Source organism: Dermatophagoides farinae, chromosome 7 (genome assembly GCF_024713945.1).
Source record: "Dermatophagoides farinae isolate YC_2012a chromosome 7, ASM2471394v1, whole genome shotgun sequence".
Taxonomy (NCBI): domain Eukaryota; kingdom Metazoa; phylum Arthropoda; class Arachnida; order Sarcoptiformes; family Pyroglyphidae; genus Dermatophagoides; species Dermatophagoides farinae.
The window spans coordinates 4,451,828-4,736,301 of record NC_134683.1 but is presented as its reverse complement, the minus strand read 5'-3'; the positions used below and the strand labels follow the sequence as shown (position 1 = coordinate 4,736,301).

The 284,474-nt window shown below is 31.9% G+C and overlaps 50 protein-coding genes, 4 long non-coding RNA genes and 4 other non-coding genes across 85 annotated transcripts in view; 30 read left to right on the top strand and 28 right to left on the bottom strand.

Moving 5' to 3' along the window:
• Prp8 (pre-mRNA processing factor 8) overlaps positions 1–5,584 on the top strand; it is a 9,298-nt gene extending 3,714 nt beyond the window's left edge. Inside the window, exons 3-6 of the mRNA XM_047059711.2 lie at positions 1–883; positions 948–3,694; positions 3,986–5,219; positions 5,291–5,584. The exon at positions 1–883 is cut by the window's left edge and continues 1,003 nt beyond it. Coding sequence (XP_046915667.2) covers positions 1–883; positions 948–3,694; positions 3,986–5,219; positions 5,291–5,445 — 5,019 coding nt within the window. The 3' untranslated portion in view covers positions 5,446–5,584. The remainder of the gene's footprint in view (positions 884–947; positions 3,695–3,985; positions 5,220–5,290) is intronic.
• On the bottom strand, positions 5,487–6,677 carry LOC142597657 (mitochondrial carrier homolog 2-like). Its single transcript, XM_075732596.1, has one exon. It carries the CDS (start codon positions 6,675–6,677, stop codon positions 5,643–5,645), a length of 1,035 nt encoding a protein of 344 aa, XP_075588711.1. The 3' UTR covers positions 5,487–5,642.
• Positions 6,678–8,341: 1,664 nt separating this feature from the next.
• On the bottom strand, positions 8,342–8,440 carry TRNAM-CAU (transfer RNA methionine (anticodon CAU)). Its single transcript has 2 exons — positions 8,404–8,440; positions 8,342–8,377 (listed from the first exon to the last, which is right to left on the bottom strand). It is a non-coding gene; the product is annotated as a tRNA-Met (tRNA).
• Positions 8,441–8,535: 95 nt separating this feature from the next.
• LOC142597656 (85/88 kDa calcium-independent phospholipase A2-like) lies at positions 8,536–11,484 on the top strand. Its single transcript, XM_075732595.1, has 4 exons — positions 8,536–8,661; positions 8,729–10,620; positions 10,684–10,978; positions 11,039–11,484. Exons 2-4 carry the CDS (start codon positions 8,750–8,752, stop codon positions 11,426–11,428), a joined length of 2,556 nt encoding a protein of 851 aa, XP_075588710.1. The 5' UTR covers positions 8,536–8,661; positions 8,729–8,749; the 3' UTR covers positions 11,429–11,484.
• A 110-nt stretch (positions 11,485–11,594) lies between these two features.
• LOC142597693 (uncharacterized) lies at positions 11,595–13,137 on the top strand. Of its 2 annotated transcripts, none has more exons than XM_075732786.1 (3): positions 11,595–11,966; positions 12,040–12,350; positions 12,423–13,137. In XM_075732786.1, the coding sequence occupies exons 2-3, from the start codon at positions 12,049–12,051 to the stop codon at positions 12,985–12,987; spliced, it is 867 nt and encodes a 288-aa protein (XP_075588901.1). In that variant the 5' UTR covers positions 11,595–11,966; positions 12,040–12,048; the 3' UTR covers positions 12,988–13,137. The 2 variants fall into 2 exon arrangements, with proteins under 2 accessions (XP_075588901.1, XP_075588902.1); XM_075732787.1 differs by having other exon boundaries at positions 11,848–11,937.
• LOC142597692 (vacuolar protein sorting-associated protein 26C) lies at positions 13,093–14,550 on the bottom strand. The gene is made up of 5 exons (XM_075732785.1): positions 14,309–14,550; positions 14,104–14,247; positions 13,888–14,037; positions 13,633–13,827; positions 13,093–13,560 (listed from the first exon to the last, which is right to left on the bottom strand). Exons 1-5 carry the CDS (start codon positions 14,357–14,359, stop codon positions 13,150–13,152), a joined length of 951 nt encoding a protein of 316 aa, XP_075588900.1. The 5' UTR covers positions 14,360–14,550; the 3' UTR covers positions 13,093–13,149.
• Positions 14,551–14,577: 27 nt separating this feature from the next.
• Positions 14,578–18,963, top strand: scny (ubiquitin specific peptidase 36). Its single transcript, XM_075732783.1, is given in 9 exon segments — positions 14,578–15,296; positions 15,363–15,861; positions 15,932–16,311; positions 16,390–16,641; positions 16,696–18,013; positions 18,091–18,207; positions 18,268–18,389; positions 18,457–18,647; positions 18,649–18,963. Coding segments are annotated over 9 exon segments (3,219 nt in total). The 5' UTR covers positions 14,578–15,155; the 3' UTR covers positions 18,848–18,963.
• Positions 18,964–19,371: 408 nt separating this feature from the next.
• Positions 19,372–22,742, top strand: LOC142597691 (anoctamin-8-like). Its single transcript, XM_075732784.1, has 6 exons — positions 19,372–21,001; positions 21,051–21,189; positions 21,256–21,311; positions 21,403–21,477; positions 21,547–22,104; positions 22,186–22,742. The coding sequence occupies exons 1-6, from the start codon at positions 20,186–20,188 to the stop codon at positions 22,303–22,305; spliced, it is 1,764 nt and encodes a 587-aa protein (XP_075588899.1). The 5' UTR covers positions 19,372–20,185; the 3' UTR covers positions 22,306–22,742.
• A 2,267-nt stretch (positions 22,743–25,009) lies between these two features.
• Positions 25,010–33,882, top strand: LOC142597718 (glyoxylate reductase/hydroxypyruvate reductase). The gene is made up of 3 exons (XM_075733082.1): positions 25,010–25,492; positions 27,127–27,593; positions 33,648–33,882. Exons 1-3 carry the CDS (start codon positions 25,101–25,103, stop codon positions 33,764–33,766), a joined length of 978 nt encoding a protein of 325 aa, XP_075589197.1. The 5' UTR covers positions 25,010–25,100; the 3' UTR covers positions 33,767–33,882.
• A 1,161-nt stretch (positions 33,883–35,043) lies between these two features.
• Positions 35,044–47,632, top strand: LOC124497218 (kinesin-like protein KIF12). Of its 4 annotated transcripts, XM_075732772.1 has the most exons (14): positions 35,044–35,197; positions 35,281–35,424; positions 35,486–35,628; positions 35,702–35,966; positions 38,125–38,392; positions 38,528–38,655; positions 38,722–39,061; positions 39,295–39,427; positions 43,234–43,346; positions 43,649–43,778; positions 44,368–44,486; positions 46,431–46,535; positions 46,613–46,839; positions 46,923–47,632. In XM_075732772.1, exons 6-14 carry the CDS (start codon positions 38,642–38,644, stop codon positions 47,545–47,547), a joined length of 1,806 nt encoding a protein of 601 aa, XP_075588887.1. In that variant the 5' UTR covers positions 35,044–35,197; positions 35,281–35,424; positions 35,486–35,628; positions 35,702–35,966; positions 38,125–38,392; positions 38,528–38,641; the 3' UTR covers positions 47,548–47,632. The 4 variants fall into 4 exon arrangements, with proteins under 4 accessions (XP_075588887.1, XP_075588886.1, XP_046916795.2 ...); XM_075732771.1 differs by having other exon boundaries at positions 35,486–35,966; XM_047060839.2 differs by lacking the exons at positions 35,044–35,197; positions 35,281–35,424; positions 35,486–35,628; positions 35,702–35,966 and adding an exon at positions 37,183–37,402.
• Positions 47,633–48,847: 1,215 nt separating this feature from the next.
• On the top strand, positions 48,848–82,507 carry LOC124497325 (uncharacterized). 5 transcript variants are annotated; one of them, XM_075732768.1, is made up of 7 exons: positions 48,848–49,832; positions 56,593–57,244; positions 77,339–77,603; positions 77,661–77,807; positions 77,875–77,951; positions 78,007–78,644; positions 80,064–82,507. In XM_075732768.1, the coding sequence occupies exons 2-7, from the start codon at positions 56,631–56,633 to the stop codon at positions 81,755–81,757; spliced, it is 3,435 nt and encodes a 1,144-aa protein (XP_075588883.1). In that variant the 5' UTR covers positions 48,848–49,832; positions 56,593–56,630; the 3' UTR covers positions 81,758–82,507. The 5 variants fall into 5 exon arrangements, with proteins under 5 accessions (XP_075588883.1, XP_075588881.1, XP_075588882.1 ...); XM_075732766.1 differs by having other exon boundaries at positions 49,060–49,832; positions 77,339–77,807; XM_075732767.1 differs by lacking the exon at positions 48,848–49,832 and having other exon boundaries at positions 55,334–57,244.
• Positions 82,508–82,642: 135 nt separating this feature from the next.
• On the top strand, positions 82,643–87,368 carry LOC124496376 (uncharacterized). Of its 2 annotated transcripts, XM_047059894.2 has the most exons (4): positions 82,643–82,835; positions 85,545–85,653; positions 85,723–86,136; positions 86,199–87,368. In XM_047059894.2, exons 1-4 carry the CDS (start codon positions 82,833–82,835, stop codon positions 87,236–87,238), a joined length of 1,566 nt encoding a protein of 521 aa, XP_046915850.1. In that variant the 5' UTR covers positions 82,643–82,832; the 3' UTR covers positions 87,239–87,368. The 2 variants fall into 2 exon arrangements, with proteins under 2 accessions (XP_046915850.1, XP_046915849.1); XM_047059893.2 differs by lacking the exon at positions 82,643–82,835 and having other exon boundaries at positions 85,148–85,653.
• Positions 84,095–84,875, top strand: LOC124496378 (huntingtin-interacting protein K). Its single transcript, XM_047059895.2, has one exon. It carries the CDS (start codon positions 84,183–84,185, stop codon positions 84,600–84,602), a length of 420 nt encoding a protein of 139 aa, XP_046915851.1. The 5' UTR covers positions 84,095–84,182; the 3' UTR covers positions 84,603–84,875.
• Positions 87,369–91,965: 4,597 nt separating the features above from the next.
• Positions 91,966–96,562, bottom strand: LOC124496403 (NAD(P) transhydrogenase, mitochondrial). The gene is made up of 5 exons (XM_047059921.2): positions 96,436–96,562; positions 95,338–96,359; positions 93,176–95,267; positions 92,753–93,110; positions 91,966–92,691 (listed from the first exon to the last, which is right to left on the bottom strand). The coding sequence occupies exons 2-5, from the start codon at positions 95,534–95,536 to the stop codon at positions 92,071–92,073; spliced, it is 3,270 nt and encodes a 1,089-aa protein (XP_046915877.1). The 5' UTR covers positions 95,537–96,359; positions 96,436–96,562; the 3' UTR covers positions 91,966–92,070.
• On the top strand, positions 96,554–98,843 carry Nop17l (PIH1 domain-containing protein Nop17-like). The gene is made up of 3 exons (XM_047059922.2): positions 96,554–96,813; positions 96,870–97,109; positions 97,162–98,843. The coding sequence occupies exons 1-3, from the start codon at positions 96,628–96,630 to the stop codon at positions 97,990–97,992; spliced, it is 1,257 nt and encodes a 418-aa protein (XP_046915878.1). The 5' UTR covers positions 96,554–96,627; the 3' UTR covers positions 97,993–98,843.
• On the bottom strand, positions 98,530–99,542 carry LOC142597688 (uncharacterized). Its single transcript, XR_012832334.1, has 2 exons — positions 99,150–99,542; positions 98,530–99,082 (listed from the first exon to the last, which is right to left on the bottom strand). It is a non-coding gene; the product is annotated as an uncharacterized LOC142597688 (long non-coding RNA).
• On the top strand, positions 99,371–99,469 carry TRNAM-CAU (transfer RNA methionine (anticodon CAU)). The gene is made up of 2 exons: positions 99,371–99,407; positions 99,434–99,469. It is a non-coding gene; the product is annotated as a tRNA-Met (tRNA).
• A 6,542-nt stretch (positions 99,543–106,084) lies between the features above and the next one.
• Spn (protein phosphatase 1 regulatory subunit spinophilin) lies at positions 106,085–112,445 on the top strand. The gene is made up of 5 exons (XM_075732855.1): positions 106,085–108,665; positions 108,740–108,829; positions 108,895–111,028; positions 111,102–111,200; positions 111,904–112,445. Exons 1-5 carry the CDS (start codon positions 106,147–106,149, stop codon positions 111,970–111,972), a joined length of 4,911 nt encoding a protein of 1,636 aa, XP_075588970.1. The 5' UTR covers positions 106,085–106,146; the 3' UTR covers positions 111,973–112,445.
• A 44-nt stretch (positions 112,446–112,489) lies between these two features.
• Positions 112,490–118,157, bottom strand: LOC124497166 (uncharacterized). Of its 3 annotated transcripts, none has more exons than XM_047060786.2 (12): positions 117,974–118,157; positions 117,458–117,901; positions 114,828–115,199; positions 114,603–114,768; positions 114,494–114,549; positions 114,406–114,423; positions 114,244–114,322; positions 114,007–114,182; positions 113,896–113,943; positions 113,747–113,830; positions 113,653–113,673; positions 112,490–113,587 (listed from the first exon to the last, which is right to left on the bottom strand). In XM_047060786.2, the coding sequence occupies exons 2-12, from the start codon at positions 117,581–117,583 to the stop codon at positions 113,072–113,074; spliced, it is 1,662 nt and encodes a 553-aa protein (XP_046916742.2). In that variant the 5' UTR covers positions 117,584–117,901; positions 117,974–118,157; the 3' UTR covers positions 112,490–113,071. The 3 variants fall into 3 exon arrangements, with proteins under 3 accessions (XP_046916742.2, XP_046916741.2, XP_046916743.2); XM_047060785.2 differs by having other exon boundaries at positions 117,458–117,873; XM_047060787.2 differs by lacking the exons at positions 117,458–117,901; positions 117,974–118,157 and adding an exon at positions 115,373–115,935.
• Positions 118,158–119,007: 850 nt separating this feature from the next.
• On the top strand, positions 119,008–121,390 carry LOC124497165 (uncharacterized). Its single transcript, XM_047060784.2, has one exon. The coding sequence runs from the start codon at positions 119,226–119,228 to the stop codon at positions 121,134–121,136; it is 1,911 nt and encodes a 636-aa protein (XP_046916740.2). The 5' UTR covers positions 119,008–119,225; the 3' UTR covers positions 121,137–121,390.
• An 866-nt stretch (positions 121,391–122,256) lies between these two features.
• LOC124497167 (guanine nucleotide-binding protein G(o) subunit alpha) lies at positions 122,257–123,968 on the top strand. The gene is made up of 5 exons (XM_047060788.2): positions 122,257–122,745; positions 122,816–122,908; positions 122,990–123,150; positions 123,220–123,550; positions 123,629–123,968. Exons 1-5 carry the CDS (start codon positions 122,383–122,385, stop codon positions 123,911–123,913), a joined length of 1,233 nt encoding a protein of 410 aa, XP_046916744.1. The 5' UTR covers positions 122,257–122,382; the 3' UTR covers positions 123,914–123,968.
• On the bottom strand, positions 122,621–123,993 carry LOC142597713 (uncharacterized). The gene is made up of 3 exons (XR_012832349.1): positions 123,853–123,993; positions 123,548–123,800; positions 122,621–123,484 (listed from the first exon to the last, which is right to left on the bottom strand). It is a non-coding gene; the product is annotated as an uncharacterized LOC142597713 (long non-coding RNA).
• A 38-nt stretch (positions 123,994–124,031) lies between these two features.
• On the top strand, positions 124,032–127,000 carry LOC124497164 (calcium-independent phospholipase A2 VIA). Its single transcript, XM_075732736.1, has 7 exons — positions 124,032–124,311; positions 124,372–125,239; positions 125,298–125,970; positions 126,035–126,235; positions 126,324–126,400; positions 126,464–126,599; positions 126,661–127,000. Exons 1-7 carry the CDS (start codon positions 124,160–124,162, stop codon positions 126,909–126,911), a joined length of 2,358 nt encoding a protein of 785 aa, XP_075588851.1. The 5' UTR covers positions 124,032–124,159; the 3' UTR covers positions 126,912–127,000.
• On the bottom strand, positions 126,960–135,094 carry LOC124497205 (lysine-specific demethylase 2A-like). The gene is given in 9 exon segments (XM_075733034.1): positions 126,960–127,794; positions 127,850–128,233; positions 128,294–128,630; positions 128,702–129,075; positions 129,135–130,046; positions 132,827–134,105; positions 134,107–134,312; positions 134,421–134,646; positions 134,755–135,094. Coding segments are annotated over 9 exon segments (4,329 nt in total). The 5' UTR covers positions 134,824–135,094; the 3' UTR covers positions 126,960–127,252.
• Positions 135,095–137,068: 1,974 nt separating this feature from the next.
• Positions 137,069–141,413, top strand: LOC124497203 (uncharacterized). Its single transcript, XM_047060825.2, has 3 exons — positions 137,069–138,547; positions 138,596–140,593; positions 140,664–141,413. The coding sequence occupies exons 1-3, from the start codon at positions 137,185–137,187 to the stop codon at positions 141,308–141,310; spliced, it is 4,008 nt and encodes a 1,335-aa protein (XP_046916781.2). The 5' UTR covers positions 137,069–137,184; the 3' UTR covers positions 141,311–141,413.
• A 113-nt stretch (positions 141,414–141,526) lies between these two features.
• Ent3 (equilibrative nucleoside transporter 3) lies at positions 141,527–144,663 on the top strand. Its single transcript, XM_075733036.1, has 3 exons — positions 141,527–142,607; positions 142,689–143,558; positions 143,624–144,663. Exons 1-3 carry the CDS (start codon positions 141,715–141,717, stop codon positions 144,471–144,473), a joined length of 2,613 nt encoding a protein of 870 aa, XP_075589151.1. The 5' UTR covers positions 141,527–141,714; the 3' UTR covers positions 144,474–144,663.
• A 4,738-nt stretch (positions 144,664–149,401) lies between these two features.
• Positions 149,402–151,774, top strand: LOC142597684 (uncharacterized). The gene is made up of 2 exons (XM_075732734.1): positions 149,402–149,945; positions 150,180–151,774. The coding sequence occupies exons 1-2, from the start codon at positions 149,402–149,404 to the stop codon at positions 151,772–151,774; spliced, it is 2,139 nt and encodes a 712-aa protein (XP_075588849.1).
• A 1,187-nt stretch (positions 151,775–152,961) lies between these two features.
• On the top strand, positions 152,962–161,372 carry spdi (sperm antigen with calponin homology and coiled-coil domains split discs). 2 transcript variants are annotated; one of them, XM_075733033.1, is made up of 6 exons: positions 152,962–153,509; positions 153,950–154,190; positions 154,258–156,377; positions 158,152–158,548; positions 158,612–160,874; positions 160,937–161,372. In XM_075733033.1, exons 2-6 carry the CDS (start codon positions 154,121–154,123, stop codon positions 161,313–161,315), a joined length of 5,229 nt encoding a protein of 1,742 aa, XP_075589148.1. In that variant the 5' UTR covers positions 152,962–153,509; positions 153,950–154,120; the 3' UTR covers positions 161,316–161,372. The 2 variants fall into 2 exon arrangements, with proteins under 2 accessions (XP_075589148.1, XP_075589147.1); XM_075733032.1 differs by having other exon boundaries at positions 152,962–154,190.
• Positions 161,373–161,782: 410 nt separating this feature from the next.
• Positions 161,783–171,956, bottom strand: LOC124496495 (uncharacterized). Of its 4 annotated transcripts, none has more exons than XM_047060014.2 (8): positions 170,762–171,956; positions 165,738–166,056; positions 164,802–165,227; positions 164,578–164,718; positions 162,616–164,496; positions 162,280–162,540; positions 162,086–162,211; positions 161,783–162,015 (listed from the first exon to the last, which is right to left on the bottom strand). In XM_047060014.2, the coding sequence occupies exons 2-8, from the start codon at positions 165,766–165,768 to the stop codon at positions 161,867–161,869; spliced, it is 3,015 nt and encodes a 1,004-aa protein (XP_046915970.1). In that variant the 5' UTR covers positions 165,769–166,056; positions 170,762–171,956; the 3' UTR covers positions 161,783–161,866. The 4 variants fall into 4 exon arrangements, with proteins under 4 accessions (XP_046915970.1, XP_046915969.1, XP_075588903.1 ...); XM_047060013.2 differs by lacking the exon at positions 170,762–171,956 and adding an exon at positions 169,656–170,668; XM_075732788.1 differs by lacking the exon at positions 170,762–171,956 and adding an exon at positions 166,186–167,727.
• Positions 171,957–172,525: 569 nt separating this feature from the next.
• LOC124496497 (ankyrin repeat domain-containing protein 16-like) lies at positions 172,526–173,677 on the top strand. The gene has a single exon (XM_047060016.2). The coding sequence runs from the start codon at positions 172,526–172,528 to the stop codon at positions 173,630–173,632; it is 1,107 nt and encodes a 368-aa protein (XP_046915972.2). The 3' UTR covers positions 173,633–173,677.
• On the bottom strand, positions 173,557–175,429 carry LOC124496744 (uncharacterized). Of its 2 annotated transcripts, XM_075732790.1 has the most exons (3): positions 175,276–175,429; positions 174,304–175,207; positions 173,557–174,222 (listed from the first exon to the last, which is right to left on the bottom strand). In XM_075732790.1, the coding sequence occupies exons 1-3, from the start codon at positions 175,359–175,361 to the stop codon at positions 173,614–173,616; spliced, it is 1,599 nt and encodes a 532-aa protein (XP_075588905.1). In that variant the 5' UTR covers positions 175,362–175,429; the 3' UTR covers positions 173,557–173,613. The 2 variants fall into 2 exon arrangements, with proteins under 2 accessions (XP_075588905.1, XP_075588904.1); XM_075732789.1 differs by having other exon boundaries at positions 173,557–175,207.
• Positions 175,430–175,475: 46 nt separating this feature from the next.
• Positions 175,476–176,033, top strand: LOC124497182 (uncharacterized). Its single transcript, XM_047060807.2, has 2 exons — positions 175,476–175,616; positions 175,676–176,033. The coding sequence occupies exons 1-2, from the start codon at positions 175,534–175,536 to the stop codon at positions 175,944–175,946; spliced, it is 354 nt and encodes a 117-aa protein (XP_046916763.1). The 5' UTR covers positions 175,476–175,533; the 3' UTR covers positions 175,947–176,033.
• LOC124497181 (apoptosis-inducing factor 3) lies at positions 175,929–178,813 on the bottom strand. Of its 7 annotated transcripts, none has more exons than XM_075732791.1 (9): positions 178,618–178,813; positions 178,339–178,522; positions 178,054–178,288; positions 177,872–177,984; positions 177,453–177,805; positions 177,221–177,399; positions 177,016–177,155; positions 176,197–176,959; positions 175,929–176,125 (listed from the first exon to the last, which is right to left on the bottom strand). In XM_075732791.1, exons 3-9 carry the CDS (start codon positions 178,107–178,109, stop codon positions 176,086–176,088), a joined length of 1,644 nt encoding a protein of 547 aa, XP_075588906.1. In that variant the 5' UTR covers positions 178,110–178,288; positions 178,339–178,522; positions 178,618–178,813; the 3' UTR covers positions 175,929–176,085. The 7 variants fall into 7 exon arrangements, with proteins under 7 accessions (XP_075588906.1, XP_075588909.1, XP_046916759.1 ...); XM_075732794.1 differs by having other exon boundaries at positions 178,054–178,241; positions 178,369–178,557; positions 178,618–178,802; XM_047060803.2 differs by having other exon boundaries at positions 178,054–178,148; positions 178,369–178,522; positions 178,618–178,794.
• A 335-nt stretch (positions 178,814–179,148) lies between these two features.
• LOC124496745 (uncharacterized) lies at positions 179,149–181,233 on the top strand. Its single transcript, XM_047060305.2, has 2 exons — positions 179,149–179,958; positions 180,015–181,233. Exons 1-2 carry the CDS (start codon positions 179,224–179,226, stop codon positions 181,128–181,130), a joined length of 1,851 nt encoding a protein of 616 aa, XP_046916261.2. The 5' UTR covers positions 179,149–179,223; the 3' UTR covers positions 181,131–181,233.
• LOC124497192 (uncharacterized) lies at positions 180,750–182,273 on the bottom strand. The gene is made up of 4 exons (XM_047060816.2): positions 181,826–182,273; positions 181,418–181,753; positions 181,269–181,351; positions 180,750–181,189 (listed from the first exon to the last, which is right to left on the bottom strand). Exons 1-4 carry the CDS (start codon positions 182,085–182,087, stop codon positions 181,163–181,165), a joined length of 708 nt encoding a protein of 235 aa, XP_046916772.2. The 5' UTR covers positions 182,088–182,273; the 3' UTR covers positions 180,750–181,162.
• Positions 182,274–182,370: 97 nt separating this feature from the next.
• LOC124496746 (serine protease notopleural) lies at positions 182,371–188,630 on the bottom strand. The gene is made up of 9 exons (XM_075733024.1): positions 187,913–188,630; positions 187,379–187,840; positions 186,141–187,181; positions 184,829–186,075; positions 183,657–184,770; positions 183,389–183,569; positions 183,046–183,314; positions 182,832–182,986; positions 182,371–182,767 (listed from the first exon to the last, which is right to left on the bottom strand). Exons 3-9 carry the CDS (start codon positions 186,910–186,912, stop codon positions 182,609–182,611), a joined length of 3,897 nt encoding a protein of 1,298 aa, XP_075589139.1. The 5' UTR covers positions 186,913–187,181; positions 187,379–187,840; positions 187,913–188,630; the 3' UTR covers positions 182,371–182,608.
• An 83-nt stretch (positions 188,631–188,713) lies between these two features.
• Positions 188,714–190,820, bottom strand: LOC124497191 (uncharacterized). The gene is made up of 3 exons (XM_047060815.2): positions 190,232–190,820; positions 189,326–190,056; positions 188,714–189,232 (listed from the first exon to the last, which is right to left on the bottom strand). Exons 1-3 carry the CDS (start codon positions 190,818–190,820, stop codon positions 189,146–189,148), a joined length of 1,407 nt encoding a protein of 468 aa, XP_046916771.2. The 3' UTR covers positions 188,714–189,145.
• A 797-nt stretch (positions 190,821–191,617) lies between these two features.
• Positions 191,618–193,053, bottom strand: LOC142597683 (uncharacterized). Its single transcript, XM_075732733.1, has 2 exons — positions 192,363–193,053; positions 191,618–192,291 (listed from the first exon to the last, which is right to left on the bottom strand). Exons 1-2 carry the CDS (start codon positions 193,051–193,053, stop codon positions 191,618–191,620), a joined length of 1,365 nt encoding a protein of 454 aa, XP_075588848.1.
• Positions 193,054–193,763: 710 nt separating this feature from the next.
• Positions 193,764–195,329, bottom strand: LOC124497186 (uncharacterized). Its single transcript, XM_047060811.2, has 2 exons — positions 194,587–195,329; positions 193,764–194,515 (listed from the first exon to the last, which is right to left on the bottom strand). The coding sequence occupies exons 1-2, from the start codon at positions 195,275–195,277 to the stop codon at positions 193,764–193,766; spliced, it is 1,443 nt and encodes a 480-aa protein (XP_046916767.2). The 5' UTR covers positions 195,278–195,329.
• A 719-nt stretch (positions 195,330–196,048) lies between these two features.
• LOC124496748 (uncharacterized) lies at positions 196,049–204,460 on the top strand. 4 transcript variants are annotated; one of them, XM_075733029.1, is made up of 4 exons: positions 196,049–196,325; positions 201,723–203,067; positions 203,146–203,788; positions 203,862–204,460. In XM_075733029.1, exons 2-4 carry the CDS (start codon positions 202,004–202,006, stop codon positions 204,336–204,338), a joined length of 2,184 nt encoding a protein of 727 aa, XP_075589144.1. In that variant the 5' UTR covers positions 196,049–196,325; positions 201,723–202,003; the 3' UTR covers positions 204,339–204,460. The 4 variants fall into 4 exon arrangements, with proteins under 4 accessions (XP_075589144.1, XP_075589141.1, XP_075589142.1 ...); XM_075733026.1 differs by having other exon boundaries at positions 196,079–196,332; XM_075733027.1 differs by lacking the exon at positions 196,049–196,325 and adding an exon at positions 200,484–200,907.
• LOC124497195 (uncharacterized) lies at positions 196,370–198,340 on the bottom strand. The gene is made up of 3 exons (XR_006959398.2): positions 198,102–198,340; positions 197,869–197,967; positions 196,370–197,771 (listed from the first exon to the last, which is right to left on the bottom strand). It is a non-coding gene; the product is annotated as an uncharacterized LOC124497195 (long non-coding RNA).
• On the bottom strand, positions 204,444–207,554 carry Miro (mitochondrial Rho GTPase). Its single transcript, XM_047060810.2, is given in 9 exon segments — positions 204,444–204,818; positions 204,898–205,199; positions 205,265–205,291; positions 205,293–205,394; positions 205,457–205,689; positions 205,766–206,432; positions 206,498–206,599; positions 206,660–207,060; positions 207,129–207,554. Coding segments are annotated over 9 exon segments (2,028 nt in total). The 5' UTR covers positions 207,190–207,554; the 3' UTR covers positions 204,444–204,685.
• Positions 207,555–208,034: 480 nt separating this feature from the next.
• Positions 208,035–222,898, bottom strand: LOC124497183 (uncharacterized). Of its 2 annotated transcripts, none has more exons than XM_075733025.1 (6): positions 222,720–222,898; positions 218,900–219,459; positions 218,376–218,837; positions 218,241–218,316; positions 208,735–210,320; positions 208,035–208,660 (listed from the first exon to the last, which is right to left on the bottom strand). In XM_075733025.1, the coding sequence occupies exons 1-6, from the start codon at positions 222,761–222,763 to the stop codon at positions 208,455–208,457; spliced, it is 2,934 nt and encodes a 977-aa protein (XP_075589140.1). In that variant the 5' UTR covers positions 222,764–222,898; the 3' UTR covers positions 208,035–208,454. The 2 variants fall into 2 exon arrangements, with proteins under 2 accessions (XP_075589140.1, XP_046916764.2); XM_047060808.2 differs by lacking the exons at positions 218,241–218,316; positions 218,376–218,837; positions 218,900–219,459; positions 222,720–222,898 and adding exons at positions 210,911–210,978; positions 211,040–211,113; positions 211,188–211,349; positions 211,420–212,073 and having other exon boundaries at positions 208,735–210,842.
• TRNAS-AGA (transfer RNA serine (anticodon AGA)) lies at positions 212,887–213,036 on the bottom strand. Its single transcript has 2 exons — positions 213,000–213,036; positions 212,887–212,931 (listed from the first exon to the last, which is right to left on the bottom strand). It is a non-coding gene; the product is annotated as a tRNA-Ser (tRNA).
• On the top strand, positions 213,584–213,657 carry TRNAN-GUU (transfer RNA asparagine (anticodon GUU)). The gene has a single exon. It is a non-coding gene; the product is annotated as a tRNA-Asn (tRNA).
• On the top strand, positions 214,127–216,139 carry mah (solute carrier family member mahogany). The gene is made up of 3 exons (XM_047060812.2): positions 214,127–214,374; positions 214,429–215,250; positions 215,345–216,139. Exons 1-3 carry the CDS (start codon positions 214,227–214,229, stop codon positions 215,689–215,691), a joined length of 1,317 nt encoding a protein of 438 aa, XP_046916768.1. The 5' UTR covers positions 214,127–214,226; the 3' UTR covers positions 215,692–216,139.
• Positions 215,705–217,000, bottom strand: LOC124497190 (chymotrypsin-like elastase family member 3B). The gene is made up of 2 exons (XM_047060814.2): positions 216,140–217,000; positions 215,705–216,066 (listed from the first exon to the last, which is right to left on the bottom strand). The coding sequence occupies exons 1-2, from the start codon at positions 216,991–216,993 to the stop codon at positions 215,796–215,798; spliced, it is 1,125 nt and encodes a 374-aa protein (XP_046916770.2). The 5' UTR covers positions 216,994–217,000; the 3' UTR covers positions 215,705–215,795.
• Positions 219,494–222,405, bottom strand: LOC124497184 (kelch-like protein 28). The gene is made up of 2 exons (XM_075733030.1): positions 220,729–222,405; positions 219,494–220,521 (listed from the first exon to the last, which is right to left on the bottom strand). Exons 1-2 carry the CDS (start codon positions 221,765–221,767, stop codon positions 219,620–219,622), a joined length of 1,941 nt encoding a protein of 646 aa, XP_075589145.1. The 5' UTR covers positions 221,768–222,405; the 3' UTR covers positions 219,494–219,619.
• Positions 222,899–223,027: 129 nt separating the features above from the next.
• Positions 223,028–226,053, top strand: LOC124497193 (ras-related C3 botulinum toxin substrate 1). The gene is made up of 6 exons (XM_047060818.2): positions 223,028–223,752; positions 223,830–224,562; positions 224,634–224,705; positions 224,758–224,875; positions 225,010–225,072; positions 225,145–226,053. Exons 2-6 carry the CDS (start codon positions 224,528–224,530, stop codon positions 225,436–225,438), a joined length of 582 nt encoding a protein of 193 aa, XP_046916774.1. The 5' UTR covers positions 223,028–223,752; positions 223,830–224,527; the 3' UTR covers positions 225,439–226,053.
• On the bottom strand, positions 225,968–226,645 carry ATPsynF (ATP synthase, subunit F). Its single transcript, XM_047060819.2, has 2 exons — positions 226,433–226,645; positions 225,968–226,366 (listed from the first exon to the last, which is right to left on the bottom strand). The coding sequence occupies exons 1-2, from the start codon at positions 226,527–226,529 to the stop codon at positions 226,113–226,115; spliced, it is 351 nt and encodes a 116-aa protein (XP_046916775.2). The 5' UTR covers positions 226,530–226,645; the 3' UTR covers positions 225,968–226,112.
• Positions 226,646–232,989: 6,344 nt separating this feature from the next.
• LOC124496610 (uncharacterized) lies at positions 232,990–244,479 on the top strand. The gene is given in 9 exon segments (XM_075733020.1): positions 232,990–233,733; positions 237,245–237,436; positions 237,525–237,802; positions 237,904–238,028; positions 238,098–238,200; positions 238,264–238,440; positions 238,513–238,635; positions 238,690–239,217; positions 239,219–244,479. Coding segments are annotated over 9 exon segments (6,489 nt in total). The 5' UTR covers positions 232,990–233,582; the 3' UTR covers positions 244,031–244,479.
• On the bottom strand, positions 242,325–245,536 carry LOC142597712 (uncharacterized). The gene is made up of 2 exons (XR_012832348.1): positions 244,810–245,536; positions 242,325–244,732 (listed from the first exon to the last, which is right to left on the bottom strand). It is a non-coding gene; the product is annotated as an uncharacterized LOC142597712 (long non-coding RNA).
• Positions 245,537–252,458: 6,922 nt separating this feature from the next.
• On the bottom strand, positions 252,459–253,765 carry LOC124496370 (mitochondrial pyruvate carrier 2). Its single transcript, XM_047059884.2, has 2 exons — positions 253,277–253,765; positions 252,459–253,205 (listed from the first exon to the last, which is right to left on the bottom strand). The coding sequence occupies exons 1-2, from the start codon at positions 253,412–253,414 to the stop codon at positions 252,963–252,965; spliced, it is 381 nt and encodes a 126-aa protein (XP_046915840.1). The 5' UTR covers positions 253,415–253,765; the 3' UTR covers positions 252,459–252,962.
• A 2,081-nt stretch (positions 253,766–255,846) lies between these two features.
• Positions 255,847–259,642, top strand: LOC124496749 (uncharacterized). Its single transcript, XM_047060309.2, has one exon. The coding sequence runs from the start codon at positions 255,847–255,849 to the stop codon at positions 258,028–258,030; it is 2,184 nt and encodes a 727-aa protein (XP_046916265.2). The 3' UTR covers positions 258,031–259,642.
• A 754-nt stretch (positions 259,643–260,396) lies between these two features.
• Positions 260,397–262,890, top strand: LOC124496750 (uncharacterized). The gene has a single exon (XM_075733022.1). The coding sequence runs from the start codon at positions 260,397–260,399 to the stop codon at positions 262,683–262,685; it is 2,289 nt and encodes a 762-aa protein (XP_075589137.1). The 3' UTR covers positions 262,686–262,890.
• Pex5 (peroxisomal biogenesis factor 5) lies at positions 262,663–267,446 on the bottom strand. Its single transcript, XM_075733021.1, is given in 4 exon segments — positions 262,663–263,518; positions 263,581–264,225; positions 264,305–266,183; positions 266,186–267,446. Coding segments are annotated over 2 exon segments (2,367 nt in total). The 3' UTR covers positions 262,663–263,518; positions 263,581–264,225; positions 264,305–265,077.
• Positions 267,447–267,965: 519 nt separating this feature from the next.
• Positions 267,966–270,109, bottom strand: LOC124496421 (uncharacterized). The gene is made up of 2 exons (XM_075733023.1): positions 269,466–270,109; positions 267,966–269,201 (listed from the first exon to the last, which is right to left on the bottom strand). The coding sequence occupies exons 1-2, from the start codon at positions 270,082–270,084 to the stop codon at positions 268,744–268,746; spliced, it is 1,077 nt and encodes a 358-aa protein (XP_075589138.1). The 5' UTR covers positions 270,085–270,109; the 3' UTR covers positions 267,966–268,743.
• A 2,250-nt stretch (positions 270,110–272,359) lies between these two features.
• LOC124496751 (uncharacterized) lies at positions 272,360–281,220 on the bottom strand. 2 transcript variants are annotated; one of them, XM_075733017.1, is made up of 4 exons: positions 281,113–281,169; positions 279,515–280,844; positions 278,723–279,126; positions 272,360–273,027 (listed from the first exon to the last, which is right to left on the bottom strand). In XM_075733017.1, exons 2-4 carry the CDS (start codon positions 280,827–280,829, stop codon positions 272,365–272,367), a joined length of 2,382 nt encoding a protein of 793 aa, XP_075589132.1. In that variant the 5' UTR covers positions 280,830–280,844; positions 281,113–281,169; the 3' UTR covers positions 272,360–272,364. The 2 variants fall into 2 exon arrangements, with proteins under 2 accessions (XP_075589132.1, XP_075589133.1); XM_075733018.1 differs by having other exon boundaries at positions 279,530–281,220.
• Between the last annotated feature and the right edge of the window lie 3,254 nt (positions 281,221–284,474).

Here is a 284,474-nt window from a genome sequence, read left to right as displayed (position 1 = left end):
CATTCAAAAGGTGTAGCAAAAACTGTGACAAAACAACGTGTCGAGTCACATTTTGATCTGGAATTACGTGCATCGGTTATGCATGATATTATCGATATGATGCCTGAAGGAATTAAACATAATAAAGCACGGACCATATTACAACATCTGAGTGAAGCTTGGCGTTGTTGGAAAGCTAATATACCGTGGAAAGTGCCCGGATTACCGATTCCAATCGAGAATATGATTCTTCGTTATGTTAAAATGAAAGCCGATTGGTGGACCAACACCGCTCATTATAATCGTGAACGTATTCGTCGTGGTGCTACTGTCGACAAGACTGTTTGTAAAAAAAATCTTGGCCGTCTAACACGATTATATTTGAAAGCTGAACAAGAACGACAACACAATTATCTGAAAGATGGTCCATATGTTAGTGCCGAGGAAGCTGTAGCAATCTATACAACCACGGTTCATTGGTTGGAAAGTCGTCGTTTCTCACCGATACCATTTCCACCACTTTCGTATAAACATGATACAAAATTATTGATTCTAGCATTAGAACGATTGAAAGAAGCATATTCGGTTAAATCACGTCTTAATCAATCACAACGTGAAGAACTTGGCTTAATCGAGCAAGCATATGATAATCCACATGAAGCATTATCACGTATTAAACGTCATCTTTTGACACAACGTGCATTTCGTGAAGTTAGTATTGAATTCATGGATCTTTATTCGCATTTGGTTCCTGTTTATGATGTTGAGCCATTGGAAAAAATTACCGACGCCTATCTGGATCAATATCTTTGGTATGAAGCCGATAAACGACATTTATTTCCAGCCTGGGTTAAACCTGCCGATTCAGAACCACCACCATTATTAGTGTATAAATGGTGTCAAGGTATTCTTTTCTTGTGTTTTGTAACACACTAATACTAATGGTTTTTTTTATATTCGATTTTAAGGTATCAATAATCTACAGGATGTATGGGATACAACACATGGTGAATGTAATGTAATGTTGGAAACAAAATTCGAAAAAATGTATGAAAAGATTGATCTTACACTTTTGAATCGTTTATTACGATTGATTGTTGATCATAATATTGCTGATTATATGACTGCCAAAAATAATGTTGTCATCAATTACAAGGACATGAATCATACAAATTCCTATGGTATTATACGTGGTTTACAATTTTCATCATTTATTGTTCACTATTATGGTCTTGTACTCGATTTGCTTGTACTCGGACTGCAACGTTCAAGCGAGATGGTCGGTCCACCACAAATGCCAAATGACTTTCTTACCTATCAAGATGTAGCAACGGAAATTTCTCATCCAATACGTTTATATTCACGTTACATTGATCGTATACATGTTTATTTCCGTTTTACAGCTGAAGAAGCCAGAGATCTGATACAACGATATCTTACTGAACATCCAGATCCAAATAATGAAAATATTGTCGGTTATAATAATAAAAAATGTTGGCCTCGTGATGCACGTATGCGACTGATGAAACACGACGTTAATCTTGGTCGTGCTGTTTTTTGGGACATCAAAAATCGTCTACCACGTTCGGTTACTACCATACAATGGGATAATAGTTTTGTTTCCGTCTACAGTAAAGATAATCCAAATCTGTTGTTCAATATGGGTGGTTTTGAATGTCGAATCCTTCCGAAATGTCGTATGGCACAAGAAGAATTTGTACATAAAGATGGTGTATGGAATCTACAGAACGAGGTGACAAAAGAACGAACTGCACAATGTTTTCTTCGTGTCGACGATGAATCAATGCAACGATTTCATAACCGTGTTCGTCAAATTCTCATGGCATCTGGTTCGACGACATTTACTAAAATTGTTAATAAATGGAATACGGCACTGATTGGTTTGATGACCTATTTTCGTGAAGCAGTTGTGAATACTCAAGAATTGTTGGATTTATTGGTGAAATGTGAGAATAAAATACAGACACGTATCAAGATTGGTTTGAATTCCAAAATGCCAAGTCGATTCCCGCCTGTTGTATTTTATACACCAAAAGAATTGGGTGGTCTTGGTATGCTTTCAATGGGTCATGTACTTATACCACAATCCGATTTACGATGGTCCAAACAAACTGATGTTGGTATTACACATTTTCGTTCGGGTATGTCACATGATGAAGATCAAGTTATACCGAATCTATATCGTTACATACAACCATGGGAAACGGAATTTATTGATTCACAACGTGTATGGGCTGAATATGCTTTGAAACGACAGGAAGCATTGGCACAAAATCGTCGTTTAACACTGGAAGATCTGGAAGATAGTTGGGATCGTGGTATACCACGTATTAATACATTATTTCAAAAAGATCGTCATACATTGGCATATGATAAAGGTTGGCGTGTACGTACCGATTTCAAACAATATCAGGTACTAAAACAGAATCCATTCTGGTGGACACATCAACGTCATGATGGTAAACTGTGGAATCTAAATAATTATCGTACCGATATGATACAAGCGTTAGGAGGTGTTGAAGGCATACTGGAACACACGTTATTCAAAGGAACATATTTCCCTACATGGGAAGGTTTGTTCTGGGAAAAGGCCAGTGGTTTTGAAGAATCAATGAAATATAAAAAATTAACGAATGCACAACGTTCTGGTTTGAATCAGATACCGAATCGTCGTTTTACATTATGGTGGTCACCAACAATTAATCGTGCCAATGTTTATGTTGGTTTCCAGGTGCAACTAGATTTGACCGGCATATTTATGCATGGTAAAATACCAACATTGAAAATATCATTGATTCAAATATTTCGTGCACATTTATGGCAAAAAATCCATGAAAGTGTTGTCATGGACTTGTGTCAGGTTTTTGATCAAGAATTGGATGCATTGGAAATTGAAACCGTGCAAAAAGAAACAATTCATCCACGTAAATCATATAAAATGAATTCATCATGTGCAGATATCCTGCTGTTTGCCGCCTATAAATGGAATGTATCGCGGCCATCACTTCTGGCTGATAGTAAAGATGTGATGGATGGAACAACAACACAAAAATATTGGATCGATGTACAACTTCGTTGGGGTGATTATGATTCACATGATATTGAACGTTATGCACGAGCGAAATTCTTGGATTATACAACCGATAATATGAGTATTTATCCATCACCAACCGGTGTTTTAATTGCCATCGATCTGGCATATAATCTGCATTCAGCATACGGGAATTGGTTTCCGGGCGCAAAACCATTGATACAACAAGCATTGGCTAAAATAATGAAAGCAAATCCAGCTCTCTACGTACTTCGTGAACGTATCCGTAAAGGTCTTCAGCTTTATTCCTCCGAGCCAACTGAACCTTATCTATCATCACAGAATTATGGTGAATTATTTTCCAATCAAATCATTTGGTTTGTCGATGATACGAATGTATATCGTGTTACGATACATAAAACATTCGAAGGAAATCTAACGACCAAACCGATTAATGGTGCCATTTTCATATTCAATCCACGTACTGGACAGTTATTTTTGAAAATTATTCATACAAGTGTATGGGCTGGACAAAAACGTCTCGGTCAATTGGCCAAATGGAAAACAGCCGAAGAGGTTGCCGCTTTGATTCGTTCATTACCTGTGGAAGAACAACCGAAACAGATTATTGTAACACGAAAAGGAATGTTGGATCCATTGGAGGTAAGTCAGGAGAAATTTCTCTCAAATTCGGGCTATACACATTTTTTATCGAATATTTTTGGAAAAAGTAATTGTTTTATTTTTTCAATTTGTGGAAATGTTTGATGAAGAAAATTTCAAGCCCAAAATTAATTATCCAGTATCATAGTGTTGGATGTGATTGGCTCTCAATATGATGATTTTTTTTTTAATAATCATACAGCCAATTTTGATTCCATTCAATTTCCCATCCCTGTGACATTTTGATTTTAAAAAAACATGCTAATTTGTTTTTTTTTTTTTGCTTTCTAGGTTCATTTGTTGGATTTTCCAAATATCGTTATCAAAGGTAGTGAACTTCAGCTACCATTCCAAGCGTGTCTAAAAGTGGAAAAATTTGGTGATCTCATTCTAAAAGCTACTGAACCACAAATGATTCTATTCAATCTTTATGATGATTGGTTGAAAACCATTTCATCGTATACAGCTTTTTCACGTTTGATTCTTATATTACGTGCATTGCATGTGAATAATGAACGTACCAAGGTGATATTGAAACCAGATAAAACAACCATTACGGAACAACATCATATTTGGCCCAGTCTGACGGATGAAGAATGGATTAAAGTTGAAGTTCAATTGAAAGATTTAATTCTAGCTGATTATGGTAAAAAGAACAATGTCAATGTAGCATCATTGACACAATCAGAAATTCGTGACATTATACTCGGAATGGAAATATCGGCACCATCCGCCCAGCGGCAACAGATTGCTGAGATTGAAAAACAAACAAAAGAACAATCACAATTGACTGCGGTGACCACACGTACAGTGAATAAACATGGTGATGAAATTATTACATCGACAACATCCAATTATGAATCACAATCATTTGCAAGTAAAACTGAATGGCGTATTCGTGCCATTTCAGCTACAAATCTTCATTTGCGTACTAAACATATTTATGTTTCATCCGATGACATCAAAGAAACTGGATACACTTATATATTGCCGAAAAATATATTGAAAAAATTCATCATCATCTCGGATCTTCGTACACAGATTGCTGGTTATATTTATGGTGTGAGTCCATCGGATAATCCACAAGTGAAAGAAATACGTTGTATTTTAATGCCACCACAATGGGGCACTCATCAAACAATTCATCTACCGAATCAATTGCCGCAACATGAATTGTTGAGCGAACTTGAACCACTTGGTTGGATACATACACAGCCGAATGAATTACCACAATTATCACCACAAGATGTAACGACACATGCAAAAATAATGATGGATAATCAATCATGGGATTCGGAAAAAACCATTGTCATCACTTGTTCATTCACTCCTGGTTCATGTTCATTGACAGCATATAAACTGACTCCCAGTGGTTTCGAGTGGGGCCGTCAAAATACTGATCGTGGTAATAATCCTAAAGGCTATCTACCATCACATTATGAAAAAGTACAGATGCTTTTATCCGATCGTTTTCTTGGTTTCTATATGACACCGGCACAAGGTTCATGGAACTATAATTTTATGGGTATGTTGTATATTGTTTTTTTTTCGTTCTTTCCCGTTAATTTTTTTTTCTAATTATTTCCACATCCATAGGTGTACGCCATGATCCATCGATGAAGTATGAATTACAGCTATCGAATCCAAAGGTTTTCTATCATGAAATTCATCGTCCAGCACATTTTTCGAATTTCACCACAATTGATGAATCCGATTATGTTGGCGCTGATCGTGAAGATGTTTTTGCTTAATGAAAAACCAAAAAAAAAAAAAAAAAACTCAATTATTGATTGATTATTGATTTTTTCTCATTCTCTTTATTTCAATTTCATCATCATCATCATTTTAAATGATAAACAAACAAATAATAATTATAAATACAAACAAACACAGAACTATTGATTTTATTTCAATTTATTGTTTTCTTATTATTCTCAAAATAACTAAATCAAAATCCTTTCAAATGATTCGGCGACATACGAACAATTGGTTGCATTGGAAACATTAATGATGATGTAATCGGTTGATAACGCCAAAAAATCGAGGAACCACGTTTAATTTCATTACGTGTCCATAATGTTTGCCAACATTCAATCCAATTTGGATGTTCTGGTGCGGTATAAGCAGATGCAGCTAATGAACGACAATTGCTGCCATTACAAGCCATAACAGTGGATACCACTTTGAATGGATAGACCAATGTTCGAGCGATAACATTAACGAACGTATTCGTTATGAATGATGAATTCGATTTAGCGATACCTAATTGTTCGAATTTTTCTCGTAATGTATACATTAATGATGATTCCAGAAATATGTAAACACATTCACCGATTACAAATGGTGCAAAACCAGCATAAAAGCCCGCAAGGCCACCGGTTTCATAGATATCGGAAATAGCACCCGACAGTGAATCATAATATGTTTCACGTCCAATGAATTGTGCCATCGATCGTATCATGATCAAATGAAACGGATATGCAACTGACAATGCAGCTATCCTTGTTATTGAATCACAAACAATACTACGTGCCAAATGATTTGTATCAATATATTTGGCATCTTCGACTCTCAATTCTGGATAGTAATGAGCTTTCTGATAACGATCAACATTGATTGATGTGAATTGATAAACAATCGAATAGATAATGTTATATTTCAGGCCCCGATAACAGCCCCTGAAACCATCGATTTGGGCTATATATTTCATGTAGGTGAAAAATCCCGGTAATTGTAGCTGTGTACGTCCAAATATTGATTTCGTTAATTTCGGTGGCATCGGTTCATAACCGATCTGTACCAATGTAGCCATATACGTGATGGGATGTTTTATCAAACCTGGTCGTGGTAAAATATCACCAATAACAGCATATGAATTGAGAACCGCCGGCGTATTCAGTAAACGTTCAATCGTTTCGAAAGCGGATTCTCCATCATTTTCTTCTTCATCATTCACATTATTTCGTGATTCAAAAGAAGCCATTGTTTTTTGTTTGTAACAATGTAATTTTCCGATATATTCTTAATTGTGGATTACCAAAAAGTCATATGTTTTTTTCCAAAAAAAAAAAACAATCATCGATCATCGATTGTATCGCGATATACGGTATCATCATCAATGTGTTACTCTAACCTCACACGAACAAACTAGTATTAGCTGTATTAATAATGATGTCAACAATAATTGAACGCAACACTCTCATTCCAATTCAACGAACAAAAGGATTTGAAACTGGATTTGATAATCAGAATTCATATTTTCCAGATTCATATCCATTTACACTTCAATCGAAAAGATGTGAGATTATCGTTAAGCTCAAACGGGAGCACAATTTATGTGAAAATATTACCCATAATTCGACAATCTATGCTGCTGATATTCCAGCAACATTAACTGATAGTGGACTGTAAAGAATTTAAATAAAATCTGGGATCAAAATGACATTAAAATCATTATTACCACCATTTGTTTGTCTAAAGGTTTGGCAAGTTCCACATCGGTAGAAGCAATAGAATATTTTTCAGACATACAACGCCATCGTATCGATTTCCGTTATGGCGGTGAAGAAGATGATGACGCATTTGATTTGGCCTTTAATCCGGAAAATATTGAAGCAAAAAAACAATGGATAGCAAATGTAATGGAGGAACGTCGATTAAGACGGGAAAATGGTGAAAAAGTACCATATCTTTATGAATATAACACAAGAAAAGTCACATTGAAAGATTTCGTCGAGAAAGAATTAATCAATTATTTTATTGAACAAAATGAACGATCCCTATCATCGTTGGTTGATGGTTTCAAAACTGCTCAACGAAAAATTATTTATACTTGTTTCAAATTAAATGATGAATGTGAAACAAAAGTCACTCATTTAGCCGGTTTCACGGCTAAATCTACTGCCTATAAACATGGTGGTCGATTTTTGATGCCATTAATTATAAAATTAGCCCAGAATTTTGTTGGGAGCAACAACATCAATTTATTGCTGCCTATTGGACAATTTGGCAAGAGGCTCGAGATCCTCGTTATATAGCCACAAAGTTAAGGGGGATAGGAACTGTAGAGGGCGCAAAAAAAACGCATTTTTTGTTAAATGATTGCTCTTCAATGAAACGTCCGAAGTTTTTGAAACTTACTTTTGTAATTATTTAGGATTCCTAGAATAATTTAACATAAACAAAAAATAAAAAATATTTATACATCAATATGAAACAATCAGTTTAAAATCAGCTGTTCAAAAAACATGGTCGGCGTGATATCTTAAGAACCGTAGCTCAGAATTTGATGAAATTTTCGGGAATTATGGACAGGATCAGTGGCTATCGTGAGTGACTAAATTATGGCTCAGAACCGGATATTAGAAATAAGACGAACATTGAACAAGAACGGGTCAAATCCACCCCCCACTCCACCAACGAAGGGTTGAATTGCCGCGGGTGAGGATCGAACTCACACCTTCAAATTGCGCACATTTCAATCAACCAGATTATTAGAACACACACGAACAAACTAGCTGTATTTTTATAAAAAATAACGATGATGTAATAATGAAATTCAGAACCCAATTTTTCAATCGAAATTCAATCATCAATAAATTGACGAATGGCAAAAATTCAAAAAAACTTTGGGTCGAATCCACCAGATGCCCCGGGTGAGGATCGAACTCACGACCTTCAGATTGCGCACGTGTACGCATGTGTTAAATTATGAGACTGACGCGCTGCCTACTGCGCTACCGAGGCAGGGCAAGGCTGTCGTTTTTTTTTTTTTTGGCTCCGCCCAATTTGGACAGACACAGGCGACCCTTATGAGAATAACTCAAAAAACCCGTGACAAGGGACGACATGCAAACCACAAAAACAAAAAACAAAAAGAAATTCATGACAGTTTTTATGAATAGGAAAATTTCCTTGATTATTCAATCTGGCAATCATCGAATGACACACAACTGTTATAATTCGAGGTACAATTATTCGAGGTACAATTATTATTATACTAAATTATAATCTTGGTGTTTTTCTCTTTTTTAGAATCAAGCAATTTTTTTGAAAATGACATCATTCTTATCGTTAGCAAATCAATTCTTGACTAAAGTTTTTTCTCTGGAACCATATTCGGTTGTCGAAGTTAAAATTGAAGATTATATCCATTACGACATTGTGGCACGTGAAGAATCACTGATTTTATACAATTATTGTGATAATAAAAACCAAAATAATTATGAAATTCTTTTGCATCGTGAAAATTCATCAACACGTACTGCATTCAGTTTATATCGATCCACAAGAAATGATGAAGCAGAGATTTATTTCATACGTCTTAAAGATAAATTGCCAATGTTCATGACAAGATTTCCCAATCTATTAAGTGCATCGTCATTACAAGAAATATGTAAACATATCAATGCTAATCCATCACAAAATATGGCACACATTTGTGCCCAATTCGGTTACATTGATTATTTTCGTCAATTGTCCACAGAAGAATTCAATGAAACATCAACATCAATAATGACTGCGAATAATCAATTGTTGAATGCACAGGATGAATCACAAGGCAAAACATGTCTACAGATTGCTATTGAAACACAACGTTTGAATATCATACAGGCAATCATTGCTCTTCCAAATGTCGAATTAAAATTCAATCTAGTCGATCATTCCGGCAATAATCTGGTTCATGTAGCCGCACAAACTAATGGAACAATTGTATCGATAATATGTGCAACCATCAAAACAAATCATGGTAATGATTTATTAATGGAAATTATTAATGCGAAAAATTATGAAAATTTCGCACCACTTTATCTCGCCTGTTCACATGATAAACCATCATGTGTAAAAGAATTATTGAAAAATGGTGCCGATGTTAACGGAGCTTCCATACAAGATAATAATAATGCTGGTGATAATGATTCTTCATCATCAACAACATCACGTGATGAAAGTCAATCCGATCTTAATGATGATCGTTTAATCAACATGTTGAATGTAAACGATATGAAAAATGGTGGTACACCATTACATTGGTGTAAAAGTTCCGAAGTTATTGAAATATTAGTCGAACGTAATTGTAATCTTAATGCACGTAATTTTCATGGTGACACAGCATTACATCATATGGTTGCACGTGCAGATCTGAATTGTACATTATCATTATTGGGACATGGTGCTGATGTCAATGCTATCGGTGCTAATGGTTATACACCACTTCATGTTTCAATTAAAGCTAATAACGTTGCCATTGTACAAGCATTGATCGTTTTCGGTGCTAATGTTGATCTATTGAATGCAAGTGGCTATTCAGCACGTCATCTAGCTGCAATATCGACACAATCACCTGCAAAAGATACGATTCTTTATATTCTACATTCCGTTTGTGCACGTCGTTGTTCCCAATCGATAAAAAATTGTACCGAAGGTTGTGCACAAGATTTCACCTATAATGGTGTACCACCAGATAATCCATTTACACGTAATCTACCATTATATGATAAAGTTTTACTTGATGATGTGATGAAAAATAATCTTGAAAGAAAACTTCAAAATCCAACAAACACCGATATGAATATTGATGGTGAAAATTCCAAACAAAGACAAAGGAGGAAAAAAGTGAAATTATTATGTATGGATGGCGGTGGTATACGCGGCCTAATTCTTATACAGATTTTATGTCATATAGAATTGGTAACTAATCAAAGAATTATCGATATTTTTGATTGGATTGCCGGCACCAGTACCGGTGGTATATTGGCATTATTACTGGCATCGGGTTATTCTGCTAGCCAATGTCGTCAAATATATTTTCTACTCAAAGATAAACTATTCATACGTTATCGGCCATATTGTTCGGATACATTGGAAAAATTTTTACAGAAATATCTTGGATCCGATCGACGAATGAATGAATTGTGTAAACCAAGGTAATTTGAAAATTTTTGTTAAAAACTCTAATTTGAATTTTTTTTTTTTTATTCACTTCACAGAATATTGATACCAGCAACAATAGCTACACGTTTTCCACCAAGTGCAAAGTTTTTCCGAAATTATCCAAGCTCTACTGATCTATTACATGGTTTACAATATTCTAGTAGTGGTGAAGAAAATGAAACCATCGATAATACGAATGAATTATTGTGGAAAGTTGCACGTGCAACTGGTGCAGCACCAACATATTTTTCACAATTTGAATCATATCTTGATGGTGGACTCATATCGAATAATCCAACAATGGATCTACTACACGAGATACAATTCCATAATCGTTCGGTAGAAATATTTGTAAGTCATTCAGGAAAAAAACCATTCACATCATTTAAATTTGTTTTTCGTTTTTTCAAGGACAAAAAATGTGATGATATTTATGACATTGATCTGGTTGTTTCATTGGGAACTGGTTTAATACCTAATAAGCCGATTGATAAGCTTAATTTTAGTCCATTATTTTCATTTTCAGGCATATCAAATTTTGCAACAAATTTTCCAAATCTAATCAAAGTATTGGTCGAACAAGCATCATTAGCCAATGGACGTATTGTTGATCGTGCACAAGCATGGTGTTCAATGATTAATGTACCATTTTTTCGTCTGAATCCAGCCATTTCAGAAGATATACAAATGGATGAATCGGATAATGTTAAATTAATAAATATGTTATGGGAAACAATGGCCTATATCTATATGAATCATAATGACATGAGTTCATTGTTAAGTTTCTTGTTGCATGAATGAATCTGTTTTGATTAATATAATGATTGAAATTGAAATAAAAAATTTTGAAATTTGAATAATATTAGATTCTGCGCATGATCATCATCATAATTATTATCATTTTTGATTATTGAGCACATGAAGAATATGATGTGATGTTTAGATTGGTTTTAATTTTTTTTTGTTCGTTCAAATATTGATTCAATGAAACAAAAAAGAGAAAAAAATCCATCATCATATTTACAATGTTTGACAGCTCTAATGATAAATCCACAGTTATTATATGCAGAAAAAAACGATGAATAATAGCTCTGTGTCGTTTACATTTAATATAATAATGATGAGAATGATTGTGCTGTGTGGCAACTATGATTAGACTCTTTCCATCACCACCACCATCATCGACAACAATATTAACATTCCATTATTGCATGTCGAAACGATAACGTCGATAACATATCTAATTGTCAACCTGTATTTATTTCTGCTAAACAATTGTCATTGAATTCTTGTTATTGCTGCTGCTGGTGGTGAGCAGGCCGGAAAACATAACGTTCTTGTTTGTTTTTTTTTGTTTACGTGTTTTTCTTTGTTATTATTATTATTATTATTTATACGATTTTTCTCCATAGAATCCAAACATGAATCCAAACAGTGTTGATAGTATACGTAATTATGTTGATCAAGTTATAAATAAATCCTTTCTAATTTTGGATCAAATTCATGAATCATATTTTCCATTTTTGGAAAAATCAATCCATCTATCAGTGAAATCAATGGTGGAAAAAATTGACAAAGCAAAAATATCGAAAACAGAATTCATTATACAACAACGTATTAGACATGTTTTACAGAATTGTGAACAATTAGAATTAATTATTGAAAAATTACCGGCTACTGATCCATGTAAAATTGATCTACTTAATCGAATCGACCAATTAAGGTATGTGTGTGTGTGTGTGTATGTTTGTGTTATAAATTAATTTCCCTGATGATGAAATATTCTAATCTATAGATCGGAACAAAAACGTATATGGTCAGCATTCAAAGCAATACAATTTAAACGTATTGAAAAAGAACGTTTAAAAAAAGAACAAGAAGAATCATTGACAAGACGATTTACATCCTCCACATCAACCACATCGACAACAACGAATGAAAATTCAAATAGAAATGATCATCATCATCAATGTTTAAATCATCAACATCTTAGCTTAAATATTGATGATCCAAATAATCATGATGATGACGATCACCATCAATATAGTCCAACTAGTAAAGATAGAATATTATCAACATCAACACAGTTATCATTACCCTTGTCATCATCATCATCATCTACATGTGCAGGAGCTAAATTATTACGAAATCAACGACCATTAGTGAAACGTGTACGAACTAGATATCTAAATTTTATTTCCAATGATTTTCTTGGCATTACGACAAAAACATTTTTACGATCATCAACAACATCTTCATGTGCTGAATGGATACTATTGATGGCATTATGTCTTATATTTATTGGTCTATTTTTCCTAATCATTTGGCAAACATCAATGACCAACAATAATAATAAATAAGTGAAGACATCTATAGATTTGCTGTGATTGATTGATTGATCGATCGATACATCTTTATAGTCTTTCATTGAACAACAAGCTATATGTTTGATGTTTTCAATTTGATTTTGTTTGATTGGAAAAAATTTTATTGACTTAAAAAATGAAAAATGTGCTGATTTATCATTTCTTTTGTAATTCAAGCTGTGAATAGCGAATAATTTTTATAGGAATATTTTCCGTTATAATATGATTATCAGCTAATATTACGACGATTTTGACTTCAAATTCAATTTTAAAATTATTCGTTATCAATGTTGGACATGCGAACAAACGTGGAAAGATCATATAAATGGCTAATGGAACATTACGAGCAATGTCACCATCACCGATTTGTATGTTTTGTATTTCGGTTATTTCACATGCATAACCTTCGGCGCAGCCACATGTTTCAATGCGTACCAATTGTAATTCAATGCTTTTGATTGATTGTTCACAATATTCAATGATTAATTCACCAGTGAATGGTTCCCAAATATAACATACGGTTGAATCGATTAATCCTTTGATTCGAAATTTTGGTACACGATTTTTCTGAATTTATTTTGTGGCAAAAAAAGGAATGAGAAAATCAATTCAAACCAAAAACAACAATTTTACACTTACATCACGAACATTTTGTATTGATTCAGGTGTTAATACGAAATTCAACGGTTTCGAACCATTCGTTGGGCCTGAACTAATTAGATTTTTCATTGAAATCGCAAAGTTTGTGGGTCGATTATATTCGATGAAAAATTCAATAATTTTTTGTATATCTTTATTCAACATTGGCCGTTTTAGTTCACATTTGAGTAGATACTATCACCAAACAAGATTCGATTAGTAAAGTTTAATGTGGATAATTGAACCATCACTTACCTGAATGGTTATGAAAACACCATGATATGTTTCATAAAGAAAACGATTCTGTTTTGGTTTCAATAACACTTCAAACGGTATTTCAGTTTTACCTGATGGTAGACGACCATTTTTGGAAACTTCAACAAATTGACTAATCAATGTGATTGGCTACCATTATTGATTGATTCGAAAAAAATTTAATTCAATAACTGTTCAACAAGGAAAGATTGATACCTTTGCTGAATTGTAGAATGCTTCGAATATTCCAACATTTTTTGAACTTAATTGCATCTGAACGGCTGCATCGACGCTTAATGAAATTCCTTCATGTTTAGCATCAGATTTCGAATCAATCACAATGACACCAATCAAGCTTTCCTAAAATTGGCAAATTTCAAGATTAAAATTATCGAAAACAAATCCAAAATACAATGCATACGCCTTCAGAGTAAATTTTATTCGATCGTTTCAACCGAATATCCAATTCCATTTGTAATTAATTTTGTTTGTTTGAAATTTTCAAACAAAAAAACGCCCGAAGCAAACAGCTGGTTAAATAACAAAAAGTGTTGGGTGGGGAGAAACAATGATGATCCAAGAAAATTAATTCAAAAAAAAATAACAGACGAATTTACATTGATAGAAAGGTAAATTTTCGGGAAAATTATTCATTCTCCATTCAGAAACTTTTTGAGGAAAAAATGTATTACAGTAAAACACATCGAATGAAAACCACCACCACCACACACCACCACTGAGGAGCACGCCATATTTTTGTGCTTTTTCGGGTTATACCAGCAGCAGCAGCAGCTACATTGTGTGTGGTGGTTGTTTCGATTTTTTTTGTTTTTGTTTTTGGGTTAGTTGTTGGAATATCCGCCGTATTGTGGAAAATAAAAACTTACTGCCATCGGCCGCATTTTTTTTTCTTGCTCCTGGACCAAAATTTTTGCGACTTTTTCATCTCTCTGTGTATTCCAAAAGAAATTTTTTTTTTTACACGCTTAATATTCCCTTCAACACGTGCGTTTATGCAGTGTGATTATTGTGGCCGATTTTTTTGTTGTCGAATTCAATAAAAATTTCTAATACATCTACTTTTCTGCCTTAAAAAAATTTCTTTATCAACAATTAACAATCTTTCAACTGACCATTATGATGATACAAGTGATTTTGGAAAATATTGAAAAAATTTAAAGAATTTTCAACATAACAGCAACAGCGAAGACGACGATTAATTTTTCAAATCATCATTCGGTCAATCACCACATCATCATAACATTATCATGGCAATGGTTGATGGCGGTGGTGGAAACAAAATATTATTTGATACGGGAAATAATGTTTGCGGTAATGTGAAAAATATTTCCAGCCATCATCATCACCATCATCAAGGTTCAATACTGTTCCAGAATCATAATGTTAAGGTAAATTTCATCCATTTTTTGTTCAAATGAATTTGAAATTTTTTTTTTTTTTTTTTTTGATGATAGGTTTCAAATATTTGTCCACAAATATCTTCATTATTAAATAATAAAATTGATTTCAAATCTGAAAAAGATTTTCTCCGTGATGATGATAACAAAACCAATGATGATGATGATAATGATGATTATTCTAAATCGATTGAAAAACTAAAGAAAAAATATACCGTACTAACGACTAATCAACAACAGCAAAAAACAAATCGAATTCAGGTGAATGGTACTTTGCACAAATCATCACCGCCACCATCATCATTATCATCACCGAAGAAGAATTGTTCAAACAACAACAATAATCATCCTGATGGTAATGAAATGGGTGAACCAAAACGTGTCTTATTTCCAAGAGAAAAAATTACATTAGAATGGCGAAAAATATCTACGATTGGTTGTGGTCTACAAAATTTAGGCAATTCATGTTTCGTTAATTCGGTTCTACAATCACTAACATATTGTCCGCCTTTCGTTAATTTTATAATTTCACATCATGATGAACATGTTTCACTCTGTATGTATTCAATTGTATTTTATTGGATTTTTAATGAAATTTAATGAATATAATTCATATTCATTAACAGGCCAGGCATCATTTTGTATGATATGTATAATGTACAAACATATATCACTTGTATTCACAACTAAACAACCTGTCATACAACCGAATTATATTTGTAATCGTTTAAAATCGATTGCCAATCATTTTACATTCGGTCGACAAGAAGATGCACATGAATTTCTTCGTTATGTTATTGATAAAATGTGGCGTTCATGTTTATCATGTCATGAAAAACAATATGGTCTACCTGGTTTAGTAATGAAATCAGATCATTTAACCAAAGCAACCACTGCCATTAATCATATATTCGGTGGATATCATCGTAGCCAGGTTCAATGTATACAATGTAAAGCTAAAAGTAATACTTATGATTATTTTATGGATTTTATGCTCGACGTTCAGGTAAGAATCTCTCATACAATTGAATTTAAATAAGATTATTGTTTTAATTTTTTCCCACTTTGCATAATGAATGAACAGAATGTATCAAGTTTAGAACAAGCTTTACAAAATTTTGTCAATCCAGAATTTCTACGTAATGAAAATGCCTATAAATGTTTGAAATGTAAAAAACCTGTTGTAGCAAGAAAACAATTCACTGTATATCGTGCACCAAATGTTGCAACATTCCAATTGAAACGTTTCGATTCAAACCGGGCGTATATAAATAAATTGACAAAATTTGTTTCCTACCCCGAAACATTAGATTTACGGCCATATATGTCGGAAGAGGTATGTATTTTTTTGATGGAATTTTTTCAATCAAATCAAAATTTCAATTTACAGGGTCCACCATTAATGTACAAATTAATATCGGTACTAATACATCATGGCGCTACTTGTAATTCGGGTCACTATTATTGTTTTGTACGTAATTCAAACAATAGTTGGTATCGAATGGATGATTGTCTTGTATCACAAGTGGGACTTGAAGTTGTATTAAATCAAAAAGCCTATATATTGTTTTACATACGAAAACATAAAGAAAATTCAATTCGAATTTCATCAAATTCAAAGATAGACGATAGGATCATTAGTGATGATTCATCGAAAATGATTGCAAATTCTGCCTCAAATCAAAAATGTGATAATAATCAATCGCCTCAAAAAACATCCACAAATGGTATATTTAATTCAAATTTTAAATTTACATTAAATCAATCACAAATGAAAAATTGTACTACGGCTACAACACTACGGTCACATACAAAAATTCATACACCGACCACGAGTCTTTTCAGTAATAATAACAAACAACAAGATTGTTATGATAAAATTGCTGCGAATTTGGTCAAATTGAATACGATCAAAAATAGTAATAATTCTGCAGCTGTATCTAATACCAAATCCAACACGAATGGTGGTCTTGTACCATATGATGATGATCAAGATTTGGAATCGGATGGTGAATCAAAATCTGAAAATAAGCCACAACCAACGATAACTTTACCCACTGTAATTAAACTGACGCCTAAACCAACGGTGACAATTAGCCATAAAGATAAATCTGGCCATTCTGGTTGCAGTAGTAATCATAATAAGGATGGAATCTCTTTACTCAAACAACCAATTCATCAATCATCAGTTTTATCACCGAAAGAACCGAAAATTGCCATAAAAGTTAAAGCAACAACTAATTCATGGAAAGTGGTTGAAGCTACACCATCAGCATCATTATCCACCAGCACTGCCACTGCAAAAAACCTCGACAATTCTGTGGAAAAATCCTCAAAGGCTGAAACGATAAAATCATCGATTAATACCAGTTGGAGAATCAGTAAAACTAAGGCCAGTAGCAGTAGTGATGAAACGAATACCCAAAGTAGTTGTAGTAATAGTGGTGCAGAAGATTCTTTCAATCCTCATCAATCAGAAAAAGATAAAAATGTAGATAACAATAATAGTAAAAATACTGACAAGATCTCATTATCGAAACAACAAAATAATAATGGTGATAAATCATCAAAGAAAAAGAAGAAAAGAAAAAAGGATAAATCTAAAAAACGAAAACATAATGATAACGATGATGACGATGATGATGATGATATGGAATTGAATTGGGTGGAAAGAACAAAAGAAACCCTAGAAATGGAAAATGGTATCGGTAATTGATTCTTTTAAAGAAAAAAAATTACTAACATGAACTAATTTGACTTTTATAATTTTCATTAATCTGATTAGATCGTACATTGAATGAACATAAAAAATTGAAAACAGAATCATGTTCATCATCATCCAGTAAATCTAACGATGTTTTGGATGTTTTACTTAAAAATGTTTCCAATGGATACAGTGAAGGTAAGTTTTTGCTTTAGTTATTCCACTGTAATTCTCCATTTTACTATTATTTTGGATTAGTAAAATCATGGAATGGTGGCATTTCAATTCTACAAAAATCAATTCTCGAAAATAATTTGCAACAAAAGACATCCACAAATGATGATGATGATTTGTATAATGAAGAATTTGATAAAGGAAAAGTAAGTCTTTGATTTGTTGTTGTTTTTCTCATTTATTCATTCAAATTTCATTTTTCATTTATTTCAGACGATTAAAGTAAAGAATAAGATTGATCCATTTAAAAATGCTTCAACAAATGGTAATATTAATCCATTTCAAGTGATGCAACAATCTAGATATAATAGCAATAATAATAATAATAAACATCATCATTATGATTATGATAATAATGGTTTTAATGGTAAAAAATTTAAATCAGACAAGAATAATCATTTTGGTCCATACTAATAATGGCAAGGGAAACAAATATCATAATTCGACAAAATCGAATCGATTTCATTCATCGTCACCATCATTAAATCATGGTCATCATCAACATACCAATAATAATAATAATTTTCATCATAATCATCATCGTCATACAAAATCATCATATTCATCCAAATCATCTATGAATTCATCATTCAAATCTCGATGATTCAGATTGGAGACTGCTGCCCCGTATCTCAAGTTAGGCTAGGCCATAAAATGGATTTCAATGATATTTGTTCATTTGTCACTTTCTTTCTATCTTCCTTTCTCATGCAACAACAACAAACAAAACTTAGGTAATTATCTCAATCACAATTTGTATCACGATCAATCATCAATTTTTGTTTCTTCATTGTACCATAATATAATCCAATTATTGAAACTTTTCACTAATTAACTATATGTTTGATGTGATTGTGTGGTGGTTTTTTCTGATTCTGTCACCTCCATCAACTCATTTTTAATATAAAAAATTGTTCTATATTGCTATTTTAATCTGATGAAATTGAATGTAATCCAATAAATTGAAACTACTATTTTTTTGAAGCATTATTCTGAATCGGGCTATAAATGACTTTGTTTTTTGACAATTGAATCAATCTGTCATCAGTTAATGATGATCTGCGCCGAAGCATTTGAATGCGGTAATTTACTATTGTTGTTTTCGTTATTTTTATTGTTATTGTCATCAATAATTTTTTTTTCTTGACACGGAAAAAAGTTCAGATTCAAGTGTTGTTGTTGTTGTCGTCGTCGTCAGAGAGAATCTCAAGCCAACCCGACAATTGTTGTCGTTGACAATTATTAAGTTTCTTTTATTCAAATTACATACATGAAACATTTTGGCTTTTTACCAACTAAAGAATTTAGCTGGTAGAAATGCAATAAAAAATTTCTTATTCTCTTCTTTGTTTGAATTGAGATTCTTGAGAGTATAAATCCTTTTCGATTGTTCTATAGAAAAAATGATTGACGAAAACGACAACGAAGACAACGACAAAGAAAAATCGTTTTCAAATGATGCGCTGAATATTAGTAATAATAATAATAATCATATAATGATGATGATGATGATGAAGTGAATGGTAATGAAAAATCAGCTGTTGTTGTCGAAAATAATAATGATAATTCAACGACAACAACAAAAAGTTCATCATCATTGATCATTCGACAATGGTTACAACAGAATTTCGAAACAAATCGTGATCAATTACGAGAATCATGTACGAATCTATTTTTTCGTAATGAAAATAAATCCGATATCGTTGATAAATATGATTTGATCATTACATTCAATCACTCCACCATTAACCATTCATCATTGGATGATGATGCGAATGTAAAATTAATCAATGCTCTAAAGAATCATCTTGAATTAGATTTTCCCGGTATTGTGGTTGAATTACGTAAACATCATCGATATCAATATGCACTATATATTGGTGGAAATAATCTATTCTTCGAAAAATATGTCGAAACAAATAACCAGCGGTCAGTATCGAAAATGACTGAACAATTGGAAATGGATGATGATCACAGACATCAAATATATTTTCCATATACCAATTTGTTATCATCATTACAACGGCAAACAATTCTCATTGATTTATTAAGCAATTGGCAATTCCATAGACGTAATGAAGAGGATGAATTTTCACTGCAAATGACTGAAAATGAATTAATTATTGATAAATTATTACAAAATAATCAAATTGATCAGCTATTTGCCTTACATCAAGAAGATGATCTCAATATACTGAAAACGAATTGGGTAGCCAAGCTTTTCCACCGGCAACCATTGGATCAGATTTGTTCATATTTTGGAATACGTATTGCCATTTATTTTGCATTCATCGGTTTCTACACTGAATATCTTGTTTATCCAATGTTATATGGCGCATTGATCATTATTTTCCCGTATATCGTTGATTATCTTCCCACATTGTCCATAAGTCCTTTTACATCCACCATTAGTGACAAAGAATATTTGAATTCGATTCTTTCATTCCTATTTCCTGTGTTCAATTTATTCTGGTCAACATTATGGTTAAATCGATGGCATTCACATAGTCAACGGCTTACCTATGAATGGATTCGTTTCATACCTGAACGGACATCAAATGCTAATAATGCTCATAGTTGCAACAATGATGACGATCATCAACGACGAAAACAACAACAAAATGATGATCATCTTCATCCATTATTCGATTTGATTGGATTAAGTCGAAAAATATTCCAATATTTTGTTACATTTCCAATTATTGGTTTATGTTTGATCATGACATTTACAGTGATGTTTAAAATATTCATCTTCCAGGTTAGTGATGATGATAATTTCTCTGTTCTAATCGATTGATTGGTTTTAGACATGGTGGGATACAGAATTGGTCGAACGATTACATTATCCCGAATGGACCGGTATCATACCGAAAGTAATGTTTGCAATTATATTGAATATAATCAATTATTTCTATTATTTAATCGTCATATGGCTTAATGAGAAAGGTAATTCTTTGCTAATGATTTTTTTGCAAACTAATTCTAAATGTATCACCATTGAAAAATGTGTAGAGAAACATCGAAATTTCGAACGCAAAGAAAATCAACTCATTGTAAAACTTTTCCTGGTATGTATTCCGGTGTTTTTTTGCTGGAAAATTTTTCAAAAAACCGAATTTCACTAAAGAAAAGCAATTTACTTTTTGTTACACCAAACAGTTTCAATTTCTTAATTCATATCTGCCATTATTTTATATTGCATTCTATTTGGCCGATATTGATAAATTAAAAGAGGTCTGTTCAATAACCTTTGATCGTGATTAATTATCACTAACTTTTGTTTACATCATATCATATGATCAGCAATTAGCAGCACAATTAATTACAAGACAAGTAATTGGTAATCTCAATGAAACATTGTGGCCATTCTTGAAAGAATCATTATTACTTGCATGGCTTTCATCCTCTAAATATTCTGGTGATAAATGTCCAAATAATGATGAATCTGAAGTATCGAAAGGTGAATTAGAATCTTGTATGTATGGTTATCATTCAACATTCGATGATTATCTGGAAATTGTCATCCAATATGGTTATGTAATGTTATTCACACCGGTATTTCCATTAGCACCATTGTGTGCGTTCCTGAATAATCTTATTGAAATACGTACAGATGCATTTAAACTTTGTTTCGTTTATCAACGACCATTCATCGATGTTATTCAATGTCGCCGACCACCATCAAAAACGATAACGATTGGTGTTTGGAAAAATGTACTAGAATTTCTAAGCATAATTGCTATTATTTCAAATTGCGCTTTGATGGCCATCAATGGACAATTGACCGGTCTTTTTTCTCCATTTTTCATTCATCATCAAAATTCAAAACATCGAATTATCATAATTGCCGTATTCATAGAGGTATGTTGATTGCCACGAGATGGCAGTAGTTTGGAAATTTTTTTAATTTTCAAATTTTTTCCATTCTGATTGATCATGCAGCATATATTATTATTCATTAAATGGCTAATTCCGGTCATTTTTCCAATCAATCAATTCAATCATCATCATCATCATCGGTTATCATCCACACATGATGATACAAAGAATGGTCACGAATGATCGTGTGATCATAAATTTTTGACATTCTATTCAATCATCATCAACATCAACATTATTATGATATGGATGTTTTGTTGCATCGAATGTTGAATCGATTAAGATTCAAATTGTTCATTCATTTATTCATCATAAATTGTTGCATGATAATATTTTCATAATGTATTAATGAATTATCATCATATGACTATGATACCATGATGCACACCAACAGGGTGGCCCCAATTGATTATCCATACAACTGTGGTTGACCAACTATCCATAATGATCAATGTGATTAATGTCATTATACACACACACACACACACACACATACATAAAATTATGATCCGAAATGGAAGAGAAAAGAAAAGAAACAACAGAACAAAAGAAAACAATTTCCAATTTGCAGTCCATTGTCTTAATATTTTGTTTTCGAATCGAAAAAAACACCATCATCATCATTTGTTGGATAATGTTACAATCATTGATGATTTAGATGATGACGATGAAAGATTGGTTTTAAGCATCACTTGCTGAACAGAAAAAAACATGACTTGTAATCTTAAGTATTTTGGGATTTTTTCTCTTTTTTTGCTTGTCGTTTTTGCCGGATAAGTAATTAGTCTTTCAAAAAAAAAAAAAAACCAACCAAACATTGCCTGAATGATGAACAGAAATCTTTTTTTTCATTCATCTACCATCATCAACAACAAACATCAATGAACATCATTTTGTGTTTAATCATCATCAACAACAACAGCAAAAAGTTGTCGTCGAAAATTAGAAAACTAAAAAGGAAATAAATAAAATGAAATGCACGCGAAATTCGTTAATGATGATAATGTTAATGGTGGTTATCGAATAATAATGATGAACATCGGTTGATGATGATGATGATCTTTTTTCTCACTATGGTTTGATCATCATCATCTCTAATTCAATCGTTATCTTTTTTTCAAATGTTTTGCGGTTTTTTACTACTATTTTAACCCAAAGGTTCATTTTTTCGAAAGTTTCTGTTTTGTTGTCGAAATATGATGCTGCTGCTGATGATGATGATAATGGAATAATAATCATCATCATCATCGAAAGCTTGTTTACTGCTGTTGTTGTTTGTTGTTAAGATCATGATCATCATAATGATGATGATGATCATGATGGTTTAGACAAATTCCAAACACACACACACATATACACCTCCTCCTACTCCATTATCATCATCATCATTATTATACATTTTGATTTTTTTCAAGTTTTCATCGTCTTCATACCTGGTGGATTTTTTCCAATTCATCCAATAGAATAATAATGATGACCATCATGTTTGATCATAATAGACCATGATTGTGTGTGTGTGTGTGTGTGATACATACACAAACAGGAATGATGATGATGACTGTTTGATCATCATTGAATTGAATCGAATCGATGAACGAACCGAGAAATTTGAGAAACCCGGGTGTCGTAAATCTTGTTTTATTTTCTTGAATGAATAAATCATCGAAAAAAAAATTTCTCCCTTCGAAAATGTTTGATGATGTTTTAAACATTCTTTAAATATTTGTTTAGGAGAGCGAAAAAAAATTACTGTTTGCCATCTTAATGATCATGATCATCATTATTATTATCGTCGTCGACACACGACCTGGCCACCACAAAACAATGTTGTTATACAATGATGAATACTGAATGAAATTCTTGAGAAAATTCATATCATTTGGCGACTTGATGGCTGGCTATCCATGATGATGATGATTTTCTCATTAACAAACAAAGAATCAATGAAACAAAAAAACCTACTGGACATGGCTGGCTGTTGGAGAATTAATTTTGCCATTTCTGTGGTTCGAATTTTTTTTTTGTCCCAAACATTCGTGTGGGTTTTTTTTGTTTGTTTTGTTTTTTTTTTTCAATTTTAATTTCAATTTCAAAAAAACAATCATCATTCTCAGTACAAGAGTAAAAAATTACTTCAGGCAGCAACAACAACAACATCACAGGTTATCGAAATATAAATTGATTGCGAATAATTCAATTGGTCATGATGATGATTAAATGGTCAATCTAGATCAAATCGTTTTTCTGGATTTTTAAATCGTGAAAATTAATTTTTTTGATACCTTAATAATCAATTAATTTTCAAACAAAAAAAAAATTCAGTAGGTAGACTAATTGGCATTTCCATTGTCAGATTTATTTTTAATACACCTGTCTTTGTGTGTTTTTTTTTTGAATTTCATTCCAACAACAACAGAAAATCCTATAATTTGATTGAATTCCAATGAATAAATATTAATCGATGTGTGGTCTAATCATCATCATCACAATGACTGAACTCGTGTATCAGGATTTCTCATTTTTTTGTTTGTTTTCTTGAAAATGATAAGCTTCTTGTTGTTGTTCGTGATGAACCTAGATATCATTGATACATGCACTATGGACAAATCACGAAATTTAGATTGTTTTTTGTGCTCTACTATGATGGTGGTGATGGATAAATCGTAATGAAAATGGAATTTCAAATCATATGTGGTCTGTAGGTGGTTTGTTGGTTTTTTTCTCTCCAATTTCTCGTGTGTTTGATTTGACAACCGGAATCCGGATTAATGTTTTTTTTTTTTTTTTTTTTGTTTCGTTTCAAACTCAAAATATTTTTATATCACTATTGAATGAAGTTTAAAAATTGGAAAATTCTCTCTATACGTCCTATATGAACAGGTAACTCAGTGATCAGCTGGTCAATGTTTAAATGAGAATTTTGTTTTGAATTTTATTTTTCGTTTGTTTATTTGTTCTTGAAAGCTGTAAATAAATAAATGATGGCAAGTAAATCATTTTTAGTCACGAAAAATTTACCGGAAAAATTTTTCAAAAATATTTCAACCAAATTTATGATGGACATGTGGCCACATTCACACGATATAACAAGAGAACAATTATTGAAACGTGTTGCCGGTAAATCCGGTATATTATGTACATTATCGGATAAAATTGACGGACAATTGTTGGATGCAGCTGGACCACAATTGAAATGTGTATCAACATTATCCGTTGGTTATGATCATATCGATGTGGATGAATGTAAACGTCGTGGTATATTGGTGGGAAATACACCCGATGTATTGACAGATGCTGTTGCCGAATTAACGATTGCATTATTATTGGCAACCATAAGACGTTTGTTTGAAGCAAATCAAGCACTTCGAGAGTAAGTATCATTACCATTTTATTATGATCATCATCAATCAATTACTCAACACACACACACACACACCAGAGAGACAAACCAGACCAGACATCATAGATTGATTTTTGAAATTCGATCCATAACAACAACCCACAGACCCAAAAAAGGTCACAGATCTCGATCATGGTAATATATCTAGAGATTTTTCAGTAGCATTTTTGTATTGAACAATTCATTATTTGAAAATAGAGACTAATATTGTCTAAACACATCATAAATTATTGGCGATGAAATCGAGATTCCCTTAACATTCTTAACATTTGCATATTTGACCGATATTTTTTTTCTCAGATAAATAACACGTGTGTTATTTAAAAGATTTTATTCGGAAATTATTTAATTAGCCTTATGGTTTATAATCGATAATCATTGATCATCTATCACATCGATATATTGATGATGATGTGAAGATAATTTCTAAATCTCAAATAACAAGTGCATGATCACCTCACTGGTTACACATCCTCGACGACGACAATTCAGAAGAATTTTTTTTTGACGCGGCAAATAGTTTGTCAGATCGCCAGACATACACACACAGAAAATGACTTTTCTGGTCATTGCAGCAAGCAGAATAGAAAGATTAATGACATTTGTCTCGTGTTCTGGCGACAGTATCATGCTGTGTATATGTGCTTGTTTTTGTTGTTTTTTTTTGCCATCATCATTTTGATGAATTTTATTTTTTCACTTGTTTTTTCTTGTTGCTGTTGTTGTTTAATCTTTGTGAAATGTCGCATATTTTTTTTTGTTTTCAACTACAGAAAAAAATTCTCATTCTTAATGGTTTTTTATTCATTCATTCATTATTGGCAACGTTCTTCTGTTCATTCGTTCGTTTGGTTTGGTTTTTAAATTATATAAATTCAAAATAGTTTTTCTTCAATTGTCATCGGTTGTTTCGTGAACGAAATTGACATTGAGACAAGTGTGTGTGTGTGTATCATGACACTTGACTCTGTCTTTTTTCTCTATTTCTATCGATGGTGATCTGGCCAAGGTTCACATACACAAAACATGAAATGGGCCATCCTAAGCAATAACAAAATGATGTATGATGATTATGGTAATTTAAATATTGATTTTCTGTTTTCAATTGCTGTTGTTATTGAAATCTTTCTGGATCAAAGCATCTGGATCATTTATTTATTTTTTTTGGTTTCTCGTTTTCAATCTTTCAATGGTTACAAGTTCTTATTTAATGTTACATTGAATTTTTTCATTTATTCTAATGATGATGATGATGATGGTAAACCAAAAAAAAAAAATTAAAATTCATTCGAATTTGTTGTTGTTATTCTGATGAGATTGAGGATGGTTTGATTTGGCTGAAAAAGCCGGATCTTTCTCTCTCTCGCACTCGGATTTCCATAAACTATTTTCCATTACAATAGAATTTTGAGTAGAATATATCCGTGTTTGTGTGCGCGTGTGTCAATGGCAATCAAAAGTGATTTGTCAATTGTCATTGTTGAATGATGATGATTTTTTTTCTTCTGGTTACTGTTGTTGATTGATTGATTGTTGATTGGTTTGATTTGATTTTTTGAATTACTAATTGAATATTCTTGATTTTCATGCACTTTATTTTATAGGGGAAAATGGCTTCGTGGTTGGGGACATTTTTTCATGTGTGGTACAATGATAAAAGGCAGCCATATTGGTTTGATTGGCGGCTCTGGACGTATTGGTCGTAGCATTATAAAACGTTTACGTTCATTCGAACCATCAAGAATTTCTTATACATCACGTACATCGCATTCGTTCATGGAACAAGAATTTGGTGCCCACTTTCTTTCAATGAACGAATTATTAGCTGAAAGTGATATCATCATTGTTTGCTGTTCATTGAATGATTCTACACGACATTTACTTAGTGCTGAACAATTTTGCTTGATGAAATCAACAGCCGTTGTAATTAATACAAGCCGTGGTAGTTGTATCGATCAACAAGCATTGTATGAAACATTAAAACATGGCAGAATTGCAGCAGCCGGTTTAGACGTAATGGAACAGGAACCAATTGCAACGGATGATCCCTTACTTGCATTGAATAATGTTGGTAAGTTTTTTTCTTTTCTTCTACTGTAAGAGATTATCACTAAAGAAAAAAAACGATGAAAAATGAGAGAAAGAAAAAAGCTAACCTATGACTATCGACTAAAATCTGTCAGTCATTTAGCCAAAATAAAAATCTTTGGAATTTCAATGCATATATTTGTGTTGGTGGTGGTGGTGGTGGTGGTGGGATAATCCGGCACTCATCATCTCTGGACGACCAACCACATCATATGTCAAAATTTATTATCGAATAGATAATTCATTTTATTCCATTCTATGACTTGTTCTTGTTTGATGGTGGATGATGATGATGATGATTAACCATAGCCATTGAAGATGATGGCGCCAACAAGATTTGTGCTGCTCACGTCAATCAAAAAGAAAAAAATTGAAATAATGTTTTCTTCTGTTTTTTCTGATCTTTATGACTGAGAAAAAGAGAATGATGATGATGATGATGATAGAATATGGCAAATCATTTGATTTAGATTTGTCAAGATTTTTTTTTTTTTTTTTTTGATGATGATTGTCAACCATGATTGTTGTTGATCTTGATCATCATCATAATTTCAGTTTTCTTCTCAACAACATTGTCACCATGATCGAAAAAACAACAACAACAAAAAAATGGTTGGTCTGAAATAGTCGTTAAATTGTTTATTAGCTCTCTCTATCAATCTGTGATTGCTGTGTGTTTACGGTTTGTTTGTTTGTTTTGTTCTCTTTTTAGTGTTGTAAAAAATTTTATAGTTTTTTTTGCCAAGTCTAGAAATTTCAAACCTGTGATAACAACAACGATATGATTATGATAATGGCTGTGTGAATTTGTGAGATTCAATGAAAAAAAAATCTATTTATCTATCTCACCTAGTCTGTTGGTAATAAACTGATCTTAGAAATAAAAATACGATAGATTGATTGATTTGATAAGATGACGACAACGATGTAATAATGAAATGATGATGATAATAAAAAGCCATGTAAACCTGTGAAATGATGATGATGATGATGATGCTAATTTGCTTTTCAAAAAAAAATGATGATGATGATCATCATCATAATGATAATGATGATGTACATGGATAATGATGGCCATTTTCATTTTCGGTCAAATGTCAACTAAAAATTTTTTTATTTTATCTAATATTCGTCATTCGTGTTTATGATGATGTTTATTTGTCATTTGATTATCATCATTGGAATTTTTTTTTCTATTTTTAAACTAATTTTTTATATGATTCTGTCATGAGAAAAAAAACCATCATTTTCAAATCAATGGGGATCAATCATTTTTTTTTTTTTTTTTTTGATTTCTCATCGGCATTTTTTTGTTGTTGTCGTTGTTGTGTGTTAATTTGCAATTTTACACTCGAAAAAAATATATCTTAGGTATTGCAGGTGTATAGTGTGTTGTTTTATCTTGTCGTCGTCATCGTCTATGACCATAATGATGATGATGTTTATCAACATCTTCCTATCTTGCTATAGTTTAGTTTGTGATAATGATTTTCTTCTCAATAATAATTTTAATTATTAATTTGATTCCTTTTTCTGATTATCATTATTATTATGATGTCTGGTTTTTTTCAGGAAAAAAATCAAAATTTTATATTTATCACTTGTTGACATTTTTTGTTGAATTTTTAAAGTTTTTTTTCTGGTGGAAAGCTTTGAATAAACCCAATAATAATAATAATAATATTGTCACCTTTGTGTAATTCTAGCAAATGATGATGATGATTTGTTTATCATTATTACCACTACAGACTACCACCACAGAATCATCATGTGTCCAATCTATTTATTTTTGATTGATTTGTTTATGATTATTATTTCAAGTTTTGGGTAATAATAATTATCATCAATGATCAATGATCAATGATATAATTATTTATTTCGATGATGACAAGTGATAATAATAATAATAATTATGGTAATGGTCGATAATATCTCAATAAATATCAATCGATCAATGTAATATGTCTGTTTGTCTGTGTTTGTGTGAATATAATATTAGGTATTCATAGGGTTTTCTTTTCATTTCGGTTTACATGAATCATTGGTTTCATTATGATGATGATGATGATGACCTTTGGTCATTAGACATTAGACATTATTATTAAAGACAAATTATTCATATAGTCAGTGTGTGTGTGTGAATGTTTATGTGTCAAACAACAACAAATAATGATCATTGACACAGACAACCTTCAACTAAACGAAAACACGAATGATAATTTCCCATAACATTATTATCATCATCGATCGATTGATCGATCAATGTACCATAGGTTATATTTTGATCTTGATCATCATCATTATCAATCATGTATATACCATATAGCATATGTATTGCTCTTATTTAGACCACGCTGACCTAATGATCGAACAAAATTTTTTTTATTATCAAGAATCGTTTATCGGCTGCGCTTGTTTTGGTTTATTTAACCCTTTTCTCTTTCTCACACACACACGCAAACACACTAATAACATTGAAATTCGATTAGTGAATAAACAAATCCACTTTTTTTCATCGGCCCACACACACACACATGAAAACAAAATCACACGGTTCAATTAACTTTGGCTTTATTGTTTTTGTTTCATTTGAATTTCATTCTTGTTTCTTTGTTGTTGCTACCTACTTTTCGTTTTGCCTTAAAAAAAAATGTCGATGGTCCATTTGAATGAAAACATCAGTCCATATTCTATTTGTTTATTCGATCAACAAAACAAAAACATAACATTATAAAACTAAAAAAATTTGAAGATTCAAGAGAAGTGTTTTTGAGTTATTGTTGTGGTTGTTTTGAGTCATTCCATGAGTTTTTTTTTATTTTTTACAAAGATCCAATTGACCACAACAATGTAAATAAATTAAAATTGTTTTATTTGGAACAAAAAAAAACAATTTTTGTTGTTGTTGTTGTTGATCCATTTGACTTGTGTGGCCATATTCTGTGGTTCAAATGTTTTCAAATTTTTATTTATATTTACAATGGCAACATTTGTTGCTGATCCATGTGTGTTTTTGTTTGCACATCGTCTATTTGTTTGTTTGTTTGTTTCATGTATTCGATATAATAAATAAGCACCTGTGTGTGTGTGTGTTAAAAATGTCATTAATCACCTGCTTTTTATGTTTAGTTTTGTTGTTGTTGTTGATAGAATAACTTGTTGTCCATATATTTATTGCATGCAATTGTGTTTTTTTTTTTTTGTTTTTTTTTGGAATTTTTTTTATTCGTAACAAAACAAAACAAAAATATTCAAATTGCACTAGAGTTTTTTTTTCGCTTTCTCTTTTTATTATATATACTTTGTGTTTGAATTATGCTCAGAAAAAAAACAGAGCGATAATGATGATTATCATCATCGGGTGAATTCATAATTTGTATATATGAAAATGATCATTTTTTTCAGTGTGTCTCCATTGTATTTGATGATGATCATTATCACAAATGATAAATTCTTTTAATGATCTGTTACTGACGTATATGTTTTTTGCCAGTTAGTTAGTTGCCATGATTCTCTTTATTTCTTTTATTGTGATTTGTCGCCAAAAAAATTAATGATGATGATGATATTGACAATTTTTTTTCTCGAAAAAAATGACATTTTGATGATAATTATCACTTATGCACAAACAATAGACAATAAATATATGGACACACAGAGACAGAGAGAAACTTGAAAAGAAATCTGTTTGCATAATTCAAGTTTTCTTTCTTTTTCACCACCAAAAAAAAGGTTGAATGCCAACAACGAGACGAAAGTGTCAGTCATTCACTTGTACCCTCTATTCCAAATCTCAAAAGATAATCTTTCCACATTCATCATAATCAACCCGTTTGTTGTTGAATAATCGAAAAATATTCATATTTTGGTTGAATGATTCTCTGGTATCAACAACATTCTTGTCTATTTGTTTATCTCACAAATGAAACTGAAAAAAATAATTCCATTAAATTCACACCGAGAATAGTGTTTTTCATAATAATAATAATGATGACACTGACACTGGCAGATTTCCACTGTTATCTTTCATTTTTTTTTGTCATTTTGTATATTACTTCATCCATAACATACACGGAATAGTGGCGCCTATGGTGATGATGATGACCATTCCATTATTCATATTTGTTGTCTTGTTATCCTGTCCTGTTTTTCTGTTTTTTTTAATTGTCTTGTTTTCTGTCACATCATTTATTATAAATAATTTTTTTTTCCATTTGTTTGTCATTTTCGTATTCGGCATTAATTTCTCATTATCATTATCACATGGCATTTTTGTTCTGTCATCATCATTATTGTTTTGTCGGTTCATTCGTTCATTCATTTAAATTATTTTTTTTTCATCATCCATAAATATCGTTGTTCTCATATTTTGATATGAATCTTATCATCATTATTTGTATTGTAAATAATACAATATGTCTGTGTGTGTGTGTGAAGTGGACATTGTCCATCTCTTGATGATGACCAGTACTGATTTTTTTTCCACCAGACGTTTTTCAGTGTCCATGTCTGTCTGTATGTTTGTGTGTGAGAAAACGAATCAATGCTGACACTTTTTTGCCTAGAAAAAAAATCAAGTTTCATAATAATAAGCTGAATTTACAAACACACACACACATACACACACCTATATATTGTTAATGATTGTTGATGATAATAATCATCAACAACAACAACAACAACAACAACAATATTAACGTTATGAACACATACACATTTAATGATGACCAGAACAACAAAAATAATAATGTTGATGATGATAATATTGACAATTTTGTCGTTGTTGTCCTTTATTGTTGTCGTTTTATTACATATAGATGTGTGTATATGATGCATTTATCATTGTCACCGAAATTGTCATTATTTATATTCGCTGGGTATTCTTGTTTTGTGATTTTTTTTCTAGGCTTTACTGGACTGTTGTTTATTATTCTTTGACAGTTGATTTCCATCATCATCATCATCATCATAATTATTATCATCAAAATTGACAACAACAAATGATGTGTGAGAGAGAGAGAGAAAGAGGGGTGATGATAATGACCACGCCTAAAATTTTCTTATTTTTTTTGGTTTCATAATTCAAATATATTCCTGGGTGATGATAATGATTTTTTTTTCACAGGGTGCTTTTTTTTGTCAATGATGGTGGTGTTTGATGATCATTATCTCTATTCTATGTGGACAGATTTTTTTGTTTTGTTTTTATCTTATCTTTATCTCATTCTTTTCATTGTTGTTGTTGACCAATTAGTTTGGAATAAATTCCGAATGGGTAGGCAGGTAGATTGTGTGTATGAGTGTGTGTTTAATGTCAATAGCCGCTGTCAACAACTATTGTGTCACACCATAATCATCATCATCACCATAATAATAAGACGTTGGTGTTGGTAGTAGTAGTAGTGTAGAAGAAATAAAAACCATATATATAAAATTGGCGAAAAAACGAAATGATTCCATTCCATTCCATTTCATTGCATTGTATTCATTATCATTTGGTTGTTGTTGTTGATGATTAATTGTCTGTTGACATGCAAATCATCATCATCATCAACTTTATTTCGAATCATTATTTTATATTTCTTTTTTTTTCTTGAAACTAAAACACGGAAAATATCATTTTTTCTGCGAATTGGATGATGATGATGATAAGTTCATTTTCTTTTTGTTTGTTTCTCTCTTTTCATTTTGAATTGAACTAAATTTTTCATAATGATAATTTGAATTTGAATATTTTTCTCATTTGTTAAATTTTGTGTGTGTATGCTATAAGCGTGTTCATAGTCATCAATCATCAATGTTTTTTTTATTATCCATTTTTTTTCTCGATATGAAATAGCAACCAATTTTTTCAATTTCTCTGGTTTCATTTCACATCGTCGTTTGTCACATTATTACAATAGGTGTAGCGGAAATTAATTTGTTTGTTTGTCACACAAACTTGATTGTTTTACTGGATTGTTGTTGTTGTTATTGTTTGTGTCTTGTTTTTGTCGAATGATTGATTGATCATTAATTTGTTTTTTTATTTTTGTAGTTTTATTGCCACACATCGGCAGTGCAGCACAATCTACACGTGAACAAATGATTTGGATGGCATTGGATAATCTTGAAGCCGGAATCGATGGTCGTCCATTGGTTGCTTCCGTTTTTTAAATCTGGTTTTTTTGGTGAAGATACGAAATTCTGGTTTCCGGTGTGAATTTGTCAAAATCAATCAAAAATTTTAAACCAAAAAAAGAATGAATAAATAAAAAATTTTCCAAGTTTCATAATGTGATCTTTTTTTTTTTTTTTTGATTCTCAATCATTAATGCATCAAATTCATGCACCAGTTCCACCCCCACACCACCACCACCACCGCACACACACACCCAGTTCCTGTCATAAACAATTATGTTTAAACAACTTCGTATTCGTATTCGTAGTCATTGTCAAAAAAAAATCTGACAGATTTAACTAACTAGTAGTAGCAACAAGATAAGTAGACAAGCAAAACGAAAAAAAAAAAATATTTTGTTATTGTCGATGTCTAAATGGCTAAATGGCCGAATAATTTGTACGCGCATTTTTTTCTTTTTTTTGTTGGCTAAATCATCATCATCATCATCGAACTGCTAACTAACCAACGAGAAAAAAAAAGAAAAATGTTTCGATCATCATCATTGTTGATGTTGATCGGATGTGCCTATCATCACCATAATAATGATAATGATTATTATGACCACGACCACCACACACACACACACACATTTGTTCGATTTCTCACAATGAAAATGAGAATATAAAAATGTCTATGTGTAACAAGCTTGATGATGACCTCCTCGATTCCATACACACACACACACACATATGATGAATGATAATATTCATCATCATCGACCTTTGACCTAATGTTTTTTTTCATCCATTCCACTCCACCTTCTTGATTAAGGGGCTAAACGTGGCTACGTTTTTAAAAATTTTTTTTTTGCAGGCCAGATGGTTGATTTTTGGTTGTTTGTTTGTGACCATGATTATCATTTACTCATCATCATCAGATTACTAGTTTAGTTGTTAGTGTGTATTTGTGTGTGTGTTTGTTTGTTTGCTATATGTTAAGTCAATTTGATTGTTTTGTTTATTTTATTTCATTTTTTTTTTGGGATTCTCATTCTCATTTTATGGCTAGAGGTCAAGATTCGAACATATTTTTTTTCCTTTCGAATAAATTGATGATAATAATGATAATGATGGTGTGAAGTGGCGAAAGGTAACTTGTGTTTAGTTTAACTCGTTTATCGTTTTCAAAAAAAAAAAAAAATAAAAAAATTCATGAGCATATTGGGTAGCAATAGTAATCACATATATGTTATATTAATAACAACTGGATGATTATAGCCCCCGAATTTTTTTTTTTTTTGGATTCGATTTTTCAGTTTTGTTTTGTAAATTGTGATTTAATCGATCGAGGCATCTAATGATCTAATGATTCATCAAGAATTTGGATTTTCTAAAGAAATTTGGATACAACCATAAATGGTTTCATCATAGACCACCAAACGAACCAAATTCAATTTACAATATATTTTTTATTTATTCTAAAAAGTAATTATATAATCATTCGATGATGATCGTTGGTTGTTTGTTTGACTACCTGATGATGATAATAATAATAATCTATTTTACAGGTCATCATCATCATCGTTTGGAATTTTTTTCTCTCTGAACAACAACAACAACGACGACGATCACCACTAAAAAATTTCAAAGATCTGATTATCATCTGTTGGCCAGATCAATAATGATGATGATGATGATCAACTACAAACAAGGTGATGAAGAATTTGTTGGCTGTGAAACGAATTATCAAATGTTTTTTTTTCTTTTTTTCAGCGATATGGCCAATGGCCAATCATCACTGATCAATGATCATCATCATCATCAAACTATCCCTAATTCGAGGCAAAACGTTCGAAAAAAAAACAAATAAACAACCAAATCGCCACGATATCTGTTACACATTGACGAAGAAATTGGTGATTGAAGATATTTTCTCCATTTGTGTGTGAAATGTGAAAAAAGAATTTCTTTTTTTTCAATGATCCACAGACAGATCGACGATAGTTATCGTCGACGTCGTCGCGAGACAGACAAATGGACATCGAAAACGACGACGACGTCGATGAAGAAGACGACGAGGCCACCAACCAAGATTATGTTATGTGTACAGTGTGAGAAGAAGAAGAAAAGGAAAAAACGATTTTCATCATGTTGATGTGTTTTTTCCACCATCCACCACCATCACAATACCTTTTTTTGGCTGACATTTTATCCATGATCATCATCATGATGATCCATCGATTTCTGTTTTCTGGTATGTTTGGCATTTTGTATACATCTCACACACACACACACACGATACATGTGATCATCATCACACCATTATCCATTCAGGATGATGATGGCTCGCGCGCGCAAACAATTTTTCTCAACAAGATGTTGTTGATGATAATTGTCAGTTCTAGTTACCAGGTATTAGTGATGAAGTATTTTTGTTTTATTGATAAAATCAAACGAATGAATCTTTTTTTCTTTTTTCTTTCTTTCTTAAAAAGGAAACAAAATCATCACATTCTTCTGATGATTGTAGGTTTTTTAGACATCATCATCATCATGATGAAGGAGGAGAATGAAAAAAAATTTTCATTTCAAAATGATGATCCATCTGATTATCATGATGGCCAACGATTTGTTTGTTTGTTTTTCAAAGATTATCGTACTTTGACCATCATAATCATAATCATCATGGTCAAAGTCAATTATCTTTAATCTTTTTTTTCATTCTTGCAAGATTCTTCTTCGGGATAATTTTTTTTTGTTTCGGTTAAAAAAACTTGCCATTGAAAGTGTGTCTCTAAACAAGTTTTTCGAACAACCTCATCGATTAGAGAGGTATCGATTGATTGTGGAAAAAAAGCAAATTTGAATGTCGATAATTTTTTTTCATTTGATCTTTGATTGAAAAGACACACATACACATGGACATCATTGATGCAATGTTGATGGGATACTTGGTTTTCATCTGAAAACTGATATCGATTTCGTTATCTTATGGGGGTTTTTTCCCATATATGCATAATATTATCATCATCTATGCAATTTTCACACGATGATGACCACCATGATCATTGAATTTTGATGGAAAAATGATGATGATGATTATTGAATGTTCATCATCATCATCATCATCATGTCAATGATATTTACATGGACATTTAAATTGATGATGACCACCACCAACAACTTGTGTGGTCATCCATCATGTTAAATATACCGTTTTCATGATGATAATGATAGTTTTCTCACTTTAATTTTTTTTTTGAAATTATCGGTTGATTTTCTGATTTATGGATAATAACAATCGAAACAAAATTAGAATTGAGAAATTCTGTTTGTTTTTGTTTGTTGTTTCTGGAACTAGACAAACGGTTACCATGGTTTCCTGTGTGTGTGTTTTTGGCTCATTCGTTCATTGCCTTGCTGTTATGAATCGTTTTGTTGTTGTTTTAGGCTAGCAAATTTTTGTTCTCACACTCACTTTGTTGATTTTTTTTTATTATCCTGGGATCAAAAAACAAAATTTAATGAAATCTAAATTATTATCCGTCGAAAAATCTAATTATCAATAATAATCATAATGTTTAATGATAATGAAATGATCAATGATTCATCATTATTGAATCAATCATCATCATCATCATCGTCATCATCGCCGGGCCAGAATGAACATAATATTAATGTTGTCATCAGGTTAGTAAATTTTTGTTGTTGTTGTTTAGCAATTTTTTTTCGCTTTGTTTTTTTTGTGGTATCAAATTTCAACGAGAAAAAAAAATATTATTCCATTTAAATTGCAGGTAATGTAAAATGTCGATTTTTTTTTCTTTCTTTCTTTCTCGTTGGTAATGATTTATCACCTTGTGTTATCATCGCCACTACTTACTTTTATCCACATGATGATAATCTCTCTCCCTCAGTGTGTGTGAATGTGCAATTTTGAAAAGGTGGAAAAAAATCATTTTAGTTCAAATCAGAATAATAATAAAGTCATCATCAACAACAAACAACCATCATCATCACCACCATCGTTGTTTGTTCGCTCTTTGTTGTTGTAGTCGTGGTCGACGACCTAACTGAACTACCTAAACTATCTGCATGTTTAACAACAACAATGATGTTAAGCCCCAAGGTTTGAGGTCCTTGTTGTTGATGGATTTTGATGGATGATGATGATGATGATGATGGGTAAACAAGAAGACCCAGAGGGTCCATTTACTTTTAAATTTTTCACAACGAAGACCAGATTTTTTCTACTGCTTTTTTTCTTCTTCGTCTAATGATTTTTCTTTTTTTTTCATTGTTGATTTACGCTGTTGTTGTCGACATTCTTCATGGTTTCGATTTGTTGTTGTTGGCTGATTGGTTGTTATTTGTTTGACTTGATGGCTGAACATACAACAACAACAACACAGAGTGAGGCCCATAATTACTCGGCCACGAACGTCAACATCATTGACGACGACAACAAATAATAACAACAGCAGCAACTTGAATAAATTGATTAGCCAACGAGCCGAGACAACTACGACGAAGACGAGCACGATTAATTCAACAACAACAACAACAACGGACCAAAGACAACAGTATGTTAATGGTGGTGGTGGTGAAATTGATGCTCATCATCATCAACAACATCATCAATTGACGGCTATAACATTTCCAGCGGCTGGTCAAATTCAGGTAAAATCTAAAAAAATAAAAAAAAATGATAATGATAAACAAGATTTAATCAGGAAAAATTTTTTTCTGCACATTTACGACATTATGGCGCCATTCAATTGATGTTGATTAAATTTTTTTTTTGTTCCCTTTCAGGTTGAAGATACCATTGCCAATGTAAGCCGATCATTTGCATTTAATGTTGTATTTGAACCTGAAGCTAGCCAAGAACAAGTGTTTGAACATTCTGGTGTTAAAAGATTAATCGATATGGCATTAGATGGGTAAATGACAAATGATAATTTTCATAATTAAATTTCGGATAAATTTTTTTCTGTTTCACATTCAAGTTTTGCATGTACAGTATTTGCATATGGACAAACAAGTACTGGAAAAACATATACACTAACCGGAAATGCATTTCAGTTTGCACGATATTCATCAGCTGGAAATTCTGCGAAGAAAACATCATCATCGTCGTCGAATAAACGACGTTCAAAATCACAGCCACCAGATTCCATCAATGAATCATTGAATATCGACGAAACAATGAAAAATTCCTCACCAAATATTGGTATTATACAGCTATCATTTGCATATTTATTTGAACAGATAAAACGACGTAAAAGTCGTGATCAAACATTACTTTATATAATAACCGTTTCATATCTAGAGGTTTATAATGAACAGGTAAAATTTTTCAAAAAATTTCTCAATCTATTAATTCTAAATCATCATCATCTTTATTGAAAGCTTTGAATTTATTAAATGAATCAAAATAAATCCGTTATCCATGATAATGGATTATATATGTGTGCACAGATGAGAATGATGATGATCTGTATTTTTAGTTTTTTTTTTGACATTAATTTCACAAAAAATTGACTTTTGAATTTCTATGCTTTTCTTTCTCTTTTTCTCAGGTACTGGATCTATTGAATCCATCCACACGATCATTAAATGTACGTTGGTCAAAAGATCGTGGTTTCTATGCTGAAAATCTATTCAAAGTTGAATGTGAAGATTTGGGCGATCTTGAAGGCGTACTTGAAGAAGGTTAGTTTTCGTGTTTCTTTTTTTATATAAAAATCATTTGTCGTTGATAATCCATGATGATGAATCCTTCAATCCTGTAAAGGATTTCGCTATGAATGGCCCCATTTTATCCATCATTATTCAGATCATCATCAATGATGATGATGATTCTTTCATTTATTGTGATTACTCCACGATATGATCATTATTTTTTTCAATTTAAAAAAACATCCTCATTATCATTACCTAATGGATTTAGATTTGTTTTTCACTGAACATCATTTTTAGATAATTTTCAATGAACAAAAATTGAGTTCAATTTGCTCCATCCACATCCATTCACCTATTATTTTGCATAATCACTGGGGTTGAAGACCACAATAGATCACCATATCGGTATATTTGTGGTCATCAATATATGACATTTGATAAAATTTGACGATGAATTTGAAGAAAGCAGATCTATGCAGTCAGCTAGAAAAAAGGGCTGACAAAAATCTAGAAACATGCTGGGCGTCCATAGTCCAAACAACAATAATGATGATGATGATTGTGAATTGTGAATCCAATTGGAATGGCGTATGCACATACACACACAGTGAGATCATCAATTAGTCAAACTAAAAAAACATGTCCTCTGTATCTCTCTCTCTGTATGTGTGTGTGTGTGTTATGAAAGATGTCATTTCCATACACACACTCAATAGAATAATATGAATGGCCACCATACTGAGAATCCAGAAATTGTTCGCTCCTTTTTTTCTGTTCAATTGCAATCCATTTGAATGAATGAATGTGGTTCCCAAATGGTTATGTTGTTGTTTTTTTTATATTTTATTTAAAATTAATGATGTTAAAATTTGATGCCCAGAAAACAATCACTACACTATATTATAGTCTAGTATTTTTCTCTGTGTATGTAATGGTATGTTTTGTTGTTGTTGTTGTTTGAAGGAACTTGTGTAATTCAAACTTTTTGAAATTTGAATTACACAAGTTCTGTGTGTATGTGTGTGTTGTTGACAAGTACAGTGAGCATCCAAACAACAACGAAAAAAAATTGTTGTTTTTGTTGATTTTCGTTAATCTGGCTCGAAATCGTTTTCAAAATTCACTCACACACACACAGTGATTTTCTGAATAAAAGTCGGTTCCAGTTTTTTTGGATGACATTCTTCCATCATTATCCATTTAGCATTCGGACAACATATAACAACAACAACAAGGACTTGATTTTCGGTCATTTAATGAGCATCAATAACTGTGATAGACAGAGAGAGAAAGAAAAAAAGTCCACAATACAAATGATCATGTGTGTGTTTGTGGGTGGATAGTTGGTACTTGGTTGATGAAATTGATTTTGTTTAACAAACAAAATTTACGATTTTTTTCGCTCAAAAGAAAGACACTAACACAATTTCTGATGTGTAATTGTGTGATTTTTTGTCATTTTTTTTGTTGAACGATGAATTTGAATTTTTCTCTGTGTTGACAACAATGTCAAGTGCATATAACGATGAAGGGTGTGTGTGTGTTTGATTGGTTTTGATCCATTGATTTCTAATTATTATTTCTGGTTTTTTTTTATTTAGAACATTCAGTTTCTGGAATGATTTGATGAATCGATTGTTATTCACAAGAAAATTTTTCCAATTTAAAAAATGCCCAAAAAAACATTTGAATTTAGATTTAAAAATTTTTAAATTCAACTTGAAATAAAAAAACAATTTCTCAGTTATGAGCTAGTTTATAGAGATATCGATTCCTGCTTCTCGGCAAATTTTATCAAAATTGTCAACAACAATCTCGACTATCTTACTGCGATATTTTTCCATTAGACCAAAAAAAAACAATATTGTTTTTCGATCATTATAGATGATGACATTTATGAAAATATGTATCGATAATAATAATCGATCAATCAATCAATGATTATTCATCCATTACTAATTTTTGAAATATTGATTGATTGTTTTCGGTTCATATTCAGTACAAGGCTAGTCTGTTTGACTGTTAGCAATGTTTTGATGATGAGAATACACTTCAGAAGGCAGAGAACCAAACAAAGAAGTAATAACCAGGATTTTTTTGATTCATATCAATCGAATCGAATAATTGTCATCATAATCATCATAATAGATATAGTTCATCCATCAATGCTATGAACGAAAATAATCATTTTTCTCTCATTCAATATTTTTGTCTATAAGTTTTTGATCCAACTAAATGAATATGAATAATAATCACAGACACACAAAACACATACACTCATAATCTATTGTGTCTTGGGTCGTGTGTTTGTATTGACAATTTTTCTCTATTGTCAATATAAATCCCAAACTTATGTTTCTGTGATTTCATATTTCATTCCCATCATCAACACACACACACACGCACACACACTTGATATTATTGAATACCGATCCAATTTGCTGCTGCTGCTGGTCGGTTGGTTGGTTGTTGTCGTTTGGTTATTATTATTATTATTATTAGCCATTGTTCATGTGAGGGTTATTATAGATTATTTTTTTTTGCCGACGTCGTCGTCGTCGTTGTCGTTGTCGTCGGTTGTTGATTTTATTTATTGTTGTTGAAATTCAATTCATAATCATAATCATCATAAATATCATAAACGATAATTTTTTGATCCAATTACAACAAAATGTTTTGTTGTTGTTGTTGTTGAGAATTTGATTTAGAATGAAATAATGCAAACAGTAAATAATAAGAGGGAACCTTTCATGAACCACATTCTTCGAGAGATGTACATTGTGTGTTTGTACATATATATTGAAACTATAACTTTAACTGCAAGTTTACTACATTCATAGATAGATTTCAAATCGATAACAATTAGGTATTATTTGAATTTTGAGATTTATAGATCTGAAAAATGTATTTTTTAATCATTCCGGTGGTCTGTGTTGTTTTCAGCTCAATGGAAAAAGGCCGGTATAATCAATTTTTTCGTCGTTGTCGTTGTTATCTTTTTTTTTGGAATATTGAATTCATTCCATTTGTTGAAATAAAATGTAATGACAATCCTTTTGGAACCAGAGAAAAAAAGCTTTTATTTTTCTTTCATTCTTCTATCTTTGAACGGCAATGACAATGGATCGATAACAATGAATGTTTTTAATCGAATTATCAACAATTATCAAACAGTTTTTTTTCGTTCATTCATCTGTGTGTGTGTGTGTGTGTGTTGAGTCTGACCTAAGTTGATGATGATGACCGGTTCTTCTGGCTTTCGGCTTGTCAGTGAATAGACTGACTAGATAAATAGATAGATAGATAGCCACCATCATCGATCAGGCAAGCAAGAATCTTCGACATTCTTTTTTTTGATTCAATTTATCGAATAAATTAAATAGATAGATAGATAAATGATATGGATAGCTGCCACCAACATTGTTCTGTTTTTCATCAATTCCGACAAGTGAGAATCAAACAATAGAAGGAGAAAATATCGAAATGCCGAAATATCGATATCCAAAATACAAAATAACATTCATGTTTGATTGGGTTGATTTGATTTAAAATTAAATTAAGTTTCTCTCTTGTTGTTGTTTCAATTGTCTTTGCTATCTATCCTAGATATCTAGTTTTTTGGGTTATCAAATTTTGTCGATCTTTGTTTTCTATTCTTTGGTTCGTTTCGTTTGTTTGTCAGTTGCCACTAGTAGTGTCTAGTCGTCTGGACTTGACAAAAAAGAGAAGAAGCGCAATTTTTTTTTGTTTTTTTTTGTTTGTTGTTGATCGGAAACTTATTGATTTTCATAATTTTTTTTTCATTTTCTTTTCTGCATATCTCTATCTATTTATAGGTTGTAAAAATCGTCAAGTACGAAGCCACAGTATGAATGAAAATTCAAGCCGTAGCCATTCAGTTATGACAATCAATTTGTTTTCCGAGATTGCCGATCCTGATGATCCACAGGTATAGTCAATCTTTGAAAGAAAGAAAATAAGATTCCGACATGGAAACGAAAGAAAAAAATAATCCTATAAAGGCTCCCAACAAGATAATCTTTAGATTTTTCAAGATTAATGAACAAAACACACTGCAAACGTGATGATGATGATGATGATGATGGAAATTTTAATCATAATTTTTTTTTTGTTTTCAACTATTTCGCACATGTTTTATGATTAATCCATTTTTTCTACTTTTTGCTTTTTGATTCCTGTCTTCGTTCGTTCGTTCATTTCATTTGCTGATTAATTATCAATCCATCAAAGGGATTTATCCGTAAAGAAGGCCGTCTTTGTTTAGTTGATTTAGCGGGCAGTGAAAAAACTAAACGTACGAATAGTAAAGGTGGTACATTTGTCGAGGCAAATAACATAAATCGTTCATTACTTGTGCTTGGTAAGTTTTTCTAAACAAAAACAAAGATGATGAAACGGTAAAACAAAAAAAAAAAAGAAAAATTTTCATATCATTAATTCCCGGCTTTATTTTGCTTTTCGGAATTTTTTTCTTTCATATCACCATGCACCATCATCATCGTTTGTATTTTACCCGGCCTAATAATTTCATTTTGGCGATTGTCGGACACACACACACAATGCCGCGCCTTTTTTGCCAAATTTTTTTTTACTTTATCCATTGCCACCAATGAATGTGTTTTGTTTTGTTTTGCATGAATCAAATCCATCCTTAGTTTCAATGATGATGATGATGATGAGCTTCTGGGCCCAACCAAATGCCCGATTGACTATCAACAAACATCCGACGATTATGTATCGAGGAAAAAACTAATTAATTATGATTATTATTAAATCATTTTTTCCTTTTTTCCTATTTTTTGCTCTTCATCTCTTCATCAATTGATTGTTGTTGTTGTTGATGATGATGCAAATGCCGCATCTTCATCATCATCAAAATATGAAAATCTTGCCGCCAATCTTACATCCTACACTTTTTCATGTAATTTAAATAAATCTTTTCATTATAGGGAATTGTATCGCTTGTTTAGCTGATCCAAAACGTCGTACAGGTCATATACCATATCGTGATAGTACATTGACGAAATTATTGGCCGATAGTCTTTCGGGTAATGGCATGACTTTGATGGTGAGTGTGGTATCTATCTATAAAAAACTAAGTTTAATATGCACACACACACACACACACATCATCTTGATTAATTGCTTCATCGTTCATCAAAAAAAAAACAAAACAAACGATGATGATCATAATAATCATTAATAAGTTTGAAACAATGTTCAATTGATAGATAGATAGATAGAATGATAAATAGATTCATGCGTGGCTAGCCAGCCGCGCCGGTTGGTCGCCTGGCTACAAACATTCTTGTATTTGTTGTGTTTATTTTAGAATATATTTCGTGTGACTGGTGGCCATCATCATTTGAGAAAAATCAATGAAATTTGATTTGATGATGATGATGATGATCACGTTGGCTGCTCCCTTCTTCTTTTTGCTATTGCTAGGTCAGAGGAAAAATTGGAAAATGAAAGAATTTGTCTTGTCTTGTGGCCAAACCAAGAAAAAAAATGCGTGGCACGACATAGCTTGCGTAACAAAAATGATGATTCTTTTTCTTTTTTTTGTTTCAATTTTATTATACTACTTATTATCTAAGAATGGAGAAAAATCTGACTCATTCATACATTCTGCACGAGAAAAACAATCTATTTTCATTTACGATTCGTGTTTGTATATTGTATTTGTGTGTATGTATGTGTGTGTGGGGTATGTGTAAGGTTCGTCTTTTTCATTCATTCAATCAAAAACATACATCATTCATTTGGCTCCAAACAACAACAAATTCTTGAACACACAGAAAAAAATACTTTTCTCTTTTTCCTGTGTCTGAATTATTACAAGTTTCAAATATTTAAAATGATGATTAGTATGAAATTGTAATATGATGGCCGCGCCATATAGTCGGCGATGATTGCCACCATAGTCGTCGACGACGGACATGTGAATGATCAACGAAAACAACAGAACTTTAACTTTTAATTGAATGAATGAATGAATGAATGTTGTTCGTTTTAATTTTCTTATCAATTTTTCTTTCTTTCCTTTCAGTTTGGTTTTTCAACAAGAATAAACCAAACAAACAAACAAAAAAGAAAGAAAGAAAAAAAAACCTTCACATTCATAAATCACATTCTTCTATCATCATCATCATGTGCTATCGGAAACTTGATGATGGAAAAAATGTTGTTGTGAAAAAAAAGGAAATTTTTTTCAATGAATTTCTTCCGATTACATTGATGATTGATTAGTGAGAAATAAATGAAAAATTCATTCAAATATACAATGATGGTGAGAAAAATCATATTCAGAAAATATTCCAATGTGAATGGGTAAATGATAATCAGCCATCGAGGTAAAAATTGGAATTTACCGTTTTCTCAATTTTATTTTTTTTTGTTTGTCAACATTAAAAATCAAACAATTCATTGATGATGATGACAAAATTGCATGTGCGTGTTTTTTTTCTCGGTTCCAATTTGAAAATTGTCATCATCAATTCAACTCTAACCGATGACAATGACAATGACATACACACACGCGGTTTGATCGTGATGATGACGATGACAATTAAAATGAAATAAAAAAAACCAGAAAAATTTATGAAAACCAGAACGTTTTGGTTTTTGTGTGAAAAAAAACCGTTTGTATAACTCATGTGTGTGTGTGTTTCGGTTTCATTGACCCAGGGAAGAATCCTGGCAAGAGAAAAAACACCAGAATGTTATTTTTTCCCTGTTATTTGGATTCTCTCTCGCTTTTTGCCGTTTAATGATTAGAAACCATGTTCGTTTTTTCCGTAGTCGAAATCGAGACATATGGTTTGTTTTTTTTTGTTATTTAATATTTATCATTTTCAACCAAATGATAAACATTTGGTTTTTTTTAAATGTAAATGTTTCTCCTACTCTTATGATTGAATGAATGAATCCATCATTCATTTGCAGTATTCTATTCATTCCCATATTTTCAATTTAATTTTGTTTGTTTGTTTTTATTTCATTAAACCAGATTGCCTGTGTATCATCATTGAAATGTGATTCACAGGAAACAATTAGCACATTACGATATGCATCACGTGCAAAACGTGTACGAATGAATCCAGTGGTTCAAATGGTTTGTTTTGTTGTTGTTTTTAAATATAAATTTTCTTGCCAAAATTGAATCGCATAAACAATTCTAATCATCAATAGGATCCACGTGAATTACTTATATTGAGTTTAAAACGTGAAGTACGTATGTTACGAATGGAAAATCAATATCTACGACAAAATTGTCATCAAATGTGGAGTATTCAACAACCGCTGCAACAATCAATGATTGATTCGTCAGAACAATTTTCGGATAAAAATCAATCTATGGATAACGATGAACAGCAAAATCTTCTGCGAAAATATATGAAAGAAAATGAAGTTTTACGGTAAGTTGGGATTTTTTTCTTTCGATACAAATTTTTTCATCAAAATTTGATTCATTTCTGTCACAATCTCATTCGTGATTCAGTGTGGAAAATGTTCAAATTAATCTACAACGTAATCGCTTAGTACGTGATCATGAACTTGTTTGTCGTGAAAATGAACAGCTATTACGTAAATTGAATTTATTATTATATAAATTGAATTCATTTGAAAAAAATGGTGGTGATGGTGATAGTGTTCCAACGACAACAATGCTGGTTCGACCACAATTGCCACCACCATCATCATCATCATCGATAAAATCAGCATCAACAGCAACGACTAACGCCGCATCGAATTTATACTCATCATCATCATCACCATCGATATTATCGATACTTGCCTATGATGATGCTGATAATAATAATTTGAATGAAAATGATTCGGATATTATAAATGATGATGGTGAAACAATAGCAAATAATCCATTGATGGATCAATATCAACGATCATCATCATCGAAGACGACAGGTAATATGAGACAAATAGTCTCTTCTCGTCCGACAGCAACAATAAATTCTGTTAATGGACAAATTACTACTAAAACATTGAATGATCGGGACAATAACGATGGTAATGATGATGGTGATGGACAATTTCTTGATCTAACCATTCATGGCCGATCGGCCGTTACAGTCATTCATCCAAAATCATCATCAAAACGTCGATAAATAGTATTTATCTATCTGTGTATTTGTATTTGTAATTCTTTTGTTTTTTTTCAAATAAAGTTGTCTTGTTCTGTTCTCTAAAAAAGAATTGTTGTTTTGTCGTCTTAATTATTCCACATTGATCATTATTATTATTCTGATTATTCAACCATTCATTTCGTCATAATTGACAATAATGATCGAATATCAATGAAAATGATGATGAGAATCTTTTTTTTATTTTGATTCGACATTGTTTTTTATGTGGCCACTGGCAAGATTTTTCATATGATTTGCTTCAATGATAATCATAATCATCATCATCAATGAAAAAAAACGGTTCAAATCCGCCCTATTCATGTTCATGTTGTTTATTCATTGACATTTTTTTTCTCCTTCTCCTCCTACTACTTTTCATTGGATAATGATTTCTTAATTCAGGACTTTTAACCACCATTTTGATGTAATTGTCCATTTGTTATAGTGAATTTGTTCTTTATTTAATTTCATCTTAAATGGACATGCACAAATAATAATAATTGTCTGTTATTTCATTCAATGGATCATTTTCATTTATTACAAACAAACTAACAAACAAACAAACCATAAGAGATTATCAATTCAATTTCAATTTTCAATAATGGGTTAAAATTCTATATATACAAAACATTTCCATACATTTGTCATTTATTTATTCATTTTGGATATATGATGATCATTAGTAATGATGAATGAAAAAGGGGACAAATTATATTCATTTTGTTTTTTATGTTTTGGTCATCATAATGATGATAATCTGATGGATAATTGTATGATGATGATGATGATAACAACATACGACAAATGACAAAGAATCATTTTTTTTACAAAAAAAATGATCATAGACCAATGTCTATAATTGAAATGTTTTTGCCAATCCATCAATGGAACAAACAAACAAACAACAAAAAAAAAATCATTTTAGAGACAACGTATTTTTTCACCGCATGGAAAAGAAAAAAATTTAAATTGAATTTCAAGGATTTGTGTCCATCGAATCTTAATGAATGATCATGTTCATCATAATGATGATGATGATAATAACAATAATCGAATCTTGGAGAAAAAAAAGATAAATATTCATTATGCTCAGGCCCTATTGTTGTCGAATCATTACCATTATTTTGTTTTCCTTATCGTTTTTTTATAAATCCAATTCGATTGTTTTTTTCTTGTATTTGTAAGTTTGAATTCTAATTTTTCTGTAATTTATAATCAAAAACAACAGAAAAAAAGGGGAATTTTTTTCCCAGAAAAACAATCGATTCCAATTTCGTAAACTATCGATTGTTTTTTTTTCATCTGGCCCAAATTACTGTTTGCACTGAAAATATAAAAATCTGGAATAAAAAGTGTTAAATGTTTTTTTTTTGTTTGTTGTTGTTGAAGATTATAATCTCACCATCATTATTTTCATCATGATCATAAGAACGATAATGGATTATTATTTATAAATTATGATTATGGATGGTGGTGAACTAGATCCGAATAGAGAATATATCATTATCATCAACATCATCATTATCATTATCAGTGATGATTTTTGAATTTGAAATTTATTTTGTGATACGGTATTTATTCACCATCACCACCATCACTCTCTTACACACAAACAAACAATGCCAACCAGCTGTTTATTTTCATTTTATATGGCTGTTATATAATTGGAAAATCAACTATTTTTGATCACCATCATCAAGATGGAAATAAATCAAACCGATATCAGATTCAATGATGATGGATCCATGAACAACAAACAAACAAATAAACAAACAACGACCAGTATCCAATATATTCAATGGCGTCAATTTTTTCCCCATTCATTCATTCCATTCATCATTGACATTTGGAAAAAAAATTTCATATTTTCTCGAATCTGGCAGCCATCATCATCATGTTTATTACTACTTATTTTCACCATCCACTATCATCATTGAAATCCAAAGAAAAAAAAACAGTATCCTTGAAATATGAAATGAATGACTTCAACAACAACAACAACAAAATATTCTAGCCAAATGTGTATGGAGGGGAAAAAACCGCCGGCTAAACACTGCCACTGTATGTGACTGGTACAAACACCGAAAAATATTTTTTTACAATGAAATTCAACCATCACCTCTCAAATCAACAAACGAAACAATGAATCGAAAATGAAGCCGGCTGTTTATCAACATTATCATCATCATCATCATCATTATTATGGCCATCATCATTATCATTATGTACACCACAATTATAAATGAATGAATGATGGATCCATTCAGGTTAGAATTTTTTTTTCGTTTTTTTTTTGTTTTGTTTACAATGTTGTTGTTTACGGTATATTATAACCTGAATGTGTGTGTTGAATTTTGAATGAAACAAAAAAAAAACCAACAACGAGATAATGGAGAGATAGAGAAAAAAAATGTGACAAGACCGAAATATGAAATGAAATGAAAAAAATTATTCCACTACTAATGATGTGTGTTTATTGCTGCTTCACCTTGAAAGATTGTTGTCGTTTTTTCGAGATTTTTTTTCATTCATCCCAAATGGGGGGCAAGATTATTTTTTGTTATTCTCTATCTTACCACCATCATTCTTTTGACAATCACGATGGTTGTGTGTGTGTGTGTGTCCATCGTCATTGTAGATCAACAAAAATAACGATGATGACAGTTGTTGATGGTGGCGGTGACGATTGCAATCATTTTATTCTCTGTGTGTGATAATTATAATTATGTTGTTGTTCGGTCACGTTGATTACTTGATTTTGTTTTTTTTTCTTCTTCTTCATTTCATTTCACAGAATTACCTTATTGTTTTCAATCCATACGCGCAAAAAAAACCTGACTATATATCTCAACACCACATAGAATCGAAAGAGTACGAGAGATTTGTCTTTATTTTATGGATTCTATCCATCTATAGCAGCGAAAAAAAAACATTGGATCCCCTCACCAACAACAGCAGCAGATGGATAGAATATATCTACACACGCACAGAGGGATTCAAATTTCATCAAGAGTTTAATCTACTGTGTTTTTTTCTGGTTAAACATACAGAGAGGGAGAGGGATCATAGCAAGCAACTTTGTTGTTTTCCTCTCTTTATATTTTCTGGTAATCTAATCTTTGTTGTTGATCTATTAATACATACACACACACACACACAGAAAAACATGTTATTTACAGTTATGACGATGATGATGATGATTTTTTTTGGGTGGTATGAAATACACATACACACCAATGATGATATTAATTAGTATGTGTCGTGTGTGTATAATGGAAACCTGAAACCCGAGTGAAAAAAAATTGCGTCGATATAACAGAAGCAGATGATGATCATGATTTCTTTGGATTTTTATGGCAAAATTTAAAAAAAATCGAATCGCGCATGAGTATTCCATGTTTATTTTGTAGGTTTATTTATCTCCATTGATTGATGATTCGATGATAACAACAGAATATTCTTTTCACTTGACTTTAATTTAATTAATATTTTTTTTTCTTGTAAACTGATACTTTATCAATTACTTTTTCATTCGCTTCATTTTAATCAATTTGATTGAAAAAAATTCTATGGCCATTTCGTTATATTCTGTCTGTGTCATTCGCAAATTTTCACGGATTCAATTTTGTACATTCATTTGATCAAATCGTGTGTATCTCTTTCAATCTACACAAATGAAATTTTCATTTCATTTCATTTCATGGTTTTGACATTTCCTTTCCATTTCACCAGAAACAATCGTGTGGTATCATCATCATCATCATTGAATTGTTGACCGAGGGTTCATATACAGGCAATACACAATCACTTTCTCATTGACCTTTTGAACAATTTAACTCTTTTTTTTATTGTCATTTCTATTGTATGGCTACTGGCACATGCAATGCTGCTTTGTGTTTGATGTGTGTTTTCACAATGATGACTTTTTTTTGTTTTTGGTCCATGTCCCGAAAACAGATCGAAAAAATTATTTCAGGGCCATTAAATGGCCATTTTTACGCTGGTTTTAAGGGTCAAATAAAATCAGTTGATTCGTTTTGTTTTGGTTAGTAGTAGTGTGTTGCTGTTATGTTTGTGTGTTTTCATCCGAATCCACCGAATATAAACCCCGATTCATTCATTCATTTTTGGTCCATAAATTTTTTTTCGGAAGCTCTGGAATCGTTCGTTGCTGCTCACAGGCATACCGATAACAAACGTTCTAATCGTTGCTAATGGACACGAATTTGGTCTTTTCACTTTTACTATTAGTACGGCTGCTACTACTGATTTTAATTCTTTGCGAAAAAAAATTCAGAGATATTCTGGTGACATTTAAATGATGATACTCGATTCCAAAAACATCATCATCATCATCATCGTCGTAGTTTCTGGTATAATCAGATTTTGTTTATTCAATTCAATTCGATTTTTGAAAACGCACTCTTCTAGCAAAGCAAAAAATTTCAATTCCAGATTCTGCAGCAGAAAAAAAACATTTCATTCAATAATGATGCTTGCTGTTGCAGTTTCTGTGTTCTGGCTTTCTTTTTCAATTTTTTTTTTGTCTAATAAAAAACCAAACCAACACACAGACACACACTGTGTGAATGTTTTTTTTCGGTTTGTTTTTGGCCATAAATTTGAAATCAATAAACATTTGTGTGTGTGTGTGCACAAAACATTTCCAAACATCATCCTCATCGATTGACCGAATTGAAATTATTTGTTTGATTTGAGTTCCCCAAAAAGAAAAAAATTCTCAAAAACTCACATTAATTTATAATGAAGAAGAAGCTATGAAAATATAAAGAATTTTTTAAATTCCAGAATATAAAAAGACATTGTCAGCAAAAAAACATATTCCACAGTACAATAAAATTAGAATATTCCATAGAATTCTGTTTATATAAATATATGCGTGTCGGCCACCACCAATCCTGTCTGAATATTGAATTGCATGACAATCACCATCATCATCATCATCGACATAGATATTCAAAAAATTCTATGGAATATGAATGACGCACACCAATACATTGAGAGAGAGAACGAGAGAATTCTGTTATCTTGCGGCAAAAATCTTGTCATAGAAGTATGAAAAAATTCTAAATAATTATTGTTGATAATTTATTTGTCACCCAGAAATAAAACAACAACATAGATTCATTTTTTGATGATAACAATTTCTTTTTCATTCTAACGAACCGAATAATTCATTTTTTCATCAAACGAATAATTAGCTCAATTATAAAAAGAAATACTGCTAGCAGCAGCGCAAGTAACAAGTTTGCTTCAATGATGATGATGATGATTTATTTTGTTTTATTTGATTTTAGAACCATTCTAGAGGGCAAAAAAAAATTCCTAACCCAAAAGGCTAAGCTTTTAGTGTTATCATCATTAATTTATCATTGATGATGATGATGAAGAAGCCATTCACATTGAAATATTAAAAAAAGAGATTTGATGGTGATGGGCGAGAATTGCAATTTTTATTTATAACGCCTTGATCATCATCATCATCATTACATTTTTTTGGTGTGGTGGTATATGTGTCGAATGATATTTTTCATTGATGCCAAATACGCACACACACACAACCAGAACATCATAAGCAGCAGCAGCAGCTTTATTATTATTTTTGCAAAAAAAAACCAGAACCAAGATTTTTTCCATTGTGTAACAGCAAAAAGAATGAAAGAAAGATTGTCATGCTGTTGTTGAACTTTTGTGGCTATATAAAAAAAAACAGCCGACGCTTGCGTAATTCAAAGAATTTTTCTGATTCTGATATTTGAAATTCAGTCATGTAAAACGGACGAATTTTTGTTGTTGTTTATTCTTCGGTATATGTCGTTGTGTGTGTGTGTGACTGAATCGAAACCAAAAAAAGAAAAAAAATCCAATCGAATCGATTGTATAGGATTTCTTTTTCCGTTCATTTTTCGTTTTCTTTATGTTTTGATAACATCATCAAGCAATGGAATTGAATTGTTCCAGTTGCTTTTTTCTCCTTTAAAATTCATTCATGAATGGCGAATGAAAAAATATCACACACACACAATGATATCAAATGGGCAATAACCGAACCGAGACCGATCATCATCATCATCATCAATGGTGCTGCTCATCTTTTTAGTAAAAAATTTTACCCCCATTTAGAATATAATAATAACCCAAACACGCAGTGGTTGTTGTTGTTGTTGTTGTTCATCATATTGCCACATACACCACCAATCGATGAATGCGTCATCATCAAAAAGAAGAAGAAATTCCGATTCTGATTTTTTATTTTATTTTTATTATTATGACTCTTGTATATTACCATTGTTGAAAATAAGTAGAAAAAAAGTATGTTAGTATCAGTGTATGTGTGTACCCGCCTAATTAGCTTGCCATAAACGCCTTTATTTTTTTTCAATAAATACCAAATTGTGTTGTTGTTTGGTGCATTGTGAGTGCTAGAGAGTTCATACACACATTTGTTTAAGCGTTAAAGCAGTAGAAAGAAGAGAAGGCGGTCGTTATTTTGTGAAATGGGTGGGATTAAACACTTTGTTTGGAAAAATAGTGTGTGTGATTCATTCACTTCACAACTGAAGTGAAAAGATGACGTGTGTGTGTGTGTGTGGAATAAAATCTCCGAAAAAAGAGACCGAAAAAGATTCGAATAAACATGAAAAAAAACATTTTTTTATCGATCCATTCTCGTCGTTTGTGTCGGAAAAACTTTTTTTTTCTTGTTCCACACAATACTACACTAACGGGAACATAACTTATTAATAAATTCATGTGAAATGGATGAGATGCTGAGATGATTTTATTTCCTCTCTCTCTCAAACTCACTCTATTCGGGTCACTTGAGAATTATTTCAAGTGAAACAATACTAAAATTACCAATAAGGATGGTCAACTTGATTTCGGTCATCATCTAAAAAGGGAGTGTGTGTATGTATGCTATATATAACAAAACCAAATGTAAACGGATGTAACCCGATTTTCCTTTTCTTGTGAGCCCAAAAATAGTCGAGATTTATGTTTTTTTTTTTTGGCCGCGGTTGTTCCAAAACACTCAAAAACATAGCGCGCATTTGAAAAGGTTCTAACACTACTGTCAATGGGGAAGGAAGTGTGGGGACTGGAAATTTTGGTGTGACACTAAATTATACGTCGACGTGTGTTTGTGGACCCTATTTATTTTTTGGTGTTATGAAAAAAAGCAGTGGTGGTTAATGCTGATGCTGATGCTGGTGGTGGTGGTGGTGGTAGTAACAGATAATGCTGGTGGTGGTGGTGTTTTGCCAAATCACACTCCTAGCACTTTTGGTGAGAGAATAAAATGTGTGTGTGTGTATGTGTGTTGTTTCACGCTTTTTTTCAGTGATTCACACACACAAAAATTCACAATATTAGAGTGAACGCTCTCCCTCCACATATAATTCCATTTTATTTTATTACATTTTTCACTCAATCGCACATACATACAATCATTTTTTACATTCTGTTTCTTTCTCTCTTTATCTCTCTCTCTCTCTCTTGGCGCTTTTTCTAAACAAACACGCATATAACATTTGCAAAAAAAAGTGGGAAGTCTCTAGCACATCTTAAACTAGCAGACAGCTATAGCCACACAAATGGTGTTGGTTGGTTCACGCTTTTATCATTATTGCGAATGAGAGCACAAACAAACAGAATGAGGATGATGATTAAGTGAGTGAAAGAAAGAGAGAGAGAGAAAGAGAGAGAGAGAGAGAGAAATATACAAACAAGCCGTGTAAAAGTAAGTGATTCCATTTCCCACACATAGACACTCAACACATCTTTTCACATTCTGACTGATTCAAAAAAATTGAAAATTCATTTTTCGAAAAAAAATAAACTCGATTTCCACACATCAAATATTCTCGATTCGATTGAATCAATTTGAAGTGGCAGTAGAAGCCAATTCTTGTTGTCCGTCTATTCTGTCATATATACGTGTTTGTGTGTGTGTGTGTCGATATCGTCCATCATTCACTATCATATCATCGATATCATCTCACACTTTGCAAATTCTTGTCCAGTTATCGTCGTTTTTATATATTTGCTGCTGCTGCTGCCATTGTCCATCATTGTTACACACACACATTTTATGAAACGAGAGAATAAGTGAGAGATAGATAGAGATAGAGTGAATTTTAGCGCGGTAAATGTTACATGGATGGCGGTAACGGCTACGATTACAACAACAACAACTAGAGAATGATGGTGTGATGATCATGGCAGCAGCCTTTTTTTCAACAAAAAAAATGGTGTGATATGTGTGTGAGAGCAAAGATTCACATAAAATGAAGAAAGAGAGAGAGAGAGACTCTATCTATCTATCTATCAATGTATATGTGTAATAACAACAACAACAAAAAAATAAAATAAAGTGAAGCCCCACACATACATGCACAGAAAAAAAGTATGAAGTAAAATTTTCTAAAGTGAAGATATCGACACAGAAGCTGCGATTTTTTTCACACACACACACACAGACACAAACACACCAATTCAACACATATACACGGCAAAGCAAGAAAGCAAGCAAATTGATGAACAACAACAACACAACACATTTTGTGTGTGTGATAGATAATTTTTACAAGAACACCACACCATTATACTCATCACTATCACACACACACACACAGGATACACAAACATTTGTTCATTTGCACACACGCAGATCACATCATCATCATTTGAGTGAATTCTCAAAACTCAGCAACAACAAAATCCTGAAAATCTTTTTGAATTTTGAAATTGAATTCTTGATTTTGATTGTTTGAAAAATTTGTGTGATTCTTCAATCGAATTTTATTTCTACCTTATTTGCATGTTTTTTTGTGTAAATTTTTCTCTGGTCAAAAATTATAGTGCGTGTTGTGTTTTTGTTATTTTTTCATAGAATAATCATCATCATTGATTTAAATTTTCATTGATTTAATCTCTGATCGTCATCACCATAATCATCAAGAAATTAAAAATTTTAATAAAATCCACTCATGAAATATCTTTTAGATGTAGAACCTCATCACGCAAACGAATCGTTGGATGAGATGGCCTATCCATTGCAGCCATTTCTTTTACGTGCTGCTGATCTTAATTATAGATTAGCAGCTGCAGCAGCTAATCAACCATCACAATCAGCATATCTTTCTGCATTAGCTGCATTTGGTGGTGGTGGTCCAATGGCTGGATCAGCCAATTTTTTCGGTAAAATGACTGGTACACCATCATCGGCTACACCACAATCATCTATTACAACCGGAACCGGTGGTGGTGGTGATCCAACAGCAATTATCAGTAATAATGGCCCACCACCATCAACCAATGGAACTCATTCACCATTTTTGACTGCTGAAGATTTACTTGTATCACATCAGATGGCTGCTGCTGCAGCAGCAGCGGCCGCAGCAGCCGCCGCTGCAAATGCTTCCGGTACAACATCAATAACAACAACAACATCATCATCATCATCAACAACAACGACAGCGAGAACAACACCACCAACGAGCGCGACTATACCAAGACCACCACCAACACTACCGCCATTTGAACCAGAAGATGACGGCGTTGAAGATGATCCAAAAGTAACGTTGGAATCGAAAGATTTATGGGAAAAATTTCATTCGTTAGGCACCGAAATGGTTATCACTAAATCCGGACGAAGGTAAGTTTTGACGAATTTAATTTTTCTACAAATACAGAACACCAGCACACACACACAAAACACTTTGAATAGTAGTAATAAATGACATTAAGACTTTTGCCTGAAAGATTATAATCAATAGATGATTGTTTTAAGAAAAAATGAAAATTTTTTCCCTTAACTATTGTTTCTCTGTTGGACGTCAATTCGAGTCTTCGGTATTTAACTCTTTTTTGACGACAATTTTTCTTGTTTTCATTCACATTGATTCATTCATTGACACGAACGAATAGTTGTCGACCACACAAAGACCCGTCGGTCAATCAGTCGGTCTTCTTTAGTCACGGAACAAATTCTTTCCTCTTGTTTGCAACCAAAAAAAAAAGAAACAGATTGAAATTGATCGTCTACTCATGTCTAGACTATATATTTCTAAAAATTCCACCATTGTGTATTATGATGTAAGTCATATATCCGTCGTTGTCGATGCCGACAAATGATCAAATCTCTAATAGTTTTGTGTTTTGTTTTGTCCTTTTTTGATAATTTTTTTCGGTCACACTATAGCGATTGATTGATTGATTAATGCGCCGGCGTAGATTGATTGTTCCAACAAAAAAAACCACACCTTTTTTGTGTGAATGGAATTTCATTTTTTTGCATCTTTATAAAAAAAAATATTCACAATTTGATAATGGGCCGTTGACATTGACCATTATCATCATCAGCAACAAACGATTTTGTTGATGATGATTTGATTGGACACATTCAATGAACCTATGTAAAGAAAGTGAAGAAATGAAAGAAATTCTTTGGAAAAAAAACTCAATGAAATCCAAATGACATGAGCTTAACACTCATCATTGATGATGGTAATCCAAGTTGATTGGTCATTTCTTGTTTATAACAACACCACCACCACTTATAAGGGTGTTTTGTTTGTTTTATGTAAATTTTTTTTCAAGTCAAAAAAACAAAGACGAAACATTTTTGTTGTTGTTGTTGCTTCTTAAAATAACAACAACAACAATGTGTCGTTTTTTTATTACCTGGTTTTTATTACATTTTTCTTCTTTTATTTTGTTTGTTATGCAGGCATTTTTTTGTCACAAAATTTCACCTTTTCACACACCTTGCTATCTGCCTGATTGTTTGTCTCGTAATAATTACACTCATGTGTGTGTGTGTGTGTGTGTGTATCGATGATAAATGTCAATGATTCACATTTTAATGTTACTTTTTTCTTCTTTACATCCTTTTCTCAAATCCTGTCGGTTATTATCACTTGTGTGTTGTGTGTTTCACACATGATATTACCTTGAAATTTTGTTTGTTTTTTATTGATGAGTGAGAGAGAGAGAGAGAGATGGGTGAAAAAAATTAAACAAAAACTACACACAGTAGCTTTCTATCAAAATGAATGAAAAAAACTTTTTTCTGTTGTTGCTTAGGTTGAATGATTTTTAATGTCGGTTGTCATCATCATGATCATGATATTCACCAGCGTTTGTTTATAATCAGTCGGAAACGACTACTTTACTTTACTGCACTTTGATCATGATAATGATAACGAGACATTTGGACACAAGCTCGTTGGTTTGTCCATTTTTTCCTCATGATGATGGTGATGAATTTTTTTTTGTATTCAAATCTATTAATCTGCCCATGTGTATTTGTGTGTGTCGTAAAAGGCCGGTTTGTTTTCCATATGGGTATATCACGTTTGTTTTTTTGTTGATCCATCATCATTGGTGAAACAAACAGCCCAAGATAACAACAACAGCAACAATTGAATTGGAAACCAATTTTCGTTTTCGTGGATCCATTACCAAACGCACAAATACAATGAAACTTTCGAGGTTTCAATGTAAAACTCTTCTTCTTTTTTTGTTCATTCAAAAACATATTAATTGCCTGATTGATCATTGGCATTTCAGCCATTTTTTTTCTTTCATTGGTAAGCGGCAATATCCACTATAATGTGTGTGTGTTTGTGTATGGCCCATTTAAGAGATGATAATATCGATTAACCTGAAACCATTCCCATTTTTTTTTCTCTTTTGGTTCAATTGATCAAATTAAATTAATCTAGTCTTTGTCTGGTCCTGGTGTTTGTATGTTTGTCGGCAATGACAATGTGATCGTCGGTGTCGATTTCTATGTCGTCGTCGTAGTCGTCGTCAATGATGATCCAGAAATTTTTTTTGTTTTGTTTTGTTTTGACCCTTGTCTGTAGTTTTTTTTCGATTGTCACCATTTCTGCTGCTGCAACATATGTGTGACATGAGGTTTTTTCGACACTTTAAAATTTGTTTTCTCTCGATATACATGGATGGATGCATTTCTTAACACCCGAATAAAAATTTTTTTTCTCTCTCTCACTGTCCCATGTAGACCAAATTGTCATCATCATTATGAGGATGATGATGATATTCATTCAGGGTGTCATCGAATTTATTTTGTTGTTTGTTGTATTGAATAAATGAAATGAAAAAAAATTCATTCAAGTGAGAATCCATTTTCTGTTTGTTTGATCGAGACACAAAATCCATTAGTATTTGACAACAACAGCACTAGTAGTAGTAGTAGTTCAATTTATTATTTTGGTGATTATCTTCTCTTGCTGATCGATTGATTAAATATTCGACCAGGTAGGTGTTATCCAAACTGAGAAAGAAAGAAAATTTTCAATTTTTGAATACAAAAAAAAACCAAGTGTCGATGATGAGATGCAAACATGCACATCTTCATCATTTGTATTTCCAAAAAAAACAATGAGAATTAATATGCAAATCTACACACACACACAGAGAAAAGATAATTAATTCCACGTTTTCTGCGTGTGTGTGTATGCAAACATTTGTTTCATTCAATGTTTAAACATACGTTTTTCTTCTTTGTCTCTATGCAAACAAGACAAATTAAATTTGAAAATCTACAAATTGAATATATCAACAAAGTAAACAACAACAACAACAACAAAAAAAAACACGTACAGAAACATTAATGGTGTATGAATAGATAGTTTGTGGTGTGTGTGTTTTTATATGAAAATTGTGTACGGAATTTAATTCCATTCGAATGAATCATCAAACAAACAACAACGTGATGAATAAAAAAAAATTTTTTTTTGTTTTCTCTAATCCCAAATCGAAGATTAAGCTTTTTGGATGTTTTCATCATCATTCTATTTTCGTTGTTGGTGTCATACACACAAAAAAAAACAAACTTTGAATTGAAGCAGAAAAAAAAGTTATCTAATCTAATTTGTCTCTGCCGCACTCACTGTGTGTGTTAATTTGTTTACATTCACATTTGTTTATATGATTGGCTTTTGTGTTTGTTCGTTGTTCTGTTTTGTTCTGCGACTCAATTGTGGGTAGATTATTCTTGTTTTAGAAAATTCTTGGTTTGTTTGAAAGAATTCTGGATTCTAGAATTGTGTTTTTTTGTCACATTTTTTTTTGTTTACTTTGTTTTTATTGACCATCTCGCTTATTTTTTCGTGGTGGTCACTACGTTTTGCATAAATTTTTTTAGGTTTTTTTCCTTTGAATCATCAAATAAAATAAAAATTGATTTTTTTTGTGTGTGTGAAAATCAATAAATTCAACAAAACAACGACAACAACAATATTCTTACCACCGAAAAAAAATTATCGACTTCACTAGAAGTATGGCGCCAATTGGCGGCCATCAACAAAAACAAAAACAGTATGAATTTGAAGCCGCATCAATTATTTGTTTGTCAGTATCAATGTCAGTGTAGCCATATTCAAGAGAAACAAATGTTGATGATCATTGATTTTCAAATGAAAAACGACAACAACAACAAAATTTGTTGGTCAGAAATTGTTTGTGAAAAAGAGGCAAATATCGTTATCGTCTATGGCCACACACAATCACAATCCATCCGTAACCACCACCACCACCACCAGAATTTATGATTTTTATTTTCGTTTGTTTTGATTCCAACTAAAAACAAAAACAAACAAAATGCGTGAGTGGAGTCCGCAAAATTTTTGTTTTTATTCGCTTTTTTTGGTTTTCAACATCATCAATTTCACTCTTTTTACCTGGTAGCATGTTGGTGGTAACTAAGCAGATGATGATGATTACCTTGTTAGCGCAAAGCTGGCAAAATCTAGCCAAAAACAAACAATGAGAATGATGATTGAAACAAAAAAAAACCATTTTGTGTCTGTCTGTTTACCTTGTGTTGATACATACATAGGGGCCTTTTTCACATTTTGTTTTTCGTTCGTTGATTCTATCGTTGGTCGTGTGTGTTTGAATTGATAGATAATTGGTAGCCTGTTGTTGTGAATGGTTTGTTGTATTACCACCATTCATTGTGTACACTATTTGTACCATGTGTAACCATTATTTTTCACCAAACTAGAATGGTTCATTCAAAATTTAAATTTAAACTCAAGTCGTCAAGTTATGAATCGATCAAAGGTAGTAAAAACTTGCATTTCATTCAAATATACGATGTAATGATGATGATGATGATGATTATATAGCCATGATATACATATTCATACCGGGCAGGTATATATAACAATAATTATTTCTCATCCTTTTTTTGAAAAAGTCAGAATGAATTGTTCGTTTTTCCCTAGTCAATGTTGTTGTTGTTGTTGGTTGTCTGGACCACGTCACAAACAATCAAACGATTGAACGACAAGTCACAACGGGTGGTGAGCCAGAATCAAATGATACAGTCGCGTCTAGTCATTGATATTATTGGGTTGTTGTCTGGTTTGGTTTCTCATTTGCTTGATTTTTATTTTGACATGGCCCTTGTGTTTACCTCTTGGACCTCATTGTAATATTTTGGTGGTTATTTGTCTGTCTGTGTGTTTGTGTGTGTGTGTGTGTGTCGATCACAGTCATTGTCGATTGTTTATTTGTTTTTGTTTTTATGTTTATTGTCGGCCTGTTTTTTTTTTTTTTTTTTGGTTTTGTTTTGTTGTTGTTGTTTTCAAGATATCGATTCTTCATTTTTAGTGTTTAGAATCGTTTGACTGATTGGTCAAATGGTCAATGATCAAAATAGAGGGTGGACAGCAAAAACCCATTTTTTTCGTTGTAAATACAAATCAATTAACGTTTGTTCTTGCCATATTTCCTAAATTTGATTGTCAATTTTTTTTTGGTTTGTTAGTACCAGAGACCAGACGATAGACAATAGTTTAACTGTGGCCAGTGTTGGATGATGATGATGTCATCAATATTTTTTCAATGGTGACTGTTGTTGTCTGGTTTCAATCATTTAACTTTTTGTTTTGTTTCTGGTAGATAAATTTCAGTTAATTGAATTAATATTTCTGGATAATAAAAAAAAATTTTTACGTGACAATCCATTCAATTCAATGGCTTCGTCATTGGCTGCTTTGCTTTCAAAACGGTTCCATCGCACCTGGAATAATTATCTCGTATGACACACACACACACACATTGATGTCAAATATCAAACACACCTGGTCTGGTTAACTAGTTAACAAAAATTGAGAAAGATGGTAATCATCATTATTTGGAAAAAAATTTGTTAAAATTGATTGAAATCATGTGTGTGTGATATGGCGCCAACGATATTTTTTTTGGGCGTCGTCGTCATTATTAAAAAATGGTCGACTGATCATCATCATTATCAATGTCGGCGGCATACAGAGAACTATGAGTATTTTTTTTGAATTTGAATTTAAATTGTCCACGAAATGCTACTATTACTACTCTATTGATTTTGGTTATGATTGATTCAAATTGTGTGTGTGTGATGCTCATCATATTTACACCAAGAAATATATACTGTTAATTTGTTGAAAACACACACACACAACAAAATAGATAGAGAAATAAAAATAATTTGTCCATTTTAGCTTCGAGTGTCTTAGATGATGATGATCAAACTGTGGTCATCATCACTATCTAATTTAAATTCAAATAATCAGCGATATAAAAAAAATAGTGAAGAGGCGTATTGATGACCTAACTTGTTTTTTTTTGTGCCTGTTTGGTTGGTTGATTGGTTGAATCAGTTTGTTTGTTGTTCTGGTTGACCCTAAACGATTTTTTTATGTCTGTGATAATGATAATGATGATGATGACCACTGGGGATATAAGAAGATTAGGCCATTATCATGATGATCAACATTTCGTATAATCAAAACTGACACAAACAAACAAAAGTGCTAAAGGCAATGAATTTTTGTCGTTAATTGTAACTTGTTCTAAGAGAAAAATTTGGAATTGGAAAGAATCTAGAATTTCTGGATGATGATGATTTCTGGTGAAACATTGAATTGTAAATCAAATTTTCCATGATTATCGATCGATAATGTCTATTTCATTCGTGATGATAGTGATCAATAGATTTTGATTCAAAATTTAGCTCTTTTTTCTGGTCATTATTACCACTGGTTAACTGGTGAAACTTTTTTTTCTGATTATATGTTATCGTTCGTTCATCGTTATCATTTATTCAACCAGGTAAAAAAAAACAAACAAATCAACATCATAATAATCATTGGAAAAAAATTGTTAAGGCGTGTGTTTTTCAGTTGTTGTTGTTAACACTCTCTACTCATGATGGATAACAACAACAACAACAAATTATCTATATCTGACCCTTCTTCTTCTGAATTGATGATTATTATTATTGATTGTTAGTGTTGCTGTTGTTTTTTCCTGCAATTATCATTTCAACAGTAACGATTCATCAAAAACAAAACACACAAGCACAGGCTGAATCATTATTCGTTGAATTGAAAGGCGTCAATTTTCAATCATCAACGATTGACACAATCACAATATCACGACAAGCATCACGATTTTGCAAGTTTTGCCTATTTATTTATCAAATTGAGAATTTGACCTTTTACTTCTTTCTGTCTCTCGTGAAATTTATCATCTCTTGTTAGATAAATAGATATAGAGAGTGCTAATGTGTCATCATGACAATTACCACCAACCAAACACCAGCAAATCATAATTTTTTTTTCTATCTGTTTCTGCTGCTGCTGTTTTAGTTTATCATCATCAGGAATCACATTAATTCAATGTCTTGAATTAATCTAGATAGTAGTTACACTGAAAAAAAACAAAAGAACAATAACCGTTGGTCAGTGTAGACAGTCTGAAAACAAACAAACCTAAAAATATTTGACTATTTGAGACACTATCATTTTTCTATGATTTTCTGTGTATAATCCATCAATGAAAAACTATGCTCTAAAGGTCAAATGACTAAAGGCAATATATGAGGAAAAATTACCTAGATTTTCATCATTTACTTGACACACACACACACCGGTCAAAGGTTATGCACACACACACACGCACGTTTATTTTATCACCATTTTATTCTATCTATCTCAATGATGATGATGATGATAGTTGTTGTTGTTGTTGTCTGTTTGTCTATTTGTTTATCTTGATTATATCTCTACTTCTGTTGTCGATGATGATGATGATGATGATGATTGTTGACTTGTTGATTTCACTTATAATCATCATCATATGAGAATCACGGCGACTACGATAACAACGAAATTGAATGATGTCAACCAGACTATTTTAACACACACACAGAGGTATAGAATTAGCATATATTTTTTTCGGATGAGGGGGTATCTTGCTGTGAAATCATTTTTTTCTCCAAAAAAAATCCATTGTCTTTAAATGGTGTAGTGGTGATGATGATGATGATGATGGCCTTGTTTGCAACGTCGTAATCGACAAATAAACAAACAAAACACAAAACAGCAGTGAGAAAAAAACGTGCAAATTAAAATAATTACATTGAAACAAAAACAAAAAAAAAAGAAACAAGACAGACACACAATTTACGAACGAATACGACGACGACGACAACATTGATGATGATGGCAACGACGATAAAAACAGCCAATTCAGTAATAAGAGGTGGTGATGATGATGATGATGGTAGTTAATAATTAGAATTCGTCTTTTTTTTTCTTGGTGTTTGTTTGTTTATTTTATTCTTATTTTGTTCCTGTTCTCACCTGGCCATGATGATGATGGAACATGGAATAATGATTATGATGGTGATGATGATTACCTGGGTTTGGTTGCACACACATTTCTTTTCCCTTAATCATCATCAATTGTGTGTTACACACAAACACAAGCACAAATGAAAATCAATGTGGAAAATTCAAAAATTGCCAACAAACAACAACACCAAAAAAAGCTTCTGTGTTTTAAATGTATCTGTTTTTCGATGAATTTGACAGTGAAAAAAAAAATACAAAACTGACCAATGTTGCTTACCTGTGTTGTGCATATGTGTGTGTGTGTGTGTGTGTGTGTGAATTAGAGATTAGAAATATCACATACACACACACAAATCAATCAAGAAATATGCAAATCAACAACAACTAACAACACGAGTCAGACATTTAGTCGCCAATTTGAGTGAATGAATTGAAGAAGAAAGAAAAAAAATTGGAAAAAAACTTCTAATCTAATCACACACAACTTGAATCATGAACGATTTTGATTTTGATTTTTACTGACTAATATTGATTGTGTGTGTGTGTCAGTGAGTGAGAGAGAGAAACTATCATCACCTTTTTTTTCATCATCATGATGATCATTCCTCATTATCATATATGATGATGATGAAATTGAATAAAAAGCTTATGTCAATGATCATCATTTTCATTTTATCAATTGACCATTTGTGGTGTGTGATCGATGACTTTTTTTTCTTCTTCAATTTTACAGGTAGTTTGTGTGTGTGTGTTGACAGGCCAAATAGTAGAATGACCACACGATCTTTTTTTTTCGTTCGACGAAATTTTCGACGAAGCAAACACCATCAGAGTTAGATCAGACACACACACACACAAATAGATAGTCTGTATCAAGATATAATCAAGAAAACAAAAAAAAACAGGTCATAAATTATCTACTAGTAATCTATGTGCTTGTCTCGAGAGAGATAGAAACGATGATGATCAAGAGTGGGGGTGAAAGGTAATAGGTTAGGTGAGTGCGTCCTAATTCAACGAGCGAATCGAATTTTTCTTTTTTTCTTTTTTTTGAAATTTGCATTTTTTCTGTCTACACAGTAGACACAAACACCAAAAGAAAAAGATTAGCTTTTTTATCGAATTGAAAAATTCGTTACTGTTTTTTTTTTAATTTCTTGAGCAACAATGGAACGATTCTATTTTTTGTTTTGTTTGTTTGGGTAATCAAATAATGTGCATCACACACTCATCATCATCAATTCTTAATGATCATTGATATTTTACATTCCTAATTTGCATCGCATCGTCGTCGTGTGTCATAGAATGTGTACATTCTGATTATTCTGGCATTTACAATGAGCGCTACATTCATTAAATGATGATGATGATGATCCAGAAATATTTGAATTTGTTTGAAAATGACAAAAAAAACGTGAAAAATTCTGCCCAGAAGCCAGACAAATGACAATGTCAACGACGTTGAATGAATGATGATGATAACGAGCAAATGAATGAAAAAAAATCTGACAATTTTTCTATTTTTTTCTGTTCAAAATGTTTGTAATGTTTTTATGACTTGCTAACAATCCAATTTGTGCATATGACATAATGTTCAGTGTGTCTTTGTGTATGGAGAGAGAGAATATTCTGTTTTTTCCAGTTCACCAACACAATGTTGTCATCAAATGTTTGGATGATTTTTTTTTTGGCTTTTGTGTGATGATGTTCAAACACACTGAGAGACAGAGACAAAAGAACTGAATGACTGACTGAACATTTTTAGAAACGAAAAAAAAGTCAAACCGCGTGTGCAATAACAACAACAACCAGCAACGATGTTCACGTGTTCAAAACATTTTTTTTTTGTTGTGAAAATGATCACCATGCACACACACACACACCCTTTTCGATTCAAATTCCAATCCTCCCCCTCTCAAATACCAGAATTCATGGTGGTGGTGGTGGTGGTGGAAGAAAAGCACTCAAAGAATACACACACACACACGTTCAAAACAACAACAAAACAAGCATTTTGATGTGAGTGCTTCATAAGAAAAAAAAACACGTGCCGTGTTGTTATATGATGTATCCATCACACTCATTTGATTCAACCAACCAAACGATCCACAATACACACACAATGCTATCTGATGATGATCTTGATGATTCCAATCATCAATTTTATTGCAAGATTTTTTTTCGTTTTATTGTCGTCTACATTTACAATGACATCGTTGTGTATTTTATATTCAAAAACATTCGTGATATCGTGATGTCATCATCATCAATGTCGCGATGACAAACAAGGGTCACGTGTCAGTTTTTTTTTGTTGTTGTTATCGACAATGAATGAATGAATGAAAATGATTCCTTTTTTCTGTGTTATTCGAAACACATACACACACACACAAACATCATGCATACTTGATTCTTGAATTGTTTCAATTCTTGTTTTGGTGATGGGTGATGACCATTAGTCAATTCAGAATCTTTTTGTTTCCAATTTATCTTTTCTTTTTTTAGTGTCTGTGTGTGTGCGTGTGTGTTCTATGACCTTTGACGTTTAATTTAGCATTACAATTACCAAAATATAACAACAACAACAACCAATGACAATGACAATGACAATTTACTCTGCCATCAATATCACCGATTTATTGTGTCGATAAAAGAAAGAATGAATGACAAACAAAAACATCACGCACGCAAGTTGAAAATTGAATCGGTTCTGAAATGGAATCTTTCTGGTTTTTTTGTTGTTGTTGATGATAATAAAATATCTTTGTGTGATGAGCCACTGATTTATCATGGATAAATAAAAAAGAATCAAATTCAAAAACGTGTGTGTCCATGTGATCTATTTATTACTAGGAATAACTGATAAACTTTGAAAAAAAAAATTCAATTTAATTCGTTTCGCGATCGATTCTCGTTGTTGATACTGGTGGTGAGAAAGAAATTCATCGTTTGACCAACGGTCAGTGAATGAATGACGAATTTTATTTATTGAACCACCAGAACGACAACAGCATTGCAGAAAATCGATGGGGAAACAATTGAAAAAAAATTTTTTTCTATCCCCGAATTGTGCGTTCACACGATAATGAAAATTTTGTCCATTGAACATTCGAAATACGCATGATTATGTCATTTATTGATTTACTCATTCTTTGTTTGTTTGTTTGTTTTCCTTCAAAACATCCATGATTATACCACTTATTTTGTTTTTTTTTGTCGAAATACAAATCCAAAAATCAAATTCGATGTTTTTTCGTACATTACAATTACCGATTGATAATGGATATGTATTGTATTTGTTTTTCCTTTTTTTTTATTTGTCTTGATTCTCTATCTGGAAATTGATGGATAATAATCAAAAAAATGGACGAAAATGGTTGACATTGTGTAACTGGCATGTCACTTTTAATGATAGATCTCTCCCTGGGGGGTATGGTCGATAGTTGGACTTTTTTCTGTGTAACACATAGCAATTACCGATGACATTTTTTTCGTTATTTTTTTTCCATGATGTTGTTGATAACATCGAAATAACAGTATCAACAACAACAAGCACACTACTCTATATCATTAATGATCAATTATTGTTTACACTAATTGCATTTGCAATTCTATCCATCCGGTTTCATATATCCGGATGGTACATTATTTATTTAGTATTTGGTATTTGTTGAAACGTTTCTTGTTGCTGCTGAAAAGAAATTTACCTGGTTAGAAAATATGCATTGCATTTCGTTCATAAGTAAACGAAAAATTGCCTACTCAATTTTTTATCCAACAAAGTTCTAGTGTTGAGAGAGAGGGGGTTGAAAATATTTAAGAGTTTTAGCACCTAGTTTTACACTGTTAAAACATGAAATAAAATGAAATGAAATGAATGAATAAAAACAAACAAACAAACCATGATGATGATGATGATTATATGATTATGATCATGTCGTCGCCATCAAGACATTGGACTACTATTTTTTTCAACTAACTAGATTTTTGTGAACTGAAAAAAAGCCTGAATATCATCATCACGAGCTTCTTTTTCATCATCATCATTTTTGGTTTCCTTATCTATCTCTCTTTCTCATTCATTCATTCATGATGATGATCGTGATATGGTCATATCATACTCCGTTGACCACGATGGATGATGATGGCCGCATCATCATCACACATGCCGAGAAGAAGACGAAGAATAGGCTAGGCAGACATTTACTACATTTTGAAAAGCAAGAGAGAAATAAACAAAACAAAACAAAAAAAAATTCAAGCCTCAAATTGAATTGACTGTATGTGTCTGCCAAGGTTTATTTTTTCGTTTATTTCGTATTTTGGCATTTTTTTTCTTTCATGGTCTGGCCTGGCGTCATAAATGGCGCCAGTCGTCTAGCTCATCATCATCATTGGTTCATGATCACAACAACAAGGTTAGGTTCATTTTCCATTCTTAGGTTTTGTTTGTTTTATTTAACTAACGAACGAAAAATAGCCAGCAATCAACGAAAAGAAAAAAAATCTTCTAGTCTGTTGAATGGTGGTTGCTGTTTAACTACCTGTCGACTATTTCGAAAGAGAGAGAGAGAGAAATGTTTTTTTTTCATTTTCAAGAACGTTGTCGTCGTCATCATCATCGTCTTGGTCGTGTGTGATTCAAATCTTGTTTGTTTGTTGTTTATTTTATCATCATCATCATCAGCTCATTATTAGCTTCTCATTCACACTATTTTTGTTTCCTCTTCATAAGTTCATAATTCATTCAATTCGTTTACAATGGTGGTGGTGGTGGTGAAATTGGCAATGAAATTTATTTGCTTTACATTCATTCATTCATAAAACAAAACAAAAAAAAATTTTTTTTTTCACCGGAATTTCTCATTCGTTTATGTTTGAATAATCGTGAAAATAGTGTGTGTATAAATCAGATATTTTTTTTCGGTTGGTAAGAAAATTCCTTATGTAGCGAATATTATGATGAGCACAACAGCAACACAATTATCGTAGTTATCATCATTATTGAAATATGTATAGCAAACACACACACACACAGACACAGACACACACATCACTTTGTTATATAATAACAAAATTCCAACATATAACGAAAATTTCTATTTTAGTTCATCATCATCATCATCATCATATGAGCTAAAAGCCTAAAGGCAAAAATTTCCAAACAAACAAACAAAAATGTATATTAATATGAACCACAGATGATTGCAAACAGAGTATGAAAGAAAAATTAATGCAAAAATTTGTTAACCATCATCATCATCATCATCATCTATTGGTGGTAATGGTGTAAATAACTTTGTTTTTTTTCCAATGAAAAAAAAACAAATGAAGAAATAAGAAAAATGATTATGTTCTGTGTGTGTTTCTCGTTTGGGTTAGAGGTTGTTTCTCACAATAGTTATAATTTTTGGCCATAGTGTTGATTATGATTAGTTTTTTTTCTGTTCTGTTCTGTTTAATGATTAGTAAAACATGATGCAATTTGCATACATTTGCATCTAGGCTAGTTTTATTTTTTTTCACCTGAAAAAAATAATCACGACACATTGTGGACCACCCACCACATATGGTATGGTGTGGTTCCTGGCCACACATTCCACACTGTCTTTATCATCATCATCATCAAAAAGAGCGAGTTCAGGTCATGTCCAGGACATTTTGATTTGTGAATATTGATTTGATATGACATTTTTTCGACCAAAATCAATCAAATCAAAATGTTTTTGACAAATAAATAAAAATTCCGATTCATAGTTCCGTTTCATTTTCAAATCGATATGAATGAAGTAAACATGGGTGGCCACTATTCTACTTATCGAAGATCATTTTACGTTGACCAAAACTTTCAGCAAAACTAAATATCGTAGTATCGTATCGGAAATCATAATTGTACAAAGTTAACTTTGTCGGCATCCATTATCATCATCATCGACCATTTATCAATCGATGAACAACAACGAATAAAAAAATGCAGAATTTATCAAAAAAAACCAAAAAAAAAAATTAATTGATAGATCGAAGCCGATGTGTGTGTGTGTGTGTGTGCGGCTGACATCATAATCATCATCAAATATATATAGACATTGTTGATGAACAAGGAGATGATGATGATGATGATTTTCAATATTTTGCCATTTGATCTCCATCTCTCTTTCTCTCTCTCTCACCTTTGACATTTAGCCGACATCATCATCATTGTATACAATTTGTAATGGAGCTTCTCTTTTTTTTGAACACAACGATATTTCGGTACTCTGTACTTTGACCGCTTTTGCATTTATAACTTTTCGATCATCATCATCATCACCATCAACATCGGTCGATCGTTTTTGTTTGTTTTGATTTTTTTTTGTTGTTTTGTTTCATTCATTCATAATAATGATAATAATCGATGCGGCCTCGTCATCATCATCGTAATAATAACATCAATTTACGCACACACACACATACAAAACAAGCGCATCAATTGTCTTTGATCTTTTTTTGAATCATTCCTTATCGTGGATGTTGATGCGGTTTTTGTTTTGTTTGTCGGTAATTTTTTTTATCATCATCATCATCGATTATGTAATCAAATCGATGATGATGATAAATTGCCACTTGTGTGTGTGTCATGCGTCAGGAATGTGCCTGAGAAAAAAAAATGAAATGAAATGAAATTCTCTGAATATATGTCACACACACATTGGGTTGACACTTTTTTCCGGTGTTTGTGAATGAATCGTGAATGTTTAGAGATTTTTCTTTTTCTCTCTCTTTTCGTTTCGGTTATCATCATTCTATTCATTTGACAAATTGATCTACACTTGTCCGGTTGTTGTTTTTATTTCTCTTCGCTGGTTAGATGACTTTTATTATTATCGTGTTAGTTCAATGTGAATCATCACGTTCGAAAACGAAAATTATATGCATTATATTTAATTGAAATTGATCCATATTTCTTTTTCGTTGTTATTTGGTCCGACATATTGTTTGTACACTGTTTTTATGGCCCATATTATTTTTTCTTGTGCCCCGTCTGTCATCATACACACTGATCCATTATTATTATTATGGATGAATGAAATTGATGATTTCATTTGTGGAATGGCTATGAAAAATTGTGTAAGAACTCTAATGTCATGTCATCGAGAATTTCACATTTGACCAGATAAATGATAGGAATATATATTGACCATCAAGCCATCAACAACAACAACAACATATTAGGGCGTAGGCAAAATTCAAAAAAATCATCATATCCTTGTTTCTATTGTTCAATTTGTTTTTCCGTGGTCAATACACTTTGCACTTTGACCGTTTATACATGTACTGTTGAAAATATGGAAAATTTATCGATTTATTGAATATTGTTGTTCACAATATTTCTGTTTTTTTCCGTTTTCTGGCCATCATCACATCACTGCTAATATTTTTTTATGGCAAAAAATTCATTCAAAATTCGCTTGAATGAATCTCTTATTTGCCTGTTCACAAGTTTTTTTTTATAAAACGAGCTATTGAGCGTGGAAGATGTGTATGTATGTAGTTTGTAGTTTGTAGTTTTCATGGTACATTGAATCCTGGCCCTCGTTCATAAACACACACACTCATCCTGGTATATATGGTTTATGTCACCAAACCATCGACTGATCAATAATGTCGAAAACAGAGATACCCGGCTACTACAACCACGACCAGTATTCATTTGGAATCAAAAAATTTTTTTTCCAAAATTTGAAATTCAATTTTTTTGTGTCTCGTTTATTTGTCATTTTGAAATTCTTTGGTGGTTTTTCGTGAATCAATGAACCAATGATAAATTTGTACGATAAACAAATTTTCCCTCAACAACAACAACAACGTCGTCGTTTGATCCAATTTGATTAATTAGACCTTTAATGCTGCTGCATTTGACATTGCTTGTTTTTTTTTGTACTACAACAACGACTTAATTTGATTAAAAAATGGAATGGAATGGATAAAATGAAAATTTGTAACATCATCACCCCAAACACAATGATGATATGGAAACATTTCAAGTCAAGCACACAAATACACACACACACATCTAGTTCGGTTTGTTGAACTCGAAATTTGGTTTATGTATGTTTTTTTCTGACTAGCTAGCCAGATGGTTTGGTTTGGAACCAATAAACAATCACCCTCCTCATCATCATTTTTTATCCTTCCATTTCTCTCTTTCTCTCTCGTTTCGTTATTTTTGTTTTTACTGAATAAGAACGGTGGTGGTTGGATAATAGTGAAGAAGAAAATGAAACAAATCAATGTTGTTCATTATTATTGTCTCTTGAATTTGTTTTATTCATTTGATTGAAAAAAAAGGTGTGAAAAAAAATTATTCGTGGTTATAGGTTGAATTTAACGAAAAAAAATCATATTGATTTTTTTTTTTTTTGCAAAAGACTAGTACTAGTAGTAGTAGTGGTAGGTAGTAGTGTCAAACATAGTACAAACGTTATATGATTGGCTTATTCACAACTATGAAGAGGTGTGAAAATTAACGCCTTTTCGTTGTACATAAACACATAGCATACACTAGAAAAAAAACTAGTGAACTAGCCAATAACACAGCATATAAACCAAGTTTTAGTGTGTTAGAACAAGAACACATGAATGAGAGAAAAAAAGAAAGCTTACTTTTCACACTATATTGGTTGTGTTTTTGGTTGATTTATTCATTCCCATCTCTTATTTCTATCCATCTCTATTTTGTGTGTATGGAATAATCGACACCTATTCTCATCGATATGTGTGTGTGTTTTTCATCTCGGACATTTTTGATCAGAAAAACTGATGATGATGACTATAATAATAAGATTCTTTTCTCATTAGAAACATCAAACACATCATAACCAGTCAGAACGGCAACATTTTATTATCAAACATTAAAAGTTCCAATGATATAAATCTACATCATAGGACAAAATAGCTAGAAATACAAACGATTCTTGATGCGCATGATTCAACATCTAGAATATTCTTTTGGTCTTGAATTCTTCATTATTTATTGTACTGACAATGTACCCATCTTCAGAGCGAAAACATTAAAATAAAAATATCCAAAACAAGCTTAATGTTTTTTTGATAAACAAATAGAGAATAATGGTAAATGACAGTACTAGTTGTAGTAGTGTAGTAGTAGCTGCAGTAAGATTGTGTTCGTTCCTGGAACCAAGTTAATGAAAGAGAAAAATAACACTGAAAACAAGAAATTGTGTATGGTGTTGTAAGCAGCATCATTAGGTGCGTGTGTGTGAGTGTGACAACCATTCATTCATTTGGCACCCTTTTTCAAGTTAGAAATCTTTGAAATGTCACCATCTCTTCTCAGCTTGAATCTTCCAATAACCAGATAATGTTTTTGGTACAATTTTGACTATATATACAACAGAGTAATCTACATTGATTGGTTAGCTTATTTTCTAGCAGCAAAGTTTGGTGTCAATGTGTGGTTTGTTTATTTTTATTTTCGCTATTTCTACAATTTGGATCGTTGTTTGTTGTGCCGAGCATGTCATTTAAAAAATTGATCATCATATATAATGTGTGTGGCTGAATACAAATATTCAATGGACCAAAAAGAAAAAATTGAATTTTCGAAACACCAGAAGAATGATGAATGATGGATGGATAAATTGAATGATGACAAACTTCATTTCACTCTTATGTTTGTGAAAAATTGTTGAATTTCAATTTGATTCATTTTTTTATTTCATTTCAATTTTTTTCCTTTTCATTCAGATCCCATTGTATTTCATTCATTCATGTTCATATTCAAGTACATTTGAAAAAAAGAGAGACAGCGAATTAATGTTTTTTTTTCGATCCAATTGGAACAGTTGTTATATTGTTCACTCAAACCCTAACATGGAGAAAAGAAAAAAGGGAGTGAAACCTCAAATCCCAAACACAAGGCAAAAATAGAAAAAAAAATCATAATTTTTTTTCTCTTTCTCACAACGAATAAAACCTGACTATAATAATAATAACCGTGCGGTTATTATTATTAACAACAATAAATCCATACACTTTTTTTCTCTCTCTCTCTTTTCACACACAAAAATAAAACACACATTGACATGACAACACAAAAATGAAAACCCAAAACACGAGTAATATAAATATGAAATATGAATTCAAACCTATAATAATGATTGAGTGAAAATAAAACCAAAAGTTTCTGGAACACCGACACATAATGTAATCGTGTGAATTCATTCAACGATGATGATCATTATCATGATATACATTTGGCTTGTCGGTTATTCTCACACCGGCCTTATTTTTATTTCAGTTTTCTCTTTGTTCGGTGAATGAAATGAAAAGTTAGTGAGTGAGAGAGAGAGAGAGTGAGAGGGATAGAAAAAAAAATCCATTTGGATCACATTCGGTGCAAGTTGTTCAGTACTAATACATAAATTCAACGTATATCGAAACCAAAAATGGACGGTTTTATTTGTATGTTTTTTTTGGACGGGCCTACTTTTTATTTTCATCCACAATAATAAAACGATGATGATGATGATGATTATGAGAAACTCGATGAATTTATGTTTTGGTGTGTTTTAGGTTCGTCATATAAAAAAATGGACGATTTTTTTCTGCTACACCGCCATAATTCATTCATTGATTACATTTATCAATAATAATCATCATTATGATTATTATTATGATACATAATCATCAACTATTGATGGACTGTCCATAAAAACCGTGTATCACCACCATTTTCTGAATTGATTGAATGAATGAATGAGTGTGTGTCTTGTTAAAATATATTTTTTTAACATTGTCAGCGGGTACATAGAGATTTCATTCTCTGAATCATCATCCAAATTGGGGCTTGAAATCTTGCCAAAATAATGAACATAAGAGGATTATACCTTTTGTCGACGTATAATAATAATGTCCCAGTCGTTTGTTGTTGTTGGAAAAAAAATTTGACATGTTCAGATTGCCCATTTTGATAATAGGTAATCACCGTGTTTTTTTCCTCTTGGTTCCATTATTTGGAAAACACAATGTATTTCTTTACGTTGTTACCTTTGAACTTTGAAAAAAAAATATTTTCCATTTTCATATTTAAATTTTTTTTCCATTCGTTTGTTTCTATTTCTATTTATATTTATATTTGCAATTCGATTTTTTTTTTATTTCTCAATGTCGATCAATATGCGTGTCTTGTATCCCCGCTACATTGGTTGCGAGGCCAAAAAAAAATTCGGGCGTCATACGAGAAAAAATTGAATTCATTATCGATGGTTTTGTTGGTGGTGATGGTGGTGGTGGTATTGAGTTAGTTGTGAGTGTATATCGAGTGAGAAAAATGACGAGTTTTTTTTCGCTCGTTTCGGGTGATAAAACATAACTTTTATGTTTAGTTTACTTTCTGGTGTGTGTATGTGGATTCGATTTTGATGTTTTTTCTTCACAAAAATAAAAAAAAACCGAATGAACTAAACTGAGTTTGCCCACTGAATAAGTGAATATCCTGGGCACTGCACGCAAGCATTGAGTTCAATAGCACTGTATCCGTGTGTGTGTGTGTGTGTGTGTGTGCGGAACTAGAAATTGACTCTATATAGAGATAGATTTTTCTAAAAACCAAAAAAAAAATCGACAAAATAAAATTCAATGAAGATGTGCAAGAAAGACACACACGGAGAGAGAGAATGATGATGTTTGATGCGTGAAAAGAAGAAAAGATATTTTGTTTGGAAAGAAAGAAAGAAAAAAGAAATAAGAAGAAACAAAAAAAAGATGAATGAATGAATGAATGAAGTGAAGCAATATGAATTGTGAATAGAAATCAATTTGATTCGAATGAAATGGGGGGGGGGTTGAGGAATTATGCTGGAAGAAAATAACTGATCTTTTTTTTCGTACTCGAAAATAAAAGAAAAAAAGTCAGGCATGGTTTGATGATGATGATGAGGTGTATTATGATTTTACAAAAAAAAAAAAAAAAAAATATTGAAAGTCAAGTTAATTTTTTTTTTGCTCACGATTAGAGCGACATTCACACTGTTTGTTTTGTTTTGTTTTTTTTTTGCTTGTTTTCATTCTAATTTTTCATCTTTTCCATGTAGAATGTTTCCATCATTTCGTATACGTGTATCTGGTTTGGACAAGAAAGCCAAATATATAATGCTGATGGATATTGTTGCCGCTGATGATTGTCGTTATAAATTTCATAATTCACGTTGGGTAATGGCCGGTAAAGCCGATCCAGAGATGCCTAAAAGAATGTATATTCATCCGGATTCACCTTCGACCGGTGAACAATGGATGCAGAAAGTGGTATCGTTTCATAAACTTAAATTAACAAATAATATTGCCGATAAACATGGTTTTGTAAGTCGATTCCAATTGATTTCAAATTCATTCATTCATTTTCAATTGATTTTCCAGACAATATTGAATTCAATGCATAAATATCAGCCACGTTTTCATCTAGTCCGTGCAAATGATCTACTTAAATTACCATATAGTACATTTCGTACCTATGTATTCAAAGAAACGGAATTTATTGCCGTTACGGCCTATCAAAATGAAAAGGTTTGTATTTGTTTGATTCTGATTGATTGATTACTTATTAATCTCTTATTACTATGGTTTCACTTAGATTACACGTCTTAAAATTGATAATAATCCGTTTGCCAAAGGTTTTCGTGAAACTGGTGCTGGTAAACGAGAGAAAAAGTAAGTGTCCACACAATATGTAAATAAATTGATTTTCTTTTTTTCTATTTCGCAGAAATTCATTAATGTCATTGGGTTCAAATACCAGCGGTGGTGGTGGTGGTGGTAGTAGTGGCGGTGGATCATATGGCCATCATCCACATCTTTCTCATCATTCACATCATCATCCTCATCATCATCATAGTTCATTAACACCAACAACACCCACTTCACATCATCATAATTATCTGATAAATGGTCATCATCCTCATCTTCATCATCATCAACCACCACCACCACCGTTAGCACCTTTTCATCATAATCATCATCATGGAAATGATAAATATCATAAATCATCATCATCATTATGTTCAAGTCCAATGATGATCAATCGTCAATCACATTCCGATGATGGTGATGATATCCTAGATGATGTTGATGATGATGAAGAAGAACGTGTCGATATAATGGATGATGATGATGTTGATGATATTCGAAGACCACCAGCATCCATTCCCATTTCCTCTTCATCTTCGTCTACGACATTGATAGCCAATAATAACAATAATTCAATGATTAAACAAAATGGTAGCCATCATCATCCACATCCACTTACACATGATATAAATGATTTTCGTCAGAAATTTTTTGGTCTCGATCCAATAACCACGACAACAACGATGATGAAAACATCTGTCATCGATAATAAATCAGGTAAATAAATATTGTGTAAATACAGCCTGTGTAGTTGCCAGTAGACACGTGGCATTTAAGTGCACGCTGATGATAATGATGATGATGATGATTTTGACATGGCAACAACAACAACAACAACAAAAAATGGTTAAACGAAACGATAAAACATGACATGAAAATTATAGAAAAAGAAGTAAAAAGTAGCCTAATTGTTCCAATCATTTTGTAGTGTATGTAGTGTGTGTGTGTGTGTGTGTGATCTATAATTACATTTCATTTCATTCATTTTTTTTTCATTTCGCATAGAGATATACAAATTCAAGGGCGTTGTCTCCTGTCTATTTTTTTCTGGCTAATTGATACCTTGTCTCAGTGTGTGTGTGTGTGTTCTGTAATACAATCCTAGTGGAAGAGATGGTAAAGCAAATCATTTCCGTTTTTATATTTAGTCAAGTTCAACCAAAAAAGAAAAATGGCTTTTTTCGAACGAAATTAGTTGGCAGTACATTTTTAGATATTCCACAAAAATGAATCTATTTCTCCTCATGGTTTGTGTGCTAACATTGCATATAATCAAATTATCAAACAAAAAATTTGTATATCCGTTGTTGTAGTTGTTATTCGGAAAAAAACGATAGAATTTAACATCAAATCAGCAAACTAGATTAGCATGTAGATTTTATTAATAGAGATTCTTGAATTCTTTGACAATAGAATTGATGTGGGAGAAATGAAACGAAAACGGAATTCACATCGACCACACACGCATACACTGTGTGTGTGTGTGTGTGTGACAATTGTAAATTCAAAAGACCTTGTTGTTGTCGTCGTCGTCGGCTTCTTTTTTTCTGTTTTTGGGTTTTGTTTGTTTAAACTTAACCAAAGTTTTTTTTGTTGCTGAACGGATCATCAACCACAAACACACAACGAATTTATTATGAATGAAAAGAATGTTCTTTTTGTCTGTGAGAGTTAAATCTGTCTGAAAACGTGTGGAAGACGACCAAAAACAATTTGTCGCCTAAATGGCCCTAGTCAGCCAAAAATTAATGCTTCGAACCGTATAGCCTTATACAGACATGAGTCTATGAATGCTATGAACAAGCGCGGCATTTTTTTTTTGGTGACAATTTTTTTTTTAACTTGTAACTTGCTTGGCCGGCTATGTGTATGCGATTTGGCGACGACAAATATTTTCTTTTAATAGGTGTCATATTGCATCTTGTGCGGTCTTGATATTTTGGCCACCAAAGTGTAATATGAAAATGGCCACCATCATCAACCAAAAATAAACATTAATTATTTTCAGTGCAAAAAAAAGTCATTAACAAATCTAAATTTATGATGATGAACCGATGATAATGATGATGTATTTTTGTTTGTTTTTCATGAATTTCTAAATTTTTTTTTCTTGTTTTTCCTTCCACTAAATTATAGATTTACTTAAAGATGTTCATCATTCATTTCAAGCCATGTCCAATTCAATGCTTGGTCTTTCATCATCATCATCATCATCGACGACAACAACGACAATGACGACGACGACATCCTCAACAACATCATCATCGACGACAACAACAACAAATGCAGCTGCTATGGCTGCTGCTGCAGCATTTGCTGCTGGTGGTGGCTTTCCATCAATCAATACTATCGATTATTTTAATAGCCAATTAGCATCATTATATAATACAACCACCGGTAGTAATAATGCTGGATTATTATCAGCTGCCGCTGCTACATCATATGGATTTCCATCATCATTGTTTTCACGTTTTTATCCACAAACAAATCCATTCGTACCTACTGGAGGTGGTGGATCTATTCCAAATGATGATCATCATTCAAGATTATCAAATTTTGTTCCATGGGCAACATCAGCAGCGACCACCGCCTCTACCGGTTCCACCACCACCACTACCACATCAACAACTAGTTCATCATCATTATCGCCGACAACAACTTCAATGTTAAGTCCACCGTTAAGTACAACAACGATGGCTGGACAGCAACAATTTCCACATCCATTTTTACATCCATTCAATATGATGCCAAATATGATGGATTTCGCAAGATTACAGCAACAGCAACAAACAAATTCAGTTAATTTTGATAATAATTTTGATCTGAAAAATTTCGATCCACGTGCCATTTTGAATGCTTATTTTGGTGCATTCGGTAATAATAACAATAATAATAATGTCGCACAACAACTACAAATATCCGGTCTAGACACTATAAAATCGGTAATTCCACCACTACAATTGGATACGGGCAACTTTACGAATCCAAATGGAACACCAGCAACAGCAACAACGACAGCACCCACCGTAACATCATCAATAAATGCACCGTTAATGAGCAATGGTACTACCGGTCCAGATTCAAAATTTTCATCACCATCCTTATTGTCATTGAATGAACAATTGGAACAAGGTCGTGATCTATTACAACTGCATGAAACATTGAATCAACGTTTTAAAGGAACAGCCGCCGCAGCATCATCGTTATCAGCATTTAATAATCGATTTTTTCCATATGGAATACGATCATTTTTACCACCAGCACCACTACAACCACCAGCAGCATACAATAATGGTCAATCGGATCGATCAATAAAATCCAGTAACAGTATTGATGATAAACTATCAGTCCATAGTCCATTAAGTAATGCTGGTGATTCATTGGATTATCAAAAATCCAAATCTAATCGTAGTACTACCTCATCAATACATTGTCCATCACCAGCTAGATCTAATTCTAGTGTCGCTGGTGGTGGTGGTGGTGGTCGTAGTAATACAAGTACACCAAATAGTATTATACGTAGTCAAGCATCCGCATCATCATCACAACCGGTATCACCATCTTCCTCATCATCATCATCATCATCGATATCGTCATCATCACCAGGTTTAATCAATAATCGTGATGATAAAAAAGAAGTAAATACAGATGAAGCAACAACAACAATGAATAAAACTTCATCATCAACAACATCGGTGAAAGAATCATTACGAGAATTGAAAAACATTCAATTAATGGTTGATGGATTGGAAAAACATAAACAACAACAACAACAACAACAGCAGCAAACAAATCAAAGCAATGGACAACATAGTATTGCAGCCACTTAAGGATCTCTCTTACAGATTTAATTCTTTTGTTTTCTTTCTTTCTTTGTTTTTGATTTCGAAAAAAATAATCCAATTTCTCATTTTCAATTTGATTTACGGCAAATTAGTTGACTTTAACTCATCGAATGATATTATAGGTACATAATGATAATGATGATAATCGAAAAACGATGCTAATGATGATAATGGTGTGTGTGTGCCATTTCGCAAAAAATAATAGTGTCCAACATATAATCTAATCGAATCGAATCAATTAATTGTCCATTGACAACAAATCCTCACATGAACACATACCCGAAAAAACAATTAATTTATCAATCCTTTTAGTCAATATAAATCGAATCCATGCATTCACACTCAGATGACGAATGTAGTAGTTAGAGTAGAGTACATTTATTGTAGATAGATGATAAAAAAATACTCATAATTTCGTTGTAATTTTTTCCAAAAAACAAAAACCAATCAGTCTGTTTACACATTACACACTCATCATAATATAAACAAAAAATACACTGATAAATTAAAAATGTAATTAGTTTTAGTTTTTTTCAATTTCATTCAAAAAAAAAATATTAAAAATTTCTGGAAATTTTCCCATCACATATGATTTTTTCTTTGCGCCAATAATCATCAAAATCAATCACCTTGATCAACTTAATCGAAAACAAAACATCATTGCCAATAATGAATTATATCAAATCCTGTGTAATTATAAATGAAAAAAAATGAATAAAAAAAATTTCAAATATCAGATTGATTTGATGTCGTTTGTTTGTTTGTTTTTTACGACGTTGACCATCAACATAAATATCTTATCTATTTGAATATCGAAGAAATTTTTTTTTAAACCATCACACAACATTAAATACTTGTCGTTTAATTTAATTTAATTTTCTTCTCATCATCATCATCATCATCATTCAACGACGACATCAGCAGCAAATAGAATGTGTCTTTTAATTTGACAATTTGACATTGAAAATTGTTGAAACCAACAACAACAACAACAACAAAAACAAGATTTATATTTGGCGCCTTCCTGACTTTTTCGTCGTTTGTCTGATCACATTTGATAATGGTGAGCGATAATCGAATCAAATGACAATTTTTCTTTCTCACTATGATTAAATGTGTCCAAATGTCAATTCGATGGACAAATATATTTCGATGTTTTCGGATAAAGCAGAGAGCACCTTTTCAAGCATTTTTTTTCTCGAAAATGATCATCAATCGTGTTTTGTTGTTGTTGTTGTTGTTGTTGCTGTTTTCAAACATTTCAACAATTCAATTGGTTCGACAATATGATATTTCCGTTTTTGTTTTCTATTCTTCGTTGTAACAATGGCTGTTTTGATGATTGATTGTCATCATCGTCGTGTTATCGTTGTTGCTTCAATGTCATTCACTTTTTTGTTTCATTTTTCGCCTAAATTCACACAATTCGTGATTGATTCATTCATTTTCGTTCGGGGTCATTAACACAACCAACAACCGACAACATTCGATTTTCAATGCAACCGATTAATGTGTGTTTACGCCAAATTGGTTGTCTGGAATAATTTTTTTTGCCTCAATTCAGAATCGTTCTGTTCTGTTTTTATGATGACAATTTTTTCTTTAAACAATAAATGAAAATTTGTTCATTTTTTTCTCTTTGACAAAATTAAATCGATCAAAAATCTCGGATGTAGTGTTGATGTTGATCATGATGACAACAGCTGAGTGTTTGTCACAAGTGAAAATCACAAAGAAGATTCGGTGACATTTTGCGTGACAATTTTTTTTTCATTCATCAGCTTCTTTTTATTTTTTCACTCTCGAATATCCATTCGAATGTGACCACCATGGTGATGATGATGATGATGATGATATCAATTGAAACATGAACACATAGATGAGTGAATAAAAAAAATTTGATAAAATTGTCCATAACGGAAATCAAATAGAAAAAAGTTGTCGTTTGTATTTTGTACTTGTGAATATTTCATTTTGACACGCAATATTCCAATTTGTTGTTGTTGTTCATCCAAACAAACAAAATTCACATTCGATTCGAGTATATTTTTCCCCATTCAATACCATCATACCACCGTTTCATTTTGCTGATTAAATTATTTTTGTTATCATTAAAACATTCCATACATTTCACAAATCGATTGAGACGAGAAAGTGATAATTTTTTTTTTCGATTGTCACAATTCTTTCACACACCTGAAATTAATCGAATCGTTAAATATTTTTAAAAAACTAAATTGGTCGCCATCTATCGTTTTACATTGTAAATATTTATTCATACGTTGTATATGAATGAATTTCATTACATGCATGCATGTTTTTTAACACATATGTGTTGGTTTTGTTTTTCAATTTTTTATTTTAATTCATTCATTCATCATTAAATTGGATTTATTTATTTGTGTTTGAAATGCACCTCGACAAGGATAACAAGACTGTTATTAATAGTCATAATAATAATAATGAAGATGAAGAAATTGAAGAAGAAGAAGATCCAAATAAATCGAAAAAAATCATTGGCAAACATGATTCCGGAGCAGCCGATTTAGCCAAAGTGACAACATATGAGGCAAGTTTTTTCGATGAAGAAGGCCAGAATGATTCATCTGAAATTAGTGGTGCTGCACGATCAATAATCGATAGTAAACGTTCGAAAGAAGTGGCCGAGAAAGTTGCCCGACAAAAAGAATTGGCCAAAGTAACGATCCGCAAGGAAGATGTTGAATTGATCATGAACGAAATGGAAATATCTAAAGCTGATGCTGAATTAAAGCTCCGCCAATCTATGGGAAATGTTGTTCAAGCGCTGATTACATTGATTAATGAATGAATAATTTTCAAAACGAATCAAATCAAAAAAATTTTTCTATTTCAATTGTGATCATTGGTCTATTGCCAGAACAAAAAATAAATGAATGAATCCTGGTCAAGTATATCGCGCAATTATTGTATTCTTGTATATGCCCCTTCCATCTGATTGACCGAATTTGTTTTTTTTCGTGAATAAAACAAAAATGTTTTCATTTTTGTAAACTTTTTTTTTACTAATTAACATCAATGAAAATTAAAGACTTGACCACAGACGAATTCTGGTGGAATTAAATCTACTTGTAAAATATCTTTTTCAAATACAGATTTCAATTCCAAATTGATTCTATGACTTCAACGCCGATAATTGTGTTCATTGAAAATTTCGATTCTTCATCCAAATTATTGATCATATGAAGACTCTGGATGATCAAAATCGAACCTTCATGCTATAGAAAAACGATCAACTTCTAGCCCCATCTGGACGAAATCGATTGTGATTCAAACAAAAAAAAAATCGATTTTGCGCGTAAATTCAAGTTTCGTCAATCCAGTTCAGGTGTTTGTTTTTCTTTTTTTTTTCCTTGTAGCTTATTGCAACCAAGATGATGATGATGATAAACCAACCAGTTATGGATGAATTGAATGAAATGACATTCCACTGGAAAATGTACATTTCCCGTTGATGATCTAGTTTTTGTTTTTTGTTGATTTGCCGAATCAAGTATGGCCATAATGATTGTACAAGGTCATCGAATGATGATCAAACATGATAAAGATGTTTGTCAAGATAGTTTGAAAAAAAATTTTCATTTGTCGGTCAACAAAAAAAGCTCTATATACTCAGAGTATATTTTGGTTTGTCGAAAAGTGACTCGAATTTTTTTTCGTTAAAAAAATGGCTTCATTAAAATGGTTGCTAATTATCATTGGAATATTTATTGTTCCTGAAATTCTCGCCCAGGAATCAGCTATAACGGTGAAAATCATTTCCGATTCAATAACAACAACAATATCACCATCAACGAGCAAAACAGAAATTTATGTTAACGATGAGGATATTGTTGAAAAAGGTAAGTTTTCAATATTTGTCTGTATTGCAGTTTCGCATTCATATTTTTTCTCGAATTTTCGTTATATAGACAAACGCCGTGCTAATGAATTGATAAAATCAATGCGAAGAATGCCCAATTGGCATATGACAAATCATTATATTGGTAATAATAAAATGATGACGATGAATAATTATAAACATCATAATGCACAATTTGCAAATGGATGGCGTGCTGTTCCATTGCCCAAAATTGGGAAAGTTCCAATCAAAATACATTCATCTAGTGTTGCCATACCAGTTGTAATTCCAATTGTTACAACAACAACAACAACAACAACCACTGAAAAACCGATTCCATCACCAACTACAACATCAGCTACCATTGAAATATCGAGTATCGATTTTTCTCCAATACCTGTGATGCATATAATTAATCAACAGCCAAAACCCATGATGATTGAAAATAATGATGATGATGATCGAAATAATCAAACATATGCAAGTAAGTGCCATTATTATATGGATATATTCATTGATTATTCATCGTGTGTTTTCTTACCACAGTGAAATGTTTTATCGATGGAAAACAATATTCAAATGGTGAACAAATATCAATTACCACTGATGATGATAATCCATGTACATATTGTCGTTGTTTTTATGGACAAAAAATCTGTCAACAACATATTTGTCCATCAGCACCATCATTAGATTGTTTGGCTGAACAGAAAAATGGTCAATGTTGTCCAGTTTATACGTGTGGTAAAACAACGACAAATGTGGATAATAATTCTGAACAACAATCTGATGATTTGAATAGCAATATTGATCAATCAATAGTTTTCAATCATGAACAATCATTACCAATTCGATCACGAGGTCCACAATTTGTTGTACCGATTAATCATCAACCGACAGATGATTCAACAATTCCATTATCATCAACAAATCATTCACAACGACGAAATGGAATGTTAATGCCAATGAATCCATTAGAATTTCTATACAATAATCCATTAGTTAATCGTGTACATTTTCCATCATCATCATCGACACAATCACCAATAATTGAAATGAAAGAAAATTGGCCAATCGTCAATCCGAATTCAATTAAATTTAATCCACAATTACCAACCAACGATATTATGAGGATCAACAACAACAAAGACAAGGATAAAAATCTGCCGAATTTTGATTCGAAAGATGAACAAATAGGGACAAATATTAGTTCGCCAATCCGTACACAACCACAATCACCTGTTCGACCGATATTCTCGACACATAAACTGATTCCATCATCCAATGAACAGAATCTGCTACCACCACCGTCATCATCACAATCACAAGCACAATCATCGAGTACTTATATTCCTATGATAATGACAATTAGTACGGTTAAACCATTTGTGACAAGTAGCACCAAAGTGGTTCCAAATATTCAAACTAGTGGTGGTAATAATTTGATGACAAATCTATTTCAAGTATCAGGATGTAATATATATGGTAAAATGTATAAAACACAAGAACAAATCCCAGAATTAAGTGATCAATGTAAATGGTGTATTTGTTCAATATCCGGTGTTAAATGTACGAATAATTGTTGATTTGAAATTGAGAAAAATCAAAATCACATTATATACACACCAAATATGATTTATCGACCATTGAAATACATTTAAATTATTCTTTTTTATGATTATGAAATAAATAAATAAATATTTGAATCAAGTGGAATCATTTTATCTATCTATCTATCTAAATGTATAAAAAAAATTACACATGTTTACAAGTATTTGGACAATGTAAAAATTTTTATTTTTTCTGGACCAGGTGCTGCCATCTATTAATAACAATAATAACCACGTTTCCGAGGTGCCGAAAGTGGCGACCCCTAGCGGATTTTTACTGAACTAAAATTTTGACAATTTTTGGCAATTTTTGTCATTTTTTCACAAAATTTTAGTTCAGTGAAAATCCGCTAGGGGTCGCCACTTTCGGTACCTCGGAAACGTGGTTATTATTGTTATGTAATGTAATAATCATTCAAAAATCACGCAATAAAGGAACAAGCTTTATTTCAAAATCACAAATATGTCTTTATTCAACCACATTCAAAAAGCAACTTAATAATTAAACAATACAACACTTCACGTGTTGATTCAATACTCGCCGTCGATGGCGCCACACGCCATTAACCATTACACCCCCTTACGAGGGCGGCCACGCTTTCGAATTTTCGATAGAACGCCCTCGATCTCAGTCGGCGCGATTTGATCCCGATGAACATTTAACAGTTCACCATCGCCATCCTTGACCTGATACGTATTCGGTGACAATTGTTCAGCAACCACAAAAGGACCTTTGTTAACCGGCAATAACTTTTGACAATGTTGATTCTGGATAGTGGGATGTTTAACCAGTACTTTTGTACCAATCGCAATCGGTTGATCATTCACTTTTTTACGTTCATCGTAATTTCCTTTCATTCGCTCGATATATTTCGATATTTTTAAATTATCGGCCACTCTAGGTTGAACACGCGTAGGAAACATATTATCCACTTCGATTACCGGAGCACGATTAAACAAAGCTTCAAATGGTGAAATTCCAAGCGCAGCATGAATAGTATTTCGATAAACACCTAGAACAGAAGGCAAATGAACATCCCAATCGTTGTGAGAATCAGCCACAACCACACGTAACAAATTCCATATTGTACGATGTACCCGCTCTACCATGCCATTTGACTGATGGTGATACGGTGTTGTTCGATGATGTTCAATACCCGTACGAGCACAATAATCGATGAACTCTCTACTTTCAAATTGAGACCCACGGTCCGATATCAATATTTTTGGTTTGCCAAACCTATTCCATACTTCTTCGAGCCAATCAATTATTCTTTCAGTAGATGAATCAACGGAAGCTTTAGCTTCAATCCACTTGGATCGATAATCTTGAAGTGTGAATAAATAACGATTGCCCGATTCAGATGTTGATAATGTCATAATATCAATTGCAACTTTTTCAAACGGATTCGATTCAAGATTGAACAAATAGGTTGTTTTGCAAATTATCTTTTTTCATTAGGCACATTTTCGAATCCATTGTTTCACCAAATATCTAAACCATTTTATCATGGCACAATTGTAAAATTTCTTTTACACATTGAGGAATGCACAATCTATCCGACCAGCATGACGAAATACCACAAATGATTGATTCGGATCCTTGTTACGAGCCAAAATCAATAGTTGATCAGATTCTTGCTCACAATGTCGAATTGTATTGAAATTTCAATTCTTGATAATGCATCAGCATCCAATTAATTTCACATGACTGATTTCAGCCAATTCGATTGCCATTCTTGCCAACTTATTGTTACGATTAACCATGGATTTAATCCATACCAACGGACGATGATCAGTTTCTAATTTGAAACTTTTGCCTTTTAGATATGTTGACCATTTATCGATCGCCGTTTTGAGAGCAGTAGCCTCTTTTTCAATAGTGGCATAACGACTTTGACAATCTGTGAATTTCTTTGAAAAATATTCAACAACGTATCGTATTCCATTGTCATCGACTTGTTGTAACACGCCCGCCATAGCTTTATCACTTGCATCAGTGCGAACAATAAACTCACGGTTTAAGTCGGCTATTCTAACTACAGGCTGTGATGACATCAATACTTTTAAATTTTCGAACATACGTTGATGATTGTTTTTCCACTGAAAACGATTCTGGATTTTTCAGCATAATTTGGAACCAGTGAACGATAAGAATTAACCAAACCAAGAAATGATCTGAGATCTTTTCTACATTTCGGAACCGGAAATTCATGAATACATTTAGTTTTATCAGAGGATGGTTGAATTGATCCACCTTGAATAACAAAACCTAAGTATTCAATACGTTGTTTAGCAAATTCACATTTCTTTCTGTTCAACGTTAAATTAGCTGATTTCAAAATTTCAAAAACCTGTTTAAGGTGATTCACGTGTTCGTCCATGTCTTTCGAGAAAACAATAACATCATCAATGTAAATTTTGACGAACGGTAGTTGAAACAATATATTTCCAAGACGAGAAAATGTTTGAGCAGCTGTTGATAACCCAAATGGCATCACCAAGAAATGATATAATGTGTTTTCAAAACGAAACGCTGTTTTTTCTTGATCTGATCTGCGAAGCGGTACCTGATAATACCCAGATTTGAAATCCAATTTTGAAAATATTTTCGCTTTATCGAGACCAAACAGAATTTCTTGAACTTTCGGTGTTGGTTGTGCGTCAAATTTCGAGATAGCATTCAGCTTTCTATAATCAATTGCCAACCGTAACGAACCATCTTTCTTTTTTACCACCAACAATGGACTACAAAACTCGGAATGAGATTTAACAATAATGTTATTTTGCTCCATTTCAACCAACATTCGACGGACTTCATCACGATATGCATATGGCACAGGATAAGGTTTGACATTGATCACCTTATTTGTTTTTAATTCGATAGAATGCTCTACCAAATTTGTACATCCGATACCTTCGAACACATCCATGTACCGATTGATTAAAGAATTCACCACACCCAATTGTTCAGATTCATCACAAACATTTTCATTGTCCGCATCATCATCCACAGTAAGATGTTCGACCGCCAGTGCACAGACTTCTGCATCCGTTAGATCGTGATCATTGACATTGTCGATTTGATCTTCCGAAATCAGATTAACACGACGACGATTGCCCATCCACGTAAAATACATAATATCGTCATAAGTAATCGTAGCAAAAATTTTCTTAATGAAATCGCGACCCAGTGTCGGTTTAGTAACATTTCCAATCAAAACAGTGTGCTCAATAACACAACTATCGATGTTCATTTTAACAATCGATTCACCCTTCACTAACATTTTCGAACCATTTGCAGTATGAAGGACAGCTTGACCAAATTTTTCAACAGGCCAAGATGATGGAAATACCGATACTTTAGATCCACTATCAATTAAACAATAGACAGTTTTTCGATTGATTTTTGATCTTAAAAATTGTCGCGGAATGATACGATTAGATTCATCACAAATTGATGCAATTTCTTTTGGAATTGTCTGGTTAGATGCAGTTTTTGATGACGATGATGATGATGATGTCTTGTTTGATGATAATTCCGATGAATTATTCTTCTTTGCTGCATTCTTTTTTAACCGACAATCAGCTGCAATATGACCCATTCTGTTGCAATTGTGACAACGTTTCTGTTTGTTACCATTGCCACCACTAAACGAAGGATTCGATGACGATTGTTTCGCTTTTGAAGGCAAATTAATCTCGATCGCTTTAGCCAATGCTTTTATCTCTTCGATAGTTTTTAAATTCGATGAATTTACCAATGCAACAACTAGTCGTTCGTCCAACGCTGCATAAAATCGATCACGTGCCAATCTTTCTCGAGATTGTTCAGGCATATCGGCGTACAATTCATTGACGCTCTTGATGATTTTATTGGCCAACTCATCCAATGATTGACCCTGACCACGTTGTAAACGGAAAAATGACCGTACCATTGAATCACGTAACGGTTTACTTGATTCTTTTAAGTTGCTTATCATCACACTAAATGATGTTTTTGATCCGGCCTTCATAGCAGCTATAGCATTAAATTCCGGCGAACCAGGAACCAATGAAGCCTCGAACATATCGATTTTATCTTGATCGTTCCATCGATTTACTCTGGCGACACATTCAAAATATTTCACGTACTGTTCAATGGTTTCGCTAGCCAATTTTGACCGCGTTTGTACCCATGCTGTTCGTGAACCATCACGATAACTTTCGCCCAATATTCTAGACAGCTCTTGCAGTACTGAATCGTTGTTGCCAGTATTAGCTTCACGATCGGCCATATTTGTAAATTATCTGGATCTTGAATGAGATAGAGACTCTGCCACCATGTAATGTAATAATCATTCAAAAATCACGCAATAAAGGAACAAGCTTTATTTCAAAATCACAAATATGTCTTTATTCAACCACATTCAAAAAGCAACTTAATAATTAAACAATACAACACTTCACGTGTTGATTCAATACTCGCCGTCGATGGCGCCACACGCCATTAACCATTACAGTTATCAATAGATGGCAGCACTTGGTCCAGAAAAAATTAAATTGTGGAAAAATTTGATTTAATGGTCAATGTATAAGTACATTGAGTTCAATTTTTATTTGAGTTTGAAGACAATCACAATGATAATAATATACTAGCACATCATAAACGGAAATTTTTCCATATATCGCATAAGAATAATGCTGATTGATTTGAACCAGAATTTGGGAAAGGGCTCGTTTTATTCAAAAAAAATTTTGGTTTCAAATGTGCGCTAGAGAGCACGTAGTAGATAGAATAAATTTCAATAAAATGAGCAAACCTCTCATTAATCGCCGAAGGATTCTTTGATTCGATTCAATAAAGCATCACATGTTTTTTTAGCATCCCCTAATAACATAGCCGTGTTGGGATTGAAAAATATTGGATTATCCACGGCTGCATAACCTACGCCAAGACTACGTTTCATAACAATCACCTGGCGTGATTTCCAAACACGCAGCACTGGCATACCAGCTATAATGGATTCAGGATCATCTTCAGCCGCTGAATTTACGGTATCATTAGCGCCAATAACCAATGTTAGATCGGTCTCGGGAAAATCATCATTAATTTCATCCATTTCCAACACAATATCATATGGTACACCAGCTTCGGCTAATAATACATTCAATTGACCAGGCATACGTCCGGCAACTGGATGTATACCAAATCGTACATTTTTACCACGTTTCCGCAGGACTTGAATCATTTCTGCTAATGGATATTGTGCTTTTGCTACACACAAACCATAACCAGGTGTAATAATAATATTTTTCGCTTCTCGAATAGCATCCACTGATTGATCAACATTCCATTCAGTATGCGTTCCAGTAATGGCACGTGTAGAGTTTGATCCTGTCTGGCCAAATCCACCGAGAATAACATTCGGTAATGAACGATTCATGGCCTAAACATAAAAAATTCATTAAAAATTGAAATTTAAAAAAAAACAAACGAAAAAATCCTACTTTGCACATAATGTAAGAAAGAATGGCACCACTCGATCCAATCAATGCACCAACAATGGTCATTAGATTATTATTCAACATAAAACCTTCAGCACACAATGCCCATCCACTATAGCTATTCAATACGGTTATTACGACAGGCATATCAGCACCACCAATAGCCGATGTCAATGTAACACCCATAATCGTTGATAAAGCTGTAGCTGTACCCAATGAAGATAGGCCAGCCATTTTAGATGGATCCATCAGGAAATAACCCATTGAACCAGCTGTGGCTAACATCATTGCCGAATTAATCACGTGACGCCCAGGTAATAATGTTGGTGCTGAATCAAGTAATCCTTGAAGTTTACCATAACTATAAATCGAAGAAAAAAAGACCAATGAAAATAAATGATTCACTTCAATTTCAGAAACACTTACGCAATCAATGATCCACTAAAAGTGATTCCACCGATAAACGTTCCCAAAAACAAAGCCGTTTTGATGGTCATTGCTGCTGGATCAGTAGCAAGTGTTGAAAAATCATGAAGATATGTAGCGAAACAAGTCAATACAGCTGCTAAACCAACCAGTGAATGAAATGCTGCAACCAGCTGTGGTAGATCGGTAATTTCCAATTTTTTAGCAATAATCAAACCCAATAATCCACCACCTGTCATACAGGCAGTAATCTGTGTCAACAATTCCGGTGTTAAATTCATTGGTCCCAATGTTGCTGCCAGTCCACCGGTAACTCCGATCATTCCCAAAGCATTACCAAGTCTAGCCGTTTTTTGGGAACTTAATCCAGCTAACGCTCCAACACAACAAAGTGATGCACCCAAATAGGCCATCTGATGAACATGTTCCATGCCATTCAATGCTCCCATAGCATAAAGACCGGTAAATGTAGCGGCCGGTATAGCATACAGGTAATTATATTCTGGTGGATCAGTAGGCCGTTTAAACATATCCAACATTCGTTGTGTAATCAAGAATCCACCAGCAATATTGACAGTGGAAATAGTCAATGCTGTTGCACCAAGAATCTGTGGTAATGTTTCGGGCACAACGCCGCCACCCATTAGGAGTAAACCACCGACAGCTGTAATACCGGATACAGCATTGGTCACTGACATAAGTGGTGAATGCAATGCGGGTGTCACACCCCACACGGTATGATAACCAGCAATACCGGCTAAACTAAACGTGGTAGCCATTGTTGTGAATGCAGTATTTGGTGCGATGGATCCTAAACCAATTAATGATCCAAGACCCGCGGAATAGATTAAAGCGGTTTTCATTGTCTGTTGGAAATAATCTCGAGGTAATAATTCTTTGGGCGGTGCAGCCATTGGTACTTTTGAATCGATTGGTTTTGTTGCTGCTATATCAGTGGTCACTTGTTGTTGCACAGGAGGTGGTGGTGGTGGCCAAAGCAATTTACCTTGATGTAATACAATTGATCCACGAACAACTTCATCATCAAGATTTATGTCGAATGAATCTTGATGTTTAGAAATTGATAATAAAAATTTGGAAATATTATTCGAATATAGGGTCGATGATTGAGTGGGTAATCTTGATGGAAAATCAGTAAGACCAATATGTATGACTCCCGATGGTTGGTGTGTATAAATCTCTCCGGGTTTCGTTGTTTCAAAATTACCACCATTTTCAGCAGCTAAATCCACTACAACCGATCCTGGTTTCATTGACATAATCATATCTTTCGTAATTAATAATGGTGCACGTTTTCCTGGAATCAATGCTGTCGATATGATAATATCAACATCTTTACATTGTTGATGAAACAATCGATGTTCAGCATCAAGAAATTCTTTGGACATTTCTTTAGCATAACCGCCGGCACCTTCTCCGGTTTCTTTGATATTAATTTCAAGAAATTCTGCACCGAGTGATTCGATTTGTTCTTTCACTGCCATTCGGGTATCAAATCCACGAACAATGGCGCCCATATTTTTCGCCGTACCAATAGCCGATAGGCCAGCAACGCCACCACCAATAACTAAAACTTTTGCCGGTGGAATTTTACCGGCAGCAGTAATTTGACCGGTAAAAAACCGTCCAAAATGGTTAGCCGCTTCAATGACAGCTTTATAACCGGCAATATTAGCCATTGAACTTAATGCATCGAAAACTTGAGCACGTGAAATACGTGGAATACAATCCATAGCAAAAACATTCATACGTTTACGTGCCAGCTGTTCAATAAGTTGCTGATTCTGTGCTGGAAACAAAAGACTAACCAATGTAGACTCATTACGAAATAACCGCGTTTCCGTGTCAAGTAATGGTGAACGAACTTTAAGGATAATATCGGATTGTGCAAACACGCGGTTACGGTCAACCACAAAAGCTCCTTTGGATTCATAATCGGTGTTCATAAATTTGGCTTCTAAACCAGCATTTTCTTCAATTAGAATCTTGATGTCTTTTTTCAAAAATAATGGCACTGTTGATGGTACAATAGCAACACGATGTTCATTATTGAATGTTTCTTTCAATACGCCTTGAATGAATGAAATGATAATGTAATCAAAACAACTTGAATTGATAACAACAAAAAAAACACTACTCACCAATTTTAAGATTTTTATAGCTTAAACCAGCACCACCACCACCACCACCAGTAGCCGATTTTGTCTGTTCAGATGTCGACGATTTTTGTTGTCGATGACATTTTCGAACATTAGTTGTTGTGAGAAATTTTCTTTGATCCAAAAATTTACGACATGATATTTGATGATGATGTGGAAATTTGGTTAGAAAAAGTAACATTTTTCTTTTCTGTTTGTGTGTTAAAACTTTTATAAATATAAACGAGCCAGTGAAATGAAAATGAAAACCAAGTACCTATGATTTACCTGGTTCTACAAACTACCCTAAAATTGACATGTGCATGTGACATATACACACACAAAAAGGCCTAACAACAGGACCTAGGATCATCGAACACACACTTTTTTCTGGAACATAGAACCACCAACGAAAATTCGTGGTGGCCAAAATCGATCGAATGTTAAAGAATGGTGAAGAATTTGTTATTAGAGTGGCGATGGTGATGAAAAAAACCGGTGGGACCAACAAACAAAAACACACACACACACACACTTACTGTCTGCTTGTTTTAGCAACTCATTTCAATGATTTATACAAAAATCATTTTTTTATATATTCTGCCGAAAAATGCAGAAGTCTTCTTCTTGCCTTTTGTGTTCTGGCCATGCGCTTATCACATATAGCATTCATTCATATGACATGATCATCATCAGCATCGTGATCGATTTTGATTGTCGCGCGGTTGAATGTTTTTCTTTTTCTTTTTCTTTTTTGCTGTAATTTCAAAATTACGAAGTTCATTTATCATTCGTATATATGAATATGGTTCGTTTTTAAACGAAACATGATGAGATTTCCCATGGATATCATGAGATAATCAAGTTTTCCTTCTCTGATGATCAATTGATCATTGTCAGATTTTTCTCTTTGTGTGAAAATGTTTGTCGAGAAAAATGTTACATGATCAGGAGCAATCACTGTAATACTGATGACGATGATGATGATGATTATAATATGTATAAGCCATCTAAATCTAAATAATCTAAATAAAGAAATTAAAAGACGAAAAAAAAAATTGTTTACACATTGCAAAATTTTATTTTTTTTTATTTCATTACTTTCAATGTATGAACCAGTCACATTTTGAAACTCCTCCCATTGTTCAACTATCATTGTATAATTTTTTTCTGTGTTGAGTTTGTACACCTATACACAAACAAAATCGCCGACCCATTTAACTTTGCGAACGTTCTAGAAAATATTAAACCAGGAAAAAGATTTTTTAATTTTTTAAAAAACAAAAACAAATTATGCAAAATTTCAATGACAATCCAACGAAAAATCAATGTATTGTTCATCCTCACAGACAACGAAACGATCATAAATTAATTGATTTCAGTGTTGACAATAACGACATTTGCAGTAAACATCAAAATCAAAATAACCAAACCGACAATAGAACGAGCAGTGGATTGAGTACCACTAATAAATCCAAGGTAACAAAAAAAAAAATTTGATTTCAATTCTCAAATGTATCCCCAATCCATAATAGAATATTATCATTGTTCAACGACAAAACAAACATTTCGGTAATCACCATGTAAATGATGATGATTATGATTCGGCCGGTCCAATCAAACAAACTGATGAAAGTTCATCATCATCATCAACAGCATCGCATGATGATGACGAACCACCTTCTACAAATGTTGGTAAAGCTGTTGTAAAACAACAAAACGGAGAATGTCATAGTCGTCAAATAACTCGTTCAATTGATATTCAAAAGAAAAATGTAAGTTTACTCATTCTTACCCATTTAGTTTGACTGACTTTTGTTTTTCTAGCGATTACGTGGGATACTTAAATATCCACCTGGATGGCACAAACGTACTTTATCCGAATCAGGTGCTGTAGGCATATTTTCACGTTCATTATCCGATAATTATGTTGGTTATTATGGACCACCGTCATCATCATCATTAGAATCACCGGGAATTTTATTGGATTGTTTTGAATATGACGACAATATCGTTGATGGTGATGAAGATGATGATGATTTTAGTATCGATGATCTTATGAAACCAAAAAAATGTGTTACATTTTCCGAGAAACAAGCAACATATGTATTTCGTCCTGGATCCAGTATACTTGGTCGACGGCAAAAAAATCAGAAAAAAGCAAAGAAAAAAAAGGAACGTGAACTACGTAAAATGGTATCATCACTTGAACAATTGGATGATAATGATGACTATGATGATGATCGACGACATAAACGACTTACATTTGTTAATGATTTACGAAATGCAATCGAATTGCAACGATATGCAAAGGGAATTGTTGCCAAAAACAACATCCATGATGATGATGATGATGATGATCTCGATTCACTTTGTTCATCAACTGATTTATCATCATCAGTTGAAAGTAGTAGCTGTTGTGATGATACAACAACATCGGCATCGGATTGTTCATCAGCTGATGAAATGTCTACAACAACAACAACTACATCACTATTGAATCCATATGAAGATGAAATCAATCTAAATGATGATAATTGTAATGGACAACAAAATGTATCAACAAAAACAAAAAAAAATCGTCGTCGTCGTCGTAATCGTAAGAATAAATTATCAATAAAAACATTATTGGAAACAGGTGGCTATGATAGTGATTAATCGATCGGATTCTGCCATATCATCAGTTACGAAGCGATTCCTCAAAAATGCCTCAAAACAAATTTTTCGTTTCAAATTATTCAAATTATTATCTACGTTTATTATTGTTTGTTGGAAACTCTCATCTTATATTTTATTCTACTATTGATATATTGATTCTCAGGCCAGTTTGATTATTATGAAATATTATGGAAAGTTTTATTCAACTTATATTGTTCTCGTATACACATTATTTGTGATCAAATATTTCTCTTTTCAATTTAGTGAAAAATTCCTGAAAAAGTTTTAAATCCTATCAACACTCACACATTCTCAACAAATTTGATATTATCAGCATCCTCATCGTTCGATAGATGGCGACAGCATTTTAAATTTGAATTTTTTTTTTTTGATTCTTTCAACATAATTTCTCTTTTCATTGTTCATTGATCATTGATCAATCAATCGATTTTTTTCTTTCATTTTATTTTCTATCTAATTATTGAATATTTTTTGTTATCCAATTATTATTATATACTGAATTATTGTAATGTAGGATTTTATTGGCTTTAATTTAATTCAATATTTTCCTTTGCGCCATACACACAAGACACAGACATCAGTGTGTGTTTTTTTTATTTTGCAATTTTGTCCATTCATCAATGATGAATGGACAATGGTTCTTCTGTGGACAATTGACGAAAATAATGTGTGCCATATTTTGTGATGGATTAGCATTGATATGTTTACATATTTCTTGTAATGACGATGTACTTAATAGATTGGGAAATCTTGTCATGAACATTGGCAATTTATCTTTAAGACGTATGAAATAAATCTCTGCTTCATCATTTCTTGTGGATCGATATAAACTGAATGCAGTACGTGTTGATGAATTTTCACGATGCAAAAGAATTTCATAATTATTTTGGTTTTTATTATCACAATAATTGTATAAAATCAGTGATTCTTCACGTGCCACAATGTCGTAATGGATATAATCTTCAATTTTAACTTCGACAACCGAATATGGTTCCAGAGAAAAAACTTTAGTCAAGAATTGATTTGCTAACGATAAGAATGATGTCATTTTCAAAAAAATTGCTTGATTCTAAAAAAGAGAAAAACACCAAGATTATAATTTAGTATAATAATAATTGTACCTCGAATAATTGTACCTCGAATTATAACAGTTGTGTGTCATTCGATGATTGCCAGATTGAATAATCAAGGAAATTTTCCTATTCATAAAAACTGTCATGAATTTCTTTTTGTTTTTTGTTTTTGTGGTTTGCATGTCGTCCCTTGTCACGGGTTTTTTGAGTTATTCTCATAAGGGTCGCCTGTGTCTGTCCAAATTGGGCGGAGCCAAAAAAAAAAAAAACGACAGCCTTGCCCTGCCTCGGTAGCGCAGTAGGCAGCGCGTCAGTCTCATAATTTAACACATGCGTACACGTGCGCAATCTGAAGGTCGTGAGTTCGATCCTCACCCGGGGCATCTGGTGGATTCGACCCAAAGTTTTTTTGAATTTTTGCCATTCGTCAATTTATTGATGATTGAATTTCGATTGAAAAATTGGGTTCTGAATTTCATTATTACATCATCATTATTTTTTATAAAAATACAGCTAGTTTGTTCGTGTGTGTTCTAATAATCTGGTTGATTGAAATGTGCGCAATTTGAAGGTGTGAGTTCGATCCTCACCCGGGGCATCTGGTGGATTCGATCCAAAGTTTTTTTGAATTTTTGCCATTCGTCAATTGATTGATGATTGAATTTCGATTGAAAAATTGGGCTCTGAATTTCATTATTACATCATCGTTATTTTAATTAAAATACAGCTACAATTTGTTCGTGTTGGTTCTCATAATCTAGTTGATGATTGAAATATGCGCAATTTGAAGCTTGTGAGTTCGATCCTCACCCGCGGCAATTCAACCCTTCGTTGGTGGAGTGGGGGGTGGATTTGACCCGTTCTTGTTCAATGTTCGTCTTATTTCTCGTGGATTATATTTAGGAATCTTTGTTTGCCAGCCATTGCCAATACCTTCTGTACCATTAACTAAAACCAATGGAATAATGGGTACATAGTAATTGGGTTCAATTATTTGATTATCCTCATATACTGACAAGACAATAATGGATCATCCAATGGTGGAAACAATTTTCTTGCCAATGGACTTTTTATCTCTTCTATTTCTTTGTATTACATTACATAATAATCGATTGTTTTACAAAGTTTCACAAAAATATTCCAAGTGGTGGTGGCTATTCAGCAATGTGTTTCTATATATTTCTGTGTGAGAATTCGGAATTCTACAGGTTATATTCTCTCTCTCTCTTTCTCTATTCTATTTTTACTCACAATAATCATCATTCACTTCATTATCTTTTATTTTTCAAAAATTTTCATCGGCATCATAATGCAAAATTAACGACAACGATGACGACGTGAAGCAATTTAGTTCAAGTTCATTTTACAATCATCATCGTAGTCGTTTTATTTGCTGTGCTGTATGTGTGTTGTAATATAACCATTTTATTACAACAAAAACAAATCCACGTATCCATGATACATCTTCATCTTCTTATTCAAAATAAAACGAAAGATAAATGTTTTCGGCAGAAACACACCACCGCGTGTTGCCATACATACAGACATAAATTCTGTTCGGTATAAAAAAAATCCAATATATTTTATTGGCTTGATGAAATATTAAATTCTGTCATTGCTGCTGCCTCTAGAATCATTACCACAAAAATTCTGACGTTGATTGTTGGTTATTTTTAGTTTTCATCATCATCATCATCATCATGATGAACATCACTGATATTTTTTTTCCGAAGTAAAGAATTTTTATTAGTCATTCTGCCATCGTGGTGGTGTTGGTGAATTAAGAATCATAAATAAATAAATAATTATTCAAATTTGAATCGTCGAAATATAAATCGGATCTACGTGTTGGGTAAGTATGTAATCGATTGTTTGTTTTCAGTTTTTTTTTTTGAATCGTTCATCACATTTGAAAAAAGATATCACTGTGTGTTTCAATTTTTTCGCGCTTTAATTTTTTTTAATCCTTTAATTTCACAAAATAAAACCCAGTAAATTGCCGATGTTTCAAAAACACATCATCATTCTCATCAAACAAAAATTCATTCATTTTTTTAATGGAATTTGAATCCCGAGAATTCTTGATTATTTTTATTTTCTTGAATGCGGCCACATCTGGGTCTAGACTTTAGAGAGTGTGCATGTGAATCCCGTTTTTTTATAATAATACTTTTTCTGGTTCTGATATTTCATTCATTGGAACCAGAACAAATAATTTTCGTCTGCCTGCTAGCAGCATATCTTCACAGAACGGAACACATACGATTTGAATACATCACCAATGTCAATGTATCCAAATCATCAACCGACCAACCAACCAACCAACCAACCAACCACCACCACCACCACCGACAATAACAATAACCAGCACATTGTGTTGGACAGGTTCATCATTACATAAAATTGGGGGTGAACCGAAATGTGAAATGATTACCCGAATGAACAAATGAAATAAAGAACCAACCCATCATACATACAATACACACACAAGATTCGGGTAATATAATCGGATATCCCGAAAACAAGTCATCAATTGTGTATGGTGTATGTGTGGCCTTTCCTTTTTGGCCTCAACAGCAACAACAACTACAATCGACCGACCGACGACTACGACGACGACGACGGTGTTGTTGACCGCACCTCGAACTTTTCTTTTGCTGTATTTATCTTTTTGATTTCTTTCAACTTGCTCGCCTGGGTTTTTGTTTGTTGTTGTTGTTGTTGTTATTTGTTTGTTTGGCTCATTTTTCGATGATGAGCTCTCTCTCTCTCTCTCTCTTTTGGGTCTTTTTTTTTCGTTGACCAATAACCTACCACACATTTATATTCTGCCGTAATCATCATCACCACCGTAATGAAAATTCAACGACAAGTTCATGGCTTGTATAGCTGGTTTTTTTCTTTCGTTCTTTCTTTAAATCGATTATTACATCAATGAGAGAAGATTTTATTTTAGTAATTTTTTTTCTGTTCAAGTTTTTAAAACGAAACGAATGAAAGAAAAACATTGAGCCGAATTTTCGGTTGAAGAGTTGAATATTTTTTTTCTTCTGTGGCTTTCGAGAGAAAAAAAAACATCGAGCACCACCAAACAACACAACAAGAGTGGACTTTTGTGTGTCCGGTGGTTATTGTGAATGAAATTTTTCTGTTATTTTTGTTATCATCAGTATTGATCCGATTGGATCGAAAAAAATGAAAGATAAAATAAACAACGAGCTTCTTGACATCAACGTGACTACATAGCTAGAAAAAAAAGGATTTTTGATCAAATTTCATCATAAGCGACAACGACGACGACGACGACAATATATAATTCATGGTATGATTTTTTGTTTTTTTTTCAAAAACAAAAAAACAAATCAAATCACCATTATTTGAATTCCACAGGATGTTTCGAATACATTCCATTTTGAATGCATGTATGTTCGAAACATGTCTAGCTGGCTCGTGTTTTTGTTTTTGTTTTTTTTCTCAGTCATTTTTTTTTGCAACCACCACTGTGTGTTATCTATAAATAAATAATAAAAACATCCACTTACCGACAGAGCGATAGGAAAAAAAATTGATAAATCAATTGATTTTTGTGATTGATAAATAACGAAGCTATATATTGGTGTTTTTGATTTTTTTTCTGCTGTTATCTATATTTTTGTGTAATAGTTGTTTGTTCACAGTCACTGGCAGATGTATGATGATGATGATGATATCAAATGTCGACGAGATTTTTTTTCATTTGATATTGGAATAATGAACTTGTTCTTTTTTTTCTCAAGGTATGATTAAATTAAATCATTTTTTTTCTTGATCAAATTCTACAACGATGACGATATAGGTGGTGGTGGTGGTGGTGGTGGTTTTTTTCACTTGAAAATTATCAATTCAAATGATGATAATGGATAGAGAGAGAGAAACATTCTTTTTTTTTCTCTGTCTAAATTCACACAATTATTGTACATATTTGTGTGTTTGTATGCGGTAATTATCATGATGAATTTTTTTTTTCTTTTGACCACATTGTCTTCTTTATAAATATATTCAGCCATTATCCCGTTATATTTGCCGCATACACACACACACACATATGAATTTGACCAGATTATAGGCCAATTATGTTGTTTCACATTTTTGTTGAAATTCAAAAAAAAACAACAACGAAAAAATTACCTTCAAGACACACACACACACACACATACACATCAACAATTTTGCTGTTGTTTTGTTTCCCTTGATGATGATGATGATATAATCTTTTAGAATAATCAGATAATTCATTTTATCCGAGCAAAGAAAAAAAATTTCATTTTATTTTATTATTATTCAACCAGTGTCACGTTTTTCTTCTGATGTTTTTGTTGTTGTTGTTGTTGTTGATTTATTTTTAAAAATGACCACTAATCACTAAATCATTGTTGTTGTTGTTGTTTTCATTATTAAACATGATACAGATCTTATCATCATCATCATCATCATTCGAATGTCATGACATTCGAACAATCGAAAAAAAACTGTCCAAGTATCGATTGTTTCATTCCTCTCTATTTTTCAAATGAATTTCAAATTAATTATATATTCATCATCGAGAGATTACAATTTTTTTTTCTTTTGGTGATCTACAAATGTCCAATTGATCATCATCATCATCTTGGATGATGTTTCAATGTTTAAACATAGAGCTGTGTGTGTGTGTGTAATGTTGGTGGCCTACAAGGTGGCCATCACATCATCCTCATCATCATCATATAACTTGTATTTCATTTTTTTTCCTTATTACCTACCAGAAAAACAACAACCGACGAAAAATGAGCCCAACATTTGATCAAATGTCCAATCTCTCTCTCTCTCTGTGTGTGTGTGTTTTGTATATATCTAATACAACCATCATTCAGTCAATCATATTGAGCATTCACTGGTTCTTCGACCTTTTTTTACTTTTTTTATCTTTTTTTTTATTTAAAATGATGTTGTTGCCGCTGCTGCTGGTTGTTGAATGAATGGACGGTTGACTGACTAGTTTTTTCTTCTTTTAGTATTCGTCTTTAACTAGATTAATTTCCTGTTTTTTTTTCATTCTTTCTTTTTTGGTCAACTTGGTCATCACTGTGAATACATACATACTAATACAACACCAACCAAAATGGCCATTCATAATTATATCGGTTTTATACGTCGTGGTGTTATATTCCACCGTTATTAATACCAAAAGAAAACCCATTCTTTTGATTATTTGTCAAATTTGGTCAAATCATCCAATTAATCATTTTTACAGACAACTAAAAGAATTTTCATCCATAATTCAATTCAATAATTGTAACAATTGTTCTAAATTTAGAATTTGCACATCAATCAATCAAAATCTCAACTTTGTTCCAAAAAAAAACTCATCTTTGGTCAGTATATATTTTTTTTGCTGTTATAACCATCCGGTTTTTTTTATATCATGGATCATTGATCGATTGATTGATCAATTGGTTACATATGTTGTTTCTTAATTTTTTTTTTAATGTAAAAAAATGCCATTTTTTTTGTCTCATCATCATCATCATTATCATTCATTACCATTATTATAATGTCAATGTTTTTTTGTATATATATAAAAAAAAGAAATCATTTTTTTATGATTATTATCATGTTGTTTGTTGGTGGTTGCAAGTTTTGTTTTCATTTGATTTTTTTTTCTTTCATCTTTTTGACTGATTGTTTGTTATTGTTGATCATAATCACACTCACTGCATGTGTGTTTGTTTTGTATGGTTGTCATCATCATCATCATTCATTCAATCTCTATAATCCAAAAAAAAAAAAAAAATGGTAACGATATGCATAAAAATGTTTTTTTGTTTGTTTTCCACAATGAAAACACACACACACACACATCTCACTTTTGTGTTGATATATAGTTTCAATTTTTTTTTTATTTAGTCACATTTCACATCACCGTGTGTGTGTGTGTGTGTGTTTGTATTTGTCACGGGTTTTTGTTGTTGTTGTTTACTAATTAGTATTGATCATCATCATTATAAAATTATAGATTTGTTCCAGAAAAAAAAATCGATTGATTGACCCAAAAATCATGAAATGTGTGTGTGTGTGTGTGTGTGAAATAGATTTCAATTTCTCTGCTTTCTGTTTTCATTCAAATTCAAATTCAAATCAACAAACAAAACAGACAAACAAAACAATTTGTGTGTGTGTGTGTCCATTATCTATGTATAGTCGTCGTATAAATATCGTCGTTATCTTTTTTTTTTTTGCAGATAAATGAAGATAATAATAGCCAGGATTTTCTTTTTCTGGCACCCGTTCTGACCTGAGAAAGACACTTTAAACTTCAACTTAATTGTTATTTTTTTCCATAATCTTATCTGATGAATGATGATTATAATGATGGTAGTGTTTTTTTTTTGTTTGAAAAAAAATTATTTTAATCATTTTTTTTTTTTTTGTTTTTTTTTTTACAGTGTGTCCATTGACATGTGTGTTGAACTATCATCATCACCATTGATGATGATGATGATGGCAGCAAATAAAAATGTCCAGTGGCAAATTGACAACAACAACAACAACAAAAACTTTTTGATTAAATATGTAACCCATCATCATCAGTGAATATAGATTTTTGTGTTTTATGAATTTTTTGTTTTGTGTACACGCACGTGTGTGAATGTTATCATCATTGTATTTGAATTTACATACAAAGATTCAATTTTCACCTGGTTCGATATTCGTGATTCAACCATACATCACCATATCTGAAAAATCAATCAATCAATCAATCAATCGATCAATCAACCACGACCAAACAACAAGCAAACGAATCAAACGAAAACATCTGTTCACATTATAACAATGGTTCTCATCATAGAATTTTTTTTGGTTTTTTTTCGATACTTGGAGTTCATTCATTAATAATATGTTTATTATTATTCATCATCAAAATCGTCGGGCAAGTAAAAAAAAAGAAAAAATTCGTAAATACACAAAAGAAATCTGATGAAAGAAAGAAAATAAATCTGATCCGCTTTTTCGTAACCGAATAGTAATAGTAATAATAATTATTATGGCCAATGTTCGAGCCGAAATATTGGCAGCTAGTCGATCGCGAACAACAACCGGTTATTGGAAGGATTCGATAAATAGAGCGGCAAATAATAACAATAACAATAATAATAATCAACAATCGACAATCAACAATATTGGCAATAATAATAATAGCCAAACTTGTGCCATTGAGAGTGTTGTTGCCATGTCTTCTTCAACATCATCATCGTCATCGACAATTGGTGGTGGTAAGCTCAATTCATTGAAATTAACATTTGAATCATCTACCAAAAATGTTATTCATGGTGATCATCATCATCATATAAACGGATCATCATCAAATAATAATGGTGGTAAAATATTTAATCGAAGCCATTCAGTACCATCATCATCAGCTACAGCGTCTAGTGGTGTTGGTGGTCGTAAACTTGGTACAAAAGTAAGTCAAATAGCCAATCTATTTCAATCATTATCACCACCAACATCGGAAACAAATCTATCATCATCAATATCGACATCAACATCATTATTGAATGGTAAACACCATCATCATCAACAACAAAGATCGTCATCATCATTATTAACACAAAAATCAAACAGTTTAATTTCGGTTAATTCACCGGCAGCGGCAACAGCAGCCGTAACAACAACAGCAACATCTGCGACGACGACGACAACGACAACGACTACAATATCAATGAAAAGAGATAGTATGCCTAATTTATCGAATTTAGATCATAAAGGAAATGATGATCAACAGCAACAACAACAATCAATCAAAACAAATGGCCAAATACTTAATAATAATATAAAATCGATTAAAAATCGTATGCTCAATGATAATAACAATAACAATAATGATCATCATCATCATAATCATAAAACAATAATCGATACGGGTAAACATTTAACTAATGGATCAAATCATTCAACGACGGCGACAACAACAACAACAACAACAACAACAGTAACAACACAACCTAAAAAGACGGCTATAATTGTAAATACTACGAATAATACGAATAGTTTGGATAAAAGAAAAATAAGTTTCGATAATTATTGTCATTTGAAACATAATGGGACAACAGCAACGACACCGGTGACAACAACAAATGGATTTAACAGAGAACATAAAACGAAACCGGAATTATTGCCAAAAACCATACGTCAATCGGCGGATATGATGATACTGAAATCAAATGTACGTTCGCCACCACCGCCACCAGTTTCAACTATAAATGGTGTGGTGAAAAAAACATTACCAACATTATTACAACGTTCAGAAAGTCGTGTATCAAGATTTAATAATGCACGTGCTGTATTTGAACGTTTACAATCATCTGATTCGATTATTTCATCACAAAAAACAACAATTACAATGAATGGTCATAATGAAAATAATGGCGGTGAATCAAAATTATTGACGAAATTCAATTCATTTGATTCAATTAGATCGAAATCATCATCTCCATCATCGTTGAACACAACGGCGGCGGCGGCAACAGATGAAACGCCGTCCACGCAACAACAACAACGAACAAATGAATCGAATGAAGAAGTATCATCACCCAATGTTAAAGTATCACATGTTAGAAATTTATTTCAACGAAATGATAATGTTTCAAACGATGATGAAACCAAAGTATTACAATCGGTCATTGTTCGTAGCAATAGTAATGCATCTACCAAAGAAAATTCACCGGTTTCTGATTCGGAATCATCATCATTGATTATTCAACAACAACAATTATTGCCATTGAATAAATCTACATCATCATCATCGTCGATGGTGAGTTGTTCACAAGATCAATTACTTGATAAAATTGTTGAACAAATTACCGATCCGTTGGATAAATTATCCAATGTTGATCTCAATAGTTGTGATATATCAGGCATTCCAGATGATGTAAATATTGATGAATGTCTAAATAATGTTGGTGTTGTCACCGATGAAGATGCACAACGTCTATTAAAAGAACAAATGCTGAAAAATGATGAAGATGAAGAATCAAAGAATACGGTATTCGATGATTCAATTAAATTGATCAAAAAAAACCATCTAGCAACCATTGATAGTGATGACAAAATTATTGATGATAATTGTGGTGATGAAAAAGAAGAAGAGGAAAGCGAATTGATATTCATCGATAATATACCATTTCATCGACGTAAAGATGGGGAAATCTATATGGAAGCACCGGGTATACCACCAGAAGAAGAAGATGATGAAGAAGAAAATGGATTTCTTGATGATCCACAACAACAACAACAATCTGATCAATATGATCTGGAGACAGGCAACATAATAATGCCACAACAACACCAACAACGTAAACGTAATAGTAAAGTTCGTTTCAGTTCAGAACCAATAAAGGTGTTTATGACATATTCGGCACAAGAATATGATCGTCGTAATGAAGAATTTGATCCGGTTGTGGCATCGGCTGAATATGAATTAGAGAAACGTATTGAAAAGATGGATACATTTGCCGTTGAAATTGTCAAAGGCGATGAAGGACTTGGTTTCAGTATAATTGGGTTCGTTTTTTTCTCTCCAATTTTTTTTCAAATCTTAGCTAATCCTGATTTTCTTTTATAATTCTCAATGATAGGATGGGAGTTGGAGCTGATGCTGGTATCGAAAAACTTGGTATATTTGTTAAAACAATTACCGAAGGTGGACCTGTACATCGTGATGGACGGTATTTGCTCATTTCATTGAGTTTTTTGTCGTGATTTAACTGAAATTCATTTTCTATCTGTTTAGTATACAACCAAATGATCAAATTATTGAAGTGGATGGCAAATCATTAGTCGGTGTTACACAATCCTATGCAGCATCAGTATTACGATCAACATCGGGTCTAGTACGTTTCGTAATTGGACGTGAACGTGATCCAGCCAATAGTGAAATTGCTCAACTTATTTCGCGTTCCATTCAATCGGAACAGCAGCAACAACAACAACAACAAATGATGTTGATGAATCAACAGCAACAACGTTCTATTGGATCAGATTCAACAATGATGTATCAGATGATGGAAAATAATGATGAAATGTCTACAAATACCGAAATGGTCGATCAGAATAATTTACTTAATGAACATGAACAACAACAAGATGATCAACAATTTGAAATGTTACAACAACAACAACAACAACAACAGCAGCAGCAACAACAACAACAACAATTATTTGCTGATCTACAACAGCCACAATCCCAACCAACGATTCCAGGAAATAAATCAACATCTCAAATGAATAATGATCAAATGAATGTATCATATATACAACAACAACATCTGCAATCATTACGTGATATTGATATTCTAAAGCGTAATATTATTGAATGGCAATTAAAATATTCATCATTAACCGATGAAATATGCAAAGTGAAACAAAAATCTGATTCAAAAATCTATGATCTACAAAAACAATTAGAAGATGAAATGGTAATATCCAAAGAAAAAGAAGCTCAAATTATTACATTGCAAAAAGAATTGGATCAAAAGAATACACTTTTCAATGAATTTAAACAACAATATAGTTTATTGGAAAAGAAATATTTAAAATTGAAAAAACTAGTCAAAGATTTACAACAACGTGAACAGGACCTATTGCAAAAGGATCAATCATTTCGAAAAATGTTTGATGATGAAAAACAACAATCAACATTGATGATTGATTCATTACAGGAACGTATTACACGTTTGGAACAACAAATTGGTGAAAAATTCAAATCAAATAAACAGGAATCAATCGATGTTGAAAATGATGAAAATAGTAGTAGTAGTAGTAGAAGTAGTTGTAACAGTGGTGCTATTACCGATGATCATTCATCGAAAACAGATCGATCATTTAAAGAGGCTATTAGTCAAAGTGAAAACATATCACTTTTGGATATTTCATATTCAAAACAAAAAGCTGAGCTTGTTAGTCGTGGTAGTTTGGCTAATCGGCAGCCACCATCATCGAATATAATTAAAAAGAATTCATCATTATCAAGAACATCAAGTAATAATGATGTTTATTCTGAATCTTTTTCCGATAATAATAACAATAATAAGGAATCATCAATGATTGCTCAAACAGAATTTAATCAAACAATATCATCAACACCAAAATCATCGATAATTGATGAAAAATGTTCTAATCTCTCATCATCATCATCATCATCACCATCACGTTCACAGGCTAAAATGATATGTCAACAGGCAGTGGCAGCTATTGCTGCTAAAAATGCCAATTTAAATTCATCACCAACAATGACAATCAATGTTGCTGCTGCTTCCAGATGTGGTCAACGAAATTCCAATATTTCCGACAATCAAACATTTCAGCATCAACAATATATTGAATCACCATTATTAATATATGAGGCATTAACACCACTTGATGCATCGAATGTTCGTCATATGATGTCACCACAAGCAACAACAACAACAACAACAACTTCCCAATCATCACCAATACGTTCTATGGTTGTTGATCAGCATCTACAAACATCAACAATTTCCTCATCATCCGGTTCTCTAATATCACCAAATTCAATTACATTTGATAATGATGATTTGATCTCAATGGCTACCTATAGTGGTAGTGGTGGTGGTGGTGGTAATTATTCATTTGTTGATGATATGAGCCATCACTCATCTAATATTTATTCAAATGAATCATCAACAGCGAATACATCGGCAACAAATACCCTATCATCTTGTCATCAACAGAATTCCCTTCCATGTATGAATACATTTCCAAATAGCCTATCGGTTACCGATTGGAGTGTATTGGATGTTGTTGAATTTCTTGAACAAATTCATCTTGGTTCATATGGAAAGCGTTTTCAAGATGAAAATATTACTGGTGCTCGATTTATACAATTGGATAGTGCTCAACTTAAGGTTTGAAAAATTGATTAATAATGGATAATGACTATTTTCTATTAATTTTTTCTTTTTTTTTGTGTTTTTTTAGGCATTAGGAATAATAAACAGCGGTGATCGTCAATTATTGAAGAAAAAAATTAAAGAATTTCGACAACTATTGGATAAAGATAAAAAAGAACAACACAAAGTAAGAGCAGGAGATAATCATGGAAAGATTCATTTTCGTAATGCTTTCAAATGAATGAATGAATCAATCAATGAAAAAATAGCTCAAACTAATCAATTTAATCTAACCAAACAATCACAATAATGCAGCAATATATAATTATTTAATTAATTGTCAACAAAAATCATAAATCAATCAATCATTGCCAATCACATTATTATCATCTTTAATTAATTGCATGTTTATATAAATGACATATTCATACAATCATCGTCAATAATGAATGATGAAAATTAACTAAAAATAATTCAAATTCACATCATTAGCCGCTTTATACTTATCATCATCATCATCATCCTCATCATCTTTATTATTATTTTCCTCACTATATCTTATATCGAATACAAAACAAAACAAACCAAAATCGAATCAAATTCTCTAGTCTTTACCTACTACTGCATCTCTTTGCGCATTCCAATTATATAATATTCTTTGCTTCTACTCTCTTTCGCTATATAAACCCAATTCTATCGAATCAAACAAATAAAATATTCAAGAATTATTCTTTTTCATTTTTTTTCTTATCCCTATTCTTTTTTCCAAACAAAAACCATATTCGGGATCAACAACAACAAAAATCTTCATCTTTTTCTCTTTTATCCACATGCACACACACACACACACACACATACACAACATTCAACAAATTTCTTTTCGCGAAAAGGCCAACATTACCAATCGACGATTATTTGCTCGTTTCCGGTATAGATTTCGAAAAAGACGTAATAAATAATCATCAGCATGGTTGAATATGGATGATATAATCGATTATTGAATGAATTTTTTTTCCTTCAAACTTTATACACAAAAAAAAATGATGATGATCATTTTCATTTCATTTCATTTCATAATTAGGATTCAGGATTTATTTTTATCTTTAATTACCTGTGATTTGATGTTTGATTCTTTTTTTCTCTATAATATTATCATTTCATGAAAACAAGAAAGAAAACAGAAAAAAAATTACAAATTTGGATAAACATTTGTACTTTATTACTTTATTTTTATTATTTTGATCAATCATCAATTTATAATATAATTTCATCGTCATTCATGCCATTTTTTGTTGTATAATCTTTTTTTTCTGTAAATTTTATTTTTCATTATCATCATTATCAATCATCAATCAATGTGTCTAATTGTCTTTTTTTTTAACAAACTTTTGCAACAACAATAATTAAAAAAAAAAACAAAACACGCACCAATGAATTTTTTTTATTTATTTCATTATCAAAATCTAAATCAAATTAAATATATAGTATATGCGGCAACCACTACATAAAGGACCCATACTTGTTGTTTAACCTTTGTGCCGTTGACAGTAAAGTTTTTTTTCTCTCAACCGTTTTGCGAACGTTACTATATTGAAAAGAAAAAAAAATATTGACTTGTAGCGAAAATTCCGATAATGTTTTTACACAATTTCATCTTTATCGTAGTTATTTTTATGTTAAAAGATGACAGCATCTATTATCAAAACAAAATTCCAATTCACATTTAAACCATGGTGTTGTCTTGAGAAAAATAACTAAAAACAACCAATTTCGAAAATCATTTATCCCCTATATTATTAGTATAATTGGCAGGAAAAAATGTGTCAAATAAAACAAAATAATGAATAAATTGCCAAAAACTTTCATTTGAAAATTATAAATTCTACTGTGCCAATCTCATTGGCCATTGTAAATAGTCGGTTGATTCGATATATGAAAAAAATGATATTCTAACTAATGGACAGCGATTGTGTATATAATGATGATATGATAGGATAGAAAAAAGCAATAAGTATCAAAAACGATTGCCACAAGAGAGAGAGAGAAAGTTGATTCAATTCATTCACGTTCAGTGGTTACTTCAATACAAAGTACAATGAATGCATTATTACAGGAATATTTTTCTTGGTCCAATAATTTTCCACGTAATAAATTACTAGCCATTCCAAATCGTGATATTGAATCCGAACTCCATGAATCACATGAAGCATCCATATTACGTATACCGTTTTTATCTGAACCATGCCATATTAATTTCTGTTGCCATTGTTGATCAGTGAATATATTACGACCATCAAAGCTATAGATTTTTGGTGGATATGGAAATGGTGCACCCCAACCAGTGAACATATCTCGTACTTGATTGAATAATAATTCATCTTTCATATTCACAACTGGTAAACGTGAATCACGTGCACGTACAAGGCTATCTAAATTTTGAACACGTGATGTAATGAATGCACGAAATGTTCCTTTCAAATTGGCACGTCGTGATTGTCGAAAACATTCATAATCAACATCTCGTACACCATGCATATCACCGGTATATGGTTGATTCAATGCTACCAATCGAAGCTATTGATTTTCAGAAACCAAAGAAATGATTGATTGATTCGATAATTATCAAACGCACAACTTACTTTTCTTTCATGCAATATATGCTGATTGTTTTTTTCAAACAAAAACGAAAAACAACAATATTATTCTCAGATTTATTGATTCATAATCGATTACCCGATTAGTTCCAGATGATGGAAGATTGTATTCGCCTACTGCATTTCCATTTACTGGTTCAATTGTTGTACCGTCATTCGATATCTAATTGAATAATACAAAAATTTTTCATTTTTGTAGAAAAACAAAAATAAAATCATTTGTCTTACCTTTTCTATTTGTAGACTATTTTCGTTCGGTTTGATTACACGTCCAAGCTTTTAAAATGATTTTTCAATTAATAACCAATATTGTAATTCGAAAAAAATCAATCAATTTACCGATATATATTGCCAACCATTGGCTACACGTAATAATAATGATTGTTCACTAACCACGAATGCTAACATTCCTTGATGGGTTTTCATTAATGCCGATTGAAGCTCGTCCATATCATTATAATTGTTAATTGTCATCATAGATTCATGTTCCGAATCGAATGATTTCATACGATTATCTAAATATAAATGTAAATAAGAATGAATTTCACCAATAGTAATAACCATTCTACAGCTTACGACGTGATTTTTCAGGCCAATTCTCATATGAAACGATAGTGGCTGGTTCACCTTTTTCTCCTTTAATACCGTTTTCCATCTTGATTTAAATATGAAAAAAAATCGATAAAAATAAAAAAAATTCATTGATATGAAATAAATTTTTTTTAGAGACCACCAAACCATTAGACGTTTGATTTCCTATAAATATGAAAAAATAGATGTTAAAACTCTTTTTTAAATGAAAAAAAAATTCCATCAAATGAATTACATGAATTTTAATGGCATCTCCTTTCGGTCCTTTTGGTCCCATTGGACCTTGTTTTCCTATATAGTTGGATCGAGATTATTTATGCCCAATATTCTTATCGATCACTCACCAATTTTTCCTCGTCTACCTCGATCACCTTTAGCGCCACGAATACCAATTCCAAGTTCCCCTTTTTCGCCTTTATGGCCCGGAAAACCACGCGGACCAATTGGTCCTGTTTCTCCGATACGACCAGCCATATAAGTGATCGATGGGTCCATTATGGAATGATCATTCTAAATGTTGATTAATGATTGGTTTAAAATTTTTCAATTTCAATCTTTCAACAACTTACATCAAACGATGTTCGTTTATCAAATGATCCGGATGAGAGTCCAGGTGGTCCGGGCAAGCCGATCGGACCCGGAAAACCTCTGGGACCTGCATCACCTTTTGGACCACGTAATCTATCGCCATATTGATCGATCATAATGGATAGATCACATTGACAACATTGCGTATTATTATTTATTCGTTGATGATGTCCATTACAAGTGATTGAATTACGGTCATTTTCCACATTATCATTCGATTCAACATTTGTCTTTTTGGTTGTTGTTAATATTGAAACGGGTGGTGGTTGCGGCATAAGTGGCTGCTTTTTTTGTTCATCATTAATACCACCACCGATTTCTGTAGTTTCATCATTATCATCGGATCCAAAATCCTATTCAAATAAAAAAAGACAATTATTTAGCCAAGTTAATTTCAAAAAAAGCAAAAACAAAATTCAATCAAAATTAATCGAAAAAAAATTTCCAATTGAAAAATAATGAGAAAAAAGAACAACAGAATCTTTTTTGAACATCAATTTGGAATTAGATGATTTGATTTACTCACTGCCCATCTTCATCATCGTTGAATCGTTACAATATTTATTTTTAAATGAAATGGAAACGAGAAAGATAGAGAAACGAATCAATGAAATGTGAAATGATGATGATGATGTGCATGTGAAAAAAGACGTGATAAGAATTGAATTTCTTGGTTTTTTTCTGTGAATGAAATAAATTGGATTATATCATAGTTTAATAATATACTATATATGTGACGACGTGATTAACTATGTGACAATTTGATGATGATGATGACCTTTTTTGTTTTTGTTTTTCTTTTGGGATGAAAGTTCACAATTTGAATTTGATTTTCACTTTTAGAATCGATAATTCAGAGTTCAGAGAGTCAAACATGCAAGCAAAGAGAGATAGAAAAAGATCATCAAATCGATATATTGTCATTGCATGGTGAATGTGTGTGATAATTAATTTCTTTCATTCTTTAACCATATGTTTGGAACGAACACACAGGCACAAAAATTCATGAAACAGGGCACGTTTTACTATTACAATCGAAACACAACATGCACAACATTTCATGAATTGTGACGAATCCAAGAAACAGAAAAAAATTGTCAAACTTCTAAAAATGAAAGAAAATGACGATGACGATGATGATGATGAACAGAAAAAAAGGAAAAATTTCGAAAATTCAGCATTTATTTCGAACGTGACTGAATTATGGTTGATCGACTTTTTTCGTTTCGTTTCGTTTTGTTTTGTTTCATCAGAAAACAAAACCCATTGGATGATTGAATCGTTTCGTTTTGTTTCATTTGGTTTTTTTTAACCATTGAACGATTAGAACTACCACAGAACACAACGAAACCAAACGATAACAATCACCAAGGGACCATCATTACCACCGCCACATATATATCGATTCTGTCAAAAATTTTTTGTTTTTCTATTTTCATTAATTTAGCTCAAGTGAAAACAGAAATAAATTTTCACCATTCACTTTTATTGTCGGTTGATTGGTTGGTGGTGATTTTACATGGCAAAAAAGAAAAAAGATCACATTTATGATGCCACAACCAACAATCTCAATTAGCACTGTGTGTCAAATTAATAATCTAACAAAACAAAACAAAACAAAAAAATTGTCGATCAAAATAAAAATCGATTGAATTTGAAATGATCAGAGATGGTCATGAGATTTTTTTTTCCATTCGGTTGAACACGGACACACACGAATTAATCGTGTATCCAATCAATTTGTATCAAAAAGTTTTTTTTGTTTTAGCTAATTTTTTTCATTCACTCACTCTCACTCAAATGATCATACTGATGATGTGTCAGACATTTTTTTTTTGCTTTTCGATTCAATTGACATGAATTAAATTATTACTTTGTTCGTCTTATAAAAGTGAAAAATTCTTTTATGTTATGTTCACACATCATATTAGCGTGTGTATGTGTGTCTTTACAGAATTGATGATTCTGTAAAATTCTAAAGGATCGAGATAATAGAAAACAAGCGGCTAATTAATAAACGCGATTCTCTCTGTGTTGTTACAGAAACAGAAAAAAAATGTTCATCACCATCGACACTATTTCAGAATTAAACATTAAAAATTTACAAATTCCCAATTGACCAATATTCTTTGAGTTTCGGTTAAAGTTTTTGATCATCATTTTACTATTTTCAATATTGATTGTTCAGGAACAATTAAATATCGATCGATTCGATTCGATTCGAATTGAATTGAATTGAGTGTTACCCTATAGAAGTCAATCGATATGTTTCAAACACACACACACACACACGCACAAAAATTACTTATCGAGAATTCTTAAATAAGGAAAAAACGGGATATAATGTTCGAGTGAAAACGGGAAAAAAGTGTTCATAAGTCTTAATGACTTTATTACACTTTGACATATTGTTGTTTGATTATTTTTTTTTCTTTGTCGAATGAATCGACAAATAAATCATTACCAAATGTCGACATTTCACACATATGGACATTTGTTTCAATAATAATAATAATGGACGCGAGATCCAGGATTCATTATTATTATTATTATTGAATATCCAAAAAAAAAATCAATAAAGATTCAAAAAAGAAAAACAGACAAAACTTACCAGACTAAAAAATGATGATGATGATGATGATTTTGGATCATTTGATCCAAAATTCCATGTATGACAATTATTGATTAAGAAAATGATTCCAATACAGATGTAAATGATTCGTATTGTTTTATCCATTGAAAAACAATGAAAAAATGGTGATGGTGATTTTTGATCAATGAAACACACACACACACAGATTTTGATCAAGAAAAAAAACTTTTCAGAAAAAAAATAATTCGGACAATCGAAACAATAATCCAAATGCACAAGTGTGTGGTGTATAAAGCGATCGACAGATTGGAATCGAATGAGGGAATTGATGGGAAAAAATTGCACACAAAAAAAACAGCAGCTTGACAAGAGTGAAACTTTGATAATGATGATGGTGGTGGTGGCGGCGGCTGTGGATACTAAAACAACCAAATCTAGAATCCAAAAGAAAATGGGAAAAAACTTTTGTTTATAATTTGAGAAAGAAAAGAAATTACAAATATTAAATACACACACACACACACACAAACATACCAGAAAAAACGAAACTTCTATCTATTTTTTGTATATAAACGGGCAAAAGAAGAATATCAAAAAGATCGACAAAAAGAATCGGAATGTATTCAACAATCTCAAGACGACAAAGAACCGGCCACATTCGAATCGATGATCATTTTGGGCGGATATAAATAGGTTGATGATGATGATGATTGGAGTTAATGTAGGAGAAGAACGCATGCGTGCATGAATAAACATTCGATTCGAATGTTTTTTTTCATTCGATTTGATTTTTTTCAATTATCTTTTCAAAGAGAATAATTCTTCTTCAAAAGTTACGAATATATTCTGGTTTCGTTTTCGTTTTGTCTCGTTGTTGTTGAATAATAATAAATAATAATGATGAATTGAATTCGATTTTTTTTAAAGAAAGAAAAATAAAATTCTGGTGTGTTCAATTTCAACAAAAATCAATAATTGAATTGAAGATGGTGGTGGTGGTGGTGATGAAGATGAAATGGTTCATTTTTTTCTTCTTCTTCGTTATTTATTATTTGTTGATTGAATATAATCATAACCGCCGTTGTCGGGTGAATAAATAAACACATTATTCCCTGGACGGTTTTGCAAACCAAAAAAACAATATTCTACTATATTGATACATCATTCGAATTGATTGATTGATTGATTTTCGATCTTTTTTCTCAAACGTTCAGCATCCGCATCATCATCATCATTAGAATCAATTCAAATTCATGATTCGTCTAGTTGTTGATTGATTCTCAATATTGAATCAAAACATAGTAACACATTCACATCATTCATTCCAATAGATGGCGTTGTTGAATATCCATTTTCACAAAAAATGATTCCAAAATTCGTCAAATTCTTCAAGTTCTTTTTTCCTTCTTCAATATATCATGCACATGTGCGATTGGTATGACGCCAGTGGTTAAAATTCTTCGATCCATCACACATTCCATAATGTGTTATATATACGACGATATTTTTTTTTTGGGTGTCTAAATAATAAAAATACTGCATTATGCTGGAACACATGTGCCGTATTTGTGTTTCGGTTTCTTTGGTGTTGAAAAATTGATTGACCGACAACAACAACAACAACAACAACAAAATTGAAACGAAGAAATAAAAAAAAAATAACCGAAATGAAACTTAAACTCGGATAAAGAAAAAAAATTGCCACTTTTCAAGCACAAATAATGAGCTTATTATTTTTTTATTGGCCTACGATGATATACGCCCAAGAAGATTCTTTTGATTATCGATGAAAATATCGAATATTTTATCATTGGCCACGGTTGCCACCATCAATGATCAATTATATGGTCGATATGGTGCAATACGTGGTGCAATATTTGGCCATCATCATCATCATCATCAAATGATTATCACCAATCATAAACGATTATCAAATATTTCAATCTACATCGTATTATTCATAATGGTCATTTGTTTTTCTATAACAATGATATTGCTCACACAAATGTTGTTATCAACAACATCAACATCGACAACAACAACGATGGATCAATTTGATTCATACAATATAACCATCTATAGTGGTAATAATGGTGATGGTCTATTTTCTGCTGCAAAATTGGCTGAATCACATTTTTCATTGGAAACATTTTTATCAAATATCAATACAAGCTACACGTATGATGATAATATTTTTAGCTCCAATAATTTTCGCTGTTTTGGTCATCAACAAAAAACCACCGATGAATGGATCGATTATTGGCAACCGGTATGTTCATCTGGTGATAAATTCTATGTATTTTCAGCATATATTGATTCATATAATCGATCAAATTTAAATTTAAATTTTTTTGATTCAAATCATCATCATAATGACAATCAAGATTATTTTGTAAGAATAATTGCTGTTACACAATTGACAAGTAAAGAGAAAATAATTTGTTCATTTTATTCCACCACCACCACCATCGAAGAAGATAGTGAAAAACAGTCAACAACTTCAAGTTGGTTTCGTCATGGTAAAATGAAACCAATACGTGAACATTGGAATCTACAATTCAGTGCATTCTTTATTTATTGTCCATTACCAAAAACGGTGATTATTCAAAATGATCACGGTAAAATGAAAACAAATTATCATTTATCAATTATGGCCATATCAAAACAATGGCATGTTGACGGTGATGATGGTGAAGAATTTCATCGATTATTGAAACGAAATGTTCAAATATTGAAAACAATTGTGCCTTCAAATCGATTGCCAATACATGGATTACAACAACAAATTAATCAACCGGATGATGATAATGATGATGGCAAAAGATTTGATGATGAAAACAAAATGATGATGGCCATATGCGTAAAACCATTGCATTATTATTATAATAAAACTATAAATCTAATGGAATTTATAGAGCTTAATCGATTGCTTGGCGTGAAAAGATTTTATTTTTTCAATCACACAATTTCATCACAAGTCAACCATTTGCTTCAATTATATCAACATTATGAACCAGATTTATTGAATATTTTTCAATGGCAATTGCCTATAAAATCACAAACCGAAATACGTACTGAAGGTATATTTGCTGCATTAAATGATTGTCTTTATCGTGCACGTTATAACCGTTTTCGTTATGTAATGTTTATCGATTTGGATGAATTTATCATGCCAAATAATCATCAGAATTTAATTGATTTACTTCATGATGTTGAACAATTTTATCCAAATAAAATTGGTGCATTTTCATTTCGGAATGGTTTCTTTTATTTACAATATCCAGATGATAATCAACAACAACAACAAATTGGCAAATCAATCAATAATGATAATCTTCATCATAAATTAATAACATTGACAAAAACATGGCGTAAAATTAATCTGAATATTCATAAACAACGTTCTAAATGTATTGTTTTACCGGAAAATGTTGTAGAAATGGGCAATCATTTTGTATGGGAATTCACATATGGTAAACATACATTGAATATTGATCCAAAAATTGCTTACCTACATCATTATCGTGTTTGTGAGTTTGGTGGTGATAATTGTATAAATGATTCCGAACATATTATTGATCGTCGTGCATATTATTGGGCGCCATCATTATTGAATAATATTCATAGACGATTGCAAATATTTTGTGATTCGATGCCTCAACAATTAAATGATGCCTGTAATTATCGTCATCACTGAATGGACAACAGAAGGTTTTCTTCACTTTTTCAATGTCTTTCTTCTTCAAATCGATCTTCTGATGCCTTGATTTTCAATTTATTCGGATGTGGCTTTTTTCGGGACTGGGGCTTCCGTTTTTTTGTTTGTTTGTTTGTTTGTTTTCTTCCATAAAAACAAAATCATATTATAAATAATGATTGTTATTGATTTTTTTTTTTGTTTCATTATAGAGAAAAATTAATTAAAAATTGATTTTTTTTTTTGAAAAAAAAGTTGGGAAAATTTCCGAAAAAGCAGGAAAATTTCCAAGTTTTTCGAATGTTTCCTTTGTGTGTGTGTCTGTGTTCGAAATGTGTTTATTATCGATGAGAAAAAAAGTGAATATTTTTTGTTGAAATTCTCACACTTTTTAATTGAAATTTTTTTTTCGTGCTGTTAAACCAAATAATCATCATGGTATATCAAGTAGTGGTGAGTGAAAGAAAAAAAAAGTGAAAGGTAAAGAATTTTTTGCCCAAAGCAAAATCGATCGAGAGAATGAAAATAATTCGCATCCTTATTATTTATTCTCATTATCTCATCATCACCAACATCAACATTATCAGGACGAGCAACGAGTTTTTTTTTTTTTTTTTGATTTCAAACCAATCACCATCATCGTTTTCGTTGTTATGCAAGTCATCATTATGATCAACCAAAGTTCATGAAAAAAAATCTTGCAGAAATATTCTCGAATGGTCAAAGGCCACCAATCACCAATCATCAAAAATTTGATCCAATCTTTCATTTGTTGTTGCCAACAACAACAAACAACGATAATAATGATAATAATAAGGGCCAGAGGTGAAAGGTGCGAAAAAAAATTTACAATTTTTTTTTCTTGATCGTTGATTGGTATATGGATTGGACAGGTAGATGTGGTGTGGCCATACTAAAAATGAAAAAAATAACATGTCCTCTCTGTTTCGAGTGGTACCACCACCACCAAAACACAGACAACAAGTGGCCATTCAAACTTTGAGAATGGTCTTTCTTCTTTCGATGTGTGTGTGTGTGTGAACCAGGGTCTTTGTGGTTTCGTAGTGTGTTTTTTTATGAACGAATGAAACGCACACACACACACCATTCATTCATTCAATTTGATTCGATTCACAGACACGATCAATCTTCGAGTGTGCTCGACACCTGTTTCTCTTGATTGTGTGGTATAGATTTTGTGTAAGCAAATTTTCTGGTTTCTGAAGCAAAAAATTTGTCTCGAATCATGGGAAATTGTTTAATCAAGAAATTTTTTAAAAAACATTATCACATTGATGATGATCATGGTGATAGAAAACCAAAAATCAAACCAATTTTTATGATTGATTGCTGTAATCATGACAAGAATAGTGATTCCAACAACAACAACAATCATCATGATGACGATAAAATGAAAATGACAACAACAACAACAACAACACCGCCATCTTCATCAACATCAAAAATATTAACGACAAGAAAAATTTCAAATAAAATTATTAAAATTTTAATATTAGGCACTGGTGAAAGTGGTAAAAGTACATTGGTAAAACAAATGAAAATTATACATAATGATGGTTATAGTCGTGAAGAAATGCTTGAATTTAGGGTAAGTTTCTTGTTTTTTGAATGTAACTTAATCGATAAGTAAATTTTCAATAAATATTCAATGGAAATAGCCAATCATTTTAGATAATCTAGTATCATCAATGAAATATGTTGTTACCGGAATGAGATTATTGGATATCGATTTTCAATATTCCACCAATCAGGTATGTTATGATTTTGTTTCAAATGAAATCAAATGATTAACTTTTTTGTTAATTTTCCCATCCATCCATCCATCCATCCAGGAATTGGCTAAAGATTTGATATTGTGTAATAAATATTTCGATGATTATCATATACTATTTCCACATATTGAATATACGATCAAAACACTTTGGCAAGATAATGGTGTACGAAAAGCAGTTGCACGTGGTTTCGAATATGAATTAAATGATTCAGCACTTTAGTATGTTTTTCGTTTTGTTTTGGTTCGTTCGTTTTACATCATTTTACTTTTTTTTTACCATTTTTTTAGCTATTTTGAAAATATTGACCGCATTACCAACGAGAAATACGTACCAAACACAAATGATATTGTCAAATCACGTATACGTACAATCGGTGTTGTTGAAACAGAATTCATTTGCGATAATCATATCATACGAATGTATGATGTTGGTGGACAACGTTCAGAACGACGAAAATGGATTCAATGTTTTGAAGATGTACGAACCTTATTGTTTGTTGTAGCCATAAGTGAATATGATATGACATTAGTGGAAGATTCTAGCCGGAATCGACTGAAAGAAAGTCTTTTATTATTTGAAAACATATCAAACAATTTATTTTTTCATAATACTTGCACAGTAAGTTTGTTAAATCAATGATTGTTTCTTCTCAGTTTTTTTAATTTCTCTCTGCAATTTTTTCGTGCAAACCCGCAGATATTATTCTTGAATAAATTTGATTTATTCCGCCAGAAAATCTTATTCACCGATAGACAATTGAAATATTTTTTCACCGAATACCAAGGTCCAGATTATGATGCTGAACGTTCATCCAAGTTTATTGAGAATCAATTTCGACAAATTGCTCAACAAGCTAATTGTAATAAAACTTTACATACACATTATACAACAGCAACGGATACAGTGAATATTAAACAAACATTTGATTCAATTGTCGATACAATCGTACGTGATAATATTTGCCATTCAACATTATTATAATCCATATCAATCAATTGAAATTAAAGTCAATATAATAAAAAAAAATTCAAAATCATTCTATTTCCAATAATCGATTCCTGATTTTGATGAAAATAGTTTTCCAAAATACATTAAAGGGCGTATCAGTTTATTCAATTCCATGGAAAACAGCTGTTCAATGCAACTTGTTGATATTACATTCGCATTCATACACAGTCGAGCACGACATTTTACAACCACTTTCGAAAAAAATGAATTGACGAAAAAATGTCGGTGGAAATCCAGCAAATATCGATAACTAATCTAAATAAAGATTATTTTACATTTGATCGTCATTTTTCATTATTTCAACATGCACATCGAACTATAGTTCGATTTGAAATTGTTTTGCATAAAACATCTTGTGATTATGTATTCAGGTATGTTGTTAGAGAAATTCAATCTGGTAATCAATTTTTTGTTTTTTTTTCATTCAACAGTCTTTATCGATCCGATGATCCGGATGAATGTCGTGAATGTTTTAATAAATTTAAAAACTATTTACCATTGTTAGAAGAAAATTCATTCAATGCGAATGATTTGAACAAAGTTTGCCAAATTATACATGAGAATCATATATCGCAAAATATTGCACATCTAAATGTTCATCTAGATAATGTTCGTTATTTTCAACAAAATCTTACGGAAGAATTACGTCAATTATTCAACGATGTTGATTGTTATGGTTGTACACCATTATTTTTAGCGTTAAAATTAAAACGAACTAAAATTTGCGAAGAATTATTATCACGAGTGGAAATTCCAAGAACTTTAATTAAACTTGATTTCGATTATAATAGCGTATTTCATTTTGCAGCTAAAAATGAGGCAAAAATTATGCAAAAATTATGTGGCAAAATTGGTGATCGGTCGTTGGTACAAGAATTGATTAATCAAAAAAATCTCAAAAATGAAACACCGCTGCATATTGCTTGTTATGAGGACAATATCGATTGTGTTACAATTCTGTTGAAAAATGGTGCAAATATTAATAGTGCTTCAAGAACTGATCAGCCTCATCAAAGTGATTCTGGAATCAAAGCCGAATTATTGGATAAATTAAAAGTGGATTTAAACAAAATTAAAAATGGTGGTACACCATTGCATTGGTGTACAAATCACGAGATTATTGATTTACTGGCCGATAATGGTTGTGATTTGAATGCAAAAGATTTCAATGGAAATACAGCATTACATGTAATGATTGAACGGAATGATTTGAAATGTACAATTTCATTATTGACAAATGGTGCCAACGCCAATGTAATAGGTCTGGATGGTATGACACCGCTTCATTTAGCTATCAAGGTTTGTTTTTTTGCTTGTCGTGTGTGAATGATTTGATAATTAGTTCTTATTATTTTAGATTGGCAATACAACTTTTATACAATTATTAATTGTATTTGGTGCCAAAGTTAACATGGACAATTGGAATAATCAACAGCATTCTCTAAGACATTTTGCTGCCAATTCCTATGGGATTGATGATTTGGATAAAAAGAAAATCATCTATATTCTTCATTCACTTGGTGCAAATAGATGTGACAATGAAAGATCAGATTGTAATGAATATTGTTCACCTAATGGCATGGATAATGGCAATTATGATAAAAGTCCATTACAAAGAAATAATCTGATTGTAGATGAATTTTTATCCAACAAATATTTCAACAAAAATTCAGATCATAACAACAACAACGATGAAAGTAATGGAAATAAAAAGAATAAATTATTATGTTTAGATGGTGGTGGTATACGTGGTTTAATCTTGATACAGCTATTATGTCATCTGGAACGTATTACTAATAAACGAATAGCTGAAATTTTTGATTGGATAGCTGGTACTAGTACTGGTGGTATTTTAGCATTGCTTTTATCACACGGTTATCAAGCTTCGAAATGTCGTTCACTTTATTTCAAATTGAAAGATAAAGTATTCATTGGACAGCGGCCACATTCAACAGAATGTTTTGAAACATTGATCAAACAATATTTTGGCGATGATACAAGGTTATGTGATTTACCTCAAAAACCAAGGTGAAACAATCAATTGATTGATTGATTTGTTTATTAATCATAATCGTTATTTGATTCGATTTGTAGATTATTTATTACAACCACCAAATGTTGAATATTATCCACCAAGTGCCAATTTTTTTCGTAATTATCTAAGTGCTGAACAATTATTATCACCAATGTCTATTGACGATGATGTGAATGAACAATGGGAATATTTATGGAAAGTAGCACGTGCAACATCAGCAGCACCAACATTTTTCAATCAATGTGAACAATATATTGATGGTATGACAATTTTCAATCAATCATTTATTTAATCTAATGATTACTTATCGTCCAAAAACAAAAAAAAAATTTCGAATAAAAAAAACAGGTGGTCTTGTTGCCAATAATCCAACATTGGATCTATTGACCGAAATTGAATCGATAAAACGTGCAAATAGAATCAAAGTTTGTATTCTTAATTTGTCTATATTCTTTTTTCTAACTGTTGATTGATTGATAACTATATAGGGTTACAACAACAATGAACAAGAAACAGCAGAGCAAACGTTCGATATCGATATTGTTGTATCGATTGGTACTGGTGAAATACCAAAAAGACCATTCACACGATTTGAAATTAATTCACAATGGCAAATTTATAGAAGTATTTGTATTCATTTGACTTTTTGTTTTATCACATTTTTTTTAAAAAATCAATTTTTTAGAAATTTATGATATAATTGAACTACTAACTGAACAAGCTGCACAATCAAATGGACAAGTTGTTGAACGTGCAAAAAGCTGGTGTTCAATGATAAATGTACCATTTTATCGTATTAATCCAGCTATATCGGAAGAAATCCAATTGGATGAATCGGATGATGTTAAATTAATTCAGATGCTCTGGGAAACCGAGGCTTATCTGCATATGAATCTTGACCAAATGAATCAATTATCAATTCGATTATTGGAATAACTGGAAATCAAACATTCATTGATCTTGATATTGAAAACGATTATCTAATGTGAATTAATGAATTGAATAAAATTTTTTTTAATTATAAATAATTAATTTTCAATCTGATAATGATAATAATTACAATAAAGGAAGATCAAAAAACGGGTGAAAAGAAAAGTTTTGTTTTTTCACGGACGTTTTTTGACGGAAAATGCAATTTTTCTAATTGAATGAATAATAAATGGATTATATTAATAAAATAAAATTGGAATTATAATGATAATGATGATGATGATGATGATTATGAATGATGAGTTTATAGCTATCAAGTTCAATGACAAATTTCAATCTAGAGATTATTATTCAGCTTTGGTGGTTGTTTTGGTGTCTATATGACATTTGATAAATAATCTTTCCTTAAGCAATTGCCAACAAAATCCATCATTATTATTCTGTGAGATTGAACGGATTCTTTTCCGAATTTGTTGTCCATGATCATTATTTTCATTATCACTGTTGCAATCATCACTATCTGGATCGAAATATCGATGGTGATTATTTCCATTCATTAAATGGCCATTAATTTTATTATCTTGATGTTCATCATCATCATAATGATGATTTGGATCTAAAAATCTTTCACAACCTTCATCAGTGATTGAATGACAATCACGTATATCTAATTTTCGTAATGTATGACATGTATGTAATAATTTTAAACTTAAATCAGTTATTTTTGAACAGCCAGCCATATATAATTCGGTCAATTTATCCGATTTCGCAATAACCAACGATGCAATACCCGAATCGGTGATTAAATGACATTCAGAAATATCAATTTTTTTGATTAATGGTAGATTTTGATTCATATGTCTCAACGATTCATCTGTAATCAGTGTACCTAGATGAAGAATTTTTTTTTATTTTAAAGAAACTTTAATTCAATTCAAACTTACCCGATAAACTAATATCCAATAGATAACGTAGACGTGTTTTTGATTCTAATAGTCCGGGCCTGGAATCTGATGGTTTACAAAGTAAACAACGTATAACATCCTCACAGAATGATTCTGTCCATGATAAATCCAATGAAATCAACAATGGACAATTACATGTTTGTAATGCATTGATAGTTTTGGCTTTCAAGCCAATTAATTTTAATTTTTGTAATTGTGGTAATCTAGGCAAAAGCCATGATAATTGTCGATTCGTTAGATTAGTCCAACTAAGATCTAATGATCGTGGCTGTCTTCGAACAATACCGGCCAATATTATTGAATTTATTTTCGTTTTCGGCGAGACAATTAATTCTGGCCAAAGACTTGGATCACAACACCATTCTAATAGAAAAAAAATAATTTCAGAAATCTTCCATCAATTAACTACGATGAAATACTTACTATTCCAGTTTTTAGATACAATCATACAATTCAAAAGATCATTACGGCTAAGATGACGAAGAATTGGTAGGACAACATCACGTTCAGTCTCGATTAAACATTCATTATTATGAGAAATTTTTAGTCGTCGAAATCGTTTCAATGATTGACGAATTTTTCTTTCACGAATTTTCTTTCGTAATCGAATCATATGATTGATTGATGAATCTTCTATATCATCCGGAACTTGTTGTTGTTGTTCATCCAGATCATCATTGCAATTATTATCATCATCATCATCGTCATCGTTATCACTTTCTGATTCGGAAATATCTTCATCCAATGGAGCTGGACGAACCTAATCAATAGAGAAAGAGAGAGAAATTAAATCATCATCAATGGATAGCCTGAAAAACAATAGCCACTTACAACTAGCATTGGTTTTTTCAATTCTCTTTTTTTCTTTTGATTCTTATCATCATCATTTGTATTAAAAGACTCTACATCTTCCTCGTGTTGTTGCTGTTGTTCATCATCGTCATTGTCATTTTTTATAACATCAGATCTCAATGTATTACGTTCATTTACATTTGATGTTGTGGTTGTTGTTCTGTCATCCTCATTATTTTGATGATTATTATTATTGTCGCCGTTTTGATTACAAAAATTTCCTAAATCTGGCTCTTGTTTAAGAATCTTTTGATTTGTCCTTATATTCAACATTGGTGATTTAGATTGTTGCTGCTGTTCTTGACTTTGATTATCAAAGATATGACATCTTGTCGATTCGTTTGTTTCATTATCTGTTTAAATTACATAGAATTAAAAAATTTTAAAAAGCTATTATTTTTATTATCATTACCTTTCTCATCTGATGTAGATGGTGGTGGAATAGAATCTGATTGTTGAACAATTGTTGTTGTAGAAGTTGGTATATGAACAGGATACTGTTGAGATATTGAAGACATATGAGTATGAAGTGATGGTGGTGGCGGTGGTTGATGTTGTTGAATCGATGGAAGCGGATACCCTCCACCTATTGTTGAATGATTTAAATGATGATCATAAGCTTTAGGAATAGCCGAATGATGACAATGATTTAGATCATGAAACATATTGGCTGCTGCCGCTGCAGCAGCCGCAGCAGCGGCGGCGGCAGCTGCATATTGATGATTGGAATATGGATGTAACATTGTAGAATATTCACCACAATGTGGTGGTGGTGGTGGTGGCGGATGAGTATAAATAGTAGGAGGAGGGGGTGGTGGCGGTGGCATCATGTGTGACCCAAATGGATGATGATGATGATATGAAACATATGGCTGACTTGATGGTGGTGGTGGTATATGTGATGCAATAACCGTTGTTGTTGGTGGTTGCTGCTGCTGCTGCTGTTGTTGATTTACAACAAAACCTGTGGATATTTCACCAATAATCGATGGTGATGATGATGTTGATGGTGTTGTTGTCGTTGTGGCTTTACATGGACTTTTTCGTTTTAATGATTGAGATTTTTTCGTTCGTTTTGCTGGCTGTTGATGATTTCCATCATCATTATCATCATCATCATTATTTTTATCTGAACAAGGTGGATCATCACATGAATCATTCGATTTTAATCGTTGTTTTGTTGAAGATGTCTCGGATTTATTTTTATTATTATCTTTACTGGTGGAAGTTATCATTGACCATGATTGTTGATTTATATTTGTTGATTGTTGTTGATGATGATGAGATTTTGTACATTTCGATGCTGTTGTTGTTGTTGTCGAACCTGATGAGGTAGATGATGTTGATGGTTTGGAAGAAGAATTTTGTTTCGAACTATTGCCCGATTTAATACATTTTGGACATTCCCATGAATTTGGTAATTCTTTATTGATGAAACCTGAAGGCAAAAAAGATTCGATTTTTTAACAAAAATGTTAACAAAATTCTAAATGAATATATACCTTTGTTGTGTATAAAGAGATCTGGATTACGTTCATTCAAACAGAATGGATGAACAATTTCCCAACATTGTGAACATTCCATCAATGATGATGCCGTTTCATGATCCGCTAATGATGGATCAATGGATAATTTTTCCCAACCATCACGACCACAGATAATACAACAAGCAGTGTGTGGTAAAACCGGTGCTAGACATTGTCGTGCTATACACGATTGTTTCATACGTCCTAAAAAAGAAATCGAGTCATATTAAGAAGAGAAAAAAAATTCAATAAAAACACAAACCTGGACCACCAAATTTTTTCATATCTTTACAAAAATGACAATCACCACAATCGGCACGTAAACATGATTCACATTTTTTACATCTTGTCCGCCTTCGTCTTGAGGAATCATTATTTGATACTTTATTCGATGATGAATTATTATTATTTGAATTGGAATTTGAATTGCCTGTTGTCGCCGATGATGATGAACCAGATGTTGTATTTTGTGATGATAATTTTCCATGTCCAGTACCACCACAGCTGCTATTATTATTATTATTCGTGCGATTATGATTTGAATGATGATGATTAGAACGGGAGACATTATTTGCTATTGAAGTTGGTGGCGGAAGAGAAGGTTGAGGAAGTACAGCTGTTGTCGTTGTTGGCGGTGGTAGTGGTGGCGGATGTGAAACAATCGATGTCGGTGGTGGTGGTACCATACCAGTTATATATGGTATCGAATAATGATGACCTGGGGGTGGTAGTGAATGATGTGCAGATTGAAGACTTGCTGCTGCTGCTGCTGTTGAACCATATGGAACAATAGGAGGTGGAACATTAGGTGGTGGTGGTGGTAATGAATGATGATGATGTGAATAATATGGATGAGGATTTAATGAATATGATGATGAATAAGGATGATGATGATGATGCGATTGGGGAGGTGGTGGTGGCGGTGGTAATGAATGATGAGGATGATGATGAAGCGGTGGTGGTCCTGTTAATGGAACGCTATATGGATTAGTTGCCGCTGTTAACATTGCCGCATGATGATGATGATGAGGTTGTAGGTGTTGTTGTTGTTGGTGATGATGATGTGAATGTATGCCCGAATTATTATTTGTTGTTGCCGCTAAATTTAATGCCGCAGACGCAGACGATGCCATTGATGCTTGTTGATGATGATGTTGATGTACCTGTTGTTGTGTATGATGATCAATAATGTAGCTCCTTAGATTTGTATTGATTCTTTGATTATTATCTTCCATAATAAGGATTTTGGGTTTGAATTGTTGAATAATTTGGTAATGTAGAGGAGCTATTGAGCATCATTGAATTAATACATTGAACAGGTACATTATTTGTTTGTTTAATAACATTATTATTATTGTTGTTAATGTTTTGCGGTTGCTGTTGTTGTTGTTGTATTGTTCCATATGGAACCGGAACATGAACCGTAGTAGCAGTAGGAATGGCAATCGTTGCAGCTGTTGGTTGTTGATGATATGAATATTGTATCATTTGTTGTTGTGGTCGGGGTTGCGGTCGCGTCATCAATGTTGTTGTTGCTGCTGTTGATGGATATGTATTAACCGTTTGATGATTGGGCGTATATGTAACGGTTAATACATTTCTATGTGGCGGCGGTAGCGGCTGTGGTTGTTGTGATGTTGGAATGACAGTTGTATAAGTGGAAGCAGCGGGAAATATTTTTTGATTATTATTATATAAGGAATAATGTTGCGGCAATTGTTGTTGTTGTGCTGATGATGATGATGAAAAATGTATTTGTGGATAAATTATTGTCGGTGGTTTATACAGCGGCTGCTGCTGCTGCTGCTGTTGTTGTTGTTGTTGTTGTTGTGATACAAAATAATTTACATTAACATTAATAGGCATTATTGTTGATGAATTGGGATTGGGATTATTATTATAATACTGATGATGATGATGTTGATTATGTGATTGATGATTATTTGAATGGAAATAATTTCCACCATTTATAATAGCTGAAGTTGTTGTTGATGCCGGTATTGTTTGTGGTTGATGATAAACATATGTTGTTGTTGATACTGGAGTATGTGAATAATGTACATTCTGTGATAATTGTTGTTGTTGTGGTGGCGGTGGTGGTGGTGGTGGTGGTAATTGTTGTGGTTGAGATTGTGGTAGAACATGATGATGATGATGACTATTATATGGATGATAAGCATAATTATGTGGATGATATGGATTATAATATGTTGATGGATTTAGATTATAATTATGTTCCAAACGTATACCATTCGTCGAAGTTGTCGGTGCTGTTGAAACGGAAGACATACTATTATCGTATCCATATGATACTGGCTGTGTTTGCTGCTGTTGGGGTTGTTGTTGTTGTTGTTGTTGTGAATAATTATAATAACAGGGGGCAGTATCTTGTTGTTGTTTAATTTTTTTCAAATTTTCTTCCGATTCTTGTTGTTGCTGCTGCTGCTGCTGAGATGATGATGTGGTTTTCACACCAGTTTGTTCAATTAAACCTTTTAATAATGAACTACTTGAAATGAGATCATAATCTAATGTTGTGCCAAGGCTAACTTGACGTTGTTGTTGTTGTGTTGTTGACTATTATCATTGTTTGTTGGTGATTGTTGTCTTTTAATCGGAATCTTTTGATGTTGTTGTATTATCGTTGACGATGTTGATTTTTTCGTCATCTTCATTGGTTTATTCAATTGTGTAATCATTTTCTTTGTAAACCAAAACAATACCGGACGATTTGTTATGGCTAATTCTTGATTATCATTTTCATGTTCTTCAATCATTTTTCGTGCATCATCTAAAAGATTTTCTGGTGAAATAATCAATTCAGGTATTAGATTATTACGCAACATTTGTTGCTGCTGCTGTTGTTCATTTGATTTGCGGATCTCACGTTTGAATTTATCAAATTTTTGTGATAACCATTGTATTAATTTTTTCAAACCAATCATTTCATATTTTGTAAGATGAATTTTTTCATTCGGTACAAACGTTATGAATGGCCCAACATGATTGGATGATTCATTCGAATTGAAATTATTCGTCGGTTTTTCTTCAGTATCCTCATGTGATTCGGTTTTCATTTCCAATACTTTTTGTTCTTCTTCCGTTTTTTCCGGTTTATCATTTAATTTCACTTCATTTTCATTGTCTTCTTTTTTAATTTCTTGTTGTTCAATAGTAGAATTCATTTCAATCATCATTGATTCAGATGATGATGATTGTGACGATTGTGGTGGTAATGAATTTCCATCATCATCCACAGACAAATGATTACGACCCATTAAACAATGTACATAACGTACAAGTACATACCACATCAGGTGAATAAAAAATGGATAACGATATTTAGACTCAACACGTGTCACATCTTCAACCTGTGATACACGTAATTGTTTTTCAATGCCAAATGAATGAAGAAAATTTCCACCAAATACTAATGAATCTTCCTTCGTATAGACAGCATGTATCCAACCAGTTGGTATGAAAAATGTATTCCCAGATTCCAGTTCAATACGACAACAATGTTCAACAAGATCACCGAAGAATATTTTCGATTGTTCACCCGATAATGTCCATTTTTCATATGAACGAATATTTGTTTCCGTCGGCGGTATTAGCCAGAAAATTTTCCGTCCACGTAGTATATGATACCATACGGATGTACCACCAAAATCAATATGAAAATCAGTATAACATCCTTTCACGCTCATAAGACAATATTTTTGTACTTTTGGATATTTCATTTCATGCAATGCATTGGTGCCTTCTTTTTGCATCCGTTTCAAGTATCGTGGCCATACCAAGTCGACCCAATCCATTTGTTTCACAATGCGTGGTGAATCAACGAAATGTTCCAATTTAGGTATGTGAAAATTCCAACGAAATAACATTGAGCAATTCCATACGATTTTCAGTGTTATTATTATAATAATTACACCATTCTTTCATTGTCATTGTTTTTCCTTTTTGTGTTTCCACATCCATTACATCTAGAATACGACGTTGCCCTACACATGCTTTTACATCGTCTACTGTAAATGAATTGCTTGGTATTTTCATTCCTAAAACTGATATATTTGAAAAAAAACATCAGCAATTTTTCATTCAACATGAAACATGAAACGGTTTGCCATTCGAATACATTTTTCTCCATTTATCAATCAACAATCACTTACCATTGTTTTTATTTTCTTTAACAACCATAGGTGTCTGGAAACCATTACGTTGAAACAATTCGAAAGTTATATCGGTACCATTCATTTCACGGACACAATTACGTTGACAATTGGCAAAACTTTTGCATTGCAGCTTTTCTTCAACATCAAAATAACGTTCTTCAAAAAAATCCTCTTCATCATCTAGTAATTCTTCATTGTAACGGGCTTTTTTTTGTCGAGAACGCTATGCATTTTTTTCCAACAATTATCCATTGGCGGTAATGATCAGAATTTACAAAATGAGATTTATGGCAAACCAAAAGAAAAAATTAGAAGAAAAAAAAATTCTTACCAGCTTTCGAGATGGCTGCTGCTGCTGTTCTCGATTTTGTTGTCGAGCACCGTTTTTATTATCAATCATTATTCCTAGATTTCATTCACAATGCCGTTGCTGTGGTTGCTGTTGTTGTTTTGGTTTTCTCGATGTTTATGCATTTCGATATTTATTGATGGATGAAAAAAAAATCTAATGGAACATTTTTTTTTATTTTGGGCAGTGAAAATAAAATTTAAAAAAATAAATTGCCCCTCACTCCCTGCTATATTGAAGAAGAAAACAACAAAATTTTCGAAAATTCGAATCCGAATTTCGTATATTGGGAATGTGATTGGGGGTGGTGAAGAAGAAGAAGAAAATGAAAAAAAACTAACTAACTAAATATCAAATTTCAATGGGAAAAAAATTGAATAAAGTCAGTCCTTTTGTTTTTGTTGTTTTTTTTCAATCCATTTCACACAGGGAAGAATCCAAATCAACATCCATACAATTTCGAGAATATCACACAATAACACACACATGGACTGTCATACGTGTTGGGTCGAAATAGCCATATGGAGCAAAAATTGTATCTTTTTTTGTTTTGTTTTGTTTTGTTCATTTTTTTTTGGATCATCATTCATAATTCAATCATTAAGTAGCTAATAATTTGTGATATTTAACATTTGAATTTTTATTTAAAACAATTGAATTTGAAATGGAAATTTGAGTCAACAAAATTTATTTTTGGGGTTTACGTGACAATAGATATACGCATGCTCATTCCAAATGAATGAACGATCGATATTGATTGTTCTAGCGTGAAATTACAATATCTTTCTTTTTTTTGAATACATAATCTAACCAGGTGAAAATGGATTAATTTTAATAATAATTTCTAGGATTATCAAGGAAAAAAATGCTCCAAAGAAAAAATCTAAAAAAAATTTAAAAAATTTTTTTTTTGAATGAAATTTATAAAACAAACATGCAGCTAGCGCCGTCTGTACGTAGAATTCGAAAACAACAATTGAAAATTCGAATTTATCGAGCACTTTTCTTTGCATTTTTTTTATTGAATATTTTGTTATCCAATAAATCTATCTCTTATTTGATTGTTTGTATCAATTAGCAAAAAAAAAAAAATGTTGTCGTATTGCATTAATTGCAAATCATGTGAAATTGCACCGAAAAGGTCAATTTGATGATGGTCATTTGAGTTTGCCCACCAACACACACGCATCGACATCAATGTCATTGATGTTCGAAATTCAAATTTTCAATGTCAAGTAAGAATTATGTTTTTATGGTATGCATGAATGTTTTCGTTTGTTTTTTGTTTTGTTTTTTTTTGCTGATTATCTTCCTAATAACAGTGAACAATTTGTTCAGAGAAAAAAAAATGACGAACAAGTTTTTGTTGATGGTTGGCGATGGTGGTGCAACTTTCAGAAAAAAATGAATGAAATTCAATCAATCCATTGATGGATGTATTTGATGGATAGGTGGTTCGGTGCAGCCAACAAAACCAAGTAATCGATACTGAATTATTTCAAGTTTATGGTTATAGATATTGATCATTGATGGCCATTACTATTAATCGTCGACAATTGTTCAATAAAAAAAAGATTTAAAATCATAATGGCCATGATTTTTCCAGCAGTAATGTTTACGGGAAAGAAGAACAAATGATTGAAATTTAAATTTTCGCAAATATCCAATTCAACATGTTGGATCAATATTTTGGTGGTTTTGAAAATTCAAATTTCAAATGGATTGAATGGAAACCATATTCATGACATTCAATCGATGACGATATATAGATGGATTTATCATGAGGAAATTTCGAATCGAATTTATTTGGGGAAAAAAATAGAACTATTAAAAGGAATCAGGCCATTGATAATTGATTATCAAAATTATTTATCGAAAATTAATGAATTGAAGATGGAGTATTTCAACGGAAATTTGAAATTTTCGAATAGATTATAGCCAAGAATTCATGTCTCAAGGAAAAGAAATAAAAAAAAAATGAACAATATCTATTGCTACAGAAAAAGAAGAAAATGTCACAGTGAATTATTTGAAATTCAATTGATGATGACGATGCATCACTGATAAACAACCACATCAAGTAGGACGATTGATTGATTTTTTTATGTTTTTTTTCTGTTTTGAGAAAAGAGTAAATATTTTGAAGAAAAAAAAGTACCTCTGTGTTTGAATGATGAAGAAAGATTCGAAATTCGAAATAATAAAAAAATAAACAACACACCAAACAACAATTATCAATATATCAATAAATTGATTCGATACATCATTCCATACGATATATCGCGATAATATGGATTCCAGTTCCAGACATTATAAAAAAGGATTGCAATTTGAAGAAAATGGTTTTTAGTTTTTTTTTATTTGTTTTCATCATCGTCATCATCATCATCATCATCATCGTGATTATGAATCATGGCATCGTTGAAACGAATTAAATTTTCAGCAACAAATCTTGAATTTAGTGATGGTTATTATTATGATGATCATGATTGTTGTAATGTTGCGATGGCATGGAAAAATCTCCGTTATGAAGTGAATAATCGATTCATTGGTGGTAGTGGACGAAAAGTGATTCTACGACGTATGAATGGCCATCTTGAATATAATAGTCTAAATGGATTTCTTGGACCAAGTGGTGCCGGTAAAAGTACACTTCTTAATTGTTTGAATGGCACATATCGATCTGGACTCAGCGCCGATTCGGAAATCTACATCAACCGACAAGAGAATGATAAACCGAGAATAAGATACATTCAACAACATGTCCATGAAACGATAATCGGTTCGATGACAGTTCGTCAGGTGCTTTACTATGCCTTTCGATTCAACAATAGCTACAAGCATGGTGGATCCGAAATGGATAAACAGATGACCAATGTCCTCGATCAACTGTTGCTCGATCACAAAGTTCTCGACAGAAGGTTTGATCTTTGCAGTGGAGGTGAACAAAAACGTATTGCTCTTGCCCAAGAATTGATGTCACTGAAGGCGCCGAAATTTTTGTTCGTCGATGAACCGACCACAGGGTTGGATAGTCATGCCGCATTGTTGATGGTACGTTGTCTACGAAAGTTGGCTGACAATCCACAGAATCGAATGACTATTCTGGCATCGATACATTCGCCCAACTCGGACATTCTCAAATTGTTCGACAAACTCTACATATTGGCAAAAGGTGGTGTCTGCATCTACTCTGGATTGCCAACATTGTTACAGCAGAATCTTCACGAACATATTGGGCTAGTGCATGATCGAAGCAAACCGCCGATCGAAGAATATCTGGCCATCGCCTGCAAAGGAACTGGCGATGAAAATGTTCGTCGATTAGTAGAAGCTACCTGGTCACAACAACAAACCGAATTGAAACAAATGATACCACAGATGAAATTTCTACCACAAGGAGTCATTGTCGACCACAAACTTTTCTCAGCTGGAGATTTCCTTCTTCAAATCACACGAATGTGTCAATTAACGTTCATCAAACAAATCAATTCGAGAATCATCACCATATTCTTGTTGTCTCTAGTCTGTTTCATTCATTCGAATTTATTCGATCAAGATATCATAAAGCCAGATACTTGTGTGTCAGCTGTTGACTTCACCAAGCCTGAAAATAATCAAACTTGTCAAGACGAATTGGACGATAATAATCGAATCGAATTCTATGCTTTTTATCAAAGTCTGATTCTTATGTTGATTGGTTATTCACTGAGTGGTATTAGTAGTTTGACATTCTCATCATTGATAAAAATATTCAAGAATGAACATCGTAATGGTAAGTGAGAAATGTCTTTGAATGATTTACTAATGATTTCCACTATAGGTTGGTACAGTGTTGGTGTTTCCTATTGGTCAGTCATAATTGTTCGATTGATTGATTTTACCATTCTGGCATTACATGTGACAATAATGATGTATTTTTTGATCGATCATACTCATGTTGATGATGGCCAATTCAATTGGTATCGATTTGGCAATTTTTTCCTATTTATTTGGATGTTTATCTTTTACATACAATCATTGGGACAATTATTTAGCATTATATTCACAAATTTCTTGGATATTGCCGTTTCATTATCGTTCGTTGCATATGCATCACTGGATTTCAACAATGGTTATATGTTTCCGGATAATTATATTGTCATGACCGCTAGTAAAATTCTCAATGATTTTATTGGAAGCAAATACATACGAAATGGATTACTTTATTCATTTTATGGTATCGATCGATGTGATACGGATGAAATATCCTCTGTTCTTATTGATCATGATATCAATCCAAATACTGTCTATAGGAATCTCTATCAAATCCTGATCAATTCGATCGCTTTAAGAATGTTGACATTGTTCATAATGATGTCGAAATTTCAAAGTTGGTCATTTTCATCATCGAAACGATTATCACAACGTTTAAATCCCAAAGATTTCCTCAGAATTGATTATGAAGATAGTACAGATTTAAAATCATTCAAAACGTCAATCGAAACAAATGAACGAAAGAAATCGAGAGAAGAAATTGAATTTGAAAAATTCTCCAAAGATAAAATCATCATAGCTTGGCGATCATTGAGTTTGTTCAATTCCAGTTCCATATTCGAATTGCGTTCGGCTTTAAAACTTGAACAACCCAAGTATATACTGCGTAATCTGAATGGCCAATTTCGTTTTGGAACATTGAATGCTTTGATGGGCACGTCTGGAGCTGGCAAGACTTCTTTCCTCAAAGTGTTGAATGGCCGGGACAAGACTCGATTGAGCACTGAAACCGAATTCTATGTTAGCAAGTTCACTCCACTAAGAACCTGTTATATAACTCAAGAGATTTCTTGTCATCTGACATCGGGATTAACGGCACTTCAAAGTCTCATCTATGCAAGCAAATTGAAAAACCTCGGTGAAAATATCGATCATAAACACATGGCCATGGCCATGTTGGAAGAACTGGACATTGCCGACACAGCCAATACATTGGTCAATAAATGTTCTGGTGGTCAACGAAAACGATTGGCATTGGCTTTGGAACTAATGTCGCTACGAATGCCCAATTTCATTTGCATCGATGAACCAACCAGTGGTTTAGATTCGAGTTCGGCCGAAGTGATCATTACATGTTTACGGAAAATGTCACATAAGCACAACATCACCATCGTGGCAGCCATTCATCAACCGAATACTGAGATGCTTATGCTATTTGATCAGGTCTACATTCTGGCCAGAGGTGGTGTATGCATCTTTTCAGGACCACCATCACAAATCACTGACCATCTCCAGCAAGTTTGCAGCGATGATCGTGGCTATAAAGATGAAAAATTTGCCGTCGAAGAAATGATGAAATTTTCTTGTTTGAATCACTTGAATCCTCAAATCAGAATTCTGGCTCAATCTTCAAATGTATTGATTCGAGATAATCATTTTGAAAATCAACTAATGACTGATACTCAATTCGTTTTAGACGGGTTACCTATCAATCGAACCAGATTTTCATTACATTCAGTCATCATATTGATTGAACGACAATTTTATTATTACATTGGAAGTTCTATCACCCAATTTCTTCTATTCTTTTTCCTATGTTTTAGCTTTGTAAATGGTTTGATATTGAAAAGTTTGATCAATCCTTCTATGGTATTTCGTAGTGGTTGTATGAGTTTAGACGAAGATTTGAGCAACTGTAATCGTTCGAAAGATGAAAGAATGGAACTTTTAATCAATTATAATTATATCAATCATCTTCAAGATAGTTTTGGCCTGATTAGTTGTTTCTTTTTCGCCGCAATGTTTGTTTCACAACGAAATTTATTCAAAATTGAACATCGAAATGGTAATTTAATTTGATGCAATTTTCAGTTATTTTTATATCAATTTTTTTCTACTTCATCATCACTCTATAGGATGGTACAGTTCTGGTGCATTTTATCTAACGAAAGCCGTATCTGAAATGATTATAGCTTTACCGGTTATCGTAATGTATCCGATTATAATCGATATTTATTATCCAATTCGAACTTATGTTTGGCACAATATGATAATGATCACCATATTGCCAATGATTGCATTTCAAGGTGCCAGCTATACATTATCCATATTGTTTGGACATAATCCATTGATGTTATACATTTCGATTCCGGCCTTGTTATTGTTATCGATTATCTGTACAGTAACGCCATATGCATTATCACATTTTGCATTCAAATTGATTACGACATTCAATCTTTTCCGTTATCAAATCGAAGCTATATTGTTCTTGGTATTTGGTTTTAATCGATGTGGCCATAGAGAAGTACAGGTTTTATTGTACCGGTTAGGACTGCAGCATGATGATTATTTCTATCATTGTATCGTGATGACTGCCATCAATGCTTTGCTATATCAAACAATAGCACTATCATTATTTTGTATCATCCATAATCCATTCGAAAATCGTCGTAAACGTATTGAACGTATTCGATATCTGAATCAACGACAATTGCCATCAAAAGTAATGATACCTGGTCTTGGCTGTTCGAATGATTTCACAATTAAAACAATTTCAATTTAATTTTTTTCGCACTTTATTAATTAAATTATCATATTATATAAAAAGGATTTTGATTCCATTAAAATCGAATTTATTTATCATTAGAAAAATTAAAAATAAAAATGCATACATCGAATGCCATCTGTATGGAAATTTTGGAAAAATTTGAAAATTTGAATTGCGCATTCACCATCCAATATAACACAGACAGACAGAGAATGTTATACTCATATCACAAAATGAACACGGGTTCCAGGAACAAAAAAAATTTTTTTTTTTTGGGTTGCGGCTGTTTATATGATTCCTATATTCGTGTGTATGTATGTGTGTGGATGAACTTGGAACATCATCTGAAACATACGATGATGAACTGAGATTTAGCCGATTAAAAATTCAACTTTAATATTAATTCCAATCAATTAAAAATGGATTCCAATATCGATCATATCTTTTTCACTATAAATAATGATGATAATCAACAAAAAGATGTAGCTACCACCCGTCATCTTGAATCATCACCGTTGAATGCCGAATCAAAAATGTTACTTCCAGATGTTCATCATCATCATCATGATACGACCACCACCAGTCTTTTATTGTATGATTCAATCAATCCAACAGCAACATTAGAAGTATCATCTACAATGATCATCAATGAATCATTATCTAATAGTACACAAAATGATGGACAAAAAAACAAAAAACTTACCAATAATAATGATGATAATATTCAAATGGAATATCATTTCAATCCATTATATGTGATTAGTGATCGACAAAATCAATCTCAAAATCAACAACAACGTTCAATACAAGATCAGGAATTAGAGCCAATACGTAATGATCGAATTCCACCAATTTATTCATCATCATCATCAACATTTGTTCATGAATTTTCCACATCACCATCATCATCATTGCCCGTACCACGTGATCAATATGGTTTAATTTATATTTCATTAATTATGGCCGGTGTCGGTTTTCTACTTCCATACAATAGTTTTATGATTGCAGTGGATTATTTTCAACAAAGATTTCCTGATACAACCATCGTGTTCGACATGTCAGCCACTTATATTGTAATGACATTTTTTACTGTGATTATACAGAATTTATTCGTGGAAATTATACCATTTCGTTGGCGTTTAAATTTTGGTTATCTTGTTGCATTATTATTCATGATGTTTGCTGTGATTTGGGAGATTTGGTTACGTTTAGGTTCATATCTGGATAATTTAATTATCATTAGTATAATTGCCGTTGGTTGCAGTGTACAACAATCAACATTTTATGGATATACATCTATGTTACCGAAAAGGTAATGTGTTTGCGTTAATCAATTAGATAATTATTGAAACATGCAACTTACTTGTCTTTTTTTCTTCTTTCATGGAATTAGATATGTTCAAGCTGTGATGATTGGTGAATCAGCTGCCGGTGTGTTTGTTTCATTCAATCGTATTATAACGAAAATTCTTTATCCAACAGAATCAGAATTCAATACCGTATTGTTTTTTTCCATTTCAATCATTGTGATTAGCATCTGTGCCATAGTACATGTTGTTCTATTACCACGTAGTAATTTTATTCGTTATCATTTATATCTTTGTCGTGATAATGATAATCCAAATAATCGTAGTCGTCGTCGTCGTCGTAAATTTGATGATCCAAACAATGCACGTATAATACATCAGATTAATGAAAATGTTGGACTAGTCAATATGTATCATCGAAAAGAATCAGAAGCTAAATTTGAATCAAATACACAAACATCGATGCTATCGATGGATTCGCAACAACAACAACAACAAATTTTTAATGATCAACAACCTGTTGTAGCAGATGTTATCATTAACAATCAAAATGGGAACAATTCAATGTCAATTTTAAATCGTACTGCAAACAATCAGGCTAAAGTACAGAATATATTACGTACAGATTCTACTGAATTTGTTCTACCATTTGGTATCGATGATGATGAAATTAATGCCGAACAACAGCAGCAGCAACAACAACGAAAACAGTCAATCGATTCGGTATTGGATTTCAATAACAACAACCACAACAATGATAATAACATTGATCATCAAACAAATGATGAAATGGATTATTGTTCGATTAATTTCAAAACACCACCATCAACAACAACAACAACAGCCGCAGCAGCAGCTACAATATTATCGTTCTTTATAAGATGGTTACATTTTCTTGAAACATCGACACATTTTCTACGGCATTTTCGTCGATTATTTCGCCGGTTATCTCATTGGTTTGTTTGTCTGTGAATTCTTTTTTTCGATTTATTTTTAGTTTCATGTTTTTTTCCTATTTTAGTGATAACAATCTTCATCAAATATTGATTACATTACATCATAAATACCTCATACGGCGTGATATAATCCTCGAAATATGGCCATTTATATCGGCAATAATCATTGTCTATCTCGTAACCCTTACCATTTTTCCTGGCATTGAATCTGAAATTCATTCCTGCCGTTTTGGTGATTGGTTCCCAATCATATTGATGGCGATATTTAATTTGACGGATTTTTTCGGAAAATTAATGTCAACACTGTTTTTTCGTATCAATCATCGATATTTATTATTGATTGCATTTGGTCGTTTTATTTTAATACCATTATTTGTCTGGTCAATATTGCCCCATCAACAAAATGAAGAGCAACCATTTTTCGCTAATGCATTTTGGCCAATTTCATTTACAATACTTTTAGGCATAACAAACGGTGTATTTGGTTCATTACCAATGATATTGGCACCATTTAAAGTTAATGAACAATGGCGTGAAATAACCGGTAATTTAATGACATTCTCGTATATTATTGGTTTAACCGCTGGTTCATTTTGTTCTTATTGGCTCAATAATTGGACATTGTCATCAGCATCATCGTCGTCGTCGTTAACCCTATCATCCAATCATTATCGTATACAACATTATTGTCCATCAGAATTGGCGGCGATAACATCTACTACCACCACAACCACAACTACTGTAGCTACCACCATTAAATCACTATCAGATATTTTATTAAATAATTTTACAACATCAATGATGACTACAACGATGGTTTCGACGCCAATCAACAATTTAACAACAATAATGACAACCAGTTCCTTAAACATGACAACAACCGACATTTCATCGATGATCATAGATCCTATTTGATTTATTTTCCATTTCCATTGCCTTTGGCTTATTTCCTTTGGCCATTTTTGTTGTTTTTTTTCCACCCATTCATAACATTTCCTTAGATCGGTAAAAAAAATATTTTGTTTTGATAAAAAAAAATCATTCATTAATATTAATGGTAAAAAACGATGAACAAAATTTTTTTTGATTAAAGACGAAAAATAAATCTAAAAATAGATGCACATTTTTCTTTCTTCTTTCTCTCTCGTTTAATTTGAAGATCATGACTGCTGTGAAGGATAATTATGATAATTTTTTTCTTTCATTCATCATGATTTTGTTTTGATGATTAATTTTTGTTCGTCATTTTCCACTATGAAAAATAAAGATTCTAAACCAAAAAAAAACAATCACGATCATCGATAGTTTCGTTCATCATCATAATATGTGGCATATCCGTTCGAAAGAAATTTTTTTTTTGTTCATTCGAAATTATCAATTTTTTTTCGTCGAGAAAAAAACCCTAATATTCTCATATTAAATTCAAATGAATTTCACACACACGCAAACAAAAACCCGAATGATCATCATCAAAAACTTTTATAATGAGAAAAAAAACTTACGACAACAACAATCCAACAGGTTGTATCCACTTATTTTGATACACATGCAAAGATATCTACTATTCTATGACGCTTGTTTGTCGGTAACTGCAACTTTTACACTCGCCAAGTGCTTGCACTGTGTACTGGCACTGTGTATTAACTTGGCATTTGATGCGGGGAAGCCGAGCTGGACATTCCTACTTATTTTCAGTACAAACATAACTATTTAGTATAAGCTACTCAGTGTGTGTTGTGTGTGTGTGTCTGAGCATGCGGGAAAAACTTTTGAATGCCGCTGAACAGTTCGTCCAGCTCAGAAGTAGAAGTCGCTTCCAAAGAAACGCATTCTGTGGTATGTAGCTTTGACATCTACTATTCTATGACGCTTGTTTTGTCGGTAACTGCAACTTTTACACTCGCCAAGTGCTTGCACTGTGTACTGGCACTGTGTATTAACTTGGCATTTGATGCGGGGAAGCCGAGCTGGACATTCCTACTTATTTTCAGTACAAAACATAACTATTTAGTATAAGCTACTCAGTGTGTGTTGTGTGTGTGTCTGAGCATGCGGGAAAACTTTTGAATGCCGCTGAACAGTTCGTCCAGCTCAGAAGTAGAAGTCGCTTCCAAAGAAACGCATTCTGTGGTACGATTTTTTATTATCTTTGACATCTACTATTCTATGACGCTTGTTTGTCGGTAACTGCAACTTTTACACTCGCCAAGTGCTTGCACTGTGTACTGGCACTGTGTATTAACTTGGCATTTGATGCGGGGAAGCCGAGCTGGACATTCCTACTTATTTTCAGTACAAACATAACTATTTAGTATAAGCTACTCAGTGTGTGTTGTGTGTGTGTGTCTGAGCATGCGGGAAAACTTTTGAATGCCGCTGAACAGTTCGTCCAGCTCAGAAGTAGAAGTCGCTTCCAAAGAAACGCATTCTGTGGTATGTAGCTTTGACAAAGCTTTTTTTCATTGTTCTAGCTCAGCACACTTTGCTGCAGATTTTGCATCCAATAGATGGTGCAGTCATTCAATAGAACATAGAAAGAGTTCGAATTCGAAATCATTTTGTGTGTCAGTGTGTGTAATTGATGATGAAATCAACATTTTGTGTGCCTGTGTGTGCATTGCTGATTTCTAATTTCTAATAATATCTAATAATATAATATTCATTCATCAATCATCATCACCATCATCATAATCATAATTCATAATTATTATAATAAATATATATAAATATAAATATATAATATAATAATAATAAATTATTATATTATTATTATTATAAAAATTGGTAAGTAATTACATTTCATGATGATTTCATGATTACATGATACCTGATAGTAGCAGAAATTAATCTTTTTTTTCCACTATTCTAATTCCAATCCAATATTATTATTTCAATGATTTCAATGATAATTATATTCCGATTCCAATGAACAATGATTTCCAATGATGATATAAATCCAATTTCCAATTTCCAATTTTATATTCAATGATGTTCCAATCCAATGAAAATGAAAATGAAAAAAAAGGAAAAAAAATGCAAAATTTTCGAGAAAATTTTCATCCTCAGGTAACAATTGAAATGCCTGATGATGATGATGCAACAACAACACAACAACAACAACAACAACAACAACAACAACAACAAGAACAACAACAAGAACAAACACAGCGTCGACTTCGACAACAACGACGACGACAACGACAACGACAACAGCAACGACAACAACAATTGATGGATCGTCAACAAGAAATTGTTAACAACTTAGTCCGGAATGTCATAAGCATACAAATGGAATTCCAGAACAATGTTGCAAGACCAATTAGAAGACCGAATAATAATATTCGTAATCGGAATCATCAACATCATCATCAAAATAATAATAATAATAATCGGAATCATCATCATCATCAAAATAATAATAATAATAATCGGAATCATCATCATCATCAAAATAATAATAATAATCCTAATCCTAATAATAATAATCCACATCATCATGTGTAATAATTAGAATTATATTATAATTCAATTCAATCTATATATCTATCTATCTATTATCTATTATCTATCTATTATATATATCTATCTATCTATACTATCTATCTATATAAATAAACATATACATATACATACATACATATATCTATAAAATAAACATATACATACATACATAAATATATATATATATATATATATATCTATAATAAATATCATGACGGGTTTGTGGAAAAATATAATAAATAAAAATATAAAAAAAAAATATTGAGTTGATGAAAAATATCAAATCAAATCAATCTTTTTTGAATTTTCAAACTTTTTTTAATTTTTTCGGTTTGATTTCCAAAACAGGTTGTTTTACAATATCACAAAACATTTCCAAAGAAACGCATTCTGTGATGTGATAAAAAAAAGATGGCGCAGACATTCAATAGAACAAAGAAAGAGTTCGAATTCAAATTCATTTTGTGTGTTTATGTGTGTAATTGATGATGAAATCATCATCATCATTGTTGATCATTGATCATTCTTGATTAAATTGTTGATTGTTGATAAAATAAAATAGATGGCGCAGACATTCAAAAGAACAAAGAAAAAGTTCGAATTCGAAATCATTTTGTGTGTCTGTGTGAATATTTGATGATGATGAAATCATTTATAACAAGCGATGATTGCTGATTGCTGAATTGCTGATTTCAAATTCAATCATCTCAATAATAATTAAACTGTTAATATATATATAAAAAATTAAATTAAAAAATATTTTAATAATTAAACTGTTAAATTGTGATTGTGATTAAACTGTTAAATTGTGATTGTGATTAAACTGTTAAATTGTGATAAATTGTGATTGTGTTTGTTTGTGTTATTATTATTGTTTTTAAAAAAATCAAAACAAAACAAAACAAACCAAACATCAAACATTCGTGATTCGTGATCAACAATCATTCACCATCATCATAATCAATCATCATCATAATTAATCATCATCATCATCATCAAATTCCTATCATCAAAATCATAACAGTATTCGTTTGAGTATAGATAATACAATGCCAAACGAACAGGAAAGAGCACGTAGGCGCGAGTATATGCGTGCTTATCGCGCCAATCAAAGTGATTCTGTTACAAGAATCAGGCGTATTGCCGACGCGATTAATGTGGCTGAAACTCGAGCTAGAGAAAGCCCGGAAGTGACCCGACGACGACGTCAGTCTAGCCAGGTAAGAATGAGAGTTCTTAGAGCCAATGTTGATGTCACTCGGGTGACTCACGACAATTATCGTGACGCAGATGTTTCCATCCATTATATTGGAGAAATGAATAAGCAATGCAACAAATGCAATGCTTATCTTTTTCCGGGGGAAACATCAAACAGTTGCTGTCACAACGGCAAAGTGCAGCCGCAACGATTCGTTGGTTATCCGGATTTTTTGAAAGATTTATTCACAAATCGTGAAAATCCAAATTTTGTAAATTTCAAAAAACACATAATCAACTACAATGCTTCCTTGAGTTTTGCCTCAATTGGAATGCGTCATGATGAATCGTTGCGTGGCACACGTGGAGTTCAAGCAATCAAATGCCATGGAATGACATATCATTTAATGGCTCACCTCCACCCTGAACAAACACAAGATCGGGCTTATGCTCAGATATTTGTTTATGCGCCCGAAGAGGCTGCAGAACGTCGATTGGAGCATCCAGCTAATTCTGATCTTGAAAGAGCTTTGTTGGTTCAAATTCACGATTTTCTGGCCCAGAATAATCCTTATGCGATCCAATTCAAAGCTTTTAATGATGCTCTTAATGAATCAGGAGCAGAATCTATGAACATGAGTCTGATTTTCAAACGAAATGTCAGACGTATAAACCGAAATGATCCACACCCCGGACGTTATAATGCACCGGTAGCGAGTGAGATCGCTTTCATTTACCAATCTGACCCAGATGGTTTGCCACAAATTCAACGTGACTTTGTTGTCTATCCTCGAACCCCGGCCGGACAAGCAAGCACGTTCAGAATTCATTATCTAAGCAAACATCTGAATCCAATGTGTTACGTCCTTTTCTATCCAAACGGCGAAGAAGGATGGTCGCCAATACCAGGACAACGCATCAATTTGGATGAATTAAACGAACCAGCGAGAGACAGAAATGTCACTCAGCTTCAGTTTTATTCAAGCCAACTCTTTAAGAGACCAAACATTTATAACCCGATTCTTGATGGTGGTAGACTGTTCCATGTTTGGGTTATAGACAAGTTTCTCAATGTAGAAACCAGTCGTTTGGATTGGCACAGAAAAAACCAAGCCCAACTTCGAGTAGACCAATACAGAGGTCTAATGGATGCTTTGGAAAGTGAAGCCAATGAAGTAGAAGGACGACTTGGAAGAGTTGTTATTCTCGCTTCCTCTTTTGAAGGTAGTGCTCGAAATATGAACGAGCATTATCATGACGCTATGGCTATTGTTGCAAAGTATGGTTTCCCAGAATTATTCATAACCATGACTGCAAACACAGAATGGCCTGAAATTATCGAAAATTTGCATCAAAATCAAACTGCTTTTGAAAGACCAGATTTGATTGATAGAGTTTTTAAAAAAAAACTCAATCATTTGATGGAAATTATATACAAAAAGGGATATTTCGGTAGATGTCAAGCCTATGTCTATACGATTGAATACCAAAAACGTGGATTGCCACATGCCCACATTATTGTTTGGTTAATAGATGGGGATAAACTTGACACACCGGAAAAGATTGACCGATACATTTCGGCTCAAATCCCACCTGACAATCCAGATTATGAATTTGTCAGGGAAATTGTGCTGAAGCATATGGTACATACCTGTATGCCCAATCGTTGTCTCAATGAAGACGGCGAATGTAATAGAAAATTTCCAAAGCCCTTTGAGGCTGAAACAGTGATTGAAAACGACGGTTATCCGAGATACCGTCGGGAGCACGCCCCATCAGTTGTGTACAATGGCAAAACAATCGACAACAGTATGATTGTGCCACATAATCTTTATCTCCTAAAAACTTTTCAGTGTCATATCAACGCTGAAATAGTTCGCACAATTAAAGCTGTGGCTTATCTTTTTAAATATATTTTCAAAGGTAACGACCGAGCCCATGTTCGTGTGACCACGGATGGAGAGAACGAGATTGTACATGACGAAGTACGCAACTATATTGATAGTCGCTACACTGCTGCATGTGAAGCTATTTGGAGATTGTTAGAATTTCCTATGCACGATAAGTCTCATGCAGTATATCGACTTCCGGTGAACTTGCCCCAAGAACAACCGGTGTATTTTAATGAAGACGATGACGCTGAACAAATCCGTCGTCTTTGTGAAAGAGCTGCTCGAACTGATAACATGTTGACAGCTTTTTTCAAACTCAATGCACAAGATTCAAATGCAAATGAGTTTCTTTATACCGAACTTTGTGAGCACTACGTTTGGAATAAGCGCAGCAAAAAGTGGGAACCACGACAGCGCCACGTTCCAATAATTTCTCGAATATATTATGTAAGTGCTCGCGAATCTGATCGATTCTATCTTCGGTTATTGCTTCAAAATGTCAAAGGTCCAAAAAGTTTTGAAGACCTTAGAACTGTCAATGGCCAGGTTTGTGCTACCTTCAAGGAAGCCGCCATCTTAAGAGGTTTAGTGGCCAATGACAGTGAATGGATAGAATGTCTCACTGAAGCAAGTGTGTACAATCTTCCAAAGCAAATGCGTCAACTCTACGCGCAGATTTGCATTTACAATAACCCAGCGGATCCAAAAGATCTTTTTGAAAATTTCAAAGAATTCATGATTGGAGACTTTCTCTATCAGGATGAAGATCGAAATGTGACACGAGCTGAAAATTTAGCAAAACAACATATTTATCGTCTGTTTGCTATTCAAGGATACTCAGCCGACTTTCTAGGCCCTGTCAGTTATGGTCAAAATGACCAAATAGACATTGAATACGAAACTAGATATGCTGAAGAAACTATCCCACTTCTCAATGAAAAACAACGAGAGTTTTTCGATGAAATTAGTGGACAACTATCAAACCCACGGCTACATGAAAAAAATAGTCGATTCTATTTTTTGGACGGCCCCGGAGGTTCGGGAAAGACTTTCACTTATCTTGCAATTATATCGTATGCAAGAAGTCGAGGTTTTTCGGTAGCGGCTTTCGCTACCACCGGAATCGCCGCTGATTTGCTTCCTGGCGGAAGAACAGTTCACAGCGGTTTTAAGATTCCAATAAGACTTACATCCACCGATCGATCAACAATGACGGCCAATCAATATCAAGCAAGACAGGTGATCATTCCCGCTGATTTATTGATCATTGATGAGGTCTCTATGATGTCGATTCATGTGATCAACATAATTGACTTATTGCTCAAAGATCTCATGCAGTCGCAAGAAGTTTTTGGTGGTAAATTAATCATCTTTGGGGGAGATTTTCGTCAAATATCTCCGATTGTTCCCAGAGGAATTTGTGTTTCTTCTGCAGACTTGAGCATTAAGAAGTCACCGCTTTGGATATATGCAAAACGGTTTAGTCTTAGCACCAATATGAGATCAGCCAATTTTGCTGAATACAATGAATGGCTTCTTAAATTGGGCAACGGTACACTTCGAGCTGAATCATCTCGAATCACAGATCCAGAATACTTTCCGTGTTCCAGATCAATTTTTAGTTAATAGCGTTGACGAGCTAACAACTGAAATCTATGGTGCTGGACTTGATCCAGCTTATCAAGATCAGGCAGAGGAAATGGCCAAAAAGGTCATTCTCACCACCACCAATGATTTAGCACATTTTTTCAATACAAAAATATCAAACTCATTCATTGGTGAGAATACAATTTATTACAGCATTGACAATATTGCGGAAAACCACAGCGGTTTGCAATTCAATGTTGAGTGTCTTCATGCGATGAACCCGCAAGGTTATCCTAGACACAAACTGGAATTAAAAGTTGGATCCATTATAATGTTGATCCGCAATGTTGAACCACAAAGCGGTTTGCTTAATGGTACACGTTTAGTTGTCACTCAACTAAAAAGACGCACCATTAAAGCTCGCATATTGACAGGAACGCACAAAAACACGGAGGCTCTGATTCCTCGGATCATTTTCCAACAAAATGATCAAGATCCCGAGCTGCCATTCAAATTAGTGCGTAGACAATTTCCTGTGGTGTTGGCTTTTGCCCTGACAATTAATAAGTCTCAAGGGCAATCTTTCGAAAAAGTAGGTGTATACCTTCCTACACCAGTATTCCAACATGGAATGATGTATGTGGCTCTTTCCCGATGCAAAAATCCAAATAATCTTAAGATTTTTGTCGAGGAAATTGAGGAAAAACAAGGTGCTATTTTGCTGAAGGTCAACAACGATCGCAGCATCTACACCAAAAATATCGTATTCCGCCAACTTATCGATATCGATGAACAATAATAAGTATGCTGTTTGATCGATAAGTTGATGTTGGATTTACGTAACATTTTCAAAGGTGTCAGGTACAATACAAAAGTCATGGCTGACCCTGCGGTACCAAATCGAAAGCCGGAAGCAAAACGCCGTGCATATAAATCCACCGTCAGGCACGAAGCGTTAAAATTGACACCTTTGGCTGGATGCCAAGCAGGGGGGGCGGCGCAGCCGCCACACCTGCGGGTATCCAGCTATATTGACCGTCAAGAATTCATACCTTTGGCTGGGTACCAAGCAGGGGGGGCGGCGCAGCCGCCACACCTGCGGGTATCCAGCTATATTGACTGTCAGGAGTCAGCCCCGCAGGGCCAGCCTGGGGCAGGCGCGAAGCGCCTGTACCGGGCTGGTATTAAATTCAATATCAAAATCATCATCATCATCATCATTGAATTGAAAACTAAAAAAAAAGTAGCAGCATACATTTTTGTATCCCCTTTCTTCTCCGACCATTTAATAATAATCATTCATTCACAATCCATATAGAATGTCCACGGTCTTTATCATAATATTATGGATTTGTTACAAACAAGAGAGTTGATTAGATCCGCAACAACAAACAAGCCAGTTATCACAAGTTTGGAAAAAAATGTATTTTTTTTTCTCACCAACCACACCATTATGTTTGCATAAAACATCCAATTGGTTCAACGAAAAATGAAAAATCGAATTGAAAATACAAGCGAACCACCGAAAAAGAGATAGAGGCATAAAATGAAAATGAACGACCGACGACCACCACACATACATCAAACAACAACAAAAAAGTATCTGTGTGTGTGTGTGTGTGGCGGTTTATCAAACAACAACAACAACAAGCTAAATGCATCGATCAAGCTCAACAACACATAAAAGTATACAGCGAGAGAAAATAGCGAGTTCCAATTTTCGAAAAAAAAAGAAAACGACCATGTAAACAAAAAAAAACTGACAAGCCAAACTGTTTGTGTTATTCAATTCAAATTCAATCCATTTTTAGGCCAAATTTTTATTTCGCTTTTCTCTCTCTAGTTAGTTTGTTGTTGTTGTTGTTGTTGTTGTTGTCCCAGATTACGAATAAATCAAAAAAAAAAATCAACTAAAACAAAACTCCAACTAAAAAACAGGCGGTTGTTTGTGTTGTTGTTGTCCACAAAAATCCATCAATATATTAGATATAGCCATCATCCTCATCATCATTAGATTTTTTCGTTGTTCTTAAATTATTAATCCAATCAGTTATCCATTCATTTGATGATGATCATGGCTGCCATCATCATCATCATCATCAGTCATCAATGATCAAATAATCGTTGATGATAACAATCAATCGCCAAAAATAATGATGATGATGATGATAATCACCAATTCATTCTTTATTTGTTTGTATGATTTATACATAGATCAATTGTCAATTATTTTTGTGTAATTTGAATCGATTCGATTGGATTGTTTTCTGGTTCGATTATCATTCATTCAATGGGCTTGGTTTATCCTCATCATCATAATCAGAAAAATTTATTTTTTCCATAAAAATTATTCAAGAGAAGAAACAAAAAAAAAATCAAATACAAATGAGACCACCAAATATTTCAATGAGTTCAACGAATTGTTCATCGAATAATAATAATAACAACAATAAAAGTAAGTAGAAAAAAATTGACAGTTTGAATTGATGTAAACCATCATTTTGTTTTTTTTTTACCACCAGAAGATGCAAATATCAAAAATGTTCATTCTATGCCAATATTATCGTCGTCAACTACATTGACGACAACAACGTCCATTTCATCGCCATCTAATACGACGACGACGACAACTTCGATAATATCTGCAATAACAACAACAACGAAACCATCATCACATGAAAATATTTTTGATCGTATTAAAAAAGCTTGTTCAGTTGGGAAATCTAACAAGTCTTCCTCTTCATCATCATCATCATCATCGACATCATTGACATCAACATCAATATCCGCATCCACTTCATCACCCACAGCAACATTGACGACGACAACATTGAATGCCAAAAACCAAAGTTCCATAACGGGTCAACAACAACAAACTGTTTCAACACAGACTACTCAATCACATTATCAACAAACATCAATTACTAGTCCAGTGGCCACCAATATCACTAACAACATTTTATATGCAACACAATCGATACCAGATTTTTCTAAATCATCAACAACAACGCATAACCATAATAACAATTATCGTAATAGAAATGTTATGAATGAACAACAACAATCATCATCATCATTATCATCATCGGCCGGTAAATCAACCAGTGATTCAAGTCTTTATTATATTGGGAATAGTAATAATGCAATCAAAATAAATACTAATCCAAATTCCGGCAATGATGATGAAAATAATATTGGTCCAATTATAACCGGTGCTGTACAGAAATTACCTGCATCAGCTTGTTCACCATCTAAACAATTATTGAATAGTCTTTTGTTTCAGAATACATTTCCGGCTGCTATTGAACAACATCAACACTCACCACCTCATATGCATCGGATCATTCAACAAAAAAATTCACCGAATAGCCATTATCAACAGCCACAATTTGGTAAATTGATTCAGAATTCAATAATTGGCAATAGTCGAATCGTATCGACATCAACATTTAGTGGTTCTGGTACTGGTTTATCATCGATAATAACACCCACCAACACTACTACTACCACTACTGGAACACCAATAGTAACTGTAGCACCATTTGATCGTGCAACAAGTGCATTACCTGAGTCACCACCATCTGTTTCACATCATCGAAATTTATCATTATCAAACAGTATTAGTGGTGGTGGTAATTATGATATTCTAGTTGGCCCGGGATCACCAACATCACCGGTAACTAATTTATCGGTTATAAATAATAAAATGTTCAATAATACTCAAACAGATATGAAAAATACTCATCTAATCAATAATAATAATGTTCCTGGATCATTGACAACAACATTGACATCACGTGTCGCACCAATCTTACAAAATACGGCTAATGATCATCAAATATTGACCATTGTTAATAATAATCTTAATGATGATCATGACAATAATGATGATGATGATGATGAAGATGAAAATAATAATGGTAATAGAGATGATGATGACGATGAACTTGATCATTCATCACCAATGTCATGTTCACCATCATCACCTATTAGTGTACCATTATCATCATCAAATAATTATCAACCACAACAACAACAACAGCCTATTACAATAGCAACTGTACAATATTGTCAACGTTGTTGCGTCCATTTGCCCACTTCATCATCGATGACGGCAACTAATGAACAATCATCATCATCGACAATTATCGATACATTTGATAAATTGAATAAAAAACAACGACAAACAACAACAGATAGTAGTATGAATACACCAATCAATACAGTTAAATATGTAAAGAATAAATCAAAAATACGAAGTTTAAATCGTAATAATAATAACAACAACAATAATAATAATTCGGTTATTGTGTCTAATAATAATAATAATAATAATAACCGTACGGGAAAAACATCATTACCTTTTATGCTGGATAATTTTTCCAATACATCATCATCGTTGACTACTACAGCAACAACAACATGTGAATCAATGGCCAATAATAATAATAATATTCGAAGATCAATAAGTAAAGATTCAATTGACACAGATATTATCATGATTGGTAATCTCAATAATAATAATCATCATCAACGTCATAATTCATCATCATTATATAATTCAACAACAAATACTCTTACTAGTTGTGGTGGTGGCGGTGATGATATGGATTTATATCTGAAAAATCTCAACACTACAACGGTAAATATTTTTTCAATTTTTTTTTGTTGATTTCATTGAAGATTTTTTTTAAAATGTCAAATGAATGCGCGATGCACACCATTATTTAATCGAGTTTTGATTATTCATCAATTCGTTTCATTCACATTTATCGTTGTCTTGACGTTTTCTCTTTTTGTGTGTGTGTATCGTCGTTGTCTTGACGTTTTGGTTTTTCATTGTTCTTTTTTGTTGTATATGTGAACAATTATCAATACGCCTCTTTGATGATCATTGACTTCCCACACACACACACACAGTAAACGAGAACATCATTTTTCGTTGTATCCATTCGTTTCATAATTTTTGAATCTGTATCACGATGATTCGAATTTTCGAATTCTCAAATTTTATTCGCTTGATATTCGCGTCCGTTTAACATTATTTTTCGGTGTGTGTGCCTGTGTATGTGTGTTTAGATTTCGGGTATTTTTTTCGATTTGTTTTTATTATTGTTTGATTTGTGTTGGTTAGTGATAGTTATCAGACAAAATAAATGTTTTTATTTATATCAACCAGCTTTTTACCACCACCCACCACCAACAACAACAACAACAACAACAAACAACAAAAATCACAACCATTTTTAGTCGGTATTTAACTATTTTAGATCATCATAAATATGGCAACAAGTTGTTTATTATTTGGGGTGTTTGCTGCTCAACGCACACATAAACCGATATATTAAATATCATTTTGGTTTCTTTGTGTGTGTGTTGCTTTATTCATTAATGATGATGATGATGATGATTGAAATTGGTGTAACCCAAACACAATAGATGTGTGTGTATCATATAACAAGTGGTCTCAAATAAAATTGTCATTGATTTTTTTATTGTGGTGTAGTTGATTTTAATGAATTTTTTTTCTTGTTACTCATCATCATGATTAACTTTTATCCGATTTTTTTTCTGGTTGATCATCATGATTAAGTGATATGTATGATTGAAACATGAAACATAACTAAACTCATTGTATGAACAACTACAACAACAACAACAAACATGGGGTCATCATCATCGAAACGAAAAAATCCAATCAAAAAACGTTCAATTTCATCATCAACATCATCATCAACAAAAGATTTGAAAAGATTTATTGATAATAATGGAAATAGTATACGTAGTAGTAGTAAAAGTAATTCAAATCATCGTAATCATAAATTATCATCATCATTAGCAACGAAAAATTGTATCGAAATATCTTCACCCATTTTGGCTGTAAAATTAAATGTTGATGATGATCATCATTATCATAATCTATTCAAGAATCATTCATCATCATCGCCTACACATGAACAACAATTTGTATCGTCACCATCGTTTGTTGAACAAAGTTTGAATAATAGCGTTGATGGTTTAAAGATTTTTAATCATGAAAATGATGATGATTATCAACAACAAGATTTGATCTCACAATCAGCACCACCTAAACCACCTCGTCTTCAAAATGATGATAGTGATGATAGATTATCATCAATTCTTGAAAATGATTCTATTGTCAAACGGAAACATTCAGATTCGGATCCAAATTTTTTAAATAATTTAAATGATATCGAACAACAGCAACAACAACATTTATCAATTCTTGATTCATCATCATCGAATAGAATTCATTCTGATACAGAAATGGTTAAACCTCATGAAACAATTTTAGCTATCGATGATTTGGATGTAATTTGTTTTTGCCTGGAAATTTTTTATTTTTTTCTGAATTTTGATTTCTAATTTTTTTTTCTTTTTTTTCATTTGAACAGAGCCATGATAATAATTTCAAAAATCAGAATCATGAATTTGCCAATAATCAACAATATATATTGCAGATTGAACGAGAAAAATTGGAATTACAAAAACAGTTGATTACATTGGTACAGAATGCTGATACGAAACGATTGGAAATTGAACGATTACAAAAGGAATTGAAACAATTGAAGAAAAAATTTAATACGGAAAAAACAAAGCAAGCGGAATTGAAATCATTAGAGTTACAGGATGTAAACGAATTGCAAATTGGTGGTGGTGAACCAATGGTTGATGATGTAAACATTAAAAATGATGATAATTCTAATTCAAATAAAACATTAGAACAATCAGAAACGATTGCTGAAATGGAATTGATTGTTCCATCATCATCAACAACAATAATGCATACGGGTAAGATTTTGATTTTGAATTTTTTTTTTTTGATTATAAATTTTTCTTTTTCTTTGAATCTAGGTGAACAATCCTCATCGTCTAATATTATTGAATGGGATAAACAATCATCATCATCTATTTCTGAATTATCCGTTGCCAATCTACAGGATCGGATCAATCAAATGGAAGAAACACATTATTCAACATCGGAAGAGTTACAGGCGACACTCCAAGAATTGAATGATTTACAAGAACAAGTAATGGATCTGCAAAAATCAAATGAAATACTACAGCATGATAAAAATTTCCTACTTGAAACATTGTGTGAACAAACAAAAAAATTGGATAATTGTGTTGCACGTATTGAACAATTCCAACGAATGATTATCGATCAATATGATGATGAAGAGAAACATGTGCTATTGTCACCTTCTGAACGTGAAGAAAGCCTCGTTGAAATGCTCAAATGTATTCATGAAGAGAAAACTGAATTAGAAACAAAACATGATGAATTACTATATAAACTAGAAGAATTAAATGTACGATCCAAATTGGATGCAAATAATTTATTAGAATTTGGATTACTATTTACTAAACCATCACCACCTACCACTAAAGAATCTATGATGATTGGCGATCATAAACAAAAAGACACTGTCTGCTTAATGGATCATCATCATCATCATCATCATCATGATAATAATAATCTAGTCGAATCTACTGCATCTATAATCGTAGGCAATTCATCTTCATCATCAACAACAACTACAACAACGTTGTCGTCGTCGTCATCGAATATAAATGCAAAATCTGAATCTATTGAACAAGAACAATTGGATAAATCATGTTGTTCATTACAGCAACAACAACAACAAAAAATGTTGGCCAAATTATATAATGCAAAATCATTACAAGAAATATCAATGCCGGTAACAGGTTCATTTCATAGTCTTGATGGTTTAACCAGTAAAAATTCCAGTTCTACTGAAGAAACAATTGAAATGTTACAATTTCTTGTCAAACAATTACAGGATCGAATATCAACACGAGAATTGGATCTAAAAAAACTTAAAGATCAACTTATTCTAATGGAAGTGGAAAAGAAAGAAGAATATGTTAAACTTGAAATACAGCTTAAAAATCTGGAAAATCGTAATAAAGAATTAAATGAACGAAATGAAGAACTATATCAAAGGCTAAAAACAACGGAAGAGGCAAAAATTGAATCTGAAATTCGTGCCCAAAAAAATCTGGATGAAAAACGAGAGATACGTTCATTATTAGAGGATAAAGATCGTAGATTAGCTGATCTTGAAATGAAATTATCGACCAAATGTAAAGAATATTCAGAATTGGAAGATAAACGTGATCTTGAACACTCGGAATGGAAACAATTTCAACAAGATTTATTGACCACTGTACGTGTTGCAAATGATTTTAAACTTGAAACATTAGCCGAATATAAAGCACTATTGAATGAAAAGAATATGATTGAAGAAAAATTGAATCTTCTTGAATCTGAATTACAAAAATATCGTCAAGAAAATAAAAAACTTCATCACCAACAACAACAGCAGCAGCATCAGCAATATTCGCGTTCCGGTGTCATGGATCCATTACTATCGACAACCAATAATGGTAGCAACAACACATCAACAGTTACACAAAATTCATCTGGATCATCATCGTTGACAAAAACAATTAATGATTCAGTGACTGTTGCCACAGTAAAACCGATGGTAACAAAATCAACATCACAACAACAACAGTCAACATCATCGTCATCATCATCATCATCGCCAAAAACATCATTATTAACAATAATTCAAAATTATGAACCAATTTCGAATGGATCGGCAATTAGTCATCATCAAAGTACTACTACCACCACAAATGGTCGAACATTAATGCGTAGTAATAGTAGCCAGATTTCTGTTCGAAGTTTGATTGAAACTTTTGATACGAATAATAAACAACAACAGCAGCTAACTTCTCCATCATTAACACATCCATCATCTACAATTACATCGAATGGTGGTACCACAACAAACAATGGTTCATCATCTGTACCACCATTGTGCAATCGTTCTAATTCAGTACCAATTCTTGGTCATAATGATTTACTCATACAACGACATCTACGTCAATTTGTTAATGAATCTAATGGTAATAGTGTTACAACGCCATCATCATCGCCTGATCACCAACTTCATCGATCTGCTAGCAAAACTTCTGCAAATTCTTCCGATCGTACCACTCCTTCATCAGTGTTTGTATCATCACCAATTTTAAAAGATTCAAATGGAAATAAAATTGATTCAATCAGACCACGAGCATTGTTTAGGTATGTATTTTGATTATGATGATGATCATTGCTAATTGATTATCGATTTCTTTTCTAAATAGTGAAATGAGTGATGGCAACAAAAAAGATCCACTAACAACATTGGTACGTGGTGGTGGCTCAAAACGAAATGCTCTACTCAAATGGTGTAAAAATAAAACGCTCAATTATCGTGACATTGATATTACGAATTTTTCATCATCATGGAATGATGGTATGGCATTCTGTGCCATTCTGCACACGTATCTACCCGATAAGATACCATATGAGACATTAAAAGCGGATGATAAAAAACGAAATTTTACAATTGCATTCAAAGCAGCCGAATCAGTCGGCATAATGACAACTTTGGATCTCAACGAGATGCTTGCACAGGAACGACCCGATTGGCATAAAATTATGGCTTATGTTACATCAATCTATAGCCATTTTGAAACATAATAGCTTTTTCATTCAAATGATTTTTTTTCATTAAATGATTTTTTTATTTTTTCAAAACATTTTCTCTTTTCTCGAACATTCTGATGATGATTAATAATTATATTGCTGTTCCATTGCCCAAAATTGGGAAAGTTCCAATCAAGATACATTCGTCTTAGTGGTGCCATACCAGTTGTAGTTATTTTTTGAACCAAGTGCTGCCATCTATTGCTATAAATAATAACCAATTTTCTGAGGTGCCGAAAGTGGCGACGCCTAGCGGATTTTCATTAAACTAAAATTTTGCGAAAAAAGGCAAAAAATGAAAAATTTTAGTTTAATGGAAATTCGCTAGGCGTCGCCACTTTCGGTACCTCAGAAAATTGGTTATTATTTATAGCAATAGATGGCAGCACTTGGTTCAAAAAATAAATAAATTAACATTTACATTGATCATTGCAAATACTTGTAATAAACATGTTTATGAATTTATAAATTTATAAATGATCATTTTTTTATTTCGTGTCAATTAAAAAAAATATGAATTTTTCTTATGAATTACAATACAAGCTTTAAACATCACATTCATTATCCTGTTCTTGTTCGACTGTACGATCACCAGTTGATTTAATGAAAAATGCCATTATGGAAGATATGATGAGTAATATGCCTGATGCTGCAAATGTTATATGATATGATTGTGTCATATCGAATAGAGCGCCTAAACAACAAAATGGATGCAAATAAATGAATGGAAAAAAAATTCAAATTATAAATGGTACAAAACATACCAGCTAATGGCGGTCCAACTAATGAAGCAGCACCACGAAACAAACATAATAGACCAAATGCATTGGTCAATTTTTCCAAACCAAGCATATCGACAAGAATAACCGAAGTTAAACATACATATGCAGCTAAAGAATAGCAACAAAAAATGATTAACCCATTGAAAAGCAGAATGACAATATAATCATTTACTTACAAATAAAAAGGCCGAATAGAACACAATCAACAATAACAGCCACATAGGTCGTACAGAATGGGGCCGCAATGACAGCCAAACCGGACAATATAACACATATATTATTTAAACCTAAAGCAGTGATTTTTAATCCACATATGGATCCATTTTTGGTAATACGATCGGATAGATAACCAAATAATAGACGACCAAATGTATTGGTGATGCCAATGATTGAGATTAATAGAGCAGCTTGGTCTGGAGTCACTAATTTATCACCGGCTATTTTAATTTGGATTGATCAAAAAAAAAATAGTTAATTAATTGATTGAAGAAAACGAGAAACAACATACATACCCATGACCGAACTGGTAGCAAATTGAGTAATGTAAACAAATGGTACGTAGAAACCCATCATACCGAAAATGTTTGAAATAGCCAGTATGATGAATGCATTACTATCCCGGATTAATGAAAAATCTAGCATTTCACTAAGGATTGATCTCATCGATGGCGGAAGTTTGCTTAGGAAATGGTTCCAGTAGCCACGTTTTTCATCATTTGGTTGTTGCTGTTGTTGCTGCTGAAATTGTCGTTGTTGTTTAATGGAGGAATTCATTTCCGAACAACAATCACCTGATTCATTTTGATCATCAATATTATTGTTACCATTGCTCAATTGTTGATGTTGATTATTTTGACAGCAATTATCTTTGAATGAACATAATACTCTCAATATTTTATCACATACATTTCGCTTTTGATATGATGACCTTTTCAAACCACCACCACCACCATCATCATCATCGTCGTCGGCACCGCCAGTTTCTTGCTGTTGTATTTGTTTTTGTACCTTGGCAATAATATCTCGAGCTGGAATCGAAACAATCGATTGACCAATGTTGGCTCCAGATTCGGCTAAATGTTGCAAAGAACTTGGTACATGTAATGTGGAACCAGAATAGAAAATATCTTTTTTCGATAATGGTCGAACTGGTATAGCTTGAATTGTAATGTTTCGTTTATCTTTCGATTCTTCAGATGATAAAGTTGCTCCAGCCGGTGTCGACGATAATATTACTTGAATGGGCAACTGACCGCTAGTACCCATACTATTCATTTGTGGTAACAATGATGATGATGGTAGATAGTTAGATGAATCGACAACCTGGCCACTTTCAGAAACTGTTCGTACAGTTGAACGACGGCTTCGTGGTTGTATTATAAAATTATTTGTGACCAATGCCGATGATGATCGTCCATTACCGATTTCCGATAAGGGTGATTGAGGTAAAATTGGCGGAGATTCTGGTGTCGCTGATGTAGGTGTATTTATTTCGGATTTTATATCCTCATCCTCATAATCATTACTGTAATCGGATGCAACGGCACCGGCAGCATCAGCCATTTTTTTCTGTTCATGTTCATTATCATTATCGTTATTATTATTATCTTGTTCCTGTTGTTCTGAATCATTATTCTCTTTGATCGTTATATTCTCATCCGATGATGTATTATCTTCTGAAGAATTGACACTAAATATTTTTTTCGATTCAATTATAGGTGATAGCTGATGTTTTTGATCTATACATAATTGTGATTGTGATTGTGTTGTTGATGGACATGTTTGCTGCTGTTGCTGTTGGCTTGTGACGGTATCTTTATTATTATCGGTATTTTGATTGGCAGCTGAAGGTGTTGGTGTTTGTGGTGTAGGAGTCGGAGGTTGAAATAATTGATCTAGATATAGCGTTGAATGAACACCTGGTTCCATATTCATGGAGTTTAAACGATTTTTCAATTCGGTAAATGTTAGATCATTAAGATCTAGGCTACCATGTTGCATCATTAGTAGAAATTGTGAATTCGAATGTGCTAATAAACGACGACGTTTTTCTTCAGCAATCCTCTGTAATAATGGTTTACGCATTTCAGAATTTTCCATCATTTGTTGTTGATCATCAAGTTCCCCTTCACCTAATACAGTTTTGGCATGTACATTTAATGGACGCATTAGACCACCGAAACCGGCACATGATAATATCATAAATGCTAATATTAACAAAGTGTTTTGCCAGCTAGTTACACCCAATAGATATTGACAGAATGGTGCAAACAGGAAGGTACCGACACCGGAACCACATACAGCAATACCAGTAGCGAATGCTCGTTTTGAGGTAAAATAATAACCAACAGAAACGATTGCTGGTAAAAATATCATACCCATACCGACACCACCTATCATTATAATTGGTATTAAACACAAGTTTTTTAATCAATCAATCAAGTAAATAATTCACATCAACATCAAAGACTTACCAAGGAAGCCATATGTTATGTACAATGTTTCAATATTAGGTGCAATTGTCGATAATGAAAATGCAATGAATGATATTATTGCACCCATAATTGTGACCACACGACAACCAAACCGGTTAGCTAATGAACTTACGAGGGGTCCTATAATGATGATAATAAAAAAAATGATTAATGATTGACAACAACCACAAAAAAAACGAAAGATCGATCGATTGAAAACGTACCAACACTAAGATAGAATCCATTCAATATGGATCCACATAAGGCCACTTTACTTTTACTTACACCAAAATGAGAGACAAATATTTCGAAAAATAGGCCAAACGTATAGGCAATACCATCGACAATTAGATTACAGAAAAATGATGCCAATACAATGATCCAGCCATAACCACCATCCGGTGCTGGATCCTGTATAAGTACATGTGGTTCATCGAATTCATCATCAACAATCATTTGTGGCGTAAAAGTTCCATCATTTTCATCTTGTTGCTGTTGTTGTCGATCATTACCACCACCACCAACATCGACTAATTCACGATCTTCAGGAATAGCAGATAATTGCTGCACTGAGGTATGTTGTAATGAGATCTTTGAATCACCACTAATCGATAATAGTACCGAATGATAAAGTGGTAATGATGAGTTGCCTAAATGAATCATTAGAAACAAATCAATAAAAAAAATAAAAAGAAACATTAAGTAAGCATCATGTTTGGTTAATGTTTGAAAAATTTCATTTTTCTTATCAAAATGATAAAAAAATAAGCGGTGATTGTCCTGTGATGTTGATTAGTTTGTTTGTGTGTGTGTGTGTGGGTGGGTGGATGTCTTTGATAACTTTACAGGATTATGATGATGTGATTATCATAAAAAACGTGCCATGAATAAAAAAACACACTCAAAAATATTAATAGCACTCTTAGGATAAATACACTTTGGTAAAATAAACTTCCGGAAAATAAATGAGTGAATATTTAGAGTTCATTAACACTTGTTAGTGAAATGATAAATAAATCAAAAAAAAACTGAGAAAATCATTCTAAGAAAAACACAATTCAAAGAATTATTAATGACTTTAATCGCGGAAGTAATGATGAATAAAATTAATTATTCAAGATTCTTTTGACTTTTTCAAGATGATTTTATCAAAAACTTACTATTCGATGGTGTACCAGCGTGTGGAGGCATTTTTTTTCTTTCGTTGTAATGGGCGCTGTTTTCTTCGTTAAACCAAATGAATTTATATGTAGAATAAATGAATGACGATTCGTCCAAAATTAGACAAAACTTTGTATGAATAAATGAGATCAAATCATAAAAAAGGTCGAAAATAAAAACACACACACAGAGTCAATCAGATAAGATGAGTTATTTTTTGGATGTAAACAAAAAAAAATGTTGATCGATTGGTTGTTGATTTTCGTTGATATGAAATTGGTTAATCAGATGATGGGCAATGATTATTACATTTTTGAACTGTAAAAAAAAGAATAAAAAAAATTGTAATATGAAAAATGCTTGAAAAATGGTTAAAAAAATGTATTATTAAAATCAAATCACAAATTCAAGCAATGACAAAATGAAATGAAAATTCATCATCATTACATTACATTTTATTCTCTTCTTCAAATTATCAATCAAATTAAGAAATTGACAGAAAAAAATATTGAATGAAATCGCAAAAGACGCATACAAACACACACAGAGAGAGAGAGAGAGAGAGAGACAGACAGAAAATCTTATCATCACATCTCATTTTCATAAACTATTTTGACAATGACAACAACAACAACAACAACAGAAGAAGAAAATGTAAATAAATAAATAAAAAAATGTGACCAAAAAAAAAAGCAGTACAATGACCAGAAACTGGAAAATCAATAATGATAATATAAGAAAAAAGACCCGAAAAGACCGGGAAAAAAATAGGAAGTAATTTATTAATTTTTTTCAATCAATCAATCATAAAAAAAAGTTCAACCTATCAATCAAAATTCGGAAAAGAAATTATAAACCATAAAGTAAAAAGTGGAAAGAAAAAAATTCCATTATCATGAACGAAAAATGATGTTTTTTTTTCTTTCGGAAAGTTTTTTTCGGCTTTTTTCTGCCCAATCATCATTCTATTAGAGAAACACTTGAAAACACATACAGAGCACAAAAAAAACATCATGAAAAATACAATTAAATTACACTCAAGGTGAAAAACCCACAAAAGAAACAACCAAAAAAACAAAACAAAACAAAATACAACACAAAACATTAAATGAATTCAATTAAAAGAAAATGAAGAAAAATCCATAATTCATAAGTCATTGAAATGATAAATATATGTGTTATATAAACGAAAATAGATGAAAAAAAATTGGAAAAAAACTTGATGACAATGTCAAATACATGCATGCCAAAAAAAATTATGGAAATGAAAATTGAAAAAAAAAAAAATTTTTCTCGACATCATCATCATCATTAATGATGGAAACCAGAACACAAACAAAATATATTTGGTTATAATGAGTAGAAATCATCATGTTGACACATTCAAATAAAAAAATATATGAAAAATTGGAATAAAACCAAAAAAAACCATTGAATGAATGAGTGAAAAAAACAATGATTTCATGATCGATTGATGATGATGATGATGATTCGTTTTATTCACAAAAAAAATCCTATATTTCATTAGAATTATTCAATCGAAATGTTTTTTTTTTGGTGATAACATACACCATTACCATCAAGGATATTTCATCGAGATATGGTCAGTATGAAATATTTTCAATGGAAAAACAATATGATGATGAAATGAAGAAAAAATCAGGAAAACAATGAAAAACAACACCAAAAATTATCGACAAAAAATTCTTTATCAGGACCTATATATGATATTTGATATTGGCAATCAGGATTCATAGAAAAAAAAACGAAATAGAATCGTTAAGTGGAAAAAGATTACGAAATTTAATTCCTAAGAATTTCTCGGAAAGAATGAAGAATTGATGATGTTATCTACCCATCCCACACACACACACACATAATTAAAGAAGAAAAAGAAAACAGCATGGAAACACATTTCCGTTCATTCATTATTCATTTATTCGCATAGATATGAATGTCATTCAAGAAAAAAATGACACACACACACACGAACGAACGAATTTTGAAAGAAAAATAAATATTTAGAAACAAAAACAAACAAACATTAAGAGTTGAAAGATTATTATCATCACCAAACATAAAGAAAAAAAAACAAAAACAAAAACGCCAACTGACAAATTATCAAGAATTTTGGTTGTTGTTGTTGATGATTGTGAAACATTCAAACACAAAGACACAGACACAGACACAGAAATCACAAAACCATCATCATCAATTCAATGTAAAATTCAATTGCTGCCTATTCATCATCATCAACGATCGTTGATGATGATGATGATGAAAAATGATGATAATCATAACGATAATAATAAAACAACACATCGAGAAAAAAAATGTAAATGTAATAATAATTTTATGGCGATCAAAAAGAGAGAAATTTAGTGAAAATTGTACATGAAACAAACGAATTAAAAAAAAGGATTTTCAAAAAAAAAAAAACACATAGATACAATCATCATCATCATCATCAATAATGTGAACTTTTGTTGCTGAATGATGAAACAAATTTATTTTATTTAATTAGTTTTATTATAGATTTTTTTTTGGATTTGAACATTGGAAAAAAATCATTTCATTTTTTTTCAATCATAAAAAACGGAAATTGTCGTTTTCTGTTCATTGCTGTAGCTGCTTTTGGCTGTTTCTGCAATGAGGCTTGAAAAAATGGTAATAATTTTTTTTTGTTTCAGTGAAAATTAAAAAAAAAAAATTCAAGGTTCCAAAAAAAGCCAAGCTAAGCCAACCGACCTGAAGTAAGTGAAAGCAAAAAGCAACCGATAAAAAACAATTGAGATTTTTATTTTCAAATCAATCAAAACATAGAAGAGAGAGAAGGGTTATAATTACTTTTGTTGTTGTTGTTGTTGAATGTTAAGCGGTTGTCATTTTTTTTTGTTTTCGCTTTTTGTCATTTAATAGTAGTAGTAGTCGACAATCGACAGGTAGAAAGAGAAAACAGTAGCTTGAATTTTAAAAAATCAGTTCTAGTAGTGGAAGGGTCAATAACGCATTTTCACCATTTTTAGTTCTAGTAGTTTGTCGTTTGTTATTGAAAACGAAAAAACGACAAAGATAACAACGTATGGAAAGAGTTGAAAAAAAATCTAAATAATCAATTATATCTGCCTCTTGTGTGTGAGAAAGTGGAAAAGCATCTTTATAATTCAAAAAATCATCAATAACCATTAATGATGATTAATAGTGGAAAGTCATAAATGAAAGCAAAGAAATGGTCATTGATTTATTATCGATCAAATTATTTAGCTAAATATTGGCTTACTAATAAAGAAACTAAATGTACCTAAATGTACAATCAAAAAGCAAAAAAAAAAAATTCAATTCAAATTTCAAAATCAAGATAAAAAAAGAACGAAAGAAGATGCAACAAACAAACAAACACAGACAAACGAAAAACGAAAAAAAACCCAAACCAATGTATCACATTGATCGACACAGACAAAATAAACATCATCAACATTATATAAATGATGATGATTAATGATTAATGATTTCGCATATTCATTTCACAACAAATAAACAAGCACAATGTACATTTCATTTTTTCAATTTTTCATAATCAATTCATGTGCCTCCAATTTCATACATTCAGTTCATTTCATTCATCCAATTCATATCAAAGAATTCTTTTTTTTCTATCAATCGAATTATCATCAAACAAATAATAAATCAAATAATTCAAAAAAAAAAACAAATTCTTCTGTTGTTGATTTTTAGTTCACTGGGAAACTGTCAAATACAACACACACACACACACACATCATCGTCAAATGATAATGTTGAGATTAACAAAAAAATAAATGAGAAACAAAGTAATGTTAAAATCCAGATAATCGGTTTATCATCATCACCATCACCATGAATAATGAATAAAAAAAATGGACAATTCTGGAACTTACTAAGGATAATGATTAGGTGCGATTGGCAACAGTTTTTTTTGCGTAGTTGTTGTTGTTGTTTAGTCCGTAATATTTTTCAAAATCACAAGACGGCAGCTAACTTGGTTGTTGCTATCGCTGTGTATTTGTTTTCATATTTATGACGATAATATAGAAAAGAAGAATAAAAAACAGCACAAAAAAATAATTCTGATATATTAGATACTTTATGATCAATATCGATTTTATCGAATAAAATTCAAAATGGAACAGACACGCACACATAGATGATAAAAAAAAATTTGATCAAGTTTTATAAAAAAAAACGGAGACGAAAAAAAAAATCCAAAAAAAAACAACGAAAAACACACACAGGATAAAAGCAATTTTAAATGAAATTAACTAAAAGTTGAAATGATCATCGTCATCGTCATCATCATCGATCTATTTGGCCATCATATCACATATCAGATGACGGCTGTGAATTGAAAAAGGATGTCAACCATCATCGTGATCATTATATAAAATACACATTTATTGATGTATGGATGGATTTGTTAAAATTGGTAATTTCAATTTTTTTTTCTTGATAATTGTTGATAGCAACAACAACATACACACACACACAGATCATCGTAATCATGAATTATATAAAAAAAAACTACACAATCATTTGATGTGGATATAAATGAATGAATGATGAAAAATGGAATAGAAATCATCATTACTTGATACAGAATATGCTCATCATTCATTACATAAAAAAAAACTCATGGCAATTGATGATGATTATCGAATTCTCTCTCTCTATATGAATGTATGAAGCATGAATGTGTCTGTAGAACACATACAAACACTCAATGGAAATTCATATACAAATTCTTTCCACTTTTTTATGGGAAAAAAAAGAAAAAACTATCGAAAAAAGAAGGAAAAGAAGAAGCAAAAACCTAAACAACATTATATATAATGAATGGCTATATGTGTGTGTGTATAGTGCACATAACACACATAAACACAAACACACAGTTGGTAAAGAAAAAAAAAATTTGACAAAAACAGAACTGAATATTATTATTGTCGTGGTACATATAAAACATGAATGCATTGGATTGGTAAATACATACAGTAGTCGTTTTTTTCATTTATTTTTGTTGTTGGTCGGCTTGTTGGATTCATTCTGGTTCATGGCGTCGTTCACTCATCATTTTAGGCCGCTAGAATATTTTTCGGGTTCGTTGTTGTTGTGAAAAGTAAAGTAAATTTTTTTTTTTTGTATTTTTGGTAGTCGTCGTCGTTATTTGTTGTTGTTGTTGTTGTTGGTTTGTTTTTTTTCTTGTCGTCAATGATGATAATGATGATGATAAGTTTTCGAGATGAAAAGGATATTCATTGTCGTTGCTGCAGCTATATATTCTTCATTAGGTACTAAATACACACACACACACACAAAACATGGCGTCTAGTTCAATTATAATAACGTGTCGAAAGATATTCATTACTTTGCATTATTTATTACCGGATACCGGAACATATCGACATGATCATTTGTTGGATTGTCACCAAAGAAAGATTGAAAGAAAAAACAAAACAGAATACCAACAAAACAAAAAACATTCGAATGAGTCAAAACAGAATTTTCCCGCTTCTATTTACACATGCTCACAAGTGTGTGTTATTTGCATTGTCCATCATTAGATGACGTTTGATAATCCTGGAAAAATAAAGAAAATTCTGATCACCGGAAATTGTATTGAAAATTTTCAAAAACAAAAAAAGAAAATTAATTTTTTATCATTGATGAATTTTTAAAATAAATCACAAATGTTTAATTTGTGATATAAACGTCTGAATTCTCATTTGTGTGTGCGTGTTTCTGATTGATTTTTTTCTTCCATTTTAAATTGTTTTTTTCAGCTTGAATAATTGATCAATTTAAATCTGTCCAGATTATTGATTGCTGCTGCTGCTTTTTCATTCATTAATTTTCATCTTCCAAATTCTTGGATCGAAATCGGGCAACAATAACAAAAAAAAAGTAAAACAATTCTGGCTCCATTGAAAACGCGAAATTGTTTGTGTTATGTGTGTGTGAATGCTGTATACAAAACCAATCAAGCCAGCCAGTATAAACCATAATTACACAGCGCAAATCAAAAATTGAACTGAAAACAACAACAAGAGAAAAAACCACTTCAAACCAGAATGAAGCGGTTCTAGCCAAGCTATATTATTTCATTGAACAACAACCAAGGCGACGATGACGACAACGAATGAAACACATCGATTTATTTGTTTTTTTTGTAGCCCAATTTCAAGGAACCGTTGTTTACGAACGGGATCACACGTAAAAAAAATTCTGCTTCATTTTTTTATGAAGACAATAATTACTCAATCGAATAATTAGCATGTTTTTTCATTTTCACAAAATAACTACTTTCTTAATCAATGGTTAATTCTTCTTCGGCATCAATATATCACGTTTGGCGATTATTTCCATTCGCCATTGTTGAAACACGAAAAACGAAGAAGACGAAAAAGTTGTTTCAAAAATACAAGACAAGACAAGACAAGTTTTTTTTAAATTATATTAATCGTATAGAATGAATAAACGTATGAACAGCGTGTGTGACATTGAGTATTTATATTCGAATTTTGAATGGTAATTTTTCTTTCGAACTAAAAAAAGTTCCAAGTTGTCGTTTCACTACACATTGACATTGACTAATTAATCACGTGGCTTCCTTTTAAATACCGGTCACGTGATTTATTATTACTATTTTCCATCGACGATTATGTTTTTGCATATGTAGAAATAGTCAAACATGTGATTGAAAAATTTAATTTTTTTCTGTTTTGATAAAATTTCCAAATGACAACAAAAAAAAACAATGGCAATAAAACCAAATCACTTATTAGATAGAATCAAAATGGATGATCATTCGTGGTTTGCTAATCTATCATCATCATCATCATTAATCGATGAATGTAATCAAATTGTACAACAGAAATATCATTCATCATTAATGCATCTTTGTGCTCAATATGATTCATTTCAAACTGGTTACCTTTTATTAGTCAATCATGCTGATCATCAGTGGTTATATAAACGTGATCTGGATGGTAAAACACCATTACATACAGCATGTACATTTGGATCCAATCAAATAGCTAGTATTTTTATTAAAAATCAACATATCGTCAATGACTTTAAACGTGGTGATTGGACAGCATTAATGATTTCTATTGCGAAACAGAATATTAATTTAGTAAAATTATTATTAAATAATCAAGCTGATGATTTAGTAGAAGATAAAAATGGTTGGACCGCTTTGCATTTAGCCGTACGTACTGGTAATATTGAATTGATCAAATTATTGATGGATCAAAAACCGAAAGATTGGTGGCCAAAGCCTTTGAAAAATGGTCGTAATATAATGCATATTGCAGCCATTAATGGTCATATCTTGGTATTCGAAATGCTGGCTAATTATCTTTCAGAAATCAATCAAAAAGAATTGATAAATTACGCCGATAATTGTGGCGTTACACCATTTATGGATGCATCATGTATCGATTGTATACCAATCATGGAAATTGTTCTGGCTAAAATCCACGATATATCCACATGTCTTGAACATTTAGATGATTGTCATCGTAATATTCTACATCATTGTGCACAGACAAATTCATATACAACTATCCAATTCCTGATCAATCACAATTCATTATCATCAATGATCATCCAGAAAAATTTGATAAATCAATGTGATGAATGGGGCCAGACACCAATATTTTTGGCAATACGTGATGGACATTATGAATCGGTGCAATTATTACTACAATTAGGTAGTCGAATTGATATTCAAGATTCAAATGATCGTACACCGGTGGATATTTGTCAACAATATAAACATGATCATTTATTGGATTTATTTGAAAATTTAATGATTTGTAAAAGAACAAAAAAAAATGTAAATTACATAATAGTTGTATAATTTGGATAGAAAAATTTCACATTAAAATGATCATGTTGATAATCAATTTGGATTGTACCAGTTGATGGTAATGATAATAAAACAATCATCAACATTAAAATTGTCAATGTTAATATCAATGTAAATGTTGTTGTTATTTGTAAACAAAGACTATTATCATTTGATTGTTTGTTGATCATCATCGATTGTTGTTGTTGATGATGATCATTGCAACAATTATCATTACCAATGGGTCGATTTTCATATTTTATATAATAATTAAGAATTCTTGGACTATTCATCATTGTTGTTGTAGTTTTGGCGGTGTTTGATTTTGACCAATAATTATCATCATAATTCATTTTGGTAGTAGTGGTAGTGGCCACGAGATTATGATTTGAAAAAAATGAACAATTTGCAAAATTTGTTTTTGGTTTTGAAATTCTCATAAATGGAGATTGATCATTGTTGTTGTTATTGATACTGTTGCCTAAACTGTACAAATCAAAATCATTATTCATGGGTGATATGGATAAATCTTTGATCTGTTTTCGTATCAATCGTTCATCTTTCGTATATTTATGTGGAGTTTGTGATTTTTCATTGATTTTCTGTGGAGTTTTAGTTTGATCGACAAATGCGACGGTTGTGGAATTGAAATATTTTAAGATTGCAAAATAGAAATATCTCACCAGATAAGTACCGATTAATAATGGTATTATGAAGCGTTGTAATCGAATTATTTCAAATTGATCGAGTAATAATAGATGATAATAATGATGATGAGGATGATTAGTGGCTAATAATAACCAAAGAAAAAGTTGACAAATATCAAAAGTAACAACAACAATAGTATGATGATTCGAAGATGATGATTGATGTTGTGGTTCAATTTGTAATAATGGAAAATAGAGTAGAAATCCCACACAAACAAGATAGAGATAATGATCCAAATAATTGATTCCAAGATTATTTTTTTGACTTAGTAGATTCGGCAATGATTCATCAATACCGGAGAAAGGTTCTTCTTGAAGATTTAGACAAAATAAAATGGATAGCACAAAAATTGTTGCCAAATTGAGCAAAAAATATGCGAAAATTTTCAAACGATTTCCAAATAATTGATTCTTAGGCAATAATAATGATGATGATGAGGGTGGCTTCGATAATGGAATTCGATTAGGTAGTGAATCATCATCATTGACTAATTTTCGAATCAATTGTTGACATTCTTCACAAATTGGATACATTTGATCGAGATTTCGCCGATATTGAAACAATTCGTCATTGAATCGACCATCATCCACAGGGACAAATTCGGAAATCATTCGAATTTTTATCGCTTCAAGTTCATTACAATCATTGCATAGACGATAATGTTCATATCGTATATTACGATTATTTCGAGCTGAATTTCGACAAAAACGATTTGAATTTAAATGATAATGTTCGCTCATATAACGATTATATGAACCATCCACATTGAATCCATTATATTGTTGACAATCAGGACAATGCCATGAATTACGTTGAGTATATCGCACACGATGTTTGGCCATACAGAACCAACATTCAACATTTATTCTAATCCATGGCCTGATTTCGTATTTGAAAAGATTTTTCAAAAAAAAAATGAAATTTTCAAAACAGAAAAAACAACATACCGCACAAAAAGATAACCAGAATATAATGTAGAAACAGCGGCAGCAGAATAAATGATTGGATTACAAATATTATCGGGAAATTCCATTATTTTTCAAACATTTTCGAATGTTTAGCAACAATAACAAAAAACACGCCGGTTCTCATTGTTAACACGAGTATCGATAATTTCGTCCATCTTGTGATCAGCTGATTTATCGCATTTGATTATTTGAATTTAATTTTTGGTTTTTTTCTTCTAAAATTAACAAATAAAAAAGATGAAATTATCACTAATTCTACGATCATTTCGTCGTGAATTTATTGGTCCAATACCGAAACATAAGGGAAATGTTCTTATCGGGTAAGTTGAAATGACGCAAAATGTCGCAAATTCAATTTCATTTTCATTCCTTTAAAAAGACGAAAACGTTTTGTACCACCGGTTACATTGGGTAAAAAAATTGGTCTCGTACAGCATTTAGCATATGAAGAAGAAGTGATGAAGTATCTGAGTAAACCATATGTGAATGAAACCCAGGAATGTCGATATTTAGAATCAAAAAATATGGAACGACCACCATATTGGGATGATTTTACACGTATGACTATTGAACAACCATTACAGCAATCATATTCAGCCGATTACTTGGAAAAATTAAATTGTTCACGTACATTTGAAGAAGAAAATTAAGATTTATTTTTAATCATTTTGTATAAATAGTCATTATTATAGTGTTTGTGTGTCAGTGAAATTAAATTTTTTTTGTGAAATTTATAACATTATTTTATCGTCAATATTGCAATGATAATTCAAATTATTATAATTAATACTAGGAGAAATTATTTTCGAACCAAGCGTTTGGATTGGATCTGGAAAGAGAAAACAGAAAAAAAAAATTTACTGTTGAAATAGACTTGTTTGTTGCTGCTCATACACTTACTCGATATCTTGTTTGGTAAGTATTTTATTATCCCGTAATAATGCAGCAAATGCTGATGCTAATGGATCACGGCCGATTGTGGCGACGCCGATCACACGATCATCGCGAAAATAATAGGCAACAAAATGTAAATCGATAATATCACCATCAATAAGGCAATCATCAGGGTCATTAACAATACCGGCAAATCGTATACCTTTCCCAAATATAGCGGACCAGAAAAATGTTACCGATTGAAAACGTGTTTCCAACGGTGCCAATCGATTCATCATCGCTAATGATGCTTGACGGCCATGTGCTTGAGCTGTTTGCCAATGTGCAATATTCATCATTTGATCATCGAATATATGGTTCGGATAAACGCAAACATCACCACCAGCATAAACATTCGGTACGGATGTTTGAAAATTTTCATCCACAATAATACAATTATTATCCGATAGTTTAATATTCGATGATGATGATTCACGTAAAAATTCTGTATTTGGTACACTACCAATACCGATGACACAAACATCACATTCAATATGTTCAGCGAATTCCGGTGATTTAATACGAATTAAACGATTGGATTCTTCGTCCAATACGAATTCCAATGGCGATGATGATCCTGTACATAGGAATCGTATATTTTTTGATATTAAAACTTTTTTAATTGCCGCACCAATGCGTCTTCCTAATGTACGTGAATATGGAACATCCGTTCGGCTTATGATTGTTATTGATTTGGCCAATTTTATGATAGAACAGGCAATTTCAATGACTAATGAGAAATAAGAAAAATTTTTCATCAACAACAGAAGCAGGTCAAATATTTACCGATAAACGATGATCCAATAAGTACAACATTTTTATCTTCATTTATTTGGTTATGAATATTGTTTGCATCACGATAGGTTCGTAGATAGAAAATGTTTTCAATGTTTTCATTCAACATTGGTGAATTATATTTTCGTGGTCTAATTGTAGACAAAAATAAAATTTCAATTTGATTAATACAGAAAAACAAAGAAATGAAATTAACCTTGATCCAGTTGCTATGAAACATTTATCATAATGTATGGCTGTGCCATCATTAAGATATACCATTTGTGTATCGGTATCAAGACGTTGACATTTTGTTTGTAATTTTAATTCAATCTGTGCTTGTTGATAATAATCTTCATTACGTAATACAATATTTTCCAATTTACTAGCAAGATTCTGTGTGGTAATGATATAAAGTGAATAAATTCATTGAATTTCGAACAATTTACCTTGCTTAATTTAGTACGATCATATGGTATAGCATCTTCATCTGATATGAGAATAATTCGGCCATCAAAACCGGCAATTTCTTGGCGTAATGTTTCAGCACATTGAAAACCAGCAGGACCACCACCAATGACGATGATTGTTTGTTCATTTGTTGACATTCGTCGTATCGATATTCGTTGTATTGAAGTGACAAATTTTTCTTTTTTTGCACGTAAAAATACTTCATCATCACGGATTTCTATGTCAAATGTTGGTATATTATTACAGCCGGGAAATTCTTCAATATCACCGGTACGGATATTGAAACAGGCACCATGCCATGGACAGATTGCTAAATCACCATAAATAACACCTGAATAATTTGATTGAAATTCGGTTATACAGGATATGCGAATCATATATAGAAAAAAAACGTTACCATTGATTAAAGGTGCACTATAATGTGAACATCTATTACCAAATGCAATGATTTCTGTTTCAGATTTTCGATATAAAACGATGCCTACATTTTCGATGCGTACGACTTTTTTCCTATCACAAAAACAAATCAGAAAGAGATTAGAAAACCGAAAATCAGGAGAATTTTATCATAAAACTTACTCTTTGATTTGAAGTTCATCAATTTTACAGACCGATTGTTCAAGAATATCAGACATTCGAAATTGCAAATGAATCTCAATGAGAAAAATTTGAAACTATATTGAAAAAAATTTCAACAACCAACAACAATCCAAATCAAAATCGAAAGTTCAATTAATCAATCGCGATTGATCGAATGATTTTTTTCCCTAAAATTGATGATTAATCATCATCATCATGAGTGAGGAAAAAAAACCTTGAGAAAATCCAGAAAAATCATCATCATCATGAGTGAGGAAAAAAAACCTTGAGAAAATCCAGAAAAAACAAGTTTACCTTGATTTGTCTTTGTGATATGGAATGGGCGTTTTTCTCTCGCCGAATAAATGAAAAAAAATCAGCTGTTTTTACGTTCACTTTCGTTTTATTTTGCTTGATGATGTTTTTCAATCGATTCGACCACTATTGAACTTTATCTGAGCAGCTATGGCTGAATAAATGAAAAAAAATCAGCTGTTTTGTCAACTTTAACTATATATTTTATTATATTTCTAATAATAATTGTGATATATAAAAATTAATTACCAGTTTTATTCAAATGAAATCACTGCAAAATAGTGTGATCTCCATAAGATAAAGATTGTCGTGTTCTGTGTTTAGTTTTTATATGTTTAGTTTGTGTGTGAATTTAAAGAATGTTAATGAATTAATGAATATTTTTGTTTGCGTTTATTTATTATCCGATAACTAAATTATCGGTTTTATTTAAATGTTTGGAATTTATTCATTTCGTAAAATGTCGAAATAGTCAATATAATCTAGTGCCATCTATTGTCATGAATTTGCACAAACTTTCAATTGCAAGAATTATTTATTGATGATCATCAGATGTTATTTAGGAAAACAATACCGAATGATGAATCAAAATCTATTTCAAATGAAGTATATCAATATTTTTTGCTGCGGCGTTATATCATTAAAATGGTCAATTTATTGTTGCATCAAACAAAAAACTATTTCGATTGTTGATGAACATTTAGGTGAAAATAGGTGAAAAAAAAGGAAAACAAAATTTTTTTTTCGCCGAGTTTGCTCAGTGGTTCATTGACATGGTTTTCATCATTTTTGTTTATTATTGTCAAAAACAAAATTGACGTTGTTTTTATTCTTTTTTCCCTGATTGTGGACATAATGGATGAAATTGTTAATCAAAACGAAACTTCCACAATGTCGACTACCTCGACTTCGACAACAACAACAACTAGTAATTATTCCGAATTAAAATGTCAATGTTATCGATTGTACATTGAAACAATGAGTATGGAGATTGATCAAAAATTATTGGACCGATTAAACCGTCAACAATTACAAAAACGTCGTACGGCCATTGAATTGTTACGACAAAATGATTTTAATGAAATACAAAAATCATTATTAACTATCGATAATTTATCCAATATTGATCCTATTGAAAATGATCGTTCATTACAAATGTTGACAACTATTGGTAAATCATTAAATTCAATGTTGACAATGATAGATTTGGCTATTGTTGACAATATAAATCAGCAAACCACCAACATCAACGATAATAACAATTTTCAACATCGACAACAACAACAACAACAACAGAAAGAATTGGATGAACGATTAGAATTAATTAGCCAATTTGGTGATAATGACGATTACGATAATAATGATGATTATTCACAAATATCCTCAATGTTGAACATGAACAACAACAACAAACCTATGGATTGTAGATCTGTTGATAATAATCTTGACCATTTAAATGATAATCATAATAATATTTCAATGTCAATGTCAAATCTGAATATTGCAACAACAAATCGGGTTAATTCGGCATTATTATCATTTGATGAATTATCAAATAATCATCATGATAATTATCCAGGCCATTCCAATGTGAGTGAATGTCTTGAAGAAAGAAAAATCATTTTTCAATTTTTTTTCATTTTTAGGGTGTTTCCACTACCACCATCACCAATTATGGGGATTATCGAATTACATCATCAACACCTACACCATTTATACCATCATCATCATTATTATCACCTACATCATCTAGACAAAATCTTGTTCATCTTGAAAATTTACAAAATCCCCCATCAAATATTGATCCAATGGCAATTTTTCTATCATCAAGATTCGATCAAAAACAGCCACCAACAGCAGCCACAACATTACAATCGAACAACAAAAACAATCAATCAACGCCAATAAAGCAACAGCAGCAAAAACCATCAACAAGCAATGATAATAATAATAATAAAAAGATGAAAAATACACAAGATTTTAGTTTTACTTGTAAACAAATATTGCGACAAATTCCATCGATACCAACAAACAGTACAGTGCAGAAACATTTGGATTATTTAAGCAGCAAATTACATAATTTACCAATCAACAATAATGTGGAACGGTTGAATATAATCGTCGAAGAATTATATAAACAGCTGATTGAATCTATTTATTTGAATAATTTGTCATTATATATGCAGTTCTTGATACGTATTCTTAGTATTAACGTTAAAAAACAACAACCACAACCACAGCAACAAAATGGACAATCAAATAAATATTCAATACGTGATGCATTATGGAAGAAATGTAATGAGGTATTTTTCCAAAACCAAAACAAAACAACCACAGCGAAAGATGGAGAATCAAAGTTTGTTTATGAAAAAAACTTTTCGTTATCAATGGATAAATTACAAAAATATGGTGATTATTTATTCGATAATATTGTGAATGAGAAAAGATTTTATCTTGCAAATGTGCGATTAATGTCACATTTGTTTCGTAACAATTCATTTGATCAGAAACAATTCCATCATTACCTGAAATATTTGATTATTGATAATGTTGGTAAACATTTTCATCTTGAATGTTTTATCATAATGATTATTGATATTGGTATTGGACCATTGCGTGGATTATACAAGCATCATTCGCGTGCTATTCGTTCGGAAGTTTTCAATGGAATCTGTTTGAATAAATATCATAATCTTGATCCATCCATACGGTATGCTGCTCAATTTATTTGTGATCTTGAAAAACGTTGTTGGCAATTGTAAAAAATTTTGATTTGATTTTGTAATGATGATGATTAAAAAAATGAATTTATCATTCGAGACTTACAATTTTGAATAAATAAAATTAAAAATTCATTTCAAAAAACTGGCCACTTTTAATTGATTAATTTTGAAACTTACGATTGGTGATTTAGGATCTTCATTTGTTTTCCATCCATGTGGTAGCATTCGGTTTCGACATTGTTTACTGGATAATTGGTAATCTAAATTTTTGTTTTGGAACAAAGTTTTTTAGATTTGTTTTTTTTTAATATGAACATAAAACTTACATGAACACATTCCTTCAAATAATGGCCGAAATGGATTATTACGATCCTGGGCAAATTCAGCTGTCGATTCGCCACACAATTGTCTAGTTTTACGTCGTGAACATTCAAATACCGAACGTGTATTACAACAAAATACTGGTATACGTTCTTGAAATGATACGGCAAGTACATAGAATAATATATCACGTGTTTTAGAGGAACAGGAACTAATTTTTTGTGAATTTTGATTCAAACATTTTGCATGATTGAATATTTCCAAACGATCCGGATGATCGATCGGTTTCGAACAAACATCAAACACTTGTCGTGTGACACTATCTAAAACAAGCATAAATGCTAGATATCGAAACAAAGATAAAAAAAATCGATAGTATCGTTCATCATTTTGTTTATTATCATCCAACTTACTTTCACGTAATGCCAATGACATACAACGTTCGCCATAATCAGCTAGACAATTGTACATTGTTCTGGTTGTTTGGCATGATTTTTTCAATTGCCATTCATTAATTGGTATGCCATGTTGATCATAATAAAAATTTGTTAAACATAAATCAAATCGTTTCATATTACATGACGATGATCGCCGTTGTCCATTAACAATCATTATCATCATGGTGATTGTCATAGTGGTCAGTAATAATAATTTAAATTGTTTAATTCTTGCCATCTTTTTCGTTATTTTTTTTCCACAAAATAAAAAAACCGAGAAGATCTGACATCCAAACGTTCAACATTCGAAATCACGAATGTATCATCGACGTAGAAATCAAAAATCAAATTGATTAAATTCACGAAATTTCCTTTATCGATTCTGATGATCAAGGAAAAACAAAAGAAAAAAAATTGATTACAGCTTTTATAGGACAATGGTGATTTTTTTTCCCTGTATCTCCACACAACACAATCCATTTTATAATTATTTTGTTTTTCACCACATTCAATTCTTGTTGTTTGGCCACAAAATAAAAAAAAATTTTATTTTTAAAAATATGTAATTTTTGAAAAAAAAAATTTCTGTTGAAAAAAAATTCAAACTTAAATGCCTAACAATTTTTTTAGTGTCTCCCTTTTTAAAATAATTTTTTTTTTTTTTGGTTTTCCCCCATTTGTTGTTGTTGTGATTGTTAGTGAATGAAAAAAAAATTCAATCTGGATATGGATTTTTGTTGATGATGATGATAATAATAATTAGAAAGCAATAATCTGATTGATCCAACGGGAAAATGCGGTAATTCTAGTATAAACACCAGGTTGATTAGGTAATGCACAGCCAATTCCCCAGCTAATAACACCAACTAATGACCAACGTCCTTGATCTTCAATCACTAATGGTCCACCGCTATCACCCTATCGAAAAAAAAGAAAGAAAATCATCATCCTTGTCCAAAAAAAAATCCACAAATATTATTACCTCACAAGAATCTTTAGTTCCTTTAGCTAATCCAGCACAGACAAAAATATTTGGTATATCTTCAATATAACCAGCACGACGATACATTGATTCACAATCTTTATTCGTTATGATTGGCACATCGACATGTTGAATTACATTTGGTAATGGACCATCTATAATTTGATTAGAAAATTAATTTTGATCAAAAACTTGACATATTTTTATGACATACCTTCATGTAATCTACCCCAACCAGTTACTGTTGCCCATCGGCCAACATAGGTTTCATTATGTTCCGGTAGACAAATTGGTATAATATTCTTTTGAAAACGTATTGGTTCATAAAAACGTAATAATGCTAAATCATATTCAAATGTACGTGGATCAAATTTTGGATGTGGTGCTATTATCTGTATACGACGTTCAATATGTGAATGTGGTTCCGTGTCGGTACTGATATCATATTCACCTAAACGTAATAATAAATCTGTTGGTGATACACTGTAAAAATAATGAGTAGGATTAATCAGATTAAATGGTCAACTTTTTTTCAGATTTTGTCCGGTTTCACTTACTTTTCAACACAATGAGCTGCTGTTATAACCCAATATTCATTCAACAATGCAGCACCACATTTATGTAGGAATGCATTCTTTTTCCATTGTCTCAAAGATACCATCCATGGCCATTCACCATATGCTGATTGTGTTCCACCAACAATTCGTCCTTTTGGTGATATTTGTCGACGTCCACAAACTATATTTTCATGACAGGGCAAAGAAGTAAAAAATTAAATTTTTTTTTTTGCCAGAAAAAAATGTGGATAAATACAAAAACACATACTGAATGGTAACATTTCGCTTGAAGACATTGGACGTTTTGTTGTTGTTGTCGATGCAGTTGAACTAGTAGTCCATATAGATGTCAATTTCGTTATAACTGTTGGTGATCTAATTGTCGTACTTGTTGTTGAATTGATTAATGGAGCAATCGTAACGAATGATCCAACGGCTGGTATTGGTCGATGTTCATCGATGGCAGCAGTAATAATCGTTGTTGGTTTCTGATTAATGATGGATGGTTTATATTTATTACTAGTCAATGTTGATATAGTCGTCATAATTGGTAATCTTGATGTTATTGCCATCGTTGTTGTTGGTACCTGCAAAGTTGTACTTATTGTCGTATTATTAGTCATTGAAGATGGTGATGAAGATGTTTCAATCGGTTTTTCGGTTGTTGTCAGTATGGTACTTGATGAAACTGGAATTTGTGTAATAAATGTTGTCATGTTGTTGGCACTACTATTTGGAATTGTTGGAGATGGTGTAGTGGTGATGGGTGTTGCCGTTGTAGATGTTGATGATGATGATGATGATGATAAAGTTGTCGTCGTCGTTGTTGAGTTTTGTTGTTGTTCTTCAATAATCGATGGTTTTGGAATAATCGTGGTTGCTGTAAGAATCCATCCATCTTGCATAATAGTTCCAGGTGCTACATTATTTGTAGTGTTCACTGTAGTAGTATTCGCATTTGAATGTGGATCCAGAACGTTACTTGTAGTAGATGCTACAGAAATGGCTGTTGTTGATGTTGGTGATCGGGTTGTTACGGTCATGGGTCTTTCAATTTTCTCTTCATCAATGATTGTCGTCGTCGTTGTTGCCGGTGCCAATGTAGTAATGATAGATTCATCGACAGAAATTATTTCTTCCGATTGTGATTGATTCACTAAACCAAAATCAATGGGAATCAATTTTGCCGTAGTTGTTTCGATAAAATCATTCGGCACCAATGTAATTTCCGATTGATCATTCGTTGGTTGCGCTTTTACGGTTATTTGTTCATCAATATCTAGTGGTATTGATGTAGCCAATGCTATGGTTTCATCAGATGATGATGATGGAGGTGGTGGTAATGTTTCCTGTTCGGGTAATGTCCAAATATCCGAAATATTCTATCCGGAGAAATTCGAAAATTTTAAACAAAAAAAATTAACAAAATGAAACAATTACCGTATTTTCCAAATCGATCCAAACATCAATCGGATGTGGACGTGGTTTATTTGATTCAATTTTCACCGTTGTCGCAGCTGCTGCTGCTGTTGTTGTTGTTTCAATAATTGATGGAGAACTTGTAGTTATTGATTGACTTTTAGATTGTGTAGATTCACTATGTGGACTAGTTTCGATTGGAATACTACTTTGAGTAGTCGATGTTGTTGTTGTGGTTAAAGTAGCCGGTTTCGAAGATGATTCCACAATAGTCTGTTGTGTTGAACTTGAATTTATCATTATTTCTGGATTTTCGTAAATAGATTTTAAAGTAGTACTGCTCGGCAATAATGGTGACATTGTTGTTGTTGTTGTTGTTGAATTGGATTCTTCACGATTCAAAGCCACTAAGATTGGTGCAGTAGTCGTCGTCGATGATGGTGGCGGTGTTGAAAAAGTTGTAGACGACGTCGTCGCAGTCGTCGATGGTGAAGTTGAAGATATTATCACCGTTGTTGATGATGATGATGGTATCAATGATACACGTGTATTATTATCAAATTGCTCAACAGCCGCAACATTTGGTTTGAATACGGTAAGATTCCGAGTAACCTGTTGCTGTGATTGAATCTGATGATTATCCTCAATAATCTCGATGAATTCATTTGGATCTAAATGTTCTAGCGGCGATGATGATTGAATATCAATCGATATTGGTGGATCTAATTTTTGTTGTTGCTGTTGTGATGGTTTATTTTGTTCATTATCTTCTAAATTTAATTGGCCATTATTATTCGGCACAAAATGTGATGTAACCACCTTGGTTTTATTCTTATTATTGCTATAATCAGATTCTATGGCAGTAGTAGACAATGGTTTCGGTGTGGTTGATAATGAAAATTTTCTTGTTGTTGGTTTTATTGATGATGATGATGGTATTGTTTTAGTTGTTGTAGTCGTCGTCGATGTTGGCAAAATAGTTGACACACTACTACTGGGAATTTCCGGTTCCATTGTTGGTAATCTTAGATTTTCCGGTAGTTTACAGCATGTACCAACCAAATATGAATTGAAACAATAACCAATTGGTTCACCATTTAATTGCAGACATTCATATTGAAACATACAGACACCACCAAATAATGACATTTGTCCATTATGATTATCATTCTTTTTGTTACCAATACCACCACTACTACCGGAAATACGACGTCCACTACATGGTTTTGGTGGTTTAGCAGCACGATATTTTTCGGCCAACATTTCATCTTTCATTTCCAAGGAGAAAAAGAATTTAAATTCTCATTAATTTTCAAACAATTTATTGGTTTACCTTGTCGTAATAATGAAGCCAATAAATCAATTGGAATATTATTATGATTAATCACATCAAATGGATTTGGTGATGATGGTTTTATCGCCGATGATGATGATGATGATGATAATTGTAATGATGATGATTGTAATGATGATGATCGAAGCTCGTTATTAATTGATTCTTGTGTAGTTTGTTGTTGTTGTGATACTGAATTTTGATGACGATGATGATATGCCATTAGTTTATTTAACATTGTTGCACCAGGTTTATGATTATTAACCAATACAACTCTTGCCATAACCATTGTTGATGATGCTGATAATGATGATAATGAATATAGGGCCAATATAAAAAGTAAACTATTCAATAGAAAAATTGTCAACAATATTTTTCCATCATCACCGATAATCATCCAATTATTTTTATTATTCGATGATGGTGATGACGATGATGATGAATGATACAAATGATGATGTTTCGATAATGATGATGATGATTTTGATAAAAATTCTTGTAAATTCTGATCACATTCTTGATTATAATGAAGATGACGACGATTCAATAATGACTTTGATGATGATGATGATGATGTGGATTTAAAATCACTGATTTGTTGTTGTTGTTGTTGGTGGTGGTGATTAGTGGTTATATGATGATAATGATAATCATCATCATTAGATGAAATGGCTTCAAAATCATCATCATCTTCATCACCACCACCACCAGCTACAACATTTGAGAACATATCGGAACAGATCGGAATATTATCAACAAGGACTATGGTCATATTCTGTGTGTTGATCGAATCAATTCAATAGTGATGGACGAATAATGATGATGATCAAATCGAATCGTTCGATCGAATGAAACAAAATTTTTTTTTGTTTTGTTGTTCAAAATTGATTTTCGTTTATCGATCCGGTGATGATGATAAACTTAAACGTAACGGTTCAGCAACACACACACACATACATACGATGGCGGTCGACGACTTTATTCTCCAATGGTTTTTGTGTGTGTCCGAAACAGAAATGTTAAAGACCCTTCTATTCTCACCTAGACAAACATGGATCAAAAAGGAAAGATGAAAAAACCCGTAAGAAACAAGTAAAGAAAAAAAAACGAAAACCTTCTTATTCTTGTATCATCATCATCATCATCGCCATAGACATATTGACTATCAAGCTGGTTTAATGGTCATAATCGTGTTTATGGGATGATGATAAAGATTGTTGTGTATGGGGTATACTGACCTTCAAACTTCTACGAAAACCATAAACAAACCACAAACGGGAAAGGTGTTCAAACAGGTGTTCATCAGTAGAGTAGTTGTGTGAATGCACACAGACACTTGACCGATAATGACCGACGATAAGATAGAAAAAGAACAAACAAACAAACAAAAACGACAAGTTGATTGAACATTAAATAAAAAACGGAATAATTCTTTTTCTTCTTCATGATGATTGTGATTGATTTTTTTTTTCGTTGTAAATCAATCGAATTGATTTTCCTATCATCATCATTGCATTAATCGATTAAGGCATTTAAAAACAAATTTTTTTTTGTTGTCTTCAGGATGGTTGGTTATTAGGTTTCCACTCATTCATTCCTATGTGATGATGATTTAAATTCAAAAGGTCAAGATACTTTTGAGAATCGTCTTTTTCTTATTCTTCGTTGTCGTCGTAGTCGTCGTCGTCGTCTGTTCAACACTTTTTTTCATCATTAGGAAAAAAAGTCCATTTCATTAATTTTATTGCATAAAAAAAAAAATTTCTTCTTACTTTTTAGGCGCCCGGTAAGTCGGATAAGATTATGATTAAAACGGTAATTTCGTTTTTTGTTGTTGTTCGGATTTTTTTTTTTGCAAAAAAAAAAAAATCTCATTCGAAAAATTTTGAGAAAAAAAAATTTGGCGACTATTTCGAACATGTGTGTCTGATATGAACTGGTTGTGTATGAATCGAATTTAATGTTGATGATGATGATGATGATGATGATGGTCAACAGTCAACAACCGATCAACTACTAACTGGATTTTGGATGAATTTTTTTTCTGGTTTGGTTTCAATTCCGCATTCCCGCTGTGAATGTGTTTGTGATTTCGAGTTTTTTTCTTCGTCTTCGTTTTTTTTTGTATATTGACTCATCATCATCATCATCATCATGATCGAATAATTGAAAACAGTGGTCAACAACAAACAAGAATGAATGTGATAAATTTAGACTGCTTGATGGTTATCAATCAAGGACGACAATGATTTTTTTCCTTTTCTTCATTCAGCTATCAATCACTCAATTTGAATCGATCCATTTTTTTTGGCTATTATTTTGCAATCTAAAAAAAAACACGATAAACATCATCAAATAGAAATCAGAATTCAATGAGAATTTGTCATTTTGTTTCTTAGAAATCGAAAGATTGCAAAAATCTAATTATCAATTTTGCTGTGTAGATATTCGGATATATTTGAAAAAACCACTTCAAGGCATATGTTCAACACCTGAGTGAGTGTGTCAAATGAAAATTTTCGATTTTTTAATTTTCTTTCATTTTTATTTTCAATGACTATTTTTAGCCAAACAAACAAACAAACACAATCAACATGTTTTCATCAAAAATTCACAGTTATCGTCAAGTTGTTCCAAGATCATCATAAATGACAATCATTCAACGAAAAAAAATGGCCAGTCAGTCATATAACAACAATGTCCACTTATGTCCACCAAAAGCCATCATCAATCAAACTCATCAAGGATTAGGATAGATTTAGATAATCATCAATCATTTTATTATGATAAATAATCTCGAATAATTTTTTTAATATGAAAAAGTTTTTGCACATGTGTGTGTATGTGTGAGTCGATTTTCGATTTGTCAAGGCTGTTTTTTTTTCGAAATGATGGCTCATAATATTTGTAATGAAAAATTTTCATATTTTAACCATCAATGACAATTGTTGAAAAACTGAATCCATAATCATCAAATACTCACACAATCTCTGCAATGATAATAATTAATTGTGATGATGACCACTCGATGATGGTGATGATGATATTCGTGGTAATACGAAAAAGAACATTCCAAAATATGTGGTGAAAAGCTATGAATAATGAAATGAAATGAAATGAAAAATTTCAAATTTAAGAAAATTTATCATTCATCATCGTATACGATAATAAATGTGTATACATACATTAAATATAAATTTATATGTTATCGATCCAAGCACCAAAATACATGGACCATATTTTGGTCCATTTTGTAAACGATCAAATAAATCAACCAATTTTAATTTCAATGATAATAATGACCAATCATTGAATGGAATATTAATTGATTGTAAAATAGATGGAAGATAAACACCGGTTTGATGCATTGCTTTTGTTTGTTTTGCAAGATCCAAAAATGATAATAATGTTGTCAATGCATGAATCGATAATATCAAATTAACAGTAGCCAAATCAAGCCAAATTAATTTATCCAACCAATAAATTGATAATCCAATCACATCAAATGGTACGCTCAATATAAGATAGAAAAGTAATGCTTTACTCCATAATTCACCATATGAATTCATATAATCATTACAGATTTCACCATGTTCACGATAAATACGTGCTAATTGCAACCGTTGTGGCTTTGGTAATGATCGATATTTTCGTTTCATACGGTTATTTTTCATGTTACGACAATATTTAGCTAAATTTTGTAACATTCGATTAATCCGTAATATTAGACTATAATTCACTAATGTACATCCAGATGATAAAATGACAAAAAATAATGCACATTGTATGATGACAATGATATTATGAACCAATATTATTGAATCGATCGCAAACAGAAGACGATACATGATGTTATAATGATGTTTATATGTGATTTTTACATTATAATCGATAATAATGAATAAACATGGTGGAACTGTGGTTAATATTTATGAATCAATCAATTAATCACATTCACCGCTGATTAAATCAATCAATAAAAAACTTACTCAAACAAAAATGTATCAAACATATGATTGGATCTACTAATGATAAAAATTTAATGACTTTCAATCGATCATCAGGCATAATTGTTTGTTTGATATCGATACGTTTTAATTTAGACCATTTATATGGATCTAATTCAATTGTTTCTTTCTCAATGATCATTTGATATTCAGTCGATAACATTGTCAATGATTTTCTTACGATATCCGGAAGGAATTGATATTTGCATAATTTATTCCAATTTTTATGGAATATTTGTCTTTTAATAGTAGCTATTTCATGCTGAGGTCGACAACATTGACGATATTGTTCCAGATTAATGATAAGATATTTATAAGGAGAACTAAATGTTGGTGAATCTGTATTACAGAAAAAGAATGTAATCTTACCGACGATACCTAGCAGTGTTATCATGAATATTAACATTAATGCCTGGAAAAAGAAACGTGGATTCGATACATAACGATAATAACAGAATGGATCCATACGCCAATATTGATGATGATCCACATCGTCATCATCATTGTGGCCATTACTCATGTTATAGCTGATAACACCGGATAACATTCGTATCACCCATATTGATAATGATAATATTTCACCACCATGTTTAATCTTATACCATTTTTGATGACGATATTCAATAATCTCTTTGAATTGGTAATAGAAAAAACTATCTATATGTAATAACATTCTCCGAATTCAGAATCGCTCAAAATGACAATCACAAACATATTCGCGGTGTTTTTTCCTGTTATTACATTAAAAAAAAAAAAAAAAATATTAACCCTTGAAACATTCCGTTTTGTTCGGGCAATATTGACCCATTTTTTGAATGTATTTTTTTCGGCGAGACATTAAAAGCCCGAAACAAACATATATTTTGACAAACACATTTTTGTTACACCGCATATCTTTCGAAAGAAATTCATTAAAAATAATCAAAATTGTTTTTTTCTTTCTTCTTTTTTTTTATTTCATTTTCGTTACGAATCGATCACATATAGTATGAATGAAAACAACACGACCATTAAATAATCACAAGACAATGGTGAGATCGTCATCATCATCATCATTGAAAAAAATTTTCATACAATCTCTTGCGTTTTCTTCAAATCAATTTTTTCGATTTCGAGTATGTTTGTTCGTTCAATAATCAACACACAAATGACAGTCATTTGAATAAATGATGATGGTGATGATTAATGATCAAATCGGTGTATATATTAAATATTTATCAATTAACTCTAATCATCTGTTAGTAGATGGCGACACTCTTTTTTTGATGATAATGACGATGATCAAATTCGTGGTAATACGAAAAAAAATGTTCCAATATAAGTGACGAAAAGCTATTTGAATGAAATGAAATGAATGGAAAAATTTTTGAAATTTATTTTCATCACAAAAATTTATCTTACATCTAATATAAATTGATGTGTAATGGATCCAAGTAACGATATTCGCGGACCATATTTCTTTCCATATTTCTAACGATCATAAAGATCATCCATTTTTAATTTCAACGATAATGATGAATAATCATTAAATGGTAGCAGATCAATTGAATATAAAATGATTGGAAAATAATCGCCGGTTTGATGCATTGCTTTTGTTTGTTTTGCAAGATCTAGTAGTGAAAAAAATGTTATCAATGCATGAATGGATAATATCAAATTAACAGTAGCCAGATCGATCCAAATCAGATTTTCTAACCAATAAGCGGATAATCCAATAGCATCGAATGGTACACTCAATACCAAATAGAACAGTAATGCTTTACTCCATAATTCACGATATGAATTCATATAATCATTACAGATTTCACCATGTTCACGATAAATACGTGCTAATTGCTGCCGTTGTGGTAGTGGTAATAATCGATATTTTCGTTTCATATGGTTATTCTTCATGCTTCGACAATATTGAGCTAAATTTTGTAGCAATCGATTAATCCGTAATATTAGACTATAATTCAATAATGTACATCCAGATGATAAAATGACAAAAAATAATGCACATTGTATAACGACAATGATATTATGAACCAATATTATTGAATCAATCGCAAACAGAAGACGATACATGATGTTATAATGATGTTCATCGACGGCGGTGGTGATTTTTACATTATAATCGATAATAATGAATAAAGCTGGTGGAACTGTAGTCAATTATTCATTAATCATATTAATCACATTCACAGCTAATTAAATCAATCAATGAAAAACTTACTCAAACAAATATGTACGAAACATATGATTGGATCGACAAATGATAAAAATTTAATGACTTTCAATCGATCATCAGGCATAATTGTTTGTTTGATATCGATACGTTTTAATTTAGACCATTTATATGGATCTAATTCAATTGTTTCTTTCTCAATGATCATTTGATATTCAGTCGATAACATTGTCAATGATTTTCTTACGATATCCGGAAGGAATTGATATTTGCATAATTTATTCCAATTTTTATGGAATATTTGTCTTTTAATAGTAGCTATTTCATGCTGAGGTCGACAACATTGACGATATTGTTCCAGATTAATGATAAGATATTTATAAGGAGAACTAAATGTTGGTGAATCTGTATTACAGAAAAAGAATGTAATCTTACCGACGATACCTAGCAGTGTTATCATGAATATTAACATTAATGCCTGGAAAAAGAAACGTGGATTCGATACATAACGATAATAACAGAATGGATCCATACGCCAATATTGATGATGATCCACATCGTCATCATCATTGTGGCCATTACTCATGTTATAGCTGATAACACCGGATAACATTCGTATCACCCATATTGATAATGATAATATTTCACCACCATGTTTAATCTTATACCATTGTTGATGACGATATTCAATAATCTCTTTGAACTGGTAATAGAAAAAACTATCTATACGTAGTAACATTCTCCGAATTCAGAATCGCTCAAAATGACAATCACAAACATATTCTCGGTGTTTTTTCCTGTTATTACATTAAAAAAAAAATATTAACCCTTGAAACATTCCGTTTTTTTTCTGGCAATATTGATCCCTTTTTTGAATGTATTTTTTTGGGCGAGACATTAAAAGCCCGAAACAAACATATATTTTGACAAACACATTTTTGTTACACCGCATATCTTTCGAAAGAAATTCTTTCAAAATAATCAAAATTGTTTTTTTCTTTCTTCTTTTTTTTATTTCATTTTTGTTACGAATCGATCACATATAATATGAATGAAAACAACACGACCATTAAATAATCACAAGACAATGGTGAGATCGTCATCATCATCATCATTGAAAAAAATTTTCATACAATCTCTTGCGTTTTCTTCAAATCAATTTTTTCGATTTCGTGTATGTTTGTTCGTTCAATAATCAACACACAAATGACAGTCATTTAAATAAATGATGATGGTGATGATTAATGATCAAACCGGTGTATATTAAATATTTATCAATTAGCTCTAATCATCTGTTAGTAGATGGCGACACTCTTTTTTTGATGATGATGACGATAATCAAATTCGTGGTAATACGAAAAAAAATGTTCCAATATAAGTGGCGAAAAGCTATTTGAATGAAATGAAATGAATGGAAAAATTTTTGAAATTTATTTTCATCACAAAAATTTATCTTACATCTAATATAAATTGATGTGTAATGGATCCAAGTAACGATATTCGTGGACCATATTTCTTTCCATATTTCAAACGATCATAAAGATCATCCATTTTTAATTTCAACGATAATGATGAATAATCATTAAATGGTAGCAGATCAATTGAATATAAAATGATTGGAAAGTAATCACCGGTTTGATGCATTGCTTTTGTTTGTTTTGCAAGATCTAGTAGTGAAAAAAATGTTATCAATGCATGAATGGATAATATCAAATTAACAGTAGCCAGATCGATCCAAATCAGATTTTCTAACCAATAAGCAGATAATCCAATAGCATCGAATGGTACACTTAATACCAAATAGAACAGTAATGCTTTACTCCATAATTCACCATATGAATTCATATAATCATTACAGATTTCACCATGTTCACGATAAATACGTGCTAATTGCTGCCGTTTTGGTTGTGGTAATAATCGATATTTTCGTTTCATATGGTTATTCTTCATGCTACGACAATATTGAGCTAAATTTTGTAGCAATCGATTAATCCGTAATATTAGACTATAATTCAATAATGTACATCCAGATGATAAAATGACAAAAAATAATGCACATTGTATAACGACAATGATATTATGAACCAATATTATTGAATCAATCGCAAACAGAAGACGATACATGATGTTATAATGATGTTCATCGACGGCGGTGGTGATTTTTACATTATAATCGATAATAATGAATAAAGCTGGTGGAACTGTGGTCAATTATTCATTAATCATATTAATCACATTCACAGCTAATTAAATCAATCAATGAAAAACTTACTCAAACAAATATGTACGAAACATATGATTGGATCGACAAATGATAAAAATTTAATGACTTTCAATCGATCATCAGGCATAATTGTTTGTTTGACATCGACCCGTTTTAATTTAGACCATTTATATGGATCTAATTCAATTGTTACTTTATCAATGATCATTCGATATTTTGTCAATAACAGAGTCAACATTTTTCGTACGATATTCGGTATGAATCGATTTTCACCTAATTTATTCCAATTTTTCTTGAATATTTGTCTTTTAATAGTAGCAATTTCATGCTGAGGTCGACAACATTGAAGATATTGTTCCAGATTAATGATAAGATATTCATAAGGAGAACTAAATGTTGGTGAATCTGTACTACAGAAAAAGAAGGTAATCTTTCCGACGATACCCAACAATGTTATCATTAATATAAACATTAGTGCATGAAAAAAGAAACGTGGATTCGACACATAACGATAATAACAAAATGGATCCATACGCCAATATTGATTTTGATCCACATCGTCATCATCATTGTGGCCATTACTTATTTTATAGCTGATAACACCGGATAACATTCGTAGTACCCATATTGATAATGATAATATTTCACCACCATGTTTAATCTTATACCATCGATGATGACGACATTCAATAATCTCTTTGAATTGGTAATAGAAAAAACTATCTATACGTAATAACATTTTGTTGATTTCTTTGATTACAGAATATCTCTATATCAATCCCAAACACTCGACTACATACGATATGCAATTTTTCTTTGGTTTTTGTTTTGCCAATTAAAACAGGAAAATAAATTTCATTCCATAGAATTTGATATTCACCACAAAGTTCTACATCGTCTAATTGATATAATCAAAAGTTATGTTTCGAAACCACGAACACAAACAAGGAATGAATTAATTGTTTCATTACCACATAATTAACATGAATATATAAACAAATAAAAGAAATCATCAATTCGGATGAAAAAAAGTTTTTTTTTGCGTTAAATCAATTTTTTCGTTAACGATTTTTTTTTTCTTAAATCGAAACAAAATCAAATAATTCCAATAGCTTGTGAGTAGATGGCGCCACACTAAAGTCATTTTATAGCTGTGATTCTTGCAAAAAAGAAACCTAATATTTGGCGTTTTTTCATTTTGAAGAATCCACTATATTCCAATGGCAATTGTCTTTAATTGTATTCCCATTTCCTATGTGGCATTTATCGTTGTTACATTGTTTGTTTTTTTTGAGCGAAAGAAAAAAAAAACGCGAAAAATTTTATTATAGTCGTGTAACTTTCTCTTTCATTCATTTCTTTCATCTTTATAAATCAGTCTCTTCACTATTCGTTTTTTTTCTATCTCTTTTTCCAAGTAATTTTCATCATCATCATCATTTTTGTAGTTGATGAATTTCATTATGTTGTTTTTTTCCACAAAACTTACGTACAAACGTATATGTACCACATTGCATTTCAAACATCTCATCATCAACAATGAAATAAACGAGGAAAAAAACAACAACAACAGCCATCTTTAGATCGACAAACAACCAATCAATTTAAATTCAATATATTCGATGACATTTCGTTAAAATAAATGTGACTGGTGTTTGTATGTGTATGCGCGTCGATTATATTATTATTAATGTCATCAATTTAATCAAGAAAAAAAAATGTGAACCAAACAATTTGATTTCAACAGCAAATATTTGAACAACAAACAACAACAGCGAAACCAACAGGTAACAGGTAAGAGAATATATTCTTTTAGGTCACTAGATTTGATCAATATTTACCGAAATCAAACACACATTACATGAATAGATCAGCAACAATGACAACAACAAAAAAAATTCGGAAGCGGCACCATCGGTGGCGAAATTGTACCGAAAAAATGTGAAAATCTTTTTTCGTTCGTTCGATATAATAACTGGTTTTTCATTCCTTTTCTATTCTTATATAATATCAAATTGTCAACAACAACAACAAAACAGTTTTTCTTCGTTTTTTGTTTATAAGCATCCGGTTTTTTTTCACATTTCTTTTTTGTTGTTGTTGACGATTATAATGATGATGATGATGATGATGATGATGATAATTTCATTTCTGTATGACCCATTCTTCAATCTATTATGTAGCAATTATGTTACGGGGAAAAAAAAGAAGATTTTGTCATTTTGTTTTGCCTGTGGTTGTTGTTTTTTTTGATGTTTTTGTTTAGAAAAAAAATGACCATTTACCTCGGTAAAGAAAGAAAGAAAGAAAGGAAAAAATTACCGGGAGATAAAATTAATGGACATTTTTTTTCGGGAAAACTTTGTTGATTGTCCGTTGTTGTTGCCGATGGTTAGTTGGTTGGCTGGTTTCATGTGAACATTTTTGATTTTAAAAAATTTGTATATGTTTTTTTCTAATCTTAGAAAGTTTTCGTTGTTTGCTGTTGGCTATTTAATCAAATTATATAGATGATGATGATGATGGAAAAAAATGGAACACATCCGGTTTCACACTGATGATGATGATGATGATACAGAAATATGACCTAAAAAATGATTCAGAAAATTCTTCCTGTCATCGTTGTGTCATTCAATTTAATAATAGCTTTTCATTCATTGATTTATGAATTTTTTTTATGTGGTCAATTTGTCTATACCACACCTTTCTTTTCAGCTTTATAATATAGATTCACATCTCTTGATTATTATTATTATCGATCGATTGTTTATCCACCATTGTAACAAACGATTATGTAACAGCAACAACGATTATGATGACAACCACAAAATTATAATTTGACAATAGATGATTTGAAAAAACAAACGAAAAAAACTGATATATTTGTTTATATTCAAATCGTTGTTTTTCGTGGCCGTTGAACAAGGTCAAATGAAAACATGGTTGAAAATACAAATTGATTGAGATTTGAAAAAAAAATTAATTAATTCATCAATCAATCTATCAATCCATCTTTTACATTTTGCAGCGATAAAGAAATTCATAATTTTTTTTTGTCTTTTCTTTTTGTTTTCATTGATGATGATGTCAATTGTCAATTGTTTTTTTTTACTTCTTATGGATTCGGGGTACATTTGTTGTTGTTGTCGTTGTTTGATGTAAATGCTGGTGGTGGTCACAATGTAAATAAATAATGAATGATGATGATGTTAAGTGCGTACTTTTCAATCTAGCTGTAATCAATCAAACAAACAAAGGAAAAAAAATTTCTTGTCAATAAAAGTAGGGAAAAACCGGCGAAAAAAAATTTCAAATTTTTTTTTCACTAACCTGTTGTTTTGTTTTGTTTTTTTTTGTAAAAAAAACGTTTAAATTCATCAATAATCGATTGACCATCATAGATAGTCGCCCATCCATCACAAACATTATCTATTAAATTAAATCAGATTAAAAATTATTTGTTGATGATCGTAAACAACACACACACACAACGATTTTTGAATTAAAAAACTTATTTGTAACCGAAACGCTGAATGAACTTAACTTGTGTGTTATGTACTGACCTTCAAAATTATCTAAACGATGATGATGATGGTGAGATTGGAAAGAAAACGAAATGGAACGTACAAACAAACGAAGAGAAAAACATCCCGAAAAATTTTTGATGAACTTTGAAAGATAATAATTATATTACAATTATCATCAAACATAATTATGGATGATATTTGCAAGATTTTCGTATCATCACGAAATAGTCACACGAATTTGTCTTGTTTTTTTTCGAATGTTTGTGATCGGCTATATCGACACACACACACACATACACACCCATCTGTTGTTAGTTTTTCATTGAGCAAAAGTTTGTTGTCAAATGATGTGACAAATTTTTTTTTTGTTTCGAATAATTTTCTGCTGCTGTACATGTTAATTACATTGGATGAAAAATTCAATTTGAATTTGTCTATTGTGTAACATGATGATGATGATTGTGTGTTGATAGTTAATTGGCTCTGAAAAAAAGGTTCCAACAACAACAACAGGTTGATCCAAAAAAAAGATGAAAATAAAAAATTAGCGCCCATCTTTCGCTTGTTATCATTATCATCGTTAAGTTTTTTTTTCTTTTTTTTTTTATTTTCGATGTGAAAATTCTGATGTGAAATTTCTCATTATTTTTTTTTTTTTTTTTGAATTCAAATCATTATACAGCAAATTAATTTGATGATGTAAAAATTTCCATGTTCCAGAAATGATCCAAAACAGAAATGAAATAAATTATCATTCTACAGGATCCAGGTGCTGCTGCTTCTGGTCATGTTGTATCATCTATGCATTTGGAAATCAACGTAGAAAAAAATATGGTTGTGACATTTTTGACCTTTGATAATGATGACATACACACACACACGAAAAACTCCCACATATTTCCAGAATTTTTTTTGTTTTCACCGAATGACCTTTGTTTGACCTTGAGTTGAATTGTTTGTTTGTTGCTAATGTAACCCTCCTATATAATTAGCATACACACACACACACACACACACACGTGTTTGATGATGATGGTTCCGACTAATTCGTGCACGAAAATGATAATTTTATGTCTGTATGATTGCAACAAAAAAAAATTTATTGGTTTTTCAGCTGTGCAATGGGTAGATTCAAAAAAAAAAAAAATTTGTTTCTGGTTTTCTCATTTTCACACATTGGAATAAAATTTACATATTTTTTTCGGCAATACACACAGACAAGACAAGATTCACACACATTTATGTTTTTTTTTTTTTTTTTTTTGATTGCATTTGATCAATAATAAAATTTCATTGGTCATGATGATGATGATGATGATGATTGATTGATTTGAATCGAAACGAATCAATACGAATTAAACTGAAATGAACATTTACAACATGATTCTCACGAATTGATCAATTTACGAATGAATGATCCGTGATGGTCATCATCATCATCGTATCGTATCGTTGGATGTTGCTGTATAACAAATTAATTTTTTTTTGTTTTTTTTTTTTTTTGAAAAAAAACAAATGAAAATTATCATTGAATTTTTATTGTCCATTTCTGTTGTTGTTGTTGTTTTTTTTTCGGTTGTCCATTGATGCATGACCAAACAACAACAACAACAACAAAATTGAAATTGAAATTGATATATACACACACACACCAGGTGTTGATGTTCCTGCAAAAAAATTTTCATCAACAACATCAACGACAACGACAACAAAATCATGATCATTCAATTCAATGTTTGTCCTTTGTTTGTTGTTTGATGATGGTTTATTCATAATTTCATGTTTAATTAATTAATTTATTTAAAACAAAACAAAACAAAACGAAAAAAAAACTGACAAAAATAACACGTAGCTCGTGTTATTTTGTTTGTTTGTTTGTCTATGTGTGTAGGTGGATTTGTGTGATTTTTTATGTTTCTGGCCTGTGGTTGCCTTGTTTTTTGTTTTCATTTCATTCATTTTTCATTGTTCAATTTTAAATTTTTCATTTTTTTTCTGAATTTTAAAATTCAAGGATTTCACGTCCTCACACACAGACCGCTATTTATAACCGGAACATTTCACTGTATCCGATTGATTGATTGATTGATTGGTTGATTAATTGATCCTGTGAAATGAAAACAAAAACGTTTAATGACCTCCAAGAGTCATTGAGAATTTTTTTTTTGTTTTTTTTTTTTGTTGGTCACCCAAAATACTAAATTATCATGATGATTATGTAGAAAAAAAATTGGTATACAACAACATCATCGCTCAGACTTTTATCGAACCATGAACGTCTGGTTTTTGTTTTTTTTACAGAGATAGATAGATAGAGAGAGAACAAAAAAATGAAACAAAAATCGTAAAAAAATGGAAATTTTCCATTTACATAACCATAAATTTTTTTTTTTGAACAAGAATGATAAAATGAAATGAAATGGAAAACATTTTCTGTCGAGTCATTCATTTCATCAAATGGGTCCTAGTCTGCCGGGAAACCAGATTTTCTCTCTCTATTTGTGTGTATGTGACAATGGCAGTAGAATGTTTTTTTTTTCAAGACCAACGACACCACAACCACACCAACACACATGTCATCATGTCACATCATCGCGTATTACATGTGTGTGTGATGGCTACCATGACGACCTTTCACCTTTGTTGTTGTTGATTTTTCCATTCTCCATTCTGAATAGAAAAATAAAATTTGAAATTTTTCTGGTCAATTTCAGGCAACACCCACAACCATCTACCTATCTAATCAAATTCACCAATCGACCAACCAACCAACCAACCAGCATTATTTTCGACTGCTGCTTCTACTTCTACAAAATTTATCATCATCACCACCTGCAATTATGTAAGAATTTTGGTTTGTTCCACCAAAAAAAAAAAGAACTTTGACATTCAAATCTTTGTCATTTTGTCATTTACACAACATGAAAGCCTAGAAAAACAACAACAATACAGAAGTCGATTTTATTTGTTTATTTGTTAAAAATTACTGACAAACCACCACCCCCCCATAAAATACTGACCCGAATAATGGTAGTCATTTTTTAAATTTTCAAATAAATTTCTTCATTCATTCATCATTATCGATTACCAATCGTCGTCGGTTGTCATTTTTTTTTATAAATTTTGAGCTAGTGAAAGAGTGATAGAAATAGTGAGAGTAACATCCATTGGTAAGTGAAACTTTTCTTCGTTTTTTTTCACACACGCACACAATAATTTCATCGTTGTTGTTGCCATCACGACTACGACGACGACGACGACGACGATAGGATTCAAGGCAAACCACCTGTTCAGTGTGTGTGTTTGTTGCACATTTGATTGGTTAAACCGATCCAATCATCAATTTTTGGTTTTTTGTTTTTTTTCCATTCCATTTCATTTGAATTTTTTTATTTTTCATTATCAGTTAGATTTATTTTTGTTGTTTCAACATTTCATTTCACAATAAACGTTCCATTTGATTGTTTTTTGTTTGTTTCATTACCATCATCATCATTGATAATTGTCAATGAGTGGTTCCAAGTGGAACATTTTTTTTTGTTTGTGAGCTAATTTATTGATTAATTGATGGTCACGACATTTGTGTGTGTGTACGTGTGTCTGTTAAAAATTCGAACGATTCGTTTGTCTGATTTTATTTTCATTGACAATTTTTAGGAACAGCAACGTAAAAGTGAATTGAACCATAACAACAGCAAAAAAAAACCGTTTGTTTCATCATCACTAATTTCGTTTCCGGCTATACCATTACCTTTTGTTGATAATGATGATGATAACGTGTTAATGTTAATATCATCATCATTGTTTGTTGTAGAAATAATTGTTGTGGAACGTTGAAAAACAACATCATCGTTAATTATCAATCAATCAATTGATTGATTGATTGAATAAAGTCACGCGATCGATTTTTTCACCGGTTAACGATAAAAAAAAAGACAATGAACAACAAATTAACAACAACGACGAAAACGGCAACAACATCATTTGGTGTTGGTGGATCGAAATTTCCGTTAACATTTGCAAATGCTACTGCTGCTGGTCCATCATCTCGTTCTACTACCGCCACTACAATGATGATGAATAATGTTGGAACATCAACACCCAGTTTCAATAGTTTTCCAATCGGTGGTATTATAAATCCAATTTTTACCGATCCATTAGTTCAGATCGATGAAATTGAAGCAACAAATACGGAACGTGAATTGGAAACATTTCCATCACCACCGCCACCACTTTCATCGTTATCATATTTACCAAAAACAGCATCAGCAGCAGCAGCATCAAAACCAACAACAACGACAACAAAACCGGAAACAATTGATCGTACGGATTCAGCATCAAATGTTTCAGCATCTACTGTGATTACAAATACTAGTTCTACGGGTGGATTATTACCCGATTTAAATCGTTGTTCATCATCATCGAATCATCGAAGACATTCATTACAACAACAACAACAGCATCAGCAGCAGCAACATCAACATCAACATCAACATCAACAATACGATTGTCCAGATTGTCAACAATTTCATCATAATCATCATCGAATTTATGTTCAAAATCATCATCCACACCCTCATCATCAAAAGCATAATAAACGTCCCGTTTATTTGCCCACAGCGTCATCAGGTTATGCCCCTTATCCACCACAATGGTATTATCTATTAGCAGCGGATACGAAAAAATTCCGTAAACATCGTCATACACATTATCGTCGTGATTGTCGCCAATGTAGAGAGATTGTTCGTTCGACATTTGAACAATATTATCTTCGTGCTGGTCAACAACCACAACCACAACCACATTTATTATCATCATCATCGACAACAACAATGGGTGAAAATTCATCACCAGATTCTATTGGATCAATTTCATTGGATCCTCATTATCATCAGCAACAGCAACCATATTCATCATCCGCATATCATTCACGTCCACCTCCATCGCCAACGTTTTTAGCTAACAATAGTCCAACACCATCACCATTAGGTTTCTATAGCCGGTATGTTTTTGTTTTTGTTTTTGTTTTTATGGTCATTTTTATAGCATATTTTAATCAAAATTAAAATTAAAATTACAGATCCAGAGCTAGTTGTGGCCATTCATGTCTAAAATTTACCATTTTATTCTATTGTTGTATTTCTGTCATTATGGCCATTTGTTTTATCTGTTATCTGACACGAATGTTTGGCTTGATGGCACCATCTGGTGGAAATTTTATCGCTTATTATCCATCAAAAAATTATTCAATCATTGATGCTGGTGGAGATAATAATCATTTCATTTCATCAATAAATTCAACACCAACAAATGAATTGAATTTATCCGATAATGATGATGATAATAATAATATTTCTTCATCGATAATGATAACGGGCTCTAATGATGTTATGGATCCAGAATTGCCGGCAACAAGTTTATTGGAAACTATTCGTTTGGAAATGATTGGCCTAATAATCTCTTCGGCATTTATGATTATTTTCATACTTGGTTTAATAGGCGCATTTCTTGAATCAATTCTTTGTCTACGAATATTTGGTGCCATTCTTTCCTATCTATTTTTGTTGACATTTGGTTCAGCACTTTATATTGTCATCTTGTTGATCATATCACATGTTCAATTGAAATTGATTCTTTCAACCATTTCTTGTGCCGCTGTTGCCATCACCATTCATGGTCTGTTAGCCATAGCACCATTTGCATTTGCCGATTTAATTAGTGAAGTATGTGATATAATTGGAATTGAAAATTTAATTTCTCATTCATTTCTAACTTTTATATTTATCACATGACTAGGAAAGTAATGAAAAATTCACAGAAGCAGCTGCAGCAGCTACAGTTATGGCCAATTCAACATATTTCAAATATCCATCCGTTCGTTTCTTTTCACAATTACCAATTCATCATCATCGTCATCAATATAATAAAAGCGGTTATTTTGGTTTCACTAATCCTGCTACATCGTTTTCTTCATCATCTAATCGACCGAATACTAATACTAATATAATTTATCCAACATCATCAAGCCAACAAACATTTTATCGAGATACCCCTATTGAAAGTATACCAACATCTGATGAATCATTACCATTTACAACACCAACAAATAATAACAATCCAAGCAACATAAATCAAGGTCCAATTGATAATATATCATCAGAAGGATTAATACCACCATTAATGAACAATGTGAATGAACATCGAATCCAAAATAATTCATCAGGACAACAACAACAACAACAAACTGTACGATTCACTGATAATTGGATGTAGTGGTAGTGGTTTTCAATTAGTTAGTCTAAATATTTCAATGTGTAACAATAAAACAAAACAAAAAAATTTATTTATTTTTTTTTTGATGAAATAAAATTACATACATTTTTCGACTTTTTCAACTTTTTTATTTTAAATAATTGAATAACAAAACATCAGCTGATATATAGAAAATTTATGTGACCACCAATTGTTAACAATGATGATAATTTATTTCAGAAATTTAATAAGTACAAAGTATATATGATTTTAAATTTAATGCTTATCGATTTTTGGATGAACAATTCTTCTGCATAGGTTTATTCTACATTATGAATGATTTACAATAATAATAATAATGATCACTGTCAATGTGGATGATGTTGAATGTTTGAACGTAGATAACGAACTATAAAAACACCAATCAATGCAAGTGTTGCAAATCCGATTCCGGCCACTTGTAACATTGCCCTATCCTGTGGTAGACATCGATGGATAATGCTAGAAATGTAAAAAAAAAAACAAAAAGAATCACAATTAGTAATGAATACAGAAATAATTCAGTAAATATAATATATACCCCATGTTACGAGCTATCCAAGAGTTGGCCGGTTTGACCAGTAACAGATGGACTAGCTTATTCAGATTTGGATAAGCGGCCATTGTCACCAGTTTTTCATACACTGCGAGCGTTCCATGTGCTGTAGCCATTGATGATTCGGATGTGTCGATTTCATTGACGGCCGAAAATTTATGCAACGGTGTTAGTTTGTTGGTCAGGCAAAACTCTTCCGGTTGTTGTGGATAATTCTGTTTTACTTGAGCCAGATCTTTTTTTGAGGCAACCAACAGAACAGGAAGCTTGGTGTTGTGGAAGTTTTTCTGTTTTTATTCAATAATCACAAAAAAATGAGTAAAAAGAATTCCAAAATGGTAGCCAAACTTACCATGTAAGTCTTGGCAATCACTTGAAAAGGAAGAGCTGTCCGATTGATCGAACATCATACAACAAACATCACAGAACAATTCGGGCGCTTTGACTAATGTGTTCACGTTAACAACATCAATTTCACGAATCTGCAAAAGTAAAACATTCATTCATTGACTTGGTAATCAAATTCATTCATCAAATTACTTACGATTAGATATTTATTCTGTCCATAAACGGTGATTGTATTGATGACATAATCATTATATAGATTGTCCGACTTTTTCACTGATCGTTGACTAAGATTAGCAAACTTTTGCTGTTTGTTTATGAAACGACTCATGAAACAACTTTTACCAGCACCTTTAGGACCAACCAAATTACAGAGGAAAACATTACGAGCGGTCTGTTTCTCGTACGTATCCATTCGTCTGTCTTTGATTACTGTATTGAATGATTATTATTATTATATCGATTATTGATATAGAGCATGAATGATGACCATTAGCGGAAAACTTACTATGCAGTGCGGATATTTGGCTTTTCTCGCCTGATACAAACATATACCCAAATAGGCTGAGATATTTGAGCGTCTGTTTAAGATCAATAAATCCGGTCAACGTCCAAATGGAAAGAAATCCCTGTAACGTAATCCATCCACGTTCGTTTGTATGTACGATCTTGGTAAAGTCACATTGTAGCCACTTGGGAGGTTCATCGCAAATGGAAAACATGGCAGCTATCTCGCCAGGTGAAAGCGCACCATCGTTGTCTTTATCGTATTTGTGGAACAAATTTGTAAAAAATTGATAGCCTTTAGGTGATAGTTCGACAAAACATTCTGTCGGCAAAGTCAAGCTCGGATAAAGGTAATGGTCATCGAGGGTCACGCTGTTGTTGTAGCCAAATTTACGAAGCACAATCCAGATGAGTTCATGGCGGCCACGTTGAATGAAAAATGTGAGCAGGAACATAAAACCAGACAGTGTGATTCCATTTTCGGATACACCGTCCGGAATGATACTTTTCAGAATGTATTTGACATCATCAAGCGTCTGACTTAACAGATACGAATCAAAACAATAAGTTTGAAAATTGTTCAATTCAAGATCATTAAGGACGCCATCATTGTCCAGATCACAAATGGTGAATATCCGTTTCAGGGCAATTTTACAATTATCAGATAGCTTTGTTCATTTTGGGTTTTTGAAAAATTAATCATCAATCAATCAGTGAGAACTATAGAACTTACATCTCGTTCTTCTGGGTAATAGATTGGTGTGACCGGATATAGTACTGTCTTCTGAGCGTAATAGAAAATCTCTGATAGATTGTCCAGATTTTTGGCTGAACACTGTAATTTAGTTTGTAAATCAAAAAAAAATCGCAACAAACAAAAAAACCAAAAACAAACCTCGACACAGATTTCAATTTCTTTATATTGGTTCATAAGTGGCAACACTGTATCTATTGAACTGTATTCGACTAGATCGGATTTGTTGCCCACCAGAATGACCGGTACGCTGTGATTTTCTCCCAAATTTTGATGGATGAGTGGCAACCAATATGTGGATATCTTATCAATGGTCATTTCGTTATCGATTGCATACACAATACAAATAACGCTTGCACGACGAAGTTCTTCATACAATTCTTTTTCCGATTGCTCTTGTGCGGAATAATCGACGATTACGGTCGGTATGTTGACCGGTGTAACTTCAGCAGGAATGGTGATCTCTTCAAATTTGGCTGGTACTTCTTCATCGAATTCTTCGAACACGAGCGAATAAATCATCGATGTTTTGCCCACCTCACCTGTAATTGAATGAAAACAACAACAACAATACATCAATCCAAAAAACATTAGTATGTAATGAACTTACGTTCACCGACGAGTAGGATACGGACGGTCGGGTCATTTGCATGCGACTGTTCGTTCATCATGTGTATTGATTGGATGTCAAAAGCATTGGTAATTTGTAAAATGATAATTTAATTGTTGATGATAAAAATCACAAAAAAAAAAATTTTCCCAAGTACAAAACGAAATATAAGCAAACGAATTGGTGTGTGTGGCTCACACTTTATACACAGAATCCAGAACGTGCTGAACAGAAGGCTAAACTTGTATGCCCAATTTATACGATCCAAGTTATTTTTTTTTACTGATGTGCGAAAATTTTTTATTTCAGGTAATACAAGCTCATATTATTGCAAATTGATCGAATGAACTACGGATATGGTTCATGTTTTTAAATCAATTTTTAATTCATCATTCTCTTAATAATCTTCTAAACTTGCTCTTGTGTTGTTGTTGTGATAAAATTGTCTATTCATTATTCTATCGATATATCGGCTAAAACAATCAATCTGTCGTTCACTTTTTTATCAAATGTAATCATACACGCGTATACAAAAAGGAAATGAAATAATCTGCTACGTGTTGCTGTTGTATTAATGTCTTTTTTTTTGCAATCAAATCGAATCAAATCAATCAAATGATAAAATATTAATAAATATAGAAATAAAAAAAAAGAACATGGAGTGTGTGTGTGTGTATGAGGGGAGGGGGGTTAGGCAAGAAAAAAAAATATCACAGCGATGAATGAATGAATGAATGAAAAAATTTAGTGTGTAAAGGGGTGTGTGTGCGTGTGTGTCATTCATAAATGGTGATGATTAAAAGTATACGGGTAGGGTAGTAATAGTAATAATAAAATGAAATGAAAGCGAATTTTTTTTTGATTCAAATTTGATTTGAAATAGAGAGAGAAGAAAAAAAGACTCAATTTTTAAAAAAACCGGTAAAATTGTTAATTCATAATTGAATTGATGATTGATGTTTTCTGGGTAATGCACAAATTACAAAAATTTTTTTTTTTTTAGTTTTTGAAAATCTGAGAAATTCAATTGAACAAAGCTGTATTCTGTGTGTGTGTGTGTGTATGTGTGATTTTTTTTTTACTACACAAGTTTTCTGTGTGTTTTCGAGTGATGTGATGATTTAATTTGAGAAAAAAAAACGATTCATAGGTTACATTTATACACACAACATAAATGATGAAAAATTATCATCATCATAATCAATCTAAATTTACAATTTTTCTAAATCTTCAAGTGTCAAAGCATTTTGTAATGGTAATGGTGGTAATTCTATTCGATTGCCATTTGGATTATTTGTATTATTATTTCCAATGTTCATAAGATGATTATCGTTGGTTATCGGATGATGATGATGATTTATTATTAACAGGATTTGACACTTTAAATACATTGAATATATCATTTGGATTCACTATTGTACCTGATGATGATGACGATTTTGAACTGGGCATTTCTGATGATTGTTGTTTGATCGATGAATTATTTGTAATGTTCAATTGTTGCATCAATAGATTTGTCATTTCACTTAGATCTAGGATTTTTTTAATAATAAAAAAAAAACAAAATCAATTAAAAAAAATTATAAACTAATTATTAATAACTAACTTTTTGGTGTATTATTATCACTATTATTAATTGAATGAGATGATTTTTGTTGTTGTTGCTGTGATTGAATGCTACCCCCAATACCTGGTTCGGTTGTTGAAATTTTTTGCTGCAAATTTGTTTTAGCTTTATTAGCTTGATTTTCATGATCTTTGAGTTTTCGAAACACTGATGTTGGTGTAAATTTTGAATTTTTGAGCATTTTATGCGTCATTGAATTATTATCTTCGCATTGATTTACATCTGGTCGTGATTCATTATTCAACATCATAGCATGAAGATTCATTGGTGGATTTCGAATATTAGTAGTATGACCATGTGGTGTAGGAATGATTCGAAATAGGTTTGATGCCGCTGGATTTGAATGTTGTGGTTGTCCATGATGATCAAGATTCATAAAATGTTTTTCAGCAGCAACTCCAGCACCTGGTGCCCTCAATGATGGATGTATCATCATACGTGGAAAACCGCCCATCATGAATGGTGTTTGAGGATGTGTAGGAAATTGCATTCGATTCATTGGCGCCATTGGATTCAATTGATTTAAAGGCATTGTAGCGGATGCGGGATGTAAAGCTGGATGTCCAACGGAAAATAAAGGACGTACACCGGTCGAATGATTAAGAGGAGGAGGCATAACAAATGGAAAACCATCCAATGATGGATGATGCATCGGTGGCGGTGGTGGTTGTTGTTGTGGCTGTGGCTGCAACGATCTTCGTTTTAGTATATCCAATTCTGAAATTTCATGATTCAGTTGATTGTTTGTGGCCGATGATTGATTTTCGGCAACAATTGTTGGTGAATTATGACGAAATGATTTATCAAACATTGCATGTAATGATGTTGAATCAAATGATGATGATAATGACTTGTTATTTTCATCATCAATCATAATAGGCAAATTTGTTGGTGTTTGAGATGGCATTGTGGTTGTTGTCGGTGGTGATTGTGGTGTAGCTAAAAATTTCAACTTTGACATAATGGCTAAATCTTCAGCTGATAATTCATTTTTCATTGGTTTTGGTGTTTGTATCGATGATGATGATGATGATGATGACGATGAACCTGTAGTATTATTACTATTCAACAACGATGCTTCCAATTCACTTACATTAACAGCTTTAGACAATTGGATTTGATTAGTTGGCATTTGTGGTAATGTTTGCTGTAATTGAATGATATCGATATTTTTCATTTGAAATAAATCCATTAATGAAATATTTGAATCATTCATAGCGATAGTCGATGATGATGATGTTGATGATAATTTTCGTTCATTATTCCGATCATCATCATTACCATCACGACTATTGTTGGCCATTTTACTTTTAAACCATCGTGCTGAACGGCTAGAATTCATGCCGAAAATCTGTGACAGATCATTATCCAATATCGATATATCCGATGAATCGAGTAACGAACTAAAATCATCTTTTGAAATATCACTAAATAAAAATGATGACGATGATGATTCACCTTTATGAGTTTTTTCATCCAATGATTTTATCATCAATTCCTCATCATTTTCTTCTTCGATTAAATCCCCATCATCACCATTATAATCATCATCATCATCGTCATCAAAACCTTTGAGATCGATAAAATCTGTCATTGATTTTGGTCCATCAGAAAACCATTCTGGTTCTGGTTCATTTTTTGAATTATAATTATCATTCATACGTCCATTATCATAACGATGATTTCTATGATGATGATGATGTGATGATGAACCATCATTACGTCGACCACCACCAGTGCGATGATTGCCACTACCACCACCATCACGAATCATTTTACGAAAATTTGGACTAAAGCGATCGGCGGTACGCCAACTTTGTTGCTGTTGTCCACCAGATGAATGATTATTATATTTACTATAACGATGATAGGTTTTTATCGCATTTTCATTATTATTGCTACTGATATTATTATTTGTATTGCTCATTCCTGATGAATGATTATTATTGTTATTATATGACGAACGATTAGACGTTGATCCACCAGTGGATCGATTATTATCCATTAAAAAATCAATCAAATCATTATTATGACGATCCTTTTTCTGAAACGATAGAATAATTTCTTCATCTAATTCGGGATTTTTCCTATTTTTTTTTGTTTCGTCATAAATTAAATTGATTCAATTTTTTTCAATGCAAAAAAAAAGACTTACAATCGAGCATGGAATTCTGTTTTTGTCATTTTTGATGTTGGATGCTGCGATAAGGCCAACAATTCATCCTGAAAATCAATTGAATTAGAAAATTGTGATGAAAATCATCGGAACAAAAAACAAACTCACCCTATTGTATTTATAAAATTTTGGTGCAACTTTTTCAAATTTTTTCAATTTTCTTTCAGCTAATCGGCTAAAAGCTGAATATATGATGAATAAATGATTAATTTTTAAATTAAATTGGTCATTTGAAATAAACAAAAAAAAAACTCACCACGAGATGTTTGATCGTTTTCGAAAAAATCATTAAAATTTTTTACAGATATTTTATCATTAACAGTGTTCATTATGGTGATCTTTTTTTTCGTTCAAATGATGAAAACAAAACACAAAAAAAACGACAGCAATTAATTTATCACCGTTATATCGTTCGTGTCTTGAGAGAAAAAAAAATTTTCATCATTAGTACAAACATGGATGGACAAATAACAACAGAACAAACATACCCAAATATATCTTTATTATCAACGAACAACCGAATCCAGGGAGAGAAAAAAACGTTCGATTCTAAATTAACAAAAAAAAATGACTCAATCAGAAGAGAAATGTGTGTAAATCGCAGTTGCTTTTGTTAAAAAACCAATCGATTCAATTGTTTTTTTTTTGGTGCACCAGTCTATAAACAATTAATGATGATGATGATGATGATAATGATAATCACGGGATTCACAGGGTGTGTGTAAAATGTTTAAATTTTTTTGTTTGTTTGTTTGATACAATCTTCTTCTTTAACAGCGACAGTTTTGTTTCGTCGTTGTTGTTTGTCTTTTTTTTTATTTTTTTGCTTACAATTTCACGAATTTTTTTCGGTTTATTTAGTTAGTATTTTTGTATAGTAAGATGAATAGCGAGTAAATCAATGATGATGATGATGAAAAGAAAATGACGAATAAAGATGAGGAGGAGGAAACGATAACGTCGTATGAGCATAATAATGCATCAATTGATGATGATGATGATGATTCAATTGAAGGAGGAGGAGGGTGAGAAGATGAAATGCAAATGATGATTTTGTATATTCATTCATAAAGAATGTTACATCATTTTTTAAAAATTTTTTTTTCTTTCAAAAGTTTGGTTATGATTAGAATGGAAAAAAAATATCAAATTACTCATTTGATGATAAAGACTGTTGTTGTTGTTGTTTCCTTTTGCTCTTTTTTCTCTTCTAGATTTTGATAAGGGTGTGGTAATTTCCCAGAAATAAATAAATTAGATCCTGAATGATGGAAAAAAAACTGTATAGTCAATCAATCAATGGTAATGTGATTTACTAATTAATTAATTTTTTTTTTTTTTTTGATTCCAAATAATCAAATTTCATCACAACTTGGAACCCGTTAACCGAATTTGGAATTTTCACCCAAATAAAGAGGTCAAATCATTAAAATTATCGAGCTTTTTATCTTTACTTGACTGAAAATCAGAATTATTTTGACTATCAGAAGTTTTATTCGACTCTTTCATTACTTTGAATCGAAAGATTCTCTCATGAATCGCCTCAATTCAATAATCAACATTGTCAATTTTGTCTTTGACAATAATAAACAAACAAAAATGATGAAAACCATGTCAATGAACCACTGAGCAAACTCGGCGAAAAAAAAAAATTTTGTTTTCCTTTTTTTCACCTATTTTCACCTAAATGTTCATCAACAATCGACAATTCACTAATTGAATACACAACCAAAACATATATGATGTATTTAATTTAGTCTCAAGATAATTAATAAAAAAAAATAATAATTATAATCAATTGTATTGTATACAAAGTGTGTTCAGATTTTTTAAGCCATAATAAAGGATTTTCAGAATTATTTGAGCCAATTTTCAGATTTTCAGACTTTTCGCACTACCAGGGAAATTGGTGGTTTTTGTTTGATGCAAAAAGATTGACCATTTTTATGACGCAACGCGACCAGTAGGATTCGAACCTACGCCTCCAATGGAGAATGGATCACTACCAGTTCCAGAAATTTCCGAAAAATTCTAATTTCAGAAAATTAGATTTTCAGAAAACTCTAATTTCTAGTCCATCGCTTTAACCACTCAGCCATAGTCGCAATCACTATCATGACAGCACTAGCATATCGAACAGAATCGATCAAATACATCATCATCGGAAAATGATAAATCGACCTTTAATCGTGATTTCTAACAAGTGATCATCAATAAATAATTCTTGCAATTGAAAGTTTGTGTACGCCATTTGCCCATATGTGGGGCTTAACCGCCTTAATTCTTAGTCGGTTATTAATTACAAGGGTATTTAAGAAAAATACAAAACCAAAAATAGTACAGAAGGAAGGAAACAATTATTGCATAATTAAACTAGAAAATAAATAAAATTAATGTAAACCAAAAACAATGGCAAAGCTTCATCTTGGAGCCACGCCGACACATCAACATTATTAAATTTGGCATTAATCATGAATCGGGATCTTTCCAAATTGAAAGCAGGACACTCGAGCAACAAGTGAAACGAGGACTGCATCGATGATAAACAAAAAGTTTGTGTACGCTATTTGCCCATATGTGGGGCTTAACCGGTTTAATTCTCAGTCGATTATTAATGATCCGTGGAGAAATGAAGCGATATTTTCATCAACAGCGATTGTGGCGCAATCGGTTAGCGCGTCCGGCTGTTAACCGGAAGGTTGATGGTTCGATCCCATCCAGTCGCGTTTATTTATTTTTTTTTTTTTTGAAGTTACAATTGTGTCAAAGGTCGCGCGAATAAACAAAACGAAATTTATATTTTTCTTTTTCAAAGTTACGATTGTATTCTTTTCAAATTATCAAAAAAGTTGATGGTTCGATCCCATCCAGTAGCGATAATTTTTTTTTTTAAATTTATGTTACAATTGTTATCTTTTCAATCATCAAAAACAAGGTGACAATACCAGTGTTGTTGTTGTTGTTTTTTTGGGTTCAAAGGTTTTTCTCCTCATCTTATCTTTGATGGAAAACAATAAAGTGGAACAAACAAAGAAGAACAATCATTTCGATGGAATGTGATTAATTAACTTTCAAGATGGTTATGCCAAGATGATATATATAAAACGCACTAAATGTCTTTTTTTTATCAATAATCATGATGATGATGTGATGGTGATTATTATCCATCTATTATCTCGTGGTTGATTATAATCGAGGCTATCAATCTATCTATATTGATAGTAATAAAAATCGAACGATTTATTCATCATCATCATTATTATAACGTATTTTAGTGGATAAAACCAAGAAAGTAATGGATTCGAATGTTATTATTGAAAAGTCTGATGGAAAAAAACAACAACATCGTGGTGGATTCTCACTTATAACGGCAATATTTTTTATTATCGGTGAATTAGCTGGTGGTGGTCTACTTACATTACCGCATGCCATTTCATTAGCAAGTAAGTTTTTTTTGTGGCTGTTTGAAATTTTTTTTTCTTAAACTTTTTTCACAGGTTGGTTCGGCATACCAATCATATTTTTCGCTGCAATATGTGCCACTATATCGGGTTTTTATCTGGCTAAATCATGGATGATATTGGAAGATCGTTATCCAGAATTTCGCCAAGGTTTGACACGCAAACCATTTGCAACAATTGGTTCATATGCATATGGCCCTTATATGGGTGCATTTGTATCGATATTGATGAATGTAACGAATACCTGTGCAACAACCGTATTCATGTTATTCACAAGTGATCTGTTATCACAATTAACTAGATCATTCATCGGTTATAACATCTGTCAATGGATACCGATTACAAGCGTTTTATTTTTGGTGCCAATACTTTTTGGATCACCAATCGATTTTTGGCCAATCGCTTATATGGCTACATTATCGACGACAATTGGATCGATTTTATTGATCATATCGTTAGCTATACAAGTACAACGTCATGGTTTCATTCATGAATATCGGATACAGAATTTCGAAAGTTTTGCCAGTTGTTTTGGTATTGCATTCTATGCATTTGGTGGTGCAGCAGCATTTCCAAGTTTTCAGAATGATATGCGTGATAAAAATCAATTTAGTAAGGCCGTTATTTTTGGTTTCATTGGTCTTTTGACGCTTTACATTCCGGTGGCTTCATTTGGTTATGCAGCGTTCGGCATGAATGCTGCAACAAACATTCTGAATAATTTTGAATCCGATAATTTACTCAACATTTTCATCATAATTGTTCGTTGCTGTTTTCTCGTTCATTTCAGCGCTGTCATACCGATCACAATCAATCCGGTTTTCTTGGATTTAGAAGAATTAATTCGTATACCAAAAGGTAAATTTGATTATTTTGAATTAAAATGAATATTATCTATAATAATTCCGATACTATTCCGATACTATCGATATATTATAATGAAATTGAATAGAATTCACATGGAAACGATTATTATTCCGGACATTAATGTTACTGTTAATGACATTTTTGGGTGCAACATTTCCAAATTTTGGTCAAATATTAGAATTGATTGGCGGTACAACATTAACGATAATGTCATTTATATTGCCACCAATGTTTTATATGAAATTATGTGATAACTATGAAGAAAAAAACGATGAATATAATTATTCGTTATGGCTAAAAATTGTATTCATTTTATTGATTATAACCGGCACTAGTGGTGGTATTGCATCCACATATGGAACACTGTCACGTTGGGAACCATTACAATCAGCTTGTTATATTGCTGGTAGCCAAAATCGTACGAACAATTGAATTGAATCTGTGATTTTGTTTTTTTTTCATTCAAATTTTATTTATTGATTCAATTTGGCAATTATTTCAATAATCAATCAATCAATCAATTACATTCATTTAATTCATCGACATTGATCACGATTTTCAAATTGTCGAATTGTATTTTCAATCCAATCAAGATAATAAGAAACTTGTGTAAACACTGTGTTTGGTATACGACCATTATTACAGATACCAGGACCGAATGAAACAAGGCCAAATTGTACATATTGATTACCTTGACGAATAATTAATGGTCCACCAGAATCACCTTGACATGGGGCACTGTTCTCAACACCTTGACATACCATTGAATTGGCAATATTCACCGGATATTGATATCGACGACATTCACTAAATACAAAATACAACAAAAATTGATCGAAATTAATAAATGAATAGAAAAAAAAATCAAAATCTGACAAACCTATCTGAAATGACATTAATATCTGTATATTGTAATGTACGTGCCAATACACCACGATCACGTGTTAATCCCCAACCAGCAACACGTGCCGCACCACGATAATCAAATGGTGGTGAACGTTTCGGTGGTAAACAAATTGCATTGATATTTCCACCTTTTTGATATGTTAATCGTAATGGATTATTTTTCGGCAATCGTATCAATGCAATGTCATTGGTGAATTGACCACGTACGCCACGCCAACCAGGATGTTTGAATGCACAATCAGCATTACGTGAAATACGTCGTGAGTCTCCATGACCACCACGAATCAAACTACCGGCAACAACTTCAACAGCTTGTGCTGAATATGATCCGGTTTGTTCACTGGTAACACAATGTGCAGCAGTTAGAATCCATCGTGGACTAATAATCGAACCACCGCAAACCATGTCACCATCTCGGGTGGAAATACGCAAAAAAACTTGCCATGGAAATTGGCCCGGTGATGCTGGCCGTCCATTTACGATACGATCGATAGAGAAAAATCTTGTACGACCACAATCTGGTACTGAAATTGAAATCGGTTCATTTGTATTATTCGTTGATGATGATGGTGGAAATTGTTCATCTGGAATATCATCATCAATTTCTTGTTCAATAGGATCAGGTGCTTCCGTAGTTGTTGTTGTAGTAGTAGTGGATCGACTTTTAATAAATCGTTTCAGACGTAATGGTCGTGTACCAAATTCATCATCATTAGCCAAAACGCATGTGATCAATAGAATACAATTTATCAACAGAAATGATGATGATGATGATGATTTACAAATAGCAGCCATCGTGTTTTTTTTTTTTTGTTCAAACATTGACATTCAAATGAAATGGTGAATGTGATTTTTATACCCATTCATGATTCTTCAAAATTATCATTGATAGACGCGACTAAAACGAGAAAGAAAGGATTCACTCGTTCATTCATTTAGCTAAGGAATTTTATCGTCTTCATCTTTTTTTTCTGGTTATTGGCTACACATTCTTTTCATTCTTCATATTTACCATTTTGGTATGATATGATTGAACGAAATGTAAATAGATGAATGAATGATCAACCCTAATAAAAAAAAAACGAAAGTTTTTTTTTATTTCTTTACATATCGCTGTCAATTCATTCGATTACCAGATTGTGTGCGTGTAGGATTGATGGAACGGTGGCGGTCATTCACTTGATTTCACTTTTACTTCACCAAAAAAAATTCACTTTCGATATAATCTTTTTTCATGCAATCGAAAAAATTTTTTTTTTTTTTTTTTGGTCGATTCGGTGTACACACAGACACAAATCAAAATGTCAATTTGAATTGTAAAAAAAAAAAAATTTTTTGATGGCAAATTGCAAATTGATTTGTAAAATTTGATAACCACAAAAAAAACAAGAAAACAAAAATTGGTTCGAATGGGGTTCATCATCATTTTGTTGTTGTTGTTTTGACATTCGAACAAATCTAATCTGTATAAGGGAATTATGAAATATGAAAAAAAAGATGACAGCCCAATGATTTTATCATCATCATGGTCATTCATCCTATGAATGGTCCATTTACATGTGTTTTCTTTTTTTACATTTGATCCTATGATTCCGATGTAATACATACATACATACATTATCATTAATGTGCGAAACGCATGCTGATGCTGACATGTTTTATTACCTCTTTATCATCATCATCATCATTGATTGATTGATTAGGATGATAAGAATTTTTATTTTTATTTTTTTTTTAAACATATTCATTTTTCATACATCTAGATTAAGTTGTAATAATTTTTTTTTCTTTCTAAAAATCAAAAAAAAACCATAAAAAATATGAACATTAAACATTCTCATCATCATCATCATTTTTTTTACCACCAAAAAAAAACGAAAAAAACATAATTATTTAGATAAATATAGAATTAACAAACGCCCAGAAAAAAAACAAATTTCCAAATAATCCATATAACCGAAATGATAAAAAAAACCATTCATCATCTTTGGTCATCATCATCATCGTTGTCTTGTTGTTGTTTATCATTGTCACCTCTTTCTTGTTTTTCTTCTTCTTCTTCAACATCAGCTTCTTCATCTAAATCTTCATCTTCAATTTCAGCCACTGGAAATCGCAGGATGGCCGCTATGCCCGTAAATTGGTCCAATTCTGTGTGAATTTATAGAAAAATTTTAAATTTTGAATGGAAAATTATTTCCAATACTTACGTTCACCTGATACATGAAGGCTAGAGAATATTCGTACATCACCACCCAATTCACGAACTTTATCCACAATTTCGATATATTTTCGCCGGATCGTAACGTCTTTATAACGAAATAAACGATCTGATATTAATAAAGTTTCCACGGCTTGTGCTTCGATTGCACGTTCAACGTGGCGACGGCCATAGAAAGCACGTGATGAATCTGTCATCAGCATACGTTGAAAATCTTGTAATATTTTCACTTCTTTTGCTGCTTTTGTGTCGGCCAATCGATTTTGTAATAATGGATCAGCCAGAATTTCTTTTAGCGAATGTTTAAAACCCGATGATGAATGACAAAGAATGAATTTATTTCGATTATCCAATATTGTTTTATTATCATTCTTTGTGGAATATTCCATTAGATATTGAAAAAATTGATCTTTCACAAAACCAGGACTTGCAATTAGACAACATTTGACAACTGTCACAAAAAAAATCAGCGATTGATTAATCAATTGATTGATTTTCATTCACAAAACATACCATCAAAATTAACATGCCTTATGATTGCCTGAATAATTTGATCATAAAATTTTTGCATCGCTTTCTCGTGTTGATCACAATGTCCACGACGTTTACGTGGAATATGTACATCAATTTTCGATCGTACCAATGTCATTGAATCGGTTATCAGACAAACATGTGCAATACCTTCATTCATAACGATTGCCGCTAGATCTGCATTTTTCATCGGATCACATGCTATTTCCATTCTTTCCATTGAATATGAATCCCATTCTTCTTTCCATTGGGTAAATTTACGATTCAATTCAATATCGATAGTATGATATTGACCAAGTTTAACATATTGATTTTCTGCCACATTTTTCCCTTTTACACGCAACATACAAGCATCAAAATCATAATCAATTGATTCAATTTGGATTGTTAATGTTGTACGAATTTTATTCGCACCAGTTGAACCAGTAGCCGATTCAGTGATTACTTTTCTTAATGTACTAGCACGTATACGATCACCTTCTTGTAGTATATTATATAAATGCCACATATCTTCTTCTTCTTCAGGTATCAATACAACATATCTATTGTGGAAAAAAAACAAACAAAATTTGAAAATTTTTCATTTTTTAATAAATCAATCTTTTATTAACAAACAAATGTGAAAAATGCCAAAAAAAAAAAATATTCAGAATTACACATAACAAACTAAATTGAATCTAATCATGTAAAATAAAATAATCTCTATGGCCACGTTTTCTCGATGACAGCAACTCCAGCATAACTACGTCCAATACTCATCTCGGATGATAACAATGACCATGAATTTGATTTTGGATCATAAACTTCTACGGATTTCAAATTCGTTTGACCATCTTCTCCACCGACAACGTAAAGCAAACCATCATTTGATACGACTACTGCATTACGTCTAGCGTATATCATATCAGCACATTGTGACCATTGATTGGTGGTAGGATCATAACATTCAACACTTTTACGTATCGCTGGGCCATCATGTCCACCAATTGCATAGATTTTTTCATATAACACTTCAACACCAGCACCACTACGACGTTGTGACATATCCGGGATTCTTTTCCAATGATCTATTTCAGGATTATAACATTCAACCGATGAAAGACATTGACGACTTGAACCATCATAACCACCGACAGCATATAAAAGACCATTTAATGTAACAACAGCAACAGATGATCGACGTGTTGTCATCGGTTCAATAAAACGCCATGAACGTGTAATTGGATTATAAACTTCAGCTGATTGCAGGCCTAATGTTCCATCGAAACCACCGACAGCATAGATAAGACCATTAAGAACACAGGCACCTAATGTTGAACGTTTCACCTCGAGACTTGCACATTGTGTCCATTTATTGGATTTTGGATCAAACATATCCACGGAACGTATACGACATTGACCATTAAAACCACCGATAGCATAGATAAGACCATGATGTACAACGATACCGGAACGACAACGTCTTGATGGCAATTCACAAATGAATTCATTCCATTTATTTGTTGAGAAATCAAAATATTCACATTGACAAATAGCTTTTGGCGCTTGGCCACCAATGACAATTAAACATTGTTGCCGTGTTCTTGATATCCGTTCCCGGAAACGTGCATTTGTCAAATCAAATACTTTTGGTATATTTTTCAATAAATTTGATGATAAATTTTTATTATTCCATGATGACGTAGATGATGATGATAATAATGGATAATTTTTCAATTTACCATCATCATCATTATCGACAATTTCATCATTCATTGAATCATTACATTGCTGTACGGTAGTAGAAGTCAATAGTAATGAATTAATGTCATAAGAATTTTTCATTAAATGATATTTCAATGCTTCGATAAGTAAATCTTTTGATGCTGGTTCATTTTTAACCAATGGATATTCATTTTCAATATTGATCAATTCTTCTTGATTAAATCTTGGAAATCGGATATGTTCAATTAGCTGCGAAAGATATTGTCGTCGTTCATTATAATCAAACATTATCCAATTAATAACAGCGGCAAGTACAATATGTTCACCTTCATCACCGGTATCAAGATAATCCGAAGAGATAATTTCCACCACACGTTCCGTAGATAATTGTATAAATTCATCATTTTGAAATATTTGTACAAAATTTTGTAAAATGAATGCGAATGTAAAATCTTTTAAATCTTTGCAGCCCATAATTTCAGCAAATGAATATATGCCAATTGCGTTTGATGTTTGTAATTTGGAACGTAAAAATTCACAACAAATCTTGATGATATCTTTACAATTGAGCATTGTTGCTGCTGATAATAACATCTGGACATTTGTTTCATTGATATTCACAATGCCAAGATAGCAATATTTAATTATTTCATTCAAACTATTTCCATCCAGATTTTTTATCGATATCTGATATTGATTTTGTTCAATAAAATTTACATTATATGACGTAGATGCTGATGCTGTTGTCGATGATGATGATGATGATATGTTATTGATTCTTGAATCAACATGATCATCAATAATACAATTAGTGGATTCAGTTGAAAAATCTTGTCCAATAAACATTGTTGAAAAATAATGCATCGATGATGATAATATGGCGCGATGTGCATAAATATGGCAACCATCGTCCGTTACTAGACATACATCACATAATTTTGGACGCATACGATACATTTGTGCTAAATTATTCGAACTATTCCATAATAGTCCTGTAATTGAATTATTATTAAATGATGATGATGACGATGATGTTTCAACAACCATTGGCGACAATGATGATGATGTTCCAATGATCATTGATTGTTGTTGTTGATGTTTTTGATGATATTCATCAAAAATATCGTTTTCTTCTTCAATATCCATGATTTGATTAACAAAAACAAAGGCACCGGATAGAATTTGTTTATTTAGGCAGACGAAAATCTGATCTGATGATGATTTAATCAATCAGTAGCAATAACAAACAAACAAACAAACAAACAATGATGATGATGATGATTAGATTTGTTTTTTTAAGAAAACAAAACAAAACAATGAACAAAAAAAAATAGGTTCAATGCTCAATGCGCATGATCAATACGATTGTTTTTTTTCTGTGTTTTGTTGTTGTTGTCGAACGAATATCGAATGGAATTTTTTTTTCGTTGTCGATATATAAATGAAACAGGAAATGAAACAAAAAAAAATTTTTTATGACACAACAAGTGATGATTCTAGAAGTAACCATCAAGAACGTCTATGGAAAGAATATAATCACGAAAGAGTAAGTGGAGAAAAAAAGGAGAGACTTGAAAAACATGCACAAATATTGTGTTTGTTCCAAAAAAAAAAGAAATGAAATGAAATGAAACGCAGTTGTGTTTCTGTCCACTAACTGTAACCACTACGATCAACAATTGTAGCCATGTTTGACATTGAGGATTTGGATTCGCGTTTGTTGTGAACCACCACCACCACGACCAACATAATCATCAACAACAAAGTTTGTTGTTGATTAAAGGAAAAAAACTTGACACTCAAAATTTTGTCTCTTTTCAAAAAACAAACAAACACCCACACACGATTTTGTTTTTGATTCAAAATCACAAAACAAAACAGGAAGAGACCGAGTGAGAAAAACAAGTTTTTTTCTTTTTTTTTATCTCAGTGGCACATGATAATTGGAACATTTCATTTTTGGTAATTAGAAAATTTTGACTTTGACTTTGTGAATGAAAAGAAAAAAAATTGGAACAAGATATTTCATAATCGAAAGAGAAAGAGTTTCGATCATGAAATTGAAATGAATCGGAAAAAAAATTCAACACAAACTTACCCTTTATGAGTTTTTGGATCAATATCTCGTCGTACAAGTTTCATTTTTGTTTCAAGTCAATGATGATTAATGAGGAGAAAATTTTAAAAAATTTTAAAAATTCAATTTTTTCACTCGAATGAATATTGGCCACATCACACACTGCACAGTGTTTTGGAACGAAAAAGAAAAACAATGTGGATTAAGAAGAGAGGAGTATGATGGTAACAATATTTATGAATATTTTTTTTTTTTTTTGTATTCGAATTTTTCATTTTTAACAATTTCCGATAGATGTCGTTACTATTGATACGGGGTGGTGTTAATATGATGATTGCTTCGTGGCTTATAACGCTCAGTGCCCGTGCCCGTGCCCGTTTCTCTGTTGATGAGCAATCTGATCAAATGTTGCATGCTGTGTTTCAATTCATTCGATTTTTTTTTTGTCTGTGTTTGTGTGTGTTGTTTGCAAATCGGTTTTTTTTCTGGTTATTTTGGTTTCCTTTTTTGAAAAAAAAATTCCGGTCAACCGCCTACACACAACACTTTTTGGCAAAATCTTTAAATTCTTGTCCATCAATTGATTCTTTAGTTTTTCAAATTTTTTTTTCATTTGTTTAGATCCGGCTTTTTTCATTGTGTGTGTGTGTGTGTGTGTATTTTGTTATTGTTGACACATCATTGCTCCTGTTGCTCAAATTTTTTTTCTTTTCTGTCTTTCGTTTCGAAATCCAAATCGATAATATAACCAGAGAGAGAGATAGAGAAACAAAAACTATCGGCTATATACAATACACACACACAGACACGCACCAAAAAATAAAATAAACGAAGCAGTATGAGCAATAATAAATAAAAAATAGCGGCTTCGACACGGCTATTACCACAAATGCACCACCCACCACCACCATCACCATCACCATCATCATAAAGATATTTTTCCTGATGATCATCATTGTTTTTGTATACAAGACGCCTTAAATTGTTTTAAATTAATTAATCTGACGATTGTTTTTTTACTAATTATTATAGTAATTGTATATGTTCAATAAAAGTAAGTAAATTGTTTGATTTTCTATTTTGACCTCAAATAACATCATCATCATCATCAATGATATTTTGATTTCATAGATTTACATATGGACCATTTGATAAATTGATCCATCATCATCATCATAATCATCATCAGTAACAAAACAATTTCCACTATCTTTAACTGAATGACATGACAATTATCATCAATCATCATCATCATCAAATAATAAAAATTTTTTAAAGATATATATCTTATATGATCATCTAACCTAGGGAGTAAAAACCAACCAACAACACGTATTCTTAAAAAAGATTGTTTAATCATCTGGGCTCACCACCACCCAGCATTAATCATTGTTGGCCCAATCATCATCATCTTCATCATAATCTCTAGAAACAAGAAAACAATAAATTCAAGCCAAACATTTGATTTTTTTTTTTTGGAGATTAAATCAACAACATCCTTGTTGTAGTAGTACACGGGAATTTTGTTCTTTCTTTCTGTCTGTGTGTGTGTGTATTTGTGTCTATGTTTTTGTTGAATTTGATCCAATTGAATCACCATAGTTGATGATAATAATCTGCCAGATCCTGTGTTCAAATACGAGAATTATTGTTAAGTTTTTTTCTTGATTTGCTTTGTTTTTATTTTTGTTGTTGTTGTTTTCTTCGTTTTTTATTTTGTGCATTTGTGTGTGTGTGTGATCTGATTCAATTCGGGTTTATATAGTGTGTATGTTACAGTATCTGGTGGTTTATTCTATCGATAACCAAAAAAAATCATCATCATAATAATGCAAGCCATCAAATGTGTTGTCGTCGGTGATGGGTAAGTGAATGATCCAAATATTCCAATTTCGTTTGATGATAATTTTGATTTTTTTTTTCGTGGATATAAAGTGCCGTCGGTAAAACCTGTCTATTAATCAGCTATACTACCAATGCATTTCCTGGTGAATATATACCCACTGTGTAAGTTTTTTTTTGTGTATTGAAAAATTCTACATTTTTTCCCCTTTTTTAGATTCGATAATTATTCAGCCAATGTTATGGTGGATGGTAAACCAATCAATCTAGGCCTTTGGGATACAGCCGGCCAAGAAGATTATGATCGTTTACGGCCATTATCATATCCACAAACGGTATGATTTTTTTTTATTATTAAAACTAAATTATCATTACGTATCATCAAAGTGCAAATGAAATTGATTTGAAATTTTTTTGTTTGTTTTTGGCTTATAAAATTTTTATTATTATATTCAAATCACTTGATTAGGATGTATTTTTAATTTGTTTTTCGCTTGTAAATCCAGCTTCATTTGAAAATGTTCGAGCCAAGGTAAGCTAATGTTGTCCTATTGTTGCTGTTGTGGTTGTTTAACTTTATTTTTTTTTTATTCTTCTTCACCAGTGGTATCCTGAAGTGAGCCATCACTGCCCAAATACGCCAATCATTCTTGTTGGCACGAAATTAGATCTAAGAGATGATCCACGTACAAATGAAAAGCTAAAAGAACGTAAATTAGCACCAATAACATATCCACAAGGTTTAGGTATGGCAAAAGAAATTGGTGCCGTAAAATATTTGGAATGTTCAGCATTAACACAGAAAGGTCTAAAAAATGTGTTTGATGAATCAATAAGAGCTGTACTATGTCCACAACCGAAACCAAAACGTAATAGGCATCGTTGTAATATTCTTTGAACAAAAAATAAAAAATAATCGACGAATAAACAAAAACTACGACAGCAGCGACAAAACAACATGAAGACAAAGCAAAGCTCATTTCATTCAAACAAAAAATACAAACATTCGAATTTTCAATCAAGAGCAAAAACTCCATCCAAACAAAACAGCCACATTTATTTATCACATAAACAACAAAAGCCAAAAAAACATACACACACCCACACACACACACAAAGAATATTTTACATGTGAATAATTTATGAATTGATATTATGATTGATTGATTTTATTAATTAATATTACACCTATATATGTCCTATATATATATACTGATGATTTTTATCTATTTTTCAATTCTTTTTTTTCATTTGCCCATCATCAAAATAATAACAAAAAGCACGTGTTATGATAAAATGACCAAATGACCAACAATCATATGTTGCACGCGCAAGCACCTGATTTTGAAGATTGTGTAAAATCATTTTTTTTTTGTTTGCAATAATCAATTGCCATTTGATGTTTGCGAAAACAAAATGAGATTCAGTTTTTTCTTTTGGAATAAATTTTTTTTATTATTATTATTGAATTTGTATTTCTATATAGATTAATTAATAAATCATTTCATCATCATTCGATGTTTTTTTTCATTCTAATCCATTAGCAATGTGATTGTTGGTTTCGTTTTAAATCTACCAATGATATTTAGCCTGTTTATGATGGCGTAAATTTTTCGGATAATTCAACATGTAGAAAAAGATTGATGACATGGTGATCACTTGGAAAAAGAAACGAACCGGTGATGCATATCGTGGTTCAACAAAACGATGTGTGAAACGATAATATGCCCGACCCATTGCTTGCCATATTGCAAACGGATGTACATTACGACGATTCAACCAGCTAACCATTTCATTCACTTTAACCTCGGATAATGGTGTATCGCCTATTCGATTCGATATTTGAAATCATTAATTTGAGTTTGTTTTTGCATGAACAAAAAAAAACTTACGTGGACCATAATAACGTGTGGGAACATATGGGCCATGAATGGCACGATTATATTCAGCTGGATAATTACCAAAATATGGTGATAATCGATTGGCCATTATTACAATTGATAATGTTACCCAAAAAAAATTAAACTTTCAAAATTGATGAAAACCCAAAAAACTCGACAACACACTCACTGAAAACAACAACCAACTTGTGAATCAAACGTTTTGGGCACACACAAAAGGTTATGGTGCATTCATATAAAACGTTACGTTTTTTTTTGTTTGTTTTTTAAACTTTTCCTTTGGAATTTAGATGGCGGGCAAACAAACTAGCAACAACAACAAAAATCCGATTCAATTCATCAATCAATCAATCAATCAATTGATCGATCGATTGAACGATCAACAAAACAATTTAAATTAAACGATAATCACCATCAATAGCCATTAGTCTGTTGTTGTTGTTTTTTTTGGGGCCAAATAAATAGTCCAGTTTTTCTTATTTTTACACAAGACAAAAAAAACTGATGAATTTTAAAATCAAAAGAAATAATAAAATGAACGATGATGATGAAGGATATTTTTATCACATCACATCAACATTTCAAGCAATGATAATAATAATGATGATGAAAAACAAGGGTAATTTGTTTTTTGTCGATGTTTTCTCTCTTGATTTGTTTGATCATTACAATTGATTGACTAAATGGCCATATTACCATTGAATTTGTTCAATATATAATGAAGATGAAAGAAAAAACGGTAGCATCATCAATTGTATTTGATGATTTTTAACAACAACGATGACCATGATGATGATGATGATGATAATGATCATGGGTACCATTATCACTAATGGGGGGGGGAAGGGCAAATTTAAATTCAAACAAAACGAAACGAAATACACACGAATATTATCATCATCATCAACATCAACATCGTCATTCGAATATCACGACGGTAATCGAAAAAATGAATGAGAGAGAGAGAGAAAGAAAAAAAATCGAGACCAACCTGACCGATGATCTGTGTGATCTGACTGATGAAAGTTATCCAAGTAATGAATAGGTTCTCGTTTTTTTTTTGTTGTTGCTGCTGTTCTGAATGAATGAATGAAAATTGGCAATCTCATTTGATACGATTTTTATGAATTGATCATGATCATGATCATGTTGTTGTTGTTTCATTGAAACCAAAAAAAAAAAAAAAAAAAAAAAAAATGAAAAATGATCCAGTTTAGGTTGAACTAGATTTTTTGTTTTTTATTTCGTGAGTTTTTTTTTCATTCATTCATCAAACATAAATAATGATGATATGATACAATTGGTGAAAGCTCAGTTACCACTTCATCATCATCATGATCATGATGAAACTTTCACATCGCATCATTTGTTTGGCCAAAAAAAATGATTTTTTTTTCTCTTTCCGGTTTAATTGGTGGCCATTACCATTCGGATATTGTATGGATGAATGGATGGATCAATCATCGAAAATTTTTTTTTTTGTTTGTTATCATTGCAATATAATAATCATTTGGCCATTTTTGTTTTTCAACGCTACTGATTTTTTCTTTTTTCTCATCATCATCATCATCATTATCCGTATACGAAAGAAAAAAAAATAATCATGATCAAACCAGATGGATCAACAAGTTGGCTTAGTTTTTTTTTACGATTTCAATAACACACACACCCGGGTAAGTGACTATTTTCGGATCCAATCTTTTTTCCAACAACAACAACAACACGAAAGGAGATTCGAGTTCATCATAAAGTATGTGTGTGTGTGTGTTATCGTCAAAGTTGGTATAAATGACCAATGGACGGTTATCGGTGAAAAATAAAAAAAAAAATTCTCTTTTTATTTTGCATTCAACCTCATTAGAAATTAGAAACTGAAACATCGTGAAATACACACACACAGGTATTAATTATTTATATATTGCATAACATTCCATGGTGAAGTAGTAGTAGTAGCAGCAATGCATGTGTTCGACCCAAATTTTTTTTTTGTTTCTTTTGTTTTGACCCGATCAGGTCAACTTATTGGTGGTGGTTTTTTTTCTATTGATCGATACAAATGTTGATCGAGGTGAGAAGAAATTGATTTACCGGTTTTTTTTCCTTTCCACTTCCTATTTACATTTACATTTATTTGTCAACAAAGGACAATCCAAGATAATCCAATTCAATCTCGAATGTGGATAATGATGATGATGATCATCATCATAATTCATCCGTTCGGTAATCATCAGTGATTATCTAATTTTGAGTCTGTTTTGTCAAACAAAGAAAAAAAAGGAAGAAAATTTCAATTTCAACCTGCCAATATAATACAAAAAAAAGGTGGTGGCGGCGCCACCTTAATCCTTTTTTTTCTTTTTCTTCTTATCCTCATACACACACACACAGACACACCAGTCATTCATTTATTGTTCCGGATTTGCATGTTTCTTATGTGATCATTATAAAACGATGATGATTATGATGGATGGATCTATGGATCTATGGATCTATGGATGTTGTTTGTTTGTTCATTTGTTTGTCTGTTTGTTCGGTGTGATTATAATGATGATCCAATGATAATGGAAAATCAAAATTTGAAATTTGAATATCAACATATTATATATCCACATGCAAAAAACATTGTTCCAGGTGGAAAGAATTATTCAATTTTTATAATGTAAATTACAGAAGATATATGTTAATGAAAAAAAAAATGTTCGTCTTCATTACAACAACAAAAAAATTCCTCACACCGGAAATGATGATGGAACAAAAGAACAGTTTTTTTATTTCTATGTGGCTGCATTGATTGCGTGATTTATTATTTTTTTTCGTTAAAAATGAAAAAAAAATTTTCATTTTCTTCATAATTTATCATTTTCTTCCATTTTCAACATGTTTTGTTCATATGCAAATAATTCATTTTCCGTTATCATTAAGAGATCCGCGCCCGTTTCGTTATTTTGTTTCATTTTTTTTTTGTTATTGAATTTTGGAATCTGTATCGATCACAAATTGACAGATTTGACAACAGCAACAGCAACGATCGATCGATGATTAATTCATCCGTCGTCGTTGTTGTTGACGGATTTGAGAAAAAGAATCCAGAAAAAAAACAACAAAAAAAAATTTTTTTTGATTTAGTGGATTCGATGACAATCATAAATCGTCGTAGCAGTAGTGGCATTCATCTTCACCACACACACACACACACATATGTACCAAGTGGTTAAGTGCGATGGGAACAAGAGATAAACGAAAAATTCGTATCTTTAATCCCATCTCATCATGGATTTTGTTTTTAAATTTTTTTTTCTCATCGATGAAAAAATGAAATGACCTTTCCATCTTTGGTGGACAAAATAATGGTCCATCATTCATCAAACACACACACACACACACACACTGTGGTGAATTTTGGATTTCAAATTGGTGGACAATTTTGAATTGAACAAAACTTTTTTTTTGCGGCTACTGGTTCTGTTGTTGTTGTTGTCGCTGTTGTTGTTGTTGTTGTTGTTGTCACAAATTGACAAATTGTTGTCGTGATTTATGTGTCATTTATTTGTGTGTGTTTGGCTACGCCCAAAACAAAACAAAACAGAAAAAAAAATTTAAATTCAGAAAAAACGAGATTTTTTTTCCTTTCATTGACCATTTTGATTTGATCTTTTTTTTTCTTCATTTTGATACCTGAATCTATTTTTAAGATAAAAAAAAGAAAGAAATGTGTCTATGCGTTTGAATGAATGTCATTATCATGTTAAGGTTTTTTGTTTTTTGTTTTTTGTTTTGGTTCATGCCAAAAAACAAAAAACAAACACCATATATTGACAACTTGTCGATCTTTGTGTTTTTTTTTCTTTGTTTACAGTATTCAAGTATCGTTCATCTCCGATGAAACAATCAAAAGATTAGAAAAGGTGTGTGTGTAGTACATGATAATGATGATGATGGCCATGGTAATGATAATGAGCATCGAAATAAACAAACGAAGAAAAAAAAACAAAACATTCGAATGTGCCAAAATTTGAAAAAAATTTTTTGATTTGATTGAATAATTGCGTAATTGCAATGGCCAGCCAAAACCAAAAAAAAAACAAAGATTTCGGGCAATTTCTAATTTCATTTGATTTTTTTTTTTTTTTTTTTTTTTTGGTTCCAACAAAAATTGATGTTTTGTGATCAACCAAAGAGAGAGAGAGAGAGAGAAATGGCCAAAGGTCATTATCATTTGATAATAAAACAGCCGAGAAACAAGGTTTTTTTTCGCCAGAAATTTCATAAAATTTAATACAACAACAACGAAAAAAAGACAAACAAACGAATAGAGTAGATACAAATCGAAATAATTTATTCGATTTGTGTGTTTGTGTGTGTGAGTGTGTGATGGATATTTTTAGCCAAATTGATAGATTGACTATCTGTCTGTCTATCCATCTATCTATCTATCTATAGCACGAACACACTGACACTGGAGAGATAAACATGAAAATAAGTAACTAGCTTAGCTTTTTGTTGTTGTTGTTGTTGTTTTGGCTGTTTTTTTTCAAGATTGATGCAATTCGATTCGATTCGATTCGATTTGATTTTGATTTTTTGGGCTGTTTGTTTGTTTGTTTGTTTGTGTGTTCGATTCCATGATGATCAATTATCTGATTATGAATTGAAATCTCATCTTGGTTGGTTTGTTTGGTTTGTCAATGTTCATGTTTCTTTTTTTTTTTTTTTTTGAAATTCCACATTGAACACAAAAATATCACATTTCCGTTGTTGTCTTTTGTCATCATCATCATCATGTGACCTTTGCATTGAAAAAAAAACTGATGAAAATCAACTGATGATCATTATCGGTCAATTTGAATTCGTTTCAATTCAAATCAATTCAATAATGATGATGATGATGATGACAACAATGATTTACAAATACAAATGAATGAATAAAAAACCGACACTCGCACACAATTGAATATCAATTTCAATCAATATCATCAATTGTCATTGGTTTATTTTTGTAATGAAAAAAATAATAACCACTAAATGGGTGCCCGAAAAAAAAATAGTCGATAAATAGTTGACTATGGTGTGGTTGTCTGTGTCTGTGTCTATGTGTGTATGTTTATTATTATCATTATCACCGACAATATTAACCATAATCATCAATTGACACATTTTTTCTTCAAACTTTGGTATATCTCCTTAGATATGATGATCAAACAAGAAGGTGAATGTGAATGAGTGAGAGAAAGAGGTTTCATATCGATGCCAATCATCGATATGGTATGAATGTATATAGTTAAATATAGTTCTAATTTGACCTTCATATATGACGGATGAGAATAATGTGACCGGATACATGGATGGAACATCCACACCGGATATATGGTTGTGTATTTTTTTTTTCTTCTCTATTCTCTATCATTGACATATTGATGTAACATGATAATTATTGATGATGATGAATAACAGTAAAAAAAAAAACATTCCAACAAGTGCGAGAGAGAGAGAGGAAAGGGACAGGTGAAGAAGCAGCAACAAGTGGTGGTGGTGGTGGTGGTGGAAAAAAATAGAAACATTTTTCTCATTCATAAAAACTGACACTTTCTGCTGTATTTTTTATTAGTTTAGTCGGACACATTGGTCCGAATTGAAAAGCGAAAAACATATGTTTGCTGAATATATATGTTTTATGAGTTTAGTTAAATTTAATTTTCTCTTTTTCGGTCTATCATTACCGGTTTTTTCTTCTGCTTTACATACCCGATTCCAATGTCCATAGATGATGATGTACATCCGATTATCATTCTCTCTCTCTCTTTCACAATACAGAGAGACAGTGTTCTCATTTTTTTTTTGTTTTTCATCCTCTCCACAATGTATGTTTAATGATTTGATAATGATAATGATTCGATAACCGATATTGATTCGAATTTTGATTACCATATTCTCTCTCTCTCATATGGTTTTCTCTTCGATTCATCTCAACACTTATCACCATTCATGATGATGATGTTGATTTTGGATGGCTCACCATCAAATCACCAAAAAAAAAATGCAAAGAAATGTAACATCTTTTTTTGTTCAACAGGTTGTTGTTTACTTTTTTTTTTGATCACATCATCGTTAATGGTTATAATATATTATCTATTCACATTAAATGGTGGTATTTTTTTTCTGCCCGTAGAAAAGAGAATCTGTTTTTTCGGGTAAAGTAAAGTAAAAAGAAAAGAAAAGAAAAAATGTATGTCAGTAGTAGTGGCAATACATTACCAGATTTATCTTATCATTGAATGAAATCAAAGAAGAGTCGATGAAGAAGAAGAGAATTGATGAATGCACACACTTTCATATGATGATGATGTTTTGCGATTTTGGAACTATGTCTCTGTGTGTGTTTTTTGGGAGAAATTTTTTTTTTTTTCGATTCGAAGAAAAAAAAAGAGAAAAAGCGATCCATCAATTGAATTGAATTGAAAGAAAAAAACAAGCGAGAGAGAGAGCGAAAGATTTCATTCAATTTTCATTTAGAATCACATTCAGTAGTTATTTGATGATGATGATGATCATCATCAAAGATTCGAATTCGAATGTTATGTTTTACTGAACGTTCTATATGTACAGCGCATCGGTTTTTTTTTTGTTCCCCAATCACTAATGATTTGAATACGAATGTTTTTGTTTTTGTATTTTTGTGTTTAAACGACGTGTTTGATATTTTGTTTTGTTTTGTGTTTTTTTTTGCAAGATTTAAAAAAAGATGTGAAATGATTCGACACCAATAATAATGATGATGATGTGTCAATATCGTTGTTGTTGTTGATGTGGTTGGTGACATTTAATAATTGTTTACGATTCATGTGATGAATATTCTCGTTTTATTCATCATTCGATTTTGATTTCAATTTTTTTCCGTTGTTGAGAACCGGCTAATAATAATATACAGTCCGATCATCAGCATCATTTTTCTGGACCGGCACGAAAGTGGAAACAAGTTTCCGGCTTTTGATCACACCAACACCAACACCAACACACACACACACACCCATCACCACCAAGTGCCAAAATACAACAATTTTGAGATCTTTTTGTTCATCACATCAGATTGTTTGTTTGTTTGTTTTTTTTTGTTCATATTTCATCAATCATCAATCAATAAAAAATGGCAATAATAGAAAAATTTTGGAAAAAATTCAATTTCATCTACATATGGTTGATGATAATAACAACGACCAGTGTTTCGAATCATAGACAACAGCCACAACATTATCCATATGATGATTTATTATCCAGTACTTCATATCATCTATCAGGTTTGTTTTGTTTGTTTTGTTTTTTTTTCAAAAAAATCCTTGATCTTGATCTTTTTGTTGGTTGGTTTGTTTGTTTGTTGAACACAAAACAAACTAAATATAAATAAATAAATCCAATCCAATCCAATCCAATCAATCAATCGATACATGTCAAACAATGTATATATCGATATTATATTTGCCAATATTGTCCATCCAATTGAATCGATAAATTCATTGAAATGAATTGAATGAATGAATCTGTTTCCATTTCTTTTGATTGATAGTAGATGATAATAGTGATAGTGGTAGTATTGATCCACTTGATTGATTCAGAATAATGATAATGATGATGATGATAATAATAATAATAATAATAATTTATCATAGAATCAATCTGGTTGGTTGGTTGGTTGATAATCTACCAACCGAATCGAAATCTCGAAAGATCTCTGAACAGAGTCGTGCGCCATATGATGATGTTGATAATGGCGGCTGACTTGAAAATAATACAATTCATAATTATTAAAAAAAAAAAAATATGGTCGGTGATAATGATAATGTTTGTAATGATGATGATAATCAACCAGTGTTTTTGTTTCTTTTTCTTCTGTGTGGTTTTCAATGTTTGATGTTATGTTATGTCTACGATGATGATGAGTAATTTTTGTTTTTCATTTTTCTTCCAAAGATTTTTTTTAATCACATTTCGATTTGTATTTTTTCTTTTCTTTCACTTGCTAAAAATGGAATTTGTTCTTGTTCTAGTTTTTTTTTTGTTTTTGCTAAAAATTTTGCTTTGTTTCTAAAATTGAAAAATAAATTAATTCGTCTTTATCATCTACAATCGAAATTGAATGATGAAATTTATCATTTGGCCACAATGAACAACAATATTTTCTCACTGTGTGTCGATGATGATGATGAAATGATCCAATTTTTTTTGTTGTTGTCTAATTTTCAGTCTCTTAATTATGTAATATATATGTGGTATATTTGAAATGAATGGTATTGAAAATCCATTTAAAAAATATTGATTTTTTTTTTCATTGTATTGCAAAATATCGATGATAAAATCAATCAATTCAGTGATTGATGTCCATTCCATGATGATGATGATGATGATCTATATTTTCAACATCAAAGAAAGAAAATGATCATCATTTTGATTTCATTGAACGAAATTCAAAAAAAAAACAAAATCAATTCAAATGTACATGAATAAAAAGGTATTTTGTAACCGAAAATGGTGTGATTGGATGAAAATGAAATAAATCCAAACATGGATATATAGAAATGGATATTATTATTGTTGTTGTTGGCCCGAAAATAAAATGGGCGCCTATTTCGTAATCATTTTCTATTTCTTTTTTTTCCAAAATAGATTTTCAAATTCAAATTTAAATCGATCGATGATGATTATAATCTGATGACAAATGATGATGACACATTGAATAGCAGTGTGACAGATTCAAATTGTTCTCAATTTGAATTTTGAACCATTCAATACTTTCGTTATATTGAAAGATTGAAAAATAAAATTTCATCGAGAAATTTTCCAGAAAACAAAAATCTTGCTGAAAAATTTCTTTCACATTTATTGATCAATCGGAATTCAAATCAATTTTGATAAAACAACAAACTGACAGGATCAAAAGTGTTGAATAAATGAGATTTTGGACTCTATTGAGTTTTGTTCAATTATTTGCTGGATGTATGGATGGATGGATGGATGGATAAAAAAAATCCTGTTCATCAAATTGTGACTGTTTGCTTGCTTCAATTTTTTTTATTTGGAAGCCAAGTTCAAATATTTTTTTTTTGGGTATGGATGATTATGGTGATGGCTAGCTAGAAATAATAATGATGATGATGTGTGTGTGTGTGTGTGTGTATGTGACTTAATACTAAATAACTATGACCATACAAGATTTTTGAATCAAAAAAAAAAACTTGATGGGATCTAACGGGATTTTTCTTTCTTTCTTTCTTGTTTGCTTGTTGATCATCATCATCATCATCATCATTGCATGGAATGGAATGATAAACAACAACCGACCTACCGACCGACCGACCGACGGATGGATGGATATTTTTAGCATCATTATCATGATGTTTGAAGAAAAAAAAACTCTGGACAACCGATGCTGATGATGATGATGAAAAAATGTTTTTATTTTTTTTCCTCGATTATTTTCATTGCTCATGATGATGATCATTCTTTTTTTTTGGTCAAAAAAATCTTTCATTTTTTTCGCTGTTGTTTCTGTGTATTATCATTATTAATAATAATAATAATCCGTTAAGAATGATGATGATGATGATGAAAAATTATGCTTGAATTGAATTGTGAATTGAATGAATGATGAAAATGAGGGTTTTTTGTTGTTGTTGTTGTTGATCAAATCATCGTTGATCGATTATCGTTGAATACAACTTGGTTTTTTTTCTACTTTTTCATCATTTTTTTTTTTTTTTTTTTTGAATGATGATGAGAATCCCAATGATCAGATTGTGTGTGACTGTGTGTGTGCGTATGCGTGTGTGGTTAATGGTGAAAATGATGGCAACTAAAAAAAATATACAGTGATGGTGGTGACCTTAATTTAATCGATATGATGATGATCATCATCATCATCTAGTTGGTCGGTTATAGTCAGTAAGCCAAAATGCACATTTGAAATTCTTTTCTCTCACACAAATTGGTGAAATGAGAAGTAAATTCCATTGGGATTTTTCATTGAAAATCTAAACAGGATGAAAATGAAAGAAAAAAAAACTAAATGTAAACCTTATTTGAACATATTATCATTAACATTTTACAGATTCGATTGTTGATTGTTCAATGTTCTTGATGTTTTTCTTTTCGAATATAATAACTCTCTCATAATACACACACACACAACTGACTAATTTATTTGTTCTGTTTGCCCATTGATGATGATAATGATAATGGTTAACGATTATATATAGGCCGATTACCAGACGATCGTGTCGTTGTAACCAAAAATACATTTTTATTTCGTTGATCGCTGTTGTTTTATGAGAAAAAAAATATCACATCATATCATATATGCATCTATATAAATAGTGAAAATTCAGTCGAACAAGAAAAAAAAACAAAAGTTTTTCTTCGATTATCGTCATCAATCAGTATATATAAACAAAACAAGAAGAAAAAAAAATCGTTAAAATTCATCATCATCATTACTATTATAGTAGTCATCATACGATTGTTTTCGATAAAGTTTTTTTCCCTTTCTATTACTTATTTATTACTTACGGAAAAGTTTTCTTTATTCGGAAACAAAATCAGAAAACAGAACGGAATTTTTATCTTTCAATCATCTAGTCATCGATCTTTTTTTCGCCGTGTTATGATGATGATGATCGAATTTTATTATTATTCAGCATCATTTGATTGATTGACTTTGATGTTTGACTGGGTGTGTGTGTGTGTGTGTTTATTGTTATTTTTCTCCCTATTTCAAATGATGAAAATTTAATTTTTATTTTTATACATTTTTTCCAGGTCAATCATCAAATCAATTACAATCATATCGATGTCCATTGGATGAAAATGTTCCGAAAAAGAAATTGGTCTGTTTCTATCGTGTTGAAGATGAATATCGACCATATGATCTGGATCCATGTCTTTGTACACATATTGTCTATTCATATGTTGCTGTCAAAGAAAATTTTGCTTTTATTGCCGGTAAAAAAGGTTAGGTTTTTTTATTAGCACTTTGTTGTTGTTGTTGTTGTTGTGTTGTTTTCAATTTATCAATATTTGATTCGTTTTATTTTTGTAGGTGACCTAAAATATCTATCGGCATTACGGAATAAAAATCCAATGGTCAAAATTATCGTATCATTACGGCCTACGGGCACATCATTTAATTTGGAAGATTCAAAAAACATTACCTATCCATTGCCGGCATCGAATACATTACGTCATCGTTTCGCAAAACGTATTCGTGATTTTATTAATCGCCACAATCTTGATGGTGTTGATATTGATTATGAATATTTTAAAATGGAAAACAATTCCAATAATCAAAAACGTCAATATCTTATATCGATTATTCAGGTTCGTTTACTTGCTCTCTAATCGATAGTAACCGTTCATTAAATGAATTAATGATTATTTTTTCATTCTGATCTCATTTCAACAACACCACCATTAAATAGTCAATAAGCGAAAGTCTTAAACAAAATGATGATGATAATAATAACAACAGAACCATTCTAACATTGACAACATCACGTTATCCAAAACATTTAGCCGATTATTATGATTTTGCTGAAATTAACAAGTAAGTTGTTCAAAAATTTCTTGTGGCCTTGTTTTTCGTTAACCCATTTTTTTTCTTGTTATTTTTAAGATATGTTGATTTCGTAAATTTACCTGCTTTTAATTTCGATCAAGAAGGCAATACATTGATTCATCCAGCTAAATTACATGGCATGTCTGAAATGGAAAATATGGTGAGTTATTCATTTCAACTTTGTCCGAATAATCTGTGATAATCGGAAAAAATTTTTCATTAGGATGCAATCGTTGATCTAGCATTAGCATTGGGTATGCCTTCCAATCAATTGGTGATTGGTGTACCAACATTCGGTACATTATATCGTATGGCAAATCAAAGTCAAACGACGCCTGGATCGAAAGCAATCGGTTGGATTACAAATAATCAACCAATCACTACAATTTCTCATTCAAAGGTTTTTTTTCGTTGTTGTTTTGTTTTTTGAATTTTTCAATTACTTATCATTTTCAAATGAAACCAAAAATAGATCTGTGATGTTCGTGATAAAGTTAATTGGACATTGGTACGTGAAAAAGATCTAACAGCACCGTACATTTATAACAATGATAAATGGATTGGATTCGATGATGAAATTAGCATCAAATTAAAGGTAAAAAAATTGGAAAAAAAATTTTGCAATTTTTTTTCATTACAATTTTTTTAGGCTAAATATATTGTACTAAGACGAGCTGCTGGTATGGCATTTTTTCATCTGAATGATGATGACTTTCAAAATCAATGTGGTCTTGGATCATATCCATTACTACGTAGTGCATTGTCCGTATTCAATCAAGCTAATGATGATATCAATGTCAAAAGTCATCCATTGGCTTTCTTCAATACAAGTCAACAATATTTTCAATCATTTTTGGATGTCGTACAAAAATATGGTAATGTTGAACGATCAACCGATGATGATGATCAAGATGATGCTGGTAATGAGGTGATATTACCTTGTAATCATAATGGTTACATGAGACATCCAGAAGACTGTACCAGGTTTTATCGTTGTATGAAACTTAATATGCGTGATACCAGTGTACAGAAATTACATTATAATTGTCCACCTGGTCTGGTTTTTGATGAATATTTCCAGATCTGTAATTGGCCATCATGGTCACCAACTTGTTTGGTTCGGGTGAAATTTCATCAACAATGCGGTTCAAGTTTTGTTTGTACAAAAGCTGGTTTCTTTCCAAGATCCCGAGAATTGTGAATATTTCCATTATTGTTCCGATTTGGGTAAAACCTATCTGCAAGCATATGAATTTAAATGTCCATTTGAATTGGGTTTCAACCAGGACACACTTCAATGTAATTGGAAATGGATGGTAAAAGGTTGTCAATATGTACCGCCGGAAGAAAGAATTGTTAAAGATTTACATCAAATTCTACCACAAGATATTGGTAGTGGTGCCAGTGGTGGTAATGAGGATCGATTAGATCAAATTGAACCAGCTGCCAGTGATATATCGGCAATGATTCAAGAGGTATTGCGTGCACAACAACATGCAATAGCAGCTGATGATAATGATGATGAACAATTTATGGATGATTTCGAAGAACGTTCCGATCATGATGATGATCGAATTGCAGCACAACATGATCAGATACCAATTACATTACAGGATTCTAAAGATCAATCAGAATCATCATCTAAATCGAAACGATTTTCCTATCTAAATTTATCGAAAATTGATGAAATCTATAAACGAAATCCATCATATATGGCAAGATTACAAGCCATTACAGCATATTTTTCATCATTAATGTCAAAATTACGATATTCATTTTGGAATCCAGCCACTACTAATATTAATAAACAATCGATTAAATCACGAGCCGATCATCTTGATCAACAACAAACGAATAATAAATGGCTAAAGAATCCATTCAATCGTATGATACCCAAGTTTCCAAAATCATTGAAAAAAACTAAACCAGATGATGGAAATGATAGAAAACGAAAATCATTATCAACAGAAACGATGAAGGTGATGACGACGACAACAACTACACAACGTCCAACAAGACATAAGAAAAGTGTTTTCAATAAAGTACCACGATTACCGAAATTTTCTAAACGAAAACGAACATCGGATAAATCATCGTCGTCATCAGCTCAGCAACAGAATCAGAAAACAATGAAAAAAACTGGTCAACATTCTAATAAAAATTATCATCCATCCGCTTATAGTCAATTGAATGTCAATCAACAAATGCTGCCAATGTTTATGGCTGAAGAAAGTATTCATATGCCACAATTTGTTCAACCACCACAAATGCATCATTTTGATAATCATCATCAATCATTAGCAACAAATTCTTATCGTGGTCCATCATCCAATGTTAATCCATCATCATCATTTACAATGATGCATCCGGCTGAATCAATAATCAAACCAGTTTCTGTTCCTTTATCATCATCATCATCGAATACAGTGGCCAATCAATTTAATAAATTAAATCAATTTCATCAGGCCAATTTACTTAATGATTATCAAGTAGCTAGTAGTTCATTTTCAATGAATTCTTTTGCCGAACCACCGCCGAAAAAGTCAATGAATAATTTTAATCATAATCAAAATCTTGATGCACATCAATCAGCACCAGTCGTGATGATTGCTGCCGATAATGGTGGTGGAACAAAACCACAATTATATCATAATTCATATGGCCTGCCATCGGTTAATATTCGTTATTCATATCTTAATAATGAACAATTACAAGCAAAAGCTGCAAATTTACAGAAACCAACAGTAGCAAGGGCACCATTACCACCGCCATCACTACCGCTCTCAATACAGCCTGCGTTATCACCTGGTGGTGTTCCAGTGAAAATTGAAGCGACAAAAATTAATTTTCCCGAACATATTCTTAGTGAAGAAGAATTAAATAGTGCCGATTTGCAATTGGAACAATTTCTTCGTACAAAATTTATATCAACATTGCCATTTAATAATAAACAATTATTAGCACTGCCAGAATCCTCGTTGCCACCACAATTACAGCGGCCAAAACCACTGCAAACTACACATGCACCACAACTACGACAACTATCAACAAAGCCACAATCACAACCTTTAAATCATTATCAGCATCATCATCAATTACTTGTACCACAACATAATCAACAATCAATAGTCAATAGTGCTGTTACCGGTCTACCGGTTACGTTAACCACAGCAAAACAATCGAATCTAAATTCTGTATTGAATCGTCATGTTATCAATTATCATCAACTACAACAACCACCGCAGCCACAACAACAACAATTCCATTATACATCAACACCAACGACATCGAAACCAAATCAGATGAATAAATTTTCCAGTTTCATTACCTCAACGGATTGGTTCAATAATGAACGGCAGAAATTTTTCGAACAAAATCGGGCATTACAATTACAGAAACAACAACAACAACTTCAACAGACAAGAACAACACCAACAACAACGACAACGACGACTACAACACCACGTCCAACAATTCCAACGACAAGGAAACCGAAAGTTATTGCACAACCACAATCATTTAGACCAATCATCTCGGTGCCATTACCGACATCGAAAACACCGGTAAATTATAAATTAACACCAATTACTGATAATGTTTTTGAATTGAATAATAAACAGCAACATCATCATCAATATCAACCATCAAAACCAAATCGATCATCATCACCAAGGCCAAAGATTTCGAAACCTATAACTACAACAACAACTTTGGCATCATCATCATATCATGATAGTTATGATCCACATATGATAAATCGCCCAATCGAATTGGTTCGTAGTACATCGAAACCACAAATAAAATATGATTCATATGAATGGACAACACCATCAAGTTTAAAAGATAATAAAATGCATGTAGATTTCAATTTAATGTCAGCAAAAGATATTGATGATGAAATTAATAGTAAAAAACATTTTTTCAAAGATGATCACTCACAAGGATCATCATCATCAGCATTTCGACCATTAGATCGACCAATACAGGATTATAATCGTCATAATAATTTTTTCCCACCAATCGGTGATGTATTCGAAAATTATGCTGCAACATCCGAACAACCAAAAGCATCGACACAATCATTTGTTCATCAACCACCGCCATCATCATCATCATCATCATCGCCATCGACTACGACGACAAAATCAATGTATACGACAAGCTATGATGATCATACAACACCTGTACCGTGGTTATCAACACATCAAACATTCAATACAAATCCATCATTACAGCTATTAGCAAATGCTGCAAACATCAACGATACAAATGAATATATAATGTTAATGTTGAATAAAGCAGCTGGAAATGATCCAAATTTAGAGAAAAGTTTATCTCAGCTATTGCAGCATACGAAAAATATTGGAAAATTTTATAATGTTGAAAGTGATGGTAATGCTCAAACCATATTGGCACTACTGCCTGATAAACCAAACCATCGTCGACCATTTGTTTATAAAGGTGAAAATTCATTGCTTAGAAATCTCAGCCTCTATAATGGTTTGTTAGATCCGAATCTTTTGCCACCAACTGGTGATCAGATTCTTCAGAAATTGGACATATCGAAACCAGATTCCGATGTGTTACAAGCAATTTTTGATAAAGTTAAAGATGAATTACATGGAACCGAGAAATTGATTCCATATGAAATTGATGGTATTGATTATTCTGGTGGTAGTGGTGGTGGCGGCGTTTCAATGCATCAAGCAAGACGCATTCCACAAGGTACAAGTGGTGGATCATCGTCAGTTGCCGATCGTTATAATGATGTTTCAAGAAATATTTCACCATTTACCAAAGCATTTACAATACGAACAACAACGACTACGACGACGACAACTACATCAAGTACAACCACGTCTCCACCTACAACGACAACAACAGCAACATTACCAACAATTAGTCCAACAAGACAATCATGGCCATCACTGGATCCATATGATGATAATAACCGAATAATTGTACCAAATTATCCAGCACCAAGAATGCCGACTAATCGAAGTTCCAATGTTTGGTATCAGGATGTACCACGTTTAATTGATAATAATTTTGCTGATATTAACGGTGCTTATCCAGATCATGATGATGACCAACCTGTTGTTGTTGGTGGCTATACGACCGAAGAATCACGAACACGTAGCAGTATTCCAACTACGACAACAACAACAACTGCAGCTTATACACAACCACCATCAACGACAACAACATCGACAACTACAACTGAATCAACAATTCAATATAATCCAACTACACAGAAATCATCATATCCATATCGAAGACCGGGTGGTGGCCAACATCGTGGTCGTCGACCAGAATATGGACATAGACAACGTGGACATCAATTACATCGACAGCCACAGCCACAATTGGCTAAAACAACGATAGTACCGTCTATTGATCATCATCATCATCATCAACGACAACCAGAAAGTACAAGATATTCAAACCATTTTGGACAAAAACTTCGTGTTGGCAACGGTGATAATGATCCAACCGTTGATGATATTAATGATTCAGATAGAAATGTTTTCTATGAAGAAGAATTGCCAAATTTTCAAGATTTAAGATATCCTGAAAATCAAAATTATCACCATCATCATCAACGACAACGGTCATCGACAACATCGACGACGACTACTACGACAACAGCACGGCCAACAACTACAACACAAATGACGACAACATCAGCGACAACACAACAACCAATAACAACGGAATCATTAATCAATTCAATTGAAAATACTTATTATCCAGAATCAACGATACATAATCTAATGCCCGATAAATCCGGTATTCCGGAATCAGCATGTACCCGGCCTGGTATATTCCAACATCCAAATGATTGCAATAAATATTATGAATGTTATTGGGACAAACATATCAACAAATTTACATTACATCCATTTGAATGTCCAGTAAAATTGGCATTTGATTCACGTATAATTGGTTGTGCATCACCTAATGATCCAACGGTGTGTGTGCAGTATTAAAATCGATCAATCATCCCAATGATTTTTTTTTTCTCATTTATTTTATTCTCGGTGAGCCATTGATTATTTTTTTTTATCTCTCTCTATGTGTCTAGAAGATTCTGATTTTTTTTCCATTTCGTTTCGTTTCAAAAATTTTATCATTCATCCTCCCACCTACCAAACAGATATGTATTTTTTTTTTTTTTTTTTTCTCAATTTATTCTTCATTTTCATCATTTTTTTTGTGTTGTAACATTCAAGTCATTTTTTTTTGTATTTATTGAATAATGATTTTGCTTGATATTTTCTATATATACCACACACACACACACTTACACTCACACACAGACACACACACACCTTGATCATATTGAACAAACAAAAACAATAAACAATAACGACAACATTTATTTTATTATTGATAATCCATGATGATAATTAAATTGATTTTTTTTTTCATTGAAATTTTAATTTCTCATTTGACATTGAAAATCTCAGCAACGTTCCAATTTAGATTGTCGTTTTCACCATCGTTATCTATTTTAAATAAATAGGGCCCATGAATAAGAGGATAATCTATTGTTTTCGTTTCTGTTTTGATGATAAATAATAATAACGATGAATGATAATGATTTGATGCAATCGAACATAACCACACACACACAACATCGGCGACACGATATAATCACCCTAATCACCATTAACCATTAACCATTACACCTACGGGGGCAAAGAGAAAAAAAAATGATGATGAAAACAATTGTTATTTCGCCACCATATGGCCAACTACTACTTACTTATTTTTTAGTTATTATTATGGCTGATCCCACCAAAAAAAAAATCAGACAACAACGAAAATCCAAATTGATGATGATGATGATGTTTTTTTATGAATGTTTCAAGCAACAACAACAACAACAACAACAAATAAATAAATGGCGACAATCATCATCACACACGTAATTGTTCATTTGATTGGCAAAAAAAAAAAATTTCAGTAGCTCAAGGTCGACCATAAATAAGATTTTTTTTTGTTTTGTTTTTCAAAAAAAAACAAAAGATGAAAACAGAAAAAATCAAATCATTTATCAGCATCCTGAATTATTAAACCGTCGTAGTCGTCGTCGTTGTTGTTGTCCATCGGGCTAATATGGATTTAGCCGCAATAAATGATGATGATGATGATGAACATCGATTATGATTTTTTTTTTTACTTCAAAGACTGATTCAATTGGAATGGCCAAAAAATGACGACGACGACGACCATTATCACATCATCATCATTGTTGTTGTGGTCAAATGTGTGTGTGTGTGCATTTGCAAAATTTCCAGATCACGATGTATATGGGGATTGAAATCATTATTAGTTTCATAGAATGAAAAAATTGAATTTTCACAAAATGTCCACATAAAAAAAAATCATTCATAAACTTGAAACCATCTGATGATTATCGAACTTTGAATAATACTGCAACAAAAAAAATACACACACACATGCACGCGTAAAATGTTCAACGACGATTATCGTCGTTGTTTGTTGTATCGTGTGTATTGAATTGTCGTCGTCGTCTTCGTCGACGTCGTTTTAAGGGCGACCAAAAGTTTTTTTTTTCTTTTTCTTAATCATTTCAAATGCACACAAAATCGTCGATTATTATTATGATCATAACGATAATAACCTTATTATTATTATTATTGTAAAATGTGAAATGATTTGAAAATGAAGCAATTTTTTTTTTCTTTATTTTCTCGTCACATGTGAATCGTCTTCGACCTAGAAATTTTTTTTTTTTTTTGACAACAAAAAAAATGAAAGGTTTTTTCAAATTATTATCAATATAATACCCGGTTTGAAAAGTCAGCAGCTGTTCCAAAGTTTCGTGTTTCATTAGTTTTTTTTTCATTTAAACAAAAAAAAATCAAAACAAAAACCATATATTAATTGAATTCACCACCAGATGTCTACACTATCCGTTTTGTTTTGGTTCGATTATTCAATCAATTTGAAAGATTCGCGAATCTGATTAAATCCATGATCCACGAGAGAGATTAATTTCCTAATTAATTTTAATAATCGAATGCATATCATTGATACTGATACAGTTGCTGTTATTGAAATTTTTACCATGATAAGATCGGATCAATCAATCAATCAATCAATCAATCAATTCATTCAACAGGTCCACGATGAACAAACAAACAAACAAACAAAAAGATCGATCAATCAATTGATCCACAACACAATGTGAACGGAAATCATTTCATCGACATTCAACCATTTTCAATGAATCAAAAATGATCACGAAAAAAAGATTTTGCTTTTTCCCTTCTTTGTATGTCCTTTTTTCAAGAATTTTTGTTTTTTTTTCGTTCCTCATTTATTTCTATCTTCACCATCATTATATAATTTAGATTTGCAGAAATAAAAAAAAACCTTCGGCTTTGAATGAATGAACGAACGGACGAACGAAAAAAAAACGTGATGATCCAAACAACAATATGAACAACGACTGAAAGAAAATTTCACTTTCTCATTTGGACGAATTATCATTATCAGCCAACCAACCAACCAACCAACCACTATATAGCGACCACCGACAATTATTATCATTTTACAGATACTATATACACAGACACATGTGATGATCGTTTTTTTTTTGGATCATGGACCATAATATTGTCATCCATACACGCAATGATGATAATAATAATAATGATGATGGCGATGGACATTTATTCAATGTGCGAAAAGTTTTGTTTTGTTTTGTCAAACAAAACAAAATTTTGCTGCCATTTTTAAATATTATATTCAAATTTTAATATATTGAAAATGAATTGTGTAATTTCATCATCATCACCAACAACAACTAGAAAGAAGAAAAAATCATTATCGTGGATCATCATTATTATCATTATAACCAGCCAGCCAGCTAAACCATCGTGATGATGATGATGATTTGAACATTGCTTCTTTACTCATTATTTTATATTACACATCCGACAACAACAACAACAACAACAACGAAGACGACGATGATGACGAATGTCACAATCACAGACATATCTCATCAATTGTCACATTCATTTCTTCAACAACAACAACAACAAAAATGCTGTCATTTTATTAATGATGGATCATCCAGCCAGCCAGCCAGCCAAATTTTCAAGTAAGAAAGAAAAAAAATTTCACTTTTTTTCCACTAAATAATTTCCACTCTATGTGTCCGGATTTCTATATAAGTGTGTGTGTGTTTGAAAACGAAAAATCGAAATCGAAAACAAATTCATCACAATGGTTGTTTTGACACTAAGCTAAGACACTGAATTCAATGACATTTAATTCGAATGAATGAAAAGAAAAAGCCATTATTAATAGTATGATGATTTGAGAAAAAATGAATGAATGAATGACGATGAAAATAATTATGATGACAATATTAAATTGAGTGAAAAAAAAAATTGAAAGCAAAAGAGAAAATTTGTGAGACAATGACGATGAAATTTTTGATTCAGAGACCACAAGGTCTACTTTTTGAATTGTCGATGTCGATGTCGATGTTGATGTGTGTGTGTGTGTGTGTGTGTACACGTTTTAATTATTTGAGATGGTATAATCATTGATCATTGTGGAATTTCGTTATTTATCGATTAACTTGAAAGTGATTGATCTTTTCTTGTCATCATTATCATCATCTTTATCCATTAGCGTTTTGATTATTATGCAATCGATAGCCACGATTATCATCAATTGAATTAAAAATGTTGATGATCGAGCAAAGAAATTCAATTCAATTATCTAATTGTAACGAATTTTTTATTCATTTTCTCAGGCTTCTCTGTGTGTGTGTGATAATGGATTTCAATTTTTATATGAAAACAAACAAACAAACAAAAATTCATGCACACGCATCGTTTTTATCTATTTTTTATTTTTCGTTTGTTCCGGTTTCTAAAAATCTCATTGATTGATTGATTGACCCATTGAAAAATTGATTAAAAAATGACCGGAATTGTGTAATTTTTTTTTGTTGTCTGCCCACACAATAGAGAAAGGAAATTGACAAATTTTTTTAATTTTTTTTTTCAAAATAGAAAATTTTATTCATTTTCAAGATCATCACGTGCACGTATGTCACGTATTTTATTTTCTAGCATTATTGTCGTCATAATTTTTTTTTTGTTGTCTTTCTTTCTCTTTGATTTTTATCAGTCACATTTTTTTTATTGTCGTTGTTTCAAATAACATTGAAATTTTTTTTAAAAAAAAAATTTAACATTGAAAACAAGTTGTTGTTGCGGTTGTTGTTGTTGAAATCGAAATGAATCGTTATATTAGTTCCAATTGGAGAACGAGAATTTTTTTTGTTGATTGACAACAGAGTTATTTAATTTTTTATTTTATCACCACACATATCAATGTCAAATGGTCAATTTGTTTTTGTTTTCTGGCCACCGGAAAAAAAATATTGGCCAAAATCGGTAGAAATAAACGAACCAAAAAAAGCGAAAAAACAAAAAAACAAAAAAACAAACTCAATGACAACCACCACCACCACCACCGAGAAAATGAAATAGTCCTTGGAAGTTTTTAATTTTTCATTTTCTGCGATTCATTCATTCATTCATTCAAATTATTCATGCTAATTATAATTATCATTTGCATTTGTTTATTTCGTCAAGCTTCAACGTTTTTTCGTAGTGAGCGCGAAAAAACAAAAACAAAAAACAAAGACAACTCCAAAATGAAAATGATAAAAATTGTCAAAAATAGAATTTTTCTATTCCTTTTTCATTTTAAAATTCATTTTTTTCCGGTCTTTTCTGATGATCAATTTGATTTGGAAAAAAAAAATTTTTTTTCTTGTCCACCATTCTTCATTACAATCAATCAATCAATGATTGTAATGAAATCGCTATCAATCATTTAAATATTTTTCATTTCCTTTCACTGAAACGAATCACTTTCCTCGTTATTGTTTTCACTCGTTCAACCAAGTTGTTCATGTTTTTTTTTTGTACATTGATTTTACACATTGAGTACCACGTAATGATGATGATGATGTGAATTGAAACTTTTATTCACATTTGCATCATTCGTCGAATGTAATATCGATCGTATGTATGTATGTAATCTATGTTTATCTACTACTGTGATGAATCATATCATATCTATGGATGATGATTCACGAACACAGGTCATTCATCTATAGATTTCATTCTAAGAAAAAGGGTATAATTCAAATGTAATAAAGCAAACAAAAAAAACCCAATGTGGGCTTTGTGAATAAGATTTTTTTTTTTATATATTCAAAAAATTTTGCAAGCAACAAAATGAAATCATTTTTTTTTTTGAGGTCACAAGGTTAATTGATTATAATAAATTGTTATTATTAGGTGATATATGACTCAATGAATGAATGAATGAATGAATGGAGATTAATGATGAATAAAAAAGAAACAACCTGTTGATAATTAGTTTTTCAACACATTATGTTTATATACCTAATTATTGTTTGTTTGTTATGTTATAATATACTTGTGTTGCAATTGTGTCATATACACACGGCAACTTGGTTTTTTTTTTATTCAAGAAGGAAAATTTCTGAAATTCATTTTTTTTGAATGCAATTGACTATGTACGTATAATGGGAAGAAATTGAAAATGAAAGAAAAAAACTTTTACAACACACAGCAACTGGTTTTAAAATGGGAAAACACACAAAACCCAAAATTATCCACCAAACAATAATAATCATCAATCGACCAATTGTCGTATCCGATACATGTTTATCGGTTGGTTGCTGTGTTTTTTCTTCCCATCCCACTGTTTCCTTCTTCACTGTTAAGTTGTTTTCGTTTTTGTTTTCGTTTTCATTTAGTTTTCGGTTCGATGATTCTTGTGTTGATATGAAACAAAAACAACAACAACAACACAAACCAGAAAAAAAGTGAATGATTTTTTTTTCTTTTGTTTGATTCAAATTTTTTTTTTTTTTTGATACCATAAATATATGGTTGACAATTTATAAACTGATTGCGTCATTCGATTTGACCGATTGATTGATTATTGTTCATTGGCTATAATCATCATTTTGTATGTGCGCGTGTGTGTTGATTATGGGTATTTTATTTTTTTTTTCTGTATATACACAGAAAAATCATAAACACAACTCAATGTTGAAATAGAAAAAAAAACGTGTTGGCGATGATGATGTGATGGTAGCTTTACCATTTTTGGGGTTATGTATGAGACAATAAAGTTTTAAATCCGTTCACAAATAGGAAGAACAGATGATGATAATGATGATCTACATTTTAATAGGATTCAACTCATATATGTTTCAATGGGAAAAAAAACGAAAATTTAATTTAAAAAAAAAATTCGTTTTTTAGATGTTTTCATTTGTCATCAGATGTTTTGCATCAAAGAAAACTGAATAAAAGTCATCATATATACCACCAACCATTTATGGGCAAAAAATGATTTTGTTTCGTTTGGTTTTTATTATTTTGTTGAAAAAAAAATTTGAAAATATTGGTTCGTGGTCAGCTGAATTCAAATCGAATCGAATTGACGCATGCTCTTTTCATATATTCATTTATCATTTCAAAAATAACAAACAAACAACAACGTTGAAGAAAAAAAGAAAAGAAAAATGATCCAAAAAAAAAAACAAAAATCAACCCAATTGATTCAACAACAATAATCAATTGTCAAAATCTATCCATCTATTTATTTATATATTCAACACAAAACTCAATGGTGATGATGTTGGTGTTGTGGTCACTTTGACCATTCTCATCACGATGATGATAACTTGTTGACCACATACTGATCTGTTATCAATGAATGAAAAAAAAACAACTTGATGATTGATCTTCATCTGAATTTTTTATATATTTATAAATCATCATCAAGTTTGTTTATTTGTTTGTGTGTGTGTGTGTGTGTTTAAATACCAGCAACAAACAAACACAAAATGAATGATCCATCCATCGATGATGTGATATTGATAACATCAAAAATATGTAACTTTTTCAACTTACCACAACCCGATAAACAACAACGAAATTTACTGTTTTTTTTTCTCGGTGTGTGCATCTCTATGATCTAAGATTATATCTGATGTTTGTGTTTGTGTTTTTTTTTTTTTTTTTTGTTGATTATCATCAACTACTACTATATCAAGTATATAATAACAAATGGACAATGCAAAAAAAAAATAAGAGCAAAAACAAAATTGGTTCACAACATCTTCATTTTTTTTTCATCTGTGGAAAAAGTAAGTCAAATTTTTCTTTTCCTTTTTGTTTTCATCAATCTATATGATTTGATCTCAATTTTTTTTTGTTTCCACATTCATAACTCTTTTTTTTTGATCATGATCAATGTTTTTTTTGCCAAAAATATCCGTCTGATTGATAGGTGTGTTTGTGTGGGTGGGTGGATGGATGTTTTTTTTAGTATGTATTCAAATTTTAATTTGAATTTTCTTCAATTTTTCGAATCAAATTCATGGTAACAGGCGATGATGATCATCATCATGATCTGTTGATTTTTATGTAGCCCCAGATCTTTCATCTGAAAAAAATTTTGTAATTTTAGAATTGATTGAAATGTCAATCATGTGATGATGGACAAAATTACAATTTTTACTTTTCTCGCCACTTTTTTTTCATATCTATATCGATTTCATTGACTTTGATTGACAACAATAAGTAGATGGTATGAGAATATGTGTGTATTTATCGATCATATGATGAAGAAACTTCAAGGTAAATATTTCGTTCGATTGATTAATTAATATCGACCAACGATCCATCATCCACTTCATCGTATTCTCGGGATAATCTTTTTTTTTGGAATAATAGAAAAAAAATCGATAAATCGTAGGCGTTGAATTTGAATATCTTTGAATGTCTACAACATTTTGTCAGTATACTGAAAAAAAAATTCAAACCAAAAATGGCCATTTCATTTAAACACACACTCACACACATTTCAATTCAATTTTTTTTTTCTTAAATTTCATCTGCATTTTTGTTTTCACTCTGAATGTTGATGATGATGATGATGATGATAATCTTTTCTATTTCAAAAACAAGAAAATGTGAAAACCACCCTCGGCAAAATTCATAATCATAAGATCATCATCATCATCATCCATGAAACTGAAAATGCAATGCAGAAAAAAAACTAACTATCACCATTGATGACGACAACGTTTGATGAATATACAAGGTGAAAATCAACCAAAAAAAAAAAAAAAAAAAAAAAAAAACAAAAAAAAAATGAGCGAATGAAGATTTGCAATTACAATTTTTGTTTCTCTTGTTTTATCCGGTTGAAACAATGGATTTTCTGATTTTTAGATTTTCACACACACATCAATTTCTGATTTGAAAAAAAGGTAATTTGTAAATTTGGAATTTTTTTCTTCTTCACTCTTTGATCGATTGACAAATCGATGGTCATAATGATGATGGTGGTGATGATGATGATGATGATCGTTGTCGTCGGGTGCAATTCAATTTCTCTCTCTCTCTCTCTCTCTCTCTCTCTCTCTCTCTATTTCACTTTCACATCGATATTTTTACAACGCGTGTATGTAACCTACCTAATGGCCTTCGAATTATTTCCTTTCTTTCAATTCATCATCATGATTTTAAATGATGATGATCAAGCAGTGGCTTCCATAAAATTATGTTGATGATCATGATGATGATGATGTTTTCAACAAATTTCCATATGAATATTTACAACGAAAAACATGCTGAAACTAATGTATACTACAGACTACAGATAAATATTCATCAAGAAAAAAAAATTGTGCTAAAAATATAATAATAACAAACACATGTCATTTATGAACAACAATATCACCACTTTGGTTATTATTTTTTAATCATGAAAAACATCATCATGTAATAAATAAAAGCCCTTTGGTCATTATGGTTGTATTTTCTGTTGCTGTTTTCGTTGTTGATTATGATAAACAATAATACGACCCATTTGTGTGACTTGTGTTAATGCAACGAAAAAATTTACAGAAAATAATGACCAATTTTTCGGTATTATTACCAATGAATAACGTGACCAAATAAGACCGGTTGCTGCTAACGATATTGTTTGGCCGGTTGAAAGATTTTCAACTGGACGTGCCAAATCTGAAAGACCAGCTATAACAAGACCCTAGAACAAAAAAAAATCGAGGAAAATGATTTTCAAAATTTTCATTCAAAATTCAATAAACAAATGCTAACCCATTTGATTGCTGGTGCCCAGAAAAAAACGGTTTTTGGTCCAGCTTCGTGTTCCCAAAGTGGTCGTAATTTTTTCGGCACATAACGATCAACACTACGGATCATTGTACGATATATCATTGATGATGCTGATGCCATTGGTTGAACTTTAACTTTTTCAAATTTCACAATAAACACAAAGACTTTTTAAACAACAATCGATTTATGGATATAGAAAAATAAATTAAAATTGTCACACACTCACACACGTGATGCGATTATCCTGACAATCATAGATGGCTTATTATGAGAAAATTTCGTTTTTTTCGTCAATTTTAATTTTTATAAATCCTAAAAGTAAACTATGCGAGTACACATCAAACACATATACACATGATTTATAAACCACAACAACATCAAGTTCACCTCTCCACACGATCGAAGGATAAAATAAAAATTATATATAACTGTAACGACTATTTACACACGATCATTGCCTATTATGTTAAATTGGCGATTTAAATTTTTGACCGCCAAAAATGCGAAAAACAACCAACAAGGTTTGCATTCATTTTTCATTCAATTTGATTAATAAATCAATCAATTATGTAACCTTGATTTTATCATTATTATCTAATTATTGACCCGGAATCGATATATGTAGAAGAAAAACCCTAATTGAAAATCTTTCAATATGGCAATCTTTCAAATGACATTGAACACACACACATGCACACACATGTCATCTATGTGTGTATGAAATTTATGAATTTGAATGATATCCATCCATTTTTCTCAATTCAATTCATGATCATTGAATGAATGAAATACAATTATTGCATAGACAAAAAAAAATTTGTTTTCTCTCCCCCTTTTTTTCTCATTAATGTTTTCCACTGTCTATTTTCTCCTCGTGTGTGTGTGTGTGTGTTTGTGTTTGTATGTTCATGATCATCATCATTCATTCAACATAAATGCATTTTGAGGATTTAATATAGCCAAAAAGAAAATTTCTGCTTTCAACTTAACAGCCAACAGTCAAACAACATTTTCTAACCAACCATAACAGACAAACACACACACACACATTATTGTGTTGATAGAGTCATTCTCTTTCGAAGAAAAAAAAATTTTCAAAATTCAATTCAATGATGATGATATTGCAGCTGAATGCATATAATGGAAAAAAACTAGCTAGAGAGAAATGAATTGAATTAAAGAAAGAAAAAGAGTTTGTTGTCTTTGAATTTTTACGACGACAACCAACCACCACGACCACCACCACCACCACCAACAACAACAACAACAACATTGACGACGATCATTTTTGTGAAAGTCTTCATTATCGTCGTTGTCGTTGTCGTTTTAGCAGTTGTAGTCGTCATTGCCATCAAATTGTTGATTGCAATAAATATATTTTCGTTCGTTTGTTTGTTTGTTTGGCCAACTTTTTGTTTGTTTGTTTTTTGTTTTATTTTAGATTGCCAAAAAAAAAAAAATTTTTTTTTTTTCACCATTTCATTTGTTTCATTTAGAGTTCGTGTTTATGAATATTGATTGTTTTCGAACATTGTTTTGTTGTTGTTGTTGTTGTTGTATTGATTGGAAAAAAAATTCGATTATGAGAATTTCTCTAAATGATGATCATCATCAACAATTTGATTCAAAAACTAACACGATGTGACAAAAATTGAGAAACGAAAAAAAAACAACAGATTCACAATTGAAATACTTCCGTTTATTTTTCGTTGTTGTTGTTGTTGTTTTTATTGTTTCTCACATGATTATTGTCATCATCATCATCATGTCATGTCACATGACTGTATTATATTTATGTATATGAGTGAGTTAGTGTGTGTGTGTGTTTGTCTGTGTCATGAAAACTAAATTTACTAAACAACTAATTAACTACCGGTGAGGAAGAAGAAGTGAACATTTTTTATTTATTTTTTTTTTTTGACTGCGATAATTAATTACAAAATCATCCATGGCAACATTTTTAAATGTACCATGATGGAATCATAACCGGACCAAACAAAATATCATCATTCCAACAATAACAACAACAACAACAAAACGAATTCCGGAAACAAAACAAAACTGAAAAAAAATGTCATGGATGGCTAATAATGTTGTTGAAAATTTTCAATTTTCTTTTCAACCACGAATTATTACTGTAATGTGTGGAAGCACGGAACAATTTTCACATTCATCACTGGAATCATCATCATCCATTTGTGAATATATTGTGATTATTGCATAATTTAAAGAAAATCAAATCAAATTGTTCGTGCGTGTGTATGTGTGAATTTTTTTTTTACAAATCGAAAAACGAATTAAATTCAAAAAAAAAAATGGCATCCGTTACAATTGTAATGCCAAATAATAATGATACAATTTCCTGTTCACCGGGTCCACCTCCTGCATATGAACCATCTGATGATAATAATAACCGGAACGACAACTACAACCGGAACTTCAACAACACCAACAACAACAACAACTACATTAACCAATAGTGGTCAAAATAGTCGACGTAATCGTAGTAGTAGCAGTAGTAATAATAATAATAATAATAATTTCGATTGTCAATGTCTCCAAGACATCAACAACAGCAACAACAAATTTATCACCACCATCATCGATTATTTCATCATTATAACCATCACAATCGTTCACCATCTCCAACATTATCATCATCATCATCATCAGCGGCGGCGGCAGCGGCAACAGCGAATGAAAAAAGTCCATTTTTAATAGTGAAAATTTTATTATTTTCATTAATGACCATTGATTTTGCAATGAATACCATTGGTTTAGCCGTCATTATTGTGATTGTAAAAAATCATTATAATAATTTTATCGTTGAAAGATCATTTATAATACGTTCAGAATTGGTGGCTGCTGCTTCTCCAGCTCATACTAATCATCATGTAAATCCTTTTTCATCTTCACATCATCATCATCAACAGTCGTTACCATTGATGGGTAATGGTGATATACCAACGGGTGATTTTCTTTCATCATCATCAGCTAATCAACAATCTGAATGGTCTCTATTACTACCTCTGTTACCATCATTTATATTTGCTGAAATTCTTACATTAATAGGAATGTTTGGTGTATTTTGTGATTTATTTAGTTTTACAATGACATATGCTATACTTAAATTGATCACATCATTATGTTATCCATCAATGGCATCGGTTGCCGCAGTTGCTGCAATGGCATCAGCCACATCTTCATCTGCGTCATCGCCATCATCATTATTATTCAACTCAGCGTTTCCACTGAATCCGATAAATTTGTCCACTACAACGACAATGGCACCTTCGTTAGTTCCAATTGTATTACCATTTCCGGTGAATGACAACGATGATGATGATGATGGTACGAATGTGACAAGAACTACTAACATGACCATTACCAACACTAAAACAACGACGATAAAACCTACAGCTCATATATTTTATGATCTTCAATCCAATATTCGTCATCGTCGTGTTCTTCATGGTGGTATTGGTGATTTGTCATTAAAATCGTTGCCATTAATCATCAATAAAAGTGATATTTCCATTAATTCTTCTGATGATGTTGTGGATCAAGAATTGATTGATCAAAAAACCATAACAACAACGCCATTACCTATTAGTGCGAATAATGATGAAGATGATGATGATGATGATGATCGTCGATTTACAACATCAAAACCTGCAAATGAACAAAATGATACAAAGATCGTTGGTGGTGGTGGAAAGAATCAATTAAATAATAATCCTGGATGGCTAAAAACATATGAAATGATGTTGAACAATAATAAAGATTTACGACAAATGAAAAAAAGTGATCGTTTAGCTAAATTGAAAGCACGTGAGAAACAGATTCGTAATCGGTTATTACGATTGGAAACAATCGATACTAAAAATGGATATGAATCGAACAAACAAAATGACACCAATCCTCAAGCTTTATCACCACAACCATTGATATTTGATGGCCATCATTATCATCAACATTATCGTTATCGTCAGCCACAACCATCAATGTTAACAGTGACAAATAATCTTCTCAATCAACAACAACAACAACAGCGGTCAATGGCCACAATGAATAATCCACATTATCGTCTATTATCATCATCACCAATAGATTCATCACATCAGCAACAACAAACAAATTATTATTCATCAAATCATATTAAATATCATCATCGTGTTTGGGATGCATTATTAGTTACATTCGAAGTTATATTTGCTGTTGCATTTGCATTTAATTTACTAAGTCATAAACGTGGTGCTGCTACTGGTACTAATCATCGACAACAAACATCCGGTGGTCTATTTGAAGATGGATATTTTCTTGATCCAATCGTTTGGGATGATATTGATGTCGAAAATAATGGTGATATATCTAATACTGGTTCATCATCATTAACTCAACAACAACGTAGACTTCGTGGTCATATTCGTAATAGTGGACATTATCGAAATGGAAATGGTCGTCAACATTACCATAATTATTCATCATCATCCACAAATTTTTGGCCATATTCACCATTAGCAACAAGCATTGATGCATTCTATTTTGCATATTTCCGTTTACCACCACCGCCTCCATCATATTTTTGTCAACGTAATATATCGGCATTATCATCAACATCAACTACGACGATGACAACGACAACAACAACGAGACCAACAGCTGCTGTTCCAGGAACAGTAACAACAATGTGTGTGGCATTTCTTCTTCTTCTGACAACCAACAACAACAATTGAATCCATCGACAGTTTTGAATCAAAATTTACCACCATCATCATCAACAGCAACATCGTCGAACAATAGCCATAGTAATAACGATCGTCGATCAAGGAACAACAGCAACAATAATCGTCGTCATAGCCGACATTCTCGACACCATCATCATCATCATCATCACCATCATCAACACCAGCATCATCATAATCAGTCAGCACATCGCAATAATCATAATAATAATAATAATAATAGCCACCATACACATCATCATCATAATAATCATCACCTGGCTGCTGTACGTTCAATTTTGAATGTTGGGCCAAATATTCGTCGCTGTTTAACACCAAATTGGCTATTGGATCGTCATAGTAGTAATAATAATGTACGACGTAGAATGATGATGATGATGCAAATATCAAATAATCAGCAATCATCATCATCATCATCATCAATAAATGAACAACAACGCACAACAACAACAGCAATATCACAAACACCACCACCACAATATGAAGATATTGATAATGATAATCCAATTGATTTTATCATGATACCGCCATCCATGACCGAATCGATAGGAATTATGATGAATCAACAAATGAATGAAAATGTCACATCTATTGTCACTGATTCAGCAACAGTAACATCTGTTGAATCAACAGCTGTTGCATCGGCTGCTGCTGAAAGGATTGTATTACAAGTAATAAATGATAATGACCATACAAATAGCAACACAATCGACGATGATGATGATAATCTACAAATAAATAATGATGACGATCCGCCAATACTTCCGACAATAATTGAAGTTATTGTCGATGATGATTGTGATGATGATGATGATGAAGTGGTGGTAATGGAACGAGAAGAAAAAGAAGACGATGTTCATGATGATGATGATGATGATGAGGATGAAGACCTTGATGATTACGAACAATCATCAAGTATTGATCAACAACAACAACAACAACGACAAGATTATAGGGACAACAACAATAGTGGGATTGTCATTGAAATAAAAAATTTCAATGACAATTGTACATTATCGTCAAGACAAAATGATCATAGCGACAACGACGACGACAACAGTAAAAATTTTATTGAATCTGGTCAAAATGTAAATGATGATCATGTTGATAAACAAATTGTCGATACACAAGTTTGATTTGTAGATTGTTGTTAAATGCAAAATTCAATTCAATAACATTTTTTGTTTTGTTTTGTTGTTTTTTGCCAAATACACGTATGTTTGTGTCAATAATTGGATCTTATTTTGGATCGATCCATGTTTTTTTTGTGTTTGTATTCATTTTGACACTTGTATGATGATAATACAATGTTATGTAATCCCTTATTATTATTAGCAGAAGCATCAAAAAAAAATGTCAATAAATGTAAATGTCATTGAATTGTGTTGATCGATCGATTGATCGATTGATTGATTGATTGATTTTGGGGCCCACCAACGATGATTTATTGACCTAAATATAGATTGATTCTACATGTCCACATTTTTTTTTCTCAATTCTCACTGTTTTGTTTTGTTTTGTTGCCATTTCTGTAAATAATTTTTTTTGTTTGTTTGAAGAAAGTGATAATTATGGAAAATAAAAACGAAATAATCATAATCAATGAAAATTTTTTTTTCTTTCATTGTTGGATCATCACCACTCAGGCTGATCTTATCAACGATGATCAAATCAAATCAGAAACAAAAAACATCGACGATAATTGTGGATTCGAAAAAAAAAGTTTAGATTAATCACATCATTGTTTTTAAATTTTAAAAAACCAAATCCTCTATCATTTTCCATCATCGTCATGAAATTTTGTTTTTTTTTTGCCGTCCAATCCACCTACGGTTATCCATAAAACACACACACACAGACAGACAATTAAATTGGCTGACAAAACAAAAAATTTTTTGCTCCACTTTTTTTTGGAAGATGATGGCGATAATATTCGGGTTTGGTCATGATTTCATTTTATTTTTTTTTCTCCAACAACAGAATCCTGATGTTCAAGTTTTAGAGGAAAAAAAAATTTTTTAATGTCTAAACTGACCAATGATTTTCCATGATGATGATTATGATGATCAAGTTTTGTTGTTTTGTTTTGTTTGATTTTTTTTAAAAAGAAAACTTTTTTTTTATTCGTTGTCCGGACAACGACTTGCTGATTTAATGACTGACTGAATGACTGACTGACCATTGTGGAGAGATAGAAGAAATAAATTAACCCGAAACACAGTAACAATACCTTGGCCAAATTTTATTTTTGTTTTTAGTACGGTTAATTTATCTTTTTTCACCTAGATATCTGACCAAGTGAAGGTCGACACTTTTTTTTCGTTGCTGTTTTAAATCATTATAATAAATCAATTTAAATGCGCATACTCTCTCTCGGCAAGAACGGTAATTTTTTAATTGCCATTTTCGTTGTTGAACATTCATTCAATTCTGGTCATCATCATTGTCGATTTGACAAGATTTACATGATAATGATGATGAATTCATCACAACTTCAACAACTACAGAAAAATGGTCATCGATCTAATGATAGAAATATTGAAAATGAATTAAAATTGGCACGAAAATCACAATCGAAACGGAAATCTGAAATGATGATTAATCAATATCATCGTCATCATCCATCGAAAATGATGAATAAATTAGAACAATGTTGTTGCAATAATCTACAGATATTCAAATATATTCTCATTATATTAGCGATAATTGGATCATTATTCGGTTCGATTTTGTTGACCATAGCCGGTGATCCACCATATAATCAAGGCGCCATTTATCAATATAGTGATCTGATGCGTTTGATTATCGGCATGCATCAAAATCTATTGGATTTGCAATCAATGAAACGAATGAACGACCATAATAATGCAAAACAATCAACACCGACAACAGCAGCAGCATTTGTTCCATCATCAATGATGATTGAAAAACGTGATACACGTACAAAATTGAATGAAATATTTCATTTCGAACTTTTACATGATTTAGCTAGATCTGGACAAGAAAATCTCAAACGATTTAATGAGAATCAATTCGGTAGATTTCTACAGCAATGGCTTCCAATGAAACATACAGATTTTCAATCACAGAATCCAATATTGGATGATGCAAATTTTTATTGGAATAATTATTCCACGTTTCAAATTGCATTCATTACATTATTATTATTATCCAATTCACTGCTGTTATTGACGTGGATATTTTTTAAAATATTGAAAAATTTCCAAAAATCTCGTTATAAACAAAATCGAATCGTTGATGATAATAAAGTGGTTGCTGCCGATCAGCTACGAATGGAACGAAAACAATTTATGAATGAACAATTGGAAAATGTGCGAAAATTTCGCCATTTTCGTCAAACACATGTAAAACATCGTATGGTATTGATTACGTTGTTGTTTCAGCTTGCTTTGATCATCATTCTATTATGTCGACCAAATATTTTCGTCATTGTTATACATCAGGTTAGTTTTTTGTTATTATCAATGGGTTGTTTAGCAAGCACATCGATTTCGTGTTCATCATCAATGGTGAAATCGAAATCAGCCATTGATGGTTGTGGAATGACAATTGATGAAAAATCGCCATCTATTAACAGTGGTGGTAGTGGTATAAAAATCGATGGTAAAATTCCAACCGTTTCCAGTGGAACAACCCAGATTCCAGATGTATCGGTGCAATCACCATCGATGGTGAAAATACCATCATCGAAACATAAAAAACATCGACGACAACGATCACCGCCATCGCGACCAGTACAATCACCATTGAATGAACGTCGTGTGAAAAATGAAACAATCATCGGTTCTAATCTTCAAAATCACGATGATAAATATCCGGATGATAAAAATCCATTTGAAATTTCGATGAAAAATCCGATAAAAATTGTTAAAATAAAAAATCCAATAGAAAAATTAGAAATTCAAAGTCCAATCAATGATATATCGATACCCGAAACGAGCGCTGTATCGATTCCGAATTTCAATGTGGAAAATGTAGAATTTCCTAAAATCAGTCTAATCAAAAATTCTGATAATGTTACCACCATTGACACTGGAACATTTGATTCTTCATCCACAAAAAATCCGATTGAATCACCCACATTGAAAGATCTACTTGAGGTAAAATTGCCAAAAATGGATCAGATTAACATATCGCTGCCTAATATTTCAGCCACAAATCCCATTATTGACATTTCATCATCATCATCATTGGGCCAATCTAATCCAATCGATGATAATTCAATTGAAATAAAATCTCCGAAAATAAAACCATTGAATATTTCATCATCATCAGATGATAAAAATCCTGATATGACAATTATATCGATAAAAAATCCCTTTGATGATGATCATGGTGATCATGATGATCGAAACCACCACCACCACCACCAACATGATCACGATAATCATTTCGATGACGATGATGAAATAAATAATGATAATAATAATATGAGACGACGACTACGACATTCATCGAAACAACAACAACAACAAAATCAAACTAACAAATTGATTGAATCAATTGTTAACGAAATTGACCAAGATGTTGAAGATGATGATGATGAAGAAATGGAACCAATATGTTCAGTATGTTCAAATGTTAATTCACCAACAACAACAATTTTATCATCACGATTTTATTGAATGACATTTACAATTGAAATTTTTGAACTGTTTCAAAAAAAACAAAATTTTTTTTTTGTATTTTTCATAAATGAATTCCGTGTGTTTGGTTAATGTGTTTGCATAACAACAACAAAAAAAATATTGGTTTAGTGATCGTTGTCGTTGTTAGAATTAATACAAATATATCAATCTTCAATGTCCTGATTAAAAATAGAATCGCTGAATTTGTTTTTTCGACCGTCAAATGTTTTTCTCCATTCATCCATTGATGATGATGATGATTTAAATCAAAATTATTGATTTTTTAAAAAATTTCGAAATATTTTGGTTTTCATGTGGTAAAGTTTTGTGTGTTTGTAATGATGATGATACCACGGTAACCAAAATGGAAGAAAAACAAAACAAACATAAATTTTAAATGATGATTATATAAGGCCAATCATTAAGCGCCGTCTCCCGTTTTGAATCATTTGTTTTTGTATGTGGTACCTGGCTTTTCGTGGTGGATATTTTCGGCATGAAATTGAGTGAAGAAAAAAAAATCGATCCAGGTTCTGCCAGCCAAACAACACAAATGAAAATGAAATGAGGCCACAATGTTTTTTTTCTTCTTCCATTAATGACAATCATTCATTCATTTTTTTGTTGAAAATTCAAGAGAATTTTTTTTCCAAATTTCATCATCCAATTGATGGCAGGGCGAAAAAGAAGCATACCGGGGAATGGCCAGAATTTTTTTTGTTTCATATTCTTTTTCACCTTGGTTATATTAATAGTAATGGAAATGTTCAGGGCGTATCACAAGATGAACGCGTCACGAAAAAAAAACATGCCAAATCGATCCATATGAACTAAAATGAAAAAAAATGGAAATTGTTCACATTGGTAGTAATGTTCATTCAGTGTTACTCACTTGATAGTTTATAATTCATTTTGTAGTCACTCGTTACGTTTTGCAATTGGATCAAAAGAAAAAAAAATGTCCATCATTTATAAATCATTATCAATAGCTTGGCGAAGATTTTGTCGTCGTTGGAATCGTAAAAATTCCTATTCCAAATCATCACCATCATCAACGATGGCGAAAATGCCCAAATTACCCGATTTATCACCACGTTTACGATTGATATTCATCATTGTTGCATTCATATTCTTAGCTATTGCTGCATTCATTTTAATGTTGGTCATCCTGACCACACATAATGATGAATTAGGACATGCGGATCAACCAACACAAGACGTTTCTTCACAATGGTTATGGCGATTGAAATCAATGCTCAATAATCATCGAACCATTGTCATCTTTCTATCGGCAACATTTGCATTATTTCAATTGATGGCCATTGGTGCGGCTATATTCAATTGGTCCATTGTATTGTTTTCCTATGTTATCATTACAGGCATATTTGGTACGATTATCGGTGTCGTCGGTATTGTTGGCATTATATTCACTTGTATATTGATGAGACATGATAATCATCATGATCATACGATTACAATAACCATTGGCATTGTCATTTCATTCGTATTTATATTCTATTTGATGACCATACTGGGCCTACGTTTAATGGAATATTTTAGAAGACGGAAAATTATTACTAAAAATAATCAAATGGATAAATCAATAAGAAACTTACGATTAAATCGTAATGATGGTCAAGGCCTTAACAATAATAATAATAATCATTATTATTATGATCAAAATAGCCGTAGGCCATCATCATTATATCGTTCAATAAATTCATTATCAATTAATGATCAACGACAATTACGTGATCAAATTAAAAATGATATCAATATTAATATCGATCTTGATGATGATGACGATGATAGTGATGATCAGAATGATAATTATGATGACGATGATGATGAACAAAATCAAATGACAAAGATATCATTATTATCATCATCAAATTGTCAGATTATCAACAACAACAACAACAACAATTGTATTCGGTGAAAATTGAATTAAATTATTGTTGACATTGATAATGATGAATGATGTGTAGTGAATTATTTTTTTTTTCATTTTTTTCTGTTTTTTTTTGTTGCAATCAAAATTTGAATGAATTAATGATGATGATGATGATGATGATTATATATCAATCAGATAAATGAATGAATGAATGAATGAATAAAAATCAATAAATCATTTATGACATATATGATGATGATGATTAAAATATTTAGATGAATATTGTAATGAATCTAGATACAATTCGTGAAAATCGTGCATGATGTCCATAACGTTCTGATTTTCCATCTTTACAAACAAATCATTATCATTTATACTTATCCACTTATCGTTCAAATTCATTCTTTGATCTTCACCATCGATTTGTATCATACAATTCGAATAATCATTACATTTTTTACATTCATTCCTCATCGACGGTTGCAGCAGCAGCAGTCATTCAGAATTGGATTGTTGATCTTCATTGCCATTATCAGCATCCACATAATCTTCTGATTCTTCCGGTGATGGTTTTGGTTTATGAAATTCTTTTGTCAACTGTTCAAGATCACGTTTATCAACTAGATCCAATAAATCGATACGACCATGCATTGACATTGCTGATCGTAATAAACTCCATACCGATACCGAGGTAATATTATCTCTATTCAGATCGACCATATCTTTGATAGAATCAGCACCAGCAGTTTGTAGATTCAATACCGAAAGCAAATGTTCGGCAGCTTCTTCACCGAAACCCATCATCATACATGATATGGCTAAATTATATCTAGCACGAATATAGCCTGGATAACGAATCAATGCTTCACGATATGCAGACATTGATTCTTCAGCACGGCCACCATTGGCTAATGAAGCACCATATCGATTCCATAATGCATAATCATCTGGTAATGAATCCAATGCCAAACGAAAACAATCAATAGCTTTTTCATATTCACCGGACAAATTATGCAAAACACCGAGGCCACATTGAACATCTGGATCTGGTTGTTCATCAGATGATAATCGAGCAGCTTCAAGAAAATTTTGTCGAACTGAATCAAATAATCCGTTAGAAAATGGATTTCCTACACGTACAGTTTTTTGCATCCATCGTTTCGATAATGGTGTGGGGCCTAGATATGGTTCATCCTCAGATTCTTTGTTCATTAGATCACGATATTTTGGATGATTATTAAGCCATTCTTGTAGTGCATTACATGCCTCGGTTGTCATTGATTCATTTGTAAAACTCGTGGCTAAATACATCAATGATTCTCGTATGATTTGTTCATCTTTTGGTTGTAATGATAGACAACGTTTAAATGCTGCAATTGATTTATGATCATTTTCATTTTTGGCATTAGCAATGCCCAACAAACGCCATGCATCCACATTTTCTGGTTGTTGTTGTACGGCAGCTTCAAACAACAAGACAGCAGCTGACAGATCACCTTGATTCATACGTTGTTTACCTTGTTCAATATAATCAGGTAATATCGTTTTTTCTACTTGTGCTGCTGGTTGTGATTGTTTCACCAAAATGAATGGATTATTTCAATCAATTTATAATAATAACGATGATCAGATTTCAACAAGTTTTCCAATGGTTCAAGAATCTGTACGACGTTTGTATCGACATCAGCCAATAAATCCGTGCCACTACCAATTATATCATTTGAATGCCATTCTTCAGCCAATTTCATCCAGAATTCCATATCATCGAATTGATTTTCATAGAAAAAATTTTCACCAGTTTTAACTTCATCTCCACCTAGTTTCATTGATGGCTGTTCTACCGGTTGTTGTCGTTGTTGAGAAGATTCTTCTCGTGAAATTCTATCTGGTTCCAATTTAGATCCAATTACAGTCGATTGAAATGCTGATGGTGATGATGGAACTTGATTTTCACCAATAGTTTGATTATTATTATTGCCAAGTAACATATTGATCAAACGACTTTCTTGGTCAGATACTAAATCATTTAGATTAACATCACTAATTGTCGATTGTGATGTGTGTGTTCCAAAATCATTACGTATAATTGGACGTAAAAATGGTAGAAATGATTGCGGTTGTTGTTGTTGCTGGTGTTGTGGAAAAAATTCATCAACATTATCCACTGGTTGGTTACGATAATCATCATTCATTATTGATTGCCGTTGATCTGTTTGTAATTGATGTGCTTTTTCATTCAAATCCCAACTACCATCAACACTATTTTGATCTGTTGATGATGATTCAACAACATTCGAGGTTTTTATTGCTGTAGTGGCTGATGATTCATCATTATTATTTAGCTCTAATTTTCGTAAATATTCATCAGCCCAATCTACATTCAATTCCGGTAGCTTATTATTATTTTCATTCATTGACAAACTTTGTTGTTGTTGTTGTTGATCATCATAAATTAGATTCTGTGAAAATTCATTCCAAAATGGATCTTGATCAGTTTTCATTAATGAACGAATAGAATCTGGTGGTTCATGTTGATCATCATTCATCATCAATTTGGATTCCATACGATTCATTTCTTCTAACAATGATTCCATATTGAATGCTGACGATTCTAATGGATCACCACCATTTGTATTTAACAATAATGATTCAACAGCCGATGACAATGGATTATCCGATTGTTGTTGTTGTTGTTGTGTGCCATTATTATCAACAAATGTCAATGATTCATTCATCATTGATGGAACATTGTTAATAGCCGATGATGCTGGTGATGATGATGATGATGTAAGCTGGCGAGCCAGATCAATCATTGGATTTGTTTGGCCACATTCATTACTTTCTAACATTGATTGAAATGACATTTTTGCTGTTGTTTTTATTGCTTTTTTTTGATGAAAACAAAAAATCAATCAATCAATAAATCAAAATATGAAATTCAGTTTCGATTCGATTTGGATCAATAAATCTATTTTTTTAACAAAAAACAAGAAAAAAATTTCATTAATTTCGATACTTTTTTAAAGAATTTCACATACTTTTGTGATTACAAGATCCAATCAATCAATTATCGAAGACTGAAAAAAAATGATTTAGAAAACCAGCGGATGATCGAAATGATGCAATGCAATAAACGAAATATATGTAAAGATTTTCAATATTTAAATCTTTTTCATTTTGAGAGTGTTGAATTGGTTTTTATTTTCTATCAAATATCGATTGTGTTGAACAATGAAATGACGATAAAAAAAAACAACGTAGCAAAACAACAAACACACACACACATTCATCGACCCGAACATCAACACCAGAAACAAAAAACAAAAAAAAAATTTTCCAGCTACAAACGACGACAGAAAATGATTATCATCGAATCATATATCGTTGTTGTTGTTGTTGCTGATGATGATGATCAAACCGATCTATGATGATGGCAATGAAGACGACGACAACGACAACAACCAGCCAACCAACAATCCAATGTAGCTCTCTCTCTATATGGATGCTAACACGAAGATGAAAATGATGCGGCTGATGATAATGATTGACACATCACACACACACAACGAAAGAGAGATACACTGAAAACGACGACGACGATGAAGGAAAATATTAAAAATTCACCACCACTTGCCACTTCTTTTTTATCGTCTTCGTTGTCTTCTTAACAAGACAACCAACAGCCACACATTCGAAAAAATGTACGAACGGAAAAAAAGGTTCAGTTTCGAAATAAATTTTCTTTTGCTTCGCTTCAATTATTCGTAAAGTTATAGTTAGAGACACACACACACACACACAAAAACTAAACGTTTGTTGTTGTTGTTGCTCGTATGATTTTAACATTAACCGAACGTTTGCCAAATTCGTACGGTTATATTTTACCTATTAATAAATGGGCAAAAAAAACACGTTTATAGCGATAAGAAAAAAAATCTTAGGAATGAAATATTCAAATGAGATGGATGGTTAAATTTTGTGTTTAGTGTGTGTGTGTTTGTGTGATAATAAATAAACCATCAACAACAACAACAACAACAAAGAATAAATTGATGTGACGCGCAATGAACAACTATATTGTGTGGAAATAGTCGTCGTCGATTTTTTTTTGTTTTGTTTTCGAATTTATTTTTAAAAGAAATTAGAAAAAAAATCAAGTTTTTATTTTACATTGATTGATTGATTAAAATCAACAATTTGTTTCTCTCGTTTTATTTGTATTTGCTGTCTATTCTGCATTTCCCGTGATAATTCATCATCTGATTTGATTAATTCATTTTCAAGTAGATAACGTTTAAACACAGAATTCCAATCATCATGTTGATTATGGCGAATATCGTGTAAAATTGTCAAAAATAATGACCATGATATTACACCATGAAATTTATTCCAAACAATATGTTCCGTTGTTGGTAATCGACGCACCATTATCCTTTGTGATGATGATTTTTGATATTGTAGACGATTAATTCGATTAAATACTGGATCACGTAGACTACGTGAATTATGACAAGGTATGGCGAATATATTACGTTCATCCAATAATTCAGACATTGTCAATGGTATTTTTGCATTCGGCGTAAAGTAGATTAATTTTTCATCCGATTCCAATACATTCACTGGTTTTGCAACATGATGAATGGTGTATTGATATTGTTTCGGGTCATTCCACCAGCTCATAAAAGTGTGAACAATTTTATCGAAACGACTATTTTTTAAACCATGGTGACTACTGCGAACAAATTCAATTCGAAATGGATTGATATGGTGATATTTATTGACGGCTAATAAATTTCGCACATCATTCAATATTTTTCGGGTATGAAAAAAATCCTGGTCCATTGCGTAATCCAAATCGATCAATACACGTGGTGTTGATGGACAATACATAGCTTGGCTCGTTAATCGACGATCATAAAGATGTGATAACGATGAACGTTTCATTTTTGTAAATAAACAATTATGCCATAGACCGTATGCAAGTTCATTCTGGTCGGACCAAATTCCTGATCGTAAATTATCATCACCATCATCAGCATGTTGATCTTGTTTACGACGTTGACGTATCTGGGATCGATTTAATCGACGAAGAAATTTTTCATACAATTGACAACGATTATTGATAAAATATTTCAATAATTGATCATCATCATCATTTTGTGTGGATAAAATTTCAAAAATTTCTTCAGATTTCAGATGAAATTTTTCCCTAGTCGATTCGTATTGATCAAATTCCTCGTTATTTAAATTATTTTTATACATTCCATAATCGAAACGTTCCAATATAGTTGCCACACGTTGTTGTAATTCATTCATTGATTTATATTGCACATTTCTAGATGGAAGTAATTTCCGTTTGAATAATTCATCAACATATAATTTAATTCGTTGATCATGATTTTTATATTCTTCATTATGACTTTTCGATGACAATGAACTAATCAATAAATGATTGCTGAGAATTTTATCAGCTTTTCGGTGATGATGATGAGATTTTTTCATAAAAATCACCAAATTAGACAATTTTTTAAACATTGTTTTTTCAAATAAAATAAAAATTTTTGAAAATTAAACCAAAAAAAAAAAAAAACAACACATGAGTGTTTTGGCTATTCAACAATATTCAAATCATACGGTCGAAATAGTCGATTTCGAATTGTTGAATTTAATCCACCAACAATAGATGGCAGTGTAGCAGCAGTGGTTGTTGTGCATTGATGTTGAGTATCAATTATCCATAATTTCCTTCTTCAATCATGATCAAAATCAAAATCTTTTACCATCATCGTCATATGAACCCCAAGAAAACAATGAAAAAACTTGAATTCTATTTTCATAAAGAGAAAAAAAACATATGTTTACATTCCCAAACGACGACGACGACGACGATGACGATGACGATCATCAAATCAGCAACAACAGAAAAAAAAACAAATGACTAGGACCCTTGATTATGTATCAAGTGTCAAGTATTTTTTTTCTGTTCATCATAATAATTCTTTGTTTATAGTAACAAGTAGTTTTTTTTGTTAATGTATCCATATCGCACAACAGTACACCATCATCATCATCAGACATGTTTATATCATAACGTGATTCAAAAATTCGAATGTTCAAGTTTTCGAATATGAAACATGTGCATTACTTCACACACACACACACATTGTGAAAAGGTTTTTTTTTACTCGAGAAAAACATCAAATCGAATCATCATATATTCATCAAGTATCCATTAATCATAAATATATGAAACATCAACAACCAAATGAAAACAAAAACCGATCTATATATCGGACCAAATTTTTGGTTCATCTAATAATAATAATAATAATAACGATTTGTCATCATGCTCCACACCCTCTCCAAATATAATGTGTCATATATGTGTAGTCAACACCGAATGGTTTTGTCATCATCATCATCATCATCAGTAATCAGTAATCATTGATATCCGCGATTCCTCCAGAGAGAGAGAGAGAGAAAAAAAACCCGAAAACTTCTAAATTGCATCGATCAGATCGTGAAATAATAATAAAAGAAACACACACACACACATACAAAAGTGTCAAATGTCAACGTATGAGATCATAAAATGTCTCCATTTTTTTCCGTAGTATAATATTGACTGCCATTGCCACCCAAAACAACATTGATCGTAATACATGTGTGTTTTTGAGAATGAATGAATGAATGAAGTGAGAAAAAGAGAATTATAAGCGATGACAGAACTCGTCGTCATATGACATGTCATCATCATCGATGCTGTAAATTCTAATTCTACAACAACAATGACAAGACGATATAGACAGCCCACAAGAGACCTTAGCAGTATCAGTAGAAATGATGGTGATAGAACAACAAAAAAAAGATGAAAGGTCATGTCACGTTTCGTTAAGTTTTTTTTTTGAACCACGAAATATACCGAAATCAAATGGTTTGTATTTGTTTTTGTTTATCATTATAACACATACACAGAGATGAATTTTTCAAAGAATCATTTCATTTTTTTTTAATATATAGCTACAGAATCTTTTCAATGTTGATAATAATTAATTGTATACAATATATATGGTCAAATTACAATCAATGATCAATGGACGTAGAGGGAGACAGAGAGAGAGAGAGAGAGAGAGAGAGAGAGAGAACGAGATGAAAACAAAACAAAAAAATGAAATTTTTAATAAATTTGTTCTTGTTATATTGATTATTGGCCATTGGTCAAAAGATTGATGATGATCAGTGTGTGTGTGTGTGTGTGTGTGTGTGTGTATTTGATGAAAATATTTCTATAAAAGAAAATCTATAGATTTGAATTGATTTTTTTTTCCAATCAATGATTCGGTGATTTTGATTCAATATTAATCGATGATGATGTGGGCGTTGTCGTTGCTGCTGTTGTTGTTGATGATCCTGAATTGTTATTGATCAATGAATTATTGTTATTGCCACCAGCACCATTATCAAATTCATCATCATTATTGTTATCATTTGTTATATATAACGGTGTTGTAGGTGTTGTTGAGCTATCATCATTTAAATTCATAAATCGATTATTATTATTACTCGTTGTCGTTGTTGTTGTTACTAGATGATTATTATGAAGATGATGATTTTGATGATGTTGATGATGATGATGATGACCAATTAATGGTGATGTTGATTGTGGTTGTAGGGGCGGTGGTGATGATGATGATGTTGGTGTTGTCGATGTTGATAATGATAATGATTTATTATTAGAGCTCGTTTTTGTTGCTGCATGATTTCGTTGATGATGATTATTAGTTAATGATGATTGTTGTGGTGATAATGGTGATGATGATGATCTTCCACCACCGCCATCAACGTCCAAACGATTTTGTTGATAAACAATTGCAGCAGCTGAATATGGTAGTGGTGGTGGTGTGTTGGTGATGATGAATAAAGACCGGATATTGATCCACTACCACTACCAATACCTATTGCCGCTGTTGTTCCAAGTAATGTTGTTGATGATGTCGGTGTTGTTGAACCAGATGATCCATCATCATTTCCAATATTACCGATAATGCTATTTCCACCCAATGATGATGTACCACTACCGCTACCGGTGCTAGTAAAACAATTAACCGAATTCAATGTTGGCCATGTAAATGCACTTTTTGCTACAGCTGCAGTTGCTGCAACATGATGTTTTGCGGCTGCCGCTGCTGCTGTTGTCCATCCATTTGCATATGATGTATAACCACTGTATAATGATGATGGATCATGATGTGGATGATGAGGATGATGATGGTGTGGATGATGATGATCCAATGGTGTAATTAATCCATTAAAACTAGCTGCTGCTGCTGCCGCTGTTGTAAAATTTGTCACATTTGTTGCAGATGCTGTTGCTTGCCGCAATTGTTCAGCTGCAGCATTACGTTCACGTTTACGCCATTTTGCACGACGATTTTTGAACCATACCTTGAATCGGTCAATGCAAATTGGATAAAAATGAAAATCAAAACAACAACAACAACAACAACAACAATAAAAACATTAGTCATCAGTGGGCAAAACGAAACAAAAAATTTTCATTTCATAAATTTTTAATTAATTCATTAATTCTGTAAATTATAATTAATGTTTTGAAAAAGTTTTTTCATTTCATTTAGAATTTCTAATTACAAAACATTCTCATTAGTGATGTAATGAAATTTTTTTTTGTGGTTTCGTTTGCCAAAAACAGAACAGAATCCATTTCGGTGAAAAAAAAACAACGAAAAATTATTTGACATTAATCGAAGCTGAAAATTTGTCATTGTCTGATTTTATTCACCAGTGAAAGATTAGATAATTTTTTTTTATATGCTCAAAGCTTGTGTCTACATTTTCAACTGATGTTGATGTTTTGTTTTATTTAGATTCGATTTGATGATTGTCGTCACCGGCAAGAAAAAAGGTCACGTGTCAGTCAATAATAATGTTTTGTTATATATTCACAGCCTTTGTGTATTGTTGTTGTTGCTGCTGTTGTTGCAAAAAAGGGCAATTCTTGTCAACGAGGTGTGAATACCCCGAGATAAATTGCTGCTGCTGTTGCTGTTGTTGGAACAAATAGCAGCGACGACAACTACAACAAAATTTAGATCCAGGATCGTTATCTTGTGATTTGCAAATGAAAATCTAACGACAACGATGAAAAACAAAATGAAAATCTAATTATAACTCACCATCAACATACATCAACTTGTTCAAACAAGATAAACATCGTATATTGACGACCCGTTTTGTATTCAATGTCGATGATGATGATGATGATGATGACAGTTTTGTTCATCGAATTTTATTTCGATTTTGAAATTGAAATGAATTTTAAATGAATGGATTAACTACTGCAATACTTGACATCATCATCATTGTATTGAAAAAAAATCTGATCAACTCTGACCAATCTATTCAGCACTGAATTCCCAAATCAAATGTTTATTCATGTTTTTATTGACAACAACAACAACAAAATGTGTCTGTATGTTCTTTGTAGTGGTGGTGGTCATCATCTTGTTTGTTAGAATCGATTAATCGATCACGATCGTATCCATATGTATGTATGGTGAAAAATGGTGGTGGTCAAACCAGTGATTGATCGATCAATTTCTTCATTAATATTTATTCAACGTTTCCATCATCATCATCATTGATGATCGGGTTGCACGCAAAAAAAATGCCAACTTATAAACACAACCCAACAACAACGCAAGCACATTGACATTTGGGCGGGTAAGTTTTTATTTCAAAAAAAAAAAAAATTTCGTTTTCATCTTTTTTCCTGACTGACTGACTCATTCTCTGTGTCTCTGTGTGTGTGTGTTTTCAACAAAAAAAAATGGTGTGATGATCTTAATTAACTTTTTTTTGTTTTTTTTCGTGTGTGTGTGTGTGTTGGTGGTTTATTCCAATTAAATGAAACTGTGAATGAAAAAATCTGAATTTCTGTCAGAATAAATGATGATAGCAGCAAAGTGTTTGTGTATGTGTTGACTCATCACTTACACACACACAGAATCTCGGGTCAATCATTTTTGATTATTACGGGAAAAAAAGTCACCAAAAATGAATTGTGGATTTGTGTCTATGTTTCAATCATCAAATGATGATGTTTGAAATATTTTCAAGGAATCCTAGGAATTGAAATTCTGTTTGTTATTGATACCCACCACCACCACCACCAACAGCGGTGGGCAATATTATTTTTGATTTGATTTTTTCGTCGATGAAATCTATACACACACACACCATGCATACGTTTTTTTTCTGGATGCTTATGTCTGGTTGTAGTTGTTCTGATGCTGCTGATGATGCTGCTTTCCAATAGAAAAAACACCGGGTGGCCATTTAATTAAACTTCTACAAAACTTGCCTGGAACACACACACACACACAATTTGATATCATTTATTTTGGAACTACTGCTGCTGCTGCTGGATGACTGAAAAAAAATACCCGGTAATATTCGACGGGTTTAGTTTTTTTCTGGTTGATCCTTTATATTGGCGGGCTAGCTGTTTGGTTAATTGAGATAAATACCATTTTCATAACCGTGTTTTTTTCATCTTGTTCTTTCCCGCACAAATACCAGAATTGTAATTTTCGTTCTATTTCTATTTCAAGAAATGGGTTCGGTTTTGTTTTGTTTTTTCAATTTTTACATTTACAAATTCAATGATAAAAAAATGGCTACAATTGCAATAAATACAATGTATCCAATAGTTTGTTTGTATGTGAGAAGAATAATTGAAAAGTTTCCAAGTAATGGTTGTGTTTCACAGAACATGGAACAAAATGAATGTAAGAAAGAATTCTTGCAAATTCTTTCTTGCATTTTTACAATCGACCTTTGACACTTCTAATTTTTTTTTGGGCACACACCAATGTTATTTCATTATCACAATTCATGTTTATGTAAATAATGAAAAAAAATGATTGCGTGATTGTTGATCGTGAAGCTAATTTTATTTCCACCCAGGTAGGTCCAAAAGTTCCAAATAAAAAAAATACCAAATAAAAATAATAAAATCTGACAACTAATTTACATTGCAAACACACACACGCAGGTATGTAAGGTGAATTATGGAATTCAATGATGATGATGATGATAATCAAGAACCTTTGACCTTTTTCTTTCTCGGTCAAAAATTCTTTTTATTATATATGGAAAAAAAACATTTGAAATGAAAACAGAAAATGAAAATAATTCAAATGAAAGTGAATTTTATTGCTACCTGTGCCGATAATGACCTTTATTATACAACGGCAAGTCACTTTTGACAAACATGACATAATGAACATGTCATGTTTGTCAACAAAAAACAAAAAAAAATGAATTTGACATCTCAATATCAAGATTATGGATAGTTTTTATTTGCTACTGCAAATAATAATCAATAAAATTCAGGCAAAAATTCTTGAATTGAATGGATGTCAAACGTTGTTCTTTTTTGTTGTTGTTGTTGCTCGTTGTAAAGAAAAAAAAAGCTTTTCGATTGAAAAAATCTCCCCAGATTTAGAAAAGAAAAGCCAACTTAATCATGATGATGATATTATTATTGGGTAATTAAAGGATCATCATCATCATCATCAACAAAATTGATCAATAATTCCTACTGGATCATCTCGGATCAAATCGGATTTTGTGTATGGATCATTGTCTTTGTTGTTGTTTTGATTTTTTTTTTTTATTCGGCACGGGTATGATTTTTACACCATTTGAATTTGATTTGTTTTTTTCACAATTTCTCTCTCATTTTTTTTAATCTTCACTTCACTTAAGAACCAAAAAAAGATTTGGTTTGAATTGAATTAAATTGTTTAAAAAAAAGATAGAACCCGGCATCTGCGGTTTTCATCACACACCAGCAATCATCAAACATGAACGACAACATGGCTAGAAGAAAAAAAGAAGCGCCTCACTGAGATTTCTTCGTTTTATCACCATCATCATCATCGTTGTTGTTGTTGTTCCATAATGATCCATGATCCATAAATCCCTAGGATGTGTGTGTGGTGATTATTCTTCAAGCACTTTTTTTGGCCATCTTTCTTTCTTTTTTTTCACAATATATAAATAATCCTTGCCTTAATCCTTTTTTAGTGTTATTTGGTTGTTTGTTTGTTCATTTTTTTAATGCTGATTTGATTACAATGGCTTAAAAAAAGTAATGTAATGTGTGAAAAGACCCAAGATGTGTTATAAAAGATTTATTTTGGTTTTTAAAATTTTTCTGAATTCAATCCTGTAATCGATCGATCGTTCTGTTTGATTTGATTTGATTGATTGGTAATCACAAACAGACCATCATAATCAAACATTTTTTTTTTATTTTCGTTTTCCAAACATTCATCATGATTTCATTTTGAATTGTACTGACTGACTTTTTTTGCACCAATTTTTCTTCTAAATATTTGTATATCACTGATACTATCTTTTTGATCGATCAGAACAAATTAATCAAATCAAATCAATTGTGATTGACAAATTTGTATTGTAATCACTATTGTAATAAGTACTTTATCGAACGCTAGTCTGCAGATCAAGAGGTGTCAAATCTTTGGCAAATAACAAGAAGAAAAAAAAATCCAATTTTTTCTCGATCAAAATCAATATTTGATTTTGTTGTTGTTGTTGTTGTTGTTGTTGTTGCTTCACTTTTTTTTATCACACCACTCAAAAATATGTAAACCAATCTATCGTCATTGAACAGATATACAATCATAATGTTATTGATTGATTTTTGGTATTTGATCATTATCGGTGGTAACAGTAGCAATGTGCGTTTGATTTTCAGGATGCACAATACATTCTTGAGCAATAGCAACAAAAAATGTTTCTTTTATCGATTCAAAGAAAAAAAAGACATTGGATTAGATTAGATTTTATGGAATTAACCACCATCACCATCATCATCATCAATGATAATAAACAACACAAGAACGCATTATAATCTTTGATCATCAATTGATGATAATTATCATATACATGTCAAATGCGCCAATTATTTACAATTCTTTTTTATTCTGGTGATCGAATAATAATGATGTACATGCGTGTGTGTGTGTGTGTGTGTAATACGAATGTTTGATTCGTTTTTGTAGTTTTTTTTACGAGAATTCGTAACTCATTGCTTTGTCTTTCTTTTTAGAATCTAAGAAAAATGAAAAGAGGTGATTATTATCATTTGTCACTGTCTAATTGGTGAAATTGTTTTTGTTTTGTTTTTTGAAAAAAAAACAAAAAAACATTGTAACACCCAATTGAACAAAAGTCCAAAAATTCATCATCATCATTGCCAGCATTGTCAATTTGATGGTTGATTAATTGTGGCGCCATTATTTGTATTTTGGAAAGCGAGATATTAATAGAGAGAGAGAGAGAGCGAGAATGTGTGTGAAAAAGCAGGCCAGGGATTAATAATGGATTTTCTTTTCATTTTGACATGATCTACATTTTTTTAATCTCTTTTTTTTCTCTCTCTTAATAATCGATAATCATACAAAAAAAAATTTTTTATCCATTTCTTTTCTTAATATCATTAACACAATGGAAATATGTACCATCTTAATACACGTAATACAGGTAGCTCAATATGATGATATATTAATGGTTATTGTGTGTTTTTTCTTGTTTTGATGAAAAGAAATTTTCATTGATAAATTCTTTAGGGAATTTTGTTTGTTTTTTGTTTTTTGATTGAATTTTCACTAGTTCCCGGTTCGGAATGAATCACAATTGAAGCACAATGAACCCTTAACAAAAATGACGGAAATTTTTTTTTGTTTGTTTCTTGATTGAATTATGACAATGTAATGTAACCCTTTGTTTGACATGTCAAATGTCATGTATTTTTTTTTTTTTTTTTTGGTTTTGTATAAAAATTGTAATTAAAAAAGAAACAAATTCATCGATCAAACAGCTTGCCGAGAACAAAGCAAAAAAAAAAATTTAATGGCGCCATAATGACGGGCGTCTTACTAGTCTACTATTAGCCGCATTTAGACATTCAATTAGTAAAAATTTTGATTGATTTATAACACCAACAATTTTTTTACCCTTATTTTTAGCAATAATTTACACACACACACACACACAAAAAAATGTATCTAATGCAATAGGAAACACATACCCTAACTCTTGGTTCAGTCAATGATGTCCAATTGGCAATCTCTTCCCTTGTGGCCATATCTGGATAACGATTTCTTTGAAATGTTGATTCAAGCTCCTGTAATTGTTGTGATGTAAAATGTGTACGTTGTCTTCGTGTACGTTTTTTATTATTATGATTTTTACCACCACCGCCACCACTATTGCCACCAATAATACCAATAGGTGATAATTTATCATCCATTGAACCATCGGATATGTCACCAGTATCCGGTTGTTGTTGACTAGTATCTGCCAAACTTTGTAATGGTTTCTCCATAGTCGTTATTGTTATTGTCGTTGTTGTTGCTGCGGCTGCTGTTGTTCTTGTTGTTGCTGCCGCTAAATTCAATGATAATGATGATGATGAACTGGAATTTGATTCGGCTAAAAAAAATCATCAAGAAACCAAAAAAAAAAAAAAACAAGAATGAAATTTGATACGATTTTCTTCAATTTTTTCTGGTTAAATTTGTCTCTCACTCTCTCTCATTTCATGCAGTCTAAAGCTACCGACTTTTGTCAACACAAAGGTCACAAATTTCAATTTGGTCAATTTAATATTAATCATGCGGTCTATATAAATGTTTGAAAACCATGAATGACCTTCCGATGACCTAGCGACGATTGTGTGTATGTGTATTCAGTTTCTATGTGTGTGTCTGTTGTCTAAATATTTTTTTAAAAAAAGAGAGAAATCCCTTAATAGCCCGCACAAATATAAATGTCATTCTTGAACATTTCGAGTGACAACAAAAAAGAATGATAATTTTACCGCGTTTTGATTTACCAGGCGATTCAAGTAATGTTGTTGTACTTGAACAAAGTTGTTGTTGTTGTTGTTGTTGATGATGATGATGATATAATGGTGATGTAAAATGTTGAAATAGATTCGTGGATCCATTCATTGAAATCATTGATTGCTGTTGTTGATGTTGATGTTGATTTAGATGTTGATTTTGTTGTTGCTGATGATGTTGTTGATGATAATTTGAATGATTCAAATGATGATGATGTTGTGGTTGTTGATATTGTTGTTGTTGTTGTTGCTGCTGCTGCTGCTGTTGCTGTGAATGATGAAGATATGAATTTGATCCATTATTTTGATGATGATGCGAATGATGTGTTGTTGGTGATTGATAGTCATTTGTATTGGTCATAAATGATGATGATGAATTTGAAACAGCTGCAGAAGGTGTAGTTCCTGTAGGATTTAAAAATGATGTTGCCGCAGCCGCTGCTGCTGCTGCGGCCGCTGAACGCATTGTTGCATATGATGATAGATGAAATGGTGTTGCTGTTTGATATGGTTGTATGGCTGCGGCTGCTGCTGCTGCTGTTTGATGAGAATGTCCATGATGAATCTGTGCCATTGAATGATTGGTTTGTGAATTATGATGATGATGATGTGAATGTGTATGTGGATGTTGATGAGGATGAGGATGATGATATGGTGTTAACATTTGATATGCATTCGATAATGACGATGATGATGGATGATGTGTCGGCGATACAGGTGATGTTGATGATGATGAGGATGATGATGCTAATAACAATGATGATACACCTGTATTATTATTCGTTGTTGTCGTTGTCGTTGTTGATGTTACGGCTGCCGATGATGATGATGTAGCCAATTGTAATAATGATGATCCAACTGGACTTTGACTTGTTGTATCCGGTAATTGTATTGTCGGTTGTTGAATTGAGTTTGAAAATGATGACGATGTTGTTGATGGTGATGTTGAACCTGATTGCTGTTGTTGATGAATATGATGATGCGGTGTGGATGTTTGTTGTTGAAAATGTGGATGATGATGATGTGGATGATGTGAATAAGGTGATGGATGTGACTGTTGTTGTTGTTGATGATGATGTGACATTAATACCGGATGTGGATGATGTTGCGTATGATTTGACATTGACGCAAACATTGATGTACCGGTTGTTCCCGGATGATGTGAATGTGGATGCGAATGATGATGATGATGATGATTAGCAGCAGCAGCAAAACTCATACTAGCTGCTGATATTTTTGATAAATCACTAAAATCCATTAATGTTTCCGGTGGTAATTGTTCCATCATCATTGTTGTTGATTATTTCTGAATTTTTTCAACAAAAAAAAATCGTAAAAAAAATGATACACCAACACTAAAAACACACAAATCACAGATATAGAATATTAAATGAAAACATCAACACTTTTCACACACACACCATACCCAGAATAAAGAATCAAAATGAACAAATTTTCATCAAACAAATTCTATACGATCAGAATTTAGGAGCAAAAAAAAATGTTTTTGTACTGATCATCATCATCATCATTATTATTATTATAATCATCATGTTCATCACTATTTTACTCACGAATTTTCCAAAATATTTATTTTCTGTTCTCTTTTGGATCTGGTTTTGTTGATATTTGCTTTGATCATTGTCGATGATGCATCAACCAACAACGATAACAGCAGCAGCAGTAGTAATGTTGAATGCAAAATGTGTGTGTAACATGGAAGAAACGAAAAAAATTAATTTTTTTTTTTTGGGTTTGGAGTCTGCTCATATAATTTGTATGCGTGCGCGCATACTTACTGATAACGGAGAAAACATATACATATCACACATATGTGTTGAAAAAAGTGATAGGGGCGTAACCTAAAACATTCAGAATTCATATGACCAAAACACACATACAAGGTTTATATGAAGGTGTGGCCAATCATTTTGAATGGCCAATCAAAAATGATTTTTTTTTTGTTTCACCATGATTTTCATTCGTATTGAATTTTTTTTTTTTTATCTTCCCAGAAATTACAACAAATTCTGTATCCATCCAGAATCAATGATGATGAAGAATTTTTGTTGTCTTCACATTGCATAGATAGTGTGTGGATGCTGAATCTCATCAAAAAAAATTTTCATCATCACCATCATCATCATTGTTGTTGTTGTTGTTTTTTTTCTGCTTATTTTATTCGAACCATAAAAGATACAAAACAAACAAACATTTGGCCATTGTCCATGTCTAAAATGAAATGCAGCACAAAAATTGCAATTGGATTCTCATTGTTTTTTTTTCGTTTTGTTTCGTTTCGTTTACTTACTTTATTTTATATATGAATTCCAGGATATTCTAGGATTCAATTCAATTTTGAAAGCCATCACCATTATTATCAGAAAATAGAAATGAACAAAACACACACAGACAGACACTGGTGTAGATTAGAATCCAATTATATTTTCAACAATAATAAAAGAAAATAATCATTTTTCTTATTCAAATAATAATGATGATGATGATGATGATTTCTATATCTGCAACAACAACAACAACAAAAAAAATCGCGAGAGGATTTTCATTTATATGAATAAAAATGTTTCAACATTTTTTTTTTTTTTTGTTTTGTTTTGGTCTTTGGATATAATGAGAAATTGATAAAGGACGAATCATTCGATAGTATCGTCACAATCGAAAATTGTCATTCATGTTTGAATTGTATATTGTACAAAGTGAAAATGAATGAATTCATCAATAAATCAATGTTTCACAAACACCAGTGATACAGGAAAAATGAGATTTTTTTTTTAAATCCCAAACATCCAATGTGAATGAATTTGAACAGATTGAACTAAACTGAATTTAAAAAAAAAAATTTTTAAACAAGCTCAAAAGCTAATTTGATATTCCCGAAACCGAAGAAATTTTTTTTTCGTTTCTGAAAAAAGTTTGCTTGGGTCAAAATACACACACACACATCCTATGGTCATGGTTCTGACCATCACAGTAGACAACATATTGGACAGCTATGAATGAATGAATGAATGTGTGTGTGTGTGTGTGCATGTGGACATTTTGAGTAGAGGTAAAAGATGGTTAAATCCACTTTAATCCCATTTCCAGCGCGTATACATTTCATTCATTCATTCATTTTTCTGGCTACTGGGCTTTTATTTTTCTTTTGAAAAATTTTTTAAAGATTTTTTTCCTGAATGACACGAACAAATCGTCAATCACTGTGTGTGTGTGTGTCACAAAAAAAAAACAAAAATCGAAATGATGAAAATTCATCAATCAAACTTCATTCCATTGCAGGTGGTTGATATAAATAATTTATCATCATTTTTTTCACGAATTTAAATTCATTTTTGTTTTCACTTTTTCTTTCACCATAATTCCATGATAATGATGATGTCTACATGATGAATCTATCATCATCATCTTATTGGATGTTGGCAAATATTATCACTGTATGATTCATTTATATATATGAATGGCCCCCATTTCTATTTTGAATATATATACCACCTATGGTGAATAAATACGCACACACACACACACACAAAGTCAATATTGGTCGGTGGTATCTATTATTACCAACTAATGATTATCGGTAAATCGAAAATGTTGGTGATCAGCAGAGAGAAAATGAAATTTCAAATCAAAATCAAACTATATGAGATCTACATATAATAAAATACAACGTACACACACACATTATTTGAATTTTTTTGTTTTGTTTTAGAATCATCATCATCATCATCAAGCATCATATGATGATGATCATAAACACTATTCCTGCTGTTTTCTTATTTGATTTTTGTTTTTTGTTTTTGTTGTCATTGAATTCTCGATACATAAAAAAAAATTCCATTTGAAAGAATTCTTCCAATGGTTTCCAGTTGGATCAATGATTTTGGGTTCTGAATTAGTGAATGAATTTATAATTTAACGAAGAAAAATTTCAATACAAAACAATGTCACACAATAGCCGTATTTGTAAAGTTTCTTCTTCTTCATTTTTTTTTGCTCGTCGAAACATTATTCTTCAAGAATTTCTCCAAGAAACAAAACACACAGACAGACAATAATAAATATTTCGACCATTCTACGTAGAAAAAAAAATAAAATAACGACAACGAAAACCAACAACCAGAAAAAAAAGAATTGAATCGATTTGAGAAATATCTGACAAATGTGTCAAATCTCTACGTTTTTTTTTTGCTGTTTTTCACTATCTTTTTTTCGCTATCCACGATGATGATGATGATGATGATACATTTTGCCAGTCGTTTGTTTTCCACCACCGCTACCACCATCATCAAAGTCGATCCAAAATTCTCAACAACAACGAAAAGGAAAACGAAAAAAATTTTTTCCAAATGAACCAACCAAACGAATGGCAATGATGATGACGAAAAACGAAAACGAACAAACGATGAAGAAAAAAAAATTCTAACTACGTCGAAGAAGAAGGATTAACTAGGATTAGTTGGTAGTAGAGAAAAAGAGACAGTAGAACAGAGAAAAACAGCCACCAACCAACCAACACTACTACCATCATCAAATGACGAACGACTACGACGATGATGATGATCATCATCATCGAATAGCATCCACAGGACAGAATAATAAAAGTACTACCCCCTTCATTTCCCCATCATAGAACGAAAAAGGAGGTTCATTCTGGAATCCGAAATACGCTATATATGACACATTTGGCCCGTTTTTCCATTTGTGTTTCCATCTGATTCTGTAAATGTTTTTCTTTTTCTCTCTCTTTTGGAATGTTAGTGTGTGTGTTTGTAGATGGAAAAAAAAGAAAATTGGAAAAATGATGATGATGATGATGATGATGAGTTTGGACCGATCGTTTGTCGTCGTTCGTTTGAAAATGGAAATGAAACTATAGTAGAAAAAAAATGTCAAATGATTCTGTTTTTGTGCAAAA

Excerpts from the sequence above, each read along its gene's own strand:
- LOC124497164 (XM_075732736.1), top strand. The coding sequence starts at position 124,160 with ATGTCGGTGGAAATCCAGCAAATATCGATAACTAATCTAAATAAAGAT. Across the intron at positions 124,312-124,371 it reads TCTTGTGATTATGTATTCAG|TCTTTATCGATCCGATGATC; the intron begins GTATGTTGTTAG and ends TTCATTCAACAG. Across the intron at positions 126,401-126,463 it reads AACGTGCAAATAGAATCAAA|GGTTACAACAACAATGAACA; the intron begins GTTTGTATTCTT and ends ATAACTATATAG.
- LOC142597657 (XM_075732596.1), bottom strand. The coding sequence starts at position 6,677 with ATGGCTTCTTTTGAATCACGAAATAATGTGAATGATGAAGAAGAAAAT.
- LOC142597684 (XM_075732734.1), top strand. The coding sequence starts at position 149,402 with ATGGATGCTTTGGAAAGTGAAGCCAATGAAGTAGAAGGACGACTTGGA. Across the intron at positions 149,946-150,179 it reads TCTCAATGAAGACGGCGAAT|GTAACGACCGAGCCCATGTT; the intron begins GTAATAGAAAAT and ends ATATTTTCAAAG.
- LOC124497218 (XM_047060839.2), top strand. The coding sequence starts at position 37,290 with ATGTTTAATGATAATGAAATGATCAATGATTCATCATTATTGAATCAA. Across the intron at positions 39,428-43,233 it reads TGAAGGCGTACTTGAAGAAG|GTTGTAAAAATCGTCAAGTA; the intron begins GTTAGTTTTCGT and ends ATCTATTTATAG. Across the intron at positions 46,840-46,922 it reads AAAGAAAATGAAGTTTTACG|TGTGGAAAATGTTCAAATTA; the intron begins GTAAGTTGGGAT and ends TTCGTGATTCAG.
- LOC142597692 (XM_075732785.1), bottom strand. The coding sequence starts at position 14,359 with ATGGAATTGGATATTCGGTTGAAACGATCGAATAAAATTTACTCTGAA. Across the intron at positions 14,038-14,103 it reads CATTCTACAATTCAGCAAAG|CCAATCACATTGATTAGTCA; the intron begins GTATCAATCTTT and ends CAATAATGGTAG. Across the intron at positions 13,561-13,632 it reads CAATACAAAATGTTCGTGAT|AAAAATCGTGTACCAAAATT; the intron begins GTAAGTGTAAAA and ends AAATAAATTCAG.
- LOC142597683 (XM_075732733.1), bottom strand. The coding sequence starts at position 193,053 with ATGTTACTACGTATAGATAGTTTTTTCTATTACCAGTTCAAAGAGATT. Across the intron at positions 192,292-192,362 it reads TTTCGTACATATTTGTTTGA|TTCCACCAGCTTTATTCATT; the intron begins GTAAGTTTTTCA and ends AATTGACTACAG.
- LOC124497186 (XM_047060811.2), bottom strand. The coding sequence starts at position 195,277 with ATGTTATTACGTATAGATAGTTTTTTCTATTACCAATTCAAAGAGATT. Across the intron at positions 194,516-194,586 it reads TTTCGTACATATTTGTTTGA|TTCCACCAGCTTTATTCATT; the intron begins GTAAGTTTTTCA and ends AATTGACCACAG.
- LOC124497193 (XM_047060818.2), top strand. The coding sequence starts at position 224,528 with ATGCAAGCCATCAAATGTGTTGTCGTCGGTGATGG. Across the intron at positions 224,706-224,757 it reads GGTGAATATATACCCACTGT|ATTCGATAATTATTCAGCCA; the intron begins GTAAGTTTTTTT and ends CCCCTTTTTTAG. Across the intron at positions 224,876-225,009 it reads CATTATCATATCCACAAACG|GATGTATTTTTAATTTGTTT; the intron begins GTATGATTTTTT and ends TCACTTGATTAG.
- Nop17l (XM_047059922.2), top strand. The coding sequence starts at position 96,628 with ATGCAAAATTTCAATGACAATCCAACGAAAAATCAATGTATTGTTCAT. Across the intron at positions 96,814-96,869 it reads GTACCACTAATAAATCCAAG|AATATTATCATTGTTCAACG; the intron begins GTAACAAAAAAA and ends AATCCATAATAG. Across the intron at positions 97,110-97,161 it reads TTGATATTCAAAAGAAAAAT|CGATTACGTGGGATACTTAA; the intron begins GTAAGTTTACTC and ends TTGTTTTTCTAG.
- LOC124496744 (XM_075732789.1), bottom strand. The coding sequence starts at position 175,361 with ATGGAATTTCCCGATAATATTTGTAATCCAATCATTTATTCTGCTGCC. Across the intron at positions 175,208-175,275 it reads TCTGGTTATCTTTTTGTGCG|GCCATGGATTAGAATAAATG; the intron begins GTATGTTGTTTT and ends ATACGAAATCAG.
- LOC124497190 (XM_047060814.2), bottom strand. The coding sequence starts at position 216,993 with ATGTCAATGTTTGAACAAAAAAAAAAAAACACGATGGCTGCTATTTGT. Across the intron at positions 216,067-216,139 it reads ATTAATGTCATTTCAGATAG|TGAATGTCGTCGATATCAAT; the intron begins GTTTGTCAGATT and ends TTTTGTATTTAG.
- LOC124496751 (XM_075733017.1), bottom strand. The coding sequence starts at position 280,829 with ATGATGATGGAACAATTACCACCGGAAACATTAATGGATTTTAGTGAT. Across the intron at positions 279,127-279,514 it reads GCCTGGTAAATCAAAACGCG|CCGAATCAAATTCCAGTTCA; the intron begins GTAAAATTATCA and ends GATTTTTTTTAG. Across the intron at positions 273,028-278,722 it reads TGACTGAACCAAGAGTTAGG|GTATGGTTCAAAAATCGTCG; the intron begins GTATGTGTTTCC and ends GACCGATTCAAG.
- LOC124497191 (XM_047060815.2), bottom strand. The coding sequence starts at position 190,820 with ATGTTATTACATATAGATAGTTTTTTCTATTACCAATTCAAAGAGATT. Across the intron at positions 190,057-190,231 it reads TAAATGGTCTAAATTAAAAC|TTCCACCATGTTTATTCATT; the intron begins GTATCGATATCA and ends TATTAACCACAG. Across the intron at positions 189,233-189,325 it reads CATATAAATTTATATTTAAT|CTTTTCACCACATATTTTGG; the intron begins GTATGTATACAC and ends CATTATTCATAG.
- mah (XM_047060812.2), top strand. The coding sequence starts at position 214,227 with ATGGATTCGAATGTTATTATTGAAAAGTCTGATGGAAAAAAACAACAA. Across the intron at positions 214,375-214,428 it reads GCATGCCATTTCATTAGCAA|GTTGGTTCGGCATACCAATC; the intron begins GTAAGTTTTTTT and ends CTTTTTTCACAG. Across the intron at positions 215,251-215,344 it reads ATTAATTCGTATACCAAAAG|AATTCACATGGAAACGATTA; the intron begins GTAAATTTGATT and ends GAAATTGAATAG.
- LOC124496746 (XM_075733024.1), bottom strand. The coding sequence starts at position 186,912 with ATGACCATAGTCCTTGTTGATAATATTCCGATCTGTTCCGATATGTTC. Across the intron at positions 184,771-184,828 it reads GGATCGATTTGGAAAATACG|AATATTTCGGATATTTGGAC; the intron begins GTAATTGTTTCA and ends TTCTCCGGATAG. Across the intron at positions 182,987-183,045 it reads TTGGGGTAGATTACATGAAG|ATGGTCCATTACCAAATGTA; the intron begins GTATGTCATAAA and ends ATCAAATTATAG.
- LOC124496370 (XM_047059884.2), bottom strand. The coding sequence starts at position 253,414 with ATGGCATCAGCATCATCAATGATATATCGTACAATGATCCGTAGTGTT. Across the intron at positions 253,206-253,276 it reads GGGCACCAGCAATCAAATGG|GGTCTTGTTATAGCTGGTCT; the intron begins GTTAGCATTTGT and ends TTTTTGTTCTAG.
- LOC124496421 (XM_075733023.1), bottom strand. The coding sequence starts at position 270,084 with ATGAAAAAATCTCATCATCATCACCGAAAAGCTGATAAAATTCTCAGC. Across the intron at positions 269,202-269,465 it reads AACGAGCCAAGCTATGTATT|TGAATGTATTGGAATCGGAT; the intron begins GTCCATCAACAC and ends TTGCAAAACCAG.
- Ent3 (XM_075733036.1), top strand. The coding sequence starts at position 141,715 with ATGGATTCCAATATCGATCATATCTTTTTCACTATAAATAATGATGAT. Across the intron at positions 142,608-142,688 it reads ACATCTATGTTACCGAAAAG|ATATGTTCAAGCTGTGATGA; the intron begins GTAATGTGTTTG and ends TCATGGAATTAG. Across the intron at positions 143,559-143,623 it reads TTTCGCCGGTTATCTCATTG|TGATAACAATCTTCATCAAA; the intron begins GTTTGTTTGTCT and ends TTCCTATTTTAG.
- LOC124497181 (XM_075732791.1), bottom strand. The coding sequence starts at position 178,109 with ATGTCTGATATTCTTGAACAATCGGTCTGTAAAATTGATGAACTTCAA. Across the intron at positions 177,806-177,871 it reads TAGTGCACCTTTAATCAATG|GTGTTATTTATGGTGATTTA; the intron begins GTAACGTTTTTT and ends CAAATTATTCAG. Across the intron at positions 177,156-177,220 it reads TTCATAGCAACTGGATCAAG|ACCACGAAAATATAATTCAC; the intron begins GTTAATTTCATT and ends GTCTACAATTAG.
- ATPsynF (XM_047060819.2), bottom strand. The coding sequence starts at position 226,529 with ATGGCCAATCGATTATCACCATATTTTGGTAATTATCCAGCTGAATAT. Across the intron at positions 226,367-226,432 it reads CACACGTTATTATGGTCCAC|GCGATACACCATTATCCGAG; the intron begins GTAAGTTTTTTT and ends CGAATCGAATAG.
- LOC124497184 (XM_075733030.1), bottom strand. The coding sequence starts at position 221,767 with ATGGATATTGAAGAAGAAAACGATATTTTTGATGAATATCATCAAAAA. Across the intron at positions 220,522-220,728 it reads TCATTTAATGAAAAATTCTT|GTTTCCGGGAACGGATATCA; the intron begins ATGACATTAATT and ends TGACAAATGCAC.
- LOC124496749 (XM_047060309.2), top strand. The coding sequence starts at position 255,847 with ATGTCTCCAAGACATCAACAACAGCAACAACAAATTTATCACCACCAT.
- LOC142597691 (XM_075732784.1), top strand. The coding sequence starts at position 20,186 with ATGACTGAACAATTGGAAATGGATGATGATCACAGACATCAAATATAT. Across the intron at positions 21,002-21,050 it reads TTAAAATATTCATCTTCCAG|ACATGGTGGGATACAGAATT; the intron begins GTTAGTGATGAT and ends GATTGGTTTTAG. Across the intron at positions 22,105-22,185 it reads TAATTGCCGTATTCATAGAG|CATATATTATTATTCATTAA; the intron begins GTATGTTGATTG and ends TTGATCATGCAG.
- LOC124497325 (XM_075732765.1), top strand. The coding sequence starts at position 56,577 with ATGAAATATCTTTTAGATGTAGAACCTCATCACGCAAACGAATCGTTG. Across the intron at positions 77,808-77,874 it reads CGGCCTATCAAAATGAAAAG|ATTACACGTCTTAAAATTGA; the intron begins GTTTGTATTTGT and ends GGTTTCACTTAG. Across the intron at positions 78,645-80,063 it reads TGTCATCGATAATAAATCAG|ATTTACTTAAAGATGTTCAT; the intron begins GTAAATAAATAT and ends ACTAAATTATAG.
- LOC142597718 (XM_075733082.1), top strand. The coding sequence starts at position 25,101 with ATGATGGCAAGTAAATCATTTTTAGTCACGAAAAATTTACCGGAAAAA. Across the intron at positions 25,493-27,126 it reads GCAAATCAAGCACTTCGAGA|GGGAAAATGGCTTCGTGGTT; the intron begins GTAAGTATCATT and ends TTTATTTTATAG. Across the intron at positions 27,594-33,647 it reads ACTTGCATTGAATAATGTTG|TTTTATTGCCACACATCGGC; the intron begins GTAAGTTTTTTT and ends TTATTTTTGTAG.
- LOC124497165 (XM_047060784.2), top strand. The coding sequence starts at position 119,226 with ATGAAAATATCGAATATTTTATCATTGGCCACGGTTGCCACCATCAAT.
- spdi (XM_075733033.1), top strand. The coding sequence starts at position 154,121 with ATGAGACCACCAAATATTTCAATGAGTTCAACGAATTGTTCATCGAAT. Across the intron at positions 156,378-158,151 it reads AAAATCTCAACACTACAACG|AGCCATGATAATAATTTCAA; the intron begins GTAAATATTTTT and ends TCATTTGAACAG. Across the intron at positions 158,549-158,611 it reads AACAACAATAATGCATACGG|GTGAACAATCCTCATCGTCT; the intron begins GTAAGATTTTGA and ends CTTTGAATCTAG.
- LOC124497203 (XM_047060825.2), top strand. The coding sequence starts at position 137,185 with ATGGCATCGTTGAAACGAATTAAATTTTCAGCAACAAATCTTGAATTT. Across the intron at positions 138,548-138,595 it reads CAAGAATGAACATCGTAATG|GTTGGTACAGTGTTGGTGTT; the intron begins GTAAGTGAGAAA and ends TTTCCACTATAG. Across the intron at positions 140,594-140,663 it reads CAAAATTGAACATCGAAATG|GATGGTACAGTTCTGGTGCA; the intron begins GTAATTTAATTT and ends ATCACTCTATAG.
- LOC124497192 (XM_047060816.2), bottom strand. The coding sequence starts at position 182,087 with ATGGCAAGAATTAAACAATTTAAATTATTATTACTGACCACTATGACA. Across the intron at positions 181,352-181,417 it reads ATTTGAAGGAATGTGTTCAT|ATTACCAATTATCCAGTAAA; the intron begins GTAAGTTTTATG and ends ACAAAAATTTAG. Across the intron at positions 181,190-181,268 it reads AAGATCCTAAATCACCAATC|TCTCGAATGATAAATTCATT; the intron begins GTAAGTTTCAAA and ends CAAAATTGTAAG.
- LOC124497182 (XM_047060807.2), top strand. The coding sequence starts at position 175,534 with ATGAAATTATCACTAATTCTACGATCATTTCGTCGTGAATTTATTGGT. Across the intron at positions 175,617-175,675 it reads AAGGGAAATGTTCTTATCGG|ACGAAAACGTTTTGTACCAC; the intron begins GTAAGTTGAAAT and ends TCCTTTAAAAAG.
- LOC124497167 (XM_047060788.2), top strand. The coding sequence starts at position 122,383 with ATGGGAAATTGTTTAATCAAGAAATTTTTTAAAAAACATTATCACATT. Across the intron at positions 122,746-122,815 it reads AAGAAATGCTTGAATTTAGG|CCAATCATTTTAGATAATCT; the intron begins GTAAGTTTCTTG and ends CAATGGAAATAG. Across the intron at positions 123,551-123,628 it reads TTTTTCATAATACTTGCACA|ATATTATTCTTGAATAAATT; the intron begins GTAAGTTTGTTA and ends GCAAACCCGCAG.
- LOC124496745 (XM_047060305.2), top strand. The coding sequence starts at position 179,224 with ATGGATGAAATTGTTAATCAAAACGAAACTTCCACAATGTCGACTACC. Across the intron at positions 179,959-180,014 it reads ATTATCCAGGCCATTCCAAT|GGTGTTTCCACTACCACCAT; the intron begins GTGAGTGAATGT and ends TTTCATTTTTAG.
- LOC142597656 (XM_075732595.1), top strand. The coding sequence starts at position 8,750 with ATGACATCATTCTTATCGTTAGCAAATCAATTCTTGACTAAAGTTTTT. Across the intron at positions 10,621-10,683 it reads AATGAATTGTGTAAACCAAG|AATATTGATACCAGCAACAA; the intron begins GTAATTTGAAAA and ends TTCACTTCACAG. Across the intron at positions 10,979-11,038 it reads ATCGTTCGGTAGAAATATTT|GACAAAAAATGTGATGATAT; the intron begins GTAAGTCATTCA and ends CGTTTTTTCAAG.
- LOC124497166 (XM_047060785.2), bottom strand. The coding sequence starts at position 118,097 with ATGTGGCCGGTTCTTTGTCGTCTTGAGATTGTTGAATACATTCCGATT. Across the intron at positions 115,200-117,457 it reads CATCATCATTTTTTAGTCTG|GATTTTGGATCCGATGATAA; the intron begins GTAAGTTTTGTC and ends TTATTTGAATAG. Across the intron at positions 113,674-113,746 it reads CATCATCTGGAACTAATCGG|CATATATTGCATGAAAGAAA; the intron begins GTAATCGATTAT and ends AAAAACAATCAG.
- LOC124496495 (XM_047060014.2), bottom strand. The coding sequence starts at position 165,768 with ATGCCTCCACACGCTGGTACACCATCGAATA. Across the intron at positions 164,719-164,801 it reads TGGATTCTATCTTAGTGTTG|GACCCCTCGTAAGTTCATTA; the intron begins GTACGTTTTCAA and ends TCATCATTATAG. Across the intron at positions 162,541-162,615 it reads TGCTACCAGTTCGGTCATGG|CCGGTGATAAATTAGTGACT; the intron begins GTATGTATGTTG and ends AAATTAAAATAG.
- LOC124496497 (XM_047060016.2), top strand. The coding sequence starts at position 172,526 with ATGGCAATAAAACCAAATCACTTATTAGATAGAATCAAAATGGATGAT.
- LOC124496750 (XM_075733022.1), top strand. The coding sequence starts at position 260,397 with ATGCGCATACTCTCTCTCGGCAAGAACGGTAATTTTTTAATTGCCATT.
- LOC124496748 (XM_075733029.1), top strand. The coding sequence starts at position 202,004 with ATGAACAACAAATTAACAACAACGACGAAAACGGCAACAACATCATTT. Across the intron at positions 203,068-203,145 it reads CCATTAGGTTTCTATAGCCG|ATCCAGAGCTAGTTGTGGCC; the intron begins GTATGTTTTTGT and ends TTAAAATTACAG. Across the intron at positions 203,789-203,861 it reads TTGCCGATTTAATTAGTGAA|GAAAGTAATGAAAAATTCAC; the intron begins GTATGTGATATA and ends TCACATGACTAG.
- LOC124497183 (XM_075733025.1), bottom strand. The coding sequence starts at position 222,763 with ATGAAACTTGTACGACGAGATATTGATCCAAAAACTCATAAAGG. Across the intron at positions 218,838-218,899 it reads AAGGCATGTTAATTTTGATG|TTGTCAAATGTTGTCTAATT; the intron begins GTATGTTTTGTG and ends TTTTTGTGACAG. Across the intron at positions 210,321-218,240 it reads GAAGATGAAGATTTAGATGA|TGATGACGATGATGATGATG; the intron begins AGAAGCTGATGT and ends TCTCAAAGGTTT.
- Spn (XM_075732855.1), top strand. The coding sequence starts at position 106,147 with ATGGCCAATGTTCGAGCCGAAATATTGGCAGCTAGTCGATCGCGAACA. Across the intron at positions 108,666-108,739 it reads CTTGGTTTCAGTATAATTGG|GATGGGAGTTGGAGCTGATG; the intron begins GTTCGTTTTTTT and ends TCTCAATGATAG. Across the intron at positions 111,201-111,903 it reads ATAAAAAAGAACAACACAAA|GCCAACATTACCAATCGACG; the intron begins GTAAGAGCAGGA and ends TTTCGCGAAAAG.
- LOC124496403 (XM_047059921.2), bottom strand. The coding sequence starts at position 95,536 with ATGTTACTTTTTCTAACCAAATTTCCACATCATCATCAAATATCATGT. Across the intron at positions 93,111-93,175 it reads TTTAGTGGATCATTGATTGC|TTATGGTAAACTTCAAGGAT; the intron begins GTAAGTGTTTCT and ends TTCGATTTATAG. Across the intron at positions 92,692-92,752 it reads TTTCTTACATTATGTGCAAA|GCCATGAATCGTTCATTACC; the intron begins GTAGGATTTTTT and ends TTTTATGTTTAG.
- LOC124496378 (XM_047059895.2), top strand. The coding sequence starts at position 84,183 with ATGCACCTCGACAAGGATAACAAGACTGTTATTAATAGTCATAATAAT.
- LOC124496376 (XM_047059893.2), top strand. The coding sequence starts at position 85,479 with ATGGCTTCATTAAAATGGTTGCTAATTATCATTGGAATATTTATTGTT. Across the intron at positions 85,654-85,722 it reads TGAGGATATTGTTGAAAAAG|ACAAACGCCGTGCTAATGAA; the intron begins GTAAGTTTTCAA and ends TTCGTTATATAG. Across the intron at positions 86,137-86,198 it reads AAATAATCAAACATATGCAA|TGAAATGTTTTATCGATGGA; the intron begins GTAAGTGCCATT and ends TTCTTACCACAG.
- LOC142597693 (XM_075732786.1), top strand. The coding sequence starts at position 12,049 with ATGAATCCAAACAGTGTTGATAGTATACGTAATTATGTTGATCAAGTT. Across the intron at positions 12,351-12,422 it reads AATCGAATCGACCAATTAAG|ATCGGAACAAAAACGTATAT; the intron begins GTATGTGTGTGT and ends TCTAATCTATAG.